General features: G+C 43.1%; 2 protein-coding genes across 6 annotated transcripts; one reads left to right on the top strand and one right to left on the bottom strand.

The window, feature by feature from the left end:
• Positions 1 to 5,591: 5,591 nt before the first annotated feature.
• Positions 5,592 to 6,903, bottom strand: LOC131201955 (leucine carboxyl methyltransferase 1-like). The gene has a single exon (XM_058190424.1). It carries the CDS (start codon positions 6,801 to 6,803, stop codon positions 5,823 to 5,825), a length of 981 nt encoding a protein of 326 aa, XP_058046407.1. The 5' UTR covers positions 6,804 to 6,903; the 3' UTR covers positions 5,592 to 5,822.
• Positions 6,904 to 60,158: 53,255 nt separating this feature from the next.
• SLC38A1 (solute carrier family 38 member 1) lies at positions 60,159 to 239,635 on the top strand. 5 transcript variants are annotated; one of them, XM_058189936.1, is made up of 18 exons: positions 60,159 to 60,736; positions 70,649 to 70,697; positions 97,913 to 98,104; positions 125,642 to 125,717; positions 127,545 to 127,660; positions 160,388 to 160,461; positions 168,445 to 168,537; positions 169,299 to 169,380; positions 184,909 to 184,991; positions 201,799 to 201,857; positions 201,960 to 202,085; positions 202,433 to 202,512; positions 213,283 to 213,383; positions 216,082 to 216,200; positions 220,553 to 220,694; positions 220,796 to 220,893; positions 223,310 to 223,348; positions 238,450 to 239,635. In XM_058189936.1, the coding sequence occupies exons 3-18, from the start codon at positions 97,986 to 97,988 to the stop codon at positions 238,531 to 238,533; spliced, it is 1,491 nt and encodes a 496-aa protein (XP_058045919.1). In that variant the 5' UTR covers positions 60,159 to 60,736; positions 70,649 to 70,697; positions 97,913 to 97,985; the 3' UTR covers positions 238,534 to 239,635. The 5 variants fall into 5 exon arrangements, with proteins under 5 accessions (XP_058045919.1, XP_058045918.1, XP_058045922.1 ...); XM_058189935.1 differs by lacking the exon at positions 70,649 to 70,697; XM_058189937.1 differs by lacking the exons at positions 60,159 to 60,736; positions 70,649 to 70,697 and adding an exon at positions 97,358 to 97,582.
• Positions 239,636 to 240,506: the final 871 nt, after the last annotated feature.

Below are 240,506 nucleotides of genomic sequence, written 5' to 3'. Positions count from 1 at the left end.
TTCGCGCCTTCACAGCTGGTTTCACTGGTTCCTTTTCACCACCAGAGGTCGCCCTAGGTACCAGCTTCACCCGACAGTCGGCTGCTCGGTGTCCTTCCTTTCCACATCTGTAGCATGCAGTCGATCGTTGTCTCCCACCCTCCGATCTAGGGACGTCCTTAGAAGTGCCTCCAGGAGAATGGGCAGGGTACGGACTTCCAGTGCGCTGTCTTCTGCCACGGTCTTTTACTAGTTCGATTTCCATCTCCGCTGCCAGGGTGTACCAGCCATACAACGTGGTTGGAGAGGCTCGTGCCCGGCACAGTTCATAGAGATCTCCATTCAGACCCTCTTTGTAAATGTCCACAAGGGTCACTTCCGACCATGCTCTCATCAAGGGAACTAAATCACTGAACTCCTGACTATAATCAGCCACTGGTCTCCTCCCTTGCCTGATGGTTTTCATTCGGCCTTTGGCCTTCTGCTCTGCCAGGGGGTCCTCGAACCTCCTCCTCAGTGCAGTGATAAAATGCTCGTAGTTTTGCAGTAGGGGGGAGTGGTTGGTATATAGCGACACAAACCATGCAGCTGCTCTTCCTGTCAAGTTGTGAGTCACAGCTCTAACTTGTGCCGCCTGTGACCAATAATCTTCCTCCCAGTCTATCATGTGGTCATTCACTATCGCCAGGAACAGTTCCAGCTCCTTAGCATTTCCATCAAATTTCTCTGATATGGGGGGAATTTTTGGCTTTTTCCTTCCCCTGCGCAGCCTTGTTTGATCAGCAGGTGGCGTGCGACCCCCATCCAATTCAGCTGTCTCTGGGAAGAGGGTTTCCGGCTCTGGGCCTTCAGAAATCTCTCCGCCCTGGGAATCTCCTCCAGCTGGCCCCTTTGTATTATCTTCCTCCTCTTCTCCCTCCCACCGGGAAGACTGGATAGGGGATTCATACCTTTGGCGAGCTGCTTGCCTTACTTTCACTTCACGGAAAAGACGCAATGCCTCCTCCAACTGGAGCTTGTCCCTTATCTCTTGTTCTGCTTCCGAAAGTCTTTCTTTCTCCTTTTTTTTTCTTTTTGTTACTCCAGACGGAAGCTCTTCGGTGTTTGGTTTCCACCCTTTCTCTTCCAGCTTTAATTGCTCTATCCACCGAGCTCTGCAATCTTCCAGCTCAGGGTTAAAAGTGTCAGCAGAATATCCTCTGGACGCCCCCCCCCCCAGTTCAGCGGTTGGCTGGCTTTCCATCAAATTTTTTCTGTCGACCCCCTCGGTATTTTGGTTAAAATCCTGGTTGGTCGACATGCTGGTGAGATTCAACTTAATGTCAGGCTGCCTCTGATTATATCTAGGAAAGAAATACACCTTGACTTCATTTGCAAATAAAGAAAAGTACTTTTACTAGATACATCGGGATAGCAGCTGCGTTTAGCGGTGGAAAGTTGAATCTGAGACAAAATATGGCTAACAATCTGTATCACTCTATTCCTCCCTCCCCTTTCCCAAAAGGTCATCAGGTCTGGTCCAATGCCAGCTCCTTCCCGGGGTCCCGTGGTAATCTTCTTCCGCAGCCCTCTGGTTGTCAATCATACCAGGAATGCAATGTCCGTTAGAGTCCGCGCCAAACATTCCTGTTGAATTCAAAATAGCAATCTCCCCTCCCACCTTTAATTATGTCAGACCGACACTCTTAAAGGGCTCTCTCTACTTAACTTGAATCCAATAGCTATGTACATTAGAAATACAATCCCATGCTATCTATAACTAGATATAAGGAGCACAAAGAGATACGAAGGTTGGAGTGGAGGCTGACAGGAGGTCTGCCCAATTGGAATGCTAATAGTTCATGTAACACCTCAGGTACTGTTCTACCATGGCGTTCAGTCCTCTGCTCCCCCATTGGTGCTCAGATGAAAGGCCATGCTAAGGCACTGGGATGACCCAATTAACTCCAGAATTTAGTCGTGAACTGGACCCCTCTGTCTGAGATAATTCTTCATGGCACTCCATGCAGGCAGTAGATGTGCTTCAGGAACAGTTTGGCTAGCTGGTGGGCTGAGGGTAGTCCGCTGCAGGTTATGAAGTGTGCCTGCTTGGAGAATAAGACTATTACAATCCCAATCACTGTGTTCTCCCCACTCTTTGAAAAATCCACTATAAATTCCATTGTGATTTCCTCCCATGGCCTCGTTGGCTCTACCACTGGTTGCAGCAGTCTGGAGAGTTTTCACAGTCGCTTTTTCATTGTGGCGCAGATGGTGCAACTTTTCTTTTTTTTCTCCAATTTTTTTGTTTTATATTATTTATACATATCGATGTGTGAATGGTGTGATATCTGAGTTTCATACATTTCAATAAAAATAAACATCATATTATTACACACAATTATTACATTTCATTTTCATTGTTTCATATTCTTTGTATATATCCTTTACTTCAGTTCTAAACCTTCTTCTTACTCTTAGGCTTCCATGTATCTTAATATATTGGTGTGTGTGTGTGTGTGTGTGTGTGTGTGTGTGTATTTTTCCCCCTAGGTTTTCAGGGGTATATGTATGTAGGTCTTGGCATATTCGGGTCTTTTCCCATGTAAGGTTGAGAGTATCTTGGCGATGTTTCAACGAGGTCTCACTCATCATCTTCAGGCTGGTGCTTTTGGCTTCGTGCTTGTGCGAGCAAAGCGTGGTCGGAGCTGCCGTCTCTCTATAAATACTGGTGGGGTGGTGGGAGGTGTTGCTGTGAGCGTGTTGGTTGGCTATGTGGTTGCATCTTGATTGGTAGATGGAGTGGGTGTTTGCAGATTGGTCAGCTGTTTTGTAGCATCCTGTGTGTGTGTGTGGTCCTAGTCTTTTGTGTTTTAATGACCTGGTTAATGGGCTGTGTGGAAACATCCTGAGTTCTGGGAATGTGACCTCCTGTAGTGGTAATGGGCTTCCTGGAAATGTCCTGAGTTCTGGAAATGTGACCTCCTGAGTCTTGTGCTGTAATATCCTGGGTAGTAGGTTGTGTTGTAATGTCCTGAGCTTTGATGTTGTGGCCTCTGGAGTTCTGTGATGTGATGTCTTGAGCAGATGGCTGTGATGCAGCATCCCAGGTTTTGGTTTGGCTACGAGTCCAAGGTCTTGTCATGGCATGTGTCAGCTTGCTTTGTGTGGAGATCGGAGGGGGGCACAGCAGCCAATGGTGCCAGCATGGTCTGGCTTCTGGATGGTGGTTGTGTTTCGTCTGTGAGATGGGTTTGGGTTTGAATCTGGTGAGGATGATTGGTGGTGGCGTCGTGTGTTATCCTGGGTCCGGTGTCAATTTTCGTGGCTGGGACTCGTTTGTTGACTAAGGCTAGTTTCCAGATGTCTGGTAGGTGGGAGGTGTCATCCCGTTTGTTCATGTTGTGGGGGTGTTTCTCTATTTCGATGGCTTCCATAATTATTCTCTTGTTATAGTGTTCAGTTTTGGAGATTAATTATATACCATAATTTCCCTCTTATTTCTTTCTTAATTTTAATTCCCTCCCTCCTATACTATAGTATTCAAAGATGTGATAATAACATTTCCAGATGGTGCAACTTTTCACATAACTGTCCACGTCTTTCTTTATGCCGGACCAACAGAATTGCCCCCGCGCTAAGTGTAAAATGTTTAGGAACCTAAAATGGCCCACCAATTTGATGTTGTGGCTCCTCTGGAGGATTAAGATGTGTGGGGACTCTGGGATATAGTGTTTCATTCCCTTCCACTCCCTTTTTGTCAAAATGTGTTGGTTGTCATGGAACCAGAGGTCTGCTAGCAATTCGGTTTTGAGTTTCATGGTTAGATCGCTTGCGGGTCGGTTTTGCTGATTGCGGAATTGTCATCTGGTGATTACTTGGGCGGCTATTTGGGTAGGGAGGATGATGGCATCTACTATCTTCTTCTGTTTGCATTTGTACTGGGACATGCGGGAGAGGGCATCAGTAGGAAATGCCTTCCTCCTGAGATATGTTTTAGTGTGAAATTGAATCAGGTGAAATACTGAGCTCAACGGACTTGTTTGGGTGAGTTTCCATGGGATCCTAAGGACCTCCAGATTTTTGTGATCAGTCCAGACTTCAAATGGTTTCTTCCACCCTTCCAGCAGGTGGTGCCCATTTTACCACAAAAGCCTCTTTTTCCCATGCGGCCCAATGCCTCTCTGTGTCCACGAGTTTGCGGGAGGTGAAGGCACAGGGCTGTAGTTTTTCTTGGCTGTTTCTTTGGAGTAGCCACATTCCACTGCCACATTGCTGGTGTCTGCTTGGATAACACATGGTTGTGCAAGATCAGGATGCTTCAGCACCAGTTCCTTTGCAAACAGTTCTTTTAGTGTTTTGAATGCCTTTTGGCAGGTTAGGTCCCACTATGGGGTTGTCCCGAGTGGGGCTTTGTCCCTGGGCCCCCTGTCTTTAGGAGATCTCTTATGGGTTTGGAAATCTTCACGAAGGAGGGAATGAATTGCCTGTAAAAGTTTACAAATCCTAAGAAGCTTTGTAGCTGTCTGTAGGTGTGAGGGGGCTGCCAGCCTACGATGGCTTGTATTTTGGCTGGATACATCTCTATGCCCTCATTTAACACTCGGTAGTCCAGGTAGTCTAGCTGTGTGTGATGAAATTCACATTTTGACAGCTTGACGTACAGGTTTGCCACCAGAGATTTTTCCAGTACCTGGTGGACTAGGGGTATGTCTTCCATGGTCTCAGTGTATATGAGGATGTCAGTCAAGTACACAAGCACTCTTTTATAGAGGTGGTCATGTAGCACCTCACTTATTAACTGCATAAACACTGCCAGTGGGGCAGGGCTGCCCTGTTCCCAGGCATCTGGCTCCACTGGAAATAGGCAGTTAAACTCTAGCAGACAGGTTTTCATACAGATCAAGTTTATTTTTGGGTATCCTCAAATCAAAAACTTACAGTCAAGATGTGTTCTTCATAATCTGTCCCATTTCCTAGTGTAAAAGGATGATAGATCTGTCCCTCTGTTCAGAAAGCATGTTTATGTCCTCTGTGGCAATTCGTAATGGCTGGGGCTTTCTTCTATATCCAGGCAGAGAGCCTCAGTGGCCAATCAGACACACAGATGTGGTCACATGTCATGGACTACATTTCCCATAATGCAATCTGTGTCTACATCTCCCACAATGTAATCTCTTAAGGAAACAGCTCTTAATTCTTTTTTTTTTTTTTTTTAACAAAACATCACCATTTATTAACCTTCTCAGGGTCAGGAGTGCATCTCAAAACAGCCACCAGAAGCTGCAGCTCAGAGCCAACAGGATTTCCCCCCACCCCCACCCCCACCCCGCTCCCAGACTGAAGCCAGCTCTCTTTTGAGGAAAAAGGAGGAAGAGGAGTCCTACGGAAGACACCAAGAAACTCAAGGCAGAAGAGGGTGAAAATGCATCGGGAACAACATTTCGGAAAGGAAGAAAAATGCAAGAGGCCGCTAAAGACTGCTGACAGCCAACAGGGCCCTCTTCCCTGCCCCAACTGAAACCCTCAGCCCAGTTCTGAGGCAGCCAGCAGGACAAGGACTCCTGGACATCTAGGAGAAATCAGAATCCCTTTCGATTCATAACAGGGTTGTTTTTTTTTAAGAAAAAATCCCTACAGAAGGGAGAGAGACTTGCTTGTTTTTCAGCTGCTCACAAAAAGAGGAATTTATTCAAAAGGTTGTCACGTGCCACAAATGGGGGAGGGGAGGGTGCCTGCCACGGCTCCAAGGCTCATGTTCACCTGCGAGCACCTTCACGGGAGCAGAGGGGCAGTGGATGCATGCAGAGGCCCACCGGGAGGGGGGCAGCAGGTTCACCTGGAGCTCCACTGGAGCAAATGCGTCACAGAGTAATGTCTGCAAGGCCTAAATTCTGGGAATCCTTGATAGCCCAGCACAGGCAGTAATGTTGCATGAGCTGCTCAAATGGTTCCTTCTCGTCCAGAAACTCAAGTGCCTCTACCCTTTTGATCTCATCTGATGGCAAACTCTGATAGACCTTCAGCATATCAAGACCATTTACTGTTTCCCAGCCATGTTGCAGGAACCGTTCCTTCTGGGTCTCCAGAGATCTGCAAGCATCTGCACCAACCAGCTCGCACTGCTTGCTCTGCAAGTTCTCAATCATGATCTGTCCAAAGCGATCCAACATATTCACCTGCTCATAGTTGATAAACATGGCAGACCGAAACGTGGTTGCCACCCACTTGATGAGGCCACCCGAATGCTCCGTGGTCATGTAGATCAGCACACATTCCGTCATCAGGAGCGTTGGCAAATCTGGATCCATGTGGCATTTCTTCAGCTGTTCTTCCAATTTGGGCAGGTCTCGAAGATCACCTCCAACGATGGCATATCGGCTGGTATCCAAACTATGTGCGTCTATGAGAACAGTCTCCCCTGAATGGCTTTCCATGATCGGTTTGGAGAGAGGAGGCTTTGATTTGATGTAGTGAATTTTCCTTGATACTATAGATGGAAAATCAACTTCAAAGTATTTCAAAGGAAGAAGATTCTCATCCTTTAATTTCCAAAACAGAGTATCCATGCCGGCACCAAGATTTATAATTTGACAATTGCATTTTGTCTTTTCTAAGAAAGCCTTAAGTAAACGACCAACTCCTTGGACCCGGGCATAATACCCACGGCTGATTTCAGGTGCCTTCCTTTCTTTTGGATGGCTTACAAAATGTTCAATGTAAGGGTCTTTCCAGTAGCCAACACTTACAGCATACCGCTTGCAGTGGGAGGCGACGTCACAGGTGCTCTGCACGGCCTCGTCGAAGACGTCGGTGCCCACCAGGTCTCGGGAAGGGCCGGCCATGGCTGCTCAGCGAAGGGACGCCGGAGAGGAGCGCGGGCCGCCCATGCTGGGCCGCCGCCGCCGAGGGTCCCCTCAGAGCGTGACGTTGCCGGCACCGGCCAGCAACGCGCTCCCCCCAGCTCTTAATTCTTAAAAGTAACTAATTTACTATCTAAACAGCACACTCCCCACCTGGAATTATAAAATTCTTCTATTAACTAACAAATTAACTGAGATAAACAAGGCATAGCATAAAACAATGCAAACTTAACTATCTAATTGACTAAAATAAACAAGGTTATTTCATCAAATAATGCAAACAATGAGATAGACATAAAGCATGCAAAGCTTGAGGTTCAATCTTTGAGTTCTTTAAGTTCGGTCTTCCTTTGCAGCACATCCAGGTCGGTGACAGGCCTGGTGTAGAGCTGCTTGATAGAAGTCGGGGGGGTGGGCTGTAGCCGGTCAACACAAACCAGTCCTAAGATGGGCCATCTGAGTTCTGTCTTGAGAGCAAATGGAGAGCCTGCCAGGCCTTTGACCACTGCCTGGTGAGGGAAGATTTCGGGTGTGTCATCTCCCAATAGGAGCAGGATTTCGGCTTTGGGGTCTAGGGCGGGAAGGAGATTAGCAATGTGTCTAGGCTGAGGTATATTGCTTGCTACCTCTGGTGTTACGATCTGACTCCTATTATCTGGCAAAGCGTCCCATTTTAGCAATGCCAGCAATGTGAATTTGGCACTCCCATCTATCGATTCTATGCAGAATCCAGTGCCTTTCCTCCCCGCCATGCACTGTCACCCAGTATATGTTGAAATCGTGAAGTGCGTTTCCTCGGTTTGGATTCAAAGCAGTCAAAGAATGCTGACCTGGCCAACAATTGATTGCTCTGCGTGTCCACTATCACATACATCTTCATGGCTTCTTCTGGGCATCCAGAAGAACTTTAGTTAGACTGATCTGGAGGCATGAGTGAGGGGATTGTGAATCACTGCATACTGACGTGCAGTTGGCACTTGTCATATCTGGGTGCGCTTCATTGCCATGCTGGGACTTATTAGTCAGAGGAAGGGTAGAAGTCGTCCATGGAGTAGGAGTCGGCCATAGTGTCGACCCATAGTCTGGATGCTGGGTGGTTGGGTGCTGGTTGCTTCAGCACAGGTAACAACTCACCTTTGCTGTGCAATCTTTGGCCATGTGCTCCTTAGATTCACAGCACTTGAAGCAAACTCTGTACTCTCTGATCAGATCCTTTCTTTCATGCAAGGGCTTCTGGCAGAATCCTCTGCACCTATTCAGAATGTGTGGGGTCTTGTGGAGTGGACACAATAGATTTCCATTTGTTGTCAGAGGCTTACATTGAGCTCTCTTCGAAAGTTCCTCATCTGAGTTTCTTTTTTTTTTTTTATTCAAAAAGTTTTACAAATTTTTTTCCCCCTTTCCCCCCCTCCTCTCCCCTCTCTTCACAACCCCCCTCCCCCCCCGACTTTCCGGAACGGGCACAAGGTATAGTTAAAAATAAAACAAACATATGCTAAAAAATTTTCATCCCAACTTAATTATACCCCTACAATCATCAATTCCTAACTTCCCCAAAAACAATCAAGAATAATGCATCATAATCATTCAAAAACAGTCTGATAACTCTTAGTCTGATATCTACGTTGAATATATCTCATCTGAGTTTCTTGTGGGCAAGGTACCAACCTGTGTTTTATGCACAGACACAGAGGTTTTTCCTCTTGTGGCCTGTGCTGGGCTCTTGACTGAACCGAAGCTATGGTTGGTTCTTTTGCTGGTAGGGATGCCTTGTTTTCTAAGGTTTATATTTCATGGCTCGCTGTACACCTTTGCTATGTGGGCAACAAGTTCTTGAAGGGCGGCGAAGGGTGGATCTCTGCCTAGGTTCTTCACCCTGTAGTTATCAACCAAGTTGATCCATGCTTCAATCAGTTGTGGTGGTTTTTAACAATAGAACTTTGCGTCTTATACCGGTCGAGACAGCTAAGTCCTGGCAAGGTGGGATCCTTTTGTGCTGACTGCAGCTGTGTAAGGCGGGAAGAGAAGTTCCATAGTTTTTCAGGGTAACTGAGGTCTATGGCAGGGAAGTGGGCCACACACTCTAGGAATGAGGACTCCATCAGTATAGACACACCATACCGCTGATTGAGCATTTTCCATGATAACTTGAGGGCTTCGTATAGTTGTGATGTGTAGACTTCCTTTACTACTCATGTTGATTTTGGGCCTAGCCATGTTATCATATGGCTGACTTCCTCAGCTGGCTCCAACCATTCACTTGGCATCTCAATGGTGTTTGAAAAGAGAAGCTTCCATAGCAGATATTCTGTGCCTGACTCATCGGAGAACTTGTGTACCCTCCTAGATGCCAAGTCCATTCTTCTCCAGGATGTTTTAGTATCCTTCTCGATTTCAGGAGAGTTATTTGGTGGTGGTGGTGGTGGTAAAGTGTACCCCACCAACAGCTGGTAGTCTCCTACAGAGTATTTATGCACAATTTCATCTTGCCATGACATAGGCAATGGTAGCTCTCTTTGCTGGCAGGCAGGCTGTCTACCTCCATTGGGCCAGATGTCTGCTCTCAAAATGCCTGGAAGGTTTGGCAGGAACACCTTAGCCTTGAAATTGAGGCTGTGACTTGTGGCTGCCTGTGTGCCATCCTGCTGAGGATACTTCACTGCTGCTGATGGAGTACTCTGGTTGCTCCGTATGTCTTGGTTTGTTGGAGTAAGTTGTCCACTTTCAAGGGAGGAGTCTCATAGTCCAGGTCGTACAATATCAGCTGCGTGAATAATTTGTAGACCTGGTGGTTGAGGTTATCCTCCTTGTCCCTGCCGTAGGGAGTTCTGGCTATCCACATAAGCCCTGACATATTCATATGAGTTCTTCTTCTCCATCTGTCTGGAATCAAAGCTGAGTAAAGCATGGTTAGCCTCCACCTGTAAAGCTTCAACTGCCTTTTCCTTTGCCTCCAGTTTGAGCTTCAAATACTCAAGTCTGGCCTGAGCTTTGGTCATGTCTTCCTTTTACAACTGCTCTTCCTTTGCCACACTTAACGTTGCCTTGGCCGCCACAGCTTCTACTCATGCCTTTGCAGCTTCAGTGGCTAGATTCTCTGCTATCGAGGTCTGGGATCTCTGGCTATGATGAGAAGACACTTTGGATGAATGGTAGGAGCCTGGGATGGAAGCTTGCCATGACACGCTGCTACCCGTCTGAGAATGGGATGACTTGTGAAGGGAGGCCACGTGCGAATGATGGGTAGCCTTGTACTTGGTCTTCTTGGACACAGTTTTCTTGAAAGAATGAGCAACAGACACACATGAATGTTGGGGTGAAGAGGCTTTCTTAGAAGAGTGAGCAGGGGCCTCATGTGGCCGCTGGAGTGGCACATGCAAATGATGGGACACCTTGGATTTGGCCTTCTTGTTCATTGTGTCCTCCACCTGAAGATCAGCATGAAGCTGAAAATCGGTGTGGGATAAGTCTTTCCTGTTCGAAAAATAGTTATCATGCTGTTTGTTTAATGTTTGGATGCATTATATGTCCTTTTTGAGCTCTGTGTCAACGTTCCAGAAAACCCCTCCTGCAGAAAAGACTCCGAAACCAACATCTTTCAAAGTTCTTTTACTAGCATAGGTAAACTGGCACAGTTGGGTGAAAACCGAAACTGACGATTCCGGTTCATCCCTCAGTAATACAAACCCCAAAATCTCCACCCTCATGACCCTTCTGCCCAACAGTTCCATGTCGAAACATCACTCCAGCCACTCCTTCTCCAGATGCGAACCCAGCCTGACCTTGACTGGCAGGAAAAAAATGTTATTTCTAATCATCCCTTGCACTACCACCCTCCTCCCCTCCTTTCCCACAGAGGAGAATTGTGGAAACGTATGGAAACCTTCGGCCTAGTATGGCTTCCAAAGCTGACAGGCGTCCCCCCTTGCAGAAGAAAATACATCCTAGAAAACAAAACAGACAAAAGCAAAAATGGGGTTAATATCCATTATGTCCACTTCTAACCCCCTCTCCCCCCCCCCAGGAGGACCTTTTAGTTTGTTAGGGAATTTATCATGAAATTGTTTGACTAGAGCATCAGCATTTACATCCCAGCTATTTACCCAAGTAGCTTCAGACAATGGGTTCACTTTCAAGTGGACCAAATATTGTAAGCAACCTCTATAGTCTAGAGTCAAGGATTTTTTTAATTTCGTAGTGGGTCTCCCCCTGGATTACCAAAGGAGGGGGGGTACAGTTGGTAAGGGTCTCAACCTAGATTCCCTAGCCGGTTTCAATAAGCTACTGTGAAACACTGGGCGTATTTTCCCTAATATTCAAGGGAGGCTAAGTTGGATAGTTACCGGGTTAATTACCTTTACAATGGGGAAAGGACCTAAAAACTTAGGACCAAATTTTTTACTAGGTAATCTTAATCTTAAATATTTAGTAGACAAAAAGACTTTTCCCCCACCCGAAAAGGGGGTTCAAGTGAGCGGTGTTTGTCGGCTTGGGTTTTATATTTTTCAGCTGCTTCAGCCAAAGCTTTTTTTGTGTCCTCCCACCCCTTTTTCAATGAGTTCGCCCAGTCTGTCAAGGACACAGAAGTGGGAAGGTATACGGGGAACTCAGGCATCGGCACAAAATCCATGCCGGTGGTTATCTGAAAAGGAGTTCACCCCATGCTACTGTGTACAGCATTATTATATGCTACTTCTGCAAAAGGTAACAGGTCTGCCCAGTTTTCTTGCTGGTAGTTTAGAGAACACCGAAATACTGTTCCACCATTGAGTTCAATTTTTCTGCTGCTCCATTATTCTGAAGATGAAAAGCAGAGCTAAGTCCCTGGGATGACCCAATGGACTGTAGGAACTCCTTCCAGAACTTAGCCGTAAACTGGACTCTGCTGTCTGATATTATCCTCTTTGGAATGGCATTTAGTCTGTAAATGTGCTTCACGAAGAGCTTCACTAATTTCCTTGCCGATGGTAACCCGCTGCAGGCGGTGAAGTGGACTTGTTTTGAAAACAAATCAACAACTGTCCATATCACTGTATTCCCTCTGCTGGCAGGGAGCTCAACGATGAAATCCATAGCAATTTCTTCCCAGGGCCTCATGGGCTCGGTCATAGTTTGGAGAAGACCAGGGGGTTTCCCTGGTCTGGATTTCATGGTGGCGCAGGTAGCGCAGCTCCTCACATGTTCTTTCATTTTTGGCCACCAGAATTGTCTCCTAGTCAAATGAAGGGTTTTCAAAAACCAGAAGTGGCTTCCCAGCTGAGAGTCATGACTTTTGTGCAGTACCGTGAGCTGCATACTGGATGGTACATAAACCTTGCTCCCTTTCCAAGCTAGTCCTTCCCTTAGGGTCAAGTTTGTTAGGTTGTCTTTGAGCCAGGCATCTGTTGTAAGGGTTGATTTTAGCTCCGTCAATAACTTGCCCTCTGGGATGTTGGTACCACGGCGTGGTTGCGCCCGATCACAAGCTTGGCCCGCTGGTTGGGTTTCAGGAATCATAGCGTGCACTATCTCCTCTTGTCGGCTGTCAAATTGGGGCTTTCTCAAGAGGGCATCAGCTAGTAGGTTCTAGCCCCCTGGGATGTATTTGAGGTTGAAGTGCAATCACTTGAAGTATTGAGCCTATCAAACCTGTTGTTGTGTCTTGCCCGCTCTCACCGCAGCCGGGGCCTTCTTATCTGCTTCCGAACGCTGAGGAATGTCCTAGTATGCCTCCCGGCCCCAGCCCTGGCTCCATGCCCAGACAGGCTGAGGAGGAGGAAACACCTCCCGGCCCCAGCCCTGGCTCCATGCCCAGGCAAATGGAGCAACTAGACCCCTCCCCCTCCCCCACAGCATGTGAGCCTGAGGGAGGTCAATTACCAACAGCTGCCGACTGGAGTGACCCTCGCTTCAGAAGAATTGATAGGCGGCGGCGTCAGAAGGAAGGGAGGGGCAGGCCTGGATAAGTGCTGAGTCATGGAGCCACACCCCATGGCCTATATAAAGGATCTGCTTTCTGGCATTCTCTGAGTCAGGCAAAGTCGAACATATCTTGCTGAAGTCACTTTCTGGTCTCCTGCCTGCCTTGAGGACTTTGCTAGGACTTTGGCAGAGCTGCAGAGGCATGCCTGATTCGGATTTTCCTGACCCGGCCGTCAGCGGAGGGACACGGCATCTTGCCTGACTCCTACACATCTACACCACAAGATGGATCAGCAACAACTGGCGCAGATTGTGCAGCAGCTACAAGCAGATAACCAGCAACTGCAACAGCAAGTCGCCCAGCTGACTGCTCAACTGGCTGCTGGGAATGCCCCAGCAGTCCAATCTCCTCCTCCTCCTCCTCAGCGCCACAGCCCGGTACCAGTGCCGGAGAAGTTCTCAAGACAGATGGAGATGTTCCCGGCCTTCATGGCCCAGTGCCAGATCTACATGGCAATGCGGCCGGGGGACTTTCCAGATGACCGGGCCAGGGTGGCCTTCGTGATGAACCTGTTGTCTGGCCAGGTTGCTCAGTGGGCCACGCCTTTGGTGCTCAGGGACAGCCCCTTGCTGGCAGACTACCAGGGGTTCTGGGGACAACTGCGCCTAATGTATGACGACCCCGTGCAGGCCCAGACGGCTGCCCAGCGCCTAGGAGAGATCCAACAAGGGCCGCGCCCCCTCCGGGAGTACATCGTGGAGTTCTGGTTGCTGTGCCATGATTCGGACTGGAACGACATAGCACTGGCGGACACGTTCCAGAGGGGCCTTTCAGAAGAGCTCCAGGATGAGCTGGCTTGGGTGGAGGCGCCACGGACCCTCGTTGACCTGGTGTTCCTCTGCCTGCGCCTCGACATCCGTCTCCAGCAACGCCTGTCCCGTCACCGCTAGCAACCGTCAACGACCGTCGCACTCCCTTGACCCGTGCCGACCCCGTCCCGGGCCGCCCCGCGCTTCGTGGCCGCCGCCAAGGAGCCCATGGAGTTAGGAGCGGCCAGGCGTCGCCTGACAGCCCAGGAGCGGAGCCGGAGGCACCAAGGGGGGCTGTGTTTGTTCTGTGGGGAGCCCGGCCATTACGCCGCCGCATGCCCCAGGAAGCGCGACGGAGCACGTGCGCCTGTCCCCGAATCCCGGCCTGGCCAGTCGGGAAACGGGGCAGGCCCAGCCCAGGGGAAACCTTAGGCCGGGCACGGACCAAGCCCCCGCCCAACATGGCCGACGTGGACCCCGGGCCCCCTCGGCACCTGATTTTGGACACCCGGGTGTGGGTGGGTGACTGGCTGGAGGGGATCCCGGTGCACGCACTGGTGGATTCGGGGGCCACCACGAACTTTATGGACCGGGCCTTCGTGGACCATTTTGGGGTTCCCTTGGTACCGGTGGACCCTCCGATGAGCGTCGAGACCATCGACAGGAGGGAGCTGGTGGCTGGACCCATTAACTTCGCCACGCAGCCCTTGCGCCTCGCCATCGGGGACCACGAGGAGGTGATTCGCTTCTACGTGACGGCGGACCTCCACTTCCCGGTGATCCTTGGACTGGCCTGGCTGCGGACTCACGACCCTCAGGTGGGCTGGTCGCGGAACGCCATCTCGTTCCCCAGCCTGCAGTGTGTCGACCACATCCGCCACACCTGCGCCGGCCAGGGCGTCTTCACCCCGGCCGTCGCCATGCCCCCTGAGCTGCAGGACTTCGCTGACGTCTTCAGCGAAAAGGAGGCAGACGGCTTGCCCCCGCATCGGCCCTACGACTGCCCCGTGGACCTGCAACCCAGCGCCCCGCTGCCAACGGGACGCCTGTATTCCATGTCCGAGCCCGAGTTGGCCGCCCTCAGGGACTTTCTGGACAAAATTCTGGCCCGAGGGTTCATCCGGCCTTCCAAGTCCCCTCTGTCGGCCCCGGTCCTCTTCGTGAAAAAGACGGGGATTTGCGCCTGTGTTACGACTACCGCCGGCTGAACACCATCACGGTGCGGAATCGCTACCCCCTGCTGCTCATCCCAGAGCTGATGGACCGGCTGCGGGAGGCCTCCATCTTTACCAAGCTCGACCTCCGGGGGGCCTACAACCTGGTGCGGATGCGTGAAGGGGACGAGTGGAAGACGGCGTTCGACACCCGGAACGGACACTACGAGTACACGGTCATGCCGTTCAGGCTGACCAACGCCCCCGCCGTCTTCCAACATTTTATGAACGATGTGTTCCGGGACATGTTGGATTGGTTCGTGGTTATCTACCTGAACGACATCCTGGTCTACTCCCGGTCCAGGGAAAGTCACCTCCAGCACCTCCGCCTGGTCCTGCAGCGCCTGCGGGAGCACCAGCTCTACGCCAAGCTGGAGAAGTGCTTTTTCCTCCAGACATCCATCGAGTTCCTCGGGCACATCCTCTCACCCGAGGGGATCGCCATGGACCCGCGCAAGGTGGAGGCCCTGAGCAGCTGGGAAGCCCCGCGTCGGGTGAAGGATGTCCAGCGGCTGCTGGGCTTCGCCAATTACTATCGGACCTTCATCCCGGTCTTCGCCACACTGACGGCTCCGCTCACCCAGCTCCTCCAGAAGAAGGTCCAATTCCGGTGGGGTTCCCCGCAGGAGGAAGCCTTCACGGCTCTCAAGAAGGCTTTCGTCACGGAGCCCATCCTGCGACATCCCGACCCGCACCGGCCTTTCGTGGTGGAGACGGATGCCTCCAACGTCGCCCTCGGAGCGGTGCTGCTACAGGCCCCGGCGGATGGCGGCACTCTTTTTCCCTGCGCGTACTACTCGCGGAAGCTCAACCCTTCTGAGCGCAACTATACCATCTGGGAAAAGGAGTTGCTGGCTATCAAGGCCGCGTTCGAGGCATGGCGGCACCACCTGGAGGGGGCCCGGCATTAGGTGGAGGTCCGAACGGACCATCGGAACCTCGAACATCACACCACGGCTCGGAAGTTGAACCAGCGGCAGATCCGGTGGTCGCTGTTCTTTGCCCGGTTCAACTTCCGCGTCACCTATATTCCCAGCGGCCACAACCGGAGGGCGGACGCCCTGTTCCGTAAGCCGGAGTACCTGAGCGCCCAAGACCCTCTTCCTCCACGGACAGTACTGCCAGCGGAAGCCTTGGCCACCGCCCGGGAACCAGTGGACTTACGGGCCCGGGTGCGAGAGGTGCAGCGCCAAGACGCTTGGTCTCAGCAGCGGCGAGCGGAGGTGGGCCCCACGTCTCCGTGGACATTGGAAGACAACGTACTCAAGTTCCAGGGGCGGTTGTATGTGCCCACGGGACCGCTCCGGTCCCTCGTCCTGGCCCAGTCCCACAACAATCCTGCCGCGGGCCATTTCAGGTTTTTCAAGACTCTCAACCTGGTGACGTGGACCTTCTGGTGGCCCCGGGTGCAGCATGACGTCCATGACTACGTGATGTCCTGCATGCCGTGCCGGCAAGCCAAGGCCGCCACGGGGGCCTCTCCCGGTCTCCTCCAGCCCTTGCCGACTCCTGACAGACCCTGGGGGGCGATTTCCATTTTCATCGGTCCGTTCCCCGTCGAGGCGGTCATCAATCCGGTGGCCTACCGGCTGACCCTGCCGCGTTCCATGCGGATCCATCCCGTCTTCCACCGGTCCTTGCTGGTTCCTGAGGCCCCGCCATGTCCCCTCCGGCGCCTGGTGCCACCCGGCGCCATCGACGAGGACGGGGCGGAGGAGTACGAGATCCACAGCATACGCGATTCCCGCTGGCTGAAGGGGCGCTTCCAATACCTGGTCATGAGGCAAGGATACGGAACCGAGTTCACCTGGGTCGACGCCTCCGACGTCCACGCCCCGGACCTCGTGCGGGCCTTTCACGAGCAGAACCCGGCCCGACCGCATCCCGATCGTCAGCCCCGGGGGAAGGGCCCTGCGGTGAGGGATAGTGTTGTGTCTTGCCCGCTCTCACCGCAGCCGGGGCCTTCTTATCTGCTTCCGAATGCTGAGGAATGTCCTAGTATGCCTCCCGGCCCCAGCCCTGGCTCCATGCCCAGACAGGCTGAGGAGGAGGAAGCACCTCCCGGCCCCAGCCCTGGCTCCATGCCCAGACAGGCTGAGGAGGAGGAAGCACCTCCCGGCCCCAGCCCTGGCTCCATGCCCAGGCAAATGGAGCAACTAGACCCCTCCCCCTCCCCCACAGCATGTGAGCCTGAGGAAGGTCAATTACCAACAGCTGCCGACTGGAGTGACCTTCGCTTCAGAAGAATGATAGGCGGCGGCGTCAGAAGGAAGGGAGGGGCAGGCCTGGATAAGTGCTGAGTCATGGAGCCACACCCCATGGCCTATATAAAGGATCTGCTTTCTGGCATTCTCTGAGTCAGGCAAAGTCGAACATATCTTGCTGAAGTCACTTTCTGGTCTCCTGCCTGCCTTGAGGACTTTGCTAGGACTTTGGCAGAGCTGCAGAGGCACGCCTGATTCGGATTTCCCTGACCCGGCCGTCAGCGAAGGAGTGGGACACGACACCTGTTTAGGGGAGACTTCTGAGAGGTTTTTAGGGCCTTGAGGTTCTTGTGGTCTGTTCACACTTCGAACGGTTCTTTTACCCTTTCCAGGAAGTGCCTCCAGGAGAGGAGGGCCCACCGTACCGCAAAAGCTTCTTTTTCCCAAACCGCCCACCTGCGTTCTGTGTCAGTCAACTTTTTAGAAACATAAGTGCAGGGATTAGGTCGTTTTGGGCATTCCTCTGCATTAAAACAGCTTCTACCGCCATATCACTTGCATTTGCTTGGACCACAAATAGTTTACTTGGGTCTGGGTGCTGGAGAATGGGTTCCATTGTGAATAGGCGTTTCAGCTGCTCAAAGGATTTCTGACAGTTCTTTATCCAAGCTAGGGGTTGGCTAGGTTTTGGCTTGCCAGGAGACAGACCAGTCTTTAGCAATTCTGTCAACGGGAGAGCAACCTCTGCGAAAGAAGGGATGAATTGGCGGTAAATTTTTGCAAATCTCAAGAAACGTTGAAGCTATTTATGTGTGCGTGGGGGTTGCCAGTCCAATACTGCCTTTACTTTTCCTGGGTCCATTTCAATCCCCTGGTTTGACATCCGGCAGCCCAGGTAGTCCAAGGATTCCTTTTGGAATTCGCATTTTGACAGCTTTACATATAGTTTGGCAGCTAGGAGTTTTTTCAGGACCTGTCTAACTAATTTGATATGGTCTTCCATATTCTCACTGTATATAAGAATGTCGTTCAAGTAGACAAGAACCCCATTATATAAGTGGCTACGCAGGGTTTTGTTGATGAGCTGCATGAAGACTGCTGGGGCCCCCAGAGCCCAAAAGGCATGACCCGGAACTGGAAACTGCCCAAGGGGCAGTTAAAAGCAGTTTTCCATTCGTCCCCTTCCCGAATGCGGACGTGGTAATAAGCCTCTTGTAAATCCAATTTGGTGAAAACTTTGCCTTTTGCTAGGTGGTTTAATAAGTCCTTCATTAGTGGTAATGGGTAGATGTTTTGTATGCAAAGGCAGTTCAGGTTTCTGAAGTCAATGCATAGTTGTAGAGATCCGTCCTTCTCTTTAAACAGCATGGGTGCAGCCAGTGGCGATTTTGTCGGCTCGATGAAATCTCTGGCTAGGTTGGTATCGATGTACCTCCTTAATTCAGTAATTTCAGCGGGTATCATTGAGTACATTCTGGGTTTTGGTAGTTTCGCACCAGGCTGTAACTCAATTGCACAGTCAGTGGGCTGATGGGGGGGGGGAGATTATATTCCTCTTCATATGCTTTAGGAATGCATGGTTCACCCGGAGGTGAGTCTGATACAGTGCTGACTCCCCTGGTGGTTTTCATGGATCGGTTGTTTCTCAGGAGGGGGGGGGGTAGGTTTTAAGGGACCGACATCCTATATGATTTTTCTGAATCCATCTTCCCATTTGATTGTGGGCGCCCATTTGTCCAGCCAGGCAAGGCCTAGTATAATAGATTCTGACATTTTTGGAATTACTATGAATCTTATAAGTTCATGATGTTTTCCAATCTCTAGGCCAATCAACTCTGTAATTTGGGTGGCTGGGACTCCACCAATTAATGTTCCATCAATTTGATGGAACTTTATTGGGTGTTTTAAGGGTAATGTTCTGATACCTAATTGGTTTACAACTGACATCCCTATTAGACATCTGGTACAGCCGGTGTCTATAATGGCTTGCACCTCTTTTCTTTCCCCCTTTATTGGAACTATTAAGTTTATTTTGATAGCAAAGGGGAGAATGGGTGCACCCACCAACGGGTCATCTCTGGCAGGGTCGTCGGGAGGTGTCTCAGCTGACAGAGGTGCGTCAATTTCTTCAGTGGGAAGGGGAATGTCCATGGCCCCTCTTGCAAATCAAGTGGTGTCTGGATTTCCTCTTGGAAGTTTTTTCCCTCGGGTCGCAGTTGCTGGACACTGTTGTGGGATAGGTGCTGGAGCCAGGCAGGCCGAAGCTCAGTGTCCTAATTTGCCACAGCGGTAGCATTTTATAACCATTGGTGATTGATGGCTTGCAGTTTTTGAGAGGGAGGCCTGGATAATGGCCAGAGTCCAGAGCTATGGACATGTTGCACCAGTCTCGTAATTGTTCCGGCACTCCCGTATGCTACAGGCTTTTCTGACCTCTTGATTGATTGCCTCTTTGAAATAGTGGAGGAGAATGCGATTTGGCCAATGGCCGAGGTTTCCTGCTACTCGCCTAAAGTCCCATACAAAATCTTTTAAAGGTTTGTTGCCTTGTTCCATTGTTTTTAAGGTGGCTTCGCTGTCTGTGATACGATCCTCGTCTTCAAATCTGGTTCTGAGCAGTGCAACAAACCCTGCAATGTCATTCAATTCTGGGACATTTTCATTGTGGAGCTGGGCAATCCATTCAGAGGTCCCTCCCTCATTCATCCCCTCAGAAATGTCATTTATTAAGTCTCTTTTTGATTGGTATTGGTTTCTAAATTGATCTACGTGAGCCCAGATTCTGCTGAGGAAGTAAGCTAGTTTGTGTGGTGTGCCGTCAAAAGTTGCTCTGAAGAGAGGTGGGGTTAGTTGGGCTGCTGGCAGTTGGGGAGGAATTTGCAGAACAGCCGCGGGTTGCTGGACAGGCCCCTGTTGAGGGGGGTAAACTGTTGGGACAGGAGTTGGTTGCTGAGTTGCAGAGGGGGGTAGACTTCTCCCTGGCTGCTGGATCAAAGTTCCTTGTAAGGTATTGGCCGACGGGCTGTATGAGAACTAGGGAGATCCATGGAAAATAGGAGCAGAACCAGCTGGCTGCCACTGGCATTGGACCCATCCTTGTCTGGGGTAGAATGCCCAGCCTGGGGGGATGGAAGCAGAAGTGGGGGGAGGGCTGGGCCTGGCAGGCAGAAGGCATCTGTTGGGGGGGTGTTGTGCCCCCCCAAGCCATTTGTGTTAGGTGCATTCCAGCCATGTAAATTCCCTGCTGCGTGTGGGAGGTGATGGGATGCCCTCTGGCATCATCAGAATGGACTTGAACTCTCCCTAATTTGCCCCTCTTTGCAAGGAGGAAAGGTGAACCTAGGCTGGGCTAAGTTCCATTTTTCTGGAGGGAGGCGGGGGGGGACTTACGTGGCTCCCAACTTCCAACTGTTCAAACCTTTCCGGGAGACCTGTAAGCGATTGAGATTTCAGGGGGGTGGGCAGACTCCATTCCATTGAATCTCCAGATCCCCCAGGTTTTCCAGTTCTCCATTATGATTGGAAAGTAGGTTGGGAGAACTTCACTCGCCTGGGAAACCCATGCTCTTTCGGAGATCTCACCTCTGGTCCCCTTTCAGGAGTCGGGTCAGAATGGCAACTTCTCCAGGAATCGGATCCCTTGGGCTGCGCTCCTAGCTCTTGAGCAGTTTCTGCAGTTTCGAGGCTCCGCACCACCTCTTCCAATGGGAAGAATCTGATATCGATGAGTTCCTGAGCCTCTGCAACATTGCCCCTCTAGGACTTTTCTTTCCATTTTTTCGCTGGGGTTTCACACCTTGGGGCCCAGCACCCCTAACGGCCCCCAGGGAGGGGTGGTGCCGCCATGCTCAAAAGGCGTTTCAGTTTAATGTCAACGTTCCAGAAAACCCCTCTTGCAGAAAAGACTCCGAAACCAACATCTTTCAAAGTTCTTTTACTAGCATAGGTAAAGTGGCACAATTGGATGAAAACTGAAACTGGGGATTCCGGTTCGTCCCTCAGTAATACAAACCCCAAAATCTCCACCCTCATGACCCGTCTGCCAGTCACATGCTCCAATCCCCAACCATCCCATGTCAAAACATCACTCCAGCCACTCCTTCTCCAGATGCGAACCCAGCCTGACCTTGACCAGCAGGAAAAAGAATGTTGTTATGTCAAATCATCCCTTCCACTACCACCCTCCTCCCCTCCTTTCCCAGAGAGGAGAATTGTGGCAGCGTATGGAAGCCTTTGGCCTAGTATGGCTTCCAAAGCTGACACTCTGGATCTTCTAACTTCGACTGGTTGCGGATGAGTTAGCGTTCATAATCCTTCCATTGTAGGTACAGCAAATCCATTTTATTATCCATTGAGCAGATGCACCTGAGGGAGAGCCCTTTTCTGGGTGTATCATGAAGAAGTATCAATTTCTCCCAGGCTTTATTATGGTTTCGATATTCTTTATCCCATTCATCTTCCAGGCTCACTAGCATGGCTTTGGTAAACTTTCTATGCTGCCTCAATGCATAGGTTTTCTGAAGTGCCTCTGCCTCTTCTGAGATTTGGTCATCCAATTCTGGATTTGTATTAAGGTTAGGTGGCGGGAGGATCGTCATTCCTGATGAATCAGATGCTTCTGCCATGATTGGACAAGACTCCACAACATCTGATAATTCATTTGTGTCAAAATTAGCTGGGAGGACCAGCTTTGCTGACATATTAGAGGCCTCAGCCATGACTGGGGGAACTCAGGGGATTTCCTGGATACTTTAGGACCAATAGAGTGTGTTGCAAACTTTAGGCGGCATTGATGCAGTTCACTTTTTGGCCACTAGGGTGCGATGCTTGTGTGCAGCATGGTTGGTGCAGTACACTTTTTGGCCACTAGGGTGCGTTGCTTGCGTGCAGCATGATTTGTAGTTTGCAGAGGAGCTACCAGAGAGAGCTGAAAGCCAACTAATGCTTGGACTAAATTGGTTGTTACCTTCCCCTTTGTCTAGGATTTTGCCACGTCTTTGTGTCCGTTTCTGATTCCTAAGGAAATTTCCAAGATTGGAATGCAGTTTGGACTGAACGCTATGCAAAAAACTTTGTAAGGGAGTGCTTTTCCAATTATTTTTTCAAACAAGAGTTAACAGCAGCTTTCTTGACTTTCATTAGCTGGCTTTCTACTTGAGCTCTGTTACAAAATGCACACCTTTGCAACTTGCATATCTTCTTCTCCAGAAACACTACACTACTAACCAGAGCATATAAACCATTTGCTAGACCAATTCTTGAATACAGCTCGCCTGTCTGGAACCCATACCACATTTCAGACATCAATACAAAATGAACGTGTCCAGAAATATTTTACAAGAAGAGTTCTCCACTCCTCTGGATACAACAAAATACCTTATGCCACCAGACTTGAAATCCTGGGTTTAAAAAATTTAGAACTCTGACGCCTTTGACATTACCTGAGTTTAACTCATAGAATCATCTATTACAATGTCCTTCCTGTCAAAGACTACTTCAGCTTCAATTGCAACAATACACAAGCACACAATAGATTTAAGCTTAATGTCAACTGCTCCAATCTTGATTGCAGAAAATATGACTTCAGTAACAAGAGTTGTTAATACTTGGAATACATTACCTGACTCTGTGGTCTCTTCCCAAAATCCCCAAAGCTTTAACCAAAAACTGTCTACTACTACTACTACTACTACTACTACTTCTTCTTCTTCTTCTTCTTCTTCTTCTTCTTCTTCTTCTTCTTCTTCTTCTTCTTCTTCTTCTTCTTCTTCTTCTTCTTCTTCTTCTTCTTCTTCTTCTTCTTCTTCTTCTTCTTCTTCTTATTATTATTATTATTATTATTATTATTCTTATTATTATTATTATTATTATTATTATTATTATTATTATTATTTATTATTATTATTATTATTATTATTATTATTATTATATTTGTACACCACCCTTCTCCCGAAGGACTCAGGGCGGTTCACAGCCAATAAAAACACAGTACATACAATACAAATTTAAAAAACTATATAAAAAACTGATTCAATAACGGCCTAAAAATTTAAATACAATTTAAAACCCCGTTTAAAACCCTAATTAAAACCCTAAAATTAAAACTATGTTCAAGCTAGTCCTGCACGTCGAAACAACAGCGTCTTCAGCTCGCGGCGAAAAGTCCGGAGGTCGGGGAGTTGACGAAGCCCCGGAGGCAGCTCATTCCAGAGGGCGGGAGCCCCCACAGAGAAGGCCCTCCCCCTGGAGGTCGCCAGCCGACATTGTTTGGCTGACGGTATCCGGAGGAGGCCCTCTCTGTGAGAGCGCACTGGTCGGTGTGAGGCTATTGGTGGCAGTAGGCGGTCCCGTAAATACCCGGGTCCTAAGCCATGGAGCGCTTTGAAGGTGATAACAAGCACCTTGAATTGGACCCGGAAGATCACTGGGAGCCAGTGCAGACTGCGCAGGAGAGGTGTCACACGGGAGCCACGAGGTGCTCCCTCTATCACCCATGCAGCCGCATTCTGGACCAGTTGAAGCCTCTGGGTCCCCTTCAATGGGAGCCCCATGTAGAGAGTGTTGCAGTAGTCCAGGCGGGATGTAACAAGGGCATGGGTGACTGTGCATAAGGAAGCCCGATCCAGAAAGGGGCGCAACTGGCGTATCAGGCGAACCTGATAAAAAGCTCCCCTGGCGACGGCCATCATATGTTCTTCTAAAGACAGCCGTGCATCCAGGAGGATGCCCAGATTGCGCGCCCTTTCCGTGGGAGCCAATGACTCGCCCCCAACGGTCAGCGATGGAACTAGCTGACTGTATCGGGCTGCCGGCATCCACAGCCACTCGGTGGGATTGAGTCTGAGTCTGTTTTTCCCCATCCAGATCCGTACGGCTTCCAGGCACTGGGACATCACTTCAACAGCCTCGTTGGGGTGGTTAGGGGTGGAAATATACAGCTGAGTGTCATCAGCGTATAGATGACAACTCACCCAAAACCACGGATGATCTCACCCAGCGGCTTCATGTAGATGTTGAACAGAAGAGGCGAGAGAACCGACCCTTGCAGCACCCCACATAAGAGGCGCCTCGGGGCCAATCTCTGCCCTCCTGTCAACACCGTCTGCGACCGGTCGGAGAGGTAGGAGGAGAACCACCGATGAACGGTGCCTCCCACTCCAAGTCCCCCGAGCCGGCGCAGCAGGATACCATGGTCAATGGTATCAAAAGCCACTGAGAGATCTAATAGGACCAGGACAGAGGAACAACCTCTGTCCCGAGCCCTCCAGAGATCATCAACCAACAGACCAAGGCTGTTTCCGTGCTGTATCCAGGCCGGAAACTGGACTGGAATGGATCAAGATAGATGGTTTCATCCAGGTACTGGGGCAACTGACGTGCAACCACACTCTCAACAACCTTCGCCACAAAACGAAGGTTGGAGACAGGACGGTAATTTTCTAAAATAGCTAGATCCAGGGAGGGCTTCTTGAGGAGGTGGTAGGGAAAACACCCTCCATCAAAGAAGCATTCACAATTCCCTGGAGCCAGCCTCGTGTCACCTCCCGGGTGGCCAGTACCAACCAGGAGGGACACGGGTCCAGTAAACATGTGGTTGCATTTAGTCCCCCCAGTATCCTGTCCACATCCTCAGAGCCACAGAATCAAACTCATCCCAGATAGTAACCCCAAGACCTGCCTCTCCCACCCAGCCCGGATCTATCCAATCAATGTCCAACCCTTCCCGAATCTGAGCGATTTTATCAAACAGGTACTGCCCAAACTCCTCAGCTCAACCCTGTAAGGGATCATCCACCGCTCCCTGTTGAAGGAGCGAGTGGGTCACCCTAAACAGGGTGGCTGGGCGGTTATCTGCTGATGCAATAAGAGTGGAAAAATATTCCCGTTTCGCCACCCTCATTGCCACTAGATAGGTCTGAATATAGGACCTAACTAGTGTCCGGTCAGATTTGGAGCGGCTGGACCTCCAGATACTCTCTAGGCGACGTCTCCGGCGCTTCATCTCCCTCAACCCCTCAGAGTACCAAAGGGCTAAATGAGATCGGCACCAGGTCAGAGGCCGCAAAGGCACAACTCGGTCCAGAGCACCAGCCGCCGCCTGATCCCAGGCAGCAACTAGATCCCCAGCCGAGTCATGGGCCAAATCCTCAGGGAATGGCCCAAGCTCTGTCTGGAACCTCTCAGGATCCATCAGGCGCCTGAGACGGAACCAACGAGTCGGTTCCGTCTCCCTGCGGTGGGGGTCGGCGGTTCAAAAGTCCAGCTGAAGGAGCGAATGATCTGACCATGACAAGGGTCTGATAACTAACTCCCCTAACTCCAGATCATTCAACCACTGGCCAGAGACGAAAATCAAGTCCAGAGTGTTTCCCCCGATGTGAGTGGGACCGTCAACTAACTGGGTCAGGTCCAAGGCCGTCATGGAGGCCATGAACTCCCGAGCTGATGTGGATGCCACCCCCACCGACGGTAGATTGAAGTCCCCCATGACCATAAGTCTGGGGGTCTCCACCACCGTCCCGGCGATCACATCCAGCAGCTCGGGCAGGGCTTCTGTCACGCAGCAAGGAGCCAGGTACGTGATCAATAAACCCACCTGCATCCCCTGCCCCACTTCACAAGGAGGGACTCGCATCCGGCTATTTGTGGCACAGTGGTCTCCCTCGGTTCTAGACTCTCGTTGATAACAACCGCCACCCCCCCGCCCCTGCCCTGGGCCCTTGCCTGATGGAATGCACGGAAACCCGGTGGGCATATTTCTACCAGGGGAACTCCCCCTTCCGTGCCCAACCAGGTCTCCGAAATGCCAATCAGTTCCGCGCCCCTCTCCTGTATAAGATCAGAGATGAGGGGTGCTTTATTTACAATGGATCTGGCATTGCATAACATCAGACGAAGGTCCAGCCTCTGGGGATTTAGGCCACTTGGGAAACGGGAAATTGCTGGGGGACCGGAGTGTGCAATCGCTCGTAAATAGCGAGTGCGCACTCCCCGAACCTGATATGGGCCCCCGCGTCCACCATACCTGCCCCTCCCACCTACCGTGCAAATAAGACCGTCCTCATAACCTTGAGCTCTAGCCTCCTCTTCCACCTCCGAATTGATGATGTTTATGCCGCGAGCTGGCACAGGATCTAGCAATGGCGCCAATAGGCCTCCCCCTAAACCTATCTTCACCATCCCACCCCTCCCCCTAAAATTATTTAAAAATTTACTAAAACATGAAGTTAAAAAGCCCCTAAGCCTCCACTTTGCCACCTCTCAGGATTCCAAAATCCGTCATCAAGGTGAGCCCTCGATAGAGTGGAGGGCCATGTCTGCGAGAGGGGGGAAACTCGCAGGTCAAGAAGCTGCGATCGCGAGTACATTTCGGAGTTTATAGAGGACGGCAGATGGTAAAAATCTTGATCTGGCCAGTCAGATGGTCACAGCCAACGTTCCAGACAGTAAATGGGGTTCACAACTCTTTCAGGCAAAGCGATGTCATTAGATGAAAATATTGATGCAGGATGATAGGCCCTGTTGCCGTCGTCGTCGCAAAACAACGTCAACCGCTATCCAGGCCCCCTTCCACAACGTCACCATCATCTTTACCTGGTTCGGTCAGTCAGTCAAACCCCGGGTTGATCCCATGGAGAAGTGACCAACGCCACCACCCAAAAGGACAACGACCACAGCTGCTGACGCCGCCATCATCGCCGCCGACGTCTCCACCTCAGTGGTAGCGGCAGTCACAAAAACTCCAGGGGAGCTCCCAGTGGTCCCAAGGATCCCTGGGGAAGGGGGTGGCATCAGCATTGCCGCCATCGCTGTCGTCGATGTCGCCGCCGCCGCCATAAAGGCCTCGCCGTCACCATCAACAGGCACCTCTGAAGCGGCCGATAGACAACCACCCCTCACGGGGGGGGCAACCCCGCCGCTGCCCCAGATCGAGTAAGCAAAGCCAGCGCCAGAGCTCAACCTTACCCCAGCCGGCCAGTTCTCCTTGGCCAAAGATGGTCTCTGTGGGGAAGGGAAGCTCGACCAGACAACATCCACCTCAAAGAAATGCAATGCCGCTGCCGTTGCAAATGGAAAGCAGCTAAAGATGCTGACCGATGCCCAAATCCAGCGAGGAGCTCCATCCACTTTAGCCAGCTATTTTCCTCGTGGGCCAAAAGCCCCTTCTTCAGCTGAAGGTGGTCTCCATAGGAAGGGAAGGGAAGGGAAGCTCCCCCAGCAGCGCCAACATCAAAGGAAGCTGCAAATGATAATCAGCTGAACACCGCCCGCCGCCCAAACCAGCAGCAAAAGCCGGCGAGGAGCTCTACCCACCCCCCGCCGGCCAGTTCTTCTCGGGGGCCTGAAGACCCCCCCTTTGGCTGGGATGGTTTCCATGGAGAGAAGAGAAGCTCCACCGACGAGACCAGCTTCAAAAATGCTGCTGCCGCCGGCGCCAGAAAAGGAACAGCCAAAACGCTGTTGCCGACCGCCCCCAAACCGCCGGGGCCGAACAGACCTCGCCCCAGCCAGCCGTGTTCTTTCCGGGGGTCAGAAACCCCCTCATCCGGCTGGCAGAATGATCCTCTGTCCGGACCTCACCCCATTCCTAAGAGGTCTGTAAGGGGTGTGCATAAGAGCACAAGCATGCCTACCATTCCTGTCCCATTGTTTCCTTTCATTATATCCAATTAATATAGTTATTACATACTTATGCTTATATATATGCTTATATATTGTATAGTTATTTCATGCTTATCCTTATATATACTGTGTGACCAAATAAATAATAATAAAAATAAACTTGCTTTTCAAATGCAGATTGACTGGCTGGGGGTGGAGAGCGACCAGTATCATGCAAATTCTACCTCCGTGGAAACCATGAGAATCAACTTGCTTTGTGCCCAGGAGAGGGGGAGGGTTGCATTTATCTCTCTCTTTCTTAGCTGGTTCAGATTCTTAGATAAACGCAAACTTTCTTCATTCTTTGGTAAGGGAAAATCAAGCATCCACTTTCCTTAGTTAACATAATAAAGTCTTTGTAAGGAGAGAAGTAGTGTCTTTTCATACATTGACAATGGAATTCTCTCAGTCAAAACTCAAGCGGAGTCTGGGATGCAAAGGGAAGGAATACAAGCTTTTTTCACTTTCATGGCTAAGCAAAGGTCTTAATTAAATGCAAATAAAATCTTTCTTATTTCAGGCATAGAGAAGAGATGCACCCTTTTTTCACTCACATAGAATGTCCCTCTTTGTTCCAAAAAAAAGAGAGGAGGGTATCCAGTCTCCGTCCTTTTACTGTCCTGTTACCAGGCATCTGGCTCCACTGGGAACAGGTAGTTAAACTGTAGCAAACAGGTTTTCATACAGATCAAGTTTATTTTTGGGTAGCCTTAAATCAAAAACTTACAGTCAAGATGAGATTCATCCATGTTATTCATAATCCGTCCCATTTTCTAGTGTAAAAGGATAGTAGATCTGTCCCACTGTTCAAAAAGCATGTTTCTTTCCTCCGTAATGGCCGGGGCTTTGTTCTATTTTAATTATTTATTTATTTTGTCACACAGTATATATAAGCATAAGCATGAAATAACTATACAATATATAAGCATATATATAAGCATAAGTATGTAATAACTATAGTAATTTGATATAATGAAAGGAAACAATAGGACAGGAATGGTAGGCACGCTTGTGCTCTTATGCATGCCCCTTACAGACCTCTTAGGAATGGGGTGAGGTCAATAGTAGACAGTTTTTGGTTAAAGCTTTGGGGATTTTGGGAAGAGACCACAGAGTCAGGTAGTGTATTCCAAGTATTAACAACTCTGTTACTGAAGTCATATTTTCTGCAATCAAGATTGGAGCAGTTGACATTAAGCTTAAATCTGTTGTGTGCTCGTGTATTTTTGCAATTGAAGCTGAAGTAGTCTTTGACAGGAAGGACATTGTAATAGATGATTCTATGAGTTAAACTCAGGTAATGTCAAAGGCGTCAGAGTTCTAAATTTTTTAAACCCAGGATTTCAAGTCTGGTGGCATAAGGTATTTTGTTGTATCCAGAGGAGTGGAGAACTCTTCTTGTAAAATATTTCTGGACACGTTCATTTTGTATTGATGTCTGAAATGTGGTATGGGTTCCAGACAGGCGAGCTGTATTCAAGAATTGGTCTAGCAAATGGTTTATATGCTCTGGTTAGTAGTGTAGTGTTTCTGGAGAAAAAGATACGCAAGATTAGGTTTACAACTCTTAAAGCCTTTTTTGCAATTTAGTTGCAGTGGGCTTTGGCACTTAGATCATTTGATATGAAAACTCCAAGGTCTTTAACAGGGTGGGGGTCATCTGTAAGGTAATGTCCATTGTGGTTGTACTTAGTGTTTAGATTCTTTTTTCCAATATGTAAGACTGAGCATTTGCTGGTTGAGATTTGGAGTAGCCAAGTTTTAGACCATTCTGACACAAAGTCAAGGTCTTTTTGAAGGATAGCTGTATTGTTGGTGGTGTTAAATAGTTTGACATTGTCAGCAAAGAGAACACAATTACTTATAATTGTCTATACCCAGGCAGAGAGCCTCAGTGGCCAATCAGACACACAGATGTGGTCACATGTCATGGACTACATTTTCCATAATGCAATCTCTGTCTACAACTCCCACAATGCAATCTCTTAAGAAGACAGCTCTTAAAGTAACGAATTTACTACCTAAACAGCACAGCCCCTACAGTCCAAAAGGCATTATTTTGAATTGGAAGCTCCCTAGGGGGCAGTTGAATGCTGTTTTCATTCATCTCCCTCCCTGATGCAGGCTTGGTAGTATGCTTCTTGAGGTCTAATTTAGTAAAGACTTTTCCCTTGGCTAGATGAGACAGCATGTCCTTCATGAGAGGTAGGGGGTATAGGTTGTGTACACACATTCAGTTTATTCCTCTAAAATCCATGCATAATCTCATGGTTCCACCTTTTTTCTGTGTTTTTTTATAAAAAGTTTTTTTTATTTTGAACACATTAAAACCAAGACAAACATACAACATTTATATACATATCACTGTTTCTTATCAGCTATTCAAAGCTGGCCTTTATACATATTTTAATTGTATCTTATTCTACTTTTATATTATCTATCTTCCTTTATTTCATCTACATTTCATCTACATTCATCTACATTTTCTTTATTTCATCTACGTACAGATTTTACCCTGCTGTTCAATTTTCATTATCTTTCCTATTTTTTAACCATTCATACTATCTACACCAGACCTTATAATATTCTGTATCCTCTTTTTCTTTGATTTCTTTTGTGAGTTTATCTATCTCTGCACATTCTATGATTTTCTTAATTAAATCTTCTTCTGTTGATGGGTTCTTCTTCCAATTTTGCGCTTAAGCTATACGTGTTGCTGTTAATATGTGTAGTATTAAGTATTGTGTATCATTTGTATAGTTTTCTGTTGGAATCCCTAATAAGAATTGTTCTGGCTCTCCCTTTATTGATAATATCCTGTATTATCTCTTCTAACCACTTTTTGATTTTGGCCCAGAATTGTTTTGCCACCAGGCAGGTCCACCAGAGAAGATAATATGTTCCATAGTTACCCTTACATTTCCAACACTTTGGTGAGTTACTAGGGAACATCTTTGCTATTCTAGCTGGTGGAAGATGCCATCTGTGAAACATCTTCATCTGGTTTTCCTTGTATGCTCTTGATATTGTCAATTTCATTTTTGTTCTCCACATCGTTTCCCACTTCATGACTACATTAAGTGGGAAAAGATGTAGACACTTCATGACTACAGACCAGTTGCTTTAACATCTGTAGTCATGAAAACCTTTGAAAGGCTAGTGCTTTCCTACTTGAAAACCATCACAGATCCTCTGTTAGACCCCTTGCATTTTGCATACCGAGCAAATAGATCAACAGATGATGCTGTTAATATGGCTCTGCACTACATCCTACAACATCTTGAGTCTCCAAAGACCTATGCAAGGGTTCTCTTTGTAGACTTTAGTTCAGTATTCAATACCATCATTCCAGACACTCTTCTAACTAAGCTAAACCAGCTACAGGTACCTGAACAGAACTGTAAGTGGATCACAAGCTTCCTAACAAACAGGAAGCAGCAGGTGAAGCTAAGCAGGATCACATCAGATACCTGTACAATTAGCACAGGAGCCCCCCAAGGTTGTGTGCTCTCCCCACTTCTCTTCTCTCTGTATACCAATGACTGCATCTCCAACGATCCATCTGTTAAACTACTGAAGTTCGCAGATGACACAACAGTGATTGGTCTCATTCGAGACAATGATGAATCTGCATATAGACAAGAGGTCGAACGACTAGCCTTGTGATACAACCGAAACAATCTGGAACTGAACATACTCAAAACCGTAGAAATGGTGGTAGACTTTAGGAGAAACCCTTGCATACTTCCACCTCTCACAATACTAGACAACACAGTATCAACAGTAGAAACCTTCAAATTTCTAAGTTCTATCCTATCGCAAGATCTAAAATGGACAGCTAACATCAAAAACATCATCAAAAAAGGACAACAAAGAATGTTCTTTCTGCGCCAACTCAGAAAGCTCAAACTGCCCAAGGAACTGCTGATCCAGTTCTACAGAGGAATTATTGAGTCTGTCATTTGCACCTCTATAACTGTCTGGTTTGGTTCTGCAACCCAACAAGAAAGACACAGATTTCAGAGGATAATTAGAACTGCAGAAAAAATAATTGCTACCAACCTGCCTTCCATTGAGGACCTGTATACTGCATAAATCAAGAAGAGGGCTGTGAAAATATTTACAGATCCCTCACATCCTGGACATAAACTGTTTCAACTCCTACCCTCAAAACGACGCTATATGCACACCAGAACAACTAGACACAAGAACAGTTTTTTTCCCGAAGGCCATCACACTGCTAAACAATTCCCTCAACACCGTCAAACTATTTAGTAAATCTGCACTACTATTAATCTTCTCATCATTCCCATCACCAATCTCTTTCCACTTATGACTGTGACTGTAACTTTGTTTCTGGTAATCCTTATGATTTATATTGATATTGATTGTTCCTGATTGCTTATTTGTACCCTATGATTATCATTAAGTGTTGTATCATTAAGTGTTAATTTTGTACCCTGTGACCATCATTTGTGTTGTAAATGTTGTACCTTGATGAAGGTATCTTTTCTTTTATGTACACTGAGAGCATATGCACCCAGACAAATTCCTTGCGTGTCCAATCACACTTGGCCAATAAAAATTCTATTCTATTCTATTCTGTTCTGTTCTATTCTACTTCTCTAGTTCTATTGTATGATTAAAGTTTCTTGCCCATTTAATCATAGTATCTTTCACTATTTCCTCTTCCATTTTATACCGTAACAGGAGATTATGTTTTACTAATTAATTTTTGGTCTTTCCCATATATTATTTTATCCAATTCATTTTGCTCCAATTGTATCTGATTACAATCTGATCTTTGTCTCTTCTATATATTTTGATCTAATTTGGAAATACGTCCACCATTTGACTTCCCTATTCAAATCCTGTTCCAATTCTTATTTTGTTTTTAATTTTCCCAATTCATTTGATATATCCCTGTACCTAATTATTTTGGTCCAATCTATTAAATTTGGATGTGTTAGTGTTTCATTAAGGGAAATCCAAGATGGTATATTCATATAGTGTTGTTTTTTAATTTTATTCCAAATTATTAATAATGAATTCCTAATTATGTGTCTTCTAAAATACCCATGGGTTTTGTACTTTTCACCCCACAGGAATGCATGCTATCCTATCTGTAAGTTGTGGCCTTCTATTGTTAAAATTATTTTGTTTCTCAGCTCCATCCATTCCTTTAACCATGTCAGGCATGCTGCTTGGTAATAAATTTCCCAATCTGGTAGGGTTACTCCTTCCCTATCTTTGGTATCCTGTAGGGTTTTTAATCTGATTCTAGGCTTTCTTCCTTGCCATATAAATTTTGAGGTCAATCTATTTAATAAATCGAAGGTTTTTTTTCTATTCTTATTGGTATAACCTGGAAGAGGAACAGGATTCCTCTTCAGATATTCATTTTTATTGCTGCCACTCTTCCCATCCATGTAATTTGTAAATTTTTCCAATTTTCCAAATCTTTCCCAATTTGCAGTATTAATTTGTCATAATTATCTTTTTTAATTGAGGCACCTCTTGCTGTTAGCCAAATCCCTAGATATTTTACTTTTTTTGTTGTTGTCTGAATGTTCATGCTATTTTCTAATTCTGTCTATTGGTTTTTTGTAAGGTTTTTTGTTAGTAATTTGGATTTCTTCCTATTAATTTTCAAACCTGCCACTATGCCAAATTCTTCTATTTTTAAAATCAGTTTGGGGCCTGATTTTAAGGGTTCCTCAATTATAAAAACCAGTGAAGCTTGTTTCTCTGGGTGTACGTCATAATACTCAAATATGACAATTATGGTCCAGGTATTATTTTTGATTTGTAGACCAGGCCAGAAACCATTTTGATCTGGATGTATATATTTATCTTAATATTTCCACAATAATTGACATATATATTTTATAGTCAGAATTCAATAAAGAGATAGGCCTGTAGTTTTGTACTAATTGCTGGTCTGTATCTTCCTTAGGTATAAGTGTAATTAATGCTTCTGTCCATGTTTGGGGTATGTTTGTATGTTGTAGTGCTTCGTTGAATATTTCCAGCTTTAATCCTCCTGTTTGTTTTTGAATACTCCTATATAATTCAACTGGTATTCCATCTGGGCCCGGCGTTTTATTGTTTTTTTGTCTTTGTATTGCCATTCCGAATTCTGTTTCAGAGATTGGCTGGTTTAATACTTCTTTCTGTTCTTCCGTCAATTTGCACACATTCATTTCCTCTAAATAATTTTGAATTTCTGCTTCTGTCATGTGTATATAGTTTCGGGGGAAAAAGTATGTACTATTTGTTTCTTATCTTCTCTTTTGTATTGGATTTTCCCTTCCTCATCTTTCAAATGTTGAATCATTCTTTTATCCTTTTCCTTTTTTAATTTATAGGCTAACCATCTGCTTACCTTGTTTGCATGCTCAAAATAATTTTGTTTGGCCATCTTTATTTTCATTGCCACTTCCTCTTGAATTATCAGATTTAATTTATGTTTAATTATCCTCCTTTCCTCTTTTATTTTTTTTATTTTGGGGATCTTTTTACAGTTCTTCTGCTTTTTTAAGCTCTTCCTGTAGTTTGTTTTGGTGGGACCTTTTCTCTTTTCCTTTTTTTGTCATATATGCAATCGTCACCTCTCTAATATATGCTTTTAATGTGTCCCAAAGATTTTGGATTGACGTATCTTCTTTTTTATTTATACTTAAGAAAATCTCTAATACTTTTGCAAAGTATTTTTTATATTCTCTCTCTTTACATATATTTTGATTTAAGGTCCATCTTTTATATCTTTTTTGTCCTTTCCAGTAGATGATTATTGAATTATGGTCAGCCCACTCATTTGTTCCTATTTCTATTTTTTCTATTTCTATTTGCAATTGTGTTGTCATTCAGGCCGTATCAATCCTGGGCCACGATTGATGGAGATGGGAATAATATGTATATTGCCTTTCTTCTTTGTGAATTTCTCTCCATATGTCTCTTAACCTTAGTTCCAATGCCATGTTAAAGAATTCTTTGGGTAATATTTCCTTCTTTTTTTTATTTTTCTTATTGCTATGGTAATCTCTTTTACTATCAACTATGGCATTATAGTCCCCTATAATACATACATTATCTATTTCTTGTTCTGTTATTGTATTGTGCAATTTTTTGTAGTCTTCCTGTTGATTTTTATTTGGAGCATATACAACTATTAATAAAATTTGTTTATATTCCATGTCTAATTTTATCATCAAAGTTCTCCCCTCATCATCTGCCTACACTAATTCTGAATATATTTCTTCTTTTATATACACTACTATTCCTCTTTTTTTCTGTTGCGACAATGATACATGTAGTCTTCCCAATTTCTTATTTTCCAATAGTTTTTGGAATCCTTTTTTTATATAGACCTCTTGCAGACAAATCACATCTATATCTAGTTTTTTTAATTTTGTAAATATTTGTGTTCTCTTTTTCTGTGCATTTAAACTGTTGATGTTCACTGAAAATAGGGATAATGTCTCTTCCATATCTTACTGTATTTGTTTCTCAATGTTTCTTGTTTCATTTTTTCTCTTTTTCTTACTCTTTCTCTTTCTTCTCGTTCTTTTTCTTGTGTTCTCCTTAACTTTCTCTCTCTTTCTAATTCCTCTTGTAGGTCATATTCTTGATTTCTGCTTTCTAATTCATCCTTGCTTTCTTGTTCCTCTTCCAAATAGTTTTTATAAAATTCATGAGCTTTCCTTATCGAGTCTACTTTGAACTTATCTTGCCATTTAATTAATATACCTTCGGGGATAAGCCACCTAAACATTACTTTATATTTTATGGGATATGATGTTAGAAAATGGTACTGCTGTCTTTGCTCTCGAATTCTGCATGGGATTTGTTTTAAAATTATAATTTCTTTCCCTTTATATGTTACAGTCTCTTCTCTTGATTTTTTATAGCTTTCATCTCTTATTGGGGTTTTTTTTGGTGTGATCTTATATGCATTTCCCATGCTAAGCGATGCCTTCTTATATAATTGTTGTGTACTCGATAGGTTTCATCTATGATACTTCTTATTTCAGATTTATCTCTCTGTACTAGCTCTGCTATGATTTCAACCATTTTCCCCCAGGTCTTCCTCTTTTTCTTCCACGACATTCTGGAAGCACAGGAAAAATGATGCCTTCTCCATTTTCAGGAAAGCGATTGAATCCAGTAATTCTTTATTTGATTGTGATGCCTTCTGCTCCACCATTTCTACTTTGAGGTTTAGTTGGTCCACCTTGGTTTATATTTTTATAACTTTTTGCTCATTTTCTGCAACTGTATGTTGTATATTTCCCATCCTTTCCTTCATATTTTTTAAATCTTCCTTTACTTCTCCTATCTCATTTTTAATTTCTTGATGGTGGTTTCCTGGCTTCTTCTTGGTTATCTGCCATTTTTTCTTGGAACTTCATCAGTATCTCTTGAATAATTTGGAGCATATTTTGCATACTCTGATTGTCGATTCTATTTTGTCTTTTTCTTTCTCTGACATATTTTCAATTGACCATTGGGTTGTGGGAGATGCTGTGGAAGTTGGGTTAGAAATAGGCTTTTTCCCGGTTCTTGTTACTATTGATGTGGTTGACATTATTAAATTTCTTGTAAGATTTTTCCACAATCGTTCTGAATCTGACCGAACACTAGTAAGGTCTCATATTGAGACCTATCTAGTGGCAATAAGAGCGGCAAAACGGGAGTATTTTTCCGCTCTTATTGCATCAGCAGATAATCGCCCAGCCACCCTGTTTAGGGTGACCCGCTCCCTCCTCCTGCAGAGAGCAGGGGAGGACACCTTGCAAGGGGATTTTGGATGATATCTGCATGATAAAATCGCTCAGATCCGGGACGGTCTGGACGCGGATTGGGTAGATTTGGGTGGGATGATGGAGGTAGTTCTTGATGACGTTATCTGGGATGAGTTCAACACTGTGGCTCCCGAGGACATGGACAGGATATTGGGGAGGCTTAACGCGACCACATATTTATTGGACCCGTGTCCCTCCTGGCTGGTACTGGCCACCCGGGAGGTTACACGAGGCTGGCTTCAGGGAATTGTCAACGCGTCTTTGATGGAGGGTGTCTTCCCCGCCTTAAAAGAGGCGGTGGTGAGACCCCTCCTCAAGAAGCCCTCCCTGGATCCAGCTGCTTTAGAGAATTATCGTCCCGTCTCCAACCTTCATTTTGTGGCGAAGGTTGCTGAGAGTGTGGTGGCGCAACAGCTCCCCCGGTACCTGGATGAAACTGTCTATCTTGACCCGTTCCAGTCCGGCTTTCGGCCTGGGTACAGCACGGAGACGGCATTGGTCGCGTTGGTAGATGATCTCTGAAAGGCCCGGGACAGGGGTTGTTCCTATTAGATCTTTCAGCGGCTTTTGATACCATCGACCATGGTATCTTGCTGCGACGGCTGGAGGGGTTGGGAATGGGGGGCACCATTTTCCAGTGGTTCTCCTCCTACCTTTCTGACCGGTCGCAGACGGTGTTGGCAGGGGGGCAGAGTTCGACCGCGAGGTGCCTCATGTGTGGGGTGCCACAGGGGTCTGTTCTCTCACCTCATCCATGGTTTTGGGGTGCGATGTCATCTGTATGCTGATGATACACAGCTGTACATTTCCACCCCTAACCACCCCAACGAAGCCGTTGAAGTGATGTCCCGGTATCTGGAGGCCGTGCAGGTCTGGATGGGGAAAAACAGGCTTCGACTCAACCCTTCCAAGACTGAGTGGCTGTGGATGCCGGCATCCTGGTACAGTCAGCTGACTCCATCGCTGACTGTTGGGGTGAGTCATTGGCCCCCATTGAAAGGGTTCGCAATCTAGGCATCCTCCTGGATGTACGGCTGTCTTTAGAAGAGCATATGACGGCCGTCGCCAGGGGTGCTTTCTATCAGGTTCGCCTGATACGCCAGTTGCACCCTTTCCTAGACCGGGATTCCTTATGCACGGTCACTCATGCTCTCGTCACTTCCTGTCTGGACTACTGCAACGCTCTCTACATGGGGCTCCCCTTGAAGAGCACCCAAAGGCTCCAACTGGTCCAGAATGTGGCTGCACGGGTAGTAGAGGGAGCAACTCGAGGCTCCCATGTAACCCCTCTCCTGTGGAAGCTACACTGGTTGCTGGTGGCCTTCCAGGTGCAATTCAAGGTGCTGGTTACCACCTTTAAAACGCTCCACGGCATAGGACCGGGTTATTTACGGGCAGCCTGCTGCTATCAATTGCTTCCCATCAATCAGTGCGCTCCCATAAGGAGGGTCTCCTCAGGGTGCCGTCGGTTGGACAATGTCAACTGGCGACCCCCAGGGGGAGGGCCTTCTCTGTGGGGGCTCCTGCCCTCTGGAACGAGCTGCCTCCAGGGTTATGTCAAATCCCTGACCTCCGGACCTTTCGCCGCGAGCTGAAGACACTTTTGTTTCACCGCGCAGGGCTGGCCTAATAGTTTTAATGGGGGTTTTTTATTAGAGTTTTTTAGTCTCTCTTAGCCAAACTGAATTTAGTTTTTTAAAATGTTTTTAATGTTTGTATTTTTGTTTTTACCTGGCTGTAAACTGCCCTGAGTCCTTCGGGAGAAGGGCGGTATATAAATCAAAATAATAAATAAATAAATAAATAAATAAATAAATAAATAAATAAATAAATAAATAAATAAATAAATAAATAAATAAATAAATATCATAAAAGTATATTTTCTAATACTCAATATTTACATATTACCCCTAATTTCTATACATATCCATTCCTTTAATTAATTATTTACCAACACACAAATCAAGCTCTACCTTTCAATTACTTTTTAACAGTCTTCCCCCTTCCTCCCAGATCAAATTAGCTAATCAATCAATTAGTCAATTAAATATTATAATTTTCTTCAAGTATTTTCACTGTAATTGTTATATATTATCAAATAATCAAAATATACCCTCCCCTTTAATCCTTTCAGCACTTATCCAAACAGTTCTTTAAGATTAGGTTGTTCTTAATTGTATATTTTTATAACCTCTCCTTTTTCAAGTGTTATCAACAAACCACGTGTTTCCCCCACAAAAAAAAAACAATAATTTTATCAATGTATATATTAACTATAATGAATTCCAACCAGACTTTTCCTCTTTTTTTAAGTTCTTTTTTGATTTTCTTCTTCTTCTTTCCACTCCCTATTGCATCAGATTGTTCATTCGGGCTTAGTCACTTTCAAATCCAGTGCGCAATCTCTATGTCCTCCCAGTCTCTCTTTTTGTATTTTGTATTTATTTCTTTTTTATCTTTTTAACCTCTTTAGTCCACTCTGTCTTCTTCTTAATATTTATAAATCCACAACTGTCCATATATCTATTAGTCTCTTTCCAAATTGTCCCCTCTTCGTTTCACTAAATCCTCCAGAACCACCAAATCCGCTTATCTAAGTATGAAGCCTCCTTACTTTAAATCCACCATGTATTATATCTTTGCTATTCTTCCTTCTCATAATGAAGTTAGATCTTTAACTCAAGTCCGATTATTACAGTTTACAGTTTATTGCTTTGTATCTTCTTTGTTTTTTTATTGAAAAAGTTTTAACAAGCAAAAACATTTTCCCCTCCCCCCCTCCCCCCCACAAAACCCCCTTCACCCCTCCCTTCACCCCCCCACCCTCAGCTTCCCGGGTCAATCACAAGGTATTGTTATACATTGTTATACATAAACCAAACATAGAGTAAAATTTTCCCTTCTAATCCAATTAACCTCATTCAAATCTTTTCATTTCCTAACCCCACCCCCCATTATATAAAATAATACTTCCTAATTATTCAAAGGCAATCTGATATTTCTTAATCTGATATCTGTTTTGTAAATAATCAATCCATTTTTTCCATTCAATTAAATATCTTTCCTGCGTATTGTCTTTCAAAAAAGCTGAGATTTTAACCATCTCAGCCAAGTTAGTAACTTTCAATATCCATTCTTCTATTGTAGGTAACTCTTTTTCTTCCAACATTGTCCAATTAACAGCCTTGCTGCTGTTATTAAGTTCAAAATCAATTTAATCTCAGTCACTGTACAATCCGTTATAATTCCCAAAAGGAAAAATTGCGGCAGGAACCTTTGTATCTTCTTTGTTAATTGCTCCTTCCGTACCTTCTGTAACTCTGTTGCCTTTGTTTGGTCGTCTCTTGTTAAGCACTGTCCTTCCCAGATGCCGCTCTCTTTACCCTCTGCGATTCTCTCGTTCGTAACTACTTTGATGAAGTTTTCACTTTTACTTTCTCCAATCCTTCACGACCGCTGATGCTGAGATCCCCTTTTCTCTTCCACGCTATGCGGCCATCATTGCTCTTGATCTGCCTTAAAGACAGATTCTTTTCCTGCCCGATTTAAGGGGTTCAGCTTTTTTCCTCCAGGATACTAGCTGTCGTGTCCCACTCCTCCGCTGATGGCCGGGTCAGGGAAATCCGAATCAGGTGTGCCTCTGCAGCTCTGCCAAAGTCCTAGCAAAGTCCTCAGGGCAGGCAGGAGACCAGAAAGTGACTTCAGCAAGATATGTTTAGACTTTGCCTGGCTCAGAGACTGCCAGAAAGCAGATCCTTTATATAGGCCATGGGGTGTGGCTCCATGACTCAGCACTTATCCAGGCCTGCCCCTCCCTTCCTTCTGTTGCCTCCGCCTATCAAGTCTTCTGACGCGAGGGTCACTCCAATCGGCACTGTTGGTAATTGACCTTCCTCAGGCTCACATGCTGTGGAGGAGGGGGAGGGGTCTAGTTGCTCCGTTTGCCTAGGCATGGAGCCAGAACTGGGGGCTGGAGATACTTGCTCTTCTTCAGCCTGTCTGGGCATGGAGCCAGGGCTGGGGCCGGGAGATGCCCCCTCCTCAGCCTGTCTGGGCATGGAGCCAGGGCTGGGGCCGGGAGGCATGCTAGGACATTCTTCAGCGTTCGGAAGCAGATAAGGAGACCCCGGCTGTGGTGGTGAGATCAGACGAGACACAACACTAGCGTCTTGTACGAAGAACAAAGCCTTCCCCTTTAATTTCCCAAATCCTCCGGGTTTGGGAATGCCTTAAAAGGGCTCCTTTTCAGGAATTAATTGGGCTTTCGAGAGCTGTAAATTGCACCCTCACCCACTTTGCTCTGGCACCACCACTTTTTTTTCTTCGAATAGGACTGGGGCTGCAACCTGTGGCTTGGCTGGCTTGATGAACTCCCTTGCTAGGTTTTTGTCTATGTATTTGCATATTTCTTGCATTTCCTGTCATGGCATCATGGTGTCCAGTTTGGGTTTGGGTAGTTTTGCCCTGGGGATTATTTCAATGGGGCAGTCCATCTCATGTTGAGGAGGGTAGAACATCGCACTCAGCCTCTCTGAATACTTCTGCAAGGTCCTGATATTCTCCAGGGATCTGTCTGGCCTCTGGGGTTTTCTCAGAGGTGGCTGCCAATTGTTCTGTTGCGGCCTTTGGGGGGTTTTCCTGTGTGTGTGATGCTCCAGTTTGCTGGTGTGGAGGGGGTTGGGGCCCTCTTGCTATCCTCAGTCTCTGGTTGTCCCCTTGCCACCAGATGGTCAGGCCCCACTTGTCTAGCCAAGAGAACCGCAGTACGACCACGTCTGTCATCTTAGGGGCTATTACGAATCATATTGCTTCCCAATGGTTTGATAGCTCTAGCTTCACTGGTTCGGTCAGATGGGTGATGTAGGCTCCCCCCAATAGGGACCCATCGACCTGTTTGAACCTGATTGGGTGGGCCAGTATTTTCACTCTAATCCCCAGTTTCAGGATTGTGGATAGGTTAATCAAGCATCTAGTGCAGCCTGAGTCTATTAGGGCTTGCAAAGTACTCTGGGTTCCTGCTTTTTGGGTCTGTGAGACATATTGGGAAGATGAAGGGGTGGATCAGTTCACTCACCCTCAGGTCATTTTCACCTTCATCCTCACTGTCATAGGGAATCAGTGATTAGTTGTCATTTGCTGGAGTCCCCCACCCTTGGCTAGGTGGAAAGGGACATGTAGAGACAGCCTGGAGGGCTTTTCGGGACATATCGGCGGCATGTCTGGGGCCTCATTCTGGTTGTGCCCTGAGTGGTGGCTCTGGCTTCCTTAGCTTTTCAGAGTAGCTCTTTTTTGCTGTTCTGACCTGCCTTGTTAATGTGTTTCTGGCCTGATTGTACAGCAGTCTATTGCCTTTTCTGTAGGCTTCCTCTTTGGCATGATGTAGCTGCTTAAATTTAGCTTTGAACCAAGATTTGTTTTTATTATTTATTTATTTGTCAAACATGTACAAGATAGCAGGTATGAATAGGAACATGGACATGAATGAAGGAAATAAATACAAATAAATGGGGACAGTGGGACAGGGACAGTAGGCACACTGGTGCACTTATGCATGCCCCCTTATTATTGTTGTTACTGTATATTCAGAAATTTCTGGTCAGCACACATAGGTCTTCACAAAAACTGACATATAATGTTACAGTATCTGTGAGTTCATCCAAATCTGCAGAGGTATCTTTGAAAACATTCCTATCAGTGCAGTGAAGGCAAGCCTGTAGCTTTTGCTTTGCCTCCTCAGTCCAAGACCTCACGGATTTAATTGTTGGTTTCATGGTTTTAAGTCTTTGTCTATAAGCAGGTACAAGGTGAATCATGCAATGATTAGTGTCCCACAGCTGCTCATGGTAAAGACCGATAAGCATCTTTTAATGTTGCGTAGCAATGGTCTAAAGTATTTTTGCTCTAGTGCAGGGGTAGTCAACCTTTTTATACCTACCGCCCACTTTTGTATCTCTGTTAGTAATAAAATTTTCTAACTGCCCACTGGTTCCACAGTAATGAGCCATGTATCGTCATCTGCGCATGCCTCTCACGCATCGTGGATTGGGTTTGGGGGGGGCTGGCTACCAGGTCTGCTTGTTTGTTACAGCTGGGTGGTGTGCGGGGAGATGCATGAGCTATTCTGGGACGAGGCTCTTTTGTTTGTGGTCACACTATAGTGCCATTTAATTTCACTTATGTAATGTGAACTAAACTTATGTGCGGGCAATACAAATAGTATATTTTCAGAAATTTAAATTGTCACAGGGAATTTTATGAAAACCTAATGAAAATGTTTTTAAATAATGCTATGAATTTTTTTTAAAAAGTCAGTTAAATTAAAAAAAAGGAAAGTGCTTCAGTATTGGACAAAACCCCTACTGCCCACCATGAAAGCTGGAACACCCACTAGTGGACGGTAGGGACCAGGTTGACTACCACTGCTCTAGTGAGATATTTGACACACTGAAAATATTTTGATAGCTCTTTGCTTAAGTTAGCACTGTTGAAATCTCCTAACACAATGAGGAGTGAATATGAGTATTTAACTTCAGCCCACATAATCTGGTCAGCTAGAGTTTGTAATGCATTGTTTACACAAGCTTGTGGAGAAACATACACAGTAATTAGGAAATCTCTCGTGAAGAACAAAATTGTTTGCAATTGATAATTAATGTCTAAGTCCTCATCACAGAATTTCTTTAGTATAGTTATATTTTGGCACCAATGACTGTTGATATAAAAAAACAGCCCACTCCCTTCTTTTTACCTGATGTTTCTGCAAATCTGTCTGTTCTTTGTATCGGAAACCCTGGGATATGCAAGCTGCTATCATCAATTGACCCATTTAGCCAAATTTCAGTGAAGCAGAGAGCTGCTGAGTTGTAAAAATCAGAGTTGTATCTATTTAAAAGTAGTATTTCATCCATCTTATTAGTGAATGTATGTAAATTAGTCAGAAAGAGTGAAGGAAGGGGAGTTTTTATTCCACTTTTTCTTAGTCTATTCAAAATCCCTGCTTACTTACTCCTTCTCCACTTCTGAAAAAATATATTTTATCTATGGGATTTATGAAGCTGAGATACTTAACACTTGGCTATTTTCTGGATACATTTTTATTACATGTGTTTGGTTAGATTCAGTACACAAAAATCAATAAAGAGAAGTAGATGAAGGGAGACTTGTTATTATAGCCTAGAGCGGGGTGTCAACCTTGATTTCATTGAGGGTTGTGTTTGACCTTGCAGGAGGCATGGCCAGGGGGCATGTACAGCTCAACGTTACTTGTGTTGGAGGTGCCTGTGATGACCCAAGCACTCTGCCAGTGAGTGGTCTGTGAGCGCTCTGCACGCAGCCCTCCAGAGCTCCATTATGCTGACAGAGGCACCACAGGCTGGTCCTTCGCTGTTCCCAAGAGAGCCCTGCTGTCAGATTGCCTCCAATCAATACTCAAGAAAGGATAACCCTGACTCCATTTGATTATAGAGAAAGATAACTTTTACTGAGCACGTCTGATTGCAATAGAAGTAAAACTAGAACTGGAAATAGATATGGCTTATAGATACATTTCCCCTTATTCAGCCCTCCTCCCTCCAAAGTTCAAACAGTTCTAGTCCAATGTCCTTCTCCTCTTTGGCCACGTGGTACTTTACTTCTGATGTTATTCCTCTGTCTGTCTTCTGGTTGGTATGCCTGGCATGCAGTGCTCGTTAAACCTGCATGCATCTGTCTGTTTGAATTTTCTTCCCTCCTCCTTTCAAATGGCAGCATTTAAAGGGCCACAACCCCATTAATCACGCATGACAAGTAGCAATAAAACATTTAACAAAATGATAAAACAGTTACACACTCTACTAAGTAAATAAACACTTGAAGTAATAAGCGGAGGCTGACATTCAGCCCTCCTGCAACAAGGACGTTAGTCCTAGAAAAGAAAAGAAATGTTAAGGTTTATCAGGATATTTTTCATAAAATTGTGCTAGCTTTTTAGGGGTGCAAACATCTTCCTTGTTCACCCATTCTGCCTGGGATAAAGGAAAACGTTTCCAAGCTACTAAATATTGGACTTTATTTCTGTTTTCTAGAGTCCAGGATCTCCTTAACCTCAAAATGTTGTTCCCCTTGTATGAGGATAGGTACTGGGGGGTTGATAGGTTTAGCTCTAATAGGGGATGTATGTTCAGGTTTCACTAAACTAACATGGAAAACAGGATGAATTCTTCTCAAGGGTTTTGGTAGTTCTAGTTGAACAGTCACTGGATTAACAATTCTCACAATGGGGAAAGGTCCCACATATTTAGATCCCAGTTTCTTTGATTTTTGTGTCGTTTGTAAATATTTGGTGGACAGGTAAACTTTATCTCCTACTTGGTACTTCTTTTCAGGAGCCCTTTTTTTATCAGCTTGTTTCTTGTGTAAGTGATGTGCGTCATCAATAGCTTTGCGAGTTATTTTCCAGGTACTTTGTATTTGCTCTATCCATTCAGCCGGTGATGGAATAGAAGGCCTCTCTTCGGGAAGTTCTGGGATGGGGACAAACTCTTGACCCGAAGCTACCTTGAACAGAGTGAAGCCCGTGCTGCTATGTACAGAGTTATTGTAAGCCACTTGGGCAAAAGATAGCAGGTCTGCCCAATTATCTTGTTGATAATTAATGTAACATCTGAGATATTGTTCCGGTACTGAGTTCGAGCGTTCACAAGATCCATTAGTTTGAGGATGGTGGGAGAAGCCTAACCCTGGGCGGAGCCAAGGAGTTGTAAAACTCTTTCCAGAATTGGGAAGTGGATTGCACTCCTGGTCTGAGATAATCGTTCAGGGACCCCATGTAGCCTGTAGATGTGCTGTACAAACAATTTCGCCAAGGTTTTAGCTCTAATAGGGGATGTATGTTCAGGTTTCACTAAACTAACATGGAAAACAGGATGAATTCTTCTCAAGGGTTTTGGTAGTTCTAGTTGAACAGTCACTGGATTAACAATTCTCACAATGGGGAAAGGTCCCACATATTTAGATCCCAGTTTCTTTGATTTTTGTCGTTTGTAAATATTTGGTGGACAGGTAAACTTTATCTCCTACTTGGTACTTCTTTTCAGGAGCCCTTTTTTTATCAGCTTGTTTCTTGTGTAAGTGATGTGCGTCATCAATAGCTTTGCGAGTTATTTTCCAGGTACTTTGTATTTGCTCTATCCATTCAGCCGGTGATGGAATAGAAGGCCTCTCTTCGGGAAGTTCTGGGATGGGGACAAACTCTTGACCCGAAGCTACCTTGAACAGAGTGAAGCCCGTGCTGCTATGTACAGAGTTATTGTAAGCCACTTGGGCAAAAGATAGCAGGTCTGCCCAATTATCTTGTTGATAATTAATGTAACATCTGAGATATTGTTCCGGTACTGAGTTCGAGCGTTCACAAGATCCATTAGTTTGAGGATGGTGGGAGAAGCCTAACCCCTGGGCGGAGCCAAGGAGTTGTAAAAACTCTTTCCAGAATTGGGAAGTGGATTGCACTCCCTGGTCTGAGATAATACGTTCAGGGACCCCATGTAGCCTGTAGATGTGCTGTACAAACAATTTCGCCAAGGTTTTAGCTGAGGGTATTTTAGGACACAGGATGAAATGCACTTGTTTGGAAAACAAGTCTGTCACTACCCAGATTACTGTATTACCCCCACTCTCTGGCAATTCCACTATGAAGTCCATGGATATTTCTTTCCATGGGGCTCCTGGGCGAGCAACTGGTTGCAGCAGTCCTGGTGGTTTTTCTGGTGGTCTTTTTGTTGCTGCACACACAGTACAACTTGCTATGTATGATTCAATGTCCTTTTTATGTCCTGGCCACCAGAACTGCCTTTTCAGAAGGTGCAAGGTTTTCATGAACCCAAAGTGTCCAGCCATTTTAGCATCATGGCAGAGCTGAAGTATGGTCTTCCTTGCTGATGCGGGGAAATAAGAGTTTCATCCCCACCCAGGCCAGTCCATCACGGAGGGTACATTCATGTGAATGGGCTAGGAATCAGTCATCTGTATCCAAGGCTTCCTTCAGCAGCTTGATGAGATCATCTGGTAGTGCTGCATCAGTTTGTGCTTGGGTTCAGGTAATGGCCGGGGCAGCTAGTTGTTGAACCGGGAGTATAGGATGCACCACTTCTGTGTGAGCACTATAGTATTGAGGCAAGTGGGAAAGGGTATCTGCCAGGAAGTTCTTGCCCCCCGGAATGTATCACAAGGAGAAGTTGAAACGGTTAAAGTATTGGGCCCATCGAGCCCAATACTATTACTATCGAGCCCAATAATATTTGGTGATTTTTCTGGGTGTTTTCAGAGCCTCTAAGTTTTTATGATCAGTCCACACCTCAAAAGGGTGTTTGGCTCCCTCCAAGAATTGTCTCCATGTTTGGAGAGCCCAGTGTAACGCAAATGCTTCTTTCTCCCAGATGGCCCATCTCCTCTCTGTTTCAGTGAGTTTCCACAATGTGTATGCACAAGTTTGAAGTTCTCCTTTAGCATTGTTTTGGAGTAAAACGGCCCCCACTGCTACATCACTAGCATCTGCTTGAACCACGAATGGGGACTCCATGTCAGAGTGCTTGAGGATAGGTTCGGCCACAAACAGTCGTTTCAACTTTTCAAAAGCTGCTTGACACTCCATTGACCATTCTAGTGGTAAGGATGGTTTGGGCTTGGCGTTCCCTTTAGTTTTCAGGAGATTGGTGATTGGCAGGGCAATAGCCGCAAATGACGGAATGAACTGGCAATAGAAATTGGCAAAACCCAAGAAACCCTGCAACTGTTTACGGGTGTGAGGGGGTGCCCACTCTAGTACTGTTTGGACTTTTGCAGGATCCATTTCCAAACTCTCAGTGGATATACGGTATCCCAAGTAAGTGATTTTCGTTTGGTGAAATTCACATTTAGACAGTTTTGCATAAAGTTCTGCAGCCAGTAATTTTTTGAGTACTGCTCTTACTAGTTTCACACGTTCGTCCATTGTCTCTGTGTAGATAAGGATGTCATCAAGATCCTGGAGCACAGGGGAACTGTCAGAGGACTGGAAAAGAGCTGATGTAGTTCCCATCTTCAAAAAAGGAAAAAAAAACAGATCTAGGAAACTACAGACCTATCAGCCTGACCTCAATACCAGGGAAGATTCTGGAAAAGATAATCAAGCAATAAATAATTGAACACCTAGAAGCAAACAAAGTAATAACCAAAAGCCAACATGGGTTTGTCAAAAACAGATCATGCCAGACTAATCTTATTGCATTCTTTGACAAAGTGACAAAATTAGTGGACCAGACAAATGCTGTCGATATAATTTACTTGGACTTCAGCAAAGTATTTGATAAAGTAGGCCATAACCTACTACTAGATAAAGTAGAAAAATGTGGGTTAGACAGCACTACCACATGGATTCGTAACTGGCTGACCAACCTTACTCAACGTGTAGTCCTCAACGGAACTACATCCACATGGAGGGAAGTATGCAGTGGAGTACCCTAAGGCTCTGTTTTAGGCCCAATACTCTTCAACATCTTCATCAATGACTTGGACGAGGGGATAGATGGGGAACTCATCAAATTTACAGATGACACCAAGCTGGCAGGAATAGCCAACACTCCAGAAGATAGGTTCAAGATACAGAAGGATCTTGACAGACTTGAACATTGGGCGCTAGCTAACAAAATGAAATTCAACAGTGAAAAAAGTAAGGTTCTACATTTAGGCAAAAAAACCCAAAATGCACAGGTACCGTATATGTGGTACCTTGCTCAATAGTGGTAACTGTGAGAGGGATCTTGGAGTCCTAGTGGACAACCATTTAGATATGAGCCAGCAGTGTGCAGCAGCTGCCAAAAAAGCCAACACAGTCTGGGCTGCATAAACAGAGAGACAGAATCAAGATCACGTGAAGTGTTAATACCACTTTATAATGCTTTGATAAGGCCACACTTGGAATATTGCATTCAGTTTTGGTTGCCACGATGTAAAAAAGATGTTGAGACTCTAGAAAGAGTGCAGAGAAGAGCAACAAAGATGATTAGGGGACTGGAGTCTAAAACATATGAAGAACAGTTGCAGGAACTCGGTATGTCTAGTTTAATGAAAAGAAGGACTAGAGGAGACATGATAGCAGTGTTCCAATATCTCAGGGGTTGCCACAAAGAAGAGGGAGTCAAACTATTCTCCAAAGCACCTGAGGGTAGAACAAGAAGCAATGGGTGGAAATTAATCAAGGAGAGAAGCAACTTAGAAGTAAGGAGAAATTTCCTGACAGTTAGAACAATCAATAAGTGGAACAACTTGCCTGCAGAAGTTGTGAATGCTCCAAAACTGGAAATTTTTAAGAAAATGTTGGAAAGCCATTTGTCTGAAATGGTGTAGGGTTTCCTGCCTCGGCAGGGGGTTGGACCTCCAAGGTCCCTTCCAACTCTGTTATTATGTTATGTTAAGATAAACCAGAACCCTGTTAAAAAAAATGTTCATGGAGCACCTCATTTATCAGTTGCATGAACACTGCAGGGGGCCCTTGCAGTCCAAAAGGGAGCACTCGAAATTGGAAGCAGCCAAGGGGACAATTGAAAGCAGTTTTCCATTCATCTCCTTCCTTTAGTAAGCTTCTCGTAGGTCCAATTTGGTGAAAATTTTCCCCTTTGCCAAATGGGCCAAAATGTCCTTCATTAATGGCATGAGAAAAACGTTTTCTACATACACTGCGTTCAAATTCCTATAATCAACAATAAGACGAAAAGTGCCATCTTTCTTTTCCTGGAACATCACCGGAGCCGCTACTCGAGGTCAGGCCGGTTGAATGAATCCTCGCTCCAAATTCTTGTCTATAAAGTTCTGCAACTCTCCTAGTTCCTTCTGTGTCATGGGGTAGGATTTCGGCTTCGAGCTTTACTCCTGGAAGGATTTCTATGGCACAGTCCGTTGGCCTATGGGAAGGTAGCACGTCCAAGGTCTTCTCGCTAAAAACTCCCCGCAGGTCCCAGGACTCTTTTGGAATCTTTTCCTCCCCCTCTAGTCGCTCTGTCACGGACCCCAATAATTCGGCGGATGCAGGCTTTTCTACTTTTCCCTGCCTTCTGCGACTTGGAGCGGAACCGCAGATCCCCCGTCTTCCAGTTTATTCACGCGTTCCACTTCCGGAGCCAAGACAGTCCCAGCAAAACCGGTTGGTCCATCCCCGGTGTCACAATAAAGTTCAGGTTATCTCAATGATCTCCTATGATCATCTCTATTGGTTCCGTTATAAAATGGGGGGGCCTCCCCCCGCCACCGACCCATCTAATTGGCAAAAGGGATGGGCCTACTCAAGGTTTTTAATTTTAATTCCATCCCCTCCACCACCTCGGGGCTGATGACACACCTAATACATCCTGAGTCTAAGAAGGCTAACATTTCCCCCTGTGCTCCCGAGGACGGGACATGCAATTTAATTGGGATTGTTAGGGGGGGGCCCTTTCCAACTCACCAAAAGATCTTCATCGTATTCGGAAGTAGATTTGCTGTCATCAGAAGTGGTCAGGGTCCCCAGCTCTTCCTGGGTGGGAGGAGCACTCTTGATGATGTCGCTCCCCTTTTTGAGACCTCTCGCGTCTTGGGTGCCGGCTATACAGCTTCCTTTCCGCCACCAGCGGTCATCTTTGGGGCCAACTTGGGGCCAAAAGCAGCTCTGTAGCCTTCCTTACCACATCTAAAGCATGCAGTGGATCTCTGCCTCCCGCCTTCTGCTGCAGCAGGACCCCTTGGGGGGCCCTTTTGGAATTGGGTTGGGGTCTGCTTCCAGGTGCACTCACTCCGGTTTTGATCCTTGGCCAATTCGATCTCCATCTCTGTTGCCAGGGTAAACCAGCCATACAGGGTCATAGGGGAAGCTCGCGCCCTGCACAGCGCGTATAATTCCCCGTTTAGGCCAACTTTATATATGTCCAAAAGAGCCACTTCCGACCACCCCCCCATGAGGGGCACCAAATCACAGAACTCTTGGGTATAGTCGGCCACTGGTCTCCTCCGTCTGATGGATCTCATCCGAATCTTGGCCTTCTGCTCCCCCAGAGGGTCTTCAAATCTCATTCTTAAGGCGGCCATGAAATGGTTGTAGTTTTTCAGGAGGGGGGACTCCTCATTACGCAGGGACACAAACCAAGCAGTGGCCCTTCCACCCAAGACCAGGGTCATGCTCCTCACTTGAGCTGCCTCGGACCAGTAATCTCCACCCCAGTCCTGCATGTGGTTGCTCACCAAAGCCAGGAATAGACCAAGTTCTTTAGGGTCGCCATCAAATTTCCCGGGGATTTGGGGAATTTTTGTTTTTTTTTCTGCGTTACAGCATCTGACCAGCAGGGGGCCCCCGGCCTCCTTCGGAATCTTCGTGCTCAGGAGAACGTGTTTCTAGCTCTCGTTCCCCCAGAGCCTCGCCGCTATAGGTCACCCATCCGGTGGCTCCCAATGTTGTTTCTTCTTCTTCCCCCTCCCCCCAGGGGTTCAGAGGGGGAATTCATACCTGTCACTAGCCTCTTGTCTCTCAATTTGAAGCTCGTTCTTGATTTTTTGCTCCTGCTTCCAGTTAGAAAGTCTTTCTTTTTTCTTCTCTCTTGTAACTCCAAATGGAAGCTGTCCTGGCTCTGGAAGTCTGCCAACACCCATCGACTCCCTTCTCCTTTAATTGCAATTTCCCCAGCCATTCTGAAGAAACCTCTTCAAGCTTTGAAGGGAGCGACGCTGCAACCGTCCCTTTCTCCCCCTCCACTTCGCATTCAAGGGTTGGCTTCTTGCCCAGTACATACTTTTTATCAGCCCCCTTGGTGGATTCCTGGTTGGTTGACATAATTTGTGAGTTCTAGCTTAATGTCAGATTGCCTGCGATCAATACTCAAGAAAGGATAACCCTGACTCCATTTGATTATAGAGAAAGGTAACTTTTACTGAGTATGTCTGAGTGCAATAGAAGTAAAGCTAGAACTGGAAATAGATATGGCTTACAGATACATTCCCCCTTATTCAGCCCTCCTCCCTCCAAAGGTCAAACAGTTCTAGTCCAATGTCCTTCTCCTCTTTGGCCATGTGGTACTTTACTTCCGATGTTATTCCTCTGTCTTTATTATTATTATTATTATTATTATTATTATTATTATTATTATTATTATTATTATTATTATTATTATTATTATTATTATTATTATTATTATTATTTATTAAATTTTTATACCGCCCTTCTCCCGAAGGACTCAAGGTACAGCCAAAAGGTAAAAAATATAAAAATATACAATTAAAACAACAATTTAAAACCGAGCAAATTAGAAAAAATGGCCAGTATTAAAAATTTAAAATTTCAAACCCTAAAATGATAAAACCCCAATTAAAAATTTAAAAATATTAGGCCAGTCCCGCTTGAATAAATAAGTGTGTTTTCAGCTCACGGCGAAAGGTCCGAAGATCAGGCACTTGAGGTAATCCAGGAGGAAGTTCGTTCCAGAGCGTAGGAGCTCCCACCGAGAAGGCCCTGCCCCTGGGGGCTGCCAGCCGACATTGTTTGGCGGACGGCACCCTGAGAAGACCCTCTCTGTGTGAGCGTACGGGTCGGTGGGAGGCATAAGGTAACAGCAGGCGGTCCCGTAAGTACCCGGGCCCTAAGCCATGGAGCGCTTTGAAGGTGGTGTTGTGTCTTGCCCGCCCTCAGAGCAGCCGGGGCCTTCTTATCTGCCCCCGAACACGGAGGAATGTATGCCTCCCGGCCCCAGTCCTGGCTCCATGCCCAGACAAACGGAGCAGCTAGACCCCTCCCCCTCCTCCACAGCATGTGAGCCTGAGGAGGGTTTATTACCAACAGCTGATTGGAGTAATCCTCGCATCAGAAGATTGGATAGGTGGAGGCAACAGAAGGAAGGGAGGGGCAGGCCTTAATAAGTGCTGAGTCATGGAGCCACACCCCATGGCCTATATAAAGGATCTACTTTCTGGCAGTCTCTGAGTCAGGCAAAAGTCGAACTTATCTTGCTGAAGTCACTTACTGGTCTCCTGCCTGCTCTGAGGACTTTGCTAGGACTTTGGGCAGAGCTGCAGAGGCACACCTGATTCGGATTTCCCTGACCCGGCCGTCAGCGGAGGAGTGGGACACGACAGGTGGTGACCAGAATCTTAAAGTCTGTCTGTCTTCTGGTTGGTATGCCTGGCATGCAGTGCTTGTTAAACCTGCGCGTGTCTGTCTGTTTGAATTCTTCTTCCCTCCTCCTTTCAAATGGCAGCCAAATGCTTAAAGGGCCACAATCCCATTAATCACGCATGACAACAAGTAGCAATAAAACATTTAACGAAATGATAAAACAGTTACACACTCTACTAAGTAAATAAACACTTAAAGTAATAAGCGGAGGCTGACACCTGCAGGCCAGATCTAAGCACCTCACAGGCCTTGAGTTTGACACCCCTGGCCTAGAGGCTTTGACATGGGCCTTAAATTTTTTCTTAAAAAAAAAAAGTCTTCATTTGTGGGTAATAGCTTATTAGAAGAATTCTGCTGAAAAAGCATAATCTCCAAATTTTGTTGAATCACCAATTATGAAACTATATCCTGCGAAAAAGTGACTCATATATGCTGTTTTAGTAATTTGTGTCTGAAGGAAAAGAGGAATGACGGGGCAGAGACAGAAAATGAATAGTGTTGCTGGCCAGGAAGTGCAAAAAGGCATAATTGGTGGTTTGAATACTTGAGAAAGACAGACAGAGGTAATTACTTTTAACTAATGTTTAAAGCAGCAGAAACAAAGAGTAATTTAAATGAGACAAGCAAAGGTTGAGATCATACAGATTATGCTAAGGTACGATTTTGATTTCATAATCACACTCCATTAGGAGCTGAGACTCTCTTGATTTCTTCATTAATATTTGCTGAAATGTCCGAAGCTTATCATTTTATACTACAAATACTGACTGAAGTTGCAAAAACTTGTGAATGTTGCAATACAAAGACCTATAATCTTACTATACATGACATGAACACGCTCTATGCACCACTTTTAAAAGAGATGTTTTCACAATTATGTCTTTGTTTTATTCGAAACCCACTGTTCTAATTTTACAACCGTGTTTCCCTCTTCTTCTGACATAAATTTCATAATTTCACTTTTATTCAGGCAACTAGTCTGGGGCTAAATTTACTTGCCTACACTTATGTGTCCCCATTCCTCTATTTCTTAATAAGAATCATGGAAGTTTGCTTTTCATGCAGTACTGTATGTGACTAAATTAGTGTACCAGCAAAATACTGTGGACATAGTATTCTTAGTCTTCAGCAAGGCATTTGACAAAGTAGACCACAACCTACTTCTTGGTAAGCTAGAAAAATGTGGGATAGATAGCATCACCATGAGATGGAGTTGTAAGTGGCTGAAAAACTGTACTCAACGAGTAGTCCTTAACGGTACTACATCTACATGGAAGGAAGGAAGCAGTGGAGTACCAGAAGGCTCTACCTTAGGCCCAGTACTCTTCAATATCTTCATAGTTGACTTAAATGAGGGGAACTTACCAAATTTGCAGATGATACTAAGCTGGCAAGAATAGTCAACACCCAAGATGATAGGCTCAAGATCCAGATGGATCTTGACATACTTGAACATTGTGTTCTAATGAACAAAATGAAATTCAATGTAGAGAAAAGTAAACTCCTAAGCAAGAAAAACCAAAAGTACACATATAGATTGGGAGAAACCAGGCTTAATAGCAGTATCCATGAAAGGGAACTTGGAGTCTCAGTGGACAACCAATTAATTATGAGCCAACAGTATGCAGCAGCAGCCAAAAAATCCAACGCAATCCTAAATTGCATTAATAGAGGGATTCAATTAAGATCAAATGAGGTACTAATACCACTCTATAAAGCCCTAGTAAGACCACACCTAGAGTACTGCATCCAGTTTTGGTCACCACACTATAAAAATACGTTGTGACTCTAGAAAAAGTGCAGAGAAGAGCAACAAAGATGATTACGGGACTGGAGGCTAAAACATGTAAACAATGGTTATAGGAATTGGACATGGCTAGTCTAATAAAGAGGACCAGGGGACACATGATAATAGTGTTCCAATATTTGAAGGGCTGCCACAGAGAGGAGGGGGTCAACCTGTTTTCCAAAGCACCTGAAGGCCAGACAAGGAATAATGGATGGAAACTGATCAAGAAGAGATTCAACCTGGAAACAAGGAAAAATTTTCTGACAGCGAGAACAATCAACCAATGGAACAGTTTGTCTTCAGAAGTTGTGGGAGCTTCATCTCTGGAGGCTCTGGATTGGACTGCCATTTGTCAGAAATGGTATAGGGCAGGGCTGTCAAACTCTTGGCCCACGGGCTGTATGCCCATGTCGGGTTTAGCAAGGGGGGGAAAAGTCATGATACATTACATGACAACACTGTGATGATGCGAGTTTGACACCCCTGGTGTAGGGTCTCCTGCTTGGGCAGGAGGTTGGACTACATGACCTACATGATTCCTTTCAACTGTTCAATCTGTTAAAAAAAAAGATGGGGCAGAATTGTTTGTTCTTTTGCCCAGAAAGCAGGGCAAGAAATAATAGGTTTCATCTGTAAGGAAGTAGATTATGTTTTAACAACAGGACTTTTCTTTTGACATTAAGAACTATTTGTGATGACATAGCTGCCTCAAGAAAAGGTGATCTCTCCTTCATAGAGGTGTTTGAAACAGAGAGTGTATGGCCATTTGTCAATGGAGTAATGGTTTCCAGCAATGGGAAGGGTTGAGTCAGATAATCTCCAAGTTCCTTTCCAATTCTATGTAATAGTGTCTGAAGAAAGTACATATAAAGAAAACAGGGCAGAGAAAGTAGACAGAACATGATTTCTGAATTCTTTTTAACACCTTTACCAATAATGATCATAGGAAGCATCTTCTCTAACCTTCTTTGTAACAAAATAGCATGCTGTCTAGATGCTTAAGTGCATGTGAGTACTGAGTAGATGTGGATCACATGACCAGGAGAGAGAAGAATTAATGGCGCTAGACAAAATTTTATTAGGAACGGATGAAAAGGTGATAAAGAAAACTTAATATTTATTGGAATATAAAATGGCGGAAGAACAAGTGAAGGAAACCATGGGAGTGTGGGCTTACAACCCAAAACTTTGGTTGTAATATTGATCTGGACAAACGGCAAGACTTATGGGAGAGAAACAGGAAACTAACATTAGCCACCGCGTACAAAGAAAATCTATATAAAATGTTCTATAGGTGGCAACTTCTGCCTACAAGGTTAGCAAAAATGGGACTTCCGGTCTGGCTCCGCTTCGTTGAAAAAGCAGTCTTGTTTAGACTGCTAACCTCGTAGTCTGTAGAGCTGTCAGGACATCGTAAATCATGTCCGACAGCTTGTAAAATCTCTTCCCTCGGGCAAAGAGGGAGAGATGAGCATTCAGGCTGAAGTTGAGACACCCAAAAAAAAGCCACAGAAAAAGTTTCTGGAGGCTTGAGGGGAGTGCTCCTTCCATAGCCTGAAAAGCTCAAGACTGGGGGGGCTCCTGCCTTCTGGCAGGAAAAAACGCAGCGTCCAGTCTCCACGGCAGAAATTGATTTATGATGGATTGTAACATGGACGGAGCAGAAACTGAAGTTTTAGCATTTGTTTGTAAGAAGACTGCAAGCCCCTGAGAATTTGTTGCGAAGACAGGAGAGAAGAAAGCAAATAGCATTTTGTGGAATGTGTGTACTGGAAATGAAAGTTAAAGAAATGCTTATTAACAGCTAGTGTGGAACTAGAAGATATAGAGGAAAATACTGACTAAATGGAAGAAATGAGAATTTTATGATTTATATTTTTCTTCTTCTTTGGGATTATAGTGATTTAGAAGAAAAGCTTTTTGAATTTTTCTTTTTTAACCTTTTTTTGTCCGTTATTAGGTTATATTTTTAAAAAATGGCTTTTAAGCAAATAGTACCAAAAGTCACTAAAAATTTTGAAATTTCTTCAGTTCAGATTCAAAAATTAAAAGAAGAAATCAAAAAGGAATTAAGAAATTCTTTACAGGAGTTTTTGGAGAGTTGTTTTTCAGAAATAGATCAAAAATTTGATGAAATAGAGAGAGATGTTGGATTTTGCAATTGCGCAAATATTAAGCTCTTATATTCAGATGGAAGATAATCTTGAAGAAATTAATAAAGCTAATTTAGAGTTGCAAAGGAAAATAGAGGAAATTCAAAAGAATCAAAACAATTGGAACTTAGATAATAAGATGGAAGATATACAGGCAAAGGTAGATAGGGCATATGAAGAAAGAGTAATATTACAATATAGATTAATGGAATATGCTATATGGGTGAGGGGGTTGAAGCAAAGTAGGAAGGAAAATTTAAAAGAGATTTTTATGCAAGCCTTTGCTCAGATAAAGGGTGTGGAGCCAGAAGACTTTGAGATTAATATTGAAAGAATTTATCGTGTTAATTCTTGGTGGGCAAGACAAAATAGAGTACCGAGGGATGTGGTTATTTATTTTACAACTAAAAAGATTAGGTATGAAATTTTACAAGCCTTTTATAAAAATAAATTTCAAATATTGGGACAAGATATAAAAATGATGAAGGAAATTCCTCCTAAAATGTTAAGAAAGAGAAGAGAATTTGCTTTTTTAGTGGATGAGTTTAAGAAACATCAGATATATTTTAGATGGGAAGTTCCAATGGGTTTGTCAGTGAATTTTAGAGGCAGAAAGTATTTTTTTAATTCAGTTATGAAAGCAAGACATTTTTATATTAATGTTTTAAAGAGTGGGAATCCTTTGTTGTTAGATGCTAAGTTAACTGGTTTGGAAACAATGGAAAATAGAATAGGAGAGGGGAGGAATGTTTAAGATGTGAATATGATGATTAGGGTTAATTTTTGGAATTGATTTGTTTAGGATATAAATTATAGGATTTTTGTTATTTGCTATTTGTATGGTATAAACCTATGGCATGATATTATTTAATTGTGAAGGATGGAAAGTAAAATTTATGAATTTAGATAATGTTGTGGATGTAGTGATTTTAACTGTTTACTGTTATATTGTGGATGTAGTTTAAATGATTATTTGTTTTAATTGATACGTTTATAGACAGTAAAAGTTATGAAGTTCAGCTGGAAATATTGTATTTGAGAGATTTTATTCGAAATGATATTTGATTGATGGAGTAGTATTGGAAGATCGGACATTAATGCCGGCTTTGGGAAATACCCAGGAAGGGCTCTGATGCCGTGGTCTCCCGCACACTCCCCTCCCTCTCTGCGCACATCAGTCTTCGGAGAAGGGCGGGATATAAATGTAAATAAAAAAAAACCCTCAAAAATAAGGGTGAGACAGAATACTATGAAATCTGGAACAAACTGTATCAGTGGTTGGAAAGGAGGAAAAGGAGTCGGAGCAGAAAGGACTTAAGGTTTGTAAAACTAAAAATGGACAATATTTAGACAAATATACAAATGATGACAAGGGATATTTATTTATTTATTTATTTATTTATTTATTCGATTTTTATACCGCCCTTCTCCCGAAGGACTCAGGGCGGTGTACAGCCAAAAATAAAAACAAACAATACAATATACAATTTAAAATACAAATTAAAAAACTTATTTTATAATTGGCCTAAAAAACTTTAAAATATATAAAACTAAAACCCCATTAAAATTAATAATAGATAATTTAAAATCAATAAAATTTAAGCCAGCCCCGCGCGAATGAAAAGATGTGTCTTCAGTTCGCGGCGGAAGGTCCGAAGGTCAGGTATTTGGCGTAAACCCGGGGGAAGCTCGTTCCAGAGTGTGGGAGCCCCCACAGAGAAGGACCTTCCCCTGGGGGCCGCCAGCCGACATTGCTTGGCGGACGGCACCTGAGAAGTCCCTCTCTGTGAGCGTACGGGTCGGTGGGAGGCATGCGGTAACAGCAGGCAGTCCCGTAAGTACCCAGGCCCTAAGCCATGGAGCGCTTTAAAGGTAGTGACCAAAACCTTAAAGTGCACTCGAAAGGCCACAGGTAGCCAGTGCAGTCTGCGCAGGAGCGGTGTTATATGGGAGCTACGTAGCTCCTCTATCACCAGCAGCTGCATTCTGGACTAACTGAAGCCTCCGAGTGCACCTCAAGGGGAGCCCCATGTAGAGAGCATTACAATAATCCAAGCGAGAGGTAACGAGCGCATGAGTGACTGTGCACAAGGCATCCCGATCAAGGAAGGGGCGCAACTGCCGAACCAGGCGAACCTGGTGGAAGGCCCTCCTGGAGACGGCCGTCAAATGATCTTCAAACGACAGCCGTTCATCCAGGAGGACACCTAAGTTGCGCACCCTATCCTTTGGGGCCAATAACTCGCCTCCAACAGTCAGCCGCGGCTGCAGCTGACTGAATCGGGGTGCCGGCATCCACAGCCACTCCGTCTTGGAGGGATTAAGCTTGAGCCTATGTTTATAAGATCAAAGTAGTATTGTATTATAAATAGTAATTATATTTGTTATTATGTTAAAAATATGTATGGAAATGACAAAACCAGAGCATGATTTCTGAACTCTTTCTAACACCTTTACCAATAATAATCATAGGAAGTGCCTTCTCTAACCTTCTTTGTAATAAAATAGCATGCTGTCTGATGACTAGGTGCATGTGAGCACTGAGTAGATGGGGATCACATGACCAGGAGACAGAAGAATGGGGTTTAAGAGGGAAACAATTAGAAACATTCTGAGCTACTGCCTTTAAGGATGCACTGGGACAATTTTTCTGAAACCCCCCCCCCCCCACACGCCCCAAATCAGCTCATATTTAAAGTTTGATCTTTATGTTCTAACAAACTGTAGCAACCATGAATAACTCAGGAAAGATAACAAAGTTGTGCAAGGCAGTGCTTTGGAAAAAAACCTAACCAACCCAGATCCACTGGCTTCCTCCATGCACTTGTGACATGGTAAGTTGCTGTTCCTTCAACGCACTTTCTTAACCAACTTTAAAACATGTAGACTTCAACTCTCAAAATTTCCCAGCCAACCTCTTCTTTTTTTGTGATTTTATAATAGATATTTATGTCCCTGACTCAGGAGACATATGATATAGAGACTACTGCATTGACAATGACATATCATTTCCATAGTCTTAATGTTATATTGTACCAAGTTTGCATTTTAAAAAGCAACTTGCTCTTCAGCACATTTCTACATTCACATACAAAGATAGAAACTGTTCCATTCTTATAGAACTTGACACAGTATTGGAATGTGTTAAAGAACCTTCTCCCTTACATTAAGAGCCTGAGGTTGGTGGTGCCAAGGCAGCCTGCACTTCCCATTGCTTTGAGGTCGGAGCTGTAAGCCACATCCATTCCTAGCTGCAGTTTACTCCCGAGCACCGTTGGCCAGGAGAGGTGGGGAGTAAGGCGAGGGGGCATCATGGTCAATGGCACCGGAGCTGGCTGCAGACAGGCAGATTAGAGGTAGCCAGCAAAACGCTGGCTTGCTCACTCAGCTGCTCACCCCCCCGGAGCGCGCAGGCAGTGAACAAAACTTGCGTCGTGGGCGCTGCTATCACCTCCTGCCTCCACGCATCAAGGAGGCTGAGCAGCAGTGGGGAGAATGTGGACCCAAGCAGCTGTCAGTGATGCCCTCAGGTGAAGTTGATGCAAGCAGGGAGGCTTGACCAAACTCAGGAGCTACAAAGCACTTGCCACCCCTCTGACACCCGCTGAGCCTCCTCCCACTACGAGTGCCTCTTCCTCCTCAGCATAAGGGCTTGCGGTGGCTATAGATGCCCGGAATCCCTCCTACCCATTTCGGGCAAATGTGTTCCACCCAAAGCACCTAGGACGGTCCCCCTGGAGGAGGCGGGAGGAAGTAGCTGCTAGGAAAAGCGACCGACTGAGCAAGAGCTCCGTAGATTTGAATGAAATCACAAATTCGGAACATCATGGCCACGCGCGGCTGGCAACGGGGCTCGCCAAGTGCAGTTGTTAGTGAATCGCTTTTCTGGTTCTGCTGAGCCACTACGTAGGTTGATGTCGAGAAGGGGGAGGAGGGATGCTGATCGCTGTGCCGCCGCAAGAAATTGCAGCCGACCATTCATTCATTCACTCATTGCGCGCTCTGCCACACTTTTCCTGGAAGGATTTTAATGTAGCCGTGTGGTGACGACTGAGAAAATATTTACACCCGTTCCGATTCAGCACGTCCGGTAAAACCCAGCCTAATAGGAGCTCCCGGCGCCCGAGCGAAGTATCTTACAGGAGCCGCAGGAAAAAAGCGCGAGGCGGAGACGCAGCCGAGGCATCAAGATTTCGATTCTTGGCTGAGAGAAAGGCGTCGCTCGCCTTTACAGGTAGACTGGATGGGCAGGGCAAGTCAAGGCCTCTTCCCCACCTCGCTGTAGACGCGAGTCTAGACACAAGAAAGCTTGGGGGCTGCCGGGGCAGATGGCTAGAAAGGCGGCTTAGCGTGCCGGGCCTTTTTTCTCCAGCCGCCTAGCAGGCGGACGTCAGAGAAGCAAAACTGGCCTTGCCCCGGGCAACCTTGCTTGGAGGAGAAAGCCGCGTGGCGGGCTAGGAGTATTCACACTGGTAATGCGCAAGTTGGCCTAGTCTCCCCCGAGCACTATAGTGGTTTCACTAGACTTTCAGATCGGCCGAACCACGTTTTTGTTTTTTTCCCCCTTGCTTCCTCCATTATTTAAAAGAAAAAGGCGCGGAACAGCATTGTGGGTGACTAACTACTCATTTCCGTTGGAGAGAGAAATATATCCTATAGAAAAAATCGTGACATAATTAAGAGGAACAGTTTAGGGTACGACTCGAGCGGTGCTTCTGTGCAGGGCTTTTAATATATCTTGGAAAATAAATGAAACTCCCAGCCTTAAAGCATTTGGAGGCAGGGAGAAGAGGGAGCGCAGGATGAAATTCTTTGTTCTCTTTTTACAAAAGATTTGTACTTGAAATGCCTCTGTCTTGCGAACTATCTCCTCTTATTTTTTAAAAAAATTGAGCCTTACTGTATTCTGGGCGCCTTTTAATGAAGTTAGTGCGACCTTTAATTAAAAGAAAAAGAAACACTAAAAAGAAAAAAACACTAAAAAGACTAAAAACCGCATGCATTTTGAATGAATTTCTTTATTCATTTAAGCTTCGTTCTAACCTTGGCTACATCCATTCCCGTTTAAAGGAAGCGTGTCCTGCTGAAATCTGAATTTTTAAAAAATCATTAAACCCAATGCCTTTTTGTCTTTTTTAAAGTCCTGCTGATAATCTGTTGCCTATTGAAATATAACTGATACTTTACAGATTCTGTAAAGTTTTTTTCCAGTTTAGGTATTGGTTAATAGAAATAGTTGACATTTATTTCTTGTTCTTTTCCCTTAAGTTACTTCACGGGGAGTTGTGGCATGCTAGGAATGCAGGCCTAGCCCCTGCATGCATAAGAGACTTCGCATCTTTTCTTTTATTTCAGAAAGGAACTATTCTTTTGTTTTTACAGACCACTGTATTTCAGAACATTTGTTTCATTTGTGTGCAAAGCAGAATTAGAATCTGTTGCTTTCATTTATTGCCATCAGATTACAAGGAAAAAGGAAATTGCACATGAAAAATATTAATAGCACAAATGAAGGGAACGTATATACTAAAATACTAGAATTGTTTCCTGCAACATATATACTGATGTCTTTGTATACCTGCATTTCCTTTCTCACGAAGAACATGAACTTGCACTAAAAGTTTACTGCTGTAAAAGTACATCCTTCCTGCATTAAAATGCATTAAGATTTAAAAACCTCCATAAAATGCCATTCTGTTTCCCACAAGAAATTGTCACATATCTCAAACTAGCCAAAGTGAACACCATATTACGATGCAAATGTTGTGCCTTTATATTGGCTTAAGTGCCTCCAGCAGCAGTTCATCTTGCTTTGCAGGAACAATGCAAATGCTGTGCTTTATATTGGCTTAACTGCCTCCAGCAGCTTTCAACAGCACCTCAGCCCAATTTGCAGCCTGATTCACAGGATTCAGCACTCAAATTTCTTTCAATTGGAATTCCCACCTTACAGGGAATTCCCTCAAAGAACTTATTCAATGTGTAATGGCCACTCATGGACCTAATGTGCCTGATGAGATCAACCCCAACACAGACCAGGGTGCCCTCATCCTCCAGAGAACTAGGAATTTTGTCCTGCAAGGATTAAACCTGGGTGCAAAAACAGTAAACTTCCACTGCGTTCATCAGATCCTTCAAAATCCCCCCACCCCTTTTTCTGAATCGTTTGAAGGATAGGTTCTGCAGGTTTACTGACCTCGATCCTGATGATATTTTGCTGAAAATAGCTTTTGTGGGTCAAAGCACCCCCCCCACAAGAAAGAAATTGCAAAAGTGCAAACCCCAACCCCACTTCTAGGGCTTAGAAACCCCAACACAAAGAAACTCAAGAGATGAGAATGCAAAAGCAAGCCGGTTTTTTTTTTAAGCAGCTGCTTCCTGAAGTCCCCAAAGAAGAGGGGGGGGGAACTTCAGTTATCCCTGGAGTACCTCCATTCATAGAGATCAATGTTGTCTTCAATTTGCCCATTGGAGAAGATAACGCCCCTTGAACAGCGATGTCCCAGTTCAGTCACTGGGCGGGGAGGCTTCAGGCCAGAAACCCCAAAACCCTAGCTCCTTCACCCCTCATATCAGCCTAGACCCCTGAATTTTACCCTGAAAATTATTGATGGGGCTCTGGAGGGGACAGATCTCACTCTTTTTGAGTGACACAAGCTACTTTCAGGGACCATCATTCAAGCATTCCTTTCTAAATACTGCCACAATGTTTTGGGAACACATTGGGAATGTTTTGGGAAAAGATTTCCTAGCAAAAAGCTGGGAGCAGTTATAAAATGCACTCAGCAGGGAGTCCCTCTTAAAATTCCCCCAGAAAGGGCTTATCTGTTTCCTGGAAAAGTGAATGATCCTTAATAGCCCTGACTCTAACAAGATAAACGCCCAGAACACCCCAGGGCAGAGACATTCTACTGCTTAAAGAGATGGATGCTGTTATGTGTGGTAAGAAGACCCAGGATCAATTTGGTGTGAATTCTGTTAAAATTCTTGGATATGCATCCATCATGATAGCATGTAGAATTGAATGGGATTGAACTGATTGTGATTTGTATGGCCAAGCTTGCAAATTACCTAAACTTCTCAGCTTGGAACTGTGGGAAACTGGGAGTAGCTAGAGCCCACAATCACATTCATGATTTAAACTGCTCTCTGAGTTCTCCCACTTGAGGGGAGAGGATTTAAAGAGACAACTTCCCCAGGTCTGTAAATGTTGTTTGATGGTGTGTGTACATGTGTATGCATGTGTGTGCAATCATTTCCAGACCTGGATAAAAATTGTTTAGAGAGTGGAGCTTGTGAGAAAGCTCCCCGAGATAATTGTAATGCTTGATTTGCATGGAGTGTGTGTGTGTGTGTGCGCAAGCAGCCTGCTTGCAGTGTTGGAGAAACTCATTGAGAAGGTGTGAGATTTCTCTGGCTCATCTTAACTACCTCTGGCTCATCTTAACTACCCTTCCCTCCCCCACCCTCGCTCTCTGTTGGGGGTGGGTGGGAGAAAGGGGGGCTGGAAAACAGCCATTTCCCCCTCCTCAGGGTGGACTTTTTGAATTTTTTTCTCTCTGTCCTAGCTGGCTCATCTTAACTACCCTTCCCCCCCCCTCACTCCCTGTTAAGCCAGGGGAGGGGGTGGGCGAAGGGGGAGGACCATTCACCCCCCTCCATTTTTTTTTCTCTGCTGAGCCTGTCTGAGAAGGGAGGGGCAAATGGGTGAAATAGGCTCCCTGCAGCATTGTTTTTCACTGATTTGGTATTTCTTCATCTGCATAAAAGCAATGCAGATATATTTTCTTTTCCACCCTGAATACAATTTTGATTTTAATTTTTAATTTTTTCCTTCTTTTTCTGAAAATTTTTGAGGTTTAAACTGCCTGATTAAACCTATACATTTATAAATGTTTTCAAAGCACAGAGTTGACTCAAAATGTGTCATTTACCTTTTTATTTTTTGAAGCTGTTAACATACATTAACATAAATAAGAGTTGGAGTGGACCTTGGAGGTCTTCTAGTCCAACCCCCTGCCCAGGCAGGAAACCCTACATCATTTCAGACACATGGCTGGCATTTTATTTGTTGTTTGTATTGTTGTTGTTTTTTAGCAGCACAAGATGTGCCCTGTTTTAGGAACTATTTCAGAGATAAGTTAGAAAATTACAAGATGTGGAGAGAGCTTTAGGAGGATGATCAGATACTGGTGCTGTGAAGGATTTAATTTGTTAAGTCAAGCTTTGAATTTGAAGCTTGAGGAACTAATTAAGCTGAAATAAAGGTTTAATGTTAAGAGTTAGAAAGAGTATGAGCAAGTAAGACTAATGGTGATTTTGCTAAGATATAGTGTGATTTGTTTTTGGAAGTGTGTGATATTGTGGATTTGTTAGTGAACAAGTTCTACACATGAATAAAAAGGGAGGGTGTTGGGTTTTTGTTGATTGCTTGTCTTTTTCTCTGTCTTCCACATAGTATGTTTGTTAAAAACTGAGATTTGTGTGTAAGCCACCTCCCCAAGTTGTGTCATCTTCACCCAGGATGGACCGGCTACCTAGACAGGGTGAAGAACAGAGTTCAACTTACTTTCTTCTCTGTATTTTTGTTTAAATGATTTTACCTGTTCATCTCCTTCCTGAAGCATGTGAATCCAGCTACCTTTTCTCATATGGGAATATATTGTACCAGTTTATCTGTTTAATGCTGATGTGTTGTTTCTTTTCAAGTTCTATCTGCAAGCTATCTATCCCCCCCTCCCTAATCCTCCAACAATGCCTTTTCTCACCCAGAAAGGGAGGAGGAGGGGACCCCTTCTCATGTCTTTTAGCCCTGCAGATTTTTTTTTTTAATTTGCATTTATATCCCGCCCTTCTCCGAAGACTCAGGGCAGCTTACACTATGTTAGCAATAGTCTTCATCCTATTTGTATATTTATATACAAAGTCAACTTATTGCCCCCAACAATCTGGGTCCTCATTTTACCTACCTTATAAAGGATGGAAGGCTGAGTCAACCTTGGGCCTGGTGGGACTTGAACCTGCAGTAATTGCAGGCAGCTGTGTTAATAACAGACTGTCTTAGCAGTCTGAGCCACAGAGGCCCTCTGTGATGACTCAAACCTGTGGAAGCCGAATATGCTTTCCCCAAAAGAGACATTGCATCCATTTGAGCCAGCCTCCACTGAAAGTCACCACAACACCAAAGTGGAGCAGAACTTCCCAATAAAGAAATGGACATGTAATGAGTGGACATGTAACGATCAAAAAACTTTTTTTCAATCCCCAGAAGACAGCTGGTTTTTTCTTGTTTTATGTATTCATGTAAGGATTGTATTTGAGATTTCTGTTAGGTGGAAGAGAAACTTGCCCCATGAAAGAACTTAATATGTGCCAAGTGATTCCTGGAGACCAACTGAGAATATGCATATGTTTTGTTTGGGATTTTTTCTCTTTGCAGGAGAAACAAGTTTTGTCTTTCTGACCTGATTGGTGGATTCTTTAATTCCATCTGAAGATCCAAAAGCAGCTGTGCAACCTTGCACTCTACAGATTGTGTTACTAAATGCCGTTGTTGTTATTGTTGTACTTGTGAACTGCAACACTGTGATTGTTGAAATGTGCAAGGGATTGGTCCTATAGAAATCTGATCATCAGTCCTAGGAGATAGTGATATCATACTTCCTGAAGATATAAGAATGCAATGGTTCAACATTTGAAATTTTCTTATGTATAGGATAAATGGGAGGAGCAGATGATGCAATGATAAGTGTGAAAAATCATACTTTTTATGATTATGAACCGACACAACCTAGTAACCTATTTGAAAATAACTAGATTAGAATGTGGTAATTGGCATGCTCTAGATGGCTTATTGTCAGCCTCCGCTTTATTTTAAGTGTATTTTACCTACTAGACTGTTTTACTGATTTATTACTTCGTTAAAGGTTTTCTTCTTACTGAATGTCTTACATGATTTATGGAGGAGGGGGAGGTTTGTACTGTTGCCAGCGTTTGGCTGACATTGCAGGTGTGGGGGGATATAGACTTTCAAACAGATGTTTGAACTGATTTGGCGTGTGAATGTAATGGGAGTTGCCTGCTTCGCATTCCATCCAGAAGATTGACAGAGGGAGAATATCGGAGGTGAACCTACACGTGGCCAAGGAGAAAGACGACATTGGATTATAACTGTTTGATATCTGGTGGGAGGAGGGGTCAGGAGAGGATATGACGTCTGTGTTTATAGTATATTTTCAGTTCTGGCTTAGCTTTGTTTGCAATCTGACGTGTTTAGTAAAAATTACCGATCTCTTCAAAACGATGGAGTTGGGTCTTTATTTTCTTAAACATTGATCTGAGGCAAGCTGACATTAAGCCAGAACTCACCCCAAAATCAGTCATCCAGGATCACAACCTAGGTGTCAGCCTCCACTCCAACCTTCGTATCTCTTTGTGCTCCTTATATCTAGTTATAGATAGCATGGAATTGTATTTCTAATGTACATAGCTATTGGATTCAAGTTAAGTAGAGAGAGCCCTTTAAGAGTGTCGGTCTGACATAATTAAAGGTGGGAGGGGAGATTGCTATTTTGAATTCAACAGGAATGTTTGGCGCGGACTCTAACGGACATTGCATTCCTGATATGATTGACAACCAGAGGGCTGCGGAAGAAGATTACCACGGGACCCCGGGAAGGAGCTGGCATTGGACCAGACCTGATGACCTTTTGGGAAAGGGGAGGGAGGAATAGAGTGATACAGATTGTTAGCCATATTTTGTCTCAGATTCAACTTTCCACTGCTAAACGCAGCTGCTATCCTGATGTATCTAGTAAAAGTACTTTTCTTTATTTGCAAATGAAGTCAAGGTGTATTTCTTTCCTAGATATAATCAGAGGCAGTTTGACACTAGGGGACTGAAAATTTTGTTTTTAACGATGTCGGAGCATGAATACAGAGCTGATAATGAGGAGCTACCAGAGACATCAATTGCCTCGCAGCTGGAAGACATGTCATCCCAGGAATTTTCCAAAAGAGCTGATAAGAAATCTTTTGTGGGAAAAAAGCCAACCCCAGAAAGGGAACTGGAAGACGAGGGAGGAGTCTTGGCTGCTGTATCGCACCCTCTTCAGCAAGAAGAAAAAATTTCTGCAGAGTGGAAGAAGAAATTGGAAATAGTGGTGAGGCAGCTGAAGGAAAATTTGGCCCTACAGATTGAAAAACTCCCAGGACTGGGGAGTGGCCATGGCTAAACACTTAACACGTTACAACACATAAACAGGGGAAGAAGAGGCTCTCTGGCTGGCACTGTGAACAGGGTTAATTAAGGATGAATTGCAGATCGCTCAGGCAGTCAGACTGTATCAAGAAGTGATGGAGCGACAAACAGATCGTGAACAGTATGAGGCCCACATCCAAATTCCCTGGAGGGAGGGGGAAGAAGAGGAAAGAAAACTATTAAGTGCCACCAAGGGAATGGCATACAGTGGAGAAATTCTGGAGGAACGAGAGCCTGAGCTGTGTTCTTCAGGGGCTGCAGATTTTGATAGAGGCCGGGGAACCCCATCCGGAAAAATGTTGCCTCGCAGAAGGAAAAAACCTAAAATTCCCGCAATTCCCGGGAAGTTTGATGGGGAACCTAAGGAATTAGGGTTATTCCAGACTATGGTGGACAGCCACATGGAGGAGTGGGGTGATGATTATCTGTCAGAAGCCTCTAAAGTGAGAAGCATGACCCAAGTCTTGAGTGGAAGGGTGGCTTCCTGGTACGTGTCCTTGTACCAAGAGAATTCCCCTCTTCTGAGGAACTACCACCACTTTATGGCAGCCCTGAGAATGAGATTTGAGGACCCCTTGGCAGAGCAGAAGGCCAAAATCCGCATGAGGTCCATCAGACAAGGGAGGAGACCAGTGGCTGACTACAACCAAGAGTTCAGCGATCTGGTGCCTCTCATGAGAGGGTGATCGGAAGCGGCTCTTTTGGACATATATAAAGACAGTTTGAACGGAGATTTATATAAGTTGTGCAGAGCCCGAGTGTCCCCGACTACCCTGCATGGCTGCTATACCCTGGCAGCAGAAATGGAGATAGATTTCTGGACCGCCTGCGAAGTGACCGCCTGCGAAGTGATCGTGCTTGGAAGCAGACCCCAACTCAGTTCCACAGAGGACCGCCCAAAGATTTTGCCGCAGTGGAAGGTGGGAAGAAGAAAACCACGCGCTGTTTCAGATGTGGAAAGGAAGGCCACCGAGCAGCTGATTATCGCGCAAAGCTGGCGCCAAACACGACCCCTAGTGCAGAAAAGCAACGGTGCAGGCGGAAACTAAAACACCAGAAGTTGCAAAGAGGGGAGCGGATGTCGCCGAGAACGCTCCTCTCATCGAGGGGGAACTTGGGACTCCTTCTGGGTCAGATGACAATGAGCCATCTTCGGAATCAGACGATGATCTCCTGGTGAGTTGGAAAGGGGGCCACCATACCGTTCCAGTGAAACTGTGCGTCCCATCCTCGGGAATTCAGGGGGAAATGCTAGCCCTCTTAGACTCTGGGTGTACCCGATGTATCATCAGCCCCGAGGTGGTGGAGTAAATGGAGCTAAAGCTAAAAACATGGAGCAGCATTTTGCCAGCTAGATGGGTCGGTGGTGGGGGGTAGGCCCAGCCCACTTTGTGACAGAACCCATAGAGATGACCATAGGAGACCACTGAGAAATCAAACTTTATTGTGGCCCCAGGGATGGACCAGCCACTTGTACTGGGTCTCTCGTGGCTCCGGAAATGGAACCAGGGGTGAAATCTAAAATGTTCCCCTACCGGTTCTGTGGGCGTGGCTTAATTGATGGGCGTGGCTTGGTGGTCAGATGACTGGGTGGGCGTGGCCAATAACAATAAATAATAAAAATAATAAATAAGGTATACAAAACAATAAGAGGTACCAAAAACCAACTTTGACACTTTACACACACACAATAAAACACAACTGACTCACACAATGTAAAAGCAGCTGCACTTCACCCAAAATGGCCCCTGCAACAAGCAGGAACCTCACACTTTACACAGACACAACACAAGGCGAGTTATTGGCCCCAAAGGATAGGGTGCGCAACTTAGATGTTCTCCTGGATGAACGGCTGTCGTTTGAAGATCATTTGACGGCCGTCTCCAGGAGGGCCTTCCACCAGGTTCGCCTGGTTCGGCAGTTGCGCCCCTTCCTTGATCGGGATGCCTTGTGCACAGTCACTCATGCACTCGTTACCTCTCGCTTGGATTATTGTAATGCTCTCTACATGGGGCTCCCCTTGAGGTGCACTTGGAGGCTTCAGTTAGTCCAGAATGCAGCTGCGCGGGTGATAGAGGGAGCTTCGCGTAGCTCCCGTGTAACACCACTCCTGCGCAGACTGCACTGGCTACCTGTGGCCTTTCGGGTGCACTTATAAGGTTTTGGTCACTACCTTTAAAGCGCTCCATGGCTTAGGGCCTGGGTACTTACGGGACCGCCTGCTGTTACCTCATGCCTCCCACCGACCCATACGCTCTCACAGAGAGGGACTTCTCAGGGTGCCGTCGGCCAAGCAATGTCGGCTGGCGGCCCCCAGGGGAAGGTCCTTCTCTGTGGGGGCTCCCACACTCTGGAATGAACTTCCCCCGGGTTTACGCCAAATACCTGACCTTCGGACCTTCCGCCGCGAATTGAAGACACATCTATTCGCGCGGGGCTGGCTTAAATTTTATTGGTTTTAAATTTTCTATTATTTTAAGGGGTTTTTTAGTTTTATATATTTTAAAGTTTTTAGGCCAACTATATAATAAGTTTTTTAATCTATATTTTAATTGTATATTGTACTGTCTGTTTTACCTTGGCTGTACACCGCCCTGAGTCCTTCGGGAGAAGGGCGGTATAAAAATCGAATAAATAATAATAATAATAATAACTGACACACACACACAGCTTTGTGAGATTTTGTGTGTTTGTGTAGTTAGAGTGAAACACTACAGAAACACACCAAATGTCAGAAAGCTGCACAAATATTTTATTTTATTATTTTTATTTATTTTTTTAGAACAGGGGTCTCCAACCGTAGTAACTTAGTTTGTGGACTTCAACTCCCAGAGTTCCTCATTCAGCAAAGCAGGAAGTCAAAGCAACCTTTTTTTTTTTCTTCAGTAGCTGAAGAAAGCATGCCGTTTCCAGCCCGAAAGAGCAGTAATTATAGGTAAGTGAGGAGGGGGAATTGGCTGGGTATGGGTGGGGGCTCTTGTAAGTGGGGGCTGTTAAAAAGTGAGTTTAAAAGCCTGTGAGGATCAGGAAACTCTTCTGGAATCGCCAGAGGAGGCTTTTAAAACCTCGGGTTATTTTTCTTTTTTCTTTTCCCTTCGGCTGAAGAGGGTTTTTTAAAAAAAACTTTTAAAGGGTTTTGATGATCTCTGCTCAGCCCCGCGATCATCAGAGGTTTTTTTTTTACTTTTAAAGGCATGTTTCGGCTGAAGAAAAACTTTTCAAAGTAAAAAAAAAATCCTCTGATGATGGTGCGGCTCAGCAGAGGCAGGGGGGTCGGGGTCAGGGATTTTTGCTACTGGTCCTCCGAACCAGCAGCTGCCATCGCTACCTAATCGGGGGAGCCGGTGCGAATTGGGAGCATTTCAACCCTGAATGGAACCCGAAAATAAACTGGAGAATGGGGGTGTTGTGACTCTGCACAAGGGCGCAAAAGAAGGAGAAGATAACTCTAGAACCCCCTGACACCAAACCTGCTGAGATATTGGGGTCGATGTTTGAATGGCTGGAGGAGGAGGAAAAAATTCCTAAAGAGTACTGGGACCTACGAGAGGTGCTTAGTGAAAAGGCCTCTGATGTGCTATCTCCCCATAGGCCTATAGACTGTGCTATAGACATCCTTCCAGGGTGAAACTCCCAAAGCTGAAATCTTACCCCACGACCCAGAAAGAATTGGGAGAATTGCGAAACTTTATAGATAAAAATTTGGAATGAGGATTCATTTAACCGGCTAGGCCTCAGGTTGCAGCCCCAGTCATGTTCCGGGAAAAGAAAGATGGCACTTATCGCTTAATTGTTGACTATAGAAACCTCAACTGTGGGGGCGTGGCCATGACCGTGGTGGGGTAAGGACCTTTCCTTCACTTCACAGGGCTTAATAATGAAGATTTATGAGGATTAATGCTGTTTGGAATGCACCGTTATGGATGAAAGTTAATAAATCATGAAGTGGAAGTGTTAATAGCCCAGCAGACTGAATTTAAAACTGGTAGGTCATCTGAAACTGCTTGAATTAAGGAGTTTTTACAGCGTGGGGATGACCGAGCTGGCAGACACGATGAGTTTGGAATAAATTGCTGTCTTTTGCCTTTCCTATTATAATTATCGTGTTCTGTGTTAAAAATTGCTGAGGCTAAGGAGTGAATATTAAAGACTGAATTTGCTAATGAGAAGAATTTTAATTGAAGAGATCGATCTTTTGTGCTGGACTTGCTGGCTGCAAGAAGATTTTATTGGGCGGATAATTTCTTTTTTATTATTATTATTTTTCTTTTGAGAGGAAATTAATAGCTTGTTTATATTACAGAAAACAAAAAAAAGGACTTTGTTTTGAAGTCTAAGCTGGTTTTTTTTTCTTTTTTTTCTTCTTTGCCGACGTGGAGAAAAAATGGCGCTGATTAATGTTTAAAAGCTGTGAGGTAATTGTGTTTCTTTGTGGAGTGAATATGACTCATAAGCTACTGATAAGCTACTAACGAGTGCAAATAAGCCGCTTCGCTTCAATTAAAAGATTGCCGTCCCTTGATCTTCATCAAGACCCTCTGTAAAATTGGTTTGGAATCCTAGTTTGGAAATTTTTTTTAGTTTTTTTCAAAATGACTCAACAACTTTCAGAAACGCAGCAAATTGCTGCAGCTTTAAATAAAATTGGGGAAAAAATAGCAGGACTATCAGAGCGTATGGATAATATGACATTGGAATTGACATCCGAAATGAAAAACTTGAAACAAGAGATGAATGATAACTTTGCGAAGCAAAGAGAGGAAATGATAGTGATTAAAGATGAAATGGAGCAGATACATGTACATGAGATAAAAGTAGTTCGGCAAATTGGGGAAACATTTTATAAAAATGAGCAGCAAGAAAAGAGAATTTGTCTTTTGGAAGAAGAGATGAGGAAATATAATTTGGTTATCAGAGGAATCTCGGAAGAAAAGGAGGATAAATTGAAACACCGGGTTTTGAAATGGATTAATGATTTGGATACGCAACTTACGTTTACAATAGCAGACCTGGCAAGTGTCTTTAGAATTGGATATAGAAGGCAAAATGGCTCTAACAGGAATGTGCTTGTCAGGTTCGCAAATCTTGGTGATAAGCTGGAAGTTATGGCCAAGGTGAGAGAGATGGGAGATGCTTTGAAGTTTGAAGGGAAGACTATTCAAGTCTTCCCGGATATATCAAGAGAAGAAAGGGCATGGAGATTTTTTTTTAAACCAATTACAAAAGTTTTGAGAGATAATGGAATTAAATATAATTGGAGGCCATCACAACAATTGAAATTTTTTTTATAAAGGAAGGATGCGTACAATCACCCCAGACATAGATGCACTATTATATTTACGGGAGCTTGGACTGATTGAGATGGAGGATTTAATGGAGATAAAAGACCAAATGCTTAAGATGGGTGGAACACACGTGGAAACATCAACCCCAGAAGAAGAAAAAGGGGCTATTGGAGGGCAAGACCCCAAAGGGTTAAAGAGGAAAGAAATATCACCTGTGTTGGTTGAACAGAAGAAAAGTCGTGAGGATACAGTAGGAGAAGAAGCAGATAAGAGTCTTGGAAAATATGAAGTTGAATGCGGGAGAGAGCCATCATTATCTTTTTTTTTTGAGTGATGAATTTAAATAGACAGCCCGAAAGAAGTGGCCCGGACATTGGCACGTCCCCTCTCCCCCATTCTCTTTATGGAGGCGAAATCGATGAGGATGTGGGGGAAGAAGATTGTTTGTATTTTATTGTTTGTCTTGTTTTTTGTTTTTTCTTGGTTTTCTTATTGTTTTTTATATGTTAAATGTTGGCTATATGGGAGTTTAATGTTGGGTTTTGGGCACAGAAAGGAAGATGCGGGGATAGGATTGAAAAATTTATATTTTAAATGGGAGTTATAAAAATAATGTCATGGAATGTGAAGGGTACAGGGAATCAGATTAAAAGAAGAAGATTGGAATTTAAGATTAAAAGAGATTTACCAGACATTTTATTTTTACAAGAAACCCATCAGAAATCTGAAGACTCAAATAGAATGTATATAAAAGGTATGCAAATATATGAAAAAGCATTTGGAACTTCAAAAGCTAGAGGAGTTGCAACACTGATATCAGATAGGGTGTACTTTGAAAAACATCAGGTAATTTTGGATGAAGATGGAAGATATGTAATAATTGTTGGAAATCTTAACGAGGAAAAAGTGACACTTGTTAATTTATATTTACCGAATGAAAAACAAAGAGAATTTCTTGAAAAAATAACAAAAATTTTGGAGAATGAAAGTGTAGGGAAAGTAATTGTGGCTGGGGATTTTAATTTAATCAGAGATAAAATAGACAGTACTAACCCCACCCGCTGTGGAGGAGCAAATAAAATGGGGATTTTAAATATGTGGATGCTTCGAAACGGCGTGGTCGATGTGTGGAGAGAGGTTAAAGGAATTGAGAGAGTATACACTTTTTTCTCTAAGATATATAATACATATTCTAGAATTGATTATATTTTTCTTTCTAAAGATTTGTTGAATAATGTGGATAAGGTAGATGTGGGAATTTTTAAAGATTCTGATCATGCAGAAGTTATGGTGGACTTAGATTTTAATTTTGAGAAAAAAAGAAGCTATTGGAGATATGAGGAGAAACTGTATAAAAATGAAAAGGATAAAAAATGGATACTTAAAAAACTGGAGGAAAGTTGGAGATTAAATGATAATGGGGAGGTTAAATTTGAAATTGTTTGGGATGCGATGAAAGCGGTGTTTAGAGGAGAGTATTAAATTATCAAGTAGGAAATATAAAAATTATAAAATTAAAATGGAAAGAGATAAAAATCAGATTAAAGAATTGGAAAATCAATTTTTGCTTACTAAAGAAAAAAAATTCTTCAGGAGCTTAATATGTTAAGAAATAAAATGATAGAAGAGGATACAGAGTTAGTAAAAAGAAATTTGAGATATTTAAATAGGAATTTTTTTGAATTTAGTAATAGAAATTCTAAATTATTGGCAAAGATGGCGAAAAATAAAAGAGAGAAGAGAGAAATTGGAGCTTTGATAGATGACAGAGGTATAAGATGTCATAAAAAATTAGAGAAATGTGAAGTGGTTAGAAATTTTTTTCAGAATTTATATTCAAAGAAACCAGTTAATCGGGGAAAATTGCAAAGTTATTTAGAAAAGTATGTGGTGAAAATTGATCAAACATATAAGGAATTGATGGAAGAAGATATAACACAAGATGAGATTAATGGAATAATACAAAAATTAAAATTAGGGAAAGCTCCAGGTGAGGATGGATTACCTGCTGAGTTTTATAAAGAATTTAAAGAATTAATAATACCAAGATTGCAAAAATTATTCAATGGGATATTACATGGTGGAGAAGTACCTTCGTCATGGAATAGAACAGTGATATCCCTAATTCCTAAGCCAGATAAAGATTTAGAAAGGATTGAGTCCTATCGGCCCATTTCTTTAATTAATCAGGATGCAAAGATATTTACTGCTATTATAAGTAATAGATTAAATAGATTTATAGATAGATATATAAGCTATAACCAAGTAGGTTTTGTTAAGGGTAGATACATGAGTGATATTGTTAGAAGAGTAGATACATGAGTGATATTGTTAGAAGATTATTAAATACTATAGATGTAGCTGAATATAACGGTGATAAAATTGGTATAGTATCATTGGATATTTTTAAAGCTTTTGATTCTGTACAATGGGAAACTATTAAAGTCATTGTGGAGGCTTTAGGCTTTGGTAATAAGTTTATACATGTTATTTCAAAATTGTATCAAAGAAGCAGTGCAAGAGTGAAGGTGAATGGAATATTAACTGAAGAGATAAAGTTAGAAGCAGGTACGAGACAAGGATGTCCCTTGTCCCCAACATTATTTTTATTGGCTATGGAAATTTTGACAAAAATGATAGAAAAAGATGAAGAATTAGAAGGATATAAGGGGTATAAGATAAATTTGTATGCGGATGACACTTTAATTATTTTGAAAAATGCAGAGAAAGACCTGAAAAGGATATATAAGCATTTGATAGAATTTGAGGAAATGACAGGTCTGAAAGTAAATTGGTCAAAGTCAGAATTATTGATGGACAGTAATGGTAATGAGTGTGAGAATATGCAAGAGCAATTTGGGATAAGGATTAAAAATACATTGAAATATTTGGGTATAGTGCTTTCACTTAAGGTTAAAGAATTGAAAAAACTTAATTATGATGTGATTAATGAAATTGAGAAGAAGATAGACAAATATAAAATGTTAAAGTTGTCTTGGTTTGGTAGAATTGCAATGTGTAAGATTGTTGCCTAAGTTCAACTTTTTATTCGAGATGCTACCGCTAAATTTGACAGAGAAAGATATTGAAGGATATCAGAAAAAATTGGATAAATTTTGTAATGGTGGCAAAAGACCTAGATTAGTGAAGAAAATGTGGTATCAAAATCAAAAGGAAGGTGGATTAGGAATCCCCAAATTATTTAATTATTACTGTGCGTATGGTATCCGGATAGTGGTAAAAATATTTAAAGGTGAAGATAACTATTGGAGAGACTTAGAGTTAAGGGATATAGAGAAATTTGGATCAAGGTGGTTTTTAGATAAAGCAAATTCAAAATGTGTAATTAGAAGTTATTGGTTAAAGGGATTAAGCAAAATGTGGAATAAATTTGTTAAAATTTTAATTCCGGATATAATCTTTTTGGGGGAGACAAATGGAATTTGGCCGATTAAAAATAATATAAAATGTAATGAAGTGATTAAAGAGGAAAATATAGAAATTATCAGAGATTGGATAAAAGTTATGGAAAATGAAAGGAGGAATAAAGAAATTATTGAAAAATTAGGGTTAAGTTGGTTTGAAAAAATACAGATAGAAAAATGGACAAAAAAATTAAGGGAAAATTATTCGATAAATAGATGTGAAACTGAATTTGAATATTTAGTATCTCGGATTATAAAAGATGAAATTGGGCTAAAGGGACTCGTTAGTAGGGTTTATAAGATTATAAATTCTGATGAAAAATTACAAAGAGTGATGAGGATAAATTGGGAAAAAGATCTTAATATTGAAATACCAGAGTCAGATTGGAATGTGAATTGGAATAGTAGAATTATGAGAACCTTATCTATAAGGATTAAAGAGCACAATTATAAAGTTGTTTGGAAATGGTATTTGACCCCAGTAAGACTGTCACAAATGGATAAAAAAATTAGTAAAAAATGTTGGAGATGTGAGATGAAATTGGGGACTTATGAACATATGTGGTATAAATGTGATAAGGTTAAAAAGTTTTGGCAACAATTGGAGAAAATGATATTTGAAATGATGGGGAAAGTAATAACATTGAGAGTGGAAACTATATTATTGTTGGTAATTAAGGAAATAGAATTAACAAAATATGAAAAAGAATTGATTAGAATTATGATTATAATAGGTAGAATTATAATAGCTAGATATTGGAAACTAGATGTGATTTTTAGAATAGAAGAGTGGAATTCTGAAATGTGGAAATTAGCTTTAAATGATAAAATGACATGTGATATTAAAATTAGAAGTGGTGTGTATAAAGAAGATATTTTCTGGAAGACTTGGAAACCATTTATGGACTTTGCGCTTGGAACATTGGACGCTTCGGTACCTGTACCTCGAGAACGTGGATTTTGGCGATCGTGAGGATATATCCGAAGACCCAAATCTTCCTTTTTTTTATGTATAGCACAAGGGTGTAATAATGTATTTTCTTTTTTTTGTTTGTTGCAAAAAAGTAATTAAAAAAAAAAAAAAAAAAGAAACCTCAACTGTGTGTGCATGGAGAATGTGTACCCCATGCCTCTTATGAAGGATATGTTCGCCCAGTTGGCCAAAGGGAAGTTCTTCACCAAGTTGGACTTACATGAAGCGTATTTCAGAGTGCGCATAAAAGAAGGGGATGAATGGAAAACGGCGTTCAATTGTCTCCTTGGTTGCTTCCAATTCCGAGTTCTTCCTTTTGGATTGCAAGGGGCCCCTGTAGTTTTCATGCAACTAATAAATGAAGTGCTCCATGAACATCTGTTTAAAGGGGTTCTTGTTTATCTTGATGACATACTTATTTACACGGAGACCATGGAGGAGCATGTGAAGCTAGTAAGAGCAGTACTCAAAAAATTACTGGCTGCTGAGCTTTATGCAAAATTGTCTAAATGTGAATTTCATCAAACGAAAATCGATTACCTGGGATACCGTATTTCCTCTGAGGGCTTGGAGATGGACCCAGCAAAAGTCCAGGCAGTACTAGACTGGGCACCCCCTCGCACCCACAAACAGTTACAAAGTTTCCTGGGTTTTGCTAACTTCTATCGCCAGTTCATTCCCTCGTTTGCTGACATTGCCCTGCCAATCACCAATCTCAAAATAAAAAGAAATACTAAGCCCAAACCTTCCCTACCACTGGAGTGGTCAATGGAGTGTCAGGCCACTTTTGAAAAGTTGAAGCGATTGTTTGCCACCGAGACGGTCCTCAAGCACCCTGATATGGAGTCCCCATTCGTAGTTCAAGCAGATGCTAGTGATGTGGCAGTCAGAGCGAATGCGAAAGGTGAGCTTCAACCGTGCGCATACACATCTCGTAAGCTCACTGAAAAAGAGCAAAGATGGGCCATCTGGGAGAAAGAAGCTTTTGCAGTGCATGTCTCTGAACATGGAGACAATGCTTGGAGGGGGCCAAACACCCTTTTGAAGTGTGGACTTGTCATAAAAACTTAGAGGCCCTGAAAACTCCCAGAAAACTATCGCCCAAGCAAGCTCGATGGGCCCAATACTTCAACAGTTTTAACTTTTCCTTGCAATACATTCCAGGGGGAAAGAACTTCCTGGCTGACGCCCTTTCCCGTTTACCTCAGTACAATAGTACGCGCAAGGAAGTGGCGTGCCCTATACTCCCAGTTCAACAACTAGCTGCCCCGGCAATTATCCATAACCAAGCACAAACCGATGCATCACTACCGGATGATCTCACCAAGTTGCTGAAGGAAGCCTTAAACAAGGACAACTGGTACTTAGCCCATTCGCACGAGTATACTCTTAGCAATGGACTGGCTTGGGTAGGAGCAAAGTTGTATGTCCCTGCATCTCTCAGAGAGGTCATACTTCTACGCTGCCATGATGCTAAAATGGCTGGACATTTTGGGTTCGTGAAAACCTTACACCTCCTGAAAAGACAATTTTGGTGGCCAGGGCTTAAAAAGGACATTGAATCTTATATAGTGAGTTGCCCTGTTTGTGCAGTAGCTAAAAGACCACCAGGGAAGCCTCCTGGTTTGCTTCAAATAGTAGCCCGGCCAGAAGCCCCATGGAAAGAAATATCCATGGATTTCATAGTGGAGTTACCCGAAAGGAGGCAATACAATGATCTGGGTAATTACAGATCTGTTCTCCAAACAAGTGCACTTCATCCCATGTTCCAAAATACCTTCTTCAAAAACTTTGGCAAAGCTGTTTGTGCAACACATCTACAGACTCCATGGAGTTCCGGAACGGATAATTTCAGAGCGGGGGTGCAATTCACTTCTCAATTTTGGAAAGAGTTTTTGCGGCTGATAGGCTCCGCCCAAGGACTAAGCTCCTCCCACCATCCTCAAACTAATGGGGGTTGTGAACGCTCGAACTCGGTACTGGAACAATATCTATGATGTTACATTAATTATCAACAAGATAATTGGGCAGACCTACTACCTTTTGCTGAAGTAGCCTACAATAATTCTGTTCATAGCTGTACTGGGTTCACCCCATTCAAAGTGGCTTCAGGTCAAGAATTTGTCCCCATTCCTGAACTCCCTGAACAAAAACCATTGATTCCATCACTGGCTGAATGGATTGCAAAGTACATGGAAAATTAGACGCAAAGCAATAGATGATGCACATTGCGCACACAAAAAACAAGCAGATAAAAAGAGCTCACGAGGAAAAAATCCAACTAGGAGATAAAGTTTTCTTGGGCACTAAATATTTGCAAACTACACAGAAATTGAAAGAACTTGGACCCAAATATGTGGGACCGTTCCCCATTGTGAACATCATTAATCCAGTGACTTTCCAACTAGAACTGCCAAAATCCTTGAGAAGCATTCACCCAGTTTTCCATGTTAGCTTGGTCAAACCCGAACACACATCCCCCCTTAGGGCTAATCCTACTAAGCCCCCAGTACCAATCCTCATAGAAGGGGAAGAACATTTTGAAGTTAAAGAAATCCTAGACTCTAGAAAACATAGAAATAAAATCCAATATTTGGTGGCTTGGAAACACTTTCCTCTATCACAAGCAGAATGGTTTAAGAAATAAGATGTTCGTGCCCCCAAAAAGCTAGCCCAATTTTATGACAAATATCCTGATAAACCCTAACATACATTTTTCTTTTCCAGGACTAACGTCCTTTTTCAAAGGAGGGCTGAATGTCAGCCTCCGCTTTATTTTAAGTGTGTTTTACCTACTAGACTGTTTTACTGATTTATTACTTCATTAAAGGTTCTCTTCTTACTGAATGTCTTACATGATTTATGGAGGAGCGGGGAGGTTTGTACTATTGCCAGCATTCGACTGACATTGCAGGTGTAGGGGGATATAGATATAATGGGAGTTGCCTGCTTCGCATTCCATCCAGAAGATTGACAGAGGGAGAATATCAGAAGTAAACTACACGTGGCCAAGGAGAAAGACGACATTGGATTATAACTGTTTGAACTCTGGTGGGAGGAGGGGTCAGGAGAGGATATGATGCCCGTGTTTATAGTATACTTTCAGTTCTGGCTTAGCTTTGTTTGCAATCTGACCTGTTTAGTAAAAATTACCAATCTCTTCAAAACGATGGAGTTGGATCTTTATTTTCTTAAACATTGATCTGAGGCAAGCTGACACTTATATTGGAAATTTTGCCTATGTGCAATTGTCTAGGCCTGGTATAAAGAATTTACTTTTTTATATACTGCCCACACTGTGTACCTGTTTATGAGGAAGTAGACCAGAGAAAGATTGCTGGCTTCCAGAGTTCAGGTATTAGGCTGACCACCTGGGCAGAAGCTGGAATGTATGCTCATAGGAACGCTCCCATTTATATGTTGAATAGAATAAGATTATTCACCATGATGGCAAGCATACCATCATATTTAATAAAAAGGGAGGAATGAAGGGAACATATATACTAAAATACTAGAATTGTTTCCTGCAACATATATACTGATGTCTTTGTATACTTGCATTCTCCCTGTCGGGGAAAACGGCCGTCAGGACTGGGTATTTTCTCCTGGTTGCTGATTGGACCGAGTCTTCTAATTTGTTGTTTGTTGTCCCCGCCTCCTCCCATTTCCCTCCAGCTTTTTCGACTCGGTTGGCTACGGACCGAACGTGTTCGCGTTTTCCTCAGGCTTGATATTCAAGCTTTGGGGCTCGCAGGGTTGTTTGTTTCTTTCATTTTGGCGCCCTTTGGGCAGTTATTCTTTATTTTATTTTTATTTTTTCCTCCCTTCCTTGAAATTTTTCTATTTTTATTTTTATTTTTATTTTTTTATTTTTTACAATTTACTGGCGTGGTTCAACGGGAGCAGGGGCAAGCTCCCTAGCCCGCGGAGGGCTTCATCGGCAATTTTGTCGCTTGGAGGGCTGTGGAAAGTGCTCACGGGCGGGTCCCCGACGCGCTTAAAGCCGCAAGGGCCGAAAAGAAGGCGGAGAGGCTCTCGGGCGGGTCCATGCAGCACCCCAGACCGGCGGCTCGCTCTCTCTCTCTCTCTCTCCCTCCTCGGCCTCACTCCCCCTCGCACTACAAGGCTCGGAACTTTACAGGCCTGCCTAACTCCGCCAGGCGAGCGGCTCGTCCGCCCTTGCATTGGGCAGCTCCTTTTTTGGCGCTAGAAGCGCGCGAGGGGGATAGAAGCAGATCGTCAGGCCGGGGCCTTCGGATCTTCAAGCAAGCGGCGGTCAGCAGAACTGATTCCCAAAGTAACGATCGCGGCCCAGGGAGAAAAATAACAAATAAAAATAAAGGAGAGAGAGTCTTTTCTTACGCCTCCCGCTTGAAGCGCAGCAATCGGCAGCTAGACAGCGGGGCGTTGTCGGCCTAGAATTACAGCAGTCTCCAACGAAACCGTGAGTAGGCCGCAGCGGCCATAATTTTGGCGGGAAAACATTCCAAAATGGCGGACGCCATTGATATTCAGGCAGACCGGCCTGTTTCACCTCAGGAGGATGCAGGACAGGATTCTCTGGGGGAGGGCCCCTCTTCAGTATCCCAGGCTTCCCCACCCAGGGGTCGGAAGGCACTTCGCACCAAGGCCAGCAAGGGGGCGAGGGCAGAGGAGAGGCGCCATAAGGCTCTAGAAAAAGTTTTTTCTAAGGCCTCCAAGAGAGCTTATAGGTCCCCTTCACCAAAGGGGAGGGAAAAGCAGAACAGGGCGGGCCTCCCTACTCTCCCAGCTCCAGATCCATTTTCCCAGCCAATGCAGGGGTCTGGATCCTGGTCCCCTGACAGGGATTCCCCCTTGCCCATGGGCCAAGCTGGATCAACTCCGTTGTTCCGCACTCTTTCCGAGCTGGAGCTCCAGAGTTATACGGAGGTCCCTCCGGTCCAACCAGCAGATGTAAGTCAAGAAGTTGGGCCTCCCGTGCAACTCACAGAAGCCAGATTGCCACAGATGCCAGTGTTTCAACTGCCTGAATCCTTTGGATTAATGATTCAGCAGGCCATACGTCAAGAGTTAGCTCACTCCCTTCACCGAGAGGCGGCTCCATCTTCCTCGGCCAAGTCCCACAGGGGGAAAAAACGGGGCGATACTCCTAGTTCGGCACCCCCCAGAGCCAGTCCTCAAAGGAAAAAATCCATTGAGGAAGGTAGTCTGGCCTCGGTGTCAGAGGAAGAAGATGCAGGAGACAATTTGTCAGAGGATGAGGGCCTGGGGCCGGATCAGCCGTCATTTGTGGGGCTTTTTAAACCACACCTGTTCCGTTCCCTTCTGTTCAAAGCCCTGGCAACCACCGGCCTTGGGGGCGGTGCGGCTCCCTCAGCAGATCCTCTAGCCCTACCTAGTACTTCTACTAACTTGTTCGTGGAACCCACGGTGCCAGCAGAGACTATCCCGGCACCTAAGATGTTCGTGGACGTTGTCCAACGGCAGTGGTCCCATCCAAGTTCGGGCTCTAACCCTAATGCCACGGACAAAAATTTTTATAATTGTGCGCCAGACCTTGAAAACATATTGCAGGTGCCCACGGTGGACGCCCCAATAGTGGCCCTAACAACATCCTCCCATGTCACGGGTCCCGAGAACGAGGCCCTTCGCCCTGAGGACAAGAGAGCGGACCAATCCTTGGTCAAATCCCATCAAGCTTCAGCTTGGGCCGTCAGGTCATCCATCGCATCTTCATTTTTTAATAGAGCAGCTATTATGTGGCTCAAACAGCATCAGAGCCGGTTACCAACATCAGATGTGAGGGCTCATCAGGACCTTAACAAGGTAATTGCAGCCTTAGAATTCTCCGCAGATTCGACACTGAACGCGGCCCGTTTTTCAGCCAAGTCTATCGGATCTACGGTCACATCCCGCAGGCTCCTATGGCTACGACACTGGCGGGCTGACACCAGAAATAAATGGCGCCTAGCTTCCTCCCCCTACGCAGGTTCGCACTTGTTCGGTGCCTCCTTAGATCCGATCCTGGTGGAAACCAAGGACAAGAAGAAAGTGTTACCATCTTTATCCCGACGGGGGGATCTGCGACAACAGCCCTATTTTCGTCCCTCGCCCTCCCAGGCTTCTTCCTCTTCTTCTTCCTTTCGTGCCCAGGAATTCGGAGGGTCGGGGTTTCGTCGGCAAAGATTTCCACCGTTCAGAGGCAGCTCCCAGCGGAACGATCAGGTTAGAACGGGCCAAATTCACTACCCGTAAACCATTCCGGGGGGGACGAGGCAAACCGTACAACCGTTTCAAGTAGCATTCCATCAGATCTTCCCATTGGAGGCCGGCTGGCTTATTTCTCATCCCAATGGGACTCGTCTACTTCGGACAGGTGGGTCCGGAATACAATTCGACACGGACTGGCCTTAGAATTCCTCTCCACTCCCCCGACGGTTTTCGTTCCCTGCCCTGTTGCCTTCCGTAGCATTAGTGCTTCCCTCGTGGAATCTGCGGTCTCCCATTTGCTGTCTATCCGGGCCATTCAGAGGGTCCCCTTGGACCAACAGAAACAGGGTTTCTACTCTAGACTCTTTGTGGTGAGCAAACCGTCGGGTGGCTGGAGGGCTATTCTAGACCTTAAAGCCCTAAATAAATTTATTGTATACCACCGCTTCAAAATGCACTCTTTACGTTCCATCCTGGAGTGCATTAGGCAGGGGGACTTCATGGCCTCCATTGATTTAACGGAAGCCTATTTGCATATTCCCATTAGACGAGATCACCGTAGGTTCCTCAGGTTTTGCTTCAATGGCTCTCACTATCAATACAGGGCCCTACCCTTCGGGTTATCATCGGCCCCCAGGGTCTTCACCAAAGTCATGGCGGCGCTTATTGCCCGCATTCGGGGCATTCCTGTTAGGCTTCAAGCTTACCTAGATGATATTCTCATTCTGTCTACGTCTAAGGAACAGGCAAATAGGGATATCTCTCTGACCATTGAAGCATTGCAGTCTCACGGGTTCTCGATCAACTGGGATAAGAGTCATCTTATCCCTTCTACCTCCATTATTCATTTGGGTGCACAAATAGATTCACAAAGCTCGAGGGTTTTCCTGTCAGTTGAACGTCAGGTTAGCTTAGCCGAGTTGGCCAGCACAGCTAGGATGTCGCGGTCGGTTTCCTTAGAACAACTGTCCCAGCTCCTAGGGAAAATGGTGTCATCATACGATATTGTCCCGTGGTCTCGCCTCCACAGTCGGCCTCTTCAGTGGTTCCTCTTGCCACACCAGAGGAAACGGTGCAGTTCTTCCAAGCGACGGGTGAGTCTTCCACGGGAGGTGGCCGACTCGTTGGCTTGGTGGACTCCAGAGGTGGTAGCCAGGGGCTCGGTCTTCAGGGACCCAGTGAGGGACGTGATTACCACCGATGCCAGTCTGTCGGGCTGGGGAGCACATCTCGAGCAACACCTAGCCCAGGGCACGTGGTCCCACGCGGAAGTCAGTCATGGCATCAACTTTCTGGAGCTGCGCGCCATCCGTCTGGCACTTCTGGCATTCAAGGATCTTATCCGCGACAGGAATGTCCTCGTTCTCACGGACAACATGACGGCGAAAGCGCATATAAACAGGTGGGGTGGCACTCACTCTCGCAGGTTAATGACAGAAACTCTCTCCCTCGGTCGTTGGGCCGAGTCCCACCTGCGGTCGTTGAAGGCAGAACATATCGCGGGGACGGACAATTGCAAAGCGGATTCCCTCAGCCGTCAGACTATCAGCCAGGGAGAATGGTCCTTGTCCCCAGCGAATTTCCACGAGTTATCGTCCCGTTTCGGGCTTCCCCTAGTGGACTTGTTCTCCTCCGAAACGAACAATCAAGTGCCTCGGTTTTTCTCGAGGTTCCCCTCGCGTGGAGCGGAGTCAGTGGACGCCCTCCGCAGCAGCTGGCCTCGGGGCCTCCTATATGCCTTCCCACCGATTCCACTGATTCCCAGAGTAATAAGGAAGCTCCTCACGGAGAAGGCAGAGTTAATCTTGGTCGCCCCCTTTTGGCCCAGGAGACCCTGGTTTGCGGATCTAATGTCTCTCTCAATCCGGGAACCATGGAGAATCCCGGACGACCGGGTGTCACTCAGCCAGGGACCAATCCAACATCCCGAACCGCAGTGGCTACGCTTAGCCGTGTGGAGATTGAGCGGAGCATCTTAACTAAGGCAAGGGTTCCTCCTCAGGCCGTTCCCACCATGCTGGCCTCTCGCCGAGACTCTACCAAAAGAATTTATGAGGCCACGTGGCGCACGTTTGATAGTTGGTGCTCATCTCAAAATTTAGTATCCTCCATGGCTTCAGTACTAGACATTCTGGCCTTTCTCCAGCGAGGTCTCGATTCCGGGCTGGCGACCAATACTCTCAGGAGGCAGATAGCGGCACTTTCCTCAGTACTTCGATGTGGTTCTCTTTTACCCCTGTCAAAAGAGCCTCTCATTCAACAGTTTCTCCGGGGGGCTACTAATGTCAATCCGCCCGTGGTCCACCGTTTTCCATCTTGGAGGTTGAACGCGGTGCTCAACGCTCTGACGAAGACGCCGTTTGAACCACTCAGAGATTCCTCTCTTCGTTTTCTGTCGCTGAAAGTCGCCTTTCTGATAGCCATCACCTCGGCCCGCAGGATTTCGGAATTGTCGGCCCTGTCAATTCGTCAGGACCTCTGTTCTTTCTTCAACGATAGGGTGGTTCTACGTCTGGATCCTACTTTCCTACCAAAAGTGAACTCTCAATTCCATAGGGCACAAGAAGTGGTGTTGCCTAATTTCTGCCCAAATCCCAAGCACCATTTAGAAAAAGTGTGGCATACTCTGGACGTACGGAGGGCATTGAAGATTTACATTGATCGGACATCAACCTTCCGCAAAACAGAGGCCCTTTTCGTATCGTTCCAACCACTTTCGCTGGGTCAGAAGGTGACCAAATCGGTTCTGGCTAGATGGATCAGGGCGGCCATCGCCACAGCATATGAAAGTCAATCTCTGCCGGTGCCGCGTAATATTACGGCACATTCGACCAGAAGCGCGGCTTCTTCTGCCGCTTGGAGCGCTCAGGCATCAATCGATGAGATCTGCAGAGCGGCGACGTGGTCCACTCCCTCTTCGTTCGTTCGACACTATAAGGTGGATTCCTACGCGTCGGCTGACGCGGCGTTTGGCAGGCGTGTCCTGCAAACGGTTTTGTCTCATCAACAATGACAGACCGCCTTCAACCCTCCCGGTAAGACATTGGGCTTTGGTATGTCCCAGTCCTGACGGCCGTTTTCCCCGACAGGGAGAAGGGAACGTTGTCTTACCTGAACGTCCCTTCTTAGAGAGGGGAAAACGGCCGTCAGCCCCACCCAAGGCGACTGTCTAATTGGGGTTAAGGGGCGGGAGGGCGCTAATTCTCTCTCATTACAGTTCACCACGACGGTCGGATCCTCGCCGAAAAAGCTGGAGGGAAATGGGAGGAGGCGGGGACAACAAACAACAAATTAGAAGACTCGGTCCAATCAGCAACCAGGAGAAAATACCCAGTCCTGACGGCCGTTTTCCCCTCTCTAAGAAGGGACGTTCAGGTAAGACAACGTTCCCTTTCCTTTCTCATGAAGAACATTTGCATACCGAGTATGCAAATGCAAAAGACTATTTGCATACCGAGCAAATAGATCAACAGATGATGCTGTTAATATGGCTCTGCACTACGTCCTACAACATCTTGAGTCTCCAAAGACCTATGCAAGGGTCCTCTTTGTAGACTTTAGTTCAGCATTCAATACCATCATTCCAGACACTCTTATAATTAAGCTAAACCAGCTACAGGTACCTGAATAGACTTGTAAGTGGATTACAAGCTTTCTAACAAACAGGAAGCAGCAGGTGAAGCTAAGCAAGATCACATCAAATACCTGTACAATTAGCACATGGGGCCCCCAAGGCTGTGTGCTCTCCCTACTTCTCTCTGGATACCAATGACTGCATCTCCAACGATCCATCTGTTAAACTATTGAAGTTCACAGATGACACAACAGTGATTGGTCTCATTCGAAACAATGACTAATTTGCATATAGACGAGAGGTTGAACGACTAGCCTTGTGGTGCGACTGAAACAATCTGGAACTGAACACACTCAAAACCGTAGAAATGGTGGCAGACTTTAGGAGAAACCCTTGCATACTTCCACCTCTCACAATACGAGACAACACAGTATCAACAGTAGAAAACTTTAAATTTCTAGGTTCTATCATATCGCAAGATCTAAAATGGACAGCTAACATCAAAAACATCATCAGAAAAGGACAACAAAAAATGTTCTTTCTGCGCCAACTCAGAAAGCTCAAACTGCCCAAGGAGCTGCTGATCCAGTTCTACAGAGGAATTATTGAGTCTGTCATTTGCACCTCTATAACTGTCTGGTTCGGTTCTGCAACCCAACAAGAAAGACACAGACTTCAGAGGATAATTGGAACTGCAGAAAAAATAATTGCTACCAACCTGCCTTCCATTGAGGACCTGTATACTGCACGAATCAAGAAGAGGGCTGTGAAAGTCTTTACAGATCCCTCACATCCTGGACATAAACTGTTTCAACTCCTACCCTCAAAACAACGCTATAGAGTACTGCACACCAGAACAACTAGACACAAGAACAGTTTTTTCCCGAAGGCCATCACTCTGCTAAACAAATAATTCCCTCAACACTGTCAAACTATTTACTAAATTGCACTACTATTAATCTTCTCATCGTTTCCATCACCCATCTCCTTCCACTTATGACTGTATGACTTTGTTGCTGGTAATCCTTAAGGTTTATATTGATATATTGACCATCATTTGTGTTGTAAATGTTGTACCTTGATGAAAGTATCTTTTCTTTTATGTACATTGAGAGCATATGCACCAAGACAAATTCCATGTGTGTCCAATCACACTTGGCCAATAAAAAAAAAATTCTATGAAGAACATACACTTGCACTAAAAATTTACTGCTGTAAAAGTGCATCCTTCCTGCATTAACCTGCATTAAGATCTAAAAACCACCATAAAATGCCACTCTCTTTCCCACAAGAAATTGTCACATATCTCAAACTAGCAGAGCAATCTACATACCTCTGTACTGTTAAATAGGGGACCAAGTGGCTAATTTAGAAGACAAAGGAGGAAAAGATAAACAATGCAGAGGGATGTAAATCTGGAATTAGATTACATTCACTGACTTTTACTATGGGAATATACAAACCAGATTCCCGGATACACAAATCATGGATGCCAGAGTTGGGGGTTTACATTCTTCAAGAATACTTCAAAGACCTTTTTGAGTATAAGAGGACATTGCTTTCTCTCATCCGTTTTATAGCTTCCTTCCTTGCATGTATGTTTCATCTTATGTGTTTGGAATGACTATCCATTTGAACCTGATGAGGATTAAATGCTATTTTACTCAAGCCTCTGTTTAAGTCTCTTGATTGGCAGTTATGAGCTTAGACATATTAATAAGTGAACCTTTCACAATCATGACCTTTATATTTAATGTATATATAGACCATTTAATCAGGCCAGATATTATATTTTCCTCTGCCCCATTTTGTGTTATTTCTACTTTTTTCATGTTTCAGCTTACTCTTTATTTTGTTTTGCCATTTCCTTTGATTGAATTGTAAATTACTTTTGTGGATGGCAATTACATTTTGCTTTTTTAATAAAACATTTTGCTTTTTGATAAAGTGTTTTTGAACTACAGGAATATTTTGAGCCTCAACAAATTTGCTTGTTGAAGTTATTTTTAATGTACATGCTGTGCATGTATGCATAAGGACTGGGACATTCAGCCAACTTTGAATGATCATAATTAGTTAAGGCATTTTCATGTGCTTGAGGTAATGCCATAAGGAACTTGTACAATTTACTAATTGTCTTGGCAAGTGTAGGCATCTGGCTGATTTTTTAAAAAAAAGCCAGAGGCAGATCTGGATTAGTTCCAGGAAATGTTTGATTTGAAGATTAGACTAAGAAGCTGGAGGAAAAAATACTTGGAAAGCAGTGAGAAACCACTTCTATAGTTTATGTTGTCAGTAAAGTAATATGGATATGTAGGCATTAAGATTCAAATTCAAATTTATGGAATACTTTACCTTTTATTATATTGTAATCCTTGTAGTAACTTATTTTTAAGTGAAAACATAGTTTCAGATCAGATTCAAAGTTCAATAATATTTAAGGTGTCATTGTCTCAGACTCCTTTCCCACCTAGTAAGATATATTAATGACACCAGTTCACTTTATCTGGATATTGTAAAGATATCAGGGGAAAGTACATGTGACTTTACAATTGAAAATGATTCCAATTGGGAAAATGGGAAATTTGCATTGGAGATAGAAATTTAATGCTTGTCCTTCCCATCTGCCAGTCTTTTCTGCTTTGAGGCCCAACTTTTATGTTGACAAACACAGGATTGGAACCTGTCATTTACTCATACCATGTTTACTCTGAAATATAAAAAAAATGTAACAATGCAATATGTAGGACAATAAGAGTATTTCTTCTCCACTTTTTATTAAATTGTTTAATCACCTATATTGTTTTCTGACATTGAAAACTGATCTTAACTGGGAATCTATCACCACAATGTCAAAAGGGGATAGCTATAACAAATTTAATAAAATAAATAAATCTTACTTTTCTCATAACTTCCTGGAGCTGAACTAAGGCATGTTATCTAAGCCACTAAAACAGGACTCCTCAAACTTTTTAAACGGGGCCAATTCATGGTCCCTCAAACTGTTGGCCCGGATAAGATGGGTGGGCGTGGCTAGGTGGGCATGTGACTGGGTGGGCATGGTCAATTTAGCAATCCATTTTGCCAATTTAGCAGTCTATTGAACAATACACACAAATTAAACTTTGTTTTGCTCCTGGGGGTGTTTTATTTGCTTTTGTTGTTACACAAACGGCCTACTGTCTTGAAATCTCCTTCTTTCCAAACCCCACTCTGAGAGAGGTGGAGAGAAAAAAACAAGTGATTTATGTAGGTAGTCTCTCCTTTCCAGAGATATTGAAGAGGAATTTCAAGAGAGTAAGCTGTTTGCTCTTCTACACATCAAATTGAATGCATTGGCAGTAGGACAGAATAACAGAGTTGAAAGGGATTTTGTAGGTCATCTAGTCCGCCACCACTATCCCGCCCAAGCAGGAGACCTTACACCATTTCTGACAGATAGCAGTCCAGTCTCTTCTTAAAAACTTTCAATGAAGTTTTTCTGAAGAAAAGTTGTTCCATTAGTTGATTGATCTCACTGTCAGAACATTTCTCTTTATTTCTAGATGGAATCTCTCCTTGGTCAGTTTCCAACCATTATGCCTTGTCTGGCCTTCAGGTTCTTTGGAAAATAGGTTGACCCAGTCCTCTCTATGACAGCCCTTCAAATATTGGAACACTGCTATGATATCTCCCAGGTCCTTCTCTTCACTGGACTTGCCATGCCCAGTTCCTGTAATTGTTCTTCATATGTTTTAGCATCCAGTCCCCTAATCATCTTTGTTGCTCTTCTCTGCTCTCTTTCTAGAATCTCAACATCTTTTTTATAGTGTGGTGACCAAAACTGGATGCTGTATTCTAGGCATGGTTTTAATAAGGCTTTATTAGAGTGGTATTAGTACCTCACTTGATCTTGGTTGAATCCCTCTGTTAATGCAATTTAGGATTGCATTGGATTTTTTGGCTGCTGCTGCTGCACACTGTTGGCTCATAATTAATTGATTGTCCACTAAGAGTCCAAGATCTCTCTCAAAGTTATTGCTATTGAGCCTGGTTTCTTCCAATCTATATGTGTACTTTTGGTTTTTCTTATCTAAATGTAAGAGTTTACTTTTCTCTACAATGAATTTCATTTTGTTTGTTAGGACCCAATGTAATGTAAGATCCATCTGGATCTTGAGCCTATCATCTAGGGCAGTGATGGCAAACCTTTTAGGCACAGAGTGCCCAAACAGGAAGTTGTGCATGCATGCACAAGAGTGCCCCAAACCCGACGACCACCTGGCTGGTGCGCATGTGCGTCTTGGAAACCTGACAACCAGCTGGCTGAGCTGGGGCAATGGCATGTATGCCCACAGAGAGGGCTCTGCATGCCACCTCTGGCACATGTGCAATAGGTTCGCCATCACGATCTAGGGTGTTGACTATTCCTGCCAGCTTAGTATCTGCAAATTTGGTGTGTTACCCTTCTATTCCCTCATCTAAGTCATTTATGAAGATATTAAAGAGTACTGGGCATAGTACCATTAAGGACTACTCGTTGAGTATGATTTGTCAGCCAGTTACAAATCCATCTGGTGGTGATGCTACCTATCCCACTTTTTGCTAGCTTACCAAGAAGTAGGTTGTGGTCTACTTTATCGAATGCCTTGCTGAAGTTTAAGTATACTATGTCCACAGTATTTTGCTGGTACACTAATTTAGTCATTATGTCAAAGAATGAAATAAGATTGGTTTGGCATGATCTGTTTTTAACAAACCCATGCTGACTTCTGGTTATTACTTTACTCATTTCTAGATGTTTGCAGATCTGTTTATTGATTATTTTTTCCAGTATCTTCCCAGGTATTGATGTCAGGCTGATTGGTCTGTAGTTTCCTGGGTCTGTTTTTCCCCTTTTTTGAAGATGAGAACTGCATCAGCTCTTTTCCAATCCTCTGATAGTTCCCCTGTGCACCAGGATTTTTGAAACATACGATACAGTGATTTTGAGATGACATCTGCCAGCTCCTTTAAAGCTCTGGAATGTAATCTGTCAGGTTCCAGTGATTTATATTAATCAAGATCAGACAGGTGTTCTCTTACCATTATTTTCTTATTTTAACTTTTATTTCGAGTTTGTCTTTCACAGTTATGTTTTTAGTAGGTTGGGCTGTGGTTTCTTTTTGCATGATGACTGGTGAGTTAATGAGTTAAGCAATTCTTCTTTTTCTCTGCTGAAGAGTCAGACAAAGGAAAGATTTTCTACATAAATCACCTTTCTTTTCCTCCCTCTTTCTGCCCCACAAAGCAGAGAGATTGGAGAAGAAGAGATTTCAAGAGACTGTTGTTTTTTAATTATTTATTTATTTGTTCGCACTTTTATACCGCCCTATCTCTCCAGGGACTCAGGGCGGTTTACAGCCATATAAAACACATATATACAGAATAAAACACCAATTTAAAAAACTTATTACATAAGGCCGAATATTTAAAATAGGAAAATAAATAATAAAACCCCATTAAAACCCGATTTAAAATTTAAAACATTTAAAAATTCTAGTCCAGTCCTGCGCAAATAAATAGATGTGTCTTAAGCTCGCGGCGGAAGGTTCGAAGGTCAGGAAGTTGGCGAAGTCCTGGGGGAAGCTCGTTCCAGAGGGTGGGGGCCCCCACAGAAAAGGCCCTTCCCCTGGGTGTCGCCAGTCGGCACTGACTGGCCGACGGCACCCTGAGGAGTCCTTCTCTGTGAGAGCGCACAGGTCGGTGAGAGGCAATTGGTGGCAGCAGACGGTCCCGTAAGTAGCCCGGCCCTATGCCATGGAGCGCTTTGAAGATCATTACCAAAACCTTGAAGCGCACCCGGAAGGCCACAGCCAGTGCAGTCTGCGCAGGAGAGGTGTTATGTGGGAGCCACGAGGGGCTCCCTCTATCACCCGCGCAGCCGCATTCTGAACTACCTGGAGTCTCCGGGTGCTCCTCAAGGGGAGCCCCATGTAGAGAGCATTGCAGTAATCCAGACGGGATGTCACGAGAGCATGAGTGACTGTGCATAGGGCATCCCGGTCTAGAAAGGGGTGCAACTGGCGAACCAGGCGAACCTGGTAAAAAGCTCTCCTAAAAACGGCCGTCAAATGGTCTTCAAAAGACAGCCGTTCATCCAGGAGGACGCCCAAGTTGCGCACCCTCTCCATTGGGGCCAATGACTTGCCCCCAACAGTCAGCCGCGGCTGCAGCTGACTGTACCGGGATGCCGGCATCCACAGCCACTCCGTCTTGGAGGGATTGAGCTTGAGGCTGTTTCTCCCCATCCAGACCCGTACGGCTTCCAGACACCGGGACAGCACTTCGATAGCTTCGTTGGGGTGGTCCGGTGTGGAAAAGTACAGCTGAGTATCGTCAGCGTACTGCTGGTAACTCACACCGAAACACTGATGATCTCACCCAGCGGCTTCATATAGATGTTGAACAAGAGGGGCGAGAGAATTGACCCCTGAGGCACCCCACAAGTGAGGCGTCTCGGGGCCGACCTCTGCCCCCCCATCAACACCGTCTGCGACCGATCAGAGAGATAGGAGGAGAACCACCGATAGACGGTGCCTCCCACCCCCAATCCCTCCAACCGGTGCAGCAGGATACCATGGTCGATGGTATCAAAAGCCGCTGAGAGGTCTAATAGGACCAAGGCAGAGGAATAACCCCTATCCCTGGCCCTTCAGAGATCATCCACCAACGCGACCAAAGCCGTCTCAGTGCTGTATCCGGGCCGAAAGCCGGACTGGAACGGGTCTAGATAGACGGTTTCCTCCAGGTACCGGGGTAGTTGACATGCCACCACACTCTCTACAACCTTCGCCGCGAAGCGAAGGTTGGAGACCGGACGATAATTACCTAAAACAGCTGGGTCCAGGGAAGGCTTCTTGAGGAGAGGCCTCACCACCGCCTCTTTCAAGGCAGCCGGAAAGACCCCCTCTAACAAAGAAGCATTCGTAATCCCCTGGAGCCAGCCTCGTGTCACCTCCTGTGCGGCCAGCACCAACCAGGAGGGACACGGGTCCAGTAAACATGTGGTGGCGTTCAACCTACCCAGCAACCTGTCCATGTCCTCGGGAGCCACCGGGTCAAACTCATCCCAAACAGTCTCAACAAGACAGCTCTCTGACATCTCGCCTGGATCTACCCAATTTTGATCCAAGCCATCCCGAAGCTGAACGATTTTGTCGTATAGATAACCACTAAACTCCTCGGCACCTCCCTGCAACGGGTCATCCCGCTCCCCCTGTTGAAGGAGAGAGCGAGTCACCCGAAACAGGGCGGCCGGGTGGTTATCTGCCGACGCAATGAGGGAGGAGACGTAGCAACGTCTCGTTTCCCTCAGTGCCACTAGCTAGGTCCTAGTATAGGACCTAACTAGTGTCCGATCAGCCTCCGAACGACTGGACCTCCAAGAACTCTCTAGGCGTCTCCTCCGGCATTTCATCCCCCTCAGCTCCTCGGAAAACCAGGGAGCTGGTTGAGACCTACGCCGGGTCAGAGGCCGCAAAGGCACGACACGGTCTAAGGCCCCCGCCGTGGCCTGTTCCCAAGCCGCAACAAGTTCCTCGGCCGTGCCGTGAGCCAGACCCTCAGGAAACGGCCCAAGCTCCGTCTGGAACCTCTCCGGGTCCATCAGGCGCCTGGGACGGAACCAACGTATTGGTTCCGTCTCCCTGCAGTATTGAGTGGCGGTCAGAAAGTCCAGGCGAAGGAGGAAGTGATCTGACCATGACAAAGGTTCGATGACTAAATCCCTCAAGTCCAGATCCTTCAACCACTGACCAGAGATGAAAATCAAATCCAGTGTGCCTCCCCCACTGTGAGTAGGGCCATCAACTACTTGAGTCTGGTCCAAGGCCGTCATGGAAGCCGTGAACTCCCGAGCAACTGTCGGTGTCATGCCGGTCAATGGTAAGTTAAAGTCCCCTATGACTATAAGTCTGGGGGTCTCCACCGCCACTCCAGCAAGCACCTCCAGGAGCTCAGGCAGGGCTGCTGTCACGCCGCAAGGAGCCAGGTACGTGACAAACAAGCCCATCTGACATCTATGACCCCACCTCACAAAGAGGGATTCAAACCCGGCAATCTGAGGTATAGTGGTCTCCCTTGGCTCTAGACTCTCTCTAATAACAACCGCCACCCCCCCACCCCTACCCTGGGCCCTCGGCTGATGGAATGCTTGGAAACCCGGTGGGCACATTTCAACAAGGGGCACGCCCCCTTCTGTGCCCAACCAGGTCTCTGTAACGCCCACAAGGTCCGCGGCACCCCCCTGGATAAGATCGTATATTAGGGGGGCCTTATTGACCACGGACCGTGCATTGCACAGCATCAGCCGAAGGCCCGGGTTCTGAGGGTCTTGACCATCCGGGAAACGGGAAAAGTCAGAGGGCTCGGGGCACGCGATCGCCTGCTAACATCGAGCGCGTGCCCCCACAGAACGATATGAGCCCCCACTTCCGCCATATCTGCCCCTCCCACTTACCGTACAAATAGGACCACCCTCAGCAAACGGAATGCAATCCCCCACCCGTAACCTTTGAACCTATTAACTTGCAGCCGCGAGCACATGCAGGAACTGTACCCCCTCCCGACGGGCTACCCCCAACACCCGCCCTTACCCTCCCACCCCTTAAAAGTGCCCTATCTAAAAAACCCCAAAGGCTCTTTCTCTTCGCATGCCACCTCTATGGGTCCCAAGACCCGTCATTGAGGCCGGCCCTTGGTAATGAAGTGGGCCATTCCTGTGAGGCGGGGGCACCTCGCAGGCGCAAGAGTTCCGGTACCGAGTATTGCATACATAAAATGAAGATAGAAGTCAACGAGAGGTGGTACTGTCCCAGGATGGCAGCATATTACACAACGTTCATCAGATGGATAACCATTATCTGGTGACACTTCAAATGGTGGCTGGCTTAGAAATGGAAGATGGTGTAAAGATAGGCAGATAGCATCCATGATAACAAAGGTGTTGCTATTCCGCCCAAAGCTCAGTCCTAAAATCCATAAGATGAAAAAGTTGGCACTTCTATCCACCGCCAGCGGTGTCCACAGATATTTCCAAGTAGTTCTTTCCAGGTAGGTCTTTCCAAGTAGGTCTTTCCAAATAGGTAGGTCCCCCAGCAGATCACAAGCTGGTTTCCAACATCTTCCATAGCAGTTCCAAAGGAACACTCATGGCCAGAGAATCCCATAACGGCCAAACACAATGCAGATGATAATCAAAGGAAGAAGCAGGCCAAACTAGGCCGGGGGACCTCCACGCCCACCACGCCACTGCTTTCAGCCAAAATAGTCCCAAAGCTAGAAACCTCTCCAGGCCAGCCATCTGCTCCTAAGGCTCCAGGTCCTGTCCAGGTCTGCCCACTCCCCAGGGCCAGACCTTTCCTAAGAGCCAGGCCAAGCACCTCCAAAGAGGGCCTGCACGCCTGCATGATGTAAAAATATAAAAATGCCGCCGATCTCACCGCGGCAAGGAGCTGAGCCTCTCATCCTGGCCGAGGGTCTCACACAGAGAGGCCCCTAGGGGGACCATTCACAGCCCTTCGCTCCCACACCACTCCACACCACTCCGAAGAAGGCCGGGGGAAGGGCGGAGCAGGCGAAAGCAGGTGAAATCACCGCAGAATAGTCCGGCAGGGAAAGGAAATAAGCCGCGGCCTCGTCTCTCAACAACAGACGAGCCGTGGCCTCACCTCACGCACAGTAGAGATGGCTGCCATCCACCGCTCGCCCTTGTCCTCCCGGTCTCATCCTCAGCAGCCGTGAGTCCGAGAAAGTCCGCGGACCTCTCCCACGGCTGCTGGGGGGATCACACAACCGACCGGGGGGCGCAAACGGCTCGGCACGCCACCTGGACGCCGCCATCCTGCCGCAGATCCTCCGTCGTCTACTCCAGTCTTCTACCGGGCCGCCATCTTGCGCATGCGCAGAGCCTGATATTGTAAGTTATTTGTGTAGAGGCTCCCAGCCCTGGGCTTCTGATATGATTGCATTGCTTTTGATGTATAGAAGAGCAAACAGCTTACATTTTTGCAATCCGTATTTGTCCAATCTCTCTGCATTGGGGGGGTGGGGGGAGAGGAAAAATGCAGATCAGGCACAGAACAAGGTATAGAAGTAACTATAGTGGTGATTGATCATATACCTGGGATGCTGCAAAGATTGTAAATGGGCCATAAAATTATTTTTTCAGCAATGTTATAACTTCAAATGGTCGCTGAACAAATGGTTGCTATTCAGACCCCCATGTAAAATATGCTCAGGATTAGCAAGGAATATAAGTATACAGAAAGTTAAAAAAAAATCTCATTTTCAGGTGTCATAGGAGACTTAATTCAGAAGTACCATTACGAGTTGGTTTTTTCCAATACTGCTGTAAGTGTTGCCTGTGATATATTTCTATAACACTTTGGATAATATTTTAGGATTCTTGTTTATTGGTTTATGTAAATTACCTAAACATTTTAAATGCTGCTCTCCTTTACTCAGTTTTCCCCTTTCATCTAAACACAAAGGAAAAAGTCAACTTGTATCTTAAGCAGTTATCAAAGTTCTCAGATTGATGTATTTACTGAAAGCAGAGTTAAATGAGTGTCAATTCAGACAACAATTGTTTCAATTGAAAAATATTGCATAGTGCTTTGGGAGATAATTGCTGATCTTATCAGTGGTCTTGCTATTTTTTAATTACTCATTTTTTTTCAGGTTGTCAAACGCATTGTGTAGCTGATCACCTAGCTCCAAAATTCAAACTCCAGTATAAGTTCTCTAAATCAAGATGCCTTTCAAAATAACACTAGAATTAACAGAGATGCAAAATATGAAGATTCCTGAGGATGACAATGTTAGCAATGATTCTAATGATTTTACAGAAGTAGAAAATGGACAAATGAATAGGTGAGTAGTATTCTGTTAACCTAAACTGACCATTTGAAAACATTTGTTAAAAATAGCATTTAAAAAAATAACCCAACTGGAAATACAATTGATGAATGATTCTTTGCTGAGTCACATCCTGTTCAAAGAGGCAGTTTGAACCAGGGGTGAAATCTAATTTTTTTCCCTACCGGTTCTGTGGGTGTGGCTTAATTGGTGGGCGTGGCTTGGTGGTCAGATGACTGGGTGGGCGTGGCCAATAACAATAAATAATAAAAATAAAAAACAAAGTATACAAAACAATAAGAGGTACCAAAAACCAACTTTCACACTTTACACACATACAACACAACACAGCACAACATAACTGACTCACACAATGTAAAAGCAGGTGCACTTCACCCAAAATGGCCCCTGCAACAAGCAAGAACCTCACACTTTCACACTTTACACACATACAACACAACCAACTGACTCACACACAAAATGCCACATACAGCTTTGTGAGATTTTGTGTGTTTGTGAGGTTAGAGTGAAACACTACAGAAACACACCAAATCTCAGAAAGCTGCACAAATATTTTATTATTTTATTTTATTTATATTTTTTAGATCAGGGGTCTCCAACCTTAGTAACTTTAAGGTTTGTGGACTTCACCTCCCAGAGTTCCTCAGCCAGCAAAACAGGCAGATTGAGTTGCTCACTGAGGAGATGGATTGCAGGCAGGCAGATTCAGTTGCTAGCTGATGCAACTGATGTAAAGCATGGCTTTGCCAGCCCGAAAGGAGCAGCAATAAGGTAAGTGTGGACGGGGCGATTGGGTGGTCATGGGCGGAGGCTCCTGTAAGAGGTTATTAAAGATGATTTTAAAAGCCTATGATGATCAGGAAACTCATCTGGGATTGCCAGAGGAAAAAAAGATTTTAAAAGGCTCCTCTGACGATCCCAGCTGAAGTTGCCTGTGCAGCCCTCTTAAAAGGATTTTTTCTACAAGCTCTTTGGCCAAAGAGTTTGTAGAAAACATGTTTTTTAAGGTTCTGGTGATGAGGAATTCAGCTGGGATCGCCAGAGGAGCCGTTTAAAACCTTTTTTTTAACCATCTCTTTGGCCGAAGAGGTTGTTAAAAAAAAGAGTTTAAAGGGTTCTGACGATCCCAGCTGAGCTGTGGGATCATCAAAGGCTTTTTTTTTACTTTTAAAGGCATTTTTTTGGCTGAAGAAAAGATGCTTTTAAAAGTAAAAAAAAACAACAACCTCTGATGATGGCGCAGCTCAGCAGGGGCAGAGGGCGGGGCCAGGGATTTTTGCTACCGGTTCTCCGAACCTCCTGCCGCCATTGTTACCGGATCGGGGGAGCTGGTCCGAACCGGGAGCATTTCACCCCTGGTTTGAACATTATGCCCCATCCTTTCAGAATCAGAATATAAATGTATTTGGTATTGTTAGTTGTGAAGTCATGTACGACCCATCGTAACCCCATGGACAACGTTCCTCCAAGTCTTCCTGTCCTCTACCATCCTTTGGAGTCCATTTAAGTTCATGCCTGCTGCTTCAGTAACTCCATCCAGCCACCTCATTCTCCGTCGTCCCCTTCTTTTACTCTCATCCCAGCATTAGGCTCTTGTCCAGTGAGTCCTTCCTTCTCATTAGGTGGCCAAAGCATTTGAGTTTCATCTTCAGGAACTGGCCTTCTAAAGAGCAGTCAGGGTTGATCTCCTCTAGGACTGACTGGTTTGATTGCCTTGCAGTCCAAGGGACTCGCAGGAGTCTTCTCCAGCACCAGAGTTCAAAGGCCTCAATTCTTTGGTGCTCAGCCTTTCTTATGGTCCAACTTTCATAGTCATATATTACAACTGGGGACACCATAGCCTTGACTATATGCATTTTTGTTGGCAGGGTGATATCTCTGCTTTTTAGTATGCTGTCTTGATTTCCCATAGCTTTCCTTCCCAGGAGCAAGTGTCTTTTAATTTCTTGGCTGCAGTCCCTAGTTCTTGGAGCCCAGGAAAATAAAATCTGCCACTATCTCCATTTCTTCCCCATCTGTTTGCCAGGAATTGAGAGAGCCGGATGCCATGATCTTAGCTTTTGTAATGTTGAGTTTCAAGCCAACTTTTGCACTTTCCTTCTTCACCCGCATCAAAAGTCTCTTTAATCCCTCTTCACGTTCTGCCATTAGAGTGATATCATCTGCATATCTGAGGTTGGTATTTCTCCCGGCAAACTTAACTCCAACTTTTGTTTCATCTAGCCCCTCCTTTCTCATGATGTGCTCTACATATAAGTTAAATAGGCAGGGTGACAGTATACAACCTTGCCGGACTCTTTTCCCAATTATGAACCAACCAGTGGATCCGTGTCCAGTTCTCACTGTCACTTCTTGACCCTCATATAGGTTTCTCAAGAGACAAATAAGATGGTCTGGTATTCCCATCTCTTTGAGAACTTGCCAAAATTTGTTGTGATCCACACAATCAAAGGCTTTAGCATGAAGCAGAAGTAGATGTTTTTCTGGAACTTCCTAGCTTTCTCCGTGATCCAGCATATGGTGGCAATTTGATCTCTAGTTCCTCTGCCTCTTCGAAATCCTGCCTGTACTTCTGGTAGTTCTCGATCCACATACTGCTGGAGCCTAGCTTGTAGGATTTTGAGTATAACTTTACTAGCATGTGAAATGAGTGCAATGGTGCGATAGTTTGAACATTCTTTGGCATTGCCTTTCTTTGAAATTGGAATGTAAACTGACCTTTTCCAATTCTGTGGCCACTGCTAAGTTTTCCAAATTTGCTGGCAAATTGAATGTAGCACTTTTACTGCATTGTTTTTTAAGATTTTGAATAGCTCAGCTGGAATACTGTCACCTCCACTAGCTTTGTTGTTGCTCAGATTTCCAAAGGCCCATTTGACTTCACATTCTAGACTATCTGGCTCGAGGTCAGTGACCACCCTGTGAGAAGAGAAATATATCCATTGGAAAGTTGCAGATAGTAAGGCCTAGGAGTGGGCTTGCAGGCCTCACTGAACCAAAGTTTTAAACTAACAATTGTAAAATGTACTTGACATATTTCTAATATGCTGACTTGTGGGCTGCATTTTCTGCAAAGTATGTAGTTTTGAGATATATTTGGAATCAGAACATTGAAATTGTGAGAAATATGGAACTGAAAGTAGGTTTGAGATGTACATGGGTGTTTGCAGAGAGTGACAGTCAGTAAGAATGTAAGAAAGAACAGGGAAGTGAAACTATGGAATGTGTATGTCAGTAAAAAAGAAGGTATAAGAAATGTGACTTGAGATGGGAATGGTGTCCTTTGCCTGATAGGAATCCTTGTAGGACTTGCTATGTGTCATTGGACCCCATTGCAATGGTTTAATAATGTAAGTTTTGTTGTGGAATTGCATTGCTATGTTAGCTATTCATGTTCCAAATTGCTTGTGAAAATATACCTCTGATCTTAAAGTAAGATTAATAATAATAATAATAATAATAATAATAATAATAATAATAATAATAATAATAATAATAATAATAATAATAATATTTTAATTTGTATACCACCATTCTCCCGAAGGACTCAGGGCGGTGAACAGGCAAATAAAATACAGACAAAAACATACACCATAATTAAAATAACCCTTAAAAAACTGATTCAAATATGCTGAAAATTTAAAATAACATTACACCCCATATAAATTACAAAAGTTAAAACCCACAATTAAAATTTAAAATTTAAAATCAGGCCAGTCCAGCCATATGAAATAAATAGGTTTTAAGTTCGTGGCGAAAGGTCCTAAGGTCAGGTAGTTGTCGGAGCCCGAGGGGAAGCTCGTTCCACAGGGTAGGAGCCCCCACAGAGAAGGCCCTCCCCCTGGGGGCCGCCAGTCGACATTGTTTGGCTGACGGCACCCTGAGGAGTCCCTCTCTGTGGGAACGCACCGGACGCTGGGAGATAGAGGCCGGCAGTAGGCGGTCCCGTAAGTAACCCAGTCCTAAGCCATGGAGCGCTTTAAAGGTGGTAACCAATACCTTGAAGCGCACCCGGAAAACAACAGGTAGCCAGTGCAGTCTGCGCAGGATAGGTGTTACGTGGGAGCTCCGAAGCGCTCCCTCAATAACCCGCACAGCCGTATTCTGGACTAGCTGAAGTCTCCGGGTGCTCTTCAAGGGGAGCCCCATGTAGAGAGCATTGCAGTAGTCCAGACGAGAGGTAACAAGAGCATGAGTGACCGTGCATAGGGCATCCCGGTCCAGGAAGGGACGCAACTGGGGGATCAGGCGAACCTGATAAAAAGCTCTCCTGGAGACGGTCGCCAAATGATCTTCAAAGGACAACCAACCATCCAGGAGCACGCCCAAGTTGCGTACCTTCTCCATCGGGGCCAACAACTCGCCCCCGATGGACAGCCACATCTGCAGCTGACTGTACCGAGGTGCCGGCATTTATTGCTTGTGGTTTCCTCTTTGGTTTTTTATTGGGGTGTTTTGATAACAACCCCATCGTGGTTATTAGGGACGTTAAGCTCGTTCTTGTATAGTTCTTCTGTGTAATTTTGCCACCCCTTCTTAATCTCTTCTGCCTCTGTTAGGTCCCTGCCATTTTGGTCCTTTATCATGCCTATCTTTTCATGAAACATTCCCTTCATATCTCCAATTTTCAAGAGATCTCTGGTCCTCCCTATACTATTATTTTCTTCTATTTCTTTGCACTGTTCATTTAAGAAGGCATTCTTATCTCTTCTAGCTATTCTCTGGATTTCTGCATTTCATTGGGTGTATCTTTCTCTTTGTCCCTTGCCTTTCGCTTCCCTTCTTTCCTCAGCTATTTGTAAGGCTTCCTCAGACAGCCATTTTGCTTTCTTGCATTTCTTTTTCTTTGGGATGGTTTTAGTTGCTACCTCTTGTACAATGTTGTGAACAATGTTGTGTCCATAGCTCTTCAGGTACTCTGTCCATCAGATCTAATTCCTTAAATCTATTTGTCACCTCTACTGTATATTCATCAGGGATATGATTTAGTTCATACCTGAGTGGCCTAGTGCTTTTCCCTACTTTCTTCAATTTAAGCCTAAATCTGAGCCACAGTCAGTTCTTGGTCTTGGTTTTACTGACTGTATAGACTTCTCCATCTTTGGCTGCAGAGCACATAGTCAGTCTGATTTGTGTATTGACCTTCTGGTGATGTCCATGTGTAGAGTCATCTCTTGAGTTGTTGGAAAAGAGTGTTTGCTATGACCATCATATTATCTTGACAAAATTCTACCAGCCCGTGCCCTGCTTTATGTTGTACTGCAAGGCCAAACTTGCCCGTTATTCGGTTATCTTTTGGCTTCCTACTTTAGCATTCCAATCCCCCGTGATGATAAGGACATCATTTTTTGGTGTTAATTCTATAAGGTGCTGTAGGGTTTCATAGAACCGGTCAATTTCATCCTCTTCAGTACCAGTGGTTGGGACATAGACCTGGACTACTGTGATATTGAATGGATTGCTTGGAATTTGAACTGAGCTCATTCTGTCATTTTGGGGATTGTATCCCAGTATTGTTTTTCCTACTCTTTTATTGACTATGAAGGCTACTCCATTTCTTCTGAGGGGTTCTTGCCCACAGTAGTATACCTGATGGTTATCTGAATTAAATTCACCCATTCCTGTCCATTTTAGTTTGCTGATTCCTAAGATGTCGATGTTCAGTCTTGTCATCTCTTGTTTGACCACGTCCAGCTTGCCTTGATTCATGGATCTTACATTCCAGGTTCCTATGGAGAATAGATCTTTAAAGCATCGGACTTTCCTTTCACCATAATACATCCACAGCTGAGCATCCGTTTGGCTTTGGCCCAGTCACTTCACTCTTTCTGGCGCTACTAGTACTAGCCCTCTGCTCTTTCCTGGTAGCATATTGGACACCTTCCGACCTGAGGGGCTCATCTTCCGGCGTCATATCTTTTTGCCTTTTGGTACTGTCCATGGGGTTTTCATTGCAAAAATACTGGAGTGGGTTGCCATTTCCTTCTCCAGCGGATTACGTTTTGTCAGAGCTGTCTGCTATGACCTGTCGGTCTTGGGTGGCCCTGCACGACATAGCTCATTTTGAGCTACGCAAGCCCCTTCACCACGATAAGGCAGTAATCCATAAAGGGGTATAAATGTATAGAATATGATAAAGATCAAGATTTTATATATGAAATCAGTGTTTCCAAACTTTAGTAACTCGAAAATATATGGAGTTCAGCTTGGGGTTCCCACACTGAATTGGGGCTTCTGCATACTGGCTGAGAAATTCTGGGTCTTGAAGTCTACATATCTTTAAGCTGCAAGGTTGAGAAACACTGATATTTGGCACTTTCTATGGTGGATCAAGTACATATTTGGTATATCTTCTTTTTACATTGTGTTGCATTATATTTTTTTCAAGACTAATGTAAAACGCATAAACATAAGAGAAAAGACCACATGATCACAATATTTCTAGAATTGTATCTTTGCAATACAGGAAAGGATGGCATGCTTTAAGATTTGGAATAAATCTTGCAGTATATTGAAAATAATGGTATCAGAAGGAAGACTTTAGCTACTTTACATATGTTGTCTTAAGCATAACAAATATTTTTTAAAAATAATTTTTATTAAACAGTTTTGTTTTGTTTTTTAAAACAAAAAAAAATCTTTTATAATTTTCTTCTTTTCAACAATTTCACATCGATAAACACTTCTTACATTTCCATTTTTTCTCCCTTATTTAAATTTATACATATAATTGTAATATTGATTTATTTACATATAGATAGATAAATAGATAGATAGATAGATAGATAGATAAGTGTACACAATTTTATTTCTGTGATCTGCATCTTTTCTGTTTCCTTTTGTTTGTTACTGCGTTTCCACTCCTATATCTTCCTCATTCCTTGCCTTTTATCCCTCTCCTCTAACCATTCATACCATTTCTCCCACACTATATAATATTCTGTTTCCTCATTTTCTTGAGTTTCCTTTGTAAGTTTGTCCATTTCTGCACACCCCAAAACTTTTCTAATCGGATTATCTTTCATTGGTATATTGTTATTTTTCCAGTTTTGTGCATATATTATTCCTGCTGCTGTTATAATATGTATAATTAAATTTTGCATTTTTTTTCGTAAGTCCCTGGGAGTATTTTTAATAAAAATATTTCTGGCATCATCTCTATATGCTGTTTGGTTATCTCTTCTAATTGTATTTTAATTTTACTCCAATATTGTTTTGCTTTGGGGCACGTCCACCACATATGCTAGTACGTTCCCTGATGTTGTTTACATTTCCAGCACGTTGATGGGCTATTGGGAAACATTTTAGCCAGCCTTGCCAGTGGAAGATGCCACCTATAGAACATTTTGTACATATTTCTTTATAGGTTACAGACGTTGTCAGTTCGTAATTTTTGTTCCATAATTTCTCCCATTTATCCAATTCAATGTTATAGCTGAAATTTTTAGCCCAAATTTTCTTTAACTACCTCCTCCTCCATTTTGTATCTTATAAATAATTATATTTTTTTATTCAATTTATCCTCTGTGCCTTGAAGAATTTTATCCAATTGGTGTGTCTCTTTTTGAAATACATATTGTGCTAAGTCTGTCCTATATCTAGATTGTATCTGCATGTATGGGCACCAATCAATGTCTGTACCCTGTTCTTTTAATTCTTGTCTTGTTTTCAATTCTCCTTGACTGCTTAGTAAATCTTTGTATCTTTTAATTTTATCAATATCCAATACATTCGGATAAATTAGCGCCTCCATTGTTGATAACCATTCTGGAATTTTATTGTAATGATTCTTTTTTATCCCTTGCCATGTTTGTAATAGTGCATCTCTAATTAAGTGTCTGTGAAAGTAACTGTGTTGTCTATTTTTTCCATCCCATAAAAAGGCATGCCACCCTATCTGTAAATTATGCCGCTCTAATGTTAAAATTCTTTTATTCCTTAATTCCATCCAGTCTTTGATCCAAATAAGTGCTGTTGCCTTGTAGTATGTTTCCCAATCTGGGAGTCCGAAATCTCCTCTTTCCTTACTATCCTGTAATGATTTTATTTTGATTCTTATTTTTTACTCTTGCCAGATATTATTCACTATTAATTTGTTTAGACCTTTAAAGAAATGTTTTCCTAATTTTATGAGTGCTACTTGAAACGAAAATAATATTCGTGATAGAATGTTCAATTTTGATCGATACTATTTTTCCTATGAAGGATAATTGTAGTTTTCTCCAAATTTCCAAGTCTTTCTTTATCTGTGATATTAATTTGTTATAATTATCCTCTTTAATCAACGAAACATTTATTTGTTAACCAAATTCCTAAATATTTTAGTTTTTTTAGTCGTTTGAATGCCCATTTTATCTTCCAGTTCATTTTCCTGTTTCTTGGTGAGGTTTTTCGTTAATGCCTTTGTTTTGAGTTTATTAATTTTAAGTCCTGCTACTTTTCAATAGTCTTCTATTTGTTGTATTAGTTTGGCTCCTCTCTGTATTGGTTGCTCTAAAATAAATACTAGATCATCAGCAAAGGCAGTGATGCATCTGGGAACAGGAAGTGCGTGGGCCTGATAGGCCGAGGCGATACAAGCCCTAATCCAGCGACCAATGGTAGAAGATGAGACCTTAGAACCTAGTGAATTTGGTAGGAAGGAGACAAACAAGGCCTCAGATTGTCTGGATGGGGCAGTCCTTTTTATATAGATTTGGAGGGCCCTCCGTACATCTAGTGTATGCCACCTTCGTTCCAAAACATAAGATGGCCTAGGACAGAAATTAGGGAGTACTACCTCCTGTTAATTTTTGGAATAAACAAAGGATTCAGCCCTACTTTTTCAGGATGGAACATACAGAGGTCTTCCCTGATGGGCTTGGAGATACATCGAGCGGATGTTATGGCAACCAGGAAGGCTACCTTCATCATAAGATACCTGAGGCTGGTAGTCCGAAGAGGCTCAAAGGGGGCCTCAGTCAAGGTATTTAGGATCTTAGTTAGATCCCAGGTGGGATAGCGATGAACAGTCGGGGGTTGTAAGTTACTCGCACCCTGTAAAAAACTGGATGTCGTGTTAGGGGCTCCCCCGCATTACCTGTTCTGTTTCCCCCTCAACACTCCCAAGAAAAAGTCAGTCAAAGGCCTTCTGCCAATAGTTTATTTACACTTGGCCAGGTTCCTTTTGGCACAGAAATGTTCCGGCCACGTTTCCCCATGCACCTGCCAAAATCTCTGAAACAGTCTGTTACCAAGGTAACTAGGAAATTACAGATAAAGCAAAAGTCACTCACAAAGAGATTCTTCCATCAATGAAACAGATTGCCCGCGAAATTGGCAGTTTTGTCCGACACAAAGAGCCATGAAGCTCCTCCTCCTGCTTTTATCCCCTGTGGGTGTCGCTCCATGACTCAGCACTCCCTGGGCCTACCCCACTTTTTCCTCTGCTGCGCGCGCTGATCATGTCTTCACAGTCTCGCATCGGGCCAAGATTGGTCTTTGGGCATTGCCAAATCGGAAATCAGGCCTTGCCAGCCCCTCCTCCTCCTCCTGGGGCATGCCAGGAAGGAAGAGGGCCCAGGGGAAGCAGGCCTTTCCAGCTCCTCCTCCTCACTCTCTGATTCCTCCAGGAGGCCAAGTCCGGGGGCCTGGGTCACATCATTACTTGACAATACCGTGGAGATGGCTACCACGTGTAGCCGGATGGTGCTGTGAGTCAAGCCGCGATCCAGGACGTTCTGTAAAAACTCAAGCACCTGTGGAACAGAAGCTGAGAGAGGATTAACCTAGTGCGAAGTGCACCACCAGGAAAAGGATAACCAGGTGGCATTGTAAATTCGTAATGTGGACTGTCGCTTGGCCGATGACCCTGTCAGAGTAATTATCTTGCCTCAGGAGGACTCCCTCAAGTGCCAGGCAGTCATTTGGAGCCACTGGGGCTCTGGATGAAGTAGGGTCCCCTGGCAAAGTGAGATCCTTTCTGAGGGTATCCTCCATGGCTGCGATGCCGAGAGGCTGACAAGGTCTGTGAACCAGGGGCGATGGGGCCAATGAGGGGCCACTAAGATGATCTCTGCTTTGTCTGAAATGACCTTAAGAATTACTGTTGGTATCGGGCAGCGAAGGGAAGGCATAAAGGAGGCCGGGGGGCCATGTGTGATGGAGGGCATTGGACCTCTCCGCCCTGGGCATCGGGAATCTCAAGAAGTAGCAAAGGTAGTTGGTGGTTCAGACTTAATGCCAACAGGTTGATGACCGGGGTTCTGAATCTGTCACATATTTCGAAGAAAATGTCTGGGTGGAGCTGCCATTCGGCATTGTCCACTTGAGTCCTGGTGAGATAGTCCACTTGGATGTTTGAAGTCCCTGTGATGTGCTCTGCCCGTATGGAGAGGATGTTCTTCTCGGCCCACTTGCCCCCCCCCGGCGATTGATGTGTGCTTTGCGGCAAAGTTGTTTGTCAAGACCAGCACATGATGATTCTGCAGGGACTGCTGAAAGTGACTGAGGGCCAGACAAATCGCCTTCAACTCCAACCAGTTAATCAGATAGGTAAGTTCCGTGGAAGACCAGCGACCTTGCGCCACTTGGGAGTTGAGGTGGGCCCCCAGCCAAAGAGGCTGGCCTCCGTTGTAACTGTGATTCTCTGGGGTTCCCTGAAGAGATACCCCTTGTCCAGGGCTGTCGATGTCCACCAATGCAGAGACCTCCTGACTTGAAGAGGCACCCTGACGGTGGTCAGGGTGTGAGATTGTCGCGCTCGCTGAAAGGGGAGTAGGAACCACTGGAGGTGCTGAGCATGGAGACGTGCCCAGGGAACAATTTGCATGCATGAGACCATCTTGCCCAGTAATTTGGACAAGTGGCTAAGGGAACTGTGGGATTTTTGTGAATCTGAGCTATCAGGTTCCGTATGTTGGAAAGGGACACAACTCCCTGCGCAGTGTCAATGATGGCGCCCAGATGGATAATCTTGGTGACTGGAATTAGATGGCTTTTCTTGTAATTGATCAGAAAGTCATGGTCGAGTAAGGTTCAAATTGTTAGATTGAGGTCTTCTTGCGCTCTGTTGAATGACAGTGCCTGGATCAAGATGTCATTCAGATATGCCTGTAGTCTTACTGGTTTCTGCTGCAAGTGCGTCTCTACGGTGGCCAAGGTTTTTGTGAAGCACCGTGGTTCCGAGGCCAGCAGAGTCTTGTATTGAAGGTGCCTGCCCACGTAGCAGAAGCGTAGGTACTTTCGATGGGCCGGCAGAATAGGAATATGGAGGTAGGCCTCCATGAGGTCTATTGAGACCAGAAAGTTGTTGGGATGAATTCCTTGTAATATGGAGGTTAGGGAACACATTTTGAACTTGCAGTAGGCAATATTGAGAGATTTTAAATCTAGAATAGTCCTCCACCCTCCACCCACCCCCCCGAATGCTTCGGCACAACAAACAGATTGGAGTAGTAGTCCTGCCTCCACTGGCTTTTTGGAACTGCCTCTATGGCCCGAATCTGGAGGAGGTGTTGAATAACTTGTTCCATAAGCATTTGTCTGGTCTTGTGTGAGATTGGACACTATTTGAAGCGGTTTGGGGGTTGGGAGAGGAATTCTAGGGGAAGTCCAAATTTGACTACGGTGAGGACCAAATTGTCTGAAGTCGTGAGTTCCCACCTGTCCGTGAAGAGAGCCAAACAGCCCCCTATGGGTGGATCGGGTGGTGAGTCATTTACGGCCGCAGGATTGGCGGTAGCCGGAACCACGAAAGGACTGCTTGGACTGGTGGAACTGTTTGGGTCTGTCCTGAAAGGACTGACAATCAGATGGGTGAGCTGGTCCTTGAGAATAGAACTGCTGAGAAGAACCTCCCTGTGCTTAGGCACAAAAGGGCTGCTTCCTGTAAAGGGGAATAGACCTCCTGTCAGCTTGCCTAGTGGACGAAGGTAGAATTTTACATTTGTCATTGGTTTCTATGAGAAGCGGGTCCTGTCAGCCTCCACTCCAACCTTCGTATCTCTTTGTACTCCTGTTGTGTCTTGTCCGCTCTCACCGCAGCCGGGGTCTGCTTATCTGCTCCCGAACACGGAGGAATGTATGCCTCCCGGCCCCAGTTCTGGCTCCATGCCCAGACAAGCTGCAGAGGAGGGGGCACCTCCCGGTCCCAGCCCTGGCTCCATGCCCAAGCAGGCTGCAGAGAAGGGAGCATCCCCCGGCCCCAGCCCTGGCTCCATGCCCAGGCAAACGGAGCAGCTAGACCCCTCCCCCTCCTCCACAGCATGTGAGCCTGAGGAAAGTTTACTTCCAACAACAGCTGATTGGAGTGACCCTCGCATCAGAAGATTGGATAGGCGGAGGCAACAGAAGGAAGGGAGGGGCAGGCCTTAATGAGTGCTGAGTCATGGAGCCACACCCCATGGCCTATATAAAGGATCTGCTTTCTGGCAGTCTCTGAGTCAGGCAAAGTCGAACTTATCTTGCTGAAGTCACTTACTGGTCTCCTGCCTGCTCTGAGGACTTTGCTAGGACTTTGGGCAGAGCTGCAGAGGCAAGCCTGATTCGGATTTCCCTGACCCGGCCGTCAGCGGAGGAGTGGGACACGACAACTCCTTATATCTAGTTGTAGATAGCATAGGATTGTATTTCTAATGTACATAGTTATTAGATTCAAGTTAAGTAGAGAGAGCCCTTTAAGAGTGTCGGTCTGACATGATTAAGGTGGGAGGGGAGATTGCTATTTTGAATTCTACAGGAATGTTTGGCGCGAACTCTAACGGACATTGCATTCCTGATGTGATTGACAACCAGAGGCCAGCGGAAGAAGATTACCACGGGACCCCGGGAAGGAGTTGGCATTGGACCAGACCTGATGACCTTTTGGGAAAGGGGAGGGAGGAATAAGGGGATACAGATTGTTAGCCATATTTTGTTTCAGATTCAACTTTGTACCGCTAAGCGCAGCTGCTATCCCGATGTATCTGGTAAAAGTACTTTTCTTTATTTGCAAATGAAATCAAGGTGAATTCTTTCCTAGATATAATCAGAGGCAGCCTGACAGGTCCAATGATTCGCCAAAGAGTTTTCCCGGTGTAAGGAGCGGCAACCAGCTGCCATTTGGCCTTCAGGTCTACTGGCCACTGATGGAGCCATAGCAACCTGCGGGCCAACACTGCAGATGCCAGGGCCCTCGATGCATACTTGGCAGTATTTAAGGTCGCATCGGCAGAAAACTGGGTAGCAGTGATAATTTTGTTGATGTTTTGATGAAGGCAAGCCTCGCTAGGGGCTACCCTGGCTTGCAGTTGCTGAAGCCACAGAATAGTGGTGCGCTTGAAGAAAGAGGCTGAGGAAGCTGCCTGGATAGCCCAGGTGATTCTTTTTGAACAAGAAATCAAATTTCTTGTCCTCAGGATGGAGTCCTTCTGATGTATCCCCAGCTAAATTAGTGAAGAGAAAGGTAGAGTTGCGACTGGGCTATCTACTGGGGGAACCTGCAGCAACAAGGTGAACCTAGGAGCTACAGAGTAATATTTTCTATCAAACCCATTCGTTGTGGGGATGGTTGCTGGGCTGGACCATTGCTTTTGCACCACATCGATAAATAATTGTGGGGTCGGAATAAAGAGCTGCTCTGGTGCAGCCTCAGAAAAAAAAACCTGTAGTTGGTCCTGCTGGACATTCTGAGCTTCCTTGGGGGTATCGTCCTCCTTTATGGCTGTTGTGATTCTTGCCTTGTGTAGCAAGGACTTGAACCGGTTTGGAGGAAACAGCCCCGTGAAGGCTGGAGCGTCCAGGAATACCCCCTCATCATCTGAGAAATAAGAGTGATGTTTGCCCTCCAAGGCAAAAATCTCACTGCCTATGAAAGCATCAGGTGAATGAGAGCCGGTCAAGCTAGCTGAAGGAGAGACACAAACACATGCAGACTGTTCTGAAACCACTGATCCCGAATGATGACCCTGAAATACAGTTGCCATGTGAAAGGCTTGGTCAATAAGGAATTGCAGACCTTTGGGCAGGTCCCTGAAAGGGTCAGAGAAAGGTCTAATAGCTGAAGTTGAGGCGCTTATTGAGGCTGCCACTGCTGATGCACTGCCAAGGTCTGCTTGTACTGATGGAGCTAGCCGGCAATCAAAGGGATTTTGAATGGGGCCCTGTTCCCCAGAGTTCAGCATGGCAGAACCAATTGAAGTCTCTCCTGCCCCTTCAGGGGACGAGGCCTGAGACAAGGGAGATGAGGCATGACCCAGAGATTGATAGGAAGGAGACGGATTGCTGCCATGGGGTCTTTCCCTTGAAGCCAATTGTAGTGCAGCTTTGGAGACTTGCCTTTCTAAAGACTTGTGTCTCCATTCGAGATCTTTGATCTCTGCCTGGGAAATATGCTTGCGATTGCAGGAGGCCTTCCTGCCAGCGGAGGTTCTAGCCACCTCCCTATCTGAAGAGTGATCTGCCATTTGAGAATTGTGTACTCAAGATGGTGTCTGGAGATTAGGAAGGCCAGTAGGAACGATTCTGGATCTGCTGCCAGGATCTAGTTGCCCAAATTAGTTGGTGGTACAAGCTTGGGAGCTGTCACTGCCTCGTTGATGGCATAGAGGGCCCAAAGGTGCCTGCCAGAGTTGAGGTGACCACTGTGAAACCGCTTGAAAATAGCAGCTGCTGGGAGCAATAAGAGATCACTAGTAGACCGGTGTGCTCTGAAGGGTTGCAATTGTTCTTAAGCAAAAAACCCTGGTAGACAGGTGCGTCTGAAAAACTTGTAGAAAAAATAGCTGAAAAACTAACAGTGACTCTGAAGATGAGATCGCACAGAAATGGGCTGAAAGCCAGATCTGCAAGAAATGTTTCTCTTAGGCCGACTGAGTTGAAACTGGGCCTGAGAGGAAGGGGCGTGGTCGAAAAACTATGACTCAGTCTCTGTAGGCAGATCCGACTGTAACAACCCATGTCTGGACGATGCCACAGCCTCACTGGAATATTTTTTTATTCTAATTCTCTTATTTTGTTGTGTATCTTTCTATAAAATTATTTTTGGTTATCATTTGGTGCGTATATTGAGACCAATAGTATTGTTTTTTATTCTGTTTCTATCTCAGTCATTAAGATTCTTCCCTCTTCATGTGTGTATATTTGTTTTGATTTTAACTGCAATTCCTCTTTTTTTTGTGTTAATGCTATGTAGAGTTTTCCTATTCTTGAGTGTTCTAGTAACTTTCTGTGCTGTTTCTTAATGTATACTTCGTGTAAATTTATAATGTCCATATCTAATTTTTGTAGTTTTGTAAATGTCTGAGTTCTTTTAGCTGATGAATTTAGACCATTTATGTTTATTGAGATCATTTTTATTTCTTCCTCCATTTTCTTTATTTATTAGTTGTTCTTAATCTCTCTGTACTTCTTGTTTCTCTTTCTAATTTTCTTCTTGCTCTTTCTCTCTCTATTCATTCCTTTTCCTGTTTTCTCTTTTCTTCTTATTTTCCATCGTTCTCCTCCGTTTGGTATTCCTCCTGGCTCTTGCTCTCAACTTCCTCTCTGCTCTCTTGTTCTTCTTCTAATGCAAAGTGGTGTTCGGAAAATTCTTGTGCCTTATCTAATGTATCGATTTTGAATTTTTTCTCCTACCAGGAGATCAGAATACCTTCTGGTACTAAACATTACGTTATATTTATTTAGTTGTGATGTTAGAAATTGATAGTTTCTTCTTTGATCTCTCACTTGTCTTGGAATTTGTTTAAGAGTTATTATTTCCTTTCCTTTATATAATATCAATTCTTCCCTCATTTTTAAAAAATATATTTCATCCTTTATCGCTTTTTGGGTAAATCTTACATGTACTTCTTTCGGCAGTTTGTGTCTGCGTGTGTACCCTTTATACTTTGTCAATGTCTCTCAATATGTCTTGTTTGTCTCTTTGTACTGCCTTTGCTAGAATTTCTGACATGATCTCCCCTAAGTCATCATTTTTATTTTCTGTAATGTTTTGAAATCTGAGATAAAAGGATGTTTTCTCCATCTCCAAAAACAGTATTGATTCTTCTAAGTCTCTGTTAGCTATCGTATATTTTTCTTCAACTGTATCCATTTTTTTTGTCTGTTTGCTCCATTTTTGTCTCCCACTATTTTAATTCTTTGTTCGTTTTTGAAGATATTTTGCTGGATTTTTCTTATTTCTTATATTAAAAAAATGGATAATTTTTTTTAATATCTTCTTTCATTTCTCCCATATCACTTTTAAGTTCTTCATGATTCTTTTTTGTCTCTCTGTGGTTGTTTGCAATGGCATCCTGTGTTTTAGTCATTGCCTCTTGTATCATCAATAACATGGTTTGGATATTTTGAATATTTGATGTTGAGCCTGCTTTTTCTGTTCCAAGCATCTTTCTATTGAACATTGATGTGTTGGTGAAGATGTAGTAGATGTGGGGCTTGGGGCCATTTTCTTACTTATGTTGGCTATTGTTGTTGTGCTTGTGCTTGTCATTTTTCCTGTCCGAAGTAAATTTTTCCAGAATATCATATAATGCATTAGCTCTAGAGATATTAGCGATAAAAATGTTTCTTTTTAAAAAAATCTCCGTTATATATTTTTAAGCTTAATTTATACAATGTTAATATTAATTTTCTAAATATAGATATAAGTATCAATACAGATATAGCTATAAGTATGTAGATGTAGAAGTATATATATTTTACTATAGTTCTAAAATCCTTATTCTCTATACTCTATATATTTATTTATATACCTTATCTTTTATTACTTAAAGCTAATTTAAAATACCCAAAATTAATTTTCAGTTGTGAACATTCAAATATATCTCTATAATTGCTTAAATATACAAAACTTTATAGACTTATTAGTTTAAATATTCCACAATCTTATCTTAACTACTTTCAATTGGACAGTTATTTCACCTCTCACAAATGAGTCTTTCTTAGATTCTTATAATACTATTTGTATTTTTGTTTGTTTATATTATCTTTTATTTTCCTTATTTATTCAATTATCCTCCAGTCCATTATTCTTCCACATGCTTATGTCTCTTATATTGTTTTAGTAAGTCTATACAATCTCCACTCAGTCTTGCATCATTCTTTATATGTCCTGTTTCTTTTATTCTGTCAATCCTTTAGCCTCCAGATGGTGTTTCTTTTTTTTCCCCTTCTTTGCTTGGCACCAATGTTCTTTTATAATTCCAATTTATAAAGTTATAGCAGCTCTTTAGTTCTCTCCAATTATAAAGTTTTTATCTTTCTCCAACTTATCCATTTATGACAGCTTTAATCACTGATCTTGTTGTTTTCTGCTTCTATTCCTTCTAGACAGCCAGTAAATCCACCATGTCCCGAGTCACCATTCAATTTACACAGTTAACTATATCGACCCTTTCAATCCTTAAGATTTTCAGTAAATTTTACAGTCTTATTAATAATAAATAAATGGATAAATGGAGTTTATAGTCACCTATCTACTCAGTCTCAAGATATATCCAATCAGAGTTTCTTTCCTCTTTTCATCTGCTACTTCGCCTTTTTGTGCTGTCATTGCTTGTTAGTTTATTTCCTTTGCTCCTTTCTGCCCTCGTAGTCGCCGTGTCTATTTGACAGTGGTCCTGCCACAAGTCTTAGAGACTCAATATTTCAGCTCCACTATTTGACAATATAATTGTACCTCCTCTTTTGGGTTTTGTCTCCTACCGATGCCGTTATGTTGTTTTCTCAATCTTCACTTCCTACTCTGCGGCTGTCAGTACTTTGGGCCAGCCAAAACGGCTGTTTTTTTCCCTGCCAGCATCAAGAGGTTTCTCCTGAACCTTCGGGGGAATTGCCTTTCCCCCCGAGGTCCTCGAAGATTTCCCTTTTTTTCTACCAATCTCTCCAGGATTGATAGTGCCTTTTTAGGTTTCCTGGCTGGGAAAGTCAGGATTTGGGAACGGAGCCCTGTTCCCTTGCTCCATTCACGCTGATGTTACCGCCGGAAGTCCTCATAACAAATATGCATTCTGAAATGAAATAGCCCTCCAAAGTCTGCTGCTATTTATTGCATTTGAGATAAACAACTTTATTGATAACATTTGTAGCAAAAGCCTTAAAATGTATAAAACATATTGGAAAAGAAATTTTAATGTGGCTTTAAAATTTCCACTTCCGCTTGGCGCCACCTTTCTCGTTGGGTGCTAATTTATGGCACTCCGCTCTGGATATTGTAAAAGCCGGTGTAAATAGCTTCGAACAGCTGTTCCCAACTTAATTTTCCCTCTCTGGTTGAGAGAGCAGGGGAAAGAGCAGGGGGGAGAGAGGTAGATTCCCCTAGGGGCTTTGTTTTTGTTATGCAAAGTCCCGAACAGTGTCGAATCCCTTTGAATTCCCCATTATCTCCATTATCCAGCGCGTCTCCTGCAACAGCAGGAAAAGAGGAAGGTGTCCAAGTTCTGCTAACAATTGATTTCTTTTTGTGGATCTCTATAAGCAGGCGGAAGAAGCATGAGTGAACAATTATTGGTTTGCAAGTATTGTTGATTTCCTGACTTCCTCCTTTTTTAAAGAGAGAAAAATTATATTTCTTTTCCTGCTCTTAAAATGGCGTTTTAGGCTAACTGCAAATAGACCAGCTTTGCTACGAAATCGAAACTGAATGGAGACTTCATCTTATTGTGTTGGATTCTGGATTGTTGGATTATATTACGTTGTTTAAGTATTTCATAAGGGGATTTTCAGCAAGAACTTTGCCATGAAGGTTCTTTCAGAAGAATGGATTCGTGACTTTATACAGGATTACACAGAAAGAATGTATTTAATTATTCAAAAATACGAACGGAAAAAAAATGGGGATTTTTTGGATCAAGGTTTGGACAAAATTAATCAGTGTGATCAGGATTTAAATGCAATGGAGGAGATACAAATAAAAATGGATAAATATGAAGATATGATCCAGGAGGCTGTCTCCCGAACTGAAAAAATTTACAGGCTTAATGTTTTTCAAGAATTCGCTCTTTGGAGTGATGGTGGTATATGGTAGTATATAATTTGTGGATTTTTGAACATAAGGATCTATTAGGCAATATTGTGACTGACTTTTCAAAAGGAGAAATGAAGGAAAGACAGAGATTAATGCATCAAAAAAAATGGCAAGAGACAAAAGTATTATCTTTTGAATTATTAATAGACAAAAATATTACTGTCCCTGAAAGACAATATGTGAGGAAGATCTGAAAGAAATGGGTTGATTATATGTTTTATATCTATTATAAAAGACTAGGTATTTGGATTTATACTGGATTTTGACGAGGATGGACTAAATTTGAATAGTTACTGTAATTCTTGGTATTGAAATTTTATAATGTGTTGTATTGTATTTTGAATAGAATATTTTTGAAAGAGTTTATGCAAGAAAGACCTGGGGGGAAAATTATATGGTTATAGAAGCTGTAAGGGAGATATTCTTTGAATTGGAATGGATTTTTATGTTTTAGTTGGTTTTAAATACTTTAGGATTAATTTGTTTATTGATTTACATATTTTGTTATTCTTAATTGTTAATTTTTTTATTTTTTATTTTGTTTTCTTGAAGGATTTTGGTTGTGTTAGGAGGAAGTCAGAGCTAGAGAGGGAAAATTGGTATAATAGTTTTGGGGGAAAATCTTCTTAACATATGTTTGTTTTATTTTTAACTATACCTTGTGCTTCATCCGGGAAGTCAGGGGGGAGGGGGGAGGGATTAGTGAAGGGAGGGGGGTTGGGGGAAAAGGGGGGGGAAAGGTTTTTTTTTGTAAAACGTTTTGAATAAAAAAAAAACAAAAAACAAATATGCATTCTGAAATGAAATAGCCCTCCAAAGTCTGCTGCTATTTATTGCATTTGAGATAAACAACTTTATTGATAACATTTGTAGCAAAAGCCTTAAAATGTATAAAACATATTGGAAAAGAAATTTTAATGTGGCTTTAAAATGACTCAAAGAAACAAAGTATCATAATTTTCATACAAGCAGCTACCGTATTTTTCGGAGTATAAGATGCTCTGGACTATAAGAGGCATCTACCTTTTGGGGGGAGGAAAACAAGAAAAAAAAATCTACCTCTGCCTCCCAGCAATTTGCCTCCTTGCAGAAAACAGCCTGCTTTAGTTTCATTTTCATTTTCAGCACAGCCTGATTAGCACAAGAAGAAAAAATCTGCCTCACAGCAATTTGCCTCTGTAGCAAACAGCGAATGCCTGTGCGGCAATAGGCAATGGCAATCCCTGCAGCCTGAAACAGCTGAGGGTTGGGAGGCTGATCCAATCAACAATCAGCTGCTTGTGCTAATCAGGCTGTGCTGAAGCTGAAATGGGCTGTTTGCTGCAAGGAGGTAAATTGCTGGGAGGCAGAGGCCAAAGGGTGGGGGCCAGTGGGTGGGCGGGGCTACATTTGGTGTATAAGATGCACCCAAATTTTCATCCTCTTCGGGGGGGTGGGGGAAGTGAATCTTACACTCCAAAAATACGGTAAGTACTTTCTTTTGCACACACAACTCCCTCAAAATAGTCCTCTTCCAAATCGTTCAGTCCTGCTTTTTCCCTTCCTGCTCCTTTCTATGGTGCCCCTACATCCCAAAAATATCAGGGAGAGTTTGATATTGTAGTTAAAAAAGTGGAAGAGTCCTGTTGCATGAATGCAATTTTGTTTACCCTCTCTATATCCTGCCCAATACTTTTATTATTTTATACTTTCTGTTCATACATTTTGGCCCCTATGCCAAATACATTGCTAACTGTAGTTTGAGTTTGCTCTCATGTGTAAATTGTATGTGTATATAAAGGGATGGATTTCTCTGTAATTGTGTATAACATTGCGGTTTTAGTGACCAATTGTAAACACTGATTAAGAGCAATCTCCATTGAATTCTGAAACACAACTTCTATTAAGACCAATTTGATTCATTTAAGCTCCATTGCTTTTAGTGTTCATTTGATTAGGTTGATTGAAGCCAGTGTGCTTATTGTAGGCCAGTCAAACTTACAGAGGCATAGCCAATTAAAAGTAAGCTTTATTTAATTCTACACATCATAGAAAGCTTAATATATTTATTCTTTTATATACTCAGTGACTTTAATTCTGAGATGCAGTTCATTTTAATATTTCCATTCTTTTCCTCATGCAAGAAGACCGGGTAATTTTATGGTATTTCATGATAATTTTATGAATTTGTGAATGTGTTGTTTTGCGTGTGCGCACACATGTTTTAGGCAAAGCCTGCCTTCTGCTTCCTAGAATATGGCTAGATTTTGGAACATTTCATAAATGTTGATGAAAATGTATAAACCTCACTAGTACCATTCATATTAGATGTAGATGTTTTCAGAGTTCTTAAAGTAAGTGTTAATTGTGGTGGCTTTCTGGCTAAATAATTAATTAAATTCATTCTCATTTCTACTTTATGTTCGGGGGGGGGTTCTATAGTTATTAGAATGCTTTTTAGAAATTATTTGGCAAAATAATTCACGATTGCTTTGTTATACTAAAAATATATGTATGATTTTCTTAGCAGTCCTAGACTGCTAAGTCTGATTTGTTTTTTCTAACATAGAGGAACCTTCAAGTACCAGGCAGCACCAGGAAGCATTTAGAAACTAAATATGCATCTTTGTTCCATTGTAATTCTCCTGATTACATGGTCCATTCAGGCATGTTTTCCACATCACACTAATGGTACAGAATTGAGTTAAATATTTTTCTCACATGAAAGAGAAAGAAGGAAAAAATTATATACCATCATAACATAATATTCTAAATCAACGTAAGATGCCAATGCAATCTTCCTCAAAGTGGTTCCTGCAAATGTGTGAGACTACAATTCCCTGTACCTTCAATCTGTTGTTCTGTAAATGATTTGTATTACAACCTCCAGGATTCCCAGACACACTAATTGGAGATTACAGTGTATCGCATCTGGAAGGTTTCAGGCTAAGTGAAAGCTTGTGACTTATATCTTCTCTTTTTATCTCAGCAAAAAGTCCCTAAGGAACATGACATCTGAATGTCAATTAAAAGGGAAGTAGGGAGAAAGAGTAATATCAGTGAGAATAGGGGTTGTGGTGGCTCACAAGGTAAGATGCTAGGTCTGGATGCCGCTAAGGCTGACTGCTCAATTCCCGTGAGCCAATAAACCGCGGAGGGATAAGAAAGGAGCCTCCCTCCAATTGCCTACCGGCATTCAGGCATCCCATAGGTAAAGATAATACTGCCTGAAAAAATTCCTTTCACAGAGGTAACCAGCCACCTTGGTTATCCCTGGCTAACATATGCCATATGCTAAATAAGTAAGTGAGAACAAATACATGCCAAAAGCTCTTACAGAGCTTTAAGTTCGAATTTAGAAGTAGACTAGACAACTTGTGAGCCATTAGGTCATCATTTTACCTAAACACTTTACCTAAACAGAGAAACAGAATGACCGCAGGTAGACAGAGTGGGAGCAGGAGTACCAAAGTCAGTTTCCCTATTGACTTTGCTTGGCAGAGAGCACCAGAAATCACTCTTCCTCCTTCTCAGTTGACCCACAGGTGTTATGGCCTGCCAGCAGCCTGTGGAGCTGGCAGCAGAGTCAGACAGTGAGGAGGCTTGGGAGGAACATGGGCCATCCTGGAGTCTGGGGAAGGCTCGGATGAGGGCTCTGCATCGGAGACAGAGATGGGGCCAGGGACATCTGGGAATTATGTGCGGACTCCAGGGCCTCTAGAGTCAGACAACAGAGGAACAGGAGGAGCTTGTTCGTAGTGCATGCATGCCCAGAGCTGCCAGAAGGCAAGAACAGTTAAAACAAAAGGGACGACTCGGGAATAAAGCCTGGAGATAATTGGCCCCTCCCATAAGACTTAAAAGAGGAGCAGAGGCATGTGGGCCCTTTGCAAGAAGCAACATTGTTCATTCTGTTCCAAGTCAGCATCTCTGTTTGATTCTGGACTCTGTGTGGCTTTGCCAATTAAGACTTTGGCAGCATGTCAAGGGAGGTAAAGGTTGATGATTATCCCGAAGGACTTTTTGCAATTAATTGGGACTAATCTGTGAATGAATGTAATTCACAGCTGTTGCAATAAAAGAGGTTTTTGGGACTATTTGTGTGTTTTAATGACTCAGAAAGCCTCAGTCACAACAACAAGACTGCCTGCCTGCAGGGAGAAGGGAACCATGGACTGCAAGAAAAACTGCACTTTCACTCTGCCATCCCAGCATGTTCCCTAGGGCCCCAAAGAGGAAAGGGGCTCACCCATCAATCACTGATACCACCCAGCTATCTTACCTTGCCAGCAGGCACCCAGGTAAAGCCTCATCCTTCCCCCACTGCTTTCTTCTAAGAGATTTCAAATTTCAGCTCAATTCCAAATTAGCCAATTGCTCCTCACTGTTGGGCCTTGCCACCAGCCATCTATATGAAGCTGCTGGGTGAGATCATCAGTGGCTTCGGGGTGAGATATCAGCTGTACGCTGATGACACTCAGCTGTACTTTTCCACCCCGGGCCACCCCAACGAAGCTATCGAAGTGCTGTCCCGGTGTCTGGAAGCCGTACGGGTCTGGATGGGGAGAAACAGGCTCAAGCTCAATCCCTCCAAGACGGAGTGGCTGTGGATGCCGGCATCCCGGTACAGTCAGCTGCACCCACAGCTGACTGTTGGGGGTGAGTTATTGGCCCCGATGGAAAGGGTGCGCAACTTGGGCGTTCTCCTGGATGGACGGCTGTCTTTTGAAGATCATTTGACGGCCGCCTCCAGGAGAGCTTTTTACCAGGTTCGCCTGGTCCGCCAGTTGCGCCCCTTCCTAGACCGGAATGCCTTATGCACGGTCACTCATGCGCTCGTGACATCTCGCTTGGATTACTGCAACGCTCTCTACATGGGGCTCCCCTTGAAGGGCATCCGGAGGCTGCAGTTGGTTCAGAATGCAGCTGCGCGGGTGATTGAGGGAGCCCCTTGTGGCTCCCATGTTATACCAATCCTGCGCAGACTGCACTGGCTACCTGTGGCCTTTTGGGTGCGCTTCAAGGTTTTGGTTACCATCTTTAAAGCGCTCCATGGCATAGGGCCAGGTTATTTACGGGACCACCTACTGCCACCGATTGCCTCCCACCAACCCGTACGCTCTCACAGAGAGGGACTCCTTAGGGTGCCGTCCGCCAGGCAGTGCCGACTGGCGACACCCAGAGGAAGGGCTTTCTCTGTGGGGGCTCCCACCCTCTGGAACGAGCTTCCCCCAGGGCTGCGCCAACTTCCCGACCTCCGAACCTTCCGCCGCGAGCTTAAGACACATCTATTTATTTGCGCAGGGCTAGTCTAGGGTTTTTAGTTTTAAATTTAGTTTTAATGGGGTTTTATACTATTTTAGTGATATTTTAATTTCGGCCTAATTAATAAGTTTTTTAATTGTTGTTTTTACTTGTATTATTCTTATGTTTTTATTTGGCTGTACACCGCCCTGAGTCCTTCGGGAGATAGGGCGGTATAAAAATTTGAATAAATAAATAAATAAAATAAATAAATTGGATGCCAGGTTCAAAGGAAGTGGGGAAAAGGGTGGGGATATGCCTCTCCCATTTTCCCTTGAGTTGTGCAAACTAGGGTTTCTGGAAAGTGCAGTCAGAAGGCATGGTAGCACTGAAGTGGCCCCAACTTTTCCAGATTTCAATCCCACAGAAGTAATTAGTCTGGGATGTGGATGCATTATGTAGGTTTTAGCTTATTTGAGATTTCTTATTTAAAAATGGTTGCCCTTCAGATGCACCATTTCACCAATTGAATGTTACAAGCAGACACATGAGTTTCAGTAGTGTATGGGTATTAGAGCCATTATGGATGAGATTATTTTTGGGGTTCTAGTCACATATCTCAAACTAATCCATTTCTCCAGAGAGAGGATATCGTATAAAATAAAATCATGAGAACAGGCAGCCCAAACAGCCGTTTTACAGCAAGCAATTAAGAACTGAGCAATTAAACCAGGTGTCTTGAAGGCTTAATGTATATATGCTATTCTTTGCTTTTGATGAAAGGAAAATAATGTATTAATACATGCATTAATTTGCTACTAGTTTTAGACAGCATGAATTTGGGATTGTATCCCTTGATCTCCTGTTGTTCTTTACAAGTCTTTTTATTTTGTGAAACTGAGGAGTAATTATGTATCTGCATATTTACTTTATTTCTTGTTCTTTTATACAATTTATTTTTTGTCCTAAGGGCACCTGGGACAACTAAAACACAAAACTAAAACATAGACACATAGATAAAACATTTTTTTGTTAGTCGTGAAGTCATATCCAACCCATCGTGACCCATGGACAATGTTCCTCCAGGCCTTCCTGTCCTCTACAATTCCCCGGAGTCCATTTGCTTCAGTGCCGACTGCTTCAGTGACTCCATCCAGCCATCTCATTTTCTAAAATATAATTAAAATATTAAAGTAAATTAATTTAACTAATTATATTTAAATTAAATACCTGATTAAACTAAAATGCCAGGTTAAAAAAAAGAGTACCGTATATACTCGAATATAAGCCGATCCGAGTATAAGCCGAGGTCCCCAATTTTACCCCAAAAACTGGGGTAAACTGGGGACTCGAGTATAAGCCGAGGGTGGGAAATGAGGCACCTACGGTTGAAACCCTCCTCCTCAGCTGAGAAGGCTGGCGGCTCCCCGCCCGCCTCTCACTGCACCGGCAGGGCTTCCGTCGGTAAAATGTGAAAAAGAAAAAAACTCGAGTATAAGCCGTATATACTCGAGTATAAGCCGAGGGGCTTAAAAAAAAAACAAAACTCGAGTATAAGCCGTATAGACCCGAGTATAAGCCGAGGGGACGTTTTTCAGCACAAAAAACGTGCTGAAAAACTCGGCTTATACTCGAGTATATACGGTATTTAGATTCCTTTCCTAAAAGCTGGAGTGGGCTGAAGGTGGGAATTGAGCACAAACAAAACAGACCATACTCCAAAGCTTGAATAGACCAAATAGAAGCCTTAGTCTCACCCACTGGATTATGCTGAAATTGGGAGCTTTCAGACAGTCAGGCCCCTTGCCATTTGTTGGTCTGAAGTATTGTGTTTTCTGCTTAGAAAATAGTGATAACAAATGTATGTTCTTCACAGTGATCTTAAGGTGCTTCAGATGTGCTGAACTGGTTAGCAGCCTAATTGCCTTGTTTTCCACCATCAGAACCCCCTGATATTTCCTCTTCCCATGTAGAATGTATTGCTGTAGTCAAATTGATAGTATGTATGTAATATGTATGTATAATAAGTACACATACAATAAAGATTACAATTAAAGGAAAAAACTTAAATTTAATTTACTAGTAAAGAATGGAGCACAATACAATGGACATATTGAATAATATTTATGAATAATAGATCACGTTAACTTTAAGAGTGTTTGGCATTATAAATACACTGTATTTGGAAGATGATTTGGAAGAGAAGCAATTTTTACCTTATAGGCCTGAATCTGATTTGAAAATGGATCTAAAAATGTCAGGCTACAGGAATAATGTGAAAGGGGATGCTACAGTGGCTATAGAAATAAAAACAGCTGATGTCTTAATAAGTGACCTGGATTACTTTCTTATATTGGATTCACGAAAGAGACTTGTTTAACATTTTGAAGAGTTCTGTGAGAAATAACAAAACTAATGAGAAGAAATCAATCTCTAGGACTTTATATGAGAATATTAAGCATCAAGATTGTGAAAAGTAAAGGGAAGAAATATAAGAACAAGATTGTTAACAGCAAAAGGAATGCATACAAAGTTGGTTTATTAGATATATTGTTTTTTCTGGTAAACCTTAATGGATTTTTGCTAATATCAAGACATAAATGACAAGGTTTTATGGATTTGTATATGGATAAGAGATGAGATTTTAGAAGAAGGAAGCATTTGTTGTATTATAAGAGAAGGTGATAAGTTACTAAAATTGTTCCTAATTATTATGAAGGGAGAGTCATTTCTTTATATATATATTATTTTTTCTACATTTGTTTTTTAATTTTTTGAACTATTTTTCCTATTTTTTTAATTTATTTAATTTAGTTTAATTACTATTAAAATGCAGTGGATTCTCTGCATTAACAAAGTCATTCCTGTCAAGAATTTTGTGAAAAAGGAACAATGCTGAATCTGCAATCCATAGCCCAATCTGCAATCCATGGCAAATTCATACTCCTCCGACATTCTAGACTTGTTCTCTATTTCACGATTTGCATTTCCAAGTCACACTGAAGAAAAAAAGGACTAAGAAAACTACTCCTGTTGCAAAGTAGCCACATCAGGGGATTATTTCTAAGCAGTCTATTAGAGAACAGAACCATACATGAATGTCTTTCCAGGTCTTTGTGTGTCTCTTATTATATCTTCCATCTGTAATATTGGTTTACCTATGCCCTGTCTTCTCAAATGTCAGTGTACAGTGTGGTTTAATGAAAAAAATCAAAATCCATATTGAAATGTCACAGCATTTTACAGTAGTAACAGGTGATAAAGTGCATTCATGCTATGCCTCATGATATTAAAAAAAATCCTGCTTTCTTGTGTCCTTTCAGCAAGTTCATCGCAGACCGTGAGAGCAGAAGAAGCCTAACTAACAGCCATTTGGAAAAGAAGAAGTGTGATGAATATGTAGGTTCCTCTCCTCACTTCCTAGATGTTTATTCTTCAATGTTGCAGGTGTACATAAACTGCTGAAAGTTGCCTGGATGTCCTATGCAAGAAGAAACTTTGTCATTAGCGACCCTTTGCAGGACTGTTCATCTGTGTTTCATTTATGTGATTATATTTATGTCCTTGCCTTCCTTCAATTAAAGTTGCATAATTCTCTGCAGCCCACAGTTAATTTTCCTAATGATCAGTGAATGCACTGTGGATAAGGTAGGAAGCAGGGAATTTTTCTTCCAGAATACCAAATTTATCTAATGGAGACAAATGGTGAAGACAGTTAAACAATTGTATTTGTTCAAACAGTTAAATTATGAGATTTCTAACATTTTCAAGAGCTTGAAAAGGAGATTAGTTATTAATGGGTAAGGTTCTCAATGGCTGCTAGTTATGGTGGTCATATTTAAATTCCATTATTGCCTTCCATAACTTATGATTACACTCTCCAATGAGTTGTAGTGAGAGCTGCTAGATTCAAATGACATGATGCCCTCTAAGCTAATAAAAGGCTTTGTGTGAGTCCTGCTGGTGGAATCAACATATTTGGTACAACTGAGCATGTTCCACTCTTAACAAGTCCAGGCAAGACATGGATGAGCAGAAATATGAAGCTGTGCCATCCTATTTTTAGTATTCCACCTCTTTTAACGCTTTCACCATATTGATTTCTACCAATCCTTTTAGAGTCAATTACTATGATCCTGCTTGTAAAAGACATCTTCATAACTATGAAGCATTGAGATGTGTTGTGTAAAAATAAAAAAATGCATGAATTTGGCTTTTAAACAATTGAGGTGAACCTTAATTGACAAAGATTGAGGTGATAATAAAATTTAACAGGATACAATGGGACCCAGTTGATAAGTATTAAATAGCTATATATTACTAGGGATTGCCTTAAAAATAATGTGTGGATATAGCATGTGGGGAAATGGATTGGCCACATGGATGTGGTCTTTATGTTTTATTATGCAGTTAACATATACCATGTTTCCCCAAAAATAAGAGCCTGTCTTACATTTTTTTGAACCCTGTAATAAGCACTAGGCCTTATTGTCATGCATTCAAAAGCCCAATTAGGCTTATTATTAGGGGATGTCTTATTTTGGGGGAAACAGAGTAGATAGTATTCAACTTACAATTGATAGCGTAGCGACCACTCAAAGCTACAAAGGATCCTCAAAAGTTACTTTCTATCAGGTTCAAACTTTCAATAGCTGTCTCACTCCCCCTCCTATGCCCATGTAACCGCATTTTAAGTGTTCAGCAACTGGCTTGTGTTTACCTTTTTGCAGCCCTGTAATCACATGACTATGTTTATGACATTTTTTCTCAAATTGGCTTTTACTTCCAGATTTTGGCAATAAAACACCGTAGCAAACAATGGGTTTCCTTCATGACCATGGCATTTGTTTAATGATTTGATTGACTTAACTATGGTGATTCACTTAATGACTGGTGCAAAAATCGTAAAATCAGAAGGGTCACATGACGATCCACTTTATGACCAGTATGATATGTGGCTGTAATGAATAGATGTAAGTCAAGACCCACCCATAAAGATGACCCATAAAGATGTTTTCCTTACTGATTTACCTGTCATTTTTTTTCTACTACTGAACTCCACTGTGCAGATAACTGAATGTTAGACTCAACATACAAGTGACTAATGTAATGACGAAGTGACTTCTCAAAATAAACATTGAATAGAACTCTTACAGTTGCCAAGCTTTGAAATTAAGTTGCCTTCTTCCTTTATTTCCCTTCTTCCCTCATTCTCTTTTTTTACAGAGTCCAGGCACAACATCTTTGGGAATGTCTGTCTTTAATCTTAGTAATGCTATCATGGGCAGTGGAATATTGGGTCTTGCCTTTGCTTTGGCCAACACAGGAATTGTACTCTTTACGTAAGTAATTCATGTGCCAAATTTCTTTAGCAGTTTGACACATTCAAGGGTTGAATGAAAAACAACACCACTTTCATAGTAGTTTCAGTTTAAATAGGAATGTTTTAACAGATGAAGAAAAAAATTATTCTTAAAAGAATTATTTTATTGTTAGCATTGGTGTTTTCAAGCAATCAACTCCATTTGCTACATACGTCTGCCAATGGTGGACAATTTTTAAAGCTATCATGAAAGAAATCCACATTTTGTTTCTTCAATGAGGTCCTAATAGTCCTTTCCACTAATTTGAAAAAAAAAATATTTTTGAGTATGTCACCTTTACATTTTTTTGGACTAGCAATGTACAATGCTCACTTCAGTGTCACCATAAACAACCTGAATTTGATGTTGAATTTCAAGGGTCCCTTGGCAATCAAAATTTAATCATGTCACATCACTTAAAGAGCACTTACTGCAGGCTTTCACTTCACAAACAAGAGCAATAGAACCTTTTCTCATAGCAATGTTCTGCCAATTGAAGTCAAAGAACAGAGGCTAAGAAATACATAAGAGCTTCTAGCATATCAGTACTTCTACCTATCAGTGACCTACAACTTTGGAAGCAACATTTTTCATTCAATCCTTGTAAATATTCAGCTGAAGGAAAGACATAGGTAAAATTCTGTTTTTTATACTTTAATGCAGAGGTTTACCTGATCTGTATTTTCCTAACCCATGCATAAACAAAATACACAGGTATATTCACCTGTAGTTTCTTAGGTTTTGCAGTGTAATTCATAAATAAAAACATGTATGCAGAATTATTAAGTAAAAATAAAGGAGTCAATGTGGATTTTACTCCACTAGTCATTACTGACTATAGGAGGAAGTGCTCATCTCTGTTTCAAGGCCATTGAATCAGCACTGTCATGTGGCCAGCATAACCTCATGGAACGCTGTTACCTGGTACCTGTTTATCTACTTGTATTTGAATGCTTTCAAACTGTTAGATTGGCAGGAGCTAGAGCGATGACAGGAGCCCACCCCGTCACGTGGTGCTCAGGCCTCAAACTGGGGTTTCCAGCTGACAAATTGCTAAGCCACCACACCACTCCTTAAGGAAAGATACTAGACATAAATATGCACACATAAAAGAAATTAACAAAACAACACATTTTACATTTGAAAAAAGTGTTTTGCAAAATTGCATTAGTAAACCACATAGTGAATGGTATGAATTTTCATGTAAATATTCTTTTAAAAAATACAACCTGAAATGAAGCTGGAAAAAATGATTTTTAAGGTGGGTAAGCAGAAAAAGTGGATAAAACTAGAAGGGACAGACAAATTCATTTTTAATTTGAAACATATGTTTAAACTCCATTCTGTTTAAAACCGAATGAGTATTCATTTAGCATGAACTTCACACACATGTAGAAACTTTTTAATAGTCAGATGGTCAAATATAGCTTCTTATTTAACTTCTAAACAAATTTTAAGTTTGATTCTTAAGACATAATCTCATGTAAAATATTCTAAACAATGAGGTATGTGCTTTTTGGGGACTTCTTTCTAATCAAATAACTATTGTTAACAGTTTTTTTTTTTTTTAATGTTGAATAAACTGTCCCAGCTAGGTGCCATGGATGTATTAGGACATATCACTTTCTGAAGTCTTAATCAACATTGCTGAATGGTTTATGGCAGCATGGGAAGGACAATATCACATTATTGTCTTAAACAATACAATGAAGATGGTACCTAATCACCAATAAGGTTAAAAAAATATTGGTTTTTTTAAGAGCAAAAGATGCCAAGCTATCTTTGTATGACATTTATCAGGTCTGGGTTCTTGCCACTTATTACTAGAAAATAAAAATACTAGCAAATGTAGTGTTGCTAATATAAATTATCATAGCTTTTTAAAAAATATATTGTAAACATTTTGTTAATACTGACTCACCTGCTTTTAACCAGGATAGTTCAGAGTGAAAGCAGTAAATGGTATTTCTTATCAGATTTCAACCCTCGGGGGGAAAAAATGGCATAAAAGGATGTTTAAAATAATATATTGGATTTATGATATAGACAGCAAACAAAAAAGCTCAGGTTAGTATTAAATTTAAGGAAAAGGAGTATGTTCCAAAGAAATGTCAACAAAGATACAATGAGAAGGGTTATGTAACACACAGATAAGAATTCTGAGAAAAGCTATCTTGAAGAAAGTCATACAAAGCTTCATTTGTGCTCAACCAAGGAAAAAATAGATGTCCTTTTTGCTAACCAACTAACAAATCTATGTAGGAAACATAGTACAATAGTAATGCGGGACTTCAATTACCCTGACGTCAATTGGAAGACTAATTCTGCACTAAGTGAGAAATCGAATAGGTTCCTAACTAACCTAGTGACAACTTTGTTGTCCAAAAGGCAGAGGAGGGAACTAAAGAGACAGCCATACTGGACTTAATTCTTACAAACAGAGAAGAAGTGGTAGAGGGAGGTGTTTTTTTTTAAATTTGCATTTATATCCCACCCTTCTCCAAAGACTCAGGGCGGCTTACACTATGTTAAGCAATAGTCTTCATCCATTTGTATATTATATACAAAGTCAACTTATTGCCTGCAACAATCTGGGTCCTCATTTTATCTACCTTATAAAGGATTGGAAGACTGAGTCAACCTTGGGCCGGGTGGGACTTGAACCTGCAGTAATTGCAATCAGCTGTGTTAATAACAGACTGTCTTAGCAGTCTGAGCCACCAGAGGCCCAGAGTTGAAACCGCAAGAACCTTGGGTGAGAGTGACCATGTCATACTAGAATTCAACATAACACAAACACAAGCAATAGAACACAATGATACTAGAGTCTTAGATTTTAAAAGAGCTGATTTTAACAAACACAGAGAGAAGTTGGGAAAGATTCATTGGATGAAAATTCTAAAGGGGAAAACAACTCAAGAAGCTTGGGAAACACTGAAAAATATGATCATAAAAGTCCAGCCCAGCACAATACCACTGAAAAACAACAAAAAACCCTTGAAGAAACCACCATGGCTGGAAAAAGATCTCTCTGACAAATTGAAAGACAAAAAGGACAAGTACAAAAAAATGGAAAGAGGGACACACAGCTAAGGCAAAATATCAGCAGATAGCCAGAATCTGCAAAGACGAAGTCAGAAAAGGAAAGGCTCAGAATGAACAAAGGCTTGCAACAAAAGTCAAAGATAATAAAAAAAGTTTCTTCCAACATATAAATAACAAGAAAAAAATCAAGAAAACAATTGGTCCACTAAAGAGAGAAGACTGCAAGGAAGTAACAGGCAGCAGAGAGAAAGCAGAGCTGCTTAACTCATTCTTTGCATCTGTCTTCACACAAAAAGAAACTGTAGCCCAACCTACCAAAACATAACTATAAAAGACAGACTAGAAATAAAAGTTAAAATAAGAAAAAAAAATGGTAAAAGAACACCTGTCTGATCTTGATGAATATAAATCATCGGGACCTGACGAATTATATCCTAGAGTTCTAAAGGAGCTGGCAGATGCCATCTCAGAACCACTGTACCACATCTTTCAAAAATTCTGGGGAACTACCAGAGGCCTGGAAAAAAGCTGATGTGATTCCCATCTTCAAAAGAAAAAAAACTGACCCAGGAAACTACAGACCAATCAGCCTAACATCAATACCTGAGAAATACTGGAAAAGATTAAAAAACAAACAAACCCAGATCTGTAAACCTCTAGAAATGAGTAAAGTAATAATGAGTAAAGTAATAACTAGCAGTCAGCATGGATTTGTTAAAAACAGATCATGCCAAACCAATCTTATTTCATTCTTCAACATAGTGACTAAGTTGGTAGACCAGCAAAATACTGTGGACATAATATACTTAGACTTCAGCAAGGTATTTGAAAAGTGGGATAGCATCACCACCGAATGGATTCATATTCAACGAGTAATCCTTAATGAATTTACGTCTATATGGAGGGAAGCAAGCAGTGTGGTACCACAAAGTTCCGTCTTAGGCCTAGTACTCTTCAATATCTTTATAAATGAGTTAGATGAAGGAATAGAAGAGGAACTTACCACATTTATGGATGATAGTAAGCTGGCAGGAATAACTAACAACCTAGATGATAGGCTCAAGATCCAGATGGATCTTGACAGACTTGAACACTGGATCCTATCTAACAAAATGAAATTCAATGTAGAGAAAAGTAAAGTCTTACACTTGGGCAAGAAAAACCAGAAGTACACATATAGACTGGGTGAAACCAGGCTTAATAACAGTAACTGTGAGAGGATATTGGAATCTTAGTGGACAACCAGTTAAATATGAGCCAGCAATGTGTGGCGGCCAGTGGAATCCTAAATTGCATTAACAGAGGGATACAATCAAGATCAAGTGAAGTACTAATACCACTCTATAAAGCCTTAGTAAGACCATGCCTAGAATACTGCATCCAGTTTTGGTCACTGAACTATAAAAAAGATGTTGAGATTCTAGAAAAAGTGCAGAAAAGAGCAACCAAGATGATTAGAGGACTGGAGACTAAAACATGAAGAATGATTACATGAACTGGGCGTGGCTAGTCTAGTGAAGAGAAGGACCAGGGGAGACATAATTGTGTTCCAATATTTGAAGGGCTGCCACAGAGAGGAAGGGCTCAAGCCAGTGGTGAAATCTGAACCGGTTTACTCCGTTTGCTGGCGCTTGTGCAGTACGCATCACACACCAAATATGAGGTGCGCGCGCACAGTGCACGCCAAAAGGAGGCATGGGGCAAGTAGAACAACACGCAGTGGGGTTGTGATCAGCTGTGGCACGTGATCATTTTTTTACATTTAAAATCATTTTTTACAACCTATTCAGCCAAATAGGTTGTAAAAAAATGCTTTTAAAAGAAAAAAAAAAGGCTCTGACAATCGCGTGGCTAGCTGTGATCGTCAGAGCTTCTTTTTTTACTTTTAAAAGCATTTTTTAACAACCTATTTCTATCATTCGGGCAGGAAAAGTGAATGAGCCAGAAAGAAGCGGCAAGTGGGTGACCGGGTGATTGGGTGGGCATGGGCAGGGGGGCAGGGATTTTTGCTACCGGTTCTCCAAATCGCCTGCTTCTGTTGCTACCGGATCGAGCATTTCAACCCTGGGTCAAACTATTTTCCAAAACACCCGAAGGCCAGACAAGAAATAATGGATGGAAACTGATGAAGGAGAGATTCAACCTAGAAATAAGGAGAAATTTTCTGACAGTGAGAACAATCAACCAATGGAAAGGCTTGCCTTTGGAAGTTGGGGGAGCTTCATCTCTGGAGGCTTTAAGAAGAGATTGAACTGCCATTTGTCAGAAATGGTATAGGACAGGCTGTCAAACTCGCGGCCCGGATGTGTCACACACTGGCTACGCCCAGGCCCAGTTTAGCAAAGGGGAAAAAATCCCAATATGTCACGTGATGCCACAAGTTTGACAACCCTGGTGTAGGGTCTCCTGCTTGGGCAGGGGATTGGATTAGATGACCTACAGTACAAGGTCCCTTCCAACTCTGTTAATCTATTAAAGCTTTTATAACTGGCTCAAAATTTACAACCAATTTCAGTATCTCAGGATCACATGATTACAATTTGCTAGGGCTTTTGCCGGTTTCTGGTAAACACAGCAAAAATGCCATTGGAAAAAGTTGATTCACGTTTACAATCATGTGATTTTCTGACCTTAATGAGTCACTTTATGGATATTGAAAATGGATGTAAAATTGGGTTCAGTCATGTGCTTATTCAACTTAAAACCGTAAAAATTTATGACCAAAATTCCCAGCCCAATTATGGTTGTAAGCCAAGGACTATCTGGAAGGTTATTCACTTTTTAAATATTTTTCCGATTTAATGCATCTTATAGCAATTACTAAGGAATAAGTGATCTTGACCTGCCACAATGTACTTCTCAAACATTTGTGAAACTATTGCAGGTTCATTTAAAGCAGGCATTTATTCCTCTTCAAAAAAAAAAAAAGAATATTAAGAAAGTATTAAAATGGAAAAGGGACAGCCTTAGATGCTGTTATTATTTGGCATTCTTTTAGATTCAATGTAGTGTTTATTAATCAGTAACCAAACAAAGAAATGAAGTTAAATATTCAATATTTAATTATTTATTTAATTAATTAGATGTCTTTGAGTCCTATTTGACTTCTACTAATAACTGTATGGCAAATACTCATCATCCAAACCTATTTTAAGTAATAACTCAGTTTTTCAAAGACATTCCAGTAATCTCTTTGATCCTGTCTGTTTTATTTTTTCCACTTTCCTCAAATCATTTCCCCACTAATTCATCATTCATTTGCATCACACTTTCAAAGTGTGTGACTTTCTTTTGCTGATCAAAAGGAACAATCAATTATTATGCGATCCAGTATTGATTGATTTGTTTGATCTTGGATTGGTTGATTTTTTCTTTCTTATGATCCTTGAGCAACTGTCTCCAAATCCATTGTTCATAAATGTAGTTCTTTCTTTATCATTTCTTGAGGCTACCAGTTCTGCAAAAATTCATATGACCACTGAATAACAGCAGAGAGTTTTTTGTAACATTTTCCTGCCATCTAGTGATCTGGTTTTTTTGTAGTTTAGATCTGATGCTCAATTCTTCTTGGCTTTCCAGTTTTTTACAGCCTTGTATTACCATTGGAAATAACACTGCTATGATCTATTTTTAATTTAGTTGTCATTGAAATGTCCTTACCCCTTTTAGTGTATTATATTGACTAAGTTTTTCATTGCTCTTTTCTGTAGGATTTATTTCCTCTTTGTTTCTCCAGCACATAGTGCATCTTTGTATATTCTTGAGCCCAAGAAAACAAATCTATCAGCCATCTTCACTTTTTCAATTGTAAGTTCACTATGCTTGTAGGTTGACAGTAAATTTCTCATCTTAATGTTAAGGTGATTTACTAAGTATTAATTTATATTTCTCCTGTGTGCTGCTTGGAGAGTCCAAGCATGGGATTCAGTTTGTCTGATTGGTCAGAGACTTAATTGCAAAATCTTTGGCCATGACTCTTCCTCTCAGCCAAGCCTCAGTTTTTTCAACTCAGTCGGCCTAGAGAGACATATTAAGAGTTGATCCTACAAATTAATTGTTTATAACAAGTATTTTAAAATCAAGTTGCTGTTGGGTCTGTGAGTGGCTGGAGCGCCGAGGAGGGAGTGGATTTGCCTTCTGTGCTGAGAGTGGCATGGCGATAGCTGCCATAGCCACATGGTCGGCTAAATTGGTCAAGCTGACATGGGAGAGACCACAGGCATTTAAAAATAGCCCTCTGATGACCAAGGCTTTGGTCAGGAGAAGGGCTGGTGGCAATGTTGTCGAGAGCGTGGCTTCGTCTTCGGCACTGAGATTGGAGTGCCAATAGCCACTATTTTCAAGCAGCAGCCCGAATCGCAAAAGCTGTGACAGGCTGTTTCGTACAGGCCAACAGGCTCAGAAGAGAGCACCGGCACAGCATACAACTCTCCGGTGACCGAGGCGTTGGTCTAGAGCGAGGAAGGTGACCTGAGCACTCAAGTAAACTGTGTTGCCGGTTTTGAGCCTTTTTGCATCTGCTGCTACTGCTGTAGGCTGTATTGCGCTCACAAACCATGTTGCCGGTTTGGTGCCATTTCTGTGGCCTGGACTGTGCAGTGAGTACTCCAGCATTATTTATCAGTTTTAAGAAAATTTCTCTTAGGGAAATTATTTCTAGACTTTGTGTTGATTGACAAGGCAAGCAATAACAGCAGTTGCAGCATAAAATGGCGGACTGCATTGACTCTAATAGCAATTCTGCTGGATCTTCCTCCAGACAACAGATGGCTGAGTGTTCCGAGCCCAAAAAGGCTAAATCACTAGCTACAGGGACTACTACTAGATCTAAGGCCAAGCAGTCCAGATCAACCTCTTCAGCATCTGACAAAGATGCCAAGAGAAGGCAGAAGGCCTTGGAAAAGCAATTTGCAAAGCCCCAAAAGCGGGCAGAGGCAGCCTGGGTCCTAGGGGTTTCTGGGAGCGCTAGTGAGGCTGGCATTCCCTTAGGGACGGTATTACCATCTCAAACTCCACTGGATGACCAGCTAAACTGGTCTCCTAATGTGATCACAGAGCTGCAGGAATTTCAGGCAACTCCCTGTGAGGAAGAGGGTGATCCTGCCTCCGGCTTGTCCACTATGGGATTGCTAGCTGTGTCTGGCAACAAAACGTCCGCTTCATCTGCCATATTTACTCCAACCACGGTGGGGCTCCACCCTCAGGAGAATCTAGACCAGGGTTTATCTGTAGAATTGTGTAATGTCATAGCACAGACCATTGCACAAGGTATTGAGGCAGCTCTCCACCAAAGGGGGTTAATGGGACCATTAACTCTGAGACTTCTCGGTCAGGGGCTCTGCATCATCACTTGCAACCCGATATGGGCTATCTTAGAGAATCACATTCCCCACCTCCATCAGTACAAAGCAAGGCCTCACTAGAGGGGGAGGAAGAATTGTGAGACTTTGAATTCTCAGAGGATGAAGGCGTCTCCCCAGACAAACCCATGTATTCTGGGCTATTTCGACCTAACCTATTTAAGACCTTATTGTTTAAGGCCAAAATGACAGCCAATAAGGGGAGGACTGGGAGTCTGGTTGGTAACCCCATGGAACCTCAGGATCCCTGTGCCAGCCTCTTTACGGAGCAGGTCATGGCACAAGAAGTGATTCCCTCACCCAACTTTTTTGTGGATGTAATACAAAGGCAGTGGGATCAGCCTGGATCCATTCCTGCCCCTAGTGGAATGGATGAGAAAATGTACATGGCAGAGCAAGAGCTAGAGGAGCTCCTACAGATCCCAACTGTGGATGCCCCGCTGGCCACCTTGGCTTCAACAGCCATTCTGCCTTCTGACACTGCAGAAGGGTTGAAGTCAGAGGACAGGAAAGAATAGCTGTCTGCCTGTAAAACACACGAGACAGCCGCCTGGGCAATTAGATCGGCCACAGCCGCTTCCTTATTATCTAGAACATAATTATTATGGCTGCGTCAAATGTAGGCCAGGGCCTACCCGGAGGATATATGGCTGCAGCAGGATATTAATAAATTAATAGCAGCAGCCGAGTACTCGGCTGATGTGACTCTCAATGAGGCCAAGTTTGCCTCAAGGGCCCTGGTGTCCAATGTTACCTTCAGACGCTTATTATGGCTACGCCAGTGGCAAGCCGACATGAAATCTAAATGGAGATTAGCGTCAGCTCTATTCAAAGGAGGCTAGCTTTTTTGGGAGGTGTTAGATCCCATCCTGGTTGAGTAGAAAGATAAGAGGAAGGCCCTCCCTCATCTTTACAAGTGAGCGGAGAGGAGGACTACCCCCTTTTACCGGAGACAGCCCTTTTGTGGCCGTGAGGCGGGATTCTCCACCCCACACCACCAGAGACCGTACCCCCAAAGTATTGATCAGGCACAGGACAGGTCATCATTCCGAAACAGGGCTCAACAACCCCAATCCAGGCGGCCCTTTTGTGTAGCCAGTAATCACCCTTTACCACCACACAAAGTGACACTCAGTCACACATCCCTATTGGCTGCCAGTTAAAGATGTTTGCCAGCGTGGCAGGATACCACTACTGATGCTTGGGCATTGCATACCGTGAGGCTTGGGCTCTCTCTAGAGTTTTGCTCCAATCCACCACGATGATTCATTCAGTGCCCCATTCCCAGGGATGCCACCAAGAAGTCCCTAATGGAGTCCGAGATCCAGCACTTGCTGGACATCAGGGCCATCGAGCTGGTGACAGTGGGACAGAGGGATCTTGGCTTTTATTCAATCCTCTTTCTGATTACCAAGAGGGGGGGCAGAGGGCCATTTTGAATTTGAAGGACCTCAGTGTACACATAAAGTACAAATGGTTCAAAATGCAATCCCTGCATATCATCCTGGGTTGCATCAGACAGGGAGATCTTTTAACATCAATAGATTTCAAGGAGGCATATCTCCATGTACCCGTCAGACTGTCCCACAGGAGGTTCCTCAGATTCTCATATGCCGGCCACCATTGGCAGTACAGGGCACTGCCCTTCGGCCTTTCCTCAGCCTCGTGAACTTTCACCAAATTGCTAGATGTCATAGCAGCTCATTTGTGGATGAGGCCCATAAAGTTGCAATGTTACCTGGACGATGTCTTAATTCAGTCGTCATCCTTAATGCAGGCGAAACAGGACCTTCAAATCACAGTCCAAACTCTCCAGGATCACGGATTTTCTGTGAACTAGGAGAAAAGCCAAATTATACCTTCCACCAGCCTCATCCATTTAAGGGTGGTGATCAACACACAGACGTCACAGGTATTTTTGTCTCAGGAACACCAAGCCAGCATAAGAGACATGGTGGACCAGATCAATAGTACCATTGATACTGCTTTCCCAACTATTAGGGAAAATGATATCCTGCTTAACTATAGTCCCTTGGGCTCAGTTGCATACAAGGGCCTTGCAATGGCTCCTATTACTCAGCCAGAGATCAGGGTGCAGCAATTCAATGGGCAGGATCAAGGTTCCCAGGCAGGTACTCTGCTCTTTGGACTGGTGGGCCATAGAGAAAGGCTGTCTCTTCCAAGAACCTTCGCGGCTGGTTCTGACCTTGGACGCCATTCTCTTCGGCTGGGGCACCCATCTGGACTCCAGAGTGACTCAAGGTCGGTGGTCTCAGCAGGAACTTCTCCACAACATCAATTGGCTGGAACTGAGAGCGGCACATCTGGCGCTACGACATTTTCAAACTGCATTGTCAGGTCAGCACATACTTCTCCTGACAATGTGACAGCCAAAGCGCATGTCAACAGACAGAGCAGCACCCGTTCCAAGTTTCTGATGTGCAAGGTGAAGGACTTATGTCTTTGGACGGAGAGGCATCTGCTGTCATTATGAGTGGAACACATTTCCGGAACGTCCAACATTCAAGAGGACTGGTTGAGCTGAATAGCCATCACCCAGTCCAAATGGCGACTCCACCCAGACCTATTTGACCAAATAACAGAAAGGTTCAGACTTCCAGCCCTGGATTTATTTGCCAGATGTGTATTGTGTTGGCCTACGAACATCAGGCCAGGCTCACACCACGCCGTGTCACGGCACACTTAACGAGAATTGCGGCCACCATAGTGGCCTGGATTACGCAGGCCTCAATCTTGGAGATTTGCAGGATGGCCACCTGGGCTTCCCCCTCACCAGTTGTCAGGAATTACAAATTGGACATGTTTGCCTTGGAGGAGGCAGCGTTCAGAAGACGGGTGTTACAGCGGGTCCTGCCAGCCGAGGGGACTCTGGACCAACCTGTTTTCCACCCTACGATGATTTAGTTTAGGTATATCCCATGCTTGGACTATCCAAGCAGCGCACAGGAGAAGGAACATTGGATTTACCTGAATGTTCTTTCTATGTGCACTGCAGGAGAGTCCAATCCCACCCTGGTTCTGGTACGGTCCGGGGTCCAGGAGTGGTCAATTTCATTGGTTGGGCTACATCCTCTCCAGATTCATGTTGAAAAAAACTGAGGCTTGGCCAGGAGGAAGGGGCGTGGCCAAAGATTTTGAAACTCAGTCTCTGGCCAATCAGATGAATTGAATCCCATGCTTGGACTGTCCTGCAGCGCACATAGAAAGAACATTCAGGTAAGTCCAACGTTCCTTCTCATTTTTCATCTTTACTTTTATAACACACTCTTATAATTTAGATAAAACTTCTGGGGACTATATGAGTCTCTTGTTTTATTGGCAACAGTACTGCTCAAGTTAATTGCCATTTTCTTATTCCTGAATGGGTTTTTTAAATTATTTATTTTACAGTCTCATTTTAAGCTTTGGGATTTCTTACTGGCCTTCTACTCAAATTCTAAATTGCCTACCCCAACTTAACTTTTTTTTAAAAAAAAATCAACTGAACTCTACTGTATCTACTCTTTTTTATGTATAGGTAACATATTGTTTTCTTCACATCTCAAATAGTTAATTCTTGACCTGCTGTTCCAGCTATCATCTCGTTAAATCTCACTTCTGAAATCTTCATCATACATTTATTATCCAAATTAAACCGAAATGGAGAGTGTATGTATTTTTGGCTCATTCCTTTCTTTAGTTTGAACTACTTTGTTTCTTCAGATTCAATTTTACAATAGTCCCTTATTTGTTGGGAAGGATTCTTTAGAATAATAATCCAGTGTTCTGCCAATTAGTCTTAATATGTTTTATATTTTGACAAGACCTACACATTCAAAGACCTTGAGTATAGTCAAGGTAAACCACCTTGTATTTTCTTGTTCTCATCATTTTATGTCATGTAGTTGTCTAAGCCCTCTGACTTTTCTGAAACCTGCATATCCTGGTATGGTTCCATGTGTCCTTGTCAAAACATGGTCAAGAAATTTGTTGAATGGTCTGGTAATTTGCAAATCTTTCTTCAGTATAATATAGGCATTAATATTTTCCAGCCTCTAGATTACAGAGTCATGTTCTATACTTGTAGATATGGAGTGAACAGCACTTTATCTGCTCCTGCAGTTTTAAAGAGTTCAGTGGATATTTTATCTGTGCTTTCCTATTTAACTGCAGGTTTGTTGATAATAGCATTCAACACTTAATTTTCACAACAGTATTTAAATAAAATAACTAAAAGCTAATCATCACAGTAATCTCTAAAAGATTTCAGCAAAGATTATTATAAACTTTCTTTTGGTTCATTTTATAAATTAAGATTAAAATGTGTCCGATGGATTCCATAGTATTAAATTTGCATGTGTTAAACTTTTCTACTGAAAAGGCTGTTTTGTATTTCTACACTGTCAGGTACAGCAGAGAAAAGAAAGAAGAAGACTGATCCAACAAGTTCTGCCCGCTTTTACTAATGAGTAGGAGCTGAGCATATAAAGTACAACAGGATATTTCATTACAATGAAATGATTTTACATTCTCTGTATATGTTTTGGTTCATTGGTTCCTGTCAATTTAGCTAAAGCTCTATTCCTGAGACAAGTTTGGTTACATTGATACTCGATGTGTATCAAAACCATGATTTGCAATCCAGGGCCACGGCTTTTAAAGTAACTGAATCCCTTGCACAATTTCTTCCAATTAGTGTTATTGCTTACACATCCATATTGAATAAAAATGAGAAGACAGCAAATCTGGAGGCTATCAGGTTGGGAGTGCAAATATAAAATTTCATAATAAAAATGAATCACAGGTTTACCTAGTTATTTAAAGGTGAATGTTGGGAAGAGAAGAATTCTGAATAAGTAGTAATTCTTTTGCAGTTGAATATAGTTAACAAATCAAATATGACTTCTCTGGTAAGAAAATTATAGTTTTCTTTGGGTTTTAAAATACTTGTGTTGTGCTGCACATCCAAATCCAAAATTTACGACTTAGGTCGACTTCCGCTGGCAACGCAGGCTTCGCGGACGTTCCTTTGGGATCGTCTGCCCTGGGTTTCGTCAAACCGTCCCTGACAGCGTACATGGGCTGTCAAACGGTTTGGGATTCCCTCCCCCGGATGAAGGGGGAGGGAAGAGTGGTCAGGATTTGGGTAGAGCTCCCCGGGATCCCCTGGAATTTAACCAGGGGATCGAAGGGTGAGAGCTCCCCTTTAGCCTGACGAAGCTCCGTGCCCAGGGTGCTTCTGTTTATACAGAACGAGAAGCCGCGACCATCTCTGTGTCAAGATTTATTCCTAAAGAGAATTCAACACAGACAGAGCAAAGCAGGAGGACTAGCAAGAATTTGCAAGTAATAAATCTTAACTTCAGCTCATAAATAGCTTTCCTTTGAACTAACTTTCAACTTGAGTGGATTTAAAATGGCGTTTGCAATAAACAAAGGAAAACGAAACTATAAAGAAGAAGAATATAACAAGCTACTTTTACAAGAACTGTTAATGATTTTTTTCTCCTTTTACCTTTTTCTTTATCACAATGTTTAAGAAGAAAAGTTTATTGAAATTTTTCTTTTTCTCTTTTGGTAGATTTTACAGTTTATGAATGGCTCTTAAGCAAACAGAACTAACTATTAAAATCTTGCAAACTTTTTCATTTTAAATACGGAAACTTTTATTTTTTTTTATTTTTTTTTTAATAGAGAATTTGCAAGTAATAAATCTTAACTTCAGCTCTTAAATAGCTTTCCTTTGAACTAACTTTCAACTTGAGTGGATTTAAAATGGCGTTTGCAATATACAAAGGAAAGCGAAGCTATAAAGAAGAAGAGCATAACAAGCTACTTTTTAAAATGAAGTGAACAAGAACTGTTAATGATTTTTTTCTCTTTTTACCTTTTTCTTTATCACAATGTTTAAGAAGAAAAGTTTATTGAAATTTTTCTTTTTCTCTTTTGGTAGATTTTACAGTTTATGAATGGCTCTTAAGCAAACAGAACTAACTATTAAAATCTTGCAAACTTCTTTATTTTAAATATGGATCTTTTTTTTTATTCTCTTCTTTTTTTTTTTTTTAATAGGAACTTTTGGAGGCTTATCTTTTCTTAATAAGTTTTTAAACAAGAGATTTTTACACCAATATATTAAGGATTGGAAAGTCTTTATTGTTAGATGTTAAGCTGATTGGGTGAGCAGATGGAGGAAAATGTGTAAGGAAATGTGTAAGGAAATGTGTAAGATAGAAGACAAGGGGAAGGAGAATGCTTAAGGTGATTTTGATGGTATTTTCTTTTTTTAATATATATACATAGGGTTTAATTTTTACAACTGACTTATTTTGGGTATATCACTATTTGATATATGTGAGGTATAAAGGAATGGGAAGATGGAATATTGTTTAACTTTTGGAGGGCAGATAGAAAAATTTATGGATGTAATGTTGGTATTTGGTTAGATGTAAGGTAAATTGAAGAAATATTAATATTTGTAATGTTATTTGATTTATGTAAGTGATATTTTTGGAGATTGAAAATGTGTAAGGAAATGTGTAAGATAGAAGACAAGGGGAAGGAGAATGTTTAAGATGTGATTTTGATGGTATCTTTTTTTTATATATATATATATATAGGGTTTAATTGTAAGGTAAATTGAAGAAATATTAATATTAGCAATGTTATTTGATTTAGGTAAGTGATATTAAAGATATGAGAAGATAGAATATTGTTTACTTTTGGAGATTGGATAAAAATTTAAGAATTTAAGCTGGAAATATGAATTATGTTTGGGACACTGTTAAGGAAGAAAGGTATATTATAGAAGAATTTTTGATGAATACTGGAAGATGGAATATCGTTTTGGTCTTGATCGATGAAGATTGGATATATATTTGGTCTTAATTGATGAAGATATTTTATTGATGAACTGAAAATACTAACTTAATTGGAAGATTTTGAAGATTTTAGGAGTGGAATGGACTGATATATAATGGACTGGAAGAAGAATGTTTTTTTTTTGTTTGTTTGTTTTTGGAAGGGGAGTTAAGGTCTTGACTTATGTTGTATTTTAATTTATGATTGTTATTTTATACCCTGTACTTTGTTCTGGGAAGTCTCGGGGTGGAGGGGAGGGGGAGGGGAGATGAAGGATCAATGTAAAGGAATGATTGAAGATATGTAATTAAGAAATAGAAATAATTTGAAATGAAAGCGGGCTGCTCAGCTGCCATTTCAGAAGGAATGGAGAGGAGAGGAGGGAGTGAAGGAAGAAAGCAGGTAGGAAAGAGAGAGGTAGAAAAGGGAAGGAGAGGAAGAAGAAAGGGGAAAGAGAGAGGGTTAGAAAGGGTGGAAGAGAAGAGTAGGGAAAGAGGAGAGGACGTAGAAAAGCGAAGGAGAGGAAGGATGAAGAAAGTAGAAGAAAGTAGAGAAGGGAGGAGGAAGGTTTGTTAAGGAAGGAAGTGGTAGCTGGGCAGGTCCGAATAAGTAACAAATGAAAGTTAATGATTAATGTTGAATAAGAGACTGTATATTGAATAGGTTGTTGGAAAATGAAAATAAAACTTTTTACACAAATCCAAAATTTACTTTGATGGCCATTTTTTTGAGGAGTGGGTACATAGCAGGGGTGAAATGTAATTTTTTTTGCTACCTATTCTGTGGGTGTGGCTTGGTGGGTGGGTGTGTCCTGTGACTAAGTGGGCATGGCCAACTCAATGTCACTCACAGCCATGCCCACTCAGTCACAACCCCCCCCAAGCCATGCCCACAGAACCCAGTAGGGAAAAAAAATTAATTTCTATTCTGCCTTTTCCCTTTCCCTCGCCACCTGTTCTCCCTTCACCTAGGCCCCGGAGGCGCCACCTGCCTCAACGGGGTCGGGGAATGTACCATTCCCCAACTCTGGCCTTTCTTCGGAGCTGCTGCCTACTCACCGCCCGTTTGCCACCTGCTCGCCCTTCGCCTTTGGTCAGGGGCCGGGGCCCAGGGACGCCCCATTCCCTGAGGCCCCGGAGTCTCCCCCGCTCGCCGCTTCCTCAACCAGGTCAGGGAATGCACCATTCCCCGACACCAGCCTTGTCCCGGAGCCGCCGCCCGCTCTTCCTTCGCCACGCGGCATATACTTACTTTCTTCCAGTGGCTGGCTGCCAGGAAAGACAAGCGTCCAAAAGTTACCGGAGTTGCTCTCCTTGAATATGCCGCCTTGTTCTATGCGCTGGCTGCGCAAGCGCACACTCAACCAGCTGCTGATAAATAAATGACATAAACGGTGTGCGCTTGCGCAGCCGGTGCATGGAACAAGCAGCAATGGCGGTGGCATATTCAAGGAGAGGGACTCCAGTAACTTTTGGACGCTTGCATTTCCTGGCAGCCAGTCGCTGGAAGAAAGTAAGTATACGCTGCATGGCGAAGGAAGAGCGGTCGGCGGCTCCGGGACAAGGCTGGTGTCGGGGAATGGTGCATTCCCCGACCCAGTTGAGACAGGCGGCGAGCGGGGGGTGGCTCCGGGGTCTCGGGAATGAGGTATCCCTGGGCCCTGACCAAAGGCGAAGGGCAAACAGGCGGCGAGCGAGCAGCAAGTGGGTGAAGGAAGAGCGGGCAGCTGCTCCAGGGAAAGGCCGGAGTCGGGAAATGGTGCATTCCCTGACCCGGTTGGGGCAGGCGGCGGCTCCGGGGCCTCGGGGAATGGGCCCCGGCCCCTGACCTAAGGGCGAGCAGGTGGCGAGCTGCCTTCCCGGTGTCCCGGTGTCCCGGTGTCCAGCTTTGCGAAGGCTGAATTGTGGGCCGTGGACTGGTTTGGGGGCGTGGCCAGCCAGCAATTGCTACCGGATCGGCGAACTAGAACCAATCTCCGCTACCAGTTCGCCTGATCTGGTCTGATCTGGTAGCATTTCACCCCTGGTACATAGCAGTGGTGAGTTGCTACTAGTTTGCACCGGATCAGGCGAACTGGTAGCAGTGGTGGCAGGAGGCTCTGTCCAGCTGCCCGGATGTTTCTGCGCATGCACAGAAGTGGTACACGCACATGAGTGTGCGCGCACACAAGCAAACTGGTAGTGACGGGATTTGGAACATGCCCCTGGTACATAGCATATGCCTACAGAAGTCAGTCTCTACCCTATTTCTCATTCTGTCTTCTAACTCTCCTCCCTTCCCCTTTTCTATTATAAAAATGGGTTTCAGGGAGAATGGAAGATTAGAAAAGAGAACTGAAATGGAAGAAAGAGCCCTTTACACATGAATTCGTATTTTCTCATTCCCTTGACTTTTCTGACAGTACTTGAATGAGGGAAAAGAGAGGAGCTTGAAGCAAGGAAAAAGGTGGAATTAGAGAAATGGGGTCAAGATTTCTTCTTTGTCTTGCCCTTTGTTTGTTTATCCCCGGAATTCTATAATAAAGAGTTGGCATGAACTCTTACTAGCACCTCTCATTAGGTTAGCCTACATAATCATTGACAAATGTACCCAAATGTGCTGTAAACTATAGAATTGCAAGATCCAAATGACTCATATAACTGAGTAATGTTTTATTCTACAGGAAAAACATATTTGAGTGTTATAAACCAGAGTTGCAAGAAACTTCAGTACTGTGAATATTTCATCTAAATAAGTTTTTTAAAAAAAAACAAAACCCAATAACCCCAAACTCATTCTTAGCTCAGTATTCAATCTACAGTACCTACCTAAAACAATACCAGAGGAATAAAATAATTGAACATTTTTTGTATTGGGAGTTTTCTCACATTACAGCATTTGCTACCCATTGAGCTGTCTCTCAGCTAGCCTATGGATCTTCCATCAAAGGCAAAGGAAACATAAAAATTAGCATCCAGCCTGCTCTCTGGAATAAAGAGAGGAGAGGCAATAAAACAAGATTTACCACAAATGAGAACCAATCCACTCTATAGACAGTAATTAAATGCTTTAGAACCACTCCTGCAGCGTTTCTTGTTATGTTATAGCTGGGTTGGTGTTAATTGATAATGGTAGAATATGGAGCCCTTCCATTATCTTAGGGGCACCGGATACAGCACACAGGGGTTCTATGTAGTGCACAGGGTACAACTTTCAGTGCTATATTTGTCTCACTTTAACCAAACAGTCAAATGTTGCTATCTTACTAACTACTTCTTATACTTTTCAGTAGGATTATGAGTTGTACAACTTAGTAGTTATGCATGCATACGACATGGAGATATTTATTATCTACTGATATCCATACAGCAAGCAGTAATAATAGCTAGCTAAAATATCACCAGGTCTTATGAATGCAATTGTAGAATTTGTATAAACTCTTACAGACTTATGACCTATTCACAAATACCTTGCAGAATGCCACTGAGCTCTTTAATACCTCACAGGACAGAAGCAGCACTTTTGTACCTCTTGCAGGACATGACACTCATTTGTTCTGTAAACATGCAGCATCTTTCAAAAATAAAGCAATGAGCCATTTTTCCCTGTTCAATGCACTAATGCTGAAAATTTGCACAAATTATGACTCAATTCAATGGCCTTGTTTGCTCAGATTTATATTTATGAAGTTTAAAATTATCAGCTACAGATAATGCTCTCTACATTCGCGGCACAAATATTTCTGCAGTTGTTTTGAATAAATTTGACATACATGCTGCCTTGATCTAGTTTAATATAAGAAACCTAAAAACTCTTGAGACACTGCAGAATTTTCTAGGCCTTGTGCATATGTTTTGAATTTGTTGAAAGCCAGCACTGTTTGTACTTTCATGCCATTCCATGGGATGGTATTGGCAGTAATCTGTCTGTCTCAACCACATGCAATACAACAAACAACCTTTTCATGGTATCTCCTGGGAAGACATGGAAAAAAACACAAGCAACCTGTGAGAAAACCTGTAAGGGCAGAAAAGCCAAATACAAGTTAAACTCTTCCATTTTAAGCAAGACCATAAGGATTTTAACACTAGGAACCTTGATTTGATTATTATTTTTTTGCTGAAAGTATTGTGTGAGGCTTTTTAATAAATTACTATGAACAGTAGTTAATATGAACATTTCTTCTTGAGTCAAACAATGGAGCAAAATCAAGTTTAATAATACTTTTATTGTTTTTATTACTTAGAATAGAATAGAATAGAATAGAATAGAATAGAATTGAATTGAATTGAATTGAATTGAATTGAATTGAATTGAATTGAATTGAATTGAATTGAATTTTTATTGGCAAAGTGTGATTGGACACACAAGGGATTTGTCTTGGTGCATATGTCCTCAGTGTACATAAAGAAAAGATACCTTCATCAAGGTACAACACTTACAACATTTAATGATAGTCATAGGGTACAAATTTAACACTTAATGATAGAACACTTAACGATAGTCATAGGCTACAAATAAGCAATCAGGAAATGATCAATATCAGTATAAATTGTAAGGATGCAAGCAACAAAGTTACAATCATAAGTGGAAGGAGATGTGTGATGGGAACGATGAGAAGATTAATAGTAGTGCAGATTTAGTAAATAGTTTGACAGTGTTGAGGGAATTATTTGTTTAGCAGAGTGATGGTGTTCGGGGAAAAACTGTTCTTGTGTCTAGTTGTTCTGGGTTGCAGTGCTCTATAGCGTCGTTTTGAGGGTAGGAGTTGAAACAGTTTATGTCCAGGATGTGAGGGGTCTGTAAATATTTTCACAGCCCTCTTTTTGACACATGCAGTATACAACTCCTCAGTGGAAGGCAGATTGGTAGCAATTGTTTTTTCTGCAGTTCTAATTATCCTCTGAAGTCTGTGTCTGTCTTTTTTTTTAATTGAAAAAGTTTTACAAAAATTTTTTACCACTTAATTCCCCCCATCCCTCCTCCCTCTCCCTTTCCCCCTCCTCTCCACCCTTCCCCCCCACCCCCCCAGGACTTCCCAGAGCAGAATATAGGTTATTGCATCTAACAAACATAAGCTAAATTACACCAATAAACCATAATCCATAATCTCTCCTCTCCCTTTGAAACCTTAACTCCCCTTTCCCATATAAACAAGTAAATTAATACAATACAATTCTTACAATCACTCATAAACTATTTGACACTTCAGTCTAATATTTGATTTAAATATAATCAATCCAATTTTTCATTCCAGTGTATATCTTTCTTGTAGATAGTCTTCACATATACAAAGAATATTCTTTCGTAGACATTCTTTTGAGTACACTAAAGTTTCTGTTTTCTTTCTTAAGTCCATTAAAGTTAGTCCAACCTTCAAGTATAAACAATGTTCCATCTTCCAGTGTTTCAGTAACGAAAGTCCAACTACCAATATTAGATTTAAAGTCAATTTAGTCCTTATTCTTCTTCTACATATTAACAAATAATATCATTTTTCAATCCTTAATACTCCATCTCTTATTCTATTTTTATCATTACCTTATTTAACCACAAATCAAATTTTATTCAAAATAATTTACAGTATTACAATCACTCAAGTATTTAAATTCAAATTATAAATTCAAACAATACCATTTACATTTAATCCTAGTTATTCCCCCTATTTCCATCAGTGTAAATTACCAAATATTTTATAGCCATTTTTCATACATTCCTTAATAAAATATTTCTTTTTCTATTTTTATCAAAACACTCCCAGATCAAATAATACAGTTGTTAACAATTCAGCCATATATAAACAAATAACCTCACATTATAAATTCAAACAAATACAAATAAGTTTTTTACAAATTCCAAATAACTATTCTTACAAAAACCATATATAAATTAACCTTTCTTCTTATATTATATTGAATTTCAATTATAATTTATCCTTTCCCATAAGAAAAAACTCTTTTCACGTAACACTGTTCTTTATTTCCTCTTTGTACCTTTTTAGTAGTTACCCACCTCATTTGTTCCTCTACTTCCCCTATATTTCCTACTATTTCTTCTTCAGCAATTACAGACCCATCTTTCTCTTGTGTTTGTTTTACTTCCTTCTCCCACCCTTTTGCCATCTCCTCTCCTGTTCTCATCTTAGCTTTTAACAACAAAGGATTTCCAGCCTCTAATACATTAGTATAAAAATCTCTTGCTTTGAGAACTGTACTAAGACAAAACTTTCTTCCTTTATCATTCACTGTTAATCCAGCTGGAACATCCCATCTATACTATATCTGATGTTTCCTAAGTTCTTCCACCAAAAAGGCAAACTCCTTTCTATTTCTTAACATTTTAGAAGGAATTTCTTTCATCACTAATACATCTTGTCCTAATATTTGAATTTTATTTTTATAAAATGCTTGTAAAATTCCACTCCTAATCTTCTTGTTCATGAAATAAATCACGACATCTCTTGGTAACTGCCTTTGTTTAGCTATCCACGAATTAACTCGATAAATTTTTTCGATATGAGCTTCAAGATCTACTGGATGCTCTCCATTTATACATGTAAAAGTCTGTACAAATATCTCTTTTAAGTTCTCCTGCTTATTTTCCTTCAGTCCTCTAACTCTCAAGGCATATTCCATCAATCTATATTGCAATATAACAATTTCTTCATCTGCCCTATCCATTTTACTCTGAACTTCCTCTATTTTATTTTCCAAATTCAAGTTAAATTGATTATTCTGGGCCTCCTCTATTTTCATTTCCAAATTCAAATTAGCTTGATTAATTTCTTCTATTCTTCCATCCAACTGAATCATATTTTCTGCAATACATCGCAAAGCTGCCAGCACACTTTCACTCATATCCTTATTCCAAGGTTCCACTGTATTTTTAAGTTCCAAGATTGCTTTTTCAGTTTTCTCTATTTTATTTCCCAGATTCAAATTAATTTGATTATTCTGAACCTCCTCTATTTTCTTTTCCAAATTCAAATTAACTTGATCAGTTTCTTCCATTTTTTCCTCCAACCAGATCATACTTTTTGAAAAACATTGAGCTACTACCCCCACACTTTCAGTCATATCTTTATTCTGAGCTTCCAATGTGTTTTTAAGTTCCAATATGTCTTTTTCAATTTTACTAAATTTTTGATCTATTAGACCCTTTAGATATTCTTTCATGTCTTCTTTTAGCTTATATTTGAACTGGCAGAACTTCAACGTCCTTAAAAGCACTTAACTTAGTTTGCATAAAAGCCATTTTTGTTAAACTTTTAGGGTCTACAAAAGGAGAAGAGGGAAAAAAAGGGAAAAGAAAAAAGGCAATCTTCAAATCTTCTCTTAAACACTGTAATTAAATTAATCAAATCATTTAAAATCATTCCTTTGGCTTAGCCTCTTCATGTAACTCCAGCGCTGACAGCTTTAACGAGCACTTCCTTTAACTTTCGTTTTCACGCCTTGTTACACGCCTTTCCTCTTCTTAAAACATTCCAACCAAAAAAAAAGAGGAAAAATATATAATATAACTAGGGAGTTAAAAATTGATGCTTGCAACTGCTGGTACTCCTGATTTTGCTCTGTCTGCTTAATCCATTCCGAGTTTAAAATTGATGGCAGATGTGGTTGTGGCATTTTGCTCTGCCTTCTGCAGAGGCATCCCGGATCCGGAGCTTTCCGAGCTTGGGAGGGAGCCCTCACCCTCAAGCCTCCAGTATCATTCCTGGGGCTCTACCTTAGCTCGGTTGCTCACCTTTCCCTCTTCGCCTGAGGGAAAGGTTTCTGAGCCGCCAGACAGCTGATTTGTGCTGTCTGAGCGGCTCTACGAGATTGCGGGGCTGGCGGTCTAAAAAAGACCGCCATCAACGATGTGGCACCACAGGAAGTCCTCAAGTCCATGTCTGTCTTGTTGGGTTGCAGAACCAAACCAGACAGTTATAGAGGTGCAGATGACAGACTCAATAATTCCTCTGCAGAACTGGATCAGAAGCTCCTTGGGCAGTTTGAGCTTTCTGAGTTGGCGCAGGAAGAACATTCTTTGTTGTCCTTTTTTGATGACGTTTTTGATGTTAGCTTCCATAGATCTTGGGATATGGTAGAACCTAGAAATTTGAAGGTTTCTACTGTTGATACTGTGTTGTCTAATATTGTGAGAGGTGGAAGTATGGAAGGGTTTTTCCTAAAGTCTACCACCGTTTCTAGGGTTTTGAGTGTGTTCAATTCCAGATTGTTCCAGTCGCACCATGAGGCTAGTCGTTCAAACTCTCGTCTGTATGTGGATTCATCATTGTCTCGAATGAGACCGATCACTGTTGTGACATTTGTGAACTTCAGTAGTTTAACAGATGGATCGTTAGAGATACAGTCATTGGTATCCGGGTGCCCCCTCAATATTTATCTAACAAAATGAAATTCAACAGTGAAAAAAGTAAGGTTCTACATTTAGGCCAAAAAAACAAAATGCACCAGTACCGTATATGTGGTACCTTGCTCAATAGTAGTACCTGTGAGAGGGATCTTGGAGTCCTAGTGGATAACCATCTAGATATGAGCCAGCAGTGTGCAGCAGCTGTTAAAAAAGCCAACACAATTCTGGGCTGCATAAACAGAGGGATAGAATCAAGATCACGTGAAGTGCTAGTACCACTTTATAATGCCTTGGTAAGGCCACACTTGGAATATTGCATCCAGTTTTGGTCGCCACGATGTAAAAAAGATGTTGAGACTCTAGAAAGAGTGCAGAGAAGAGCAACAAAGATGATTAGGGGACTGGAGGATAAAACATATGAAGAACGGTTGCAGGAACTGGGTATGTCTAGTTTAACAAAAAGAAGGACCAGGGGAGACATGATAGCAGTGTTCCAATATCTCAGGGGCTGCCACAGAGAAGTGGGAGTTGGGCTGTTCTCCAGAGCACCTGAGGGTAGAACAAGAAGCAATGGGTGGAAACTGATCAAGGAAAGAAGCAACTTAGAACTAAGGAGAAATTTCCTGACAGTTAGAACAATTAATAAGTGGAACAACTTGCCTTCAGAAGTTGTGAATGCTCCAACACTGGAAATTTTTAAGAAAATGTTGGATAACCATCTGACTGAGATGGTGTAGGGTTTCCTGCCTGGGCAGGGGGTTGGACTAGAAGGCCTCCAAGGTCCCTTCCAACTCTGATGTTATGTTATGTTATGTATACAGAGAAAAGAGAAGTGGGGAGAGCACACAGCCTTGGGGGGGCCCTGTGCTAATTGTACAGGTATCTGATGTGATTCTGCTTAGCTTCACCTGCTGCTTCTTGTTTCCTAGGAAGCTTGTGATCCACTTACAACTCTGTTCAGGTACCTGTAGTTTAGCTTAGCTTAGTTTAGCTTAGTTATAAGAGTGTCTAGAATGATGGTATTGAATGCTGAACTAAAGTCTACAAAGAGGACCCTTGCATAGGTCTTTGTAAATTCAAGATGTTGGTAAGATGTAGTGCAAGCCATATTAACAGCATCATCTGTTGATCTATTTGTTTGGTATACAAATTGCAAGGGGTCTAACAGCAGATCCGTGTTGGTTTTCAAATGGCCTTTCTAAGGCCACTAGCGTTTCAAAGATTTTCATGTCTACAGATGTTAGAGCAACTGGTCTGTAGTCATTCAGTTTCTTGATGGTGGGCTTCTTCGGCACTGGGATGATAGTAGAGCGTTTGAAGCAAGAAGGAACATAGGACATCTCTAGTAATTTATTGAAGATATGGGTGAAGATGGGGGCTAATTGGTCAGCACAGACTTTTAAGCAAGAAGGAGTTATCTTGTCTGGGCCTGGAGCTTTTCCTGGCTTTTGTTTGTGAAATAGGTCTTGCACTTCCTTTTCTGTGATCATTAGGGGTTGTGAACCCAATGGGATAGGTTCAGTTGAAGGAGGCTTGCCTGTTGTTGGTGTGTCTGAGATGGGGTTTATGGAGATAGGTGGCTGTAGTTTCATTTCAAACCCGCAGTAAAATATGCTCAGGTCATCTGCCAGTTGTTGATTTTCTTCAGCCTGGGAAGGAGGTTTGCCATAGCCGGTGATATTTTTAAGAGTTTTCCACGTGTTTGCTGGTTCATTTGTTGAGAACTGATTCTTTAGCTTTTCAGAGTACTCTTTTTGCTGTTCTGATCTCCCTTGTTAATACATTTCTGGCCTGATTGTAAAGCAATTTATCACTTTTACTGTCGGCTTCCTCTTTGGAACGAAGTAGCTGCTTAAGTTTAGGTGTGAACCAAGGTTTGTTGTTTACTGTATATTTGCAAGTTCCACATAGGTCTTCACAGAAGCTGACATATGATGTTACAATATTTGTGAGTTCATCCAGGTCTGCAGAGGTATCTTCAAAAATATTCCAAAGCAAGCCTGTAGCTTTAATTTTGCCTCCTCAGTCCAGGTCTTCATTTATTTAATTGTTGATTTTGTGGCTTTAAGTCTTTGCCTGTACAAGGTGAATCATGCAATGGTCAGAGTGTCCTACAGCTGCTCCTGGTAAAGACCAATAAGCATCTTTTAGTGTTGTGTAGCAATGGTCTAAGGACAATTGACATGCTGAAAGGATTTTGGTAGCTCTTTCCTTAAGTTTGCCTGGTTTAGATCTCCCAAAATAATGGCCAGTGAATCGGGGTATTTGGCTTCAGCCTCCATAATTTGGTCAGCTAGAGTTCGTAATGCCTTGTTTACACAGTCTTGTGGTGGGACATAAACAGCAATTAGAAGAAATGAGGAAAACTCATGAGGCGAATAGTATGGTTTGCAGTTGAAAATTAATGCCTCTAGGTTTTCATCACAGAATTTGTATATTACAGTTACATTCTGAGACCAGCTGTGGTTGATATATAAGCATAAGCCGCCTCCGTTCTTTTTTCCGGATGTTTCTGTAATTCTGTCTGATCGTTCAATCTGAAACCCTGGGATGTGCAGGTTACTATCTTCAATTGATTCATATAACCAGGTTTCAGAGAAGGATAGGACTGCTGAATTGTAAAGATCAGAATTGTATCTGTTTAAGAGGAGTATTTCATCCATCTTATTAGCAAGTGAACATACATTGGTTAGGAAAATTGAAGGCAGAGGAATTTTATTTCTCTTATTTCTTAGCTTGATTAGAATTCCCACCCATTTACCTCTCTTTCTCTGCTTCCGCCATTTGGTTTTTTTGGTAATGCATGGCTCCAGGGAAATTGCTTCTTCCTGTGTTAGAATCTCCTCTGTGTTTGTAAAGACAGGGCGGCGGGATGTGTATGTGTGTGTGTGAGATCACAGAAAGCTACTCCTTAAAGAAACATTGTTTAATTTTTAGCAGATGGTCTCATGAGTAAGAAATCCGTAGTGAATCACAGAGAATAATTAAAAATAAAGAAACTATTAGAGAGCATTTCACCGAGGCAGCCTTCAGTGGTGCCATCTTGGATCAAAGATTATTGTTTATTATTTTTATTATATTATGTATCTTACCACTAGGTACTATAATGCAATATAAATGTAATTTCTCTGAGGACATATTTCAGGTAGTTTTTCCTTACCATTTCTGAGACTCACTTCTCACTGAACTGGTTAACATTTTATTTATATACACAAGTTTCAGAGCTTAGGCTTCCTTCATAAATCCTCTCCTGTTACAGTCAGAGTCAATGATTATTATTTGCACTGTATGAATCCAGACTGTGGTTGGGCTCAGCTATGCTATAAAGAAAGAAGCAAGTTTAAAAGCATTGGAACTTCTTAAGTGATAAGATTAATTACATTTCCTCACGTTACTTTGTGAGGAAAAAAAGCAAATAATTTTAATAGAAAGTTGAAATAAACTTACCTTGAAGCTAGGATGGAACAGGAGAAGTAAGAAAGAAATGTAGAAGCCAAAGGTTCACATGGGCAGGTAGAGATAAAATGTACCTTATAATTCGAATGCAAATGATTTCACTATCACACAAATTATCTTTTAGCAATAGCAATAAATCTTATATAAGACTTTACAGCACTCTGTAAGTGGTTTACAGTCTCAGCATAAAATCCCCAACAGTCTGGGTTATTTTATTGACCTTGGAAGGATGGAAGGCTGAGTCAATCTTGAACTGATCAACATCGAACTCCTGGCACTGGACAGAGTCAATACTGCATTCTAATCACTGTAATGCTGCATTCTAACCACTGTGCCACTGGTTTTAGAAAAATAGAAAAGGACTTTTAAAGAAAAATATTACAGGAATTATATTTCTTCAAAGTGGCTTACAAAACAACAAAAACATTTATTTCTTTATTGAAAATAAGAGTAGTAAATACAGTGGAGATCATTAGAGGAATTAGTCATAATGTAATGCATTATGGATAAAATATTGCCTTATAAGACTGCTTATGCTAACAATAAAAAGTTGCATTGTAATTGACTATATACTATATTAAATAATGATTTTAAGAGCTTGACTTCACTTGCCCCAGAGTGATGTGACTAATTCACATCAGATCAAGTAAGCATATTTTGAAAGTCTGGCTCAGGGCATCTGCTATGGGTTCAACAGTTCTTGAGTAAATCTTATTCATCCAAGCATTAACAGAGGAACTGAAACTTGAGCTGTGCTATAATAAACATCATGCTATAATTGGTATGCTGTGTAGAAATGGCAAATATTTACTGGTTGAAATTGTTTATATTCTGTCCACTCCATATAGATACTAGTAAGATTTTTGTCTACCTCAAAATTGTTAGGGGCATGAAACCACTACAGTTACCATGTTTGTTATTTAGAACTTAATGAACAATTTGGGAGGTGGTATGGTGATTATTACAAGCTACATGTGATTTCACATCCCCTCCCCACAAATGCTAGTTGATTAAGTCTGATACCATTCAAGAAAGGCACACAAACTCCTATACTATTTGATGGTGAAAAGAACATATAAATGTAATTTTTGTATAAAAGTTGTGCTTGAGTTGATTTCTTACCAAGTAATACAAATACAGATTACTGTAGCAAAATGTAGGATTTTTAAAAGAAAAAAAAAATCTTGGTTTAATCAATAAATATTTTGACCAAATCTGAATAATGGTTGTTGAAGAGCAGAATCTAGACATTTTGCTTGTTTAGATGTATTAGTAAATAATCTAAAGCAGGGGTATCAAACTCAATTTCATTGAGTGCTTGCATCAGGGTTGTGTTTGACTTCGGGAGCGGGGGGACAGGGTGTGTCACCCAGGGGTGAAATGCTCCCGGTTCGGACCAGATCGCATCATTTGGTAGTGATGGCGGTGGGTGGTTCGGAGAACCAGTAGCAAAAATCCCTGCCCACCCCCCGCCGTGCCCAGCTGAGCCGTGCGATCATCAGTGGCTTTTTTTTTTTACTTTTAAAAGCATTTTTTCAGCCAAAGAAAAAATGCTTTTAAAAGTTAAAAAAAAAGCCTCTGAGGATCGTACGGCTCATCTGGGATTGTCAGAACCCTTTAAAAACATTTTTTCTACAACCTCTTTGGCCAAAGAGGCTGTAAAAATGCTTTTAAAAGGCTCCTCTGGCGATCCCAGCTGAGTTGCCTGATCATCAGAGGCTTTTAAAAGCATTTTTTCTCTTTCGGCCGAAGAGGTTGTAGAAAAAAATGCTTTTAAAAGTAAAAAAAAAAGTTGGCCACGCCCACCCAGCCACATTAGCCCCCCCCTGCCAAGCCACACCCACAGAACCGGTAGTAAAAAATTTTACATTTCACCCCTAGTGTGACCAGCTCGATATCACTCTTGTCTGGGGCACCTGTGGGGGCCTGAGAGCTCTGCCAGCAAAAACTGAGCTCAGGAGGGCCGCACACGGCTCCGTTTTCACTGACAGAGGGTTACAAGAGGCTGTAGCAGTTGAAAACAGAGCTTGCGTGTATTGCATGCATCCCTCCCGAGCTCCATTTTCTCTGGCAGAGGCACAGACTGCTGTTTCCGGGGCAGCCCTGCGGGCCAGATCTAAGCACCCCATGGGCCAGGGTGAGTTTGAGTTTGACACCTCTGATCTAAAGGCATCCTTATTAATTCTGGTATATATTATTAAGCACACCTGAATACTCAAGTCTCTGAAACACATCTTCAGTAAGATGGGTATAAGGGTCTTTTCCATTAGATCAACTATGGTAATTATTTCAATGAATCTATATAATCTTGACTCATCTCATTTTAAAAATAGTTATTAAAGGAGAAGAAAAGTAATCATTTTATACTAAAATATCCAGAGACGCAATTAATTTCTAAACTTCCAATGCTAAAAAGTTAAAAAGCATATATTTGAGAAATAAATTCAGAATTTATCTTAGAAAAGAATTTTCTAAGAATTTATCTTAGAAAAATAAGTCATTTTCACTATTTACAGTTCAGTCCTTCATATTTAGAAACTAAAAATATTTTTGAAAGGTTTTACTTTCAAATAAGTAGTAATCGAATAGAAGTTTCTGATAATAAATTTTTGTAGTTATATAGTTTAGTCAGATTATTAGATACTAAATGACAGAATATCCTGTCCATATTTTAGCTATTGTTTCAGTTGTTTTAAGAATAAATTGTGGGCATAATATTGGATATTTCCTAATCCAGAAATCGTTGGTCTCTGGTATCAATATTTTACAGAAAAATACCGGTAATATGGAGCTGAATTAAACAAAAAGATATTTGTGACATTGTATACTAAACCACTCCAGATTTAGTCAGGTAATTTAATCTATGTAAGGTCTATAAGGCATAGGTCTTTCTTTGTTGTTATTGTTTTCAAGTTTGAATTGCCAATTTTCAGCTGTTTCTTCGATCTAGTAGTGGCCAGGTATACCACTAAGCTTCTTTCCAACTGTTTTTAATGGGTATGATAAGGTGAATTGTATTTATTTTGTTTTGGAATAAAGCCAAATATTTATTTATTTATTTATTTATTTGATTTTTATACCGCCCTTCTCCCGAAGGACTCAGGGCGGTGTACAGGCACAAGTAAAAACAGACAATACAATATACAATTTAAAATGCAAGTTAAAAAACTTATTATAATTGGCCTAAAACTTTAAAATATATAAAAACTAAAACCCCATTTAAAAATTAGTAGTAGGAAATTTAAAATCAATAAAATTTAAGCCAGCCGCGCGCGAATGAAAAGATATGTCTTCAGTTCGCGGCGAAAGGTCCGAAGGTCAGGTATTTGGCGTAAACCCGGGGGAAGCTCGTTCCAGAGTGTGGGAGCCCCCACAGAGAAGGACCTTCCCCTGGGGGCCGCCAGCCGACATTGCTTGGCGGACGGCACCCTGAGAAGTCCCTCTCTGTGAGAGCGTACGGGTCGGATGGAGGCATGTGGTAACAGCAGGCGGTCCCGTAAGTAAATATGCTGATTGTCAAAAATTTTAAGACTAAATTTTTCTAATTTTAGATTTGTTTTAGCAAATTAGTAATCTCACATATGTTATTTAGACTCTTAAAATAACATCTTTTAAATGATCCTAAAATGCCCCATTCTAGAATGGAATTTATGCCTATTCTCCGTGGTCCAAAATGTCTGGTGATTATAATACTTATGGTCTTGCTCCACCTAAGCCACTCTGCCTAATGTTAATTTTTGTCACACAAACCAATCTGCTGTCAGGTAAACCAGACAGGAAACATTGAATTAATTCTATTTTATTGTAAGGTTATGTTAACAGAATCTTGCAAATCTGAAGGTACAAACTTCACACACACCACTTGCCTTCATTAAGGCAGATCTTTCTTAAGTTTCTTACTCTGAACATTAAGTCACTGGGAACTGTTGCCTCTTTTGTCTGTTTGTGTTCTAGGCAGTATATCTTCCTCTCCTTTCTCAAGTTCATCTACACATTCCATTACATCTATACAGTGTGCGAACAATGAAGATGAGAAACCACAGAGGTGGCAATTTTGTTAAGGGTGTTTCTCAACAGCAAAGCTCCTCTTATGATCCTCATATGAATTTCTCAATCCTGACTTCTATTACTCAATGCTCTTGCTCTTACATTATCCCAATAAACTGAATCTGCAAATCAGATTCATACTGTAGTTAACTGCAGGACAATTTGAAACCATAAAACCTGAAATAGTCTCTGATTTTGCAACTCTGTCCGAATATTTGGAGTAAGACCTTTTGAATGTGCAGATAGCCCCTGGCTATACAACTTGAAGACAACCCTTAGTTATGAACAGGGCTGCTTGTTACAAAATACTGCCTTGTTACAGTACTTAAAATGGTGGGTGGCTGATTGGCAACATGATCCAACTCAAAATGGCGGATGAACTACTGAAGCTGTGCAGTGCTTTCATAAGTGTCACAAAGTAGAGTGTGTGCTTTTAACTGGTATATAGCCTGATTTCAGTAACTCATTATTATTATTATTATTATTATTATTATTTTATTATTATTATTATTTATTAGATTTTTATACCGCCCTTCTCCCGAAGGACTCAGGGCGGTTCACAGCCATAATAAAAATAGAACAATATACAATTAAAACAACAATTAAAAAACTTATTATATATGGGCTGAGATATAAAACAATATCCTATTAAAATTAAACTCTCTAAACATAAAATTATAAAATTTAAAAATCACGAAGCCAGTCCCGCACGGATAAATAAATAGGTCTTGAGCTCACGGCGGAAGGTCCGAAGGTCAGGCAGTTGGCGTAATCCAGGGGGAAGTTCGTTCCAGAGGGTAGGAGTCCCCACAGAGAAGGACCTTCCCCTGGGGGCCGCCAGCCGACATTGCTTGGTGGACGGCACCCTGAGAAGCCCCTCTCTGTGTGAGCGTATGGGATGGTGAGAGGTATTTGGTAGCAGAAGGCGGTCCCGTAAGTACCCTGGCCCTAGCCAGGGTACTTGAAAACATTGCAGAGCTTCAGTGCTTTACTTTTTTTGTCATCGTAAAGAGTTATAAACCGAGGGCAACAGAAATTGGTCTATATTGAGATTTAGTGTGTACAATTCAGTTGCAATTCAAGTTTTGCTAAGAACACATTGCTCCTGCATAAACAGAATTGTGATTAAATACCTATTATAATTTTGGCACAAATTCTAGATAAACATAAAGTAAGATTGAGATAGTTCTAATGAAAAAGTTCTTCAGCAAGTATTCTTAAAATTGATTTTCTGAGTATTTCAGTGTAAAGAATTTAAGCCAAATATCTAGAATTGGCAAAAATATCTACTTGTTTAGTATTAATAGCTAAATTTAAAGTTGTTACACTCAGAAGTGTGTGAGCTCCAGTGTCCTCAAAATGCTTGGTCCAAAACCCTTTAAGACCAAATGTCAAATTTCATTCAGAGCAGTTATTTTAATATATGATTTGCCATTTGTCACAGTGTTATTGAGAAGGCAGCCAACCTGCCTTCCCCCAAGTAATTATGTTAACTTAAGGGAGATCCTTATGGTTTAAATTAAAGTTATATTCATATTACTGCTTTACTCATGTTTTATATTATAGTGCTAAAATTTTTATTGTTTTTTTCTTATAGGTTGCTTTTAATTTCAGTGACACTGCTCTCCATTTATTCAATAAATCTCTTGTTAGCTTGTGCAAAGGAAACAGGTAATTCATAAAAAATTATATTATTTCACTTCCAAGGAATAACATACAGAAAATGAATATGGTATATAAAATCCTAAATCTTCCACCCTATTTTGTTTTGCTTTATTAATTCTAAAAGATTTCTAAAAGAAAAGAATTCTAAAAGAAATTAAATATGCTTTGTAAACCAAGAAAAAATAGAGCCATTGTTTAGTTTTGCTCTATTAAACTAAAAAAGTATATAATGCCATAGTTCAAATATGATCTTAATAAGATAATGAGGTTAAACAGTATATGAAAATGTATGTTTTAAAAGTGAAGGGAAAATAAACTGGGTGAAAACCATAAGAACTTTCAGAGTCAGTTTTCACCAGTTGTGCCAATATGATGTATCCAATAAATTGTTCTTTGAAGAATCTATCTGCCTTGGAGTTCTGCTTTTTATGGGTGCATTACCATATTTTTTGGACTATAAGACACACCTGACCATAAAACGCACCTAAATTTAGAAGAGGAAATCAACCAAAAAAAGTTTTTGGCCTCCTCATGCTCCATTTTCAGGCCTTTTTTGGGGCCTTTTCCAGCCTTTTTTCTGCCCATTTTCAAGGCTTTTTTCTGCCCATTTTCTAGGCTTTTTTGGGTCTGTTTTCAGCTTTTTTCAGCCCATTTTTTTGGCTTTTTTTAGCCTGTTTTTGAGGATTTTTTTGGCCAATTTTCAAGGCTTTTTTCGGCCCGTTTTTGAGGATTTTTTCAGGCCATTTTCCCCCAAAAAAGTGGCCAAAACGCCATGAAAAAATGGACGAAAAAGCCTCAAAAATGGGCCAAAAAAGCCTTGAAAATGGGCCAAAAAACCCCTTGAAAACAGGCCGAAACCTCAAAACTGGGCGGAAAAGAAGCCCAGAAATGGGCTGGGAAAAGGCCTGAAAATGGGGCATGTGGAGGCAAAACAACGGCTGGTGGGTGGGGCTTTGGCAATATTTGGTCTATAAGACACACAGTGTCAAGGTTCCAGAAAAACCTCTTCTGCATAAAAAAAACTCTGAAGCCATTGTCTTTCAAAGTTCTTTACTAGCATAAGGAAACTGGCACATGATGAGTGAAATTCCAAAACTGAAACTTCCGGATTCTTTTCTCAGTTATACCAACCCCAAGAGTCCCACCCCCCTAACCCCTTTGCCGGTCACATGGTCTAACGTTCTTCCACTTTATTTGAAACCTCTTCTTGCCACTCCTTCTGCAGATGCGAACACAATCCGACCTTAACCGCTTGAAGAATGTTACCATACTCATCATCTCCCCTTCTTCCCCTCAAGGGAGAAATGTGGCAGTGTCTCGAAATCTACGGCCTAGTATGGTTTCCAGGCCTGACAGGCGTCCCCCCTTGCAAAAGAAGCTATATCCTAGGAAAGAAAACAAAGAATTAATAAAGAAGAGTGTTGGTGTTCCGCACTTTCCCTTCTACCCCCCTCTCCCCCCTCCAAGAGGTTTCTTAGGTTTGTCAGGGAAAGTGTTGTGAAATTGTTTAATCAAATTGTCAGCATTTACTTTCCAACTTTTGACCCAAGTAGATTCCGATAATGGGTATCCTTTCCAGTGGACTAAATATTGTAATTGACCTCTGTATAGTCTAGAGTCAAGGATTTTCTTGATCTCATAGTGGGTTTCACCTTGGATTATCAAGGATGGTGGGGGGGCGGGAGGTAGAGGTCTCAGTCCAGATTGTCTAGCAGGTTTTAATAAGCTGCTATGGAATACCGGGTGTATTTTTCCCAATATTCAAGGGAGTTTAAGTTGGACGGTTACGGGATTAATAATCTTTACAATGGGGAAAGGGCCCAAAAATTTTGGACCGAATTTTTTGCTTGGTATTCTCAATCTCAGATACTTAGTAGATAAAAAGACTTTATCACCAATGTGAAAAGGGGGTTGAAGGGAACGGTGTTTGTCAGCTTGGGCTTTATATTTTTGAGCTGCTACAGCTAAGGCCTTTTTTGTATTTTTCCACCCTTTTTTCAATGAATTCATCCAGTCCGTTAGGGAAACGGAAGTGGGGGGTTGCACAGGGAGTTCAGGCATTGGAACGAAGTCCATGCCGGTGGTTATCTGAAAAGGAGTTAACCCCGTGGTGCTGTGTACAGCATTATTATATGCAACCTCTGCAAATGCCAACAAATCCGACCAGTTCTCTTGTTGGTAATTTACATAACACCGTATGTATTGTTCCACCATTGAGTTCAATTTCTCAGCCGCACCATTGGTCTCAGGATAGAACCCAGAACTAAGTCCTTGAGATGACCCAATGGACCGTAGGAATCCCCTCCAGAACTTGGCCGTGAATTGAACACCCCTGTCGGATATTATCCTTTTAGGAACCCCATGTAGTCTGTAGATGTGTTTCACAAAGAGCTTTGCTAATTTTCTCGCCAATAGCAATCCGCTGCACGAGGTGAAGTGGGCCTGTTTAGAGAACAAATCCACCACGGTCCATATCACCGTATTTCCCCCACTAGGTGGGAGTTCAACAATGAAATCCATGGCAATCTCCTCCCAGGGTCTCGTGGGTTCGGCCACGGCTTGTAGGAGTCCGGGGGGTTTCCCTGGTCTGGATTTCATGATGGCGCAGGTGGCACAGCTCCGCACATAGTCTTTGACATCTGATTTCATTTTTGGCCACCAGAATTGCCTTCTAGCCAAGTAGAGAGTTTTCAAAAAACCGAAGTGACCTCCTAGGCGAGAGTCGTGGCTTCTCTGTAATACAGCCAGCCGCATAGCGACGGGTACATAAAATTGGTTCCCTTCCAGGGTAGTCCATCCCTTAAGGTGAGGTCTGTCAAGTTTTCTTTAACCCAAGCATCATCAGTGAGTGCTGATTTTAATTCCGCTACTAGTTTATTTGGTGGGATGTTAGCACCACGGTGTGATCGCGGTTGAGTAAGTGCTTGGCTGGCACCCTCTTCGCGTTGGCTGTCAAATTGCGGTTTCCTAAATAGGGCGTCAGCCAGTAGATTTTGGTCGCCGGGGATGTATTTGAGGGTGAAATGGAACTGTTTGAAAAACTGAGCCCATCGAACTTGTTTGGGAGAAAGTTTTCGAGGGGTTTTTAAGTATTCAAGGTTTTTGTGGTTCGTCCACACCTTTAACGGTTTCTTCCCCCCTTCAAGGAAGTGTCTCCAGGAGAGGAGTGCCCACCGCACTGCAAAGGCTACTTTTTCCCAAACTGCCCATCTGCGTTCAGTGTCTGTCAGTTTTTTAGAAACGTATGCGCAGGGCATAAGATTGTTGTCGTATTCCGTTGCAATAAGACAGCCGCTACCACTACATCACTTGCGTCAGCTTGGACCACAAAAGGTTTATTTGTATCCGGGTGTTGAAGAATTGGCTCCATCGAGAATATGCGTTTCAGGTGTTCAAAGGACCGTTGGCAGTCCATTGTCCAAAGTAGGGATTGGTTAGGTTTGGGTTTGGCGGGTGATGGTCCAGTTTTTAGCAAGTCTGTCAATGGTAGAGCTACTTCTGCGAAAGAAGGAATGAATTTGCTGTAAAAATTTGCAAATCCCAGGAAACTTTGAAGTTGTTTACGTGTGCGTGGCGGTTGCCAATCAAACACCACTTTCACTATTCCTGGGTCCATTTCGATACCTTTGTTTGATATCCGGTAACCTAGGTAGTCTAGGGATTCCTTATGGAATTCGCATTTGGAAAGTTTCACATATAGTTTGGCCGCTAGGAGTTTTTTAAGGACTTGTCTGACTAATTTGATGTGTTGTTCGATATTGTTTGTGTAGATAAGAATGTCATCTAAGTAGACAAAAACCCCATTGTAGAGATGGGGGTGCAGGGTTTCATTAATTAGTTGCATGAAAACCGCTGGAGCCCCCTGGAATCCAAAAGGCATGACACAGTATTGGAAACTGCCCAAGGGGCAGTTGAAAGCCGTTTTCCATTCATCACCTTCCTTGATGCAGACCCGGTAATAGGCTTCCCTTAAATCCAATCTGGTGAAAATTTTGCCTTTTGCTAAGTGGTTCAACAAATCGTGCATTAATGGTAATGGGTATGTGTTCTGTATACAAATCACATTGATATTTTGAAATCAATGCACAATCTAAGCGAACCATCTTTCTTCTGTTTAAATAGCACGGGCGCAACTACCGGTGATTTTGCCGGTTCAATGAACCCCCTGGCTAGGTTAGTGTCAATGTACTTCCTTAGTTCTGACATTTTGGCTGGCGTCATTGAGTACATTTTGGGTTTAGGTAATTTTGCCCCCGGGTGCAATTCAATTGTGCAATCAGTTTGTCGGGGGGGGGGTAGGAGGTTACACTCATCCTCGCTAAAAACGTCTGCTAAATCCATGGATGCTTTAGGGATGCATGGTTCATTATGAGGTGGGTTGGATATTGTGGCTATTGGTTCCCCCTGGTGGTCATTTTGGATAAGGTTTTTGTCGGTAGGGGGAACTGGGTCTATGGGTCCAAAAGCCCATATAATTTTCCTGAATCCATCCTCCCATTTGATTGTGGGTTCCCATTTGTCCAGCCAAGCTAAACCCAGGATGATGGATTCTGACATCTTGGGAATTGCTATGAATCTTATAAGTTCATGATGGTCTCCAATTTCTAAGTGAACCAATTGCGTGATTTGGGTCGCTGGAACGTCACCAATTAAGGTTCTATCTACTTGGTGGAATTTAATCGGGTGTTTCAAGGGAAATGTTTTTATATGCAGTTGGGTGACCATAGAGGTTGAAATTAGGCATCTGGTGCATCCTGTGTCCACAATAGCCTCTAAGTCTTTTTTGCCCCCTCCCCCTGGAATTATTAACTTTACTTTGATAGCAAAAGGAGGAATGGGTGCACTCACCATTGGGTTGTTTTCCCCATCATTTGAGTCGTCAGGAGGTGAATCAGTTGACGGAAGGTCAGTGGGGACACCCCCCTCAGTAGGGAGGTGGGTGTCCACGGCTTGTATTGCAAAGCGACTGGTATTCGGGTTCTTTCGACGGGGTCTGCATGCTTGGGTAGCAGTTGGTGGGCGATACTGTGGGAGTGGTGTTGGAGCCAGGCAAGCTGAACCCCGGTGTCCTAGTTTTCCACAACGGTAGCATTTAATTATTGTTGAAGATTGAAAGGTGGAGGGTGTGGTAGGTTTTAAGAGGAAAGGTCTTGTAGGTAGCCGCTGTGGAGTTGTAGTTGTTAATTGGCTTTGGCGGGGGTTGAAATTTTTTTTTTTTTGCATTTATATCCCGCCCTTCTCCGAAGACTCAGGGCGGCTTACAGTGTATAAGGCAATAGTCTCATTCTATTTGTATATTTACAAAGTCAACTTATTGCCCCCCCAACAATCTGGGTCCTCATTTTACCTACCTTATAAAGGATGGAAGGCTGAGTCAACCTTGGGCCGGGCTTGAACCTGCAGTAATTGCAGGCTACTGTGTTCTAATAACAGGCTCCTTACAGCCTGAGCTATTCTGGCCCTATTTCTGTCAAGAGCTACGGATACGTTGTACCAATCACTTAATTGTTCTGGGATTCCTCTGGTGGAGCAGGCTTTTCTGATTTTTTGATCGATTGCCTCTTTGAAATAGTGGAGGAGGACGCGGTGTGGCCAATGTCTAAGGTTACCAGCAACTCTCCGAAAGTCCCATACAAATTCCTTTAGAGGCCTGTTACCTTGTCTCATCGTTTTTAAGGTGGTTTCAGATTCTGCAATTAGGTCATCATCTTGAAACCGGTTGCGAAGCAATGCAATAAATCTGTCAACATCGTTTAATTCAGAGGCACGTTCATTGTGTAGTTGAGCTATCCACTCTGAGGCCAGCCCGATGTTCATACCATCCGAGATGGCGTTGATTAGGCTTCTTTCTGATCGGTATTGATGTTTATATTGTTCAACGTAAGCCTCAATTCTGCTAAGGAAGTAAGTCAAGTGGTGTGGATTCCCATCAAAGGTTGCTTTGAAAGCAGGAGGGGCTGGGTGAGGGGTGGAGGTGGGTTTAGCTGGCCTGCTTGCGGTTAAAGAGGAATTTGTGGGATGGCTGTTGCTGATTGCTATAAAAACGCCTGTTGAGGGGGTAGGGCTGAAGCCACCGTGGCTGGTTGCTGAGTTGTAAAGGGGGGTGGAATTCCCCCTGGCTGCTGAGAAGAAAGTCCTTGAAATGCTTCAGTTGGTGCGACAAAACCCAGCCGGGGGCCCCCAGGAAAGAAAGGTGCTGAAACCTCTGGTTGCCATTGGTATTGGACCCATCCCTGTGCAGGATAAAATGCCCAACCTGGAGGAATAGATGCAGCAGGAGGTAGCGTAGGCTTCGGCTGGTGAGAAAAGTCAATTGGGGGGAGTTGCGGTTCCCCCCAAGTCACTTGTGCTGCCTGAACTCCCTGTTGTGTGAAGGAGGGAAGGGAGGGCCTCCTGCGTTCATCGGAATGGCTTCGAGCTTCAGTAATTTTCCCCTCTCTGCTGGGAGGGAAGATGAATTTAGGCTGAGCTAAATTCAATGGCTCTCGAGGGAGGTGAGCTGAGCTTATGCGAGGCCTCACTTCCAAACGCTCAAAAGTTTCCAGGAGGTCCAATAGGGATTGTGATTTTAGGGGGTTTCCCAGGCCCCAATCCAACGTCTCTCCCGATTCTCCAGTTTTTACTGCCCTCCATTGAGATTGAGAAGAGGGAGGGGGCTCTCCATTCCACCCTGGGGAAATGTTTTCTCCCAGGGATCTCATTTCTTGCAATTGATGGGGAGGGGTTTGGCCGGAGCGACAGCTTACCCATGAATCGGAGTCTTTAGGCCGTGCACCAAGCTGACGCACAGATTCCACAACTTCAGGCTTTTGAGTCATATCTTCCGATGGGAAGTAGGTGATCTCGACCAAGTCCTCAGATTCCAGCCCCACTGCCCCTTCAAGGGTTTCTGCTTGCTGGCTCTCCATCTTCACTGGGTCTTCGCACCGCTGTGGAGTTTGCGGAGGCTGGGGCCCAGCACCTCTCTAACGGGCCCCCAGAGCGGAGGAGAGGGTACCATTAAGCCAAAGACAGTTAGAGTTTTGGAATAATGTCAAGGTTCCAGAAAAACCTCTTCTGCATAAAAAAAACTCTGAAGCCATTGTCTTTCAAAGTTCTTTACTAGCATAAGGAAACTGGCACACGATGAGTGAAATTCCAAAAAGTGACACTTCCGGATTCTTTTCTCAGTTATACCAACCCCAAGAGTCCCCCCCACAACCCCTTTGCTAGTCACATGGTCCAACATTCTTCTATTTTATTCAAAACCTCTTCTTGCCACTCCTTCTGCAGATGTGAACACAATCCGACCTTGACCGCTTGAAGAACGTTACCATACCCATCACCCCCCCCTTCTTCCCCTCAGGGGAGAAATGTGGCAGTGTCTGGAAACCTACGGCCTAGTATGGTTTCCAGGCCTGACACACAGACATTTTCACCCCCTTTTGGAAGATAAAAAAAGTGTATATAGTGCAAAAGTACAGTTCTATAGTGCAAAAAATATGGTACTTGGAACACTGACGTTCCCATCACTACAACCTCACAATATTTTTTGTAAACCACCACCACAGATATTCATTGAATGAAAATTATGGTTGATATCCTTGCAATTTATTTTATTTTAATTTTGAGTAAGGGTAAAAGCACTTTTGTTACTTCATGATCAGAGAGTTGTATGAAGACAGCAATGTAACATTATTTTCACTCTCCTACTGTTCAACCAGAAGGAAAGAAGGCAGCAATATTGGTTCACAAGTGTTCTCTACTTTTCAAGCTTATGAGAAGTGAAGATAATAGCTTCAGACTTTTTTTTTTTACAAAGAACTGGAGAGAATAAATGCTATGATGCAGAGATGCTTTCTGCTTCTTATGCTTTACATCTCATTTGTCAGTTAAAAGATCAAAAAATAGAATATGATATACATAGGTATGCAACAAATGTACAGTATATGATTAGAGATACTGTTCCTTGTGATTAATTGCCATCTCTCTTCATCTTGGTTTAACTAGGCTGCATGGTTTATGAAAAACTCGGAGAACAAGTTTTTGGCACTCCAGGAAAGATTATTGTTTTTGGATCTACATCTCTTCAGAACACTGGAGGTAAATAAAGTCTAAAGAAGCAGGAAAAAAAATAATTCATTCAGTAGGTCTGCTTAAGCATTTCATACTGGGAAGCTGCACTGGCTGCTTTGAATCATTTGGAGAACTGCAGAAGGAGCCAGTGATCCATAGCTATTCACATATGTGTCCATTTACTATCATCCACATGTATACCATTCCTTTTCTCACACATAAACATAAAAACGCATATGGGATCAGGGCAAAAGTGAATATGACTAAAATTTACTATTCCCAGCAGTCAATGGGAATGTCCACAGGGAGAAAAGGATAGGTTTTTTTTTTTATTTTACATGTGGAACAGAAATATTTGCAGGCACACTAAGCCATAAGTTGCTTTAGCTATTGATTAATAGCTGATTTTAAAACAACTGGTGAAACTATAATATTAAATTATACTTTGAAGTGGCTTTAATATTACATCTTTTTCTGCAGGTAATTAATTGTAGATGTACTATTGGGATATACTATCGTACAACAAAAATATTTGTTTTCATTTGATTTTCCCTTTCTACTATTTCATTTTTTATTATTATTTTTATTATTATTATTATTATTATTATTATTTTATTGGTGCAATTTCTATACATGGAAGAAAAAAAGCACGTATTCCATTTCGCTTAGTACCCATGTTATGAGTTTTGCCAAATATTCTCTTTTGACTTGAAAATTATACAGAAATGTATATCACTGTACACTTAAGGCACAATTTCTTGTTTTCTTTTTACCATGCTTTCCTCCAGCTATGTTGAGCTACCTCTTTATAGTTAAAAATGAGCTGCCTGCTGCCATAAAGTTCCTTATGGGAGAAGGTGACACATTTGTGTAAGTTGAATTTATGTTTTTTTCTGATTTGATTATTTTGATGGTTGGATGAAGGATTTATATAAAGTGGTTGATGCCAGGAGGAAATGTAGGCAGTCCTCAAGTTACGAATGTAATGGAGCCTGCCCATTCCATTCGTAATCCGAGGATTGGTAGGAGTGAATTGCATAACTTGAATGTGATCACTCCCTGCTTTTGACCACGCGTTGGAATGATCTGGCTGAAGCAAGAGGTGGGTGAGTCTAGAGACCAGAGTGGGTTGGGGTACTTTCTTTCTCCTGAAAGCTCCCAGGAGTGGCCAAGAATGGGTTGGTTTATCTGTTTCCTCTTGAGACCGAACTGTCAATTTCTTGTGGGCCACACTCCCGTCCTCGTCCTTCCTGCCCCAGTTTTGGCTTGGTCTTAACCTGAAAAGATGTTTCAAGTTATTCCTGGCCATTCCTTGGACTTCAGGCTGAGATCATGAGTGGAGACCCCTTTTGAACGGTGGCTTGCTTCTAGCAGCTGCTTGCCGGCTAGTGGGACTGATCAGACGGCCGTTTTTAAATCCAGGCAGCTACAGGCTCGCAGTTGCCTCGGCGGATCGTAGCAAGCCAGGGAACCGATGGGATTGTCGGCCTTTCCCCTCTTGTGACCTGGGATCGGGGCAACTGTAGGCTCCCATTTGCCCAACAGATAGAGGTGCGCTAGAGCCCAATGGGACCATGGGCTCTTCCCCCCTTGCAGCTTGAGTCCCTTGGTGGCAAAGCATCTCAGTGCTTGCTGTGGAGCTCCTTAAATTGAGCAGCGGAGCCAGGGAAATCGTTTGCAGCTCCACTTTGCGTCGCTGGAGCGAGAAGTCCCTGCCTAGTCTTAACTAGGCATACTCAGTGGCAAAAGACCTCTGGAGAGGCATGGAATCCCTGCCCATCTGGGATATATTCAAGAGCCACAGCCTCATTGGAGGCTAATATTACTCGAAATCCCTGCCTAGTTGCGGCAGGCACACTCAGACTTGCCTTGATAAGGCTTCAAGTCCCTGCCTAGGCTCTGCTTGGCATACTGTTTGCAGGCGGACCTTGAGCTTGTAGGAGATTGCAAGCAGTGGCAGTAACAGTCACATTATTTAAATTGAAAAATGGTGAGATTATTAGCACAAATGTACTAAGGGAGGGAATGCCTGAAGGACTGAAGCCTTCCCTCAGTTTGCAAAATTCCAGGCCTCAATTTGCAAAGAATAGAGGCCTAAAATATGAGATCAGTAGCACAAGTAGTACATTTGTGCTAATGATCTCACATGAGATCTCATATGTTAGGCCTCTGTTCTCTGTAAATGCACCAAAAGCCTGAAGCAATGAAGCAGGCAAAGAAACTGTGACAGAGGTGAGCTCTTTGCAAGATAGTTGAGTCTCCGCAGGTTGAGTGCCTGTGAAGATCCCGGGAAGGGGGGGGAATAGGTTGCAGAGCCTTTGTGATCGTTCGTAAGGGTGAACAGCTGCTGTAGTGCTGCAACATTTGTAATTTCAGGGCTTCTTCATAAATGCTAGGGGGTGCTTATCGTGTAACTTTGAACGTTTGCTAAGAGACCTATACAAGCTAGTACTTGTACAGTACAAGCTAGTTCTGTACAAGCTAGTACTTTCCTACAAGTAGTACAAGTAGTACTTTCCAAGTTTTTAATGGAATTAATTAAAAGAAGTGAAAAGTTATCATTTCCATCTTTCCCAATATGGAATCTCTGGAATTGTTTGAAATTATAACCTCTAAGAATTCCCAGCATATTTGTACGTCTACTTTCTGCCCAGCAATAGCTGCTGCAGCACAGCCTTCCACCTCCAGAAAGGAGGTTTTGGCAACGTTTACACCAACTGCCACAGGCTTGTGGCAAGGTGAGGACTGTATTTCTGATTTATCTGCTAATCTTAAATTACTAATAGCACAGACAGTCTCTCAGGCCATTGAAGATAAATTGCAATATATCCCTAGGCCTGTAACCCCTCCAGTGGAGCCTTCTACCAGTCTCCCACAGGGCATGCACTTAACAAGGGACTAGTCCTACTGGCAGGAGACTCAATCACCCGATGAATCTTCTCATGGAGAGGATTCACTGATGCAAGAGGGGAGTCAGGGAGAAGCAGAATTGTCAGAGGATCAAGGATTAACATCTGATGTGCTGGCTTTTTCTGGCCTTTCCCCTTCTGCCATCTTTAAATCAATTCTGCATAAGGCACGGGTGACTGCAGGAATGAGATTAGATCCCACTCTAAACTCAAAAGGTCCCAGAAGCCCCAGTGACTACCTCTTTTCTGAGCCAGCCAATGTACTGGAGGATGTTCCTGCTTCACAATTATTTATAGATGTGGTACGGCAACAATGGACACAGCCAGGGTCGTTCCTAACTCCAAGCGGCCTTGACTGCTGCTTTTACAATCTGGTACCAGAATTGGAGGACCAATTACAATTGTCTAAGGTAGATGCTCCAGTGGCATCGCTCGTCTCACCCTCAGTAGTCTCAGGCGACATAGCAGAAGGGCTGAAGCCAGACAATTAGAAGGTAGAATTGACATTGCTCAAGACGCACCAATCTTCAGCCTGGGCAATAAAGGTCACATTAGCAGCCTCATTTTTTACTCGCACATTGCTGCTATGGTTATAGCAGATGCAACAGAGGGTTCCACCCAGCAAAACCAAGCTCCACCAGGACCTGAATAAACTCATTGCTGCCATGCAATTCTCCGTGGATGCAACCTTATCCATAGCTAAGTATGCTTCTAGATCCCTAGCCTCCTCCATAACATTGAGGAGGATTCTTTGGCTCCGCAATTGGCAGGCAGATGCCAAATCCAAATGGCAACTGGCCTCGGCCCCTTATACAGCGGGTACCCTCTTTGGGGAGGCTCTGGAAATAGTCCTTATAGAAAATAAGGACAAGCATACAGAATAACCCATTAAACTCTCAACTACAAGAACAACTGATTCTCTATAAACACAAACTCAATTTAGTCGAACAGGAAGAACTGGTCAGAAATCTGAAAGCAACCAAACAAATACATTTTGAACAAGCAAATAAACCAGGAAGATGGCTCTCTTATAAACTCAAAAAAGAGAGAGAGAAAAGAACCATCTACCAATTACAAGATGAAAATGGGGAAAACCAATATACAATAGAAAAGAAAAAAGAGATTGCACATAAATATTTTGAAGATCTCTATAAGAAGGAAAAAATAGATGAGGATCAGATTAGGAACTATCTAAGGCAAAAAAGAACTCGAGAAATAAAAGATAAATTGAAAGAAATGCTGACTAAGGATATAACTATGATGGAATTAAATCAAGCAATTATATCCCAGAAAAGTAATAAAACACCAGGCCCTGATGGTTTTCCAGCAGAACTCTATAAGACAATAAAAGAACAAATAGGATCAATAATGGTTGATTTATTTAATGAGGTATTAATGTCAGCTAAAATGCTGGATACATGGAGGGAAACACTAATTTTGCTAATCCCGAAGGAGGATACGGATCCTAGGCTGATACAAAGTTATAGACCAATCTCTCTATTAAATGTAGATTATAAAATATTTGCTACTATTATCGCCAACAGACTAAAGAAAATTTTGAATGATTATATACACTCAGACCAAAATGGATTCCTCCCAGACAGACAAATTAGAAACAATTTAAGAATAATAATGGATAGTTTAGAATACTATGAAGCTCACCCAGAGAAACAGGTAGCCCTTGTTTTCTTGGATGCCCAAAAAGCATTTGACAATCTCAATTGGCAATTTATGATTCAACAAGTGTATGATATGAACTTTGGCACCAAATTTGAGAATATCGTAACAGCAATATATTCGATACAAAAAGCAAAAATTATAATCAATGGAAAAAATACCCAAACTTTTTTTTTTATTGAAAAAGTTTTACAACAACAATTAAATTTTCCCCCCTCCCCCCTCCCTCCAAAACCCCCTCCCCCCCCGGACTTCCTGGAGCAAACACAAGGTATAGTTCCTTAAACAAAACAGTCATACATTAAATTTTTAAAATCTTAACACAATTATAATCTTTCTCTCTCACATAACCTGACTTCTTCCATTAAAATCAAAAATAACATCCTTCATTCAAAAGCAATCCGAAATTTCTTAATCTGATATCTATTTTGAATATAGTCAATCCAGTTCTTCCATTCATTTAAATATTTTTCTTGAGTACTGTCTTTCAAGAAGGCTGAGATTTTAGCCATCTCAGCCAAATTGGAAACTTTCAATATCCATTCTTCTATTGTGGATAATTCTTTTTTCTTCCAATATTGTCCAATCAACAGTCGTGCTGCTGTTATTAAGTTCAAAATCAACTTAGTCTCAATCACTGTACAGTCCGTTGTTATTCCCAAAAGGAAAAATTGCAGTAGGAACTTTATCTTCTTCTTCAGAACATTCTGCATAATCCACCAGATTCTTATCCAGAAAGACTTAATTTTCTTACAAGTCCACCATACATGAAAATATGTAGCATCATCACAATTACATCTCCAACATTTTGCTTGCATATCTGGATACATACATGATAATTTCTTAGGATCTAAATGCCATCTATAAAACATCTTATAAAAATTTTCCCTTAAATTCTGCACTTGCGTAAATTTAACATTTCTAACCCAAATTTTTTCCCATGTTTCCAACATTATTGGTTCTTGAATATTCTGTGCCCATTTTATCATACAATCCTTTATTAAATCTCTTTCAGAATCTATTTCTATCAACACAGTATACAATCTCTTTATATGCCCGAGCTTGATTTCTAATTTGTTTAACCAGATTTTCTTCATTTTGAATGATACCAATTTTCTGATCTTCTTTCCATCTAGCCTTTAACTGTCCATATTGAAACCAAGTATAATTCCTCCCTTCTTCTTTTAATGTATCCAAAGATTTTAGTTGTAAATTTCCCCTCTCATTGTATAAAAGATCTTTATAAGTAATCATTTCTTGTTCTTGTTCTATATTTATATTCTCTACTGCGTGCCGAGGACATACCCATATAGGAATTTTGTAATTTAACTTATAATAATATTTTTTCCAGACACGCAGAAGAGAAATTCTCAACACATGATTCTTAAAAGCTTTATCTACTTTCTTATCATACAATAAATATGCATGCCAACCATATAATAAATCATAACCTTCTATATTCAAAATCCTTTCCTCCGTCAAATTAAACCAATCACTTATTACCGAAAGAACAACTGCTTCATAATACAGTTTTAAATTAGGCATTTTTAATCCTCCTCTTTCCCGTGTATCTTGCATTATTTTCATTTTGACTCTCGCTTTTTTCCCTTCCCATATAAATTTATTAATTCCAATCTGCCATTCATCCAAATTTTTATCTTTCTTAATTATTGGTATCATCTGAAACAAGAACAAGAATTTAGGCAAAACATTCATTTTATAGCTGCTATTCTCCTAACAAAGATAATTGTAATTTTTCCAAGTATTCATTTCCTTCTGAATTTTTTCCATAACACATCATAATTATTCTTATACAATTTTCCATTTGATGAAGTAAGAAAGACTCCTAAATATTTAACCTTTTTACAATTTCAAAATCCTGTTATTTCCACTAGTTTTTCTTTCTGGTTCTTAATCATATTTTTGGTTAACACTTTTGTTTTATTTTGATTCACTTTAAACCCTGAGACCCTTCCATATTGATTAATTACTTCCAACAAATATACACTCGAATTTATAGGCTGAGTCAACATAACAACCAAATCATCTGCAAATGCTCTGACTTTATATTCATATCTTCTAATTCTAATACCTCTATCTCCCTTAACTCTCTTATCTTATCCAATAAAGGTTCCAAAGATAAAATAAACAATAAAGGTGATAAAGGACACCCCTGCCTTGTTCCTTTCGCAATTTTAAAACTATCTGTCAAACTACCATTAATTATTATCTGAGCTGTTTGCTCTCCATAAATTGCCCTAAGTATTCGTATAAAACCATTTCCAAATTGCATTTTGTCTGTTAATTTAAATAAAAATTCCCAATGCAAACGATCAAAAGCTTTCTCTGCATCCAAGAATATAAACGCTGCCGGAATCTGATTTTTCTTTTCCAAATATTCCAATAAATTCACTATCTGCCTAACGTTATTCCTCATTTGTCTCCCTTTTATAAAACCAGACTGGTCAGTGTGAATCCTTTGTTGTACAATTTCCATTAACTTATTTGCCATTATTTTTGCAAAAATCTTATAATCATTATTCAAGAGTGAAATCGGTCTATAATTCCCAGGGCTTAGTACAATCCTGATCCTCTTTTGGTATCAATGAAATAAAAGTAGTCCTCCATGATGGTGGTACTCCTCCTCCCATCAGTATCTGATTAAATAATTCCATAAGTGGACCAACTATCTCATCCTGTAACTTTTTATAATATATTGCTGTAAGTCCATCTGTGCCTGGGGATTTCCCTATTTTTAATTGCTTTATTACCAAAATAATTTCGTCAGAAGTTATAGGCCGATTCAACTCTTCCCTTTGTTCATTAGTTAAACCTTTAACCTTATATTCTTTCAAATATTTATCAATATCCATATTCAATATTGTATCTTTGGCATATAAATTTGTATAATATTCCAAGAAAGCTTTTTTAATTTTATCCTGTTGAAATCGCACTTTACCCTTGTATTCAATTCCTTCAATAGTACGTGCTTTCTGTCTTTTCCTTAACATATAAGCCAACCACCTCCCTGATTTATTGGCATTACAAAAAGTATTATGTTTAGCATATTGTATATTGGTTGCCACCTGATCTGCCATTAACATATTAAATTGACTCTGTAATATCTTTATCGCCTCAGTAGTTTTTAAATCATGTGGATTATATACCAATAATTGTTGTTTCCTCTGAATTTCCTCTTCTAAATCCCTACGCTGTTTTTGTAGTTTTCTCCTCTGTCTACTATTAATATATATCAAATTTCCTCTCATAAAGGCCTTGCTTGCGTCCCACACCATTTCTATCGAAGTTCCCTTATCCAAATTATAATCAAAAAATTCTTTCATTTGTTTTTTACATTGATTTACATTATCCTCATATCTAAACAAATTTTCATTTATTCTCCATGATCTTCTTCCACCTTCATATTGCAACTCCATCCATACCGGACTATGATCAGTTAAACACCTTGGAAATATCTTTGTTTTCCTAACCCTAGAAAGCAAGTCATTGGTAATTAATATAAAATCAATACGTGAAAAAGATTGATGCCTATCCGAAAAATAAGTATAATCTCTATCATCAAAATTCTGCCTTCTCCATATATCTTTCAACTCAAAATTTTCCATCAAATCAAAAAAAGATTTAGGCAATTTTGCATGCATAGGAATTTTCTTAGAAAGAGTTCTTTTATCTTTTCTAATGTCCATTACACCATTCCAATCCCCTAATATAATAAATGTTTTATAGTCCCAAAAAGTCAATTTTTCATGTAACAGTTTATAAAAATTTTCTTGTTGTTGATTAGGTGCATATATGCCAATCACAAGTGTCTTTTTTCCTTCTAAAATCAATTCAATAGCAATATATCTTCCTTGAATGTCCGTTTCAATTAATTTACTTGATATATTTTTCTTCAAATATATAACTATACTATTTTTCTTATTCGGAGCAGAAGAAACAAAATGTTTACCTAATTTCGAATTAATCAAATATTTCTGATCTGATAATTTTATATGTGTCTCTTGCAAACATATCACATCATTTTTAAATTGTTTCAAATAATGGAATATTTTTCTTCTTTTCTGTGCTGAATTTAAACCATTAACATTCCATGTCAAAAATTTATTTGCCATCACTGGCCTCTTGAAGCTTCTGAGCAATTAGCTGAAGACCCTCACTCTTCGGCTTGGCTCCTCCCACAGCTTCAGTAGTAGAATCCCGTTCCTGTCTTTGAAGTCGTTCCTCCATCTCCTTACGCCTAATAGCTCCCCTTGTCACTCTTTGTTCTTGAGATTGTTCTTGAGGTACTGATATCACAGGTGCAGTTTCAGCTTCCCCACTCTGTTTTTCTTGAAGACTTTTATCCACTGTTTCTACATCCACTTTCAATACATTAAAAAGAAAATCTTTTGCTTTCAATTCAGTATCAATTCGATATCTCCTGCCTTGAAAAAATACTGTTAAACCAATTGGAACCTCCCATCTATATTGAATCTGATGCTTCTTAAGCTCTTGTGTAAAAATCCTAAAATCCCTTCTATCCTTTAACATTTTAGCAGGGATCTCTTTCAAAACCAACACCTCCTGTTCTGCTATTTGCAATTTCTTTTGGTATGTAGCTTGCAAAATCTGATTTCTTATTGTAGAAGTTAAAAAATAAATTACAATATCTCTGGGGAGCTTTTTCTGCCTCGCTACCCAAGAATTAACCCTATATGCCTTATCAATTTGAAAATCAACTTCTCGAGGGTCCATGCCTAACATTTCAGCTAAGGCTTCTGGTATAACTTTTTAAAGATCTTCTTCCTTCCGGTCTTGAAGACCCCTAATTCTCAAAGCCTTCTCCAACGCTCTATATTGCAATACCACCACATGATCCTCATTTTTATCCACTTTATTTTGGAGCTCTCCAACTTTATTATCCAAATACTGATTTGCTTGACTAATTACTTCCACTTTATCCTCCATTACTTCCAAATTTTTTGCCAAACCTTGAAAAACCATCAATAAATCTTCTCTAATTTTTTTATTAGTCTCTTTAATTTCTTCCCTAAGTTGATCCTTCACACCATGAATATTATTCATAATTTCTTTAAATCGCTCTTCAGAAACTCTGTTCTGTTCCTTTAATATATCTTCTAAATTAGTTTCAGACCCCCTTCTCGTCATGGGAGCTTTTGGTGGCTTAGAAGCTATTTTATTTTAAGTAAAGTCTCTAATTAGAATTATAAAATCTCAAAGTCTCAAAAAGTCTCCAATTAAAGTTGTAAAATAAAAATTTTCACCTTGCCTCCTATGGAAAGCTTCTATTCAGCTAAAATCCACAAAGACGAGCTTCGCTTTCTCTCACAAGCAGCCTCCAATCCACTTCCTCTCAGACGCCATTTCTTCCTTCACTAAGTTCAAGTGAGAAAAAGTTTTCCCTTTTTTTAAAAAGAAGTAGAAGTCAGCTCTCTTCTTGCTTCCCCAGTAATCGATCACTTGTATTTGTCCCGTCTGCTTTTAGTTATTCAAAACGGAATCAATTGAGCAGAAGTGGGCGTTTTCCTCTTGTCCTGTCTAATTAGCAGGATCGAGCCGAGTCTGGAGTGGGGCTGGGTTAGGCAGGCACCCCTCCGAGACTCTGCATAAGAAAGCAGAGCCCCTGGGGCAATCTTCTGCTATCCAGCCGCTCTTGCTAATCTCTTTCACCCAGAGAAAAGCTTTGAAGCTGGCTAACAGCCGTTCTCCACTGTTTCACCAGCTTTTACAGAATCTCAGTTCGGGACGCCATTCCAGACGTCCTCCGGGGAAAACGAAACCACCGGAAGTCAAAAAAAAAAAAAATACCCAAACTTTAAATATAGAAAAAAAGAGTTCGACAAGACTGCCCCCTATCCCCTCTGTTCTTTATACTTTCATTAGAAGTATTACTAGAACGAATTAAACAAAATCCAGAAATAAAAGGATTGAAAGTCAGAAGTGTAGAATATAAATTGCAAGCATTTGCAGATGATTTGGCTTTTATCATTGAAGAACCACTAGAGAGAGGACAAGCACTAATTAAGGAATTAGAAAGATATGGAACTGTAGCAGGGCTGAAAATTAATAGACAGAAAATGAAACTTCTACAGAAAAATTTAACAGAACCACAAATAATAGAACTGGAAAGATCATTTGGACTTCAAACAACAAGAAAAAATCAAATACTTAGGGATATGGTTGACAGCGCATTGGAAAGCGATAAAGGAGAATAATTACAACAAATTATTACAAGAAACAAAAAAAGATTTAGAATTGTGGCTGAAGATGCAGCTGTCACTATTAGGAAGAATAGCAGCTGTAAAGATGTCTATACTACCAAAATTCCTATATTTGTTTCAGACTGTTCCAGTCAAATTAGAAAAGACCTTTTTTAACGACCTTAATAAAACAATTGGAAAATTTATTTGGCAGGGCAAAAAACCTAGAATAAAAATGAAATATCTACAAGATATGAAGAGCAGAGGAGGATTTGGATTACCAAATTGGGAACTATATTATAGTGCAGCAACACTAGTTTGGTTAAAAGATTGGATCAATTTAAAGAATAAAAGAATAAAAGAATATAGAAGGCCACGACCTACAGAGAGGATGGCATGCCTTCCTGTGGGAAACAGGCCATATGAAACAACAGTATTTCCACAGACATTTGATTAGAGATTCCCTAATAAACTATTGGATTAAAGTTAAAAAGAAACACTATATAAAAATCCCAATTTGGCTATCTACAATGGAAGCGATGATTCACCCAAATAATTTAGATTTGAATAAAATGCTAAAATATAAAGATATATTAAATATTAATGGAAAATTAAAAACACTACAGGACCTCCAAGAACGACTACGGGTTGACTGGTGGGCCTATCTTCAGTTACAAAATCGATACAAACAAGATATAAAAGAATATGGAATATATCTTAAACTACAACAATTAGATAAAATTTTACTAGGGCCAGACAAAAAAAATATTACCCAAATTTATAAATATTTGCTAGAAGTAGAATTGGAAGAAGAAGTAGTGAAAGGATGTATGATTGCATGGGGTCAAAATATTGGACATAATATAAATTTATCAGTGGGAGAAAATATGGAACAGAAATTATAAACTAACAAAATCAGCAGCATACAAAGAAAATGCATATAAAATGTTCTACAGGTGGCACCTACCCCCTTCAAGACTAGTGAAAATGTATCCCAGAATGTCTCCCATATGCTGGAAATGTAAAAATAAAGAGGGGATATATTACCATATGTGGTGGTCCTGCCCCGAATCCCGTAAATATTGGTTAAAAATTAAAAAGTGGCTACAAGAAATCCCGAATGAACAATTGGCTCTAGAACCCGAACTTTTTTTATTGGGGATTTTTTAAAAAAAATACGTGAAGAGTATAAAATATTAGCCATGTGTGCCCACAGAGAGACTTATTATACAAAAGATCATGAATTGCGCAGAAATGGACAAACTAGCTCTGAATTTGAAGGATAAAGAGACATCAATATTTTATGGTATATGGGAATGGTGGTATGGAAAGGAGATAGGAATATTTAGTTACTAAGTATAATCAAGAGATAAAATAAGAACACAAATATGTACAATTTAATGTTTGTCATTATTGCACGGATTATTGTTAGAAGAAAAACACCACAAATAGCTGTTAAGTGATATAATCTTTTCTTTTTCCTTTTTTTCTATGCTTTTAATGTAAAAAAGTTAAATAAAGTATATATATACAAGAAAATAAGGACAAGCGAAAAGTCCTTCCATCATCCTTTAAGAAAGGTGATCGGCGCACTACACCGTACTATCGCAGGTCTTCATATTAGCCTGATTCAAGTCCTTTTCTTCAACAACGCTTTTTCCCTCAGCGAGCAGAGCATCAACTGGATAGGACAGGGTTTTGCAACCAGCCCAGGCAAAACCTCTAGAGCAAGCAGTCCTTTCAAGGGGCAGGAGGTCACACCTTTCATAGACCAAGATGACTACATAACCAAGGCCCCCATTGGTGGCTGATTGGCAGTCTTTGCACCCCAATGGGAGATGATCACGAGCGACCTCTGGGTCCTCAATACAGTGAGGCTCAGCCTCTACCTAGACTTTCTCTCCACTTCTCCAAACCACTTTGTTTGCTGCCCTATCCTGAGAAGCAGCAAAAAGGAAGTCCTCATGGAAACCACCATCCAGCATCTGTGGAGATTCGAGCAATTGAGGTGGTTCTGGAGAGCCAAAAGGGATGGGGGTTTTACTCCACCCTTTTCATGGTTCCAAACTCTTTGGGGGGGTGGGGGCTGGAGAGCAATGTTAAATCTAAAAAAATTAAATTTGTATCTGGTCTATAAAAGGTTCAAAATGAACCCTCACCTCCATCCTAGAGGGAGTTCGGGAGGACAGTTTCCTGGCTTCTATAGACCTTACGGAGGCTTATTTCCATGGGCCAGTCCTCCTGGCATATCGTCAGTATCTACGCTTCTGTTTCAAACAGATTCATTACCAATACAGGGCATTGCCCTTTGGACTAGCATCGGCACCTGAGCCTTCACCAAGGTTCTGGTGGCACTGGCAGCTCACCTCTGGTCAATTCCAATTTGTCTACAATGCTACTTAAATGACATTCTTGTGCAAGCATCCTCCTTCAATGAGACCATGGAAGCACTGCAGACAACGATCACCATTTTACGTCAGCACGGATTTTCCGTCAATTTTCCAAAGAGTCATCTGGTTCCAGCCACAAGGCTCTTGCACTTGGGGACGGAAATTGACATCAGGCTGGGACAGGTATTCTTTTCCCAAGACCTCAAGGACAACCTGACTTCCCTGATATGGCAGGTAAGATCAGAATGACAGGTTCCACTTTCCTTATTAGCTCGCTGTGTCATGCATTTCAATAGTATTCTGGGTGAGATTGCACACCAGGACCCTTCACTGGTTCATTCCACTGGTGGATGTCTCAAGCACTGAACAATGTCTGCCTCTTCAAGGAGCCCAGTCGCATCACGATTACATCAGATGCCAGCCTTTTTGGTTGGGGGGCTCATCTTCAGGGCCACATGGCTCAGGGCCATTGGACTCCAGCGGACCTGACCTACAACATAAATTGGCTGGAGCTTTGGGTGGCGCACCATGCCCTTCACCACTTTAGGAACATACTCCAGCATCAACACATCCTCATCCTCACCGACAACGTGACAGCCAAGACTCACATAAAACGTCAGGGAGGCACCCACTCCAGGGGCCTCATGACGGAGGAAGAGCGCTTGGGGAGGTGGGCGGAGAAGCACTTGCTCTTCCTCAAAGCAGAGCACATTGCGGGGATGGCAAACATACAGGCAGACTGCCTCAGCAGAGGCAGGAATGCAGAATGGAAACTGGATCCCAATCTATTCCAGGAACTGACTGTGAGGTTTGGTCAGCCAGTGTTGGACCTGTTTGCCTCCCCGCAAATTGCTCATCTACCTCGGTATTTCACCAGGTTCCTGTCATGGGAAGGAGGGGACCAACGCCTTACGCAGCCCTTGGCCCAGGGGACTATTCTATGCTTTTCCACCTCTTTACCTCAGTCATACAGAAGGTAATACTAGAGCGGGCGGAAGTCCTACTCGTGGCTCTCCTAGGCCTAGGTGCCCATGGAGAGGATCTCCCTCAGCCAGGGTGTCTTTCACCATGCGGAGCCTCAGTGCTCAACTTGACCATCTGGCATTTGAGAGGAGACTCCTGAGGAAGGACAAATTCTCCTCCAAGGTCATTAGTACCATTCAAGCTTCTCGCAGACCATCTGTCAGCCTCCACTCCAATCCTCACATCCTTTTGTACACTTTATATTCAGTAGTTAGATTGCAATGGGATTTTTATGTGTAATGTAAATAGCTCATTGATTCAGGTTAAGTAGAGAGGGCCCTTTAAGAGTGTCGTCTGACATGAGATCAAGGGGAGGGGAGATTGATGTTAGAACACGGGCTTTTCAATGGACATTGCATTCCTGAGATGATTTACAGCCAGAGACCTGTGGAAGAAGATTACCACGGGGGGCCGAGAAGGAGCTGGCATTGGACCAGACCTTCCTGACCTCTTGGGTGGGGGGGGAGGGACTAACGAGGGGATATGGAATGTTAGCCATATTTAGTCTCAGATCCAACTTTATACTGCTGCAGTCCGGATGTATCTAGTAAAAGTACTTTTCTTTATTTACAAATAAAGTCAAGGTGTATTTTTTCCTAAATATAATCAGAGGCAGCCTGACACCATCTACGAATCATATTTACGATTCAACATGGACAGCCTTTTCTAATTGGTGTATGGTGAGGACCCTTGACCGCACCTCAGCATCGGGTCCTCGACTTTTTACAAGACACTCTGGACAGGGGCCTGTCCCACAACACCCTCTGTTGACAGGTAGCAGCACTGTCCATGGTCTTGAGGTGTGGGGAAAAAACATCCCTGGTTCATCACTCGGTTCTTAGATGATTCCTCAAAGGGGTGGTACCAAACCACTGGTAGTCCATAGATGCCCCACATGGGATTTATCTAAAGTATTCCAGGCCCTGACATCAGCACCCTTCAAACCCTTACAGACTATGAGCTTGCAGTTCCTGACCTTTAAGGTCGCATTTTTGGTAGCTATCACTTCTGCCAGACACATTTCAGAACTGGCAGCTCTTTCAGTCTGACAGGATTTGTGTGTATTCCATCCAAACAGGGTAGTCCTCCAGATGGATCCCTCCTTCATTCCCAAGGTGAACTCCTGGTTTCATAGGGCCCAGCAGGTCATCTTGCCAGACTTCTGCCCAGGACCTACCCATGCCCTGGAGTGAAGGTGGCATACCTTGGATGTTAGGAGGGCCCTCAAAATTTATATCAAGAGGACTTCCCACACTCGGAAAATGGAGACACTCTTTGTGTCATTCCATCCCTCCTCTACAGGTGCCAAAGTGACCCCATCAACTATAGGCCGTTGGCTGCAGGCTTGCATAGCGACGGCCTACCAGGTTCAGGCCTTACCAACACCTCAGAGGGTGACGGCCCATTCCACTCGCAGTGCGGCGACCTCTGCAGCATGTGCAACATAGGCCTCCATTGAGGACATCTGCAGGGCCGCCACTTGGCCTTCCCCTTCACCCTTCATCCATCATTATAAGGTTGATGTGTATGCCTCGGCTGAGGCATCCTTTGGGCGGAGGGTGTTACAACGAGTACATGAGGATGCCACAGGTACCAGCCAAGCAGTTTCCCACCTGTGAAAAGGGGTAGGCTTTGGTAAGTCCCATTCTTGGCCACTTCTGGGAGCTTTCAGGAGAATGGGTGGTAGTCCTACCTGACACACCCCTTCTCTGAGTAGCCCCAGGAGTGGCCAAGCCCCATCCTACACACCGCTTGACCCGTGGTATGGGCATTAATGCTTGACTTTGTTTGAGTTGTCTTTGCAGCTATGTCCTTGCCGAAATGGGCAGGAAGGAGGAGGATGGGGGGCATGGCCCAAAAGAAATTGACAGTTCGGTCTCAATAGGAAACAGATGAACCAACCCATTCTTGGCCACTCCTGGGACTACTCAGAGAAGGGGCGTGTCAGGTAGGACCAATACCCAGTCTCTGGCACTTCCAGTCTTCTCTTTCAGGATTCCTTTTCTTACTATCTCAAATAGTAAGCTGAAGTAGAGAAACTAGATAGCTCTTATCATAGATACAAATTGAAATCTTACACATTTTGCAGATTTCCAACCCTGATTTAAAATTTAACTACTTTAAACAAATGGGAGTTCAGAGTAAAAGTTATCTTTTGTTTTCAAAAATGTTTTATAGAGCCTGGTACGTGGATGGGCGAGTTCTGGTCGTAGCTGTGACCTTTTTAATAATTCTTCCTCTATGTCTTCTGAAAAATTTGGGTAAGGATAAATTATCTTTTTTAGACTAAAAGATTTTTGAAACTTAATTTTAAAATGTCTTTCCATCCCTTCCTCCTAGGAATGGAGACTTGAAAGTGCAGTTGGGTACAGGTTGAATACATTTGATTGTTTAAGACACTAAATAATGTCTTTGTTTCATTTTTCTATTTCTGAGATTGGTTATGTCCCCAAAAAGTTCTGCACTCCCTGAGAACAGTAAATAACATAGTTTGCTTCAAATAAACAGTTCTATTTAAGATATATTAATACTAAAAAAACTGTATAAACCTTAATTTAGCAAACATCTTAGAATGTTTATAAAGTCAAGATATTCTTGGGAGTCCTACCCCAGAATACTGTTGTTTCAAATCTTAATTTTACCAAGACTCTGCTTCTTGCTTATTGCATTATAAGACCCCTATATTTACCACTTGAGAGGTTAATCATCTACAGCAGTGATGGCGAACCTTTTCTGCACTGAGTGCCCAAACCGGAATGTGCGTGTGCACCAGAGTGCCGGAAACCTGAAGACCAGCTGGTCAACGTGCACACCTGGTCGTCAGGTTTCCAGCATGCATGCGCGTGCTGGAAACCAGAAGAGCAGTTGGCGACGGTGCCCATGCCCACAGAGAGGGCTCTGTGTGCCACCTCTGGCATGGGTGCCATAGGTTCACCATCATGGATCTACAGTGTATAACAAGCTGTCCAGATTTTTTTTTCATAAAAGTTCACGCAGAGAATCTAAAAGTGCCCCTTACTTTTTTATTGTTTACAACATAGGAATGCATTGGGTAATGTGGGGTGGAATTTTGAAAAGAATTAAAACTAGAAGAAAAAAGTAATTAAATTAGATACAGTTTATATAATTATTACCCAATTATATAATAATTGCCCCTTCTTTTCATACTAAGTATTATAATTTAGCAGCAAAGGTTTGAAGCCCTTGCATTATAATCTAATATTTTCTTTTTCTTCTAGAAATTGTGATGTTTAGAATATAAAGTAATATTTTTGCAGTCAAGAACTTTTACAGTCCCATGTGAAGCATGTTTTTTAATTCTAGTAGATTTCTGCTTGAAAATTGCAGGTTAGTTTCAAGACATAGGCAAGAATGATATTAATAGTGGATTAGCTTATTGCCAGTGAAGTTTTAAATCGGTTGAGTTATTGCAAAAGAAAATTGGATTACTGGAAATTATGAAATGGCAGTTTCATTTCTTGATTTTACAATTTGGTCAAGATGTAGTACTCGTTATAAATTACTGAATTTCTGACATGAGAAATTGTTTTCAATTATTCTATATTTAGATGTTTTTCGAGAATATTGCTAAAATATTAGTTATTTACAAGAACTTAGAAATGAAAAGCTAAAATATCCTATATTAACAAATCACTGGCTGAGAATCTTAAATAATATTAAATATGCATTTTTTTAACTTTGTCAGAGTTTATGACAAGCATTGGAACAATTGAACAAAAACATTTTGAGATTTATTTATTTATTCATTTAATTTCTATGGCTGCCATCTCAACCAGGTGCCTATCTGCAACTTTCAAGTCTAAAATAATAAAACATTTAAAACCAATTAAAAGAAGTAAAGAAGTAAATATATATAACAGCTGAAGTAATTATTCAATTTAAAGCCAAAAGATGGGGCCTTAATACTTTCAGAACTCCAGCTTTCTATTGATGAATAGGCTGCCTATTGACAGAAGGACTGATCAATATCATTCCATGTGGACAAGGTATAATTATGTGTTCTTTTTCTTTTGTGTTTTGTATTTTTGTTTATATTCCCCCTTCCCATTTTTCCCTTTTCTTTCTTTTCTTTTTCTTTTTTATATATTAAACAAATATATTTTTTTAAAAATGTAAAGTTCACCCAGGGCCAGTGTAATATACTTGGATCAAGAAGAGGCAGATTCGGACTTCCGGGTTGGCTCCGTTGGCAATGGAGGTGATCTGTTTGATCACCAACCTCTGGATCATGTTGGACCGCTAAGACAGCGACAATCAGCTGCCCAGCGGTTCGAAATTCCCCCTCTTCAGGCGAAGAAGAGGAGGTGAGCGAAAGAGGCAGAGGTAGAGCTTCCCTAGAACTCCTGGAAGACACCAGGGGGCCGGAAGGGATAAGCCTCCTCAGAACTTCAAAGCGCCCCAGATCTGAGGCTTTTTTTCTGCTTCGGCAGACCTAATTGTCACGACCAACTGCCGGGACCGATTTTAGCTTAAAGAAGAAAATACCGGACTGAACAGAAACGGGAGAGCTCTAACTATAAAAGCAAGTAATTAAATCAATTCCCTGTTATTTTTTTTTTAAGTTTTGGAGTTGACTTCAAAGCGAAAATGGCGGCTGTTCTTTAATGAGCTAAGCAGTTGAAAATGAAAGTGTTACAATTCTCACTGTTTGCTGTTTATTGCTGAAGACCTGCTGGAGATTTTTTAAAACATTGTAACGAGAAGGGGGAAGAGACATTGAGACTGTTTCTTTAAAAGACTTAGAAGATTTATACGTAACATTAAGTTAAAGAGAAATTTTAAGAGATGGCAGCAAAACAATTAAAGATAACTGTAACAAAAACCCCAGGAACATTAACACCGGGAGTTTCTCCAGCACATACAGCAGATATAAAATCACTAAATTTGGAAGCACTTCAGGATAATTTGAAAGATTTTATGAAAGAATCTCTTAATGATGCTATGAATTTGCAAACCTCTCAGATAGAAGATAAGTTTAAATTAATTACAGAAGAAATGTCAGAGATGAAAAAGCAGATGTTAGAAATTCAAATTGGAAATAAAGAAGTCAAGGAAGGTTTGGTGTCAGCAGTACAGGGTTTGGCATCAAATGTGATTTTATTGGAGCAGGAAGTAGAAGAAATAAAGAAAGTTAATTTAAAATTGGAAAATAAGATTGAGGTAGCTCAAAGTAAAATGGATAAAGCTGATGATGAAATTGTTTTGGTACAATATAGAGCTATGGAATTTGCTTTAAGAATACGGGGCCTAAAAGAGAATAGACAAGAGAATTTGAAGCAAATTTTTTCTGATGCCTTTACGGTAGCTTAGAAATTACAGTAGATCAAAGAGAAGAGTTGAATCAATTAATTTCTTCAGAGGAAATAGTGTTTGCAATTAAGCAGTTTAAAGCGAATAAAGCACCAGGTACAGATGGTTTGACAACTACTTATTATAAAAATTTACAAAATGATATGATTGTACCACTTAAGGAGTTATTTAACAGAATACAAAGGGGAGGAGAAGCTCTTCCCTCATGGAGGACAGCTTTTATTTCATTAATACCTAAAGAAGATCGAGATGGTGTTAAACCAGAGAATTATAGGCCGATATCGCTTTTAAATACTGATTATAAGATATTTGCTAAGATATTAGCGAATAGATTGATGCCACTGATGACTCAATTAATACATAATGATCAAACAGGGTTTATTAAGGGGAGACAAATGAGATATAATATGAGACAAATTGTAAATTTACTTGAATATTTGGAAAGAAACAGCCAGGTCTCAGCAGCACTCTTCTTTTTGGATGCGGAAAAAGCTTTTGATAGATTAGATTGGCAGTTTTTGTTTAAAGTAATAGAAAAAATGCAATTTGGGGATTATTTTATTCAAGCAATTAAGGCTATATATCGAAAGCAAACAGCTCAAATAATAGTAAATGGTGGATTAACAGAATCCTTTAAGATTGAGAAAGGGACTAGACAAGGATGTCACCGTTATTATTCATTCTAACTTTGGAAACATTATTGAGTGGTTTAGATCGAATAAAAGGAATTAAAATTAAAAATCAAGATTATAAATTAAGAGAATTTGCAGATGATCTGGTTGTTACTTTATCTCAACCAATACATTCAGCCGTATATCTAAAGGAGACAATTGATCAGTATAGTAAGGTATGTGGGTTTAAAGTGAATCAACAGAAGACAAAAATGATAATTAAAAATATGAATACACATCAGAGAGAAGAACTAGAAAGAATAACTGGATATGAAGTAGTTAAAAAGGTCAAATACCTAGGAGTATATATTATAGCATCGAATGTAAAGTTATATAAAAATAATTATGAGGTATTGTGGGGGAAAAGTAATTAAAGAAATGGAGAATTGGAAGAAGTTACAATTATCATTGTTGGGAAGAGTGGCAGCTATAAAAATGAATGTTTTGCCTAGATTTTTAGTTTCAAATGATTCCAATATTGAAGAAAGATGCAAATTTACAGGAATGGCAAAAAGGGATTAGTAATTTTGTATGGAAGGGTAAAAAACCGAGAATAAAGTTAAAAATAATGCAAGACGTTAGGGAAAGAGGGGGTTTAAAAATGCCTAATTTGAAATTGTACTATGATGCAGTTGCTTTAGCTTTAATTTCTGATTGGATTAATTTAACAGAGGAAAGGGTTTTGAATATAGAAGGTTATGGTTTGTTATATGGTTGGCATGCATATGTATTATATGACAAGAAAATTGATAAGATATTTAAGAATAATATGGTCAGAAGTGCTTTGTTGAGGGTTTGGAAAAAAATATCAATAGAAGTTAGATGGTAAGATATCAATATGGGCTATCCCCAGACATATGATAGAGAATATAAATATATTACAAAAAATGGAGGTTATCACTTACAAAGAGCTGTTGATTATGGAAAAAGGGGAATTACAGTTAAAATCTAGGGAGAAATTGAGGGATGAAGGGAGAAATTATACGTGGTTCCAGTATGGACAATTGCAATCTAGATGGAAAATAGATCAGAAAATTGGTATTAGGCAAAGTGATGATAACTTGGTAAAACAAATAAAAGATCAAGGTCAACAGCATATAAAGAGATTATATAATGTATTGGTAGAAATTGATTCAGAAATGGAGTTGGTTAAAGATTGTATGGTAAAATGGGCACAAAATTTTGAACAACCTATAATGTTAGAAACATGGGAAAAATTTGGGTGTGGAATGTTAAATTTACACAAGCACAAAATTTAAGAGAAAATCTTTATAAAATGTTTTATAGATGGCATTTAGATCTGAAAAAACTGTCATGTATGTATCCAAATGCGAAAGCAAAATCTTGGAGATGTGATTGTGAGGATGCTACTTATTATCATATATGGTGGACTTGCAAAAAAGTTAAAGCTTTTTGGATTAAAATATGGTGGATTATGCAGAACATTTTGAAAAAGAAGATCAAGTTTGTTCCACAGTTCTTTTTATTAGGAATAATTCCAATTGCACTGTTATAGAGACAAAACTGATTTTGAATTTAATAACTGCTGCAAGACTATTGATTGCACAATATTGGAAGAAAGAAGACTTACCTACAATTGGAGAATGGATTAGTAAAGTATCAAATTTAGCAGAAATGGCAAAAATTTCTGCCTACTTGAAAGACTATACACAAGAAAAATATATTTTGGAATGGAGAAAGTGGATCGATTATATTCAAAATAAGTATCAGATTAAAAAATACCAATTAGTTTTTGAGTGAAGTTAGGAATTGCTATGTATTAGAGTTTAAGAAAGAAGGGAATTGATAGTGTGATGGTGTGAAATGGAATATGTTTTATGTTATATTTTAGATTATGTTTGTTAGTTACTGTACCCTGTATTCTGTTCTGGGAAATCTCGGGGGGGGGGGAAATGGGGGGGGGGAAGGGGAAGATTATAAATTGATTGATTGCCATTGTACAGGAATAATGGTAGAATTAAACAAGTTGGAATGGTGTAAAGTCGGGGCTGCTCGGTAACCACTCCAGAAGGGAAAGGGTAAGGAAAGAGGAGTAAAGAAGGAAGAAAGTAGGTAGGTAGATAGGTAAGTAGGAAAGAAGGGAGGGAGAAGAAAGGATAGGAGGAGAAGAAGGAGGGGAAGATAGAGGGTTAGAAAGGATGGAAGTGAGAAGTGAGAAAGAGGAGGGGAAGTAGGAAAGCGAGGAGAAGGATGGTGGGGAAAGTAGAAGAAGAATGAGAAGGGTAGGAAGGATTAAGGAAGGGAGTGGCGGCTGAGCAGGCCTGATTGAGCATAATCTGAGTATAGGATTGATTGTTCGATAAGTGATTGTACTGTACACTGGTCAAATTGTGGGAATTATTATGGAAAATAAAAAAAAATTGCCGGAAAAAAAAAAAGAAGAGGCAGATTCACTGCCCACTACAAAGCTCCCGGAATAAGTATGGCCAGTTCTCTTTGTTCACTCAATTCTCTTACAGTGTTGCCGATTTGGTTGAGATAGCATTTAAAGAACTGCTCCCCCCACCCCCCGCTGCCTGCAATATGCATCCCTGAATTGTCAGAGAAAAGATGGTACATAAATGCAATTAATTAATTGAACTAGCTTCCAGTCTAATTTCTGCATCACACTGATGGTAGTGGAACTCCTGTTTTACAATGGAAAACATCAAAAAAATATTTTCTCAAAGTAACTCAGATGATAGAGATAAAGATCAACCATGATGATTTTTAAAAGATGAATGAATATATAATTAGACTGTGATTGACCAAGTGTTAGGCACACACAATCGGAATATAATCTGAGTGGATTCCATACCAGGTACAATAACTGCTAGTATACTTTGTGTCAGTGGTGAAATCTAAATTTTTTGGCCACTGGTTCTGTGGGCATTGCCTGGTGGGCAGTCATGTGACTGGGTGGGTGTGGCCAACATGATGTCACTCGCGTCACTTTTTTCTCTCTCTCCCTTCCTCTTTCTTTCTTTCTTTCTTTCTTTCTTTCTTTCTTTCTTTCTTTCTTTCTTTCTTTCTTTCTTTCTTCTCTCTTTCACACACAGACACACACACATACTCTTACACACACACCTGGTCTGAGCAGAGGCTGCTGCAGGAGAAGGAAAAAAGTGCTCCGGGAGGGTGGGCAGCCCGGCCTGGAAACGGTGCATCCCTCGTCATGGGCTGGATGCAGGCAGCGGGACCCAAAGTGGAGGGAAAGGCAAACGGGCAGCAGTCGCCCAAAGGCCCCATAGAAGCCAAGCACACCAGGCCCAAAAAGTGAGTGTACCTTACCATGTTCCCCTGAGACAGCTGTTCGGCTGACTGCAGCGAGTCTCCCCCACTGCCAGTGTTGGCCTTACATCTGCCTGCCCTCCCAGGGCTGCCCATGCACACCCCGGTGGAGCAGCAGTTTCGGCTCCAGTGGCAGTGGTGGGAGAAGGAAGAAAGCAAGCGGACCCTTTCAGCGCCACCGCCCCCTCAGCCCCAGTGCAACGGTTGTATCTCCCCCAAGGGCCACTGGGCCAGCGGGAAGCAACTCTCACCCACACAAAGGCTGAATTTCCGCCAGGAATGACAAGAAAATCTAATTGGTCCTTGGGTAAGATGGGGAGAGTTTCTCTTCCTTCCTCATGAATTAAAAATCCATGTTAGAGCTGCGGAGGAGGAAGGGGGGGTGTTCTGTTTCCCTTCCCCCAATACTCCCAGCAAAGAGTCCGCCAGAGGCCTTCCTTTTTTCCTTTTATTTACATAGATACATGTCCTGGCCACGTCTACCCACGGGCCTGCCAAGTTTCTGGAGATAACGAGGAAATTATAGATAAGGCCAGAATTACTCACGAATATATTCTTCCCTCCATTGAAACAGTTAGCTCGCGCCAATTCATTACTTTGTCCAAGACAAAAAACCAGGAAGTCCCGCCTCCTATTTATAGTCTCTGCAGATGTCACTGCATGACAATCATGATTTGGCTTCCTCCCAACGCTGTTTCTGCTGCGGCCGGTCACGCCTCCGCAGCCTCGCATCACTCCAAAACTGTTCTTGGGCGTTGCCAAATCAGAAGAAGGCTCCAGAGAATCAGGCTTGCCGGAATCTCTCCCTTTGAGTGGGTGCCAGGAGGAGAGGGCTCAAGAGAAGCAGGGCTTGCCAGGTCTTCTCCTCATTTTCTGAATCATCCGAGTCCAGGAGTCTGGGTCCAGGAACCTGGGTCACAACACTATCCTCACCGCAGGGCCCTTCCCCGGGCTGACGATCGGGATGCGGTCGGGCTGGGTTCTGCTCATGGAAGGCCTGCACCAGGTCAGGGGCCTGAGCGTCGGAGGCATCTACCCAGGAGAAATCAGTCCCGTATCCCTTCCACGCGATCAAATATTGGAAACGACCTTTAGCCAGCGGGAGTCTCAGACGCTGTGGACTTCGTATTCCTCCGACCCGTCCTCAGCGACAGTGACGGGTGCTGTTGGGCACCGAAGGGGACTCGGTGTGGCCTCAGGAACCAGAAGGGACCGGTGAAAAACGGGGTGGATCCGCATGGATCGTGGCAGGGTCAGTCGGTAGGCTACCGGGTTGATGACTGCCTCGACAGGGAACGGGCCGATGAATCGGTGGTCCAACTTCTTTACCGGGCGGTCGGACGGGAGGTGTTTGGTGGAGAGCCACACCCGGTCTCCAACTGCCAGCGGGGGCGTTGCCCTTCGGGAGCGGTCGGCGGACCGTTTGTAGTCCTCCTTTGCCCGATTCAGCTGCTGACGTACCAACTGTTGGACCGCATGCAATTCCGTCAGGAAGGTCTATGTTTCGGGAACAGGAGAATCCGGTGGTGCCAGAGGGAAGAGCCGCGGATGGTACCCCACATTGGCAAAGAACGGGGTCATCTGAGTAGAGGTGTGCTGAGAGTTGTTAAAAGCAAACTCCGCCAGGGACAGGTAGTCGGCCCAGTTGTCCTGTTGCTGGTTGATGAAGCAACGGAGATACTGTTCCAGGATACCGATGACCTTCTCTGTACCCCCGTCGGTCTCCGGATGGTGCGATGACGACAGACATACCTGCACCTCCAACGCGGCCATCAGGCTCTTCCAGAAGCGGGCTGTGAACTGAACTCCGCGGTCCGAAACCACCCTGTCCGGTAGACCATGGAGGCGGAAGATGTGCTGCAGAAAGAGACGGGCCGTTTTTGCGGCTGTGGGCAGTCCGCGGCATGGGATGAAGTGTGCCATCTTGGTGAGCATGTCCACCACCACCAGCACCGTGGTGAACCCAGAGGACGGCGGCAGGTCTGTCAGGAAATCCATAGAGATCGCCCCCCAGGGTCTGTCGGGTGTCGGCAGGGCTGGAGGAGCCGGGAGGGGCCCCGTGGCGGTCTTGGCTTGCCGGCACGGTACGCAGGATGTCACGTAGGCATGTATATCATGCCGCACTGGGCCACCAAAAGGTCCGTGTCACCAGGTGGAGGTCTTGAAGAACCCAAAATGTCCTGCTGCAGGGTTGTCGTGGCACTGGGTCATGACGAGGGCTCGGAGTGGTCCTGTGGGCACATATAATCGCCCAAACTTGAGTAAGTCCTCCTCCAAGGTCCAAGGAGGCGTGGGGCCCACCTCCGCTCTCCTTTGCTGCGACCAGGCGTCCTGGCGCTGCGCCTCGCACCTGGGCCCGCAAGTCCACTGGCTCCGTGCTGCCAAGGCTTCTGCCGCAGCACTGTCCGTGGAGGAAGGGGGTCCTTGGCGCAGAGGTACTCTGGCTTGGGACAGGGCATCCGCCTCCGGTTGTGACCGCTGGGAATGTAGGTCACGCGGAAGTTGAACGGGCAAAACAACGACCACCGGATCTGCCGCTGGTTCAACTTCCGAGCTGTGGTGAGGTGCTCGAGATTCCGATGGTCCGTTCGGACCTCCACCTGATGTCGGGCCCTCCAGATGGTGTCGCCAAGCCTCGAATGCAGCCTTGATAGCCAGCAACTCTTTTCCCAGATAGTGTAGTTGCGCTCGGAAGGATTGAGTTTCCGGAGTAGTAAGCGCAGGGAAAAGTGTGCCGCCATTCGCCGGAGCCTGTAGCAGCACCGCTCCCAGAGCCACATTGGACGCGTCCGCTTCCACCACAAAGGCCGGAGCGGTCGGGATGCCTCAGGACGGGTTCCGTGACGAAGGCTTTCTTGAGGGCTGTGAATGCTTCTTGCTGCGGGGGACCCCACCGGAATGCAACCTTCTTCCTGAGGAGCTGGGTAAGTGGAGCTGTCAGTGTGGCGAAGCCCGGGATGAAGGTCCGGTAGTAGTTGGCGAAGCCCAGCAGGCGCTGAACATCCTTCACCTGACGAGGGGCTTCCCAGCTACACAAAGCTTCTACTTTACATGGGTCCATGGCTATGCCCTCGGGCGAGATGATATGCCCGAGGAATTCTATGGAAGTCTGGAAGAAGACGCATTTCTCCAGCTTCGCATTGAGTTGTTGCTCCCGCAAGCGTTGCAGAACCAGACTGACGTGTCGAAGGTGGCTTTCCCTGGACCGGGAGTAAATCAGGATGTCGTTCAGGTAGATATCCACGAACCGATCCAACATGTCTCGGAACACGTCGTTCATGAAGTGCTGAAAAACGGCGGGAGGGTTGGTCAACCCAAATGGCATGACAGTGTATTCGTAGTGTCCGTATCGGGTGCCGAATGCCATCTTCCATTCGTCTCCTTCTCGCATCCGCACCAGGTTGTAGGCCCCCCGGAGATCGAGCTTGGTGAAGATCGTGGCCTCCCGCAACCTTTCCAGTAGCTCCGGGATGAGCAGCAGGGGGTAGCGATTCCGCACCGTAATGGCGTTTAGCCGGCGGTAATCACAGCATAGGCGCAAGTCCCCTGTCTTCTTCTTCACAAAGAGGACCGGGGCCGAGAGGGACTTTGAAGGCGGATGAACCTCGGGCCAGGTTTTTGTCCAGGAAGTCCCTGAGGCGGCCAACTCGGCTCCGACATGGAATACAGGCGTCCCACAGGCAGTGGTGCGTTGGGCAGAAGGTCCACGGGCAATCGAGGGGCCGATGCGGGAGTCGGTCCGCCTCCTTCTCGCTGAGCACGCCGGCGAAGTCCGCCAGCTCAGGAGGCAAGGTGATGGCAGCGGTGGGGGCGTTCTGGCCGGCACAGGTGTGGCGGATGTGATCGACGCACTGCAGACTCGGGAAAGAGATGGCGTTCGCGACCAGGCCACCTGAGGATCGTGGGTCCAAGCCAGGCCAACCCAAGGACCAAGGGAAAATGAAGGTCCGCCGTGACATAAAACTGGATCGCCTCCTCATGGTCCCCAATAGCCAGGCGCAAAGGCTGGGTGGCGAATTTAATGGGGCCGGACACCAGGTCTCGACCCTCAATTGTCTCTACCGCATCGGAGGGTCCACGGAACCACGGGACCGCAAACTGGGTCACAAAGGCCTGGTCCATAAAGTTTGTTGTGGCCCCTGAGTCCACCAGCGCATGCGCCTGGAGCCCGTCCGACTGGTTCCCCAACCATATCCGTGTGTCCAGAATCAGATGCCGAGGGGGCCCAGAGTCTACTTCCGCAACGTCCAGTGGGGGCTTAGTACGTGCCCGACCTAGGGTTTCCCCGAGGTCGGGCCTGCTCCGTTTCCCGATTGGTTACGCTGTGATTCGGGGACCGGCGTGCGTGCCCCACTTCGCTTTCTGGGGCAAGAAGCGGCAAAGTGGCCGGGCTCCCCACAGTACAGGCACAATCCCCCTTGGCGTCTCCGGTTCCGCTCCTGGGCTGTTAGGCGAGGTCTGGCCGCTCCCAACTTCATGGGCTCTTCTGCAGCGGTTACAAAACGTGGGGCGACCCTGGGTGCTGGTGGTGCAGGAAGTGGGGGTGCAGATGTCGACGGAGGGTCCCGGGGGGTGCGACGGGACGGTCGCCGTTGCAGACGGGCATCGAGGCGGAGACAAAGGGGCACCAAGTTGTCGAGGGTCCGCGGCGTCTCCATGCGGGTCAGCTCGTCTTGGAATTCCTCTGAGAGTCCCTCCTGGAACGCGTCCACCAGCGCTGCATCATTCCAGTCAGAGTCCTGGCACAAAAGACGAAATTGCGATGTACTCCTGCAGGGGCGTTTCCCTTGACGGAGTTCCTTAAGGCGCCTGGTTGCCGTCAGCATTCGAACGGGGTCCTCATACATGGTGCGCAGGTGCTGCCAAAAACGCTGTTGGTCCGCCAGCAAGGGGCTGTCCTGGAGCAAGAGGGGCGTGGCCCATCGAGCAGCCGAGCCGGAAAGAAGGTTAATCACGAAGGCCACCTTAGCCCGGTCGTCTGGGAAATCCTCTGGCCTCATAGCCATGTAGAGCTGGCACTGTCCCAAGAAGGTCGGGAACATCTCAGGCTGCCCAGAAAACTTATCCGGCACGGTTATCGGGCACTTGCGACGAGGAGGAGGAGTGGGAGGATGGTGGGGGGGGGCTGCAGGCACATTCCTGGCAGCAAGTTGGCCTGCCAAGTGAGCCACTTGCTGCTGGAGCTGTTGATTAGCCACTTGTAGCTGCTCTAACTGCTGCTGTACCTGCTGCTGATCCATCTTTGGTAGAAGATGTTTTAGTCAGGTCTTGGACAAAATGTTCTGTTTCCCTTCCCCCAATACTCCCAGCAAAGAGTCCGCCAGAGGCCTTCCTTTTTTCCTTTTATTTACATAGATACATGTCCTGGCCACGTCTACCCATGGGCCTGCCAAGTTTCTGGAGATAACGAGGAAATTATAGATAAGGCCAGAATTACTCACGAATATATTCTTCCCTCCATTGAAACAGTTAGCTCGCGCCAATTCATTACTTTGTCCAAGACAAAAAACCAGGAAGTCCCGCCTCCTATTTATAGTCTCTGCAGATGTCACTGCATGACAATCATGACTTGGCTTCCTCCCAACGCTGTTTCTGCTGGCGCCGGTCACGCCTCCGCAGCCTCGCATCACTCCAAAACTGTTCTTGGGGCGTTGCCAAATCAGAAGAAGGCTCCAGAGAATCAGGCCTTGCCGGCCCCTCCTCCTCCCTTTGAGTGGGTGCCAGGGAGGGAGAGGGCTCAAGAGAAGCAGGGCTTGCCAGGTCTTCTCCCTCATTTTCTGAATCATCCGAGTCCAGGAGTCTGGGTCCAGGAACCTGGGTCACAACAGGGGGGGCTTGCTGCACAAAAGCCCCAAAGGCTGTGCGAAGTTGGAAACCTCGAGCAAGCTTGCAAAATGAACTCAACTCCACGAGGAGGAAGAGAAAGTCAAGGTTGCCTTGCCTTCCCTCTTGCTGCTCCGAGCCCTGCCCAGCCTCAAAGCTGGCAGAGGAGAAGAGGAGGAGGAGAAGGGCTTCTTGGAGTGATACCTGCATTCTCCCCCCCCCCCACTTTGCATGGGCAGCATCTCGGCCTTGCAGCCACTATGGTCTGCCCCGCGCAAGCCTCGGGCGTTGCATTGGGGCACTGGAGGCAAATGGAGCCGTAGAGCAGTTTTACAGAGGTGGTAGAATAGCATGGCGGCAGTTGTCCACACCCTGTTTCTTGCCAGCCAGCCAGGAGAAAGGGGGGGAGGAGGGAGGGAGGGGGCAGGTGGGTCTTCCTGGCCTTTGCTGAGTGCTCTCCCCCCTCCCAATCGCTTCCGAAAGATGCGAGAGGCATTTCAGGCAAAGGTAGCAGCCATTGCATCTCCCCCAAGGGCATGAGGATTAGGGTTAGCTGGATACCGACCTCGGAAGGCAAGTGGGCGTGGGGGACCGCCGTGAAGGCAGCATGGAAGGCAGGCAAGCATGGCAGGGCTATGGAGAAGGGAGTATTTATTTATTTATTTATTTAATCATATTTGTATACCGCCCTATCTCCCGAGGGACTCAGGGCGGTTAACAGGCACTTAAAAACACATAAATACAGAGTAAAAAACAATTTAAAAACTTATTCTAAACGCCAAATATTAAAAAATATAAAAAATAAAACCCAGTTTAAAACCCGTAAATTTAAAATCTAACTCAGTCCTGCGCAAATAAATAAGTGTGTTTTAAGCTCGCGGTGGAAGGTCCGAAGGTCTGGAAGCTGACGAAGTCCTGGGGATAGTTCGTTCCAAAGGGTGGGAGCCCCCAAAGAGAAGGCCCTTCCCCTGGGCGCCGCCAGACGACATTGCCTCGCTGACGGCACCCTGAGGAGTCCCTCTCTATGAGAGCGCACGGGTCGGAGAGAGGTATTCGGTAGCAGCAGACGGTCCCGTAAGTAGCCCGGCCCTATGCCATGGAGCGCTTTAAAGATGGTCACCAAAACCTTGAAGCGCACCCGGAAGGCCACCGGTAGCCAGTGCAGTCTGCGCAGGATAGGTGTCATGTGGGAGCCACGGGGGGCTCCCTCTATCACCTGCGCAGCCGCATTCTGGACTAACTGCAGCCTCCGGATGCCTTTCAAGGGGAGCCCCATGTAGAGAGCATTGCAGTAATCCAGGCGAGACGTCACGAGTGCGTGAGTGACCGTGCATAGGGCATCCCGGTCTAGAAAGGGGCGCAACTGGCGCACCAGGCGAACCTGTTAGAACGCTCTCCTGGAGACGGCCGTCAAATGATCTTCTAGAGACAGCCGTTCATCCAGGAGGACGCCTAAGTTGCGCACCCTCTCCATCGGGGCCAATGACTCGCCACCGACAGTCAGCCGCGGACTCAGCTGACTGTACCGGGATGCCGGGATCCACAGCCACTCTGTCTTGGAGGGATTGAGCTTGAGCCTGTTTCTCCCCATCCAGACCCGTACGGCTTCCAGACACCGGGACAGCACTTCGATAGCTTCGTTGGGGTGGTCCGGTGTGGAAAAGTACAGCTGGGTGTCATCAGCGTACAGCTGGTACCTCACACCGAAACCACTGATGATCTCACCCAGCGGCTTCATATAGATGTTGAACAGAAGGGGTGAGAGAATCGACCCCTGCGGCACCCCACAAGTGAGGCGCCTCGGGGCCGACCTCTGCCCTCCTGTCAACACCGTCTGCGACCGGTCGGAGAGATAGGAGGAGAACCACCGATAAACGGTGCCTCCCACTCCCACTCCCTCTAACCGGCGCAGCAGGATACCATGGTCGATGGTATCGAAAGCCACTGAGAGGTCTAATAGGACCAGGGCAGAGGAACAACCCCTATCCCTGGCCCTCCAGAGATCATCCACCAACGCGACCAAAGCCGTCTCCGTGCTGTAACCGGGCCGGAAACCGGACTGGAACGGGTCTAGATAGACAGTTTCATCCAGGTGTAAGGGAAACCGATATGCCACCATACTCTCTACAACCTTCGCCGCAAAGCGAAGGTTGGAGACCGGACGATAATTAGCTAAAACAGCCGGGTCCAGGGAAGGCTTCTTGAGGAGGGGCCTCACCACCACCTCTTTCAAGGCGGCCGGAAAGACACCCTCCACCAAAGAAGCAGTCGTAATCGCCTGGAGCCAGCCTCGTGTCACCTCCTGAGTGGCCAGCACCAGCCAGGAGGGGCACGGGTCCAGTAAACACGTGGTGGCATTCAACCTACCCAACAACCTGTCCATGTCCTCGGGAGCCACAGGGTCAAACTCATCCCAAACAACGTCACCAAGACCACCCTCGGACATCTCACCTGAGTCACCGCAATTTTGGTCCAACCCGTCCCGAAGCTGAACGATTTTATCGTATAGATAACCGTTAAACTCCTCAGCACGTCCCTGCAGCGGGTCATCCCGCTCCCCCTGGTGAAGGAGGGAACGAGTCCCCCAAAACAGGGCGGCTGGACGGTTATCTGCCGACGCAATGAGGGAGGAGGCGTAGGAACGCCTCGCTTCCCTCAATGCCACTAGGTAAGCCCTAGTATAGGACTTCACTAGTGTCCGATCAGCCTCTGAACGGCTAGACCTCCAAGAGCTCTCTAAGCGTCTTCTCCGGCGCTTCATCCCCCTCAGCTCCTCGGAGAACCAAGGAGCCGGTTGGGACCTGCCAGAGGACCTGTCAGAGGCCACAGAGGCACGACACGGTCTAAGGCCCCCGCCGCGGCCCGTTCCCAGGCCGCAACAAGTTCCTCAGACGTGCCGTGAGCCAGACCCTCAGGCTGCTAGCTCCCTTCCCAGTAGGCTGCTAGCTCCCTTCCCCGCAGCCCTGCCATGCTTGCCTGCCTTCCGTTTGCCTGCGTTCACAAGCTGGCCAGGGTGATGGTGGAAAGGCCACGTGGAAGGCAGGGAAGCATGGCAGGGCCGCGGGCCGGCTCAGGGGCATGGCCAGCCAGCAGTTGCTACCTGTTCAACCGCCCCAATCTCCACTACCGGTTCGCCTGAACCGGTAGCATTTCACCCCTGCTTTGTGTCCTAGTTCAAAATTTTGCTCATTATTTTTGAATAATCTAAAGAGTTTCAGAGAAGGTTATTTGAAGAACAATCTATGCCACCTTCTCTAATTGGATAGCAGATGCAGATGTATGCAGATGTAGTAAGAGGATCTTTGTTCAGATTCATCTTAATGTTTGGGAAGCCCTTCAGATGGCCACTCATATGATGGTTACCTTGAGACAGGACTATTACAATGCACTTATTGCAACACATTGGCCTGGCCTTGAAGACATTCAGAAGCTACATGTGATTCAAAATACAGCAGCACAAGCAGTAACAGGCACTTCTCGTAATGCCCATAAATCATTACTGCTATGCAACCTCTATTAATAAAGGAAAATATTTGTAGCTCAGGGTTGAAATGAGGAGTCCTTGGTGTTCACTGAGCTTGGTTGTTTTCTTGCAGACATTTCATTACCCAAAGGGTAACATCAGTGCTAAACCTATAAAACTATATTATATAGAAATATATTTCTATTTATAGATAATTTTTAATCAATAAATCTTTAAATCTCTGAGGGAGATGGGCAATTTAAGAGATAGATAGATAGACAGGCAGACAGACAGACAGATACCTCAGTAAAAATATTGAATATTACTAGCCCAATTAAGAATCACTGCCTATTAAGTTTCATTATATTTATATGATCATTTAAAAAGGTGAAAAATGTCAAATGCATATAAGGGATGGAATGATGATGCAGTACATAAATGAAAGTAATAATAAATTACTGAATATGTTGTCCTTTGAATTTCCATCAGGCTATCTTGGCTATACTAGTGGATTTTCCCTGACATGCATGGTATTTTTTCTCATAGTGGTAAGTTGGACTTAATGTTTCAATTTGGTCTGAGTGATTAAACTTTAAAATTAAATTTTAAAACTATTTGCTGAATCTTTCAACTTTGATCCTTTATTGTAGGTCATATACAAGAAATTTCAGCTTTCTTGTCCTTTTCTGGACAGAAATGCAACAGATGCTACCTTTTCCAATTTTAGTTTTGGTATGGAGGCTTGTAGACCAAAGTATGTTACGTTTAATTCTAAGGTACGTTTTTTTTTCCCTACAGTATTTGCCAATTCTTTCTACTATAGAGCTATAGGTGTTACAGGAACATACAAATTCAATTGTAGAATGTGCTTTTTAAAAATTTTAATAAGAAATCTCAGGGCATATACTTTGTTCTGGTAATAGAGAGTAAAACTAAATGGTGCTTAAGAACTCTGTGTTCCATAAACATATTCTACTAAGCACATTCACTGAAATTTATCTTTCAAACATTCATTTTACTGCAGATGCAAAAGTATAGAAAATTCCGATTCTGATATTTGAAACAATAAAGACTTTATAACAACTTTAGGAAAAGTATCCTGATTCTTACTTTTTTTTAACAGAGTGTGTATGCTTTGCCTACCATTGCATTTGCATTTGTGTGCCATCCATCAGTCCTTCCAATCTACAGTGAACTTAAAGAGTAAGAGAATTTTTATTACTGATTATTAAAAAGAACATTTTAACCTGAATGATAGGAATATTGAGTTATATACTGTAGCGCTGTCATTACCCAAAGGAGAGGGAATATTTGACACTGCCCCCTCCCCCCAGCATTCCAGAAAGATTTGATTCACTTAAGGAGGGGATTGAAGAGACATTGTTACTTGGTGGGCAATTGCTTTAGAACTGCATAGCTATTTATAGAAACACCAATAATGCTAAAAATCAGTCTAAAGGGATCTCGAGCTACAGCATCATTATTCACATCTGGCCCAAAGGCAGCTTAACCTAGCAGAGATGTAGATGGTGGTTTCCCCCCCCCCCTCTCACTTTTAACGTTACTCTTTAAATCAGGTGTTAAAAAGTTAAAAAGTACTGTGTTTCCCTGAAAAGAAGACCCAGTCTTATTTTCTTTTGACCCCCCGAAAAAACAGCTAGGGCTTCTTTTCGGGTGGGTCTAATTATTGAATTACCTCGCCACCATAGTACTGACAGCCCCACCCAGCAGGAACCCACTGCTGGCCCACTTCTATAACTGTTTGCCACCCCTTGCACACGTTGCCCCCAGCGTCCGTTTTGCTGTCAGAGCCTTCCTTTAAAGCCCTCTGCAACTGAGAAACAGGCTCCAGATTGATGCACATGGCGCTCCCCGGCTTCTGTTTCACCATCAGAGGCCTTCCAAGAAACCAAGAAATGAGTTCCGGATTGCTGCAGTGGCACTTCCAGCCTCCATTTTGCTGTCAGAGCCTTCCAGAAAGCCCTCTGCAGCCAATAACAGAGGGCTTTCCGGAAGGCTCTGACAGCAAAAGAATCGATCTGGAGCGCTGTTATTGGCTGCAGAGGGCTTTCCGGAAGGCTCTGATGACGAAATGGAGGCTAGCGTCAATTCAGAGCCCTTTGCTCAGCTGCAGAGGGCTTTCTGGAAGGCCTCTGATGGCAAAATGGAGGCCGAGGGTGTCACACGCATCAATCTGGAGCCCATTTCTCAGCTGCAGAGGGCTTTCTGGAAGGCTCCGATGGTGAAACCGAGGCCAGGGGTGACGCGTGCGAGCGGTGGCAAGCGACCGCAGAAGAAGTGGGCCACAGAAGAAATGGCTGCAGAAGAAGTCGAGGCAGATGTCAGGGTATGCGAGGCCTGGTAAGTAGGGCAGCTCCACCCCCCATCCCCCCCATCTTAATTTTTACTTCACCCCAGCCCTTGTACCCCGGGGTGGGTGGGGTCTTAATTAGGGCTAATTTGGGGGTAGGGCTTAATTTGAGCGCATATGTTCAAAAAAACAAAGGGCTTCTTTTTGGGATGGGTCTTGTTTTAGGGGAAACATGGTATATCAGTAAATTCTGTAAGGCAGAGTATACTGAAATTTCAGATCTTTTGAGGATTCTTTGTTTTAAATATATATAAGCCTAATTAAAAATCTGAAAGCACAGATATTTTCTGTATCCTGTAAAGTATACATGCCTTTAAATCAGAATCACAATCCCAGAAATTATATAGGGGTTGTAGGTATATAAGTAAAGTAAATACAAACACTATTCTCCAAGTGTTTGGACTACCATTGCATCATTCCTAACCATAAACTGTTCTAACAAGAGTTAAAAATTTTATTGTAGCCTAAACAATCTGTGAAAAGTCAGGTTGTCAGTATTTGATTAATTGATTGATTTATTGATTTATATGGCCACCCATTTCACACTGACAACTCTGGAAAGATAACAGATGATTAAAAACCCAAGAAGAAACAATGAAAACTTTTTTTGTGAATAGAACTTCAGCTTTAATTGCACGCATTAAATTTAGCACATATGAAATTGGCTAACATCCCCATTATAAAGAGTCTTTGTATATCTATCCAAATAGAATGATGCCTAAAAGGGACTAATCAACTATTAAACAAATAATGAAACAAAATCAAACAAAATTAATCTGTCTCCTTTAGCATTGTTTTCTAGATCTACCTGAGAACTTTAATCTTTATAGTTTTTAATACAAACTCATCTGATCCATAACTCCTGAAATAATTGACAGATTAAATTATATTTTTCATTTCTTTAGATTTTGTACTGCAGCGCTGTATTCAAAACATGTAACAAATTTATTAAATATTTTAGCATAAATGTGCTTGAGCTAAAATATTTTGTAAAAAAAATTCACTCATACAAATGCATTTGTAATTATTTAAACACAAAACCTATATATTTTAGGGTTTATTAACCCTAAAATTAAGGTCATTAAATAACCATATTACTTAATAACTGTTCAAAGATACAATGGACTTGAAAAAAGTTACTTGTGACTTATCCTTAAGGTTATGACTGCCACACCACCACTGAGATCACATTGCATTTTGGACAGTTGCATTTTCAACATTTTTACCACTTTCTGGCAAAAATGCCCATTGGAAAAGCTGGATTTGGACTTGCAATCCTATGATTCATTTAACAACTTCATAAACAGTGGTAAAATTGCAACTTACGATCATAATGTTTTACTACTAAAATTGCACCCAATTGTGGGCATAAGTTGAAAAATTACTGATTAGTGTGGAAGAAAAACACATTTATTGATGAGTGCATGGACTGAAAAGAGCCTGCTTCATCTAGCCAAGGGGTGTCAACTTGCAGCCCGTGGGCCAGTTGCATCATGTGCTGGCCCCACCCCGGCCTGGTTTAGCGAAGGAGGGAAAAGCCCCAATACATCACATGACTACACCGTTACGATGCAAGTTTGTCACCCCTGATCTAGCTTGTTTCCTGTTAGTTGAGGTCCTTAAATTAGGGATTCAAATTATTAAGCACAGTATATGCTGCTATAATGAGCTACTACTGCTTAATAGCCTATTTTGATCTATCATGGTTTTTTTGATGGTTCAATGATTGACACAATGAGGAAACTATTATTTATACATCAGACTCAAAGGATTTAAAACTTTTCATTTCTTGGTTTGCCATTTTGTTTCTTCTTTCCTCTTAACCAGATTAAAATATTCTTTGTAAACCAGATTCCTGTTGTTACTTAAATCAGCCTTAAACTGTTGGTTAAGAGCTTTTTTCTTCCAAGTCAGTATTACATTCTTAGAACAATCTCAGAATCCTAAACAGTGCATTACTGCTTTTATCCCTATAGATCAGGGGTGTCAAACTTGCGGCCCGTGGGCCAGATGCGTCACACGCTGACTACCCTCATCCCCATTTTAGCAAAGGGGAAAAAAGTTGTTATATGTCACATGACAACAACATGTCGTCATGAGTTTGACACCCCTGCTATAGATCATACATTTATGTTTCTCTTGTCCTAGATTTTTGATTGCTGGATATTCAATTCCATTTGGTATCAAATTTAGATACTACAAGCTCAAATGATGATACTACATGACATTATATGTATTTTTTTATTTATTTGTTTAGAAATGTCTTATCCCATTTTAATTCATAGATGTTATTTTGGATGGTTGAAAGTTAAAATGAGATAAAAATTAGAACAAATTAAAAATAGTTATCCAATAAAATTATATCAAATAACAGCAAGAACAGTTTTGAAATAAAGTTTTCTGTCTGTAACGTAAAGACTTTCTAAAAATCTTGCTGAAAATCCACCAGAGAAGGGGCTAGTCTGTTCTTCCAAGGCTAGATATTAAATGGTTTAGATGCAGCTATTGTGAAAGTCCTTTCTGTTGTCCTTAAGATACTTGCTTTCATTACTTTCAGGACACAGAGAAGGAACTTTATATCAAAATGTACATGTAGCCAAACTACCTCTAAGAGGTCTTGGATAAGCCATTTATATGTCTTCACTAATGCTTTGAATAGACACAATAACAAACTCTACTCTAAATAGTAGTAGGTAGGGAGCCTGCACAGATTCAGGTTCTAAAGGAAGGGTTACTGTGAAGACATCATCATCATCTTTCCCAGCATATGGGAATGGATTCTTTCTTTCATGTCATAATCACAACAGAATCCTTCTCTTCCACTTCAAGAATTACTGTAACTTTCCTATGAAACTAGATAGGAATTTGGAGCATTACCAAAACCTCCAATTTGGCTTATTGTGATCATCCCAGCAGCTGTTGTTTGCAGTGGGAGAAAAATACACGTTAATCCACATGTTTAATCACATATATTACTATACTTACAGTAAATTCATTCATTTGCTTCCACTACAGATAGATCTTTGCAGGGCTCCACTTGAATTGCTCTAACACTGTTACTAAGAACCTTGCAAAAAGAAATGAGGTAGGATGCTGGCAAGGAAGCTTTTCAGTTATGGTGCCCCAATCTTGGAACCTAATTCCCATGAAGACTCTTTAGGACTTCCCCAGGATTGCAATTTTTAGTGTGCAAGGAGCCATTGGTTCTTGTTTTAGTGATTGTTTTTTCAATTTTGTGGTGCATACATTATATTTTAATTCTGTACTAGCAATGAAAACTGTCTTGAGATTATACATACTATACTGAAGAATGACCTTCTAAGAAACATGTACACATTCATGCAAAATAAGATGAAGTTTTGATGGAAATTAGAAAGTGAACCTTTTAATCATTAATTCTTAAATTTGGGGGATGTTTCATATGTTTTAAATACATTCCTTCGTGACAGTGAATGAAGAATGCATTTGAGAATTTATGTATTAGCCCTTGTTGTTACTAGTTGCGAAGTTATGTCTGATCCATTGCGACCCCATGGACAACTTTCCTCCAGGCCTTCCTGTCCTCTACCATCTCCCGGAGACAATTTAAGCTCACGCCGACTGCTTCAGTGACTCCATCCAGCCACCTCATTCTTCTTTTGCCCTCAATCGTTCCCAGCATTAGGCTCTTCTCCAGTGAGTCCTTCCTTCTCATTAAGTGGCCAAAGTATTTCAGTTTCATCTTCAGGATCTGGCCTTCTAAAGAGCAGTCAGGATTGATCTCCTCTAGGACTGACTGATTTGATCGCCTTGCAGTCCAAGAGACTCGCAGGCGTCTTCTCGAGCACCATAGTTCAAAGGCCTCAATTATTTAACGCTCAGCCTTCCTTATGGTCCAACTTTCACAACCATACATTGCAACTGGGAAAAACATAGCCTTGACTATATGCACTTTTGTTGGAAGGGTGATATTTCTGCTTTTTAGTATGCTGTCTAGATTTGCCATAGCTTTCCTCCCCAGGAGCAAGCGTCTTTTAATTTCTTGGCTGCAGTCCCCATCTGCAGTGATCTTGGAGCCCAGGAAAATAAAATCTGTCACTACCTTCATTTCTTCCCCATCTGTTTGCCAGGAATTGAGAGGACCAGGAGGCATGATCTTAGTTTTCTTAATGTTGAGTTTCAAGCCAACTTTTGCACTCTCCTCCTTCATCCACATCAGGAGGCTCTTTAGTTCCTCTTCACTTTCTGCCATTAGAGTGGTATCATCTGCATATCTGAGGTGTTGATATTTCTCCCAGCAATCTTAATTCCAATTTTTGATTCATTTGCCCCGCCTTTCTCATGATGTGCTCTACATATAAGTTAAATAGGCAGGTTGACAGGATACAACCTTGCCGAACTCCTTTCTCAATTTTGAAAAATTAAGCAACATTTCTTTAAGGAGCAGCTTTCTGTGAACTCACTCCCCCCCCCCGTCTTTACAAACATGGAGGAGATTCTAACACAGGAAGAGGCAATTCCCCTGGAGCCATGGATTACCAAAAAAAAACAAACGACGGAAGTGGCGGAGAGGTAAATGGGCTAGGATCTTGAACAGATTAAGGAATAGAAACAATAAAACTCCTCTGCCTTCAATTTTCCTAACAAATGTACGTTCACTTGCAAATAAGATGGATGAAATACTCCTCTTAAACAAATACTATTCTGATTTTTGCAGTTCAGCAGTCCTGTGCTTCTCTGAAACCTGGTTAAATGAATCAATTGAAGATAGTAGCCTGCATATTCCAGGGTTTCAGATTGAAAGATCAGACAGAATTACAGAAACATCTGGTAAAAAGAAGGGAGGAGGCTTATGCCTATATATTAACAGCAGCTGGTGTCAAGATTTAAAAGTAATTTACAAATTCTGTGACAACAATTTATAGACTTTAATTATCAACTGCAAACCGTACTATGCCCCTCGTGAATTTTCCTAATTTCTTCTAATTGCTGTTTATGTCCCACCACAAGCCTGTGTAAACAAGGCATTACGAACTCTAGCTGACCAAATCATGGAGGCTGAAGCCAAATACCCTGATTCACTGGCCATTATTTTGGGAGATCTAAACAAGGTAAACTTAAGGAAAGAGCTACCAAAATACTTTCAGCATGTCAACTGTCCCAATAGAGGCAAGAATACTTTAGACCATTGCTACACAACACTAAAAGATGCCTATCGGTTTTTACCACGAGCAGCTGTAGGACACTCTGATCATTGCATGATTCATCTTGTACCTGCTTACAGGCAAAGACTTAAAACCACAAAACCAATAATTAAATCAGTGAAGACCTGGACAGAGGAGGCAAAATTAAAGCTTTTTTTGTTGTTAGTTGCGAAGTCGTGTCCGACCCATCACGACCCATGGACAACATTCCTCCAGGCCTTCCTGTCCTCTAACATCCTCTGGAGTCCATTTAAACTCATGCCTACTGCTTCAGTGACTCCATCCAGCCACCTCGTTCTCTGTCGTCCCCTTCTTCGTTTGCCCTCAATCTTTCCCAGCATTAGGCTCTTCTCCAGTGAGTCCTTCTTTCTCATTAGGTGGCCAAAGTATTTCAGTTTCATCTTCAGGATCTGGCCTTCTAAAGAGCAGTCAAAATTAAAGCTACAGACCTGCTTTTTGACTGCACTGATTGGAATATTTTTGAAGATACCTCTGCAGACCTGGATGAACTCACAGATACTGTAACATCATATGTCAGCTTCTGTGAAGACCTATGTGTACCGACAAGGAACTTGCGAATACACAGTAACAACAAACCTTGGTTCACACCTAAACTTAAGCAGCTACGTCATTCCAAAGAGGAAGCCTACAGAAAAGGTGATAAAATGCTGTACAATCAGGCCAGAAATGCACTAACAAGGGAGATCAGAGCAGCAAAAGGAAGCTACTCTGAAAAGCTAAAGAATCAGTTTTCAGCAAATGAACCAGCAAACATGTGGAAAACTCTTAAAAATATCACCGGCTATGGCAAACCTCCTTCCCAGGCTGAAGGTAATCAATATCTGGCAGATGACCTGAATGAGTTTTACTGCAGGTTTGAAAGGAAACTACAGCCACCTATCTCCACAACCCCCATCTCAGACACACCAACAACAGCCAAGTCTCCTACAACTGACCCCATCCCATTGGGTTCACAACCCCTAGTGATTACAGAAAAGGAAGTGCAGGACCTATTTCACAGACAAAAGCCAGGAAAAGCTCCAGGCCCAGACAAGATAACTCCTTCTTGCTTAAAAGTTTGTGCTGACCAATTGGCCCCCATCTTCACCCATATCTTCAATAAATCACTAGAGATGTGTTATGTTCCTTCTTGCTTCAAACTCTCTACCATCATCCCAGTGCTGAAGAAGCCCACCATCAAGGAACTGAATGACTACAGACCAGTTGCTTTAATATCTGTAGTTATGAAAACCTTTGAAAGGCTAGTGCTTTCCTACTTGAAAACCATCATGGATCCGCTGTTAGACCCCTTGCAATTTGCATACCGAGCAAATAGATCAACAGATGATGCTGTTAATATGGCTCTGCACTACATCCTATAACATCTTGAATCTCCAGAGACCTATGCAAGGGTCCTCTTTGTAGACTTTAGTTCAATACCATCATTCCAGACACTCTTCTAACTAAGCTAAACCAGCTACAGGTACCTGAACAGACTTGTAAGTGGATCACAAGCTTCCTAACAAACAGGAAGCAGCAGGTGAAGCTAAGCAGGATCACATCAGATACCTGTACAATTAGCACATGGGCCCCCCAAGGTTGTGTGCTCTCCCCACTTCTCTTCTCTCTGTATACCAATGACTGCATCTCCAACGATCCATCTGTTAAACTACTGAAGTTCGCAGATGACACAACAGTGATTGGTCTCATTTGAGACAATGACGAATCCGCATATAGACAAGAGGTCGAACGACTAGCCTCGTGGTACAACCGAAACAATATGGAACTGAACACACTCAAAACCGTAGAAATGTTGGTAGACTTTAGGAGAAACCCTTGCATACTTCCACCTCTCACAATACTAGACAACACAGTATCAACAATAGAAACCTTCTAATTTCTAGGTTCTATTATATCGCAAGATCTAAAATGGACAGCTAACATCAAAAACATCATCAAAAAAGGACAACAAAGAATGTTCTTTCTGCCCAACTCAGAAAGCTCAAACTGCCCAAGGAGCTGCTGATCCAGTTCTACTGAGGAATTATTGAGTCTGTCATTTGTACCTCTATAACTGTCTGGTTTGGTTCTGCAATCCAACAAGAAAGACACAAGAAAGAAAGACACAGACTTCAGAGGATAATTAGAACTGCAGAAAAAATAATTGCTACCAACCTGCCTTCCATTGAGGACCTGTATACTGCATAAATCAAGAAGAGGGCTGTGAAAATAATTACAGATCCCTCACATCCTGGACATAAACTGTTTCAATTCCTACCCTCAAAACAACGCTATAGAGCACTGCACACCAGAACAACTAGACACAAGAACAGTTTTTTCCCGAAGGCCATCACTCTGCTAAACAAATAATTCCCTCAACACTGTCAAACTATTTACTAAATCTGCACTACTATTAATCTTCTCATCGTTCCTATCACTAATCTCTTTCCACTTATGACTGTATGACTGTAACTTTGTTGGTGGTAATCCTTATGATTTATGTTGATATTGATTGTCCTGATTGCTTATTTGTACCCTATGATTATCATTAAGTGTTGTATCATTAAGTGTTAAATTGTACCCTATGACCATTATTTGTGTTGCAAATGTTGTACCTTGATGAAGGCATCTTTTCTTTTATGTACACTGAGAGCATATGCACCAAGACAAATTCCTTGTGTATCCAATCACACTCGACCAATAAAAAATTCTATTCTATTCTATTCTTAAGAAGGCAATCTTATTTCTTCTAGCTATTCTCTAGAATTCTGCATTTAATTGGGTGTATCTTTCTCTTTCTCCCTTGCTTTTCGCTTCCGTTCTTTCCTCAGCTATATGTAAAGCTTCTTCAGACAGCCATTTTGCTTTCTTGCATTTCTTTTTCTTTGGGATGGTTTTAGTTGCTACCTCTTGTACAATGTTGTGAATCTCCGTCCATAGTTCTTCAGGCACTCTGTCCATCAGAGCTAATTCCTTAAATCTATTTGTCACCTCTACTGTATATTCATCAGGGATATGATTTAGTTCATACCTGAGTGGCCTAGTGCTTTTCCCTACTTTCTTCAATTTAAGCCTAAATCTGAGCCACAGTCAGTTCTTGGTCTTGGTTTTACTGACTGTATAGACTTCTCCATCTTTGGCTGCAGAGCACATAGTCAGTCTGATTTGTGTATTGACCTTCTGGTGATGTCCATGTGTAGAGTCATCTCTTGGGTTGTTTGAAAAGAGTGTTTGCTATGACCATCATATTATCTTGACAAAATTCTACCAGCCCGTGCCCTGCTTCATGTTGTACTGCAAGGCCAAACTTGCCCGTTATTCCGGTTATCTTTTGGCTTCCTACTTTAGCATTCCAATCCCCCGTGATGATAAGGACATCATTTTTTGGTGTTAATTCTATAAGGTGCTGTAGGGTTTCATAGAACCGGTCAATTTCATCCTCTTCAGCACCAGTGGTTGGGAAATAGACATGGTCTACTGTGATATTGAATGGTTTGCCTTGGATTTGAACTGAGATCATTCTGTCAATTTGGGGATTGTATCCTAGTATTGCTTTTCCTAGTCTTTTATTGACTATGAAGGCTACTCCATTTCTTCTGAGGGGTTCTTGCCCACAGTAGTATACCTGATGGTTATCTGAATTAAATTCACCCATTCCTGTCCATTTTAGTTTGCTGATTCCTAAGATGTCGATGTTCAGTCTTGTCATCTCTTGTTTGACCCCATCCAGCTTGTCTTGATTCATGGATCTTACATTCCAGGTTCCTATGGAGAATAGATCTTTAAAGCATCGGACTTTCCTTTCACCATAATACATCCACAGCTGAGCGTCCGTTTGGCTTTGGCCCAGTCACTTCACTCTTTCTGGCGCTACTAGTACTAGCCCTCTGCTCTTTCCTGGTAGCATATTGGACACCTTCCGATCTGAGGGGCTCATCTTCCGGCGTCATATCTTTTTGCCTTTTGGTACTGTCCATGGGGTTTTCATCGCAAAAATACTGGAGTGGGTTGCCATTTCCTTCTCCAGTGGATCACGTTTTGTCAGAGCTGTCTGCTATGACCTGTCGGTCTTGGGTGGCCCTGAATGGCATAGGTCATAGTTTCATTGTGCTGTGCAAGCCCCTTCGCCACGACAAGGCAGTGATCCATGAAAGGGATATTAGCTCTTACTCATTATTAAAAGAGTTGGATTAAGAATGAAGTATCGGTTTTTACTATTTCCCTTTGTAAGTAAGCTTCACATTATTACTCATTTTATCTATAAATGAGTACAGTAAATGGTATAGTGTCTGTGAGCATGTATTAAAGTTTAATAAATGTTGCTGAGGAGTTGAACAGCCTCTGAATGAAAATAATAATTGAATAATAATACCACCAATATTCATTTATCTTCATTCCTCTCCCCCCCTTTTTTTACAGTCATTCCCAGAAAAGAATGCAGATGGTTACAAAAATCTCTTTCTTTGCCATGTTTGTCATGTACTTTTTAACTGCTATTTTTGGCTACTTGACATTTTATGGTATGTATGTATTCAGTCGTCCCTAACATGCATGATATTTAAGGTAACTTCTTCTTGACTCATAATACTTTTTAAAGCAAGCAATTGAGGCCAATAATGATTACCCTATAATTCAAACATTATCACAGTCAAACATGAATTTTATAAAGTATGTGTGTTGCCACTTTCTTCCTTCTTTGTACAGAAAGTAACATCCAGATCAGGAGGCCTCATGCTTAATTTGAAAAGGGCTTTTTCTTATCTGATGATGCTGTTCTGCGCTGGACTGTGGTCACATGATATTCATTTTCAATATTCCATGGCATTTCTCAGCCACTGTAGCAGGCTTCCCCCCCCCCCCAACAGCCACTTTAAGGGAAGGGGAAAAGACTTAGCCACCCAGTGTCAGCTCAAACCGCAAGATGAGTGGCATATAAATTTGAGAAATGAAATTGGATAAAATTTAGTAAATTTGATTTTGATACATGAAGGAAGGAAAGAAGAAAGGAAGGCAGGAAGGGAAAGAGGAACAGGATCCCTGTAAGCCCTTCCCAGTCCATGCCACTCCCTTCTGTGCTCCCCCAACCTGTGCCATGCTCCTACACACCTCCTGACTCATGCTGTGTTCTCCATGTCACACAGTATCTCTCACACACCTCCATGTATCATTTCTGACTTGCACCACCTCACTTTCACCCCCAACCAATGGCAGTCACATACCTGCCTGCTGGCCTTGGACTTGAAACTTCCTGTTGACTTCTCCACTGACTTTCTCCCTAGCAAAGAGATGGGTGGGAGGGAGGGAGGGGGGAAGAAGGGAAGGGAAGGGAAGGGAAGGGAAGGGAAGGGAAAGAAGGAAGGAAGGAAGGAAGCTTCCCACAAGATAATTCTACAGGAAAACTGGCAGGAAGTCAGAATCCACTCCTTTTTTGCCCACCCATGGTCATTCTTTTGCCTCAGCCTTGCCCAGGCTGATCTACAACCTTTTGGTGCCCATCCAGGCGAGAATGTGGTCAGCCTTAGATACGCAAAGCTGCCCTGGAGCCAACGATGGGCCGCCACCACCCTGTACCCTGAATGCATTCACAGGAGGCGGTGAGTGTGTGAGAATTGGCATCCTTTTACCCAGGATGTCCACCTTCTATGTGTGTGCCCATGGGGCAGGGCCGAGGCGGCAGGGGCTGCCCCAAGCTGGCTCCAAAGTGGCACTGCGGATCTAAGGCTGACTGCGTTCTGGCCCAGATGGCTGCCACTACATTGTAGATCAGCACCACATCTGCATTAACGCCTCCATACCCCGCTCACCGGCCCTCGAGGCTTCCCTTTCACCGAGGCAGCAGGGCGGTCCCTTGCTGGTTCCAGGGCAGCTGCGTGGATCAGATCTAAGGCTGACCGCATTCTGGCCTAGATGGCTCAAAAAATTGTAGATCATCACTGTGCCTACCACAAGTACCTCCATGCCCTGCTTGCCAGCCTGGCTTCACAAGCACCCAAGGCTTCCCTTTCACTGGGATTGCCCCCGCCCCTGTGTGGGAAAGCCATAGCCACCTGCCCTCATGCCTCCCTGAGTGCAGAGGAAGGAAGGAGATGGAAATGAGAAGCAGGGAAGAAGGAAGGAAGGAAGGAAAGAAGGAAAGTAGGGATAGGAGAAATAAGGGTGGGAGAGGAGAAGATGGAGGAGGGAAAGAGGAAGATGGAAATGAGAAGGAGGAAAGGAAGGAGGATGGGAATAAGAAGGAGGAAGGGAAGGAAGATGGGAATGAGAAGGAAAGAAGGAAGATGGCAATGAGAAGGAAGGAAAGGGATTATGAGAGGGACAGTCTAAGAAAAGTCCTTCCTTAGCATTTGGCCAGCAGCAGCCCTGCTGCCTTTCGCCATCCCCTTGCCCCTCCCTGTGGTCTCCCATCCTATAGCTAAGGATGCTTTGGTTACAAAGCCGAGTCCTCTCGCAAGAACCCACACACTTTGCCCGCCTGCACACACCATGAGCAACTTGGCCAAGGAGAGAGCACAGCAGCCACAGTCTCGAGGAGGAGTAAGTTCAGCTGGGCGCCCCCTTGGGGAAGTGTGACTGGGCTGGGCTGTGGGGTCCCAGTGCCCTGGGAGCTTGAGAGCAGGCTGGGTGCTTGCCCTCCACTGCTCAGAGCTCCAGGCAGCTAGCGGCGCTGTCCAGGTGTCCTCCGCATGGCCTGAGAGGGACAGCGATGCTCCTCTGGTGGACAAGGGTTTGGTGCTTGCCCTGGTCTTGCCATCCCCTCTGAAGACAATGGATCCCCCCCGCCATGTGAGCAACATTCAGCTGGCTATGTCCACCACCCAGCCCCCCGAGGTCAACCATAACCCTGATGTGGCCCTCAATGAAATCGAGTTTGACACTCTTGATATAGAAGATTATAATGTTAATCAACTTTGATTTAAATTTGAAATTCAGTTCAGAAAATTGATTTGAGTTAGAAAATCATAGATTCTCATTTCTGAATCAATTAAGAAAAAGCACATAACCACAAACATTCATTGAACATTGAATTACTGAGGCCAAGTCTCTGTTAGCAGATACAAATGGATCCCACACAGTTTGATGCGCTGAACCATTCTGACAATTCAATTTGAAAGGGTGATTCACCAGCCTCATTTCAAAAGATTAAATTCCAAGTTGTTAAGATGTTTTTTTTACTAAATGGCAGCTTGTATTAATTAATTATCATTGTTTTCCCTGCAGAATCTGTTCAATCAGATTTGCTTCATAAATACCAGAATAAAGATGACATCCTTATCTTAACTGTTCGTGTCGCCGTCATTGTTGCAGTCATCCTTACAGTCCCTGTGTTATTTTTCACTGTAAGTTGGAATTTTCTGTCTATTTGTTAATGGTAATTTGTTAATGGTAGTTCCTGAATACAAGAATTGAATTTTTGCTTCCTTATTTAGTTTTCATTTGGCAAGAATAGATTGCAAGTTAACATCAATCCGCAGCCTCCTAAATTCCAAATATTTGCAAGCTGAAATTTTTTTTTCTCAAAAAAAAAAGTATGATTAAGAACTGCCCATTTCTGCTTTCATTAAACCAATTGACATGTAGTTCTCAATTGTGTCTAATAAATAATATACTTCTTAATCATGCCGCAAAAACAACTTTTCTTTTCTGAGTCATCCTATTTTCCCATTTACTCCATGAAGTTCTATTGATGGGCTTTTTTGATTCATGAATATGATTTGATACGCAGCTGACTCAGTCTGCATTAAAGTTGTTTGTATCTTTCATTTTCCTCCCTCTGCTCCTTGTTCTTTGATAGCTAGATACTCTGAAGGCTAGAACGTTTAAAATGATTTGGAATGTTGAAGTGTTCTATTTGTTTACTCTGACATAAATATTTTTTTGTAATTTGAATTTATATCCCGCCGTTCTTCGAAGACTCAGGGCGGCTTACATTGTGTTAAGCAATAGTCTTCATCCATTTGTATATTATATACAAAGTCAACTTTGTATATAATATATATAATTATATATATTATATATATAATTATAATATATAAATATATATAAAAAATATATTTATATATATATTATATATATATTATATATATATAATATATATAATATAAAATTATTATATAATATTATTATATAATATTATATGTATAATAATATATATATTACATATATCTATATAATTATATAAATATAATTGCTGATGCTCCTTGTCAATGCTTAAATATTGAAACAAGAACATTGCTGTTCAGTGATATTGTTCAGCCTTCCACAAATCCAGACTGTAGTGGGGCATAAATCCCATCATTCCTGGATATTGCTCATTGATGAGCAATATAAAAGTAATGGAAATTATAGTACAGGTAATCCCCGGGTTACGAACGTTTCCTTAGTGAACGTTCAAATTATGTGATAAGCGCCCCGTAGCGTTTACGAATCAGTCCTGAAAATATGAATATTGCAGCAAAATGGGAAAAAAAAAAAATTGAACCTGAAAGAGAAGACTCGAAGTGCCAGAGACAGAAAGTATCCCAGCCCACTCTGGTTCATCACCCACTGCTTGCTTCAGCCAGATCATTCCAAATAATTACCTGCAATGAAACTTGTAGTTTCTCTGGATATGATGCTTATAAAGTGCCTCAATTTAATTACCTCTGAATGTTCTGGCCAAGTACCCAATGATTACTGTAACTGTCCATGTTAGTAAGACACTTCATTGCATTTAACTCCAAAATCTTTGGTTTTTATTCAATGGGCCCTTTTTCCACACTTTCTTCTGGATTGGCCTTCTGGATATCTTGGAACTACATTTTCCAAAACTTACAAATATGCTGGGAATTCTGAGAGGTTATAGTTTCAAACAAGTCCAGAGATTCCATATTGGGAAGGATGGAAATGATAACTTTTTCACTTCTTTTAAATCATTCCATTAAAAAGTAAGAAAGTAGCATCATGTACAGGTAAACCCCAAGTTACAAATGTTCCCTTAGCGAACATTTGAAGTTACACGATAAGCACACCCTAGCATTTATGAAATTACAAATGTTGCACACTACAGCAATTGTTCGCCCTTACGAATGACCGCAGAGGCTCTGCAACATTCACCCTGCCTATTCTTCACAAGCAACCCACCTGTGGAGACACACTTACCTTGCAAAGATATCTCTATTGTACTTTCTTTGCCTGCTTCATTGCTTTAGCATTTCGGTGCATTTGCCGAAAACAGAGGCCTAACGTACTGAAAGATCATGCGAGATTAATAGTGCGAGATCTCGTGCTACTGATCTCATGTGATCTCGCACTTTAGGCCTCTATGTGAATTGAAGCCTGGATATTTGCAAACTGAGGGAAGACTTCGTTCCTTCAGGCCTTCCTTTTGTTTGCCGTCTCCTTTCCAAAGCCTGCAGGGAGATTGCATTCCTGTAGGCTTTGGCAGCCCTTTGCAAAAAGGTTGGCTGGCACCAACAGAGCTTGGGTAGCGCGGGAGCATCCATACAAAGCTCCATTCCTACCAGCAAAGGCTTTTTGAAAAGGGCTGCCGAAGCCTAAAGGGATGCAATCCTCAAGCGCTTTGCCAACGAGAAAGGAGGCCCACTTGACGAGGCCTCTGATGATGAAAAACAAGGACCAGAAAGACGACGCAGCCCTCCGGGCCTCCTTTTTCATTGCCGGAGGCTTGTCAAGCCCTTTGCTGACAAGAAAGGAGGAAGCAGGCAAAGAAACTTTGGAGAGGAGACAGATCTTCATAAGGCAAGTCACCTGATGCGGCAGGATGAGTGGGGAAGCAATTTTGGGGACCGCAGGGGAGGGAGAATGAGGTATCTGTGGGTCGGGGGAAGCCTTAGCTGGTGTGAAGTAGCTCCATTTTGGCCAGCAAAGTGCTGGGCAAGGCCTGCACACACCAAAACGGAGCTGCAGAGGGGCGCACATGACTGAGAGGCTGGAGAGGAGACAGCTTGCTAGATCTTTGCATGGTAAGTGACCTGGGGCAGCAGATTAGTTGGGGGGGGAAGCAATTGTGGGGAGAATAAGGTATTTCAGTGGATTGGGGAGGCTTTAGGTGGTCTTAAACAGGTGGCCTGTTCCATCAGTAGGCCCCCCTGGCCTTCCCCATCCTGAGATGCCTCATGTGCACTTAACAAGCCATTTGATTATCAAATTCATGGGCAAAAGCAGGGAGTAATCTCATTCAAGGTATAAGATTCATTCGCATGAATCTTTGGCTTATGAATGGAATGGGCAGGCTCCATTACATTCATAAGTCCAGGACTACCTGTAGTGTTCAGTATGGCTGATTTAGAAAACCTGATATAGTGCAGAAGATCAAACTAGCTTTCTATGCATTTATTTTGAACATTAAAATTGGGAAATTCAGGTAATAATTGACTTAAAATGATTAATTTTGTGACCATTCAAAGTTACAACAGCACTGAAAAAAATGTCTTATGAGCATTTTTAATACTTAAAACGGTTGCAGCATCCCTATGGTCACGTAATCAAAACTCTGATGCTTGGCAACTGGTTCATATTTATGACAGTTGCATTATTCCGGATTATGTGATCAGCTTTTTATGACCTAACAAGCAAAATCAATAGGGAAGTCAAATTCACTTAACAACCATGTTATTAACAACTGCAGTGATTCCCTTAACAACTGTGGCAAGAAAGGTCATAAAATGGGGCAAAACTCATTTAACAAATGTCTCTCTTAATAACATAAATTTTGGGCTCAGTTGTAGTCATATGTCAAGGACTACCCATATCACTTCCAAATTTAAAAATATCCTTGTAGATGTTTAGAATCAAAGCAATTCATAAAACATATGTAAAAGAATTATATAAAATACAGAATGAAATAAAAAGTAAATATTAAAACAATAACAGGAACTCCAAGCAACAATAAGAAGTTTAAAATCATGGTTACAGCATATAAAAACATTAGCCATACTTTGTTGGGGAAGGCATTCCAAATATGAGTAATCAACCAATATAAAGGCTTGTTCCTGGGTAACTTTATGTCACGTCTCAGCATAAGAAGTCATCCCAAGCAGGCCTTTGAGTCTGACCATGGCACAAATAGGAACATTCAGAAAAAATTCCTTCAGGTCCCACAAACGGAAGAGTTTTATAGATTAAAACTATCCCTTGAGTTGGGACTAGAAACAAAGTGGGATTCAGGAAAGATAAAGGTAAATTTGATATGTTTATATCATCCAAGTCTAGTCAGCACCCTTACTGCAGTATTTTATAGAAGGTAGTCAAGCCTTCTCTGAATTCCTGAACAATCAGAACTCGAAGGCAATCATATGCTTTTATGATATCAGTTCAAATATTTATCAGAAAGTAGAAAGTGAAAATATTATATAATATAAATAAGTGTTTATTGTTCTCCTTTCTTTAACAATTTTACATGAAAACTTTGCTTGATATGAGAGATTAAATATTTTAAATTTGGCAAAAAAGCAATTCAATTTTTAATTTGAAACAAATTTTTAATGTTTTATTAGAACAAGTTGTGATAGCATAAAAAAGCTCCAGCTGAAATAAATAACAATAGAATTGAAAATGCCGATATTCACAAATATGATATATTAATTCCTCTAAATGGACACAGAATATAATACCGAAGGAGAATTAATAAAAGGACGTCTGTCCCATGTAACATTTTGCCTAACAGATTTATCTTTTTTTTCTTCCATAGGTTCGTTCATCTATATTTGAGCTTGCTAGAAAAACCAAATTTCATTTATGCCAACACATTGTGGTTACATTGATCCTTTTGATGATCATTAACCTGCTGGTTATTTTTATACCTTCCATGAAGGATATTTTTGGAGTTGTAGGTACAGTATGCTAAATATATTTAATTAAGTTTTCCTCCCTTTGTTAAGCTTAGACTTGTAAATTGTTTATTATAACACCAAAATTTTTCTCATTGTCATAGGAACAACATCTGCCAATATGTTGATTTTTATTCTTCCATCTTCACTCTATTTGAAAATCACCCATCAAGATGGTTCAAAAATGATTCAGAGAATTTGGGTATGTTAGTATGCTTTGTTATCCTTTATTAAACAAAATTAAAAGCTCTACTGTGCAAGTGTAACAAAGGTAGAACATACTTTTTCACCAGAGTGAAGGGTCTTAGATCTTTCCAGTATGCAAATGGCTAAATGAGTCAGCATTCATGTCAGAAGGCAACAAAGATAAATACTTGTTAGCAAATGGATGCACCAGAGTACCGGTATCTTAAAATGATCTGCAGTAAATTGCTTGCACTGCTTATGAATAAGAATGAAAATTTAAAGAAGAGAACCTAATCTTACATGACTCTTAATCACAGAGGGTGCTTTCAAACTTAGAACAGGTTTCTCATTTGATAGCCTTTGCCCAATACAAGGCAACAGAAATCGAGGATATTGGGAATGCAGGAACAAAACTCAGAGATGCCTAACAAGGCTAAGATTACATATTCTGAAATAAATTCAAAGCCATTTCCAAAATATTTGAACCATCTATTTTAAAAGCAAAATAATTGTTTTAAACTCAAAACAGGACTGCATTTAGAATGCAAGATGAAGCAAATTAAAAACATTTTGCACACCTCTGAATTAAATTGTAAGAGAATTATCCATGAATTGCTGACATAATTAGAGACTGAGTGTCTGTTGGCTTTCTTGCCTTCCCCACGAACATATTTCTTCTTATATTTAAAGCCCATTCTCAGTTGGCTAATCGCCCTGAGTCCTTCGGGAGATAGGGCGGTATATAAATATGATTAAATAAATAAATTATATAATAGAAGTGTGCAGCTTTTCCCAAATTGGGAGCCACACTTTCCCTTTGAATCTCACACCTAGGAATGTACTTCTAAATAGTTTACTTTTAAATTTTATTTATTTATTTATTTATTTATTGAATTTTTATACCGCCCTTCTCCCGAAGGACTCAGGGCGGTTTACAGCCAAGATAAAACGACAATAGTATACAAATAAAACAATGAATTAAAAAACTTATTAAACATATGTCCGAATTAAAACATTTAAAATCATAAAACCCCATAAAATTTATAAAATTTATATCAAATATTAAAACTATTAAAAATCCTATGCCAGTCCTGCGCGAATAAACAAATAGGTCTTCAGCAGAAGGTCCGAAGCAGAAGGTCTGAAGGTCTGGCAGTTGACGAAGTCCTGGGGGAAGTTCATTCCAGAGGGTGGGAGCCCCCACAGAGAAGGCCCTTCCCCTGGGGGCCGCCAGCCGACATTGCTTGGCGGACGGCACCCTGAGGAGTCCCTCTCTGTGCGAGCGTACGGGTCGGTGGGAGGCATTCGGTAACAGCAGGCGGTCCTGTAAGTACCCTGGCCCTAAGCCATGGAGCGCTTTAAAGGTAGTAACCAAAACCTTGAAGTGCACCCGAAAGACCACAGGTAGCCAGTGCAGCCTGCGCAGGAGTGGTGTTACATGGGAGCCACGTGCGGCTCCCTCTATCACCTGCGCAGCTGCATTCTGAACCAACTGTAGCCTCCGGGTGCTTCTCAAGGGGAGCCCCATGTAGAGAGCATTGCAGTAATCCAAGCGAGAGGTAACAAGAGCGTGAGTGACCGTGCATAGGGCATCCCAGTCAAGGAAGGGGTGCAACTGGCGAATCAGGTGGACCTGATAAAAAGCTCTCCTGGAGACGGTCGTCAGGTGATCTTCAAAAGACAACCGCCCATCCAGGAGAACGCCCAAGTTGCGCACCCTTTCCACTGGGGCCAATGATTCGCCCCCAACAGTCAGCCCTGGCTGCAGCTGACTGTACCGGGGTGCCGGTATCCACAGCCACTCCGTCTTGGAGGGATTGAGCTTGAGCCTGTTTCTCCCCATCCAGACCCGTACGGCTTCCAGACACCGGGACAGCACTTCGATAGCTTCGTTGGGGTGGCCTGGGGTGGAGAAGTACAGCTGCGTGTCGTCAGCGTACAATTGGTACCTCACCCCAAAGCCATTGATGATCTCACCCAGCGGCTTCATATAGATGTTGAACAGGAGAGGCGAGAGAATCGACCCCTGCGGCACCCCACACGTGAGGGGCCTCGCGGTCAATCTCTGCCCCCCTGCCAACATCGTCTGCGACCGGTCAGAGAGATAGGAGGAGAACCACCGATAAACGGTGCCTCCCACTCCCAAACTCCCTAACCGGTGCAGCAGGATACCCTGGTCGATGGTATCAAAAGTATCAAAAGCCACTGAGAGATCTAATAGGACCAGGGCAGAGGAATAACCCCTGTTAATAAAATAAAATAAGAATAATTAATAGGGTATTGCTCATGCATTTGATAATTTTCCCATTCTTCCAATGCAAAATTTGTGGTAGCAACTTTTCAATGTCTTTAAGAACTACACTCTAGTTGCTCAAATTGGAGCACACTGTTGCATGTGAATAAATGTAAATAATATCTCATTTTGGTTCTAGGCTTCCCTCTTTTTGGCATTAGGAGTTTTATTTTCCATGGTGAGCATTCCTCTTGTTATCTATGATTGGGTGCATTAAGACATGCCACTGAAGATTAGTGAGATACCAAGAAGAACGCATTATCTCCTTGCTGTTCACAAAATCACCAGTCACCTATTTTGCCAGTATGTCCTACTCATCAGAAATTTCCTCTATTAAACAAACAAGCAAGAATTAATCATCACTGCATATTTTCCACAGGAGATAGCTGTTAATTTGTAATTTTTGCATCAGTATTATTACAGTTGTCAGAACAATTTCAAAGATCCCATTGGTCATAGGTCTTCTGTATGCAGTTAATGGTAATGAAATACCTGAAGAAGATCTTCTACTGTTTCATACATTGCACAGGAATATTTCTTCTGATATTCAGCTGATTTTCATTATCCATTATCCTGATCAAAGTAAATCACACTGGTGCAGTAATGTGGTTAATGGTTAGATAGATAACTAGTATTTTGTCACATATAGACTCTATGGAGTCTTTTGGTATTAGTAAACAAAGACTAATTATTTAAGCTCAGTTATCCTTGTGGGAGATATGTATGCATGTGTACCCATTTTCAAAGTAGTCTACCAGGAAATTGCACCTTGACTCCCTGTCCCGCTACAACATTATTTGAATTAAAATACACCAAAATCAAAAGAAACAGATCCAGAGGTAATGTGTGTGAGATATAAATTTTCTTGGTGCCAGGATTTACATTTGTAAATAGATTTTTCTTTGATTTGATGAAGTTGTGATCTTCTGGTTAGGAGAATTTCAAACTCTCTTTTGCTGTTACAAGAACAATAACAACAAAAAAAGCTGTTGCCAAGGAAAATACATACTGATCTATTTAAATTCTATTTTAGTATCATGTAGTAAAATAGATACTGACAATTGTCTTGCCAAAATCATATAATTAACAAAAAGGAAAGACTTTGTTCTTTAGCAGTACAGTAGAAATTTCTTCTAGTGTCAATGAAGACATCATTGCAATTGACACCTGGTATAATCATAGACATCTTTACTGGTTGGTAAATATTTTACTGGCTCTATGTAGCCTAAGAATGCAAATAAGAAAGGGTGTTGCCTTACCTGTGCATGGGGACAGCAGTCAGGAATAGGTTAACTCTTTCTTGTCTGAGGTCCTAGGACTGAGTCTGCAAGCTGTTAAGGGTGGGACTGACCGCTGTCCCCACGCACAGCAGAACGGGCGTTCAGGTAAGGCAATGCCCTTTCTCTTTGAATGTGGGGCTAGCGGTCAGGAATGCGACATGCCAAAGGAGACGTCCTAATGGGAGGGACCAGGCTGGTCCAGTGAGCCCAACCCCGTGTGCACCTGTTGTAGTACTTGGCAGCCGAATGCCACCTCCACCGATGCATAGATATCTAACTTGTAATGCCAGATGAATGGGGAAGGGGATGACCAGATGGCGGCCCTGCAGACCTCCAAGGAAGCCTGAGTGGCCCACGCCGCCAAAGTGGCTGTGCTCCTCATGGAATGGGCAGTAAGGCGATGAGGGGCGGGCAGAGTCTGAGCCTCATAAGGCTTAGCGATAGTCACCCGAAGCCAGCGCCCCTGCGTAGAGGAGGTAACCTTGTACCCAAGGGTTGCAGGTTGGAATGAGACAAAGAGAGACTCCATCCGTCGAAGGGAAGAGTTTCTCCTAAGATAGATGCGGAGAGCCCTCCAGGCATCTAGGGTATGCCATGACCGTTCCAAAGGATGGGTTGGGTTAGGGCAGAAGTTAGGGAGAACCAATTCTTGGGCTCTATGAAACGGGGTGTTAATCTTAAGGAGGTAGGTAGGGTCCAATCTAAGGATGACTCCGAGTGAAAGATGCAGAGGTTAGCCCTGGTGGAAAGAGCCGCCAACTCCGATTTCTGATGGGCCGACATAATGGCCACTAGGAAGGCCACCTTATATGTTAGGAATTGTAAACTGACCTCCCACAGGGGTTCGAATGGGCCTCTGGTTAGGGCTTTGAGAACCCTTGACAGGTCCCAGTTGGGGTACCGATGGAGAGTCGATGGATGGAGATTGGTCGCCCCACGAAGGAACTGTCTAATCAGGGGAAACCTGGAAAGGGAGCCCGTAGAGCCACATGATAGAATAGAGAAAAGGGCTGCTACTTGCCTCCGAAGTGTGTTGGGTGCCAATCCCACATCGAAGCTGTCCTGCAGGAAGTCCAACACCTGTGCCATGGAAGCCTCTGTAGGAGTCAGACCCCATTTGTTGCACCAGCCTGCGAATGTCCTCCAGGTGGAGTTATAGATGCGGCTGGTCAAGGCGTGGCACGATGCCTGTATGGTGGTAATGGCTCTCGAAGAGATGTTGCTCCCCCTCAGCAGGTGCCACTCAAGCGCCAGGCAGTCAGTTGGAACCATGAGTGTCCGGGTGGACCAATGACCCCTGGCTGAGGTCGACCCTGTCCGAAGGGAGCTGCCATGGTTGGATCACCGATAAAGCCATCAGGTCCGTGAACCAAGGCCAGCAAGGCCAATGGGGAGCGATCAAGATGAGTTCTGCCCTCTCCCCCAGCAACTTCTTGATGACCTTGGAGATCAAGGGAAAAGGAGGGAAGGCGTAAAGTAGGCCAAGAGGCCATGGGTTGTGCAGAGTGCAGAGCATCCATGCCCTCTGCTCTTGGAGCTGGAAACCTGGAAAAGAATCTTGTCATCTGATGGTTGGTCTGGGTGGCAAAGAGGTCAACTGCTGGGATGCCGAAGTGAGCTGTAATTTCCTAAAACAGGGACGGGTGCAGGCACCACTCCCTGTGGTCCACTGTAGCTCGGCTGAGCCAGTCCACCTGCACGTTTGCCACCCTTGAGATATGAGAGGCCCAGATGGACCTCCGATGAGTCTCCACTCAGAGGCCCAACCTCTCGGCCTCCATCATGAGGTGACATGAGTGGGTTCCTCAAAGTCGATTTATGTGGGCTTTTGCAGCCACGTCCGTCTGAATTAAAATATGTCAACCCTGTACTTTGTCCTGGAATACACAAGGGCTAGATGGACTGCCTGAAGCTCGAACCAATTTATGTTGTGACCCAAGTTGGCCTCTGTCCATCGGTCTTATGCCATGTTTTTTTTTTTTCTTCTGCGCATGCGTGTAATGGCGGCGGTGTTCTGAGGCTCGTGAAGGCAGCGGCCGGTGCTCCCAGCCGTGATGCCGCTGTGCCGCTTGCCGGGCTGCATGGACTTCGGCCCCAGGTCGGTCAACACACCGGCAGTCGAGAGCGAGGTCTTTGGACCTCGGTGGTCTCTCGGCTGCCGAGAGCGGGGCCGGAGTCCTGGGCAAGCAGCGGATGGTGGCGGTGGCCATTTTGGGGTTGGGGCGGCCGTCCCGGACTGGCTTGGAGATCCCCGGCCGTGAGCAGAATGCTGGCGGCAGTGTGGTGGGCCGTCCGGGCCGGAGCCTTGGAGGGCCCGAAGATCGGCCGTTTCTCCCCCCCCCAAGCTGACTTTCGGGCATGTTTAGCCCCTGCCGCAGTTTCCAGCAGCGGCAAGATCTTGGGCCGCATTTCTACCGACCGGTGAGTCAGAGGATGGCGGCAGCCATCTCGGGGCGGGGTAGCCGCCCGGACAGGCCCTGGTTTGATCCCTGGCCGCGCATAATGTCGGCGGCAGTGTGGTGGGCCGTGCGGGCTTGGGTTCTTGAAGGCCCGAAGATCGGCCATTTCCCCCCCCCCAGCTGACTCTTGGCTAGGCCTAGCCTGCGCCGTAACATCTATCAGCGGCCTAGGCTTTTTTTCATCACTGGCGGCATGCTCAGGATTTCCACCTGCGGCAGGCTGGATCATGAACTTAACATAGATCCAGCGTGGATAATGGCGGCCATAGGAACGGCGGCGGCAGTGACAACATTAGCGGCAATGGTATTACGTGTGGCTTTCCATCTGACCACCGAACCGTACGAGCCCCTTCCTCAGGATGGAGTGAGCCCGGGTCTCCGAGGGACATTATGTCATCTTAGCGGTCGGCAACCGAGGAGGATATTATTGTACCAACTATTAGGAGGGAGGCCATTGGATTTGGCCGGACCTCTGGTCCCCTTGGCTGTTTCCTGGATCATCTGGACTTGGGCCGGTTATGTTCCCCGGATTTCAACGGATTGTGGGTTTGGCATTTCAGCCTCCCTTTCTCCGTCTGTGATGAGGACAGGGACGAAGTGGCTAAGTCTGCGGGCCTAGAACTTGCTTAACATCTTTGCCGGCTTGGGATGTACACTTTCTGCTGTCTTGAACTTGACATTCTCATGAGATTTTCGTCCACCGACCTATTACAACTGCGGGGTTCCCCCGCCTTGCAGGAATGGCCCTCCAAGTTATCGAGGGCCTACCTCAACGAAGGGTTTTGGGACCCAGAGAGGTGGCATGCTGCTAAGAAGAATGTATGGGGTTTTTTAAATAGATTTTTAAACAAGGGTTTTTTAAAGGGGGGGAGGGACAAGAGGGGTGGGGGGGAGAACCCGTCGGGGAGGGATCCAGCCCTGGTGCCAGTTCGCGGCATTACTACATCTGGTCTGAAGGCAGGGGAGGGTTTGTTCCAGGACTAGAGGGTGGTTCAATCTGTACGGTAAGTGGGAGAGGCAGATATGGCGGAGGGGGGCGATCGAGTTTGGGGAGCACGTGCGCGATGTCTGAAAGCGATCACGTGCTCCGGCCCCTTAGTCCCTACCCGTTCCTCGGGCGGCCGTGATCCTCAGAGCCTGGATCTTCGGCTGATGTTATGTAATGCCCGGTCCGTGGTAAATAAAGCCCCCTTGATCTGTGATCTTATTCAGGGGGAGTCCGCGGACCTTATGGGCATTACGGAGACCTGGTTGGGGCCAGGGGGGGGTGCCCCTCATTGAACTATGCCCCCCAGGTTTCCGAGCATTCCATCAGCCGAGGGCCCAGGGTAGGGGTGGAGGGGTGGCGGTTGTCATTAAGGAAGATCTAGAGCCGAGGGAGGCCACTGTTCCTCAGATTGCCGGCTGTGAATCCCTTTATGTGAGGTGGGGCCATAGGAATCAGTTGGGCTTGTTGATCACGTACCTGGCTCCTTGCTGCGTGACCACAGCCCTGCCCGAGCTGCTGGAGTTATTTGCCACTGTGGCAGTTGAGTCCCCCAGACTTATAGTTATGGGGGATTTCAACTTGCCATCAGCTGGCTTATCATCGACTGCAGCTCGGGAGTTCCAGGCTTCCATGACGGCCTTGGACCTGATACGAGTAAATGATGGCCCTACGCACATGGGGGGAGGCACGCTGGACCTGATTTATATCTCTGGTCAGTGGTTAAATGATCTGATACTAGACGATTTAGTAACAGAACCAATGTCATGGTCCGATCATTTTCTCCTTCGCCTAGACTTCCGAACCGCCATCCACCATCGCAGGGAGACGGAGCCTCTACGTTGGTTCCGTCCCAGGCGCCTGATGGACCCTGAGAGGTTCCTGACGGAGCTTGGGCCATTTCCTGAGGATCTGGCCCGCGGCACGACTGAGGAACTAGTTGTGGCCTGGGAACAGGCCGCGGCTGGGGCCTTGGACCGTGTCGTGCCTTTGCGGCCTCTGACCTGGCGCAGATCTCGACCGGCCCCTTGGTTCTCCGAGGGGCTGAGAGAGATGAAACGCCGGAGAAGACGCCTAGAGAGCACTTGGAGGTCCAGTCGTTCCGAAGCTGATCGGACACTAGTTAGGTCCTATTCTAGGACCTACCTAGTGGCAATGAGGGAGGCGAGGCGCCTCCACCCTCATTGCGTCGGCAGATAACCGCCCGGCCGCCCTGTTTCGGGTGACCCGCTCCCTCCTTCATCAGGAGGTGCGGGATGACCTGTTACAGGGACGTGCCGAGGAGTTTAGTGGTTATCTATACGACAAAATCGCTCAGCTCCGGGATGGTCTGGACCGAAATTGGGATGATCCAAGCGAGGGAGAGGAGGCACGTCTTGTTGAGCCTGTTTGGGATGGGTTTGACCCTGTGGCTCCCGAGGACGTGGACAGGTTGTTGGGGAGGCTCCGCGCCACTACATGTTTATTGGATCCGTGTCCTTCCTGGCTGGTGCTGGCTACTCAGGAGGTGACACGAGGCTGGCTCCAGAGGATTATAAATGCTTCTTTGTTGGAAGGGGTTTTCCCTGCCGCCTTGAAAGAGGCGGTGGTGAGACCCCTCCTTAAGAAGCCCTCTTTGGACCCGGCTATTTTGGGAAACTATCGGCCAGTCTCCAACCTTCGCTTTGTTGCGAAGGTTGTAGAGAGTGCTGTGGCGCGTCAGCTACCCCAATACCTGGAAGAATCTGTCTATCTAGACCCGTTCCAGTCCGGCTTCCGACCCGGTTACAGCACGGAGACAGCTTTGGTCGCATTGGTGGATGATCTCTGGAGGGCCAGGGACAGGGGTTATTCCTCTGCCCTGGTCCTATTAGACCTCTCAGCGGCTTTTGATACCATCGACCATGGTATCTTGCTGCGCCGGCTGGGGGGATTGGGAGTGGGAGGCACCGTTTATCGGTGGTTCTCCTCCTATCTCTCCGACCGGTCGCAGACGGTGTTGACAGGGGGGCAGAGGTCGACCGCGAGGGCCCTCACTTGTGGGGTGCCGCAGGGGTCGATTCTCTCGCCCCTTCTGTTCAACATCTACATGAAGCCGTTGGGTGAGATCATCAGTGGCTTTGGGGTGAAGTACCATCAGTACGCTGATGACACTCAGCTGTACTTCTCCAACCCAGGTCACCCCAATGAAGTTGTCGAAGTGCTGGCTTGGAAGCCGTACGGGTCTGGATGGGGAGAAACAGGCTCAAGCTCAATCCCTCCAAGATGGAGTGGCTGTGGATGCCGGCATCTCGATTCAGTTAGCTGCAGCTGCAGCTGACTGTTGGAGGCGAGTTATTGGCCCCAAAGGATAGGGTGCGCAACTTAGGTGTCCTCCTGGATGAGCGGCTGTCGTTTGAAGACCATTTGACGGCCGTCTCCAGGGGGGCCTTCCACCAGGTCCGCCTGGTTCGGCAGTTGCGCCCCTTCCTTGATCGGGATGCCTTGTGCACAGTCACTCATGCACTCGTTACCTCTCGCATGGATTATTGTAATGCTCTCTACATGGGGCTCCCCTTAAGGTGCACCCGAAGGCTTCAGCTAGTCCAGAATGCAGCTGCGCGGGTGATAGAGGGAGGATCTCGTACCTCCCACGTAACACCCCTCCTGCGCAGACTGCACTGGCTACCTGTCGCTTTTCGGGTGCACTTTAAGGTTTTGGTTATGACCTTTAAAGCGCTCCATGGCTTAGGGCCTGGGTACTTACGGGACCGCCTACTGTTACCATATGCCTCCCACCGACCCGTACGCTCTCACAGAGAGGGACTTCTCAGGGTGCCGTCCGCCAAGCAATGTCGGCTGGCGGCCCCCAGGGGAAGGTCCTTCTCTGTGGGGGCTCCCACACTCTGGAACGAACTTCCCCCGGGTTTACGCCAAATACCTGACCTTCGGACCTTTCGCCGCGAACTGAAGACGCATCTTTTTATTCGCGCAGGGCTGGCTTAAATTTTATGGATTGTATAGTTTTATTATTAATTTTAAACGGGGTTTTAATTTCTATATATTTTAAAATTTTAGGCAAATTATAATAAGTTTTTTAATTTTGCATTTTATAGATTATTGTTTTGTCTGTTTTTATTTGCCTATACACCGCCCTGAGTCCTTCGGGAGAAGGGCGGTATAAAAATCAAATAAATGAATGAAATGAAATGAATGTCCGATGCAAGGTGAGCTTCTCAACCGTAGAGGCTGGCATCCATGGTCAGGACAAGAGGTGAGGTTCCTTGAACTCCCAACCCTTGAGGACTGCCTTGGATACCCACCAGCGGAGGGAAAGACGGACCCTCGGTGGAAGTAGGACCTTGTGGGAGGAGGAACCCTGGTGGAGCTTCTGATATGGGAGAAGGAACCACTGCAGAGCCTTGCAATGGAGCCGTGCCCATGGCACGATGCCAATGCATGACACCATCTTTCCCAGGAGCTGGGAAAGTGACACCAGGGAGACAGGCCTCCCTGATGTGACTGACCTGACCAGGGACCGCAGACTGGACAGGTGTTCCTGAGAAAGAAAGACCTTGTTCTCGATTGTATCATTGCTCCCAGGTGCTAAATGCAAGTCGTCGGAATCAGGTGGCTCTTGGCCGTATTGACGGAAAACCTGTGGGCCTGCAAGACCTGAAGGGTGATAGTCAGGTCTGGACTGGATAAGGAGATCATCTAAGTAGAACTGAATCCTTATCGGCAGTGTTCGGAGGTGGCCCGCCAGCGGCCATCAATTTAGTGAACACTTGGGGGCCAAGGAGAGACCGAAAGGTAGAGCACAGTACTGATAGTGACGAGTCGCATGGCAGAACCTGAGAAATTTGCGGTAGACCAGGTTATGCCCTCCAAGGTTGTCTGGAGGGACTGCATCTTGAACTGCCGATATGCAATGCGAAGGTTAAGAGACTTGAGATTGAGAATTGTTCTCCATCCCCCACGAGGATTTTTGGATCACAAACAAAGTGAGAATAAAAACCCTGTCCATGGTTCTCCCATGGAACCGTCTCTACAGCCTGAATTTCTAGAAGGTGTTTTATGGCCAATTCCACGAGGAGCCGCTTTGTCCGATCCCTCAAGAGGGGGCAGCAGAAAAATTGATTCGGAGGGATGGAGAGAAATTCCACGGAGAGGCCCGACCTGACTGTCTCCCTGACCCAAGGGTCCGTGGTGATCTTCTCCCATTGGCTGGCAAAGAGAGCCAGGCAGCCCCCAATAGGAGGCTCAGATGTACAGTCAATGGGAACGGCAGAAAGGGCAACCCTATCTGCTGTGAAAGGGATGTTTGGTTGATCCCTTCTGCCGGGAGCCCCTTGCCTGTCCTGCGGCCGTCCCTGTCTAGAAGGGAAATATCTCTGAGCTCTCAGCCCAAGATAGCCGCCCTCCGACCCCCGAAAGGGACAAAAGGAAGCCGAAGGCCAAGGCTCAGCCCTGTGTGACATGCTAGGGAGAACCAGGTGCTTATCCCTGAATTCAACCAGTAGAGGTTCTAGTGGTGCCCCAAAGAGCTTGTCACCTGCAAAAAGTGAAGATGCCAAACGCCACTTGGTCTTGGCGTCAGCCTGACACTGGCGAAGGAGCCAGAGCAGGTGACAGGAAGCCATAGTAGAACCAATTGCCTTGGCAGCAAGAGCCATTCAGAGTGGCATCCACCGAATATTCGAGGGCAGCCACAATTTTATTTGCGTCTTGTTATGCCCTGGTGTCCGAGCTAGGCAAACGCCCCTGAAGCTGCCTGTTGTGCCTGGCTCCCCCACCCACCCCGCCGCAGCCGGGCCCTTCTCATCTCCTGCCAGACACTGATAGTACAGGAGAATGTCCTGGCATGCTTCCAGCCCCCAGTCCTGGCACCATGCCCGGAGAAACTGAGCAAACAAACTTCCCTCTGATAGCATGTGCGCCTGAAGCCAGCCACGAGCTGGGATTACCAGTAGCTGGGGACGAAATGATGCAGTGGACAGATCCTCGCTTCCGGAGAATGGAGAGGTGACATCAGCAAAAGGAAGGGAGGGGCAGGCCTGGATAAGTGCTGAGTCATGGAGCCGCACCCCATGGAGCCGCACCCCATGGCCTATCTGCTTTCTGGCATTCTCTGAGTCAGGCAAAGTCTAATCTGGATTGCTGAAGTTACACCTTGGATTCCTGCCTGCCCTGAGGACTCTGATAGGACTTTGGCAGAGCTGCAGAGGCATGCTTGATACGGACTTCCCCGACCCAGCCGTCAGAGGAGGAGTGGGACACGACACTGCCTTAGCCAAAGGATAGATGCCCTATTAAAAAAAGAAGCGGCCATAGAGGCCTTGATGGACCAAGCAGCCGCCTGGTGAGCGTTAATCAGGGAATGCTCTGAATGTTTATCTTCAGGGCGAAGGCTCTCCTTGGGTAGACCAGTTAAAATAGAGGGAGCAGAAAGAGCGACCACAGGGGGGAGTCTACAGAAGGAACCTGAAGGATAGCAGACAGGTCTGGGGCCAGATTGTAAAGGCTGAGGTGTTGGGGTTGGGGCCAGAGACAGGAAGACCACTGTCTGTGGACAACATCCCTGAACAATTTGGGGGCCGGGATTTCCTCGGCCTCAAATGTAGGTTCCTCAAACAAGGGTATTGAGGAAGCCATTTCTTCCCCAAGTGGTAGGAGTTGGATGGCAACTCCCAGGCGGGTGGTGGTCTTGATCTTGTGCAGGAGGGAACAGAAAAGTTTGGGTTTGAATAATCCGACTAAGGATGGTTGGTCTGGGGACAGATCTTTGTCTTCAGACATATCCTGCTCTCTCAAGTCTTCTCCCACCAGAGAGTCATGACAAGACGTGGTGGCTGAAGGGGCCTGAGCCTGGGAAGGACCCTGATCTACTGACAAATGGGACTGTGTTTGATCTTCCTGAGCCCTAGAAAGGTCAGAAACCCAGGAGGAGGTCCTCCGTTGCATTTCAGAGGCAATGCCACACTGAATAGCCTCCTGGATGTAGAGAGCCAGATCAGGAGGAATTGGATGCCCGGCCCTGGTCCCCTCAATGGTCCCTGAAGTGCTTGCCAATGCAGCCTCTGGCTGTATCTCTTGCTGAGGCCTCTGATAGGGGCTCAAAAAGTAATTCACTAACCCCCACCGGCCTGGAAGCTGTAGATGGCTCCCCATCAGGGGACAGAGCCGGAGTAGAGGCCTGGAGAGCAGGGACTGCTATTTCTTGAGATGCTGTTGCTGGGGTGCTAGGGGATGGATCCTGGCGAGGAGGGGTCAATTCCCTCTGAGAAGTCTCTTTGATGGACTTCTCGATGGCCCTCTTGATAGCTTTGTGGTGCTTTAGATCCTCCTTCTCTGAAGCTCTAGTGGGCTTCCTAGCTTTAGGTGGCTGAGAACTCCTGCTCTGTTAGCTGGGCCAGGTTTGAAGCAACCTCCTTGTCCTGCAGGCTGAATTTAGAATGCCTATCTGACCTGGCGGTAGCCATCTTGAAAATAATCGAGGCAGAGTAGGCCTCTAAAGGAGCATGCAGCTGGGCCCAAAATGGCAGCCGGTGCCCAAGCCGAAGGGAGCCGAAGCAACCCTGGAGGTTATCTCTGCAAACAATTTAAGGAATAGCTGCTAAAGCAGCTTGTGATGTGCCCCACAGTTCCCCAGCACCTCTGCAGCCCTGTTCAGAGGGGGGGGAGGGGAGGAGTCAATCTTACCGGCTCCTCATTGTTGTCTGATAATTGCTGGGGAGAGGCAAGCCGCTTGCCGCAGCGCTGTCCTTGCTGCCCCGCCGGGGAAGTGCCTACTCAATTGCTGCGCTAACTGGCACCCTAGAAGAGGGGAAGGGGATGGAAGCCTCAGATCCTCCAAATGAAACAGCCAGGCATATGGGCAAAACCCAGGAACACCAATCTATATATCTGTTAGCCGACAGATATGCCATGGATCCCCACGGCCCTCTGGTTTCCAGTTAAAGAACCGTTCACGCTGGAAAGAATGAAGGAGCCTGCCACCAGCAGAACCGGGAGACTCTTTCAAACACCGCCAAAGCAGTCCACAGTGGGATCGGGCATGAGCCCTTCACGCTGGACAGGCTCAGCCAAAACAATTGGGAGCAAATGCTGTTAGCAATGGGCAGCTCAGCAAAATATGTGTGTCCAAATCAGACAGAGTCTGAAAGCTGGGAAGCAAGAGAAAGAGGAGGAGCTTAACAGCTTGCAGACTCAATCCTAGGACATCAGACAAGAGTTAACCCATTCCTAACCGCTGGCCCCACGCTCAGAGAGAATGCCATCTATTGACCTCTGATGCACAGACGTTTTCTGTAGTTCAAGGGTCTGCAGTTCATGAAAAGATAGAATACAGGACATGCTGACATTTATACACTTATCTTGATGTATTCTCTGGGTTGCATCCAGGGTTTTTTTCAGAGCTTGCTTCAAGTACATAGAAGCTTATAATCCTTTTTCTTATGATATTTGTCCTTTCATTATGGGCATTACTAGACCATCTGTGTACAGCTGGTTCAGACTCTAGAACAGCAATGGTCCTGATACTCTTTTTGTGGTTTTTGTCGCTTTTAAGAATGTATACTAATTCAGAGTGTCTTATTGCTTATGACTTCTTCAAAGCACTTTTCTTCACAGTCATATTGTGAAGTAGATCAGTAATAGGTTTATTTTGCATAGACAATGCTGAGGCCAAAACAATAATGGAATTAGGTTTCCTGTCCAGGCATTAGGCCATTTGAAGGATAATACAAAAAAGCAAGCTGCTTCAGGGTTTGTACTACATATGAGTCCTCAGAGCTCAGAGTTTTTTTTCTTAAAATGAAACAAAAGTTCTTAACATAAAATATCCTAGTGATTATCATAAACTTTTTGGGAATTTACAAATGTTCTGATTTGTTGGAAGGCAAATTACATACCATCTGCAATAAAGAGCAATAGTTCACAACACATTACAGTGGAGGTTTTCATCTAGATCATGGTGTGATGAAGACAAACTATTGTTCAAATTAAATATTAACTAGCTTGGGGCAGCTAATTCCTTCAGTTATGTAATATGTAATTCCAAAAGAAGAAGAATGTATTATCAATGCTGACCGACTCAAGGTTGACTCAGCCTTCCATCCTTCCAAAGTTGGTAATGAGGATCCAGATTCTTGGGGTCAATATGCTGCTCTAAGCCACTTAGAGAGGGCTGTAAAAGCACTGTGAAGCAGTATATAAGTCTAGTGCTATTGCTATTTCCAACTCAAAAGATTGCTGGGAAGAAATAAGGGAGTGGGTGGGATAATCAATCTATCTGTCTTTTATCCTTTCCATTGTGATGATTACTACCTGAAACATAAATGAAGCAGATATATATTTAGTATAGGAAGGTGTAGTTGAAAAAGAAAGATCTAGTTAAAAAGGACTGAATCAGGCTTAAGCCTATGAAGAAAAATAAAACTCTAGGAAGTTTATTCCAGGCATCCCAGCTCAGGATATTGACATTGCTCCATTCTCAGTTCTCCTGATGACAAGCCCAGAGTGGAGTATGCACAGCCCATGCTCTCCACACAACACACAAAGATGTCAAATGTGGGAAGTGCATAGCAGAAACAAACACAGACTCAACACATTAAATAAAAACGCCTTCTATAGCCACTGCTGATTAAAGAGGTGGGAAAAAATTTTGGAAGCTATCCTTGGCTTTCTATACTTTATTTTTTTATTATAATATATATTATAGAACATGGGTATAAGTGGGATCCTGCTGCTTTTGCTAGAATGGTGAAAGCTGTGTTGAGCTGTAAGCTCTACCCATTTTGGATGTGTGTGACACATGTAAGAAAGAAGCCGCACTTATGTACAGGTAGTCTTTGACTTGCAATCATTCATTTAATGGCACTGAAAAAAGTGGCTTATGACTGTTTTTCATACTTATGACCATTGGAGCATCCCCATGGAGATAAAAGTTCGTATCACAGTTGCACTGTCCTGGGGTCATGAGATTATCATTTGTAACTTTCCTAGCCAACTTCCAACAAGTGAAATCAATGGAGGAAGCCAGATTTGCTTAACAATCATGATTCACTTAACTGCAGTGATTTATTTAATAACTGTGGCAAAAAGGTCATAAAATGGGGCACAACTCATTTAACTGCCTTGCTTAGCAACATAAATTTTGGGTTCAATTGTGGTCATAAGTCGAGGACTACCTGTTTTACATCTCTTGCACCATGGATGGCCTTGCATAAAGAAATTTCAAAAAAGATAGAATTCCATCTCTTTCTTTGTTCTGCCTTTGTGTTTATAAAAAACTGAGCAGGAGCTATTTTTTCATTGCTTTACAATTAGAAGGCATTTAAAAATGCTTCTTGGAGGAACTTTTGGTTGTTATAAGTATACAGACAACTGTTTCCAAATTCCCTACCCAGAAAGGGAATTAATTCCATGCCAATTACTACAAAAATGGAGCTCTTTTCATTGCATTCCCTTGGCTTTCTCACATAAAAGGAATGGCGATCTACTAGGACTTTGAGCTTGACTACCCAGCAAAGAACTTAAATTCTAAAATTATAAAGGTTTTTCCTAAGTATTAGCCAGTGGTTCTCAACCTCAAGAACTTTTAGAAGTCTGGAATTCAATTACTAGAATTCTCCAGCCAACATACTGGATATCCACATATCCTGAAGTTCCTGAGACTGAGGAATAAGCTATTTCACTGTGGAAGAGCAGTCTTTTTGCTTCTTGAGTGCTCCAACACTGGAGTGTTTAACAAGCACAACACCTTGCTGTAAACATTTCAACAGGGCAGAAATAAGGAAGGGGAAAGATTTGAATTTTGCCATTTATTCCTGCTCACGTTTGTTTTGAATAATAGGATTTCCCTGATATTTTTGTTTATGAGCTTCAGGGTTGACATACATTCTGTCCCATGGATCAGGGGTTCCAGTGTTTTCATATCCTTCCTCCAACATGTTCTCCAGTCTTAGAAGCCCAATGGGCATTGATTTGCCTAGTTTCCAATTTCTGGTACCTCCTCCCAGAGGCTATAAAATTGCATCCTAACAGAGCAATTTTTGTAAAGAGAATATTTCCTCCTCACCATTTCCATCTAAAAGTTCTGGAAGAATCACTTTTACCAGATTTATAACACTTGGTCCAGGGTATGGAGAGGATATTAACAGTGGATAGCAAAAATATAACCCTTAGGTATGATACTGCACTATTTATTTGAACACCAAATACTGTCTGTTTGAAATCAAAGACATACTTTTGCATGTTTCTTTTCTTAGTATTAGTTCTGTCATTTTTTTTCAAATACAGTTTATGCCATTACAATAGTCTATATTAAATAACTTTTAAAATGCCTCTTGATCAGTCAGTCTTTCCTTATTCAGAAACAAACATTGCTGAGGATGCTATTTTGCATCTGGACAATGTTTTCATGTGTCTTTCTTTTTAACTGAATGTGTCCATTGTTCCTCAGTTTAAGACCTTCAGTTATCAAAATGTGAGGATAATAAATGTTGCTAAATAGGCAACATTGCCTATTGCCTGATAGGACCTTGATACTCACATACATGCATATCGCTGAATCTGTTTCTTTTTTATTTAACAGCAGCAGCAGCAACAATCAAAATCTATGCAGTTGTGTTGCAGGAAATGTTTAATTTGTGTGTGTATATATATATATTGTAAATAAATAGGATGCTTCTATTTTTGCAGTTGTGTACTCTGTGAGATGAAAGTGTTGAAGTAGATAAATAACAAGAACAATGTGTCTATAACCAATTCTGAAAAGGAGCAGCAATGGCCTAGCTTTCACCAAAATACATATTCTCTCTCCATCTCTCACTTTTATCCTGTTCAGTTCTGACCACAGATCTGAAGCTTACAAAATTAAATTGCATACAGTAGCACATTTCTAACAGAATAACGCAACAGGCTGCTATGATTTATTCCTTTGAGATATTTTTTTGTATCATCCAAAAGTAGATTGGAATCCTTTGGTAGTGCCGCTTCATGTTCTTTGCTATCCTTTCACCATGTCCTCTCCCCTGTGTTAGACCCACAGATTTTTTAATTCCCAGCCAGAAGGGTCAAAAGCCTGGTAAATCTGACTGGCTATAATAAAATTGGTGTTGGTAGCATCAAAAATATTATTGTCCTTCGGACCAAAGAAGGAAGCACCATCCTGAAAGAGCATTGACAGGGCATTTGAACATAAGTTTCGTTTGGTCTGTTTTGGAGGAATCGTAAGTAGAATGCTGTATCCTCAGAACAAAGATTAGCCATTCTTGTTCAACTAGTTGCTTTTTTAGATATATATCATTTATATATATTGTAACATTTTAAAATCCATGGAATCTTCATTTCAATATTTTAATGATGTTCTGTTCAAATTCATATGTCACCAATTCTTATTTTATGAGTATAAATGTGTAGGACTTGATATAATATTACTGTTAAAAAGGAGCACACATTTTTTGCAGAATAAAAAAGTGTCACTTTAAAGTAGTCTATTATTAATTCTCTCTGGTGCTGCACTTAATAAATAAATTATGTATGTATGTATGTATGTATGTATGTATGTATGTATTTTTTCCAGGAGAACTAATTGTACAGTGTTAACACTAAATCAGACTTCTGAATTCCTAAACTATGATTTAAGAGTAAGAACAATCAGTAATATTTTGTTTTTGTTTGGAGAGGGTTTTTTGGTTTGCTTTGCTCTGGCGTACATTACATCTTTGTCTGTATTGTTCATATTTAATGATACTCATGTAAATAAAATTGAGCGTAAATAAAACATGCCTGTTATTTATATAATTTTTAAAGTATGATTGGAAACAAATCTGATATGTTGATTCTGCAAAAAAAGAAAAGAAACCCTAAGATATGTTTAGGTGGTGGCCCAAGCAAAGAGTAAAAACTCCTGAATCTAGAAAATTCAGAGAAAGAAGAACATGGTGAATTAACCATGATATTAATGTTGACAGTGTGTCAGACGTATTTATGCCATGCATTATTAATTTTGCTTTTTTAAAAAGGAAAATGTGGGAGACAGCAGCTGCTGTTTAGCTGTAATAGCTTGAGTATGGAGTGTTCCCTACTGGAGACAAGCTCTGTCCTTGTACTTATTCATATCACTGGAGAAATTCTACAGGCATCATTGCCTACGTCAGTCTATATCTTTCAATTTCCTTGAATAAAGTAGACCAAACAGTGGGGAATGTCTTCTTCTCTAAAAGAGCAAGCTTTATTTTGCCAAACATAAGGAGTATGTCAGATGTTTTTAATAGTTGTTCCTCAAACTCCTTTGAAATTAGGAGATTAGAATAGATGACATATTTTACTCTATTAAGTGTAAATAGAATTTCATTATAGAATATTAAAGAACCTAAGTCAGAAAATTCAGACATCAGTATAAAAATAATAAATGTGAAAGGTAGACAGACAGACAATTTTCATGAATACTGGCCTTGTCTATACAGAGGACTTTCCATCCAAAATAATGACATGCAATAAATCAGAATCCTTAAAATTGCCAAATGTAGCTTACAATTTATTATGATGGAAGAAAAGTCAATTATTGAAATTCATTCTTGGATGCAGGAATGAATGACTCTCCTCAAGAGTATATTTTTCTTTTTTCCCCTTTTTCTTATTTTTCTG

The sequence above is a fragment of the Ahaetulla prasina genome, chromosome 7, assembly GCF_028640845.1.
Source record: "Ahaetulla prasina isolate Xishuangbanna chromosome 7, ASM2864084v1, whole genome shotgun sequence".
NCBI classification, from domain to species: Eukaryota; Metazoa; Chordata; class Lepidosauria; order Squamata; family Colubridae; genus Ahaetulla; species Ahaetulla prasina.
The sequence above is the reverse complement of the archived record's forward strand: the minus strand, read 5'-3'. Positions and strand labels throughout refer to the sequence as shown.

What these genes read in the sequence shown, in the direction of transcription:
- LOC131201955 (XM_058190424.1), bottom strand. Translation starts at nt 6,803, where the DNA reads ATGGCCGGCCCTTCCCGAGACCTGGTGGGCACCGACGTCTTCGACGAG.
- SLC38A1 (XM_058189935.1), top strand. Translation starts at nt 97,986, where the DNA reads ATGCCTTTCAAAATAACACTAGAATTAACAGAGATGCAAAATATGAAG. An exon ending in ATCTCTTCAGAACACTGGAG is followed by an intron (nt 168,538 to 169,298) that starts GTAAATAAAGTC and finishes GCTTTCCTCCAG; the next exon opens with CTATGTTGAGCTACCTCTTT. An exon ending in GGATATTTTTGGAGTTGTAG is followed by an intron (nt 220,695 to 220,795) that starts GTACAGTATGCT and finishes TCATTGTCATAG; the next exon opens with GAACAACATCTGCCAATATG.